The 288,358-nt window shown below is 40.2% G+C and overlaps 2 protein-coding genes across 4 annotated transcripts; both read left to right on the plus strand.

The window, feature by feature from the left end:
- Nucleotides 1-89,443: 89,443 nt before the first annotated feature.
- RRP15 (ribosomal RNA processing 15 homolog) lies at nucleotides 89,444-122,597 on the plus strand. The gene is made up of 5 exons (XM_081039070.1): nucleotides 89,444-90,087; nucleotides 100,511-100,785; nucleotides 103,218-103,312; nucleotides 105,643-105,844; nucleotides 119,139-122,597. The coding sequence occupies exons 1-5, from the start codon at nucleotides 89,682-89,684 to the stop codon at nucleotides 119,256-119,258; spliced, it is 1,098 nt and encodes a 365-aa protein (XP_080895196.1). The 5' UTR covers nucleotides 89,444-89,681; the 3' UTR covers nucleotides 119,259-122,597.
- Nucleotides 122,598-132,397: 9,800 nt separating this feature from the next.
- Nucleotides 132,398-209,433, plus strand: TGFB2 (transforming growth factor beta 2). 3 transcript variants are annotated; one of them, XM_081039264.1, is made up of 8 exons: nucleotides 132,500-133,609; nucleotides 147,638-147,721; nucleotides 181,260-181,423; nucleotides 200,499-200,631; nucleotides 200,755-200,865; nucleotides 202,385-202,562; nucleotides 203,732-203,885; nucleotides 206,621-209,433. In XM_081039264.1, the coding sequence occupies exons 1-8, from the start codon at nucleotides 133,264-133,266 to the stop codon at nucleotides 206,777-206,779; spliced, it is 1,329 nt and encodes a 442-aa protein (XP_080895390.1). In that variant the 5' UTR covers nucleotides 132,500-133,263; the 3' UTR covers nucleotides 206,780-209,433. The 3 variants fall into 3 exon arrangements, with proteins under 3 accessions (XP_080895391.1, XP_080895390.1, XP_080895392.1); XM_081039266.1 differs by having other exon boundaries at nucleotides 133,144-133,609; nucleotides 202,500-202,562; XM_081039265.1 differs by lacking the exon at nucleotides 147,638-147,721 and having other exon boundaries at nucleotides 132,398-133,609.
- Nucleotides 209,434-288,358: the final 78,925 nt, after the last annotated feature.

Raw genomic sequence — 288,358 nt, forward strand, 5'->3', positions numbered from 1 at the left:
ATGCACACCTTCTTCTTAAAAATGCCCTCCCCTTTTAACTGTGGTTCACTTGTCTTCAAGACTTGGCTCAAGTTGCATCGTTAAGGAAATCGCGCATGTACCCCACCTCTGAACTTTCATGACACCTGCAATAATTTCTCTATAAAATTATGATGATGATCTATAATTCCTTAAACTATAAGAAATCCCAAACAATAATATACATCTATTTCTTTATCTCTAATGTATACACCATTACCCTAGCTCGTAGAACATACTCATCAAAACAAAAGAATGAATTCACGAAGAGTATCATAACATTTATGAAAGACAGTGATGATTTCTAGAATGCCAGACATTCACACAGGAAAAATAAAATATAATGAAAATTTGTTTCATGTGCGGATTTGGGGTTATTTACTTTTATCAAGAGAATACATGGGGCACTTCGATTTGAGCAACACGATGACCAGAACTGTTCCCATTTTATTCTTGTGAGAAGAAGGAGACGGACTGACTGCTGGTCCAACCAATGGATCGGTTGGCAGTGGATCCAGTGACATGGATTTGTCACTGTTAAAACAAGTAAACTCAAACAATTTTGATTATTATGCCATTGTTCCTTGGAAAGAGGCTTGTAGTATCCTGTGTGGTGGCATGTGGAGTTTTGTCTTGGTTTGAGTTCTTCATTGTTGAACAATGGTAGCAATAACAGTATTTTAAATATTGAGAGTTTCCTAGAAACTTTTAATGCATTTACTCATTCAATATTCAAAGGAGACTTCAAACTAGGTGTTACTATCCCCATTTTATAGATAAGGAAACTGGGTCACAGTGTGTCTAATGACATGCTGATCCAATCTTGAGATGACAAAGATGAAATAAGGAGTTATCTCTTGGATCATAAAAGCAGGCTTTCAACAGAGCTCAGTAGACTGGAATAAATAATGGATGAAAATTTCAATTACTGTGGTATGGGGCGTCTTTGACAGAAGTTCGTTTGTAAAAAAAAAAAAGAAAAAAGAAAGAAAGAAAAGAAAAGAGAGAGAGAGAGAGAGAGAGAGCTTTTATTAAATACTTAACAAAAGATCCCAAATAATGCTACTGTTCAACATTAGGATAAATTTCCTAAGTTTATTTACTGACTCTTCTTAAGTCATTGCCAATAAGAGCCAAGTCAATTTTCAATATTTCTCCTTCTTGGAGATGGAACTCAGTAATTTGACACCAGATGCATCAGAAATTTCTGCACACAGAATTACTGAAGCCAATCCAAGTGCTATTATAACATTTCATTACCATATTCCAGGATAACCTGCCAATTTCACCTCTTGTCCTTCAACTTTGTCGTTTATCATCCTTAATGATGCAGTTTCCCAGTCTTGGAAAGAGCAGCTGTCAGGTGCCTATAGGATACCCTCCTCAGTTAATTCTTCTCAGGTGGTGTCTCCTCACTCAAAGTGTGTTAGGGAACTGAGGCTGTTTACAGAGATCCAAGTTCAATACCACCTTAGTATCATCATTTAGATCATTTACAGAGGAGTATTTGGAACTTTTAGGCACATTTTGTATGGAAAATTGTAGCAATTCTCTACTGCATTTCTCATGAGTAGAAATAGTCTACGAAATAAGCAACTTAGAATAAACCTCATGCGTGACCAGTCATTTTTTAGACTCTAATCCTTTTCATGTATCCTTTCACACCATCATCTCCAGTGAGGTCTCCAGAAACCTTACCAGAACAAAGAAAGATACACACCTGTGACCCACAACTGATTTTATGGGTTGGGCAGGTCTGAAAGTAGTGGTCTTAAGGTGTTCTCCAGAGTGGTGATGAAACAGCAAAAACATGAAACAGTCTCTTCGAACAACTCTTCGAATCCATTTGAAGAAATATAATAAAATGATAAATTGTTGCTTTTGGTTTTCAAATAGCTTATTATTTTTTAAATGTCTGTTCTTTTTTAAATGCAAATTATTGTTATATTTCTAAATAAAAAGGTTGGCTAAGTCTTTAAATGATTTTAGAAATAATACTCTGTATTTTTAAAAAAATCTTTTCAACTGGATAGCCTATAGCAAAATTGCTCCACTAAGAACTAAATGGAACATCAACTAAATGGATGGTATTGTCTTCTTTCCACTTCCCTCAACTATTTATCAATAGGGATTCCAATAATATCTTTTGTAAGTCATAGCATTTGATACCAACTATAATATCTAAATAATATTTAATTTTCATATTATAATAGCTAAAGAAAATATATCTCTATATATGTATAGGTGTAAATATACCTATAAGGTTATTTTTTTTCTTCTTATAATGGTTTCCATAACTTGTGGTTTTCAAGAAATTCATTCATTTCATCTAAGTTGATCAATTTATTTTCATAAAGTTATTCCTAACATTCCAATTTTAAAATTTTGCAAATACTATCAAATATAGATAGAAGGAGACTGACACTGGGTGGTGAACACAAAATGTGATTTTTAGATGATATAATACAGAATTGTACACCTGAAATCTATGTAACTTTACTAACAATTGTCACCCCAATAAACTTTAACTAAAAAATAAAAATCTTGCAGATTCTTAAGCCCTCTTAGTCATTTCATAGCGATCATTAGAAGAAAAAAAATAATAAACCAAACTTGTATATTGAAAATAAAAACACACACAAAAAGCAGGTGATAAGTACCTGATTCAGTTATTTTAAACTAAGTCCGGTTTTATTCACTCTTAATATCCTTAATACTACTGTCAGATGGGTAACAGTCTTAATATTAGCGTCAGATGGGTAATAATAGACTTATTGGGTGATCACTTTGTGAGGTATCTAAATGAGTAATCACTATGTTGTTTTGTACATCTGAAACTAATACAATATTGTATGTCAATGGTAATTAAAAAATACATTTTTTAACATTAAAAAAATATGGAAGGCAGCACATCTGTCCTGTAATGCATACTTAACACTTTCTTTTTTTTTTTAGTTTTTACTCTCTTCCTCTTCCCAGAAAATGTTAATGCACTTTGAAAAAAGCTCCTTGCACTGTATTTAGTAAGTGTTCAGCATATACCTATTTTCCTGTGCTCCGTTTGGGTCCCTGGACTCACTGACCTTATAGAATAAGATTGCCAGGATATTCTAGTATCTACTGTCATCACATGACTCCTCTTGCCTGCTGTCTCAGTCTCTCATATCTTGTCTCTGGTAAGAACCACTAGCTCAACCAGCACCTAAAATGTTCGAGGACATGTTGTTGACACACAGTGGTGTCCAGAAATCAGACAGACGGCTTAAGGCCAGAGAGCTACTGTGGGAAACTGTCCACATCGACCTAAATTAGAACTGACATCTGGCCCTGGCTGTATAAGGCAAGATGCCTCAGTTTGGGACATCAGAACCTAGCTAGAGAAGGCAATAGCACAAACTGAGTTTTTCTGTTTCTTTGTTTTGCTTTGGGGCACCTCCTTTGCTGTCCTTGGTAAAAATGTCTATTTTAAAGGAAAATATTTTGGATGTTCAGTTGGTTAATCAAAAGTCGTTATTCCATTCTAATGTCCGAAGTGACCTGAACGTAGCCCCTGGTTAGTGTATACGCTGTAGAAATAGGATGGGGCAAGACCGGAAGTATCTGTTACCCTCCCACTGACTGAGTGTCTAGCTTTCGCTAGATAGAATTTATGTTGTGGAAAAAGTTGGCTGTTATGAACACACAGGACACATTTATAAATCATTATGTCTTAGTTTATGCTAATGTTTAGCTGTTTTATCAATGGTACTATGACTATTGACAGATCTATAGATCAGTCTTCAAAGCAGGTTGTCTGCATCCAGAGGGTTTGTGAGAATCTGTTAGGAATAACCAATAATAATAATAATAATAATAATAATAATAATAATAATAATACCAGTTTCGTTTATATTTGTGTATAAATTGTAAAAAGCTTTCTTGGTCTTTAATATAGGGATTGACACTGCCTAAACTTTTGGCCCTGATGGGACCTTTAGAAAACCTGATATAGCTTAAGAGAAGAGTGGGAAAGCTATAAAATGGAAGAGCTGACAGCGTCAACCCTTACTTCTTCACTTCCTAGCTGCAGTACATTGCAGTTTATATGCTATAGGTTGTTATCAGCATGGTTAATTTTATAAAAATGAATCCTTTTCATATCTTCATATTGTGCAAAATTCAAAACATTTCAGAGCATAGAGTATGAAAAGTTGTTCTGCCCTCTTGTTTTCGCCAGTGCTCGTCTTGGAGATGATCAGAGGCACCATTTTATCACGGATTCTTCCAGAGACATACTGCACATATACAACAAGCTGGCATAGCTCCCTATTCCCCTGCCCCCCCCCCCCTTTTATAGAAGAAAAAGCAGCAGCCCGTACACATTTTGCACCTTAATTTTTTTCACTTGCTGTGTCATGGAGGTAGTCCCGTATCGGTACATACAGAGTTTTCATGTTCTTCTTTATGACTGCACAGTCTTCCTTTTTGTAGATATACCATGATCAATTTACCAGTCCCCAAGATGACAAGATGTTTATGTTGTTTCTAGTATTTTGCTATTGCAATCATCACTGCATTGGGTAGATTTCTTTGCGTGCCATTTTAAACACATGCTAATATGACTGTTGGATCAAGTCTTAGAAGGTTGATTATCTGCATCAAAAAGTCTGTGTATTTGCAATTTTGAGAAATACTGCCAAATTAACTTCATAAATGTTGTACCAATTTACACTCCCACCAGCAATGTATGAGAGTGTCTGTTTCCCCGCAGTCTTGCCAACAATAAATACCTTTGCATGATTGGAGTTTGGAATTGAAAAATGAGTATCATAATTTACTAAGATGAGCCAGGAATGAACACCCTCCATTTGGACCCATCTTTCTTTGTAAGGTAACTCTTTCCCAGCAATGACATTCCTTAAAACTCTGTGCTAAAATAAAGACCTTAAAACCAGATTTTCAAATCGCTATATCACAAAGTATTAACCCCAAATTTTCAATAATAATGATGCATATTCAACCGTAGTTCATAGGATATTGTGCTTTTTATACCATCAATAATTAAACTAAAACTATAGTTAAAGATTGTTGATTACATTTTTATCTTATCCCTTTTAAAATTCGATTTTATGTAGGTTTTATGTGCACACTATATGTATGTTTTATAGTAAAACTACTATCAGATATTACAATCTTTGAGTAAAAATTTTTATATATGTGGGCTGCCCATATATATTCTCTCCTCAGAGAGGATTATAATGAAAAGTCTACAGTCTTCACTCTTCCCTAAAATGACAAGTAGTGTAGAAAGAAGAAGGCGACGGACCCTCTTTATTTGAATGACACCATTCCTGAGAGAGAGGATAGAGAGGCTTGGTGGTTTCCCTACATGATAACCTCATGCCTGGCTCCCACAGCAGACATTTCTCTAAAATGATAAAGAAGTCTTCTAGCAGCTGCTCCTGGGGCTGTGGCTCTGGCCAGGACTTCCTTCCTCTCCTCGCAGCAGCTCCTGACCACAGTTCCTACCCAAAACTAGTCTTTCTTCTCCTTGAACTGCTCATGGCTCCCCCAATGCCTGGACCCCTACGTACAACCTTTGAGGAACATCTGCGAGAACTGACTAAAAGGGGCTCTTTGGGGTCAGGGCCATTTCAAAATCTTTTTCTTTATTTTTAAAATTTGGAAAACAGAAAATGATCAAGAAAAAAGTTAAATTAACCATAATGAAAAAAATTGTAATTAGCCATAATATCACAATTCAGAGATAGCTGCTATTAACTTTTTACCATGATACCATCCAGTCTGTTCTCAGTATAAAACATAGTATTTTGTTTAATGGGATTATATAGCATATATCGTTTCACATTCTAATTTTTGCTCTCAGTGGAATGCCGTATTTCCCATGCCACTAGAAGCCCTGTCTAAATACCTTTTTCATGACTACTTAATATATCCTTGTATGGTTGAATCTCCTCTAACTGTCCCACCACAGTTGGATGTTTGGGTTGTTTTCAATGGTATGCTCTAGTTATATCTAATGAACATCTTTGTACAATGATTCTTTGTTAAAAACCCTAAATTAAATTTCAGGTTGAGTCCTTGAGATGAATTCCTGAAAGTAGCCATACTGTATTGATAGTTTGTGAGCCACGGTCACTTTCTCTATTTCCACCAGCAGGTTCTGTCTCACCACGTCACATTCATTCTCTGCATATTCACTGCTTTTATTCGCTGATAATTTAATAAGTTAAAAAAATGTGTAACTCGATGCTGCTCTCACCTGTATTTCTGTATTCACTAGGTATATTGAAATTTTTTTGTACATTTTTCTTTAACAATTTTTGTATATAATAAAAATAGCACACTTACTGTAGAAAATTTGCAAAATAGCACAGTCTAAATAAAAACCATTTGTAATTGCATGACTGAGAGAGACTGTACTTGTTAGTATTTTGGTTTTTAGTATTCACAGCTTATTCCGGTGCGAATTTATACGTGTGTGTGTGTGTGTGTGTGTGTGTGTATACATACATATATATATATATATATATATATATATATATATATATATATATATATATATATTTACATAACTGGACGATATAGTATATATAATCTAGGAGCCCTATTTTTAATTTACAGCATTTTTCTGTTCTTAAAAATAATTTGAAAATATAACTTTAAATAGCTACATAACTTCTCATCCATTGAATGTACAATAATTTCCTAAAGCATTACCATTTTGTTGAGCATGTTATGATTTTTTATTATAAATAATGGTATTTCCTTATTATTTAATTTATTTGATTACAAAATTTCAAAATGCTTATTGGCTGCTATACTTTTCCATCTATGTCTTATCAGTTTATATCCTTTCTCTCATTTTTTTACTAATTTATAACAGCGTTTTATAGATTTAGATTTTAAAGGTATTAACCCCTTCTCAGTTATATTTGTAACAAACAATTTTCCCATTTTAGTTGTTTGACTTTTATTTCCATTTACTTGGTAGGCAAAAGCTTTACATTTTTATTTGGTCAAATTTATTTATGCTTTCCTTTGAAACTTTGTCTATTGCTTTTATACATTAAAAAAAAAAATCTTTTCCAGTCCAAGCTCAGTTAAATATCCAACAGTGTCTTTCTATTTCTTTTTTTAGTATATTTATATTTTACATTGAACGACTTATGCTGAACTTGTTTGGAAATATAGTAACTTTTTTCAAAATAACCGACTTTTAAAGTTTTTCTTTAGTACAGGAAAGTCATACAGAGGTCATTATATTGTGGTGAAACTCATGTATAATCAAAATCATGAAAAAATCTTTTATGTAGCACCCAAAGTATTATATGCAGATATATAGTCTTTATGAGTGTAGTAAAGCCACTATCTTCACCAACGTTGGAACAATTGATATTTTCTAATGTGTAGCACAAGGCAAATAAGCTTGCATTAGTGTTTTTTTAGGCTCTAGAATGTCATGGATATGAGACACTCTCATACAGTGAGAGACTCACAGCAACTGAGGCAGAAGAAACATGAGTTTCCTACGTCTCTTACACCCTAGCTCACTCTGGAGCACATGGTCGAGTGTGAACTAGAAGGCGAGGGGAATCACCTGGTCTAGTTAAATCGTATTCTCTCTTCAGTTCAGTTTATGTCCTCCTCCGCTTCCCTCCTTTAACATAAGATAAAGATAAGGATGATGTGATTCTACTGTATCTTCTCTGAAAGCTGTTCAGACTCCACTAACGGTGACCGAGGCTAACCCTTCACGATACTACACCGCTCTGAGCTGGACCTCACCCTTCCCCTTTCTCAAACGTAAGCCTTGGTGGTCCCTCAAATTATCCTCCTAGCTGTAACGTTCCATCCTAGCGCCCAGCACTTCCCTGTCACTACCAAGTATCTAGGGAAGCCTGGAAATGTGCAAGCCACATATTCAGTTCTAAGGGTCCTACCAGGCACATTTTGAAAGGGAAAAGAAACAGTGAAATCAATTTTAATAATGTATCTTATTTAATCCAATAGATGAATAGGTCACCGTGTAATCAACATAAAAATTATGGAGACATTTTACAACTTTTTCAAAATGTGAAGTCTTCAAAGTCTGGTGTGTATTTGACACACAGCGCATCTCCATTTGGATTAGCAACATTTCAAGTGCCCGAGGGCGACTGGACTAACGGTTACTGTACTGGACAGGGCAGATCTGTAGGCCTTGCTAAGAGCCCTGAACTCATCATAAAACTCATGAGCCCATGTTTCCTGTAAGTGCTCCAGATGTCCTCTATTTTCCAAGCCAGATCAAAAAGCTAACTCCTCAGTGGCCCCATGCGTCACCATTTACAAAAGTAAGTTAAAGAATGAGCGGTTTATTTCGTTTTCTTATCTCCTCTTCTGTATAATCCATTTCTTTTCTCTGTATCCATATCCTCCAAATTCCATCACTTTGTGTTGGTAGCAGGCAGCCCAGGATCAAGGGAAATGAATGAGTCAGAGACTCAAGACAAAACATGGGACAGAAAGAGTAAGACATTTTATTTCCTCCGTGGCTTAAAATCTGTTTCCTACCAATATGTATCCCTTTCTCCAATTCTAGGAGAATGACAGATATAACTTTATTTTAAGTGATATTTGTGGGAAGATTTGCAGTTTTCTGACTGTTACTTAATTTAGAGAGGTAAGCATTAGTAAATACACTTTCTAAGGCCGCTTATTTTTAAAAGGAACATGCAAATTTGGCTTTTGCTGGCATTGTTTTAAAATACATAGAAAGCTCTCAGTAAACTTTTACATTACTCTGCAACATGTCTGTTAGAAAAGCCTGTGGTAGTATCTAAAATTGTGTAAATCATCAGTTTTTAATCTGGCAGGAAGTAGATAGTGGCCCATTAAACTTTCGTAATTAAATTTTCCTGTACTCCCCCGTAGAACCATTATCTGAGTTTTCTAATTAACACAAGAGGAGGGAGTCAATTCAGATTGATGGGATCTAGAGCTATCCCCTTTCATTTTAATGACCTTTAATAAACTTTTATTACTATTGATATTGATAATTATAATCCACCCTTTAATTCTGCAATGTGATTCTAAGGACCTTTTCAAAAATTGCAAAATTCACCTTTAAAGCTAGAGTAGACAGAATATTCCCAGATACTGTGCTTTTAAGGCAGTGATTTTAAGTGAGCTGAAGGGTAGGTAGGCATCATGTCAGTGGCTTTCCTTTCTTCCATCTGCAGTGCAGGACCTCAGTCTTCACGTAGGCTCCTACTTTCAGAGCACAGCTCCCTCCAAGAATGGCGATCAGGCTGAACTGGAAGGAATTTCATGATAAACAATCCCCAGGGAGTAAGGTGGAGTTTACTGCATTTGTTTTATTTCCAACCAGAAAGGCGTTGAGAACAGGAGGCAAGATGCCCAAGAGGATCAGTCGTTAGGCAAGCTAGGCTGGTTTCCCAGAATGTTTTCAGGACATTTTGCCAGAGTTTTACATAATTCTACACCTTCTCAGATTTCTGTCATTGGAACCAATCCTTCCAGGTAAGAAAATGAATTTGCCAACAAGAGCATAAAAGCACTGAGAATACATCCATTAGTACTTATTACTTGCTTTGGAAACTGGGGTCCTGGGAGAGTAAGTAACTGGGGTCATGTGTATAGTCAATGATGGAGCTAGGATTTAGCTTATGCTGTAACTCATCAAATTGTACTGTCTGCAAATTCCCAGTGGGTGACCTATGTTGGACTTCTGGTCCATTGATTAATGAAATTGAAACTTGTGAATTGAGGTCTACCAAGCTCATGGTGTTTAGGGGAGACTGAATGCAATGATTTCATCTTCTCACCTATAAAGTGGAAATTAGAATATTTTGTGCCATAAAAATGTTGTGAGGATGAAATAAGTTATACAACATGCTTTTAGCATAATGACTGGTGCAACAAATGTTACCTCTCATTTTTATTATGAGTAGTGTTTTCATACTCGTACCTCACCGGTTCCTTTTTCTCTCTTTTCTTTCTTTCTTTTTTTTTTTTTTTTTTTTTTTTTTTTGCATCTTGCCTGTTCTTTTCAAAGTTTAGATGTTTGGTATTTTGATATCCCAATATATGTTTTTTAAAAATAGTATATATTAAAAATAAAGCTCTAGACTTACCTGAAAGAAGAGACAGCAAGGACCTGCTCAAGATTAAAAATATATGACATAACCATTGAATTCAAAGATTTTATAATCTAACTGTTGGGATAATTTAAGGATGAGGTTGTACCAGCCTGTTCTTGTATAATAGCAGAAAGAATAGAGAAAAAAGGAAAAAGCTGAAAGACTTTTAAACAGTAATAATCACAATTTATGTTTCTTTCTGAATTTAGTTTTTAAGAAATATAGACATGTTTTAAAATACTTGTGGTGGTGAAGCTCCATTTCATGACACGTTGGACTACCTGGAACCAAACATACCTTTCCACGGGAACATCTAGAAAAGTGTGTGGGGAATAGATAAAGCAACAGTTTTTGGAGAGGGCAGAGCTACAACCCATTAGAGAAGGGAAATAAATGAAGTGAGACATACGACTGCCCTGATTTTTGTCTGGAGTCATTTCCAGGCTGTGCGGCAATGAGGAGATCCCAAAGAGAAGATGGCGGTCTCGCGCAGTGGAGAAGATACAGATGGCGGTGCTACAGAAGGGAGGGCTGTGTGGAAAAAGAGCTCCAGAAATATTCCTAGGAGTTCCGGGAATCTGTCGTTGAATACTAACCTACACATGAGGCCAGACAAACAGCAACTCAAGAGTTGTGTGCTGAGCAGTCCCCAGAGCTCATGCAGGGCTGAGACACCTTCATGGGAGAGCCCATAGAGGTCACACATTAGGAGTGATTCTACACCAGTCCCAGGATAAAGGGTGGTTGACGAAGAATGGTCCAAAGGCCAAATCCAGTCCATGATTTTTTTTTGTATGAGACCCTAGCTAAGAAGGGTTTACATTTGAAAAAAAAAAAATGTAAAAAGAAGAAAAAGAGGGAAGAGGAGGAGGAAAAGGAAACAGAGAAGGAATATATAGAATATACAACAGAGACTGGATGTGACCAGCAAAGCCTAAAATATTTACTACCTAGCTCTTCATAGGAAAAGTTCACCCTGCTCTAGACTTACCTTAAAAATGTCAAAAACTTTATCTTTGAAATAATCAAACTGATCCTCAGTTAATTTAACTTCCAACTAGAACGCAGTCTAACATACTTTAAATAGATACAATAAAACCTAGCACTCAGTAATGTATAATTCACAATACTCCGCATCTACTAAAAGTTATGACATACAAAGAAGCAGGGAAATGGTACCCATAACCAGAAGAAAAAATCTCTCAATAGAAACTGATTCTGAAATGACAGAGCTGATAGAACAAGCAGACAAAGACGTCAAGCTGCTCTTATACAGTATATGCTCAAGGATTTAAAAGAGAACACTGATACACTGAGGAGAGACATACAGCATAGATAAAGGATCCAAATAGAACTTTTAGAGATGAAAAACTCTAGCATCCTAAACAAGAAATGCACTGTGTGGAATGAATAGATTTGATTCCGCAGAACACAAGATGGGTGAATTTGTGTACACATCAATAGACGTTATCCAAACTGAAGTAGAGAAGGAAAGAAAACGTCTGAAGAAAATGAACAGAAGCTTCAGTGATTGTAGAACTGAGTTTCCTAGAATCCTTATCCTTCCATGACTTTAAGTTAGCCTTGGTTTGAAGAGATATGTTGCAGGAGATTTGAAGAGAAGTAGAGCTGCAACCACATGGCTTGGGAGGCTGATGGGGGCACACTGGGTGCTGTGGCCATGCACACACGTTGTCACTGTGTGCGAACGCACCCCATTGGCATGGCAATTGCTGGACTCCTAGTTCTTTTAGCTTCTACTGGATCACTTCTGACTTCATTTCTGAAGCCAGGACCAGAGTGTTCAACTCTGGAAGCAGCAGCTAAATGTGCAGTTTCTCCAGCTCCTTCCCGATTTCTTCCCTAGATTCTTTGAATCCTTGGCCAATGTGTGCCATGCGTGGGTCAGCCGCCAAACCCATGCCCCCTCCAGCTCACACTGAATTTCCTCCTTCAGGTTCTCTAACACTTGGACCAGTCCCAGCGACAAAGATAGAAGTAAGAACTGCATATAAAATATTTATCTGACCCCACAATTACATAAAGTTAAATCCCTATCATAAATGATAAATCCCATATTCTCTGTCATTCACAGTGTTTTTTTCCCCCTCTAATCAAACCCTGGCTGATACAATAATACATCATGATTAAGTGGACTTTATCCCATATATGCAAGATTTAACATTGAAAAATCTATCAATGTAATTCACCACATTAATAGATAAATGTGGAAACTGTATGATTATCTCAATAAATACAGAAAGAGAGTTGATAAAATTTAAAACTTAACATCCTTTTATGATAAAAATTATCAGCACACTGGTTATACACGGAAACTTCTTCAATCTGCTAAAGGGCATCTTCAAAAACTCTATAGCTCACATTGTATTTAATGGTGAAAGACTGAATGCTTTTTTCCTATTAAGAAGAAAGCAAGGAAGTTCAATGGCACTCCTTCTATTTGACATTTCTCTGAAGTCCTAGCCAGTCCAGTAAAGCAAGAGAAAGGTAAAAAAAAATAATAATAAAAAATTTAAAAAAAGGCATGTAATCTAGAAACAGAAGAACATCTATCATGTTTATAGATAACATGATCACGTAAATAGAAAATCATGAGAAATACACAAACCAGATCCTAGCACTAATAAGTGCATTTAACTAGGTTGCAGAATGTATGATCAATAAGTAATAATCAATCGTAGAGTAGCATCAAAACATGAAATATGTAGGGATAAATTTACTAAGTTATGTGCACGAGTGACACACTGATGATTCTCACAAAGTATGGCTCAGATAGGTTAAAAATCTCGTGTTCATTGATTAGAAGATTCAATATTGTCAAGATATTAGTTCTCCCTAAATTAATCTATAGATCTAGAGCAATCACCATCAAAATCTCAGTAGGATTTGTAAAAATTGACAAGCTACTTCTAAAATTTATGATGAAAATGCAGAGGATCTAGAATAGCCATAGCCATTTTGAAAATAAAAGGACAAAGTTGAAGAACTTACATTACCCTGATTTCAAGACTCACTTTAAAGTTGCAACAATTAAAAGAGTGTGGTGTTCATGTAAGGATGAATGAAAGAGACTAGAGCGTCCAGAAATAGATCCACACATACAGGGGCCATCGATGTATGACAAAGGTAGGAAGACAATTCAATGGGAAATGGATGGTCTTTTCAACAAATGGTGCTGTCTATCCATGTGAAACAAATTGACGTTAATCTTTACTTCATACTACACACCGAAGTTAAGTTGAAATGGGTCATATACCTAAACATAAAATGTCTAAAAGAAAATATAGGTGAAAAGTAGATTTAACCTTGAAGTAGGATAAATTCTTAAGTAGGATACAAAAAGCAGAAATCATAAGAGAAAAAAGTTGTAAAACGGATTTCATCAAAATTACAAACTTCTGCTGATCAAATACATCATTAAAAGAATAGAAAACCTCTATTTTTGTCAGAAGAAAATATTCTGACAAAATACTTGAACCCAGATTTTATATTGGACTATATCCGAAATACTGGTATCCAGAATATATAAAGAATTCTTACAACAACTCAGTAATCAGACAAAATCTTAATTTTATAAAATTGACTTGACAATGGGAGAGGTTATGCATGGGGACAGAGGTAAATGGGAACCCTCTATACCCTCCTCTCTATTTTGCTGTTAACCTAAATGCTTTAAAAAATAAAATCTATTAGAAAATAGAGGCAAAACAATAAAGCGCCTAGAATTTAACAACGACAAATGTCTGCAAGACGTGAGGATAGGCAAAGATTTCTTAAACTGAATAGAAAAGCAATAGATATAAAGGATTTTTTTTTTAATTAGGCCTTACTGATTTTAAGGACTTCTATTCATCAAGATACCACTAGGCAAATGAAAAAGCCAAAGAATATAGGAGAAAACATATGTAATACATCTATCTGCAAATTACTCAAATCCAGGATATAAATAAATCCTTACAAATCAACAAGAAAAATGTATGCATCCCAATAACAACAGATTTCAACAAGGCATTTCAGAGTATGTTCAATGGCCAAGAAACCAATCCAAGGGTGTTCAATGTTATTAGTCATCAGGGAAATGCAAATTAAACCCCAATGAGGTACTTCATACACTTAAGAGTGATTAATTTTAAAAATAAACAAACACGCAAAAAACCCCAGTACCAAGTGTCTGCAAGAATGTGCAGCAACAAGCTTTCAGACGTGGCTGGTGAGAATATAAAGAGGTTCAAACACATAGCAAAACATTTGGCAGTATCCTCTAAAGCTGACCACATGTATACCCAATGGTCAATACCATTTTTAGCTACACCTATCAGAAATATGTACATATGTTTGCCAAAAGATATGTCCATTGCAGCACTACTCATAATAGCTCTAAGCAGGAAATTACCCAAATGCCAATCAACAATAGTATAAATAATTAATTATGGTATACACATTCAATGATATTATACAATGAAAATGGAAGGCTGCTACACATGAAACATCGGTGAATCTCAAAAACATAATGTTAATCAAAAGAAACAAGATACAAAAAAAACAATATATTGTGTGATTCCATTTATGTGAAGCTCATAAAAGGCAAAATATAGTGAAAGAAATAAGAATTATGGTTTTCTTTGGGGTGAATAATTGGGAGAGGTCCAAGGAAGGCTTCTCAGGTTCTGCTTATTCTATTTCTTGATTTCTGTGATAGTTGGACTAGTATATTCACTTTCCAAAACATTCATTAAACTGTTGCCTAAGAAGAGTTCACTTTTCTCTACCTATTTTATATTTTAATTATTTTCTTAGCTTTTGTTATAACATGGTTTAAACATTGATCCAAAATTCATTAGAACAAGACAAATGGAACATAACAAAGAGGAAATATCTAAGAGAAAGTTTTAAACTTTTAGCTTTGTGTAATTATCTCATTTTCCGTAAGGAAGGCAAACTCATGGATTTGAAATCCCAAAGCATTGTAGATATTTTTATCTTTTGATTTAAAAAGGAAAAGTGGTAAACCAGATTACAGTGACAGAAGCAGGAATCTAGTTACGATTTTGCCATCTACAAACTTTATGAAGTCATCTGCACCCTGAAATTGGAACAGAATTTTAGTGAGATTATTATTAGTTAGCTATCTTTGGTTTATATAATCTATTAGATTGTGTCTCTGTATCAGTTTCCTATTGCTGCTCCAACAAATTCCCTCAGACTTAATCACCTAAAACCACAAAAATTTGCTATCTTGCAAAGATAGAGCTTAGAGGCCTCATTGGGCTAAAATCAAAGTACTGACAGGTCTGTGTTGGGAGACCCTATTTCCTCACCTTTTCCAGCTTCCAGAGGCACATGCCCTTTGGTTTGTAGCCCTCTTCATGGAGGCCATCTTCCACTAAATGCCTGTCTATCACGCTGACCACCGAGTCCAATACCTGTGGCCAGCCCAGTTCATTCACTGAAGGTTCTTAAGTAAAATTGCTTCTGCCTTCATAGTAAAAGCAACACAATGTGAGCAGTCCCGTCTATCATATGGAGTTATTGGAAGAAAAGCTGACAAACGGACTGAATCCTACCAGTTCTCCATCACAACCAAACCATCTGAAACAGTCCTTGACAATACCCTCTTGACACTTTTAGGGCCTCCTCTCCATTTTTGGTATGTCCTTTCAAATCCTTTTGACAGGCAGGTCTCTCGAAGGAGGAAGAAATCTGTGCAGACTTATTATGCACTTTACCCCCTTAGTACAATTTACTAGGTATGTGGGCCTGTTTCCATTTTGCATGACACTCACGTTCTTGCTTCTTTAGATGATTGCCTGTTTCTATAATGATTTTACTTCTATTTCTGTTGATGACTTTCAGACAGAATGGGTTGATGCCTTCTTTAATGAGCACACTGGTTATAAACCTCAGTAAAGCAGAGATCTGTGTGCCTTATATTGAAAGTGAGAGCTAATTGCTTTTACAATTGTCATATTATGAGAAGTACATGTAAAAAATTGTTTGTTTGTGTCCTGGGTTAGTCTTCTGTAGGAGAGGGGAAATCTTGTTCCAAGGTCACGGATAAGTGACTTTGCTGTCTTTTGGCATTTCTTCTATACCTCTCAGCACACGGCCTCAGGAGGTGGGCCCTGCCCACTGACACACCTTGTCTCTCAGGTGTACTCTACGGGCCATCTGTATCCAAGCATATCAGCATTATCGCACTCCCTTGGGGTTGGGGGCAGGGCAGCTGGCTTTTTCCACACCCATGCCTCTTCATATGCCGTTCCTTTTACCTGCTTCACTGCAAAGCAGTCTCCTACTACTTTAAAAGTATGAACTCCTTCCCAAAACCCATCCTGATATGGTGGTGACGCCCACCCTCAGAACATCCTGTGTGGACACATGTCACTGCATTTGTCATATACATAATCCTGAGATGTTCTTTTTCCTTCTCTGGTGGCTGCTTCAGACTCTGAGCTTCTGGAGTTGAGTTTTTAAATCCCCAGGTATCACAGAGCCTGCAGAAGGCCCCCATTGTGTTTGTTGAATGAAGCAAGCAAGCAAGCAAAACATAAAGAACATGGCAAAATCAAGTGTATTTATTTAGTGTTTCGGTAGATGCGATCCTGCAACTTGTCTACTCTAGTGAGATGAATTACGAGAGCCTGAACTTACAGGTTCCTGCTGTTCATGTTTAGCCTTCTTAATGCATCATGGCTGATTGGACACAAGGAAGCTCTCAATTAGTCTTGTTTTGCCATGGTGCACACAGCTCTATTGAGAAATGATAACAAAAACACCACACAGCTGCCTGATACTGGAGAGGGAGAGGTACCATATATGGCCCTATAATCTCAGCATATGTCATATTGTTACCAGTTGAAGGACTCTAACCCGTGGTATAATATCTATTGGGAATCCTTCAGTGGGTGCTATCGAAGGGGTGTGGGCCGCTGTGTGCTGAGTAACTTGTAATGGTGCTTCATTAGGTGAAACCTAGGAAGGGTTCGCAAGCTATGGTGGCCAGACGTTAAAGGGCCAAAAAAGAAACTTCAGGACAAAGTCCTTCAGAAATAACTAGGTCGACCTGCTTATTAACATCAACCAAAAAACTTAGAAATCGCTGATCCCTAGAGCGCTGAGTTATCCACTTGCCAATGCCTCAGTAAGCTCACCTCTAGCCATGAAGGAAATTTAAAATCGAACTAACAAAAACAAAAATCTTGCCTTCCCCACCACTCCTAGGCTCCACCCTAGCACTTCATTCTTGCCTAGCTGAACCCATTTCTCTTTGTCTCAGAAGGAAGTGACACTGTTTTGTTGTACCTAAGGACATATAAGAAATTTTATTACCAGGAAGAATAAGAACTCAGAACAGCCAGAATAGAATGGCCTGAAATACATAGCAGTAGGCATTGAGTCACATGCTAATTGTATCATGCCACTTGGTAATATCCTCCATATGAGAAAGGGGGTCAATTTGTGTTAAGGGAAAGTTGGTATCTTGAGTTGACCATACAGTGTCTAAAGGGAATGACCCACGGAAAAACAAATGTGGAAGCAGACTAAAATGGTCACTGCCGTGAAGTGATTCTCGCTGACACGTTTGATTTGAATTGAGTGGAATTCCTAGGGAAGATGTGTGAATTAAGAATTAAATGTAGACTGAGTGGTAAATGTCATGATAGAATCTCTAAAGTATTTGATTGTCTCTACAATATTTCCACTGAGAATAAAATTTATGTAAGATGGAGTTGGAGAGCTTTTGAAAATTACCTAATTTGTGAGAGGCATACAACTGGGATTTACAATGGGCACCCAGAGAAAAATAAACACATGCGTGCGTGTGCACACATGCACACACACACACACACACACACACACACACACACACACACGGGGAAGTTTTACAAGATACCTGACGAGGGACAAATATGTCTAGTCCAGGGTGATAAAAGAAAATTTTTATTGAATAACAAATCAAATGCTATTATTTAACAGTATTTGGATATTTACGAATGCCTAAAGATAATTATGAATAATATCAGAAATGCTACAAGAATATTCTTTCAAGCCACCTATAACTGACATATTTTAATTTATATATTTTTTCATGTATGCCCTTCTAAATTTGAGTTAAATCAACAGCAAAAGAAAGATAATGGTTAATAGAAAGAATGCTTTGTTTTTCTATCACCTTCCTTTCAAGAGTCTAAGCGTTTCTATCCTTAGAGCCGATGCTTAGATGTGAAATTGTTTTTACTGAGTTATTGATGAGTGTATCCACACAGAGCCTAAGTCAAATTATAGTGTATTATGGAAGCAATAGCATCCTTCAATTTTTTGCATTATTGTACTATAAGAACTACCTAAGCCCATTACAAACCTGCCATGAATATTGTATCTAGACTATAAGTCATCTGGGTTTTAACCAAATTAAGTCTCTACTACATGACTCAGATTTAGTATCTTCTGAACATAGCAATGTAATCTGTAACCATGGAATTATTACTAAAAAAAAAACAAGACACAGTGCCTTATACACAATGGGCATTCAATAAATGTTTGTTAAACTAAGGATATAACATGAACCTACTAAAAAATCTCTCCGATTTTTCTCTTATGAATGAATTAAGAGCTACCAATCTATAACACTTATTATGTCATCAGCCTTGATATATGAAATGATGTTCCTGAAGAGAATTTGGAACTCACGCTAGACAGAATAGGATAGACTAACACATCTTCTGAAAGAATAATGCATGCTTTTACAATGAGTTTTACTTTCTCTAAATGTCTGCATTTTTGCTTGGCAAGAAGTCTCAGATTTAACAAGCCGTTGGTATGGTTTGTACTGAGTATCTAAGGGAATTAACTTCTATCTATGAATGCTGAACTTAAGATAAACCTAACCATTTCACTTAAAAGGTGTTTTATGCAGAGAAAAATGACTAGCTGTGATTCTTCTCCACTAAGAAGAGAGGGAAGGAAGGAAGGAAGGAAAGAAGGAAGGAAGGAGAAAGGAATGGAGGGAGGAAGGAGTAAGGGAGGGAGGGAGAGAGAAAGGGAAAGGATTTGAATAAAAGAATAAAGAAAAATACGGTAGGCAACTGAGTTTCTGTATGGATTGTTCTATTTAATGCAATTACCTCAAAGGGATGTTAAGAATCCATTTTCTGGGAGGATTTAAACATGAAATCTGTTCTCTCTCTGTGGGACAGTTGTAAGGGAGTCTTGCCTGGAGGTAGGATAAAAACAAACTTTATTTTTGTAGGAATGAAAGTTTTAGAAGTTGGAATGGAGTCTGAGTTCAGATTTGTTATTAATTTTCCCTACAACCAATTAATCAGGTTAAATAAATTCTCATGGTTTTTAAGAAGGTCAAAATCACCAATGTGTCTATTTTTAATCATGTAAACATATATATTTTTAATTCTGTGGATATAAGCTTACAAACATAAGTTTCTGAAATATTCAAGGGGACTCAGTCAGAAAAGATGGATGGATATTTGGAAAGTTTTGCGTTTTGTTTTCTTTTTTTTTCTGGAATAAACACTCATTTGTGGATTGTTTTCATCGGTTGTTTTTTTTTTATTGCCATATATACTAGGATCTTTTATTTCAAACTTGCTGGCTGAGTACTGAAGATGTGTTTTTTGTTTGTTTGTTTGTTTGTTTGTTTGTTTGTTTGTTTTCCTCATGAAATTCCTGTTCAATTTTCCAAATTCTAATGATTATAACATTTATCAGTCTCAATGACACTGTAAAGAAGTCAAGATAGTATCTGTCAGGCGAGTATTCAATACTACTGAGTCATCTGTCTGCCCAGGCGTGTGAAGTGTTAAATGCAAAACACAAGAATTAAAGTTGAGCAGTAAAAGCAGTAAGTGTTTTACTTCTATCTCATTTGGGACCTCCTAAGGGAAGAAACTAGTGAGCTATACAGACTTGAGGGGAAATAAAAAAAGAAATTGTCCCAATGCTATTCCATAATCAATTGGAGGAAGAAAAAAAAATCAGTCAGTATCAGGTAATAAAATATGGAATTAGGGTAGCGCACTTGCCTGAGGATATATCCTGTACTAAAGGTTATTTTTCATGATTTATAAGGGTTTTTAAAGAAGCGTGGGGAATGCCACGGGAGAAATGAAGACTTCAGAAAGCTTTACATTGTTCTGCAAGTGCTTTCGTAATACTTGTTTATGTTTTAAGGGGGGGGGGGTTGGTGGGGGAGCGATTGTACTGTGAGGTGGAACGGTTATTGACCAGATTGATCATGGGAACAAATCTGCCGGTGGTAACCTTGTTTAATGATATGTTGCTGGGCTCAGCACCTTGCTGAGCCTGTGATTCTTCAGCGGCTGGGGCCGCATGATGGATCTCGGCGGGAAGCTGATGGTGCAATCACTCACCGGCCGTCACTGCCACCGCGTCGCCTGACACCCGTCCCCGCAGAACTGGGCGGCCAGGCTGCCCCGCCCACGGGAGACAGGAGGGTCTGCCAGGGAGCCCAGGGAGCCCTCTCTCTCTCTCTCTCTCTCTCTCTCTCTCTCTCTCTCTCTCTCTCTCTCTCTCTCTCTCTCTCTCTCTCTCTCTCTCTCTCTCTCTCTCTCTCGGCCTTGCACCTTTCTTTGGAGGGCATTTCTTTAAGTTCTGGTTGGTGGTTTGTTTTCCACCAAACTAACTTGAGTCCTCTTGTGGTTTAGGTTTCTCAAGTCCCTCCTCTCACCCCACAGCTCTTTAGGATTTATTTCATTCTGGCCAAACAGAAGACCGAACAAGGCCTTTACACCTGTGTGTGTATATATGTATATATATATATATATATATATATATATATATATATATATATATATATATTCCCTAAAGATTCAGGCAGGGAGTTGGATGATTTACAGAAAAACCTAAAATCATATTTTATCATAGTTTTCTGTTTTTTTTAAAAAATAAATACCTTATTAAGGGGTAAAATGATGCTAAGGTCCTTGGGCATAGTGTTACGTGGACCTAGGATATTTAGACTGGCAACTCTCTAAGTGCAGGATCTGTGTCTTTCATTTTTGTATATCCAGCACCTCACACATAATTGTTTGCTCAAAAAAAAAAGGAAAGAAAAAAAAGAATAGAGCATGCAATTGGTTTGATAAAGAACAAAATAGTGTAAGTGAATGCTTCAACTCTGTGGCTCCTTCACTCAACCCATCTTGCTTATCCCATTAAATCTAAGCTGATCTCTCCTGTACAAAGTAACCACTTCACTATTCCCATCATCTAGGCTTATTCCTGACTTTGTGCTTGCTTTTCCTTTTCTCCGACTTGGAGTATTCTCCCCTTTCCCTCCATTTACCAGCTCTTCTAGAGCTAGCCTGGTGCCACCTCTTATAAGAAGTACTCCTTGATTATTCTAAGCTTTATTCACCCCTTATATTAGACGTGTGTTGTCTACCTCCTCACCTTCTGTTCCCTCCTTAAGTTCCACTTAAGTTCCACTTAAGTTCCTCCTTAAGTTCCACTTAAGTTCCTCCTTAAGTTCCCTCCTAAGTTCCTTAGCAAGGCTTGTGGTTCCAAAGATGCTAACTTTATCCTCCCCTCTAAAAGTGGGGTTCAGACCGGTAAGCATATACTATGAAGGTTTTGCTAAAATGCTGGGACAAAGATATTGTTTTCTCCTATGCACAAACAAGCATGTAGGTCTAGGAGCTTCTGGAAAATATTTTGGGACTATAAGCAAGCTAGATTTAGGATGAAGCTGATAAGGCTGAAGGGAAGGTTGAGAGAAGGAAGAAAAAAAAAAAAAACCAAGACATTTGGTGAATCGCTGAGATACTCAGGCCTCTCCGAGGCCAGTGCAAAGACCCCTGTTTTGTGAGCTGAATATACTCTTTGGGTTTTAGCCAGTTTCTCAAGGATTCTGCTACTTGCAACAAAGAACATCACCATCTTCGCTGAACTCACTCTGCATTTATGATAAATAGAGTCTGTTCCTTTTGGCTTTCCAGTGTTTTGACTAAGCAGCTATCTTCTCTTCCATGAAGCTGAAAGCTTCTTGCGGGTACAACAGACTGCTTTGCTTCTCCTGTTTTTCTTGATGACTCCTTGTACTGTGCCGATACAGAGCAAAGGATGGATACACACTCACGGTGCCATTCCTCAACGACAAACTCCTCATGTCTTCAGGCAGTGGTGCCACGCGCTTGCCAGCTTGCTAGGTCCCATGGCAAGAAGTGTTCCATGGGACTGTAGTGGAGAAATCACCGTCATGTCCTGTATCAAGGAGATTTCCAGACGACAGGAGTGATGAAGAGCTCTCTAAGCAGATTTTCACCATTCTCCCATTCAACAAACATCTATAGACCAAATCTACATTAATTACAGTGTCTGTTCTTTTATGGGCATCTCTCAATCTTGATGGATTAGCTGAAATATTTCCCAAAATATCACCTGTGATTTTTCTCAAACAGCCACCACTGCCCAGACGATTGTATTTCTCCACTTTTCACGGTACTCTCCCACCTCTTTTGTGACCCAGGGTGGGAAGTGACAAACACAGGAAAAAAAGGACTGTAACAGACCCCAAAAAACTATGGCTGGTCAATGAGAGCCTTTAGGGGTTCACATACAGTCATTAAAAACAGGACAACCCCAAAACAACTGTATTTAGACATAACTACCAATGCACTTGTACTGTATGCTACTAAAACTAACATAAGAAAGCTTATACATTGTACATGTAGGAAAGTCTGTACATTAGCTCATCTTTAAACACTTCAACTTAAGCAAATTGTATAGCGTCTATAAACTTAATTAAACAAAAGTTCCAAATTCCCCAGGCTTTCTAATCAGTCTCCTTTCTTGTATAAGAAATATCTTCTGACATAATCATATTTAAAGTACAAACTATTTCGGGAAAATATATTTCTGAGAAAGACTAAAACATCTTACTACACTCCAAACTTTCTGATGCATGAGAATTACCTGTGAGATTTGTTGACGTACAGATGCCTAAGGCCTATTGTTTAAGAATCTGATGGGGGTAGGTCTGGAATGGGGCTGCAGGAAATGAGAGATGAGAAGTTGCTAGCACTACTGATCCACCGTCTACACTTTGACTGTGACCGAATGGGACTTTGCCACGATCCCTCAGAATAGTTGCAGGTTTACACATTTTTCAGTTTTTCTCCCAATCTAGACTGTTACTGAGGCCAGGAAGTAGCAATTACACAATTGGCAAATCACATGTCCACCTAAATGCCTTTGATTTTATTCAACTTCTCTACAGAATCTAGAATTGTAGCTCTAGTAATTTTTCTAAATCACTCATTAGCTAAAAGGAAATAAGACTAATATCATGAGGTTATGCATTGCGTTCCATGGATACCTGTATTCTGATTTGGTCACATGTTCTTTGTCTTTTTCTTGGAAGGGCACTTGAGTCCTGTCTTTTTGTACTCTATATTACTAATTATATTGCTTTCACTTGAAAAATATGCCTATCTATATTATTATTATTAATACTATTACTAATAAATCACTATGTCGGTCTTCAAAATTTGCATGAACAAACGATATGCAAAACACCTTACAGGAAAAAAAAGAGAGCTAGCATGTGACATTATTCAAGCTAACCAGAAATATTTTAAGCTCCAGATTTTCCTATTTTTTAAAATATTTTTCCCTCCTTTACTCTCATCAATGTGGCATTACAGTATTCTTCTTTAAAGAATGTGTGTGTGTGTGTTGAGAGAAATCCAGAAATGAACCCATGCTTTTATTCACTGAACACTATCCCCTATCATTTAGAAGTAAACCCTCTCCAGTTCTCTTCCTTCTGAGGTGGTCTCACTGCCAGCAGCTGTACAGACAATGAGAACGTTGCCGCTAAGACAGCTTCTCACTCTCTGATGACACATCTAGTGGCCACGTTGGCAGTGTTGGGTCTGCTTTTAAGTGTATCATATATTTGTAAAGGCAAAAAAGAAATTAACTTGCCCCTGTGTGCTATCTCATTTTTTGGCTTCTCCATCAACTTTTGGGTCTCTGTCTATCCTTAAATAAGACTGTCCAAAACCCAGTGTGAAAAGGACAGACACATGCTCATACCCAACGCCAACCAAAGTGTATTTCACCTTTTCATGTTTCTGTGTCATTTAACCTAGTCATCTTTCAATCTTTGTTCATTCTGTTTGTAAGTGATAAATGTGATTCAAAGCAGAACTGAAACTCACTGGTATTCAGGAAAACAGCTGGTTTCTATGTGTACATAAAAGTTATTTCTTCTTGAATAAGAACGTTACTACAGTGATATTGTAATATAAGAAAGAGGACATTTTTCATCTTATGTTTTTATCTTATAATAATAAATGACATGCTAAAGGAACATTCTGCCTTATGAATACTGTATAACTACTGGTCTTGCATCATGGTTAATATAAAATAAAGCAGGGAGTATTAACTACAAATGTAGTACAGGCTAATGCTAATGATAATAAAGTAGTGTGCATATAAAGTTAGTTCTTTATATTTTAGATCTTAAAATGGACTGTTCTAAGAGCTACAATATTTAAAGGCCGTCCAAATACTACTTAAAGTCCTGGGGGGAGGGGGGTTGTTGTTATTTTTTAACATTACTCCAAATAAACGTAATACACAATTTTTTTTAGTGAGTGGTTGGCAGGGTTTGTATTTATATATGATATGACCACAAACATAGCTATCTACACATTTACTCAGAATTATGATCACTTAAATAATGTCATTAATTTTCTAGTCATTGAAAGCGTACTAGAATACATTTAAGATTTTATGCCTCCTTTCATTCCGATTCTTATAGAAAAGAGATAATGGCAATACAAATCACTCTTTATCAATACATCTTCATAAATGTTCTTATATAAACATTTAACACAAATGATTGATCATTTGGGCCATCAGATCTTTAAACTTGTGTATTATGCCGTATTGTGGCTATAATAGGTGACATATAAAAACAAATGCTTTAGAGGTGCAGGACTATTTTCTAGAAAGGTGTTTATAAGCTAAAATGTTTAATCCATATATATATATATGTGTGTGTATATATATATATATATGTATATATATATATATATTTATATTTATATACAATTTACCAGTGTAATAAAAATACACAGAGCATAAGCTGATGTGTGGGAACATAATTTAGTTGGCAAATTTTTAGAAGAAATTGAACATTGTTTGCTACAATTATAAAATTCAGATGTGTTGCTATAAAAGGATATTCTCGTGTCAAACTAAAAGGGAACATTTTAAAGGCTGTTTTAGTCCCCACTCCTGTTCTGTCATTTTATTCAGCCTATTAGGCTGTACCTAAAAAGCACGAGGAAAAACATTAAAGCTCTACAGTGGGTGCGTGAACATCTGTGGACTTCACTAAAAGCCACTTAATAATCCCAAAGAAAGAACTTTTACATTTTAAAATCTGAGTCCTCCGTATGCAAATCATTCTGCCTTTAGCCATTTCAAAAAGAAATGAAGGATTCTAGAGGATTTTACAGTTTTACACAACACTGGTGAGACGGTTGTCAACTTTGATCTTACATTAATTAGTTAAGATCCTGACTGGTCGTGTAGCAAAAGCAAACTCCAAAATCTGGTCACCAGCTAAAATGAAATACGGCCACAATCTCTGATAAAAATGTCCGCTTTATCTTACACTGTATTTTCTATGTTAGTGTATCATTGAATGGCATATAATAACATAACTCATCGTCTTGCAAAGTGATTCATAAAGATGTAAGTCCATGTTTTAACCGTATTATATAGACATCGAGCTCAATACTACGTTGTTGCATACGTAAGCCAGTGGGGGGTATATATCAAATAGGTATGTGTTTTGTTCTTTTTTTTTCTATTTGAAGACTTACGATTTGAGGAAGATAACTTTTCATACTCGATGCAATTATGGGAAATGAGGTTGTAGCTGTACTTCTATATATAACACGTGGACTTTAAATGAAATGAAGTCTATTGTGTAACAATTAGCTTTTTGGTTTTGTTTTCCCCCAGCACAAAGTGGATGCTGAGATCAAGCTTAGAGCTATATTTAACTTTTAGAAAAGATGACCTTTCTATTATATATGAGGAACGAAAATTTAAAGCTCACGAAACAGCCAATCCCCGCAAAGAATTTCCTTTTCCCTACAGGTAGCATGAAATGGAGCCCAAATGACAGGACCCCATCTGAGCCTCCCCAGCTCCCCCAGTCTGCACAAACCCACTCTATCAATCATGGCAGGATAATGCATAGTGGTTGCACCTGTGACAGGAAATGATTGAGTGCTGAACACAGGGCCTGCTTCGCCTGTCGCTTTGTGCATTTGTATTTCTCCGGGGCTGGTTTGAGAATTTTCAGAACTTGGGGGCGGGGAAGGAAGGATTCCCATTGTATTTTGTAAAAGAAATAATAATGCATTTCGAATATCAAGACATAACACAAAAGAGAAATTAGGCAGCAAAATGCCCCCAGTCCACTCAGGTGTGTGAGAGCTCCAGTGCAGCACAAAATGCAATATTATTAAGCTGTAATTTAGTTTAGATAAGTAGGGAATGCTGACCACGGCCATTCTTTTAGAGATGTCTCATTCACCCAGTCGCAAAACAGACATTTGTTCCTTCATGATCACATAAGAGAAAAAGAACACAAGGTCAGAGCTCACCGATGGTCCAAAAAGACTATAATCTAACTTAGTTTAAGATAGCAGGGGGAAAAAATATTTTTTTTTATCTTTTCAGCCCTTCCTGCAGTTTTTTGTTAATGTCATAATCGAGTTATTTAAATGGTTTTGTGTAAGTGCCATCATCTGTTTTTAAGAAATTGAAATGACAGTAAATACAGTTTAAATTTTCTGCTAATTCAGCCAGTTATTGAAAATATGCATTTGGTAAAAAATGTAATAGATGCTAAAATGCCTCTTTTACAGCATTCAGTATTTTATTCGAGTTGATCCTTCTGAGTAGAACAATATGTTTTTCTCTTATACAAGAGTAAAATATTGATAATATATTTTGTTGTGTTCAGTATTCACATAATTCAACTTTGGAGTTACCAAACGAATGCTTTTGTTAAAATACTGGGATTACCTGTGAAGATTGTTTTACAAAAAGTAAGAAACCCACCACACTTACCGAAAACTCTCTCCCCCAAAGGAGGAGGGAGAACAGTAACCATAAAAAAGCAACACATCTGGATATGTACACTCCGTTTCTCGCGTTAGACTTTGACATTTGGTCTGACCGCTCACTCGCTGTGTTACAAGACCCAGCCACACGCGGAAAGTTCTTTAAAAACTGGGGGAGAGAGTAGATGGTTTGCTGGACGCCTTTTATTTCTCCTATTCCCTGTTATTACCTTCCACCTGCCCTAAGTGTAAGCAAGTCACATTACGGAGAAATCCACGGACTGCAGCCCCGCGGGGGCCGGCTCGCTCTAGGACCATCGGCTTTCCCCGGGTAACGTTTGCACCAACACACCCGTCTCGTTTATTGCATTGTTTCCACTGCGGGGAATCTTTTTCGCCGGCTCTCCCCGCCTTTGTTGACCCGTCGCCAGGAAAGTTGCATGAACGTAAACAGATGGAGGCAGCTGATTAAGAAAGGGGGGCACTGACTTTCCCTGGGCGCCTATAGATCGATCACTGCGAAGGGGGCAGAGGTTGAGGGGGTTGAATAAACAAACTGAGGGCCAGTTTGGCTCAGTGAAACCTACTTCCTTCGACCCAAAGCGATTGTGGCTAGATGGGCGCGACTCTCGAGACCCCAGGCCTTTTTTTTTTTTTTTTTTTTTGGCTGTCAGCCACGGGACCTCAGCTACCCCGAGGGACCGTGGTGGCAGCTCTGGCTGCTCCGAAATGGGGAGAAACGCGGGCTGATGGGCCAGGCGCTGGGGTTCGGCTAAGAGTCCAGAGCCTTGGGGGGCGCTCCCGCTCGAGCCTGCGGGTTCCCGCCCGCCCTCGCCTGGCCGAGCGACAGGTCGCCCCCTCGCTCCGGGTCCTGCCGCACACCTTCCCGGGCAGGCGGGACTGTCCCCGCGCGCCGGGCCCGACCCCTCCCCTGCTGCCCAAAGGGCGGCCGCTTCCACCCGCCCGTCTGGGGGGCGCCTCCTCCATCCCCCCCGCCCCAGCTGAGCAGGACTCGGTCTGCGGAGCGAGGAAGGTCGCTTCCTGCGATGCTGGGGCCTGGAGGTGCCAGCGCGCCCCCGGATTGGGGAACCCGGGGAACGAGGTTGTGGAGCTGCCGCTCGGCTGCGCGCCCTCCCCTCCTTTTCCGGGGGGCTCCGTACCCTCCGCGACGCGGGTACCCCGACCGGCCCCACGGCCCGCGCCCCCGAGGGACACAGAGGGCAAAGGCGTCTTGGGACGACCCCTGGCTCGGGGCCTCCACTGTCCCGCCTCATCGTCCCCCGGCTCAGCCCCCGCCACCTCCGACAGCCTCTCGGGGTCCCCCTCCGCACCCCACGTCGTGTAAACTGACCAGGAGCCTTACTTTAATTGCAGAGTTAAACATAAATCATGAGGTTCAAAGAAACCTCTGTCCTCCCACTAATCAGCTAGAAAGGGAGGCCCGCGAAACAAAAGACGGGGAGGAAATGAAGCTACTTCTCGCTCAGCCTTGAACTTGGAGGTGGGGGAGCGGGGACAGCGCCCCGCGCGCGGAGCCGCCGGCGGCCGCGGGCAGGTTTTGCAAACCCACCCCGAGAAGGAGGAGGTGGGAAGTGGAGGAGGAAGAAAGACAAACATCTGGGGATTGGACCATATGCCGAAGCTTTGTCTTGTCCTTCAAAGTTCGGCTGCCCTTGAAGTGATTTGTCAGGCAGCCCACGGGTGACAGAGAGAATGTTCGGCGGGGAGCTGGGAACCGGAGGCGCCGGGTGGGGGGGGGGGACGGGGGCACCGGCGTGGGCGGGAAGGGAGGGGAGGAGAGGGAGAAGCCTAGGGGGAGAACGGGGTAGGAAGCAAAGTGACACCCCTGCCGAGGAAAAGAAAAAACCGGTATCCGCGGAGGTGCGGAGCCAGAGATGGGTGAAGCGACTGGTTCCAGGGGACACGCCAGGACAGCGGAAAAGATACAGGAGGGAAACAGAGGTTAAGGAAAAGGAAAGCCCAGTAGACTAATAATAATAATAATAATAATAATAATAATAATAATACGGAATCCGGGAAAAGAGGAAATAAATTGAAGATAGTGCCTTAAGAAAGGATGTATGTCCCATTTTAGGAAAAGTGGCTTTGAACTTCCATCCCCCCGCCCCCATCACCACCCCTTTTTTTCTTTCTCTTTTGCCCGCCAACCGCTGAACTGATTAGACTGTAATTAAGGCCGTAAAGCCCTCAGATTATCCACCTGTTTATTCACTAAAGTCGGGGTCTCATCAAGCAAATTAGCTGCTTCCAGGCTACACATTGGGCCTCGAGCTTGCCTGATTAATGAAGTTTATTGGGAGCTGTTAAAAGCATTAACTGGAGAAAATCTCAGCAATTCGTCATATTTAAGGGATGGAAATTAAATCTCGCTATGCAGATGAGAAAAAATGTTAAACCATCTTTTGGGGTTACTATCTGCATATTATTTTTCCTTAAAATTCTGTTCAGGATATAGGCATAAAAATATGAAGCATTATTGGGGCTTAAAGGTATCAAAAATATTCAGCGCCACCACATGTGGCATTATGATGAGGAGTGGAAAAGAAAACCTAAGAATACTCATGTTACCAACGCAAAGAGATTTTTTAGGACACCCAATCACAAAGCCAACTCTCACAAGAAACCCAATTTTTAAATTAAAGTTAACGTATCTATTTACAGAATGAGATTTGGGAGTAGTCCTCCAAGGGGTTCAATGTTTGATTTTGGAGAGAGGGTATGATGAAATCAACAGCTAACAGAGAGAAGAGGGGAGTTATGTAAGCACCCTAAGAAAGGAGCACATGTGAGGAAAACAGTATAGGGACATGGAAAAGCACCCCAATAAGTCAATATTCCTATAAACTGGCTATCGAAAATGTTTCTGTACTCAGTGTTTGTAACCATAACCACTGAGGTTCTTTGCACACAGGTCTGGGAAGATGTGATTAAGAAAATAAACAAGGACATGGGGGAAATATAACCCAGTGGAAAGAGGAAATGTAGTGCAAATTGAGAACATAATCCAGAATTTGTCACATATGTATTTACTTTAGGTACTACTTAGTAATATCATTGGCACACAAATGTATATTAATGGTTGCAATTATAGAAGTGAAGGGAGAGTGATTTCAGGATATTAGTTATTCTTGAAAAGGAAAAATCTTTTCTATAAGTGACAGAAGTCCATGGATGGGTGTATTCTATTTCAACAAACTACTGAAAATAAAAATGTGTAATGAATACACTATTTTAGTCAATGAAAAGTGTATGGTAATACAAATCTTTCAAGATTTATTTTTAAATCTTTTCTATTATTTTGTCTAGAGGCATTTTAAGTACTAGCACAGTTTGAAATATTTGCTTAACTAGTACATTGTATATTTGTTTAAAGACACTTTGTATGTTTCATAATTTCAGTAAAATATATATTAGAGTATATAAAATCTAAATGCTATCTGACACAAAAGGGACAGGCATACAGCAAATAGAATATTAGATCATTTTTAAGACTATTTATCTTACCATAACACTCATCTCTTATGGATTTAGTCCTAAAGTAATGGATAGACTTTTATAGTTTTTCTTACTAATATATGGTCCTTCAAAATTGATGTTTTCGATAATCCTAATTTTTTTATTTTAAAAACTAAAAATATTGAGATTTATTAATTTCTCTCACCTTAATGAAGTCACAGTTGGCTAAAGAAAGTAACAGTAATCATTTATATTAACATTTCTCTTTTAAAGGTGCAAAAAAGTCCAATTCACATCACCCTCCCCTTTGGTAAATATAACATAGCTTTGTGAAACCAAAAAAAAAAAAAAAAGTAAATTTGAAGTCTAGAAAATTCAATAACACCCAAAAGCATAAGTAACCTTGAAATATCATCTTCATTTGTCTTAATATTTAAAAAATCTTTAAATTATTTGTTTACTGTCTCTGCAAAATTCCAATATATTCTATATGTGAGCCACAAGAATCCTTTTCTGTTTCTATCCATACTGTGTATTATATTATTTGGTTTATAACATGATTATTTTGTAACAAATGAGCTGTAAACCTGTTTATTTAATATTGGAAATAAAATAATCATTTAAATAGTTTAGGTTACTGACTAAAACTTCCCGATAAGTGCATCTGATACTGCCCATTGAATTCTTTATAATACCTTTTATCCTTATGTTTTAATTATTAAGGCATTTCTCAGTTAAAAAAATGTGTATATATATAAATTTAATTCATTTTTGTTCACACAAATGCAGGTTTAGTAAGACTTATTTCTCCTATAATTTTGAAGTAACTTGAAGAAAAATATTTTTTGCACTGAAAATTGTTCATTTTTTAGGACAGGTTTGCTTTTCATATTTGACTTAAACTCAGAAATGAGAGAAGAGAGACAAGTAAGTTCTCTAAGGGCACTTAAAAACATATTGTGCTATAAACAAATTTTTAGAAAATACTTTGTCTCACATTTTTAAGATCAAAACATTTGAAAATGCTACTATGCTGGTCTTAAAATACTAGACATCATGGTATCATGTGCTTACCAGTTCATTTAGAATATAGATATTTTTGTACAAAGATAATTTGCCTGTGGAGTGTCCAGTCACACAGAGTTGGCTTCCGAGCTACAAACTAATGGGTATCAATTATTGTCAATTGTATTTCTGATCTCTAGAGTGATATGGATAAAGAAGGTCAAAACGGTCCCTGATGAAAAGAAACTTTTAAAACGTTTGGAAAAGTTAATGAATTAGATTTTCCTGCACTTGAAGATATTAGGATTGGGAGATAAGACTCCCATCAGCCAAATCAAGAATATTCACAGTTGACAGAGAATGCAAAGTTTCTTTTTTCCCACCAAAGAAATGCCCTCCCATAGCTAGAAGTGGTAATTGATAGGAATGATTATGTTAGGTTAGAATACATTTAATAAGCAATAAACTTGAAGTATACTCAACCTAATTTTGTGGTATTTATTTCATGTAGCTCTTCATAAGTGCTTGAGAATGCTTTCTGTATAAATATCCCTTTCACTTTTTAAAACATGTTTTCTGGCTGTGAAGAAAATTATAATGTTAATAAACCCTAATTATTGTTTTTTTTAATCTTTGCAACAATAATGAAAGTTCAATGAAATGAACAAAACTAGATGAGATGTGTAACACTCCCCTTTTTTCTTCAATAGCCTTTAAATGATTTATGAAATAAAAATGCTACGTAAGTTTGCCTTTACAAATCAGTATTTTCTTCACCCATCAGTCTCTATCTCCTTAAATATTCAAAATATTAGGATATAAAAGAGGATCTCTGTCCATTTGTTCTTTAAGACCGACCACATTTTTTATTGAAGACACCAAAAAAATGCAGAGTTCTGATGCATAGTTTATATGACCAATTGGTTTTTTTTTTGTTTTGTTTTTTATTTATTTATTTTTTTGACCAATTGGTTTTTAAAATATTTTTTGTTTTCATAGAATAGTATATGGAATAAAAAAATACGGCATATATTTTCAAAGAGAAGTCAGCTTGTCCATAATACTCAGAAAGTACATTCAAAATGCTACATTTCATATTTTGGGTTCTTGGAACTGATAGTTTCTTTGTCGACACTGACGTAAATGTTAGAATTTCCAGTTCAAACTATGTTTTAGTCACTTTAATACTGTACAATTATTAATGGAAAAATAGGTACAGGAAGATAATAAAGTTCATAATAGTTTCATCCTCAGCTATGCAAATATTGCTCAAATGAAGCACATTTCATTACTATATATTTCCAGGGCAACATTTTGAGTCTAGAAAGGTCAGTACTGGGATTTTATTTTGATACATGATATGACCTCATTCTTTCATGTTTTGCAGAAATCCAAAGGGGGAAGGGGTGCCTCTATCTTTTCTTTTTCTTTGATGTAAGTCTAAATTGCAACAGCTACCCTGCCTTCCCATAATTGTAACGAGATCAGTGGGTTTTAAGTAGGGGATGAATCAATTATTGTAAGCAGAGCCCCTGCTTGTATTACTGAATGCCAAACCAACCTCAGGATTATGAAATGAACCTTTGACAAGTATTCAAGCTTTCAGCATAGTCTCAATAATGAGGATTAAGTACTGACGATGGAGTGAAAGCAAAGTTTTATTCACTTACTAAGGAATATGGACATATTCATTAAAGGAGATCAGATTGAATGAGGCTTTTAAAAAAGGGACATCTAGTAGCAGCATTAAAGGTAAAAATCAATGGTAAATATGTGGCGTTTATGTTAACAAGAAAAAGATTCCAAAAGCACAGATCATGAAACGGCAATATATCTGTGATTAAGAAATAACAGTATTAACAATGAAAAATAGCAAAGTAGTTTCATATATATATGTTAACGCTTTAAAAATAATAATAAAAAAAAATCAATCAAGGGGGTTAGCATGAAAGAAATCAGGAGTACCCATGGTCAGGCTTAGAAATTCTTGGAATTCTAGTATTTTTCAACTCAGAAGAACAACAAAATGCTGAGGTTTCACAGAACTAAAGTCAGAGAAAAATCTTTAACTCCAAGAATCAGAAAGATTCTAACAGGTTAGGGAGACACAGTTTAAATAGGGTAGTATCCTCATGCATATATTCCAACAGTCTCCTCGCCCCTCCCCTCCCCTCCCCCCTCCCCTCTTCTCCCCTCCCCTCCTTTTTCTATAACTCTAACTTGTTGTTTAGTAACTTTACAACTTACTATTGTAAATAGCGAGTCAAAAACATAAACTAGTGGCATATTTATGTGTCCTTACCAATTAACTAACATGTTTTAATGCTTATGATAGGGTTTATATGTGTTTGTTTTTTGTTTGTTTTTTAAAAAAAACCCTTATGAATGATCAAAACAACATCTGCTTTTGCCCGATTTATTCTGTTTCCATTACTTCATGAAATGAACTTCTGCATCATATAGGATCAGATATTAATTAGAACAGTAAATAGTAAACTTAAAATCTCAATACACATAAAAACTAATACCAATCAATTCTTCTATTATTCACAAATATTGTTTCTTATACTGCATTTCTATTTAAGCAGTTCAGGCATTATACACAGAAATAAAAAGCATGATTTAAAAAAACATCAAATAAAGCCTTACCCTAAATTAATTCAATTTAAGCAGTTCAGGCATTATACACAGAAATAAAAAGCATGACTTAAAAAAACATCAAATAAAGCCTTACCCTATATTAATTCAATATTCACAACACTCAGTAAAAGGACAAATTTATATTTTAATAATTTTTATTTATTTGGGCCATAGTATATACAAAAGAAAAAGGAAGTATAGTACTCTGATATTTAATTTTTACCAGTTAAAATTATGTTAAGTTAAATATGCTAAATCAAATTATACTTATTTCTCTAATGAAAAAATTAAGAATTTTGGCATAGCTGGTTTTAGATATTTGTGAGAAAATAACATCTATTTAATAGATTTCATGTAAAAAATACAATACTTAAATACTATTTTCCCACCATATTTCTTTAATCAAAATAAACTATTTTGAGATTGTTAAATTTGAATTTTCCATTTTTCTACATTTTGTTTCAAATATAGCCCGATTGTTCTAACATATTTAACATATTAACAAATCATTGTTATTTTCAAGCTAAGAAATCTATTACTGGTGTGCATGTATGAACATAAATAGATGTCTCAAAATAAATACAAAACTCACAAGGGTGAATTGAAAGAGGACTACTTACATAGAAATTATAAATGTATGCCTGAAACAGGTACAATCAGTGTCTACAAGTGTAGATTGAAGGCAAGTTATTAAGTCGCATGCTAGAGTTGAAAAAGAGACATGATATCGGGGTAGTAACCACTTACAAATAAACAGAGCTGGTGTCTACAGTGCAATGAAGGAATTTAAATTTGTAGTAAAAGTCTGACATCTGGTGGTAAGAATGAGGAGCATCAGAAAAGACAGTACCTCCTGGCTTTTATATAATGAAAACCAAATCAAAAATTATAAGAAATTATTTTTTCTATATTTTAGACATTTTACATGACATTTTTGCTTTCTCCTACTGATTTCACCATGAGTCCTCTTTTATATCTCTAAATAAATTATATCTCTATTTCCTAAATATTTTTTGTATTAAAAATATGTTTCTCAATAGGATAAAAATATTGGTCAGCAGTTAGTTTTAAAAGAATAATGTATATGCACTTAGAAATAGTTCAATATTATCAAATTGATTTATAGAAAGTTAGTTTTACATCGCATCTTTGAAATCAAAATGAATCTTTCCTAAATCTTTCTAATAAACAAATGAAAAAATTAACAAATTTAAAGTCATTTTGAACACAAAACAAGAATAACAACAAAAAGATTTTAACCTTTCAGTTGAAAGGTAATCCTAGTTCCTGATAAACATTAAAAAGACAACTCATAGAACAAAACTCCTGTAACACCCTCTTAGCCCATAGTACTGTTTTTTATTAAAATGGTCCAAAAGAATCAGAAAGTTGCTACAGCATGCTATGTTCTAAGATTAATTGCCCACTATCGTCAAATATGTTTATACTGTGCAAAATTAATCATGGTTAAATGATGCAGGAATTCACAATAACAATTTAAAAAATAAAATTAGTAGTATTAATGTTTCACAAAGTAGGTATTTCTAAGGTATTTCCTCTTTTAGTTTTAACATGGCCCTCAAATAATTTTTTAGAATATTGCTATATCAAAATAAGAGCAACATGAGCGTAAAAGAAAGACGGAAACAAGAAAAAAGAGCCCCACAGAAAGGTCTTTAATAGCTGTAGGAGGCTATATTTTCCAAACACGTCCACCATAGTATCTCTCAACCTATATGCTCTTCCAGAAGCTTGCCACTCCCCCATGAAGAGATGGAGTACAATCCCCTTCCCCTGGATTCTGGGAAGGCTTATGGGCCACTTACAGAAGTAAAATAAAATGAAGCGAAAATGCTGCGGGACATCTGGGCTAGATTACAAGAGGCAATGTAGCTTCACTTGCTTCTCTCCAGAAAACGTCAACTGCCATGTAAACCGTCTGACTACCCTGAGGCCACCGTGCTGTGAGGGAAGTAGCCCATGAGCAGAGGTCACACAGACAGGCCCTGACACCACAGGAAGACAGCGAGATGCCCAACTGGCCCCTAGCTGACCGAGGCTCCAGCCTGTTCCCTGCCATTGCTCCAGGTCTAGCACCCAGCTGACGGCCACCGGAGTCCCTTAGTCAGAACTACCCAGCTCAGCCCTTCCCAAATCGCTGATCCACAGCAATTATGAGGCTTAATAAAGTAAATGCAGTCTTAAGGCAGTAAATGTTGGGGTCATTTGTTATGCAGCAATAGATAACCACACAATGACGTTTGGAAACTTAGTGCTGAAATGAAGGTAATGACAGATAATCTTATTCTATACGCAGCTTTAGAAGCAGTGTAGGCTGAGATTCAGAATTCTCTGCTCCTCCCGAAAGGTCCACTAATAGCAATTGTACTATGGGCTGGATCTATAATTATGCCTTATTAGAATTTATTAAATAGTATGGAATTTTATAAAATATGTATCACATTGTATAATTTCTTAAAAATCCGTATCCATCTTTTTATTAAACCTCGCAAGAAATTTTATTATTATGTCCTGTAATGGTAGGTGGCCTAAATGCAGGCCTTTCAAACTTTCTAAAAATACGTTACCCAAAAAAACATGGTAACTCCTTATATAAAACAGCATGTATCGGTTAAGATTCCATCAGCAGTCAATGATAGAATTAGTCAAAGCTAAGTCACGTTGGCTTAAACAAAAAGGAAATTTATCTCAAGAAATCCAGAAGTCAGGGTTCTACAAAGATGGTTTGGTCTCTGCTTCTTTGAGTCTCTTAGGTTGGTCTCTTCGGTGGGCTGGCTTCATCATTATACCAGTAGCAAGATGGCTGCTGCAATTCCAGATATCGCACCCAGACACAGAAATGATCTTGAAAGAACAGCCTCTCCCAAAGAATTCTTATTTTGAATGAAAAACTCTTTAGCATTTAAAATCCATTCATTCAACAATGCTTTATTCAGCATTCGATAAATGCCAAACATTAGCCTATGTGCTTCTAGTATGAGCAAAAGAGTTGACCTCCCCTAATATCTCATTGGACAGAAACGGGTCACACAGCACCCTGTAGTCAGTCAACGGAGAGAGTTATGAGACTCCCATGATTGACTGAAACCCAATCTAAGATATTTCAGGGAAAAGGATCACTCTCCCCCAAACCAGTAGGAGAGAGAATCTCCTGAACAGTTTGGGACTGTTCCAGCAAGTATTTTAATGGAGAAAAGGATATTCAGCAGGCAGCTAACAGAGTCTGTAAATAAACCTTATCAGAATATATTGTTATTCGATCTGTGAAGACTATGTAATAATGTAGAAGTACCTTGGTATATGATGTGAGTTAAATAACCAGGTTTTTAAAAAGTATATATAAAATGATCACAACTACATTTTTTTTAAATCTTGGCATATTCAAAAAGACCAAAGAGCAATACTAAAATGCCAGTAACATATTGCCTATAATTTGAATGATAGCACTATGTGTATTTCTATGTCCTGCTTCTGTTTCTACTGCCCCCCCCCATTTTCCTTAATGAGCTTGTTCTTCTTTAAATAGTTCTTTAAATAAAAAATAATTTCTTGTCAGCTATGTCCAGCTACATTACCTACTGCCTAATCTAAATCAAATAAAACAAATTTATGGAGCCTGCAGTTACCAAGTCTCAGATCATAGGAATGACACCTTTTTTTTTTCTTTTTTTCAGTACTTCAGCTCAACCAAGAGAGAAGCAATTTTAAATAAAGAGAAAGGACTCCCTTGTCAAAAACCTTTAGGTCAATGATCAGTAATATATGATATTTTATAGTTTAAATATTTATCAAGGATTAAAATGATTATAAATTCACCAAATATATATTCTTCCAACTATACTTCATTTAGGTTAATGTTAACATATCTCATGGTTGAATTAATTAATGATTTACTGGAAATCCGTTTTATAGTATAAAGAGAAAATCCTTTTCTTTAAGCATCTATATATGTTATGCTTGGAGACTTCTAATGTCAGGCCTAAAAGTGTATCAGATATAGTCCATCCATCTCTCCCTACATTATTCTTTGGCTTCAATTTTTGAAGTCCTTCATGTTTGAGGGGCTAATTATGACCACACAGGCTTTTGGGGGACATACATTCTCTTGGGAAGAAAAACTAGGAAGAGAAAAGTCAACAAGCCTGCTCTCTCTCACTGCAATCAGGCTAACCCACAAACGACACTCAGTAAGAAGTGTTTGCAAGCTAAAAAAAAAAAAAAAAAAAGGAGTTCATAGTTTCTGAGTTGCCCCAAAATACCGATACTCATTAGCACAGCTCAATTTAAGAGTTCGAAAAACTAGTTACGGAAGGTGAGCCATTCAGTGCTTTGCTTTCTGAAGGTGACCACCTCTAAAGCAAACGTTCATGACAGATGTAAACTGATAATCCCTTGCATGTGTCTAAAGGATAGAAGCCCGTAACTAGTTGTGGAGATGTTTGTTGACCTCTCAAAACTATTTGCAGGAACACAGTGAGCACCGCTTTCTCCTATCAGTTTGACACCTAAACAGCTCAGAGCTGATAGGATTCTTCATCAATCACCTTGATCACAATGGCTGTATGGACAGGGTATTTATGAGAGCTGATCTGCTCTGTCACTTTGGGCTATGTGAAGAACATTGTTCTTTTTTTCCCCCTTTCTTACTTTTCTGTAGGCCATCTCATCCATCAACCAAACTGCACAACAATTGAGAGCTAACACTGAAAAACACATACAATGACACTTGGTTAAATGATTGGGCACTGCTAAACCCACGAGGAATCAGACTAACAACGCCGTGTGATTTAAAGAACCAGTCTACCAGTTGTTAGATACTCGTGTAAACAACTGAGCACCGTGTAGCTCCAGTCTCTGGTATTGCAAAAACTTTAAATATCCAGTGTAACAGGGGTACACTTTCAAAATGAAATCGAAGACTTGGACACCTTGGAATGAATATCATTCTGAATAAATCAAAATGGTACATTCCTGGGGGGGGGGAAGTACCTGAAGATTATCATAGTTTTGGTAAGTTTCAAAATGTGGACCGGATGCAGGAGTGTGTAGGCTACAAGATCAAGTATAAGCGGTGGTTAGATGTGTCAGCCCAAGAAGACGCAGTGAGGCATCTTTGAGTAGCACACGCAGCAGAGCTCCAGAGGTCCCGTGCACAGCCAGGGACTGTCTGATGCCTTGGAGGTCACATCTCCCTCGGAATTTAAAGGTGCCTTATTTTGTCTTTTACATCAGTGAATATGATTAAACGCCCGCTGTTGTGTTAAATTTCCAAGATTGTAAAAAGTCAGGGGAATTAAAAAGGTCACTGCAGTATTTCATTTCACCTGCAAATCTGTGGAGTGTTAAAGGAGGACATAGGAAATGGCTTGAAAAGAGAAGCGGTGTCCAAATTCTGGGAAACCTGAATGAGAAAACTGCAGTGGGGGGAAAAAAGCTTTTTAGGTGTGTAAATACAAAACAAGACTCTTCACTATGTGGTGTTACACAGTGGAGAAAATTAGGATGCCATTTTAATAGCAAAAAGAGGCCAGATTCTGGTCACTTCATGTGACGATTCGCTAGGAGTTAGTCATAATCACCTTTCTGTGAGCATGTGGTTTACAAATTAGAAATGTTGACGCTAGACCTCAGAGCCATAAACAATATAACCCTTCCTATTTTGGTGTGCTACCAAAAACAGTGGTTTTACACAACTAGATGTAAAATTTTGGAGGTAACTATAAAATTAAGAAACAGTGACGTCAGCTAAGGTGGAACATATACATGAATGACCAAGCCTGCATCCACTCAGGACAAAATATCAAACGTTAGGTGATGTTTTTATACATCACAATTGATGGGAAGATAGATATTCAGGTTAGCCTGTAATAAAAATAAAGATACAAGATCTCTCAATATGATTACTAAATCTTTTGTTTTAAATGTGTTTGTGGACGAAACCGAAAGACGCCTTGTGAGTACTCGTACGGCTGTCTGGGTCTCTTGAAGAGGGATCACTTCTCCACTTATTGTCAGAGACTGAGGATTCGCTAGTATGCTGACTCACTCATTCATGGTCTGGACCTCCCTTACTGTAAGATAGTGATGGCGTTACCATACCATTTACTTCCATACAACAAATGTCTTTAACAACGTCCATGGGGGGCAGAGAGGTGTTCGGTAGAAGGTTCTGAATAAACAAGAAAATATTGTAGCTCACACACTCTTGAGGTAAAGACATACCTAGCTGGAGGAGGTCCTCAGAGCCCTGGTACCTCTCTTAGATTCCGGAAAAGCTGGAGGAAATGAGACACATTCTTATACACTCCCACCCTATATGTCAAATTACTCTAACTTGTGTGGCTCACCCCCACCAAAGTAGAGGCCTGAAAGGCTGGTGAGTATTTTCTTTCCATGATAGGAAAAGGGAAATGAACATTAATATTCAAGCCCCTGAATGTGTTTTCTAAATGCCCACATCCCAGCCTCAGAATAATCAGTGTACAGACTTTGAACTTAAAACTTGGATACTAAGTGATGTCTTGCCTTTCCTTTTCATATTCTGTCCTCGTGGGTTACATGAGCAGCCCTTGGGCAGCAGAAACTGGATCCTCCTGTCCACCTACTCCCTCCTCCCAAATTCCTTCACTGTGTGCCTAGAAGATTCAACATTCATGATTAAAGGGAGTCAAATCAAGTAAAAGAAGAAATCTCCCCAAAGGATGGAGTTATCCTTTCGAATGATCTGTCTACAGATAGAATAACAATGGAAGGGAAAAAAATCCTATATTTTGAAGGCAGTTTGAAGAAAGATTTTACATGCTTCTATTAAACTACAGTGTGTTGCACACAGACATATTCGCTCAAGGTTATCTATTTTATTTTGAGAAAGAAATTTTCATTTTTACACAGAGTGAAACAGTAGATAGAAGAAAGTAGAAACCTAACAGCCATGATTATAAATGTTTATAGACATAACTAAAGGCTTATCTAAAGTTCATCCTGTTTAAGGACGTGTTTTATGTTGTACAATTCCTCTTAGAATATCAATCTAATAAGCACCAAATGAGGCTGCAGACAATGCTGTTATAAAAAATGGAGAAAAATGATTAAAATATGATAATTATACTGACAGCTTATATGCTCAATCTAATCAACCAAGCTTCCAATTTGTCATAATGTACACTCACTCATACATTATTGCTTAATTACAGCAACACTTCTATTTGGAAAGGTTGTCAATCATGTGAACACCCATCATTTTTCTTCTTTTATTTTTTTCCCTAAGAAGGGACATATTTTAAGCAAGGATTTGGGACCACTGTGCTTTTGATTTAACCGTTGGAATACTTTTTTATGCAAAAACTATAGTTTACGTGTAATATTTTTCTTTACACACATATTACTATGTTTATATTATGTAACGTTATTCTTGTAAGTCAGTGTTGATATACCACATTCTAAAGTGAAATTAAATATTGGTAGCATTTTGTGATTTTATGGTTATTAAAATACCTATGTGTTTGCACTATAAAACAATACATATTGTTAAAAAAAAAAAGGCAAAATTTAACCAGTGTCCCACTTTGCCTGCAATCCATATTGATCAAGTTTGAAAAGAAATGGCAGTGAGGGGGAAATGTAGATAGCTCTTTGAAAAAGTACATGACTGTTTGTGGAAGTGGACTTAGCATAGCAAATTGAAAGTAAGTGATTACCTTTTACTTCATAGCTCTGGCTCCATCGTTCTTCTTCCAATGAGTGAAAATGTTTAACATATTGCTAAAATAATTATACAAGTGCATCTGCTAGGATCACTTACTAAGCAAGAGTTTCGTAACTTGACCATATAACCAAATCTGCTAGCAAAATGAAGTGATACATTGAAACCATTATTCACATTATTGAAAAGACTGAAACTTTATCTCAACCAATTACTTTAAACATATTACTGACTTTATAAGATATATACAATATGTACGTGCATATATGTATACGTATCATATATACATATACATACATACACATATATCATCCTATGTGTATATCGTATATGTATATATATTTTAACGTAATCTACATGTATACATATAGCTATATAGGTATACAGTATATTCTCAATTTTTTAATCTAGATTATTTAACAGATCATTTTCAACAGGAAAGTGAGATTATTAGCTAAGAATTAAAAAATACATTCTTACTGAGTATGGACATTTTGGGTCCTTCGGTATGTGGATAGTTGTTTCTATTACCCGTTCAACCACTATGGTAGACAAGTCTATGGAGCCTACTTTTTATAAATAGAGAGAGAGACTTTTTTCTCCTTTATTTCTGTAAATATTCTCTTAGTTAAGTGTAATATAAAGAAGCAGATGTTCCTATTTGCGAGCCTCCATTATTCCTTAAAAGCTAGTTTTGTGATGATGAAATACCCTGATATGTACAATTGCACTTGTGGAATAGGAGCCCATATGTCAGTTGTACCACAGTTCAATCACTTTTCTGAATTACTAACTCTTAAACAATTATGTGAAATGTTTTATTCTTTAAGCCCTTAGATAGAATACAAACTGTATCTAAGAACCTGACACTTGGCACACATCTCACTATTTTCAAAGGATTTATTTAAAAATTCATTACAAGTGTTAAAATATAAAAATCTAAAAGCACAATTAAAAGTGAATAAAAATAGTTTCATGTCACTAGGAACTACTATTATACCATTTGCAATCTTTGACCAAGTTCTCTATACTGAGCTGCAATCGTGCCTTGTACCATAGGTCAGGTTTCACAACCAGGTGGTGTCATTTCTTAATTTTTAATTTTTTAAAAATATTTTCCTTTCTAAACTAGAAATTCCTAATAATTATAGATCGTTAGAAATTGGAACAAGTGACTCTAGCAGATAGATAGGAATATGAATGGTAAATTAAATGGTAAATTCAACTTGAACTAAAAAATAATGGAGTGCATTCTCAATGTCAGTTATTTTCAATGCTCTGTCAGATACTAAGTGAATATGCATATTGTGTTCAAAAACTGGAAGGGTAATGTGTCAACTTGAGAGTTATCAGCCAGTAAAATCCTAAACCTCCTTTTGGTTGCATTCAGTTCTGGAAAAAATGTTTTCATAATTTTTTCCAGCATCGGGATGCCCATCGAAAAGAAGTCCAATATGGCAACATGTATGAACATCTACAATTTACTTTGAAATGTGTCAAAAAAAAAAAAAGGGCAAGAACAGTAAAATGTTACTTGTGGAATCTAGGTGGTGGATGTAGGAGTTTTTCACTCTAAAATTCTTTACACTTATCTGCATGTTTGAGTGCATACAGATTATTTGGTAATAAAATGCTGAAAAAATAAATTCAACAATAATTTCTCTCCAAAGTAACACAAATCAGTAGAAAAGAGCAGCTAAAATGTTGGCAGTTGACCTGTGTTCTCTATAAAATCTGTAATAGTTCAGCCCTAAAGTAATAAGTTCCGGCAATTGAGGATACCAAACCCATCATGGTAGCAGGCCATTTGAAGTCACAGGAATGATCAAGATGATATCCATGGTGTGATGAAGACAATTTATTCCATCACACCATGTTTCAAAACCTCATGTGGGCACCTTCCCCTCCAGAGCCCAGACATGTTTACATGGAAAAGGTGAGGTTTAGTTTTCTTCTACTCGCTTAGTGACTACAACCAGACTACAGTGTCAGTTTTCATTATTTCTTTCATTTGAAGTTGAGGGTATATTGTTTATTTCTATCTGTTCTCTATAAATAATGTAGTATGTGGATTTGGGTGCAGTTATAACCTCTCCTAGATTCTTGGCAGTGCCTTTCCATGCTTACCATAGTTTCTAAAAAATGGCCACAGATTCTTTCCCAACTTTTCCAACCAGAGATAGGGTCTCCTTCCCCTCTCCTGGAATCTGAGCTGAGCTTAGAAACTACTTGTAACCAACACAATGGGTTGATGTGAAACCATTTGACATCTGCGGCTAGATCAGAAAGGCCATGCAGTGTCTCCTGGTTCTCTTGGGACACTTGCTCTGGGAGAATCCAACTGCCTTGTCTAACTACCTCGAGATTGTCATGCCACAGAGGCCGTGTGGGGTGCTGCGATTGACAGTCCCAGCTCTGCCCAAACTTCCATCCACCTTACCAAGACATCAAGCGTGTGAAGGAAGAAGCTGTCATGGACACTCAAAGCAAGCCCGTCTCCCAGCTGAGTTCTCCTAAGTGACTTTCGTCAATGAGATGAGGACCAGAAGAATTGTTCAGCTGAGAACTGCATGAATTCCCAACCTATGTCATCCATGCAGTATAATGAAATGGCTGTTGTTTTAAGCCATTGGGGGACAATTTGTTATACAGCAATAGTAACTGAAACACTACAGAATAGGTGTTATGTCAGTTTTGATGCCAACTCACCTTTTCATATAATATCCAACTTCTTCTGATATTCAAGAAGATTATCATAAAGAATTTAGATTAGGTGTAAGAAAGAACAACCTGACATGGAGACTATTTCAACATGACACTAAACTCCCTAATAAATTTAGATCAAATTTCAGCCAGTTGGATTAAGAGAAAAAAGTTCAATCAGGCCATTTATGTGGTGGTATTAGACCTATAAAGACTATTAGTGATTTACTGAATTCTGTATTAACTTGATTAAATTTATCACGCAGTTTGATATCAACATAGGTGTGTGTCACTAGGTAGTAAAGAGAATCTATAATCTCATTCCATGGAGAAGTTGAAAAATATAACTGCCTTCTTTTCTCAAAGAAAGAGGCTGTCTTTCTAAAGAGAAAAAATAAACAAGTGTATACATTCAATTTTTTTCTAGAGTGGAATATACATATATATACACATATATACATATATGTATATATATGTATATATATACACACACACACACACACACACACACATGCCTATATTGATATCAAACTGTGTGGTAAATTTATAAGGGACATTAGACTTACCAGGGGGATAAGTGATATAAATGTCTAACCACTATACTGTACACTTGAAAACAATATTAATGTCAACTGTAATTGAAAAATTAAAAAATAAAAAATAAAATAATTCCACACACATTTATTGGAAACCTGCTAGGTACCAGGTATTGTAAATAAGGACTTTTACATCCTCAACCTTGTTTAACATGTTATTAAATAGTCATTTTCATTTTCTTTCTAAAAAAATAAAATCTAATCCCTCTGTAGCCTGAGGGAAATCACTTAACCTTTATTCTTCAATTTTATTTAAAATCGAGATGATAATATTTACCTCCCAAGGTACTATGAATACTAATTAATTAATGTTGGCAAAAAAAGATCTTAAAGACCAAAAAGAAAAGAAAGTTCTAAACCTAACATTATTATGTTTTTGTTCTTCACAGTGCTCTCAGTATTAGTTTCCTTCTCCATTCTATTCCCTATCACTAAGGAAGCATTTCATTTCGAATAATTTGACTTGGGCTATACCTACCAGCCATGATCAAGATCAGTTGCCAAGAGATAGTATTTATATTGATGTTTGTATATACATACCAAATATATGTATTTGTTCACTATAGGCAAATTGAACTGAACATAATACAATGAAATTCTTCTAACATGGGCTCCCATGGGCTTTCAAATAGATATAAATATAAAGCATGGATATAATGTTCTGCCTTTTATATTATCGTGATATGAAATGCAGTTAACCCTTGAACAACGTGGGGGGTTGGAGGTGCTGACGCCCCTCACAGTCAAAAATCCATGTATAACTTATGACTCCCCAAAACTGGCATAGTTCATCCCAAGCTCCAAAGCCTTAGATCCTGGATAACGGTGGCTGATGAAACCATTTCTTGTGTTCCCTTGCTTTTCCTGGGCAGCCTTGATATAAACGCCTGTCACAGGAAAAAAATGAAAAACGGTATAGACAGACAAAATCAATTCCATAGAATTAAAGAGTTAACGCTTATAAAAGAAAAAAAAAAGCCAGAAATCAATGTTTTTTTAGTCTCAGTATACCTTAGTAAAAAGTAAAAGAGAGATAAATAATGAAGACTATCAGAACATCTGACTAAATGAAAATTTAAGCCATCTATACCAAAACATATTCATAAAATTAAAAGGTCGAAAGCAATAAAAATTGGCCCAAAAAATGAAGAGTTAAGTCCTTACTTTATAAAAATGACTTTCAAATCAATGAGAAAATCAAGAACACACAAGGGACATGAACAAGAAGTTTGGGAAACTAAAAACTGCCAATAAGCACATGGTGAAAGAAAGCTTCGCCAGTAGTAATAAAATGAATGAAAACTTTTCAAATGAGCCATCATTCTTTACGTCTATAATTTAAAATAGTAAATTCTGATAATATTATTAAATATTATGGAGGGTTCAATCATCGGGTATCTTCAGGCACTTCCAGGGAGAGTGCACTTCTATACGACTTATCTGGAAAGCAAATAGGAAATAAGAATTTGTAAAAGGACACAGCGTTTTTCCCAGTAATGTGACTTCTGGAACCCTATTCAAAAAAGAAAGAAAGAGAAAAAAATTGAACGATACCCATATTTATCGTTCAATATTTATAAACACATATTTATAACAGCCAAAGTTTGGAAATAGCCTAAAAATTCAACAATAATGAATAACGCTATATCCATTGTCTGACACTTAGTTTTATTTCTTTAGATAATAAAATTGTTTCAAATTGTTTGTTCCATTGGCCGGGGAGGAGTGGGAGTGGGAGAGAAAGAAAATAAAAGTAGAGAAAGCAACACATATCCTGGGAATTTTCCTCAATGAGGTGAACAAAGGATCCCTGACTGGTGAGTCTCTCTAGCCACATGTTTGGATTAAGCCTTTTACCAGTATCGATACGCATTCTCCATTTCACTTTACTCATTATCCAAAAAATGGGAGAAGGAAAAGAGAGACCACGAAAAGAATGACAAATTGAAATTCAAGATGAAATATACATACATGTATATATAGAAAATCTCATTGGGTGAAATACATATAAATAGTTGGAAACGTCATTTTAATTACTACCTTGTGAGTACAAAAGTATTTGACTCAACACTAATGATCTTGAAACTGGCACTGAACCATAACTAATGTCAAAAATTTGCAAAATTTCAAAGAACATCACCTATCATATCAATGTGTCCTAACATCAAGGTCATTCTCTAATGATAAGGATTTTATCCACTTATATAATTTATGTGTAAATGAAGAGTATGGATGCTTTATGTTTCTGAAGGAGGAAAAAAAAAAAAAAACTTCTAACCAATTCCACGTTTCTGAAGCCAGGCAAGGCTCTTATTAATATAATTCCAAATGATATCACATTTCCAAAAAACTCTCTTGAGAGTGAGTTGAGAGCTGAACCACTCTCTCTAAGAATTACCAATTACTGTCTTTCGCACTTCCTCCTGAGCTGGATAAAAATTATCTATCTCCAATTTATCAGCAAATACATTATAGTTCTGGGGCCGAGAGTCAAAGAAGAAGCTTTTCCTCAAATTGCCAGCTCTCAGGAGCCTGGCCTATTCTAAGGGTTAGAAGATTGAGCCCCCATTACCTCTGCCTTTATCACTTTGAAGACTTTATCTGAGGAAGCAGCCCAGCCACTGTCCTCTTTACCTTGGGTTCTCCTGTCCGTTTCCTGTTTTCAATCAGGACAAACATGTTGTCACTCAAACCAGTGTCAAGATGCTCAGATGGGATCGTGGGAAAGCGTTTAGTGGGGTCACATAGGCTGCAGTGCGTCACACACCTTTTCAACAAAGATGGCTGCAAACGTTAGACTACACTTGTGCATTGCGTGAGCAAGCCTCCTTAGCTTCTGCTTTCATTCCGTTTGTTTTTATTTAGGATCCACTGCAAAGCTCAAAGCCCTGATAGCTAATTGAGAGGAACAGCAAGTACAAGGGGAAAAGTCCATTTGTTAAGTTACCAGGGCAAAGAAAACCTAGTAAGTTCCCCGTGCTGAGGTGCCTACGCTGTGGTAGGTAGACATGGTCTCACTTGTAAATTCGCACTACAATCCTAGAATGAAATTCTTATCTCTCTTTTCTCTTTTCTTATCTCTAGTATCTCTTTCATTTATCTCTCTTAGGAAGATGAGAACACTGAAGCTCAGAGAGGTTCAGTAACTTACCTCAAGTCACAAAGCTGCTATGTGGCTTTGAGGCAGGATTAAACCCCTGGTTGGTTTGTTACCAGGATCCCTGCATTTTAACCATCTACCTAAGAAGGAGGGATATTCCGGCATGTGGAACGCTGTTCTCACAAAGAGGGTAGAGAATAAAGAAATCATTGAACCCCTGAATTCAAAAGCTTCATTATTGTGAAGAACAGAGGAAGTTCTATCTCGCCATGAATAGGTCTATGCTTTGTGGTTTCTGAATGGGAGGTGCCCAGGTCGAGCAGAGGTGACACAGGGGGGTGGGGTGGGAATGAAGATCAAAGTCCGAAAGGAGCAGAAGATCAGTCATACAGCAATACAGTGGAGGGAGAGCTGCTGAGAATGTATGAGGAGCAGATGAGGGGAGACCAGCTCAGCTCAGAACTGTGTTTTCAGCCCTGGTTTAAAGCAGCTGGTATTAGGCTGCAGGTAGCGATGGTCATGCTTTCACCTTCACATGTAGCTCTTCCCCCAGAAGATCATTCTCTGAGCGGAAAGAAATAGGAGTCAGGAGCTGTGCAGTGGTGCATGCCTGCTCAGCTTATTAAAACATGGGAAGAAGGCAATATTTCACCCCCCAGAAATAAAAAAAAAAAGATAGACAAGTGAGAGCAGCTAATCCATCGGAAGAAATTAGCAGGCAGAGTATGTAGCTGTTTGAAATGATGAACGAGGCTGAAATAGCTACATAGGCCAACATCCAGTGGGATAATTATTCCAAGCTCTCAGGCTAAAATCTGTCTTGGAGGAACTGGGAAGCTTTGATGACTCAATTTCAATGGGCATGCTTATGAAATACATAGTAAAACCCATTAAAATTGAAATTGTTCTTGGTAGGTATTCTGTGACTTGGCTGCTGACCCTGTCAGGCGGCTTTTAATAAGGTACACACTATTTTTATTCTCCAAAGTGGCATGTTCTTTAGCTGCCCACATACTCAGTTTTAACCCTATAGTAACTCGCTGTGTGAATTGTCCATATACGTGCAATGTATGTATCATTTCCTTCTATAAAATCGTGAGTTTCCAAATGAAGGTACACATTGTTGGCTTTGGCTAACCAAAAGCTGCTCCCTTTATTATTCTGCCATCCAGTGTCCCAGCTTCAGAGATAAGCGTTTGTTAAGGTCCATGGACTACATGTTTCCAGAAGACATCATTGCTGACCTAAAACAACTTCGTTTCCCCCTGGTGCTTATTGTGTTATGCCACAAACATCATCAGATGACTCCTGTGAAATATATCCAAGTATAATCCAAATCAACCACCGCCTTCATTCTACTATGAACGGGAATAAAGTAGATTCCACAATCTACATGCCTGGCCATAACCGTTTTAGGAAAATTCTCAAAGTTAAGAAAGAAGCTAGAGGATCGCTCGGGCCGTACTACTCAAAGTGTAGTAGATTCTCACAGCAGCTCTCAAGGCATCTGGGAGCAAGTTAGAAATGCAGACTCCCAGGCCCACCTCAAACGTGCTGAATTAGAGTAATTAGAATTGCATCTTAACAAGTCCCCCTGGTAATATGCATTCATGTTTGAGAAACACTGTTCTCAGGCACACCTGGTTTGAGATTTCTATCATCACTCATCATCTAAGCAACCTTGTACTCAGTCAAACCTTTCTCAACTAACACATCTTTGGAGGGAAACAACTATAAAGAATCGGAAGAAATCCACTCAAACTCTCTATATTTATAAACCATTCTTTCATTCAACTATACTGAGAGTCAAAACCATGATATGATTTGAAGAAATCAAACAGCATAAACAGGTGCTAAAGGAAGCATGTAATTCAGAGAACAGGAGAGAAAGCTTACAAATTTCCAAATAGTATCTTCACAGAGAGCTGAGCCAATTCTGCAATTCGTAAAAGAAGGAGCTTCTTTGAGAAAAGACCAATGGGGGAAAGAAATAAATGAGCTCTAGTGAATTAAAAATACGATGACTGAAATCAAAATACGATAAAAAAAAAAAAAACCACTGGAAGTTAAGGCTAAAAAAATTCCAGAACATAGAGCAGAAAGACAAGGGACAGAAAAATGCATCCATTTACTCCTTTGTTAAACAGGCATTTATCGTGTAACTACTCTGAGTCAAGCAAGGGATGAAGAAATTGCAGTGAATACAACTCAGTATCTGTACTCTTGGAGCTGATGAGGTGAAAATGAGGTGGATAAAAGTTAAGAGCTATGGAAAAGGAATTAAGGAAATTTGATATACATTCAAAAGGAGTTTCAAAAAAAAAAATTTATAAAACCCAGAAACTAAAACAGGAAAAGCTAAATAACAAACAAAGAAGTGAATAAAATTTTCCAGAGCTGAAGAGAAACATGATTTTCATATTGAAAAAGCTCATTAAATTCCTAATTAGGATATATATCTAGATAGGTAGATAGATAGATAGATAGATAGATAGATAGATAGATAGATGATAAAGATAGGTAGATAGATAATAGATAGGTGATACATAGATAATCCATAGATATATAGATAGATTGATTGTATCATACTCATCCCTATAGGAAATGTCATAATACATACCAAAAAAATCTATTATCTACGAAGAAATAAGAATTCAATAAGGAACAGAGTTTTTATTAGTAATGTTGTATTTAGGTAGAAAACACTGAAAAAATATTTCAAATTCTAAAGTAAAATGACTTTGAATCTAGAGTTCCATTTGCAGCCAAAGTTGATCAAGAGTAAGGGCAGCGTGGAACACCTAAAATAGAGCTCGTGGACACACTTCTGTAAAGTAAACTCTGACAGTATCAAGTCAGGGCACAGCTGAGAGAAGTTCAGAGGTGCAGATGGGAAACAAGAATTTCCTCTACCATTAGTAAAATTCCTGATACAAGAAAACAGACGCCCCAGTACAGGTTACAGAGGAGAAGAAAAAAAATCAATAGAAAATACAGAATCAAGGTGATGAGAGAGAGCAAAAAGAAGATCCATGCAAGATGAGCCCAGACATTTTCTCTCGTCCTCTTCTAGTTAGGGTTACACCAATGTGGTAGCATGAAAGCACTAGGAGTGACTTGGGTCTATCATACAGGGTGTTTGTAGATTTAGGGATAGGAAGAAGGGGTATTTTCAATATAGAGCACAGATCTGGTCGTTCTGACTGAATCCGTACTATCGCTTTCAGAAGCCCATAGTAACTGAGCCCTTGAGGTATCCTTACGGGTACAGGTGAGCCCATCTCACTTTGAGTTTTTGTCATCCTGTGCATTCCACACCAACACTAATCAACCTCCCCTCAAAGGACCTTCTTCTCACTCCCCCTCATTCTGCAGGTTGATTCATCAACTGCTACTTCTAAAATGTAGTCACATAGTACCAAAACACTAATGGGGAAAGTGGTTTAAAGGTGTTTCTATTTTATAAGCTCTAAGACGCTTATGGAAATTTATCTATCTTCAAATCATACTTGGTTTCATGGAGATAATATGCAAAAATTACCCCTCGGTTCGTTCAATAAATATTTGCTGAGTATATATGCATCAAGGATTTTTCTAGGCACCGGACATACAAAAATAACAAATACAGGCCGATGAGTTAGAAAAAACAGATAATTTCCATACAATTCATCAGAGCTACAAAAAGGTTTAGAAAAGGTTATAGGTTATGAAAGACAGAGGAGGAGCCATTAGTCAAACAGGAATGTTCAGGAAAATCTTTCTGGCAGAAAGGACTACTCGGCTAGAACTGGAAACAGCATGTTCTTACCGACCCCAGACCCTGTGATAAAAGTAATTCATTTGTTACATTAGTTTACCCTTATATTCTAAGTGATAAAAGTCATTCATGTATTTTTAAGGTGACAAACAATATTTTAAATTCTCCATTACTATGTGGAAACCAGATGAATCTGGAAGTGCTCATTACCACACAAGTGCCTGCATACCAGTATCTTCACCCTTTTAATCGCCGGTGCCATTTGAGCCTACCATTATAATGAGCATAGGAAATAACATGTATCTGATGGCTGGAGCATAATGCAAATATTTTATACTTGTTAGCTGCGTATGTGTGTCAGTACTCTTGGATCTCCATTCAGGATGATTGGCTATTAGTGAGAATTTAAAAAATATATGAAAACACCCTAATAATCTAACCTGAAAGAGTATTTCATTACCTGTAGATTGTAGGAGACATTTCTCTTATTAGTATCATCTACTAAATTAGGGTTTTATGCTATTAGAGTATTTGTGGCTAAGGCAGAGTTCATAAGATAGACAGTAGCCAATAACGGAGAGGAATGATTTATTGGCAAAAATCCAAGTCTCTTAAGTCTTTTTTTAATAGTCACGTAGTCAGAAATCACTGAGACACATCTTTTCATATCTCCTTCAGGAAAAAGGAAAGACTAGACTTTCTTTTAAGTCATGGACTTTTACAAAGAATAGATGTAAATTTAAAGACCTCCAACCTTTTATACTGGACACTAAAATTTCATTTGTACTGATTCAAGTACCAACTAGAGAGACATATGTAACACGACTTTAAAAAATCATTTTTCATTAGTTCCTCTTGTTATGTTTGCTAATTCTACCATCTAGAGAAGGAAATAATTTAAGATGGGCTGAGATATTGAGTCGAGTGTGTATTAGCAACCAGGATCAGCTAGGAGTTAGTTTTAATAAATCATCCAAGATATTGTGCTATTATCCACTCACCACAGTGGATCACAATAGCTACACACACAATAGCTATATCTGAGGATACCGAGTACTTCCACAGGTTTCACTGACTTTTTCCAGCTCCATCAGCTGCAAACACTGAAGCTCTGCCTATGCAATACAGATAAATTGGACAAATGGACAGAGTGACTCACCTAGAAATCAATATACAGTCATGCATCGCCTAAAGACAGGGATATATTCTGAGGAATGCGTTGTTAGATGATTTCCTCGTTGGGGTACATCCGTACAGGCACTTGCACAGACTGAGATGGTCCAGCCGACTACACACCTAGGCTGGATGGTACAGCCTAGGGCCCCTGGGCTGCAAACCTGTACAGCGTGTGACTGTACTGCGTACCGCGGGCAACTGTAACACCATGGTCAGTATTTGTGTATCTAAATATCTCTAAACATAGAAAAGGCACAGCAAGAACATGGCATACAGCACTTTCATATGACTGGCAGCACAGTAGGTTTGTTTACACCACCATCATCAGAAACATGTGAGTCATGTGTTGCATTAGCGTTACGACAGCTATGATGTCATGGGGCAATAGAAATTTTTCAACTCCATTACAATCTTTTAGCACCACCATCACATATGTGGTCCGTCATTGATCAAAATGTCATTATGTGTCACATCACTGTACAATAGAGGTGGTATTTTGAGTCGGTGAGGAGATGACAAACTATTTACCAAACTGTACTGACCCAATCATTATCCTCATTTTACAAATGAGCAAACTGAAGCACAGAGAAGCTAAGTAACTTGCCCATGGTCACACAGCTAGTATGCAATCGACCTACGACTCAAACTCAAGCAGGCTTACTTCAGAGCCCAAGCCTTTACCATTACATTACACTGTCTCTTCCTAATACGTAATTTTTACAAAAAATAAAATATATGTATATATTTTTTTTACAAGTAAAAAAGTCAAACAATAGAAAAGTAACTTCCTGAGATCACATGTCAAACAAGAAGCAGTTCTAGGATTTAAATTCAGGCCATCAGGGTACTTATTTGGTTTTTCAAAATATTTTGTACTCATTAAATCTGAATGTACAATAATCTTGATCTTTTCAAGTCGTTAGATCATTTTTCTAAAATAGTTTCATCAGTTATTATAAGCTACCTAATATACTGCAAATTTTGTGTTTGGATGAGAAACTGAAAAAGAGGAGATATCTAACAACATCTAATATGGCCTTGCCAATTTAATAAAGACACGGATCAAACATATTTTTATATCGCATAAAGTTCTCCACAGAAGGCCTGCTTCCAATTTTACCTCCTTTGAATATTTTTGGGGGGACTTTATTCTATTTTCAACCCCAAACTTATGACAAAATAAATTGTTCCCTCCTCACTGCGCAATGTTCTGTTTTTTCCTACCTCTAGTTGAGTACAAACCCCACCGCTTTATAGCTATCTGTAAAAATGTTTGTTGTGCCAAGATATCAGTGGCAAAGAAAGAATTATTTATATTCTCAGTGTCTATAACATTGCCTGGCATATAGCAGAAAGCCCAAAAAATATTGTCCTGAATCTGTTCATCGGTATTTACATCCTTCTACACAGTACAAAACTGGAGGCTCTTTGGACCTAGAAGAGAACCCTTAATCCATAACATCCAGAAGCCATAAGGGAACAGATAAAACACCAGAAATAAGAATTCAAAAATCTGGCTTCAAATCTTGGTGCTACAATCAGTTTAGCTACTGATCACTGAGCTTCCTTTATCTTCCTCTGAAATGCCAATTATAATATTTACCTCCAGAGTTTTTGTGAGCAATAAATGAAAAAAATTTAGTAGAAAGAGCAATTATAAGGTCTATTGCTATGTACTACTGTTCAACAATACTTATGCCATTCACATTAATTTAGCTATTTTTAAGCTATCTTAACATATCGCCTCTTCTGCCTACCACTTTATGTGTTATATCATCTAATCCTGACTGTGCTTTCATTCAGCAATGAAGTCCTCACTTGACAGGTCAGGAAACTGAGATTACAGCTAGAAAGTAACAAAGCTGGAATTCCAACTCTGAAGTGTCTCATTACAGCCCCTGCTCTTAGCCACTCTAATTTTTTTCTATAAAGCAGTATCTTAGAAAAATTACAAATCACTATACTCCATGTAAAGCTCTACTCTAATACATATTTATATGTATGGAGATATGGAGATTTGGGGGAAACAATAAAAAATAAAGACTTCCTCAATGACTTAAATTTACAGAGTATTTTGGAGCTGAAAAAGCCTGTACTAATAGAGTCAGAATTTAGAGAATGCCAAATGACTTCTAATGGCTGTCGCTAGTCCAAATTGTCTTTCTAATCTACCGGTACAAACTACTGAATATTTCAGTTAGATGTCTCAGAGATTCCTTAAACTCAACAGATCCGATATTAAATTAATCCATCTTTTTCTTTTACTACCACTTTTATAATGCCACTCCTTCCCACCAAAAAATTGCTTTCCTATGTTGCAAATATCAGTGGACTATAATTCCATCTCCTCGTCATGGCCCAACTCAGAAATCTGGAAGTCCTATGGGAACCTTTTCTTTCATAACTTTTTTCTCAAATCCCTCCATTTCTCCCCCTTCCAACTATGACTACCATACAGCAGCCCAAACTGGTGTCCAATGCATTCTGCACACCGCCATCAAAGACTCTTTCCAAAATGCTCTTCAGATCAAGCTGTTCCTTCAGGCAAATGTTTGAAAAGGTCCTCTTGGCCTTGAGGTGGGGGTTGGGGAAGCCAATCTTTTAGCAGGTTTTACAGTCCTCCACAAAGCTTCGTCCGACCCACCCTACCTGAATCTAGCTGACTGCCCCACTGACTTCCAGCCGCACGGAAATACACCAAACTCTCTACCTCACTGCTGGTAAATATTTATACTGAATAACTTTTTAAATACAAATATAATGTTTAGGCAAAATGTATTTCTTGCACTTCAGTCCCTCCCAATTTAAAAGTAGCAGTTACGTCTAAAACACCATAGAATTTTGGTGTGACCACATTGGGGGAAAAATTCTGTAGTTTATCCCTTTGTTTTTGCCTTCTCCAAAGGATTAACTATCTTGAAGTCAAATTCTCAGCCCAGAAGTTAATTTTTATGAAAGCTAACTACATATATTTGTATTTACGTAACAGAAAGATTGTGAGGAGGTATTACATGCCGGACACTTTGACTTTGCTAGATCCTAAGGATAAGCAAAGATTTATGAAACAAGATCTCGACCACTAGAAGCCCACAGCGGATGGAAGCTGATAATATTTACATTCAGTGAGATAACATGTGAGAGTATCTAGTTCCAGGTTTGCTCCATAGAAGACATTCGATTAATGTGTTAGAAGAAATCATAAGAACATGCTATAGTAATCACTACCTTACTGGTTTCTATAGAAACCGCATTCAGCTTCCTCCTGGCAGCTGACATTATTTTACAGAACACAAAGTTCCAACAGATTTACCAAGGATGTTTTGATTTCAAAAAATAATATTTCTATGTCTACACGCATCTGACACATATATCAACTTTAATACACCTTAACCTATTTTGGAGGGATAAGCAATTAATGCCATGTTAAATAAAAAGCAACTGATTGTTCGAAGGACATTCACCAACCCAAGTAACTAATTCTCTGAGCTCCTTGGTTTTATTCTAAAGCTAATATCACTGAATTGTTTTAAATGACTTTAAAGTGGCAAGGTGATTGTTTTGTCATGGATTTGGGGGAGATGATGGTTTACTGGCCAACTCACTGACCTTCCAAGATCTTTAGCTAAAATCCCGTTAGCACAAGTTGCATTCATGTGAACTTGATACAGAAACTCAGAACCTGAGAAAGGAGAACTCAAAGGCACCTTCCTAAAAAACAATTGATTTGCTTCATTTCTTTGAAATGGCTAATGCTTTGATGGTTCATATTTACAATGGCTTGTCCTGCTCTTCAGTGGACTTGATATGTTAGACTCTTTAACACTATAAACTTGATCAGAACTTCCTCAGTAATAAACAGACTGGATTTAAGGGGTGTGCCCCTCCCCACTGGGCCTCTGGAGCCCATTTGCTTACCAATTTGTAGCTAAAGACATAAGAATGGTGTTCTTCATGCTCAACTGCTCCAGGTACTTGAAAATCGTTCTGGGAAGCTCAATATGCAAACTAGTTTGGGAGCCTGAAAGACTTCAAAGAGAAGAAAATTTGACCTTCCTTAGGAAAATGCTGTGGCTCAGTTAAACTCATTTTAAAGGATGGACTTTCCATAGCATTCATAAAACACACGGAGAACGGCCATTTTCCTTGTAAGCCACTTCCTAAACAACTTAGAAAATCAACAAGCTGGTGTTCTAGTTTGTAATTTTTTTTTTTTCTAAATGTCAGTGATGTGTCAAATTTCACCGTGTCTAAAGTTGAATCTCATCGTTGAAACATGTGCCCCTTAGAGAGCAAGGGACACTCACCTCTCATCCATGTAAGGAGCTACTGAAGGGCCTGGAGTTGGTTGACTTTTCCTTTTAAAATGCTGATCGACTCTGCCCCTCCACCCCCACCTTTTTCTTTCTCCAATATCGGGAAGTTTCATTGAACACGTATGTCCCAAGGTACAGCGTCTCAGCCAGCTTGCTTTCTTATCAGTTTGCAAAGCGATTTTGCCATAGCAGCAATTGGGTGGTTTGGTGAGTTCAGGGTTAACCTAACTATCATCAACAAAAATTCCTACCCAAACCCTCCATGGCAAGAGAAGTCCATTGGGGTCATTATGCAGTACCCCCAGATGGAAAAGTTATCCTGAGCAGGTCTGCAGATAATCTGACAATTAATACCATCCCAACCTCTCCACACTCCTGCCTGCAAAAAGTATCACGTGCATTTCTTAGGGAAAATCTGAGGCCAAAAATTAAAGGCTCTTTTTCTATCTTATAGTGGATTCCTCCTCAACTTTTCACCTAGATTTCAACAAAGTCCTTCCATGATCCTCAGCCCTACTTTTAGTGCATTTCTTTTCAATTTATCCTATTTCTTTTCATGATGAAAAATAACTGACTCACGGGTACTTCATAAAATGATGGCGATCACAGTAATAGCATGATTAATAACAGTAAAAGTCATTTGTGCAGCAGACAAAAGACAAGATGAAGTAATTTTATGTCAGGATTTCTACACTCTTTTTAATTTGAATAAAAATAAGCAGCTTTTCATCATATTTGAAAACAAGTCCCAAACTGAAAGATGGATCAAAAAACTTTCGTATGAAGCTGTTGATTAGCAAGAGAATATTACCAAAGAAGAGTTGTACCTATTAAAAAGCAAAATCATATTTTAAACCAAATTAAACCATAAAATTATAAATTTGTTTTATTATTTTAATGTATATTATGTCTGTATACCTGTGTACGTATATATGAGAATAGGATATGCTGTTTTTCCATGTTTCAATGATCTAAATTGTCCAGTAAGGAATAAAAATGAAAAATTTAAGATGTTCTTATTTCTAAATATTTCAATATTTTTGTCATAAAATAAAACATACAAATAACTTTTCCTCTATTTTTTTTCTTTAGGAGCTTACATGCCAGTTTAATGAGAGAATTTCTACACAAACCAAAAATTAGAGGATAATTAATTAAAGCTAAGGTCTCCATCCTGGTTTAGTAATCTGAGTATTTAAGGTTATGTAGCTACAAATAATATCATTAAAAATGAAAAATTAATCTGATAACTCCAAATGTTTATATATACGTGTGTGTGTGCGTATTTGTCTAACTTATATGTATAATCTCTCAACTCAATCAATTAATAATGGCTTGGCAGAAAAATCATGGAAGCCCTTTTGCACTTCAACAATGGTTCCTAATCACCACAAAAATACTCAAGAAAATTTCAGATCCATTCCTGACTATCTCACTGGATTGCTAAATTATACTTCAGGCGTCACTTATCTTTCCTAGACCTGTCTCAACTAGAAAATGGGGCGAAAATCCTTCCTTCTCCATAGATAACTTATATAAAATGCTCAAATTAAAAGTTATATATCAAGTATAAAACCAAGGCAATTGTCATAGTCCTCTGCAGAAGAATTAATGTGAAACACAATGGGAAAGGTGAAAATTTAAAGAGTCATCATTGATTGCTGTGAAATCCCCAAAGCTATGCAATCCGATCAGACCAGGGAAGAGTTAAAATCTGAGAACTCCCCAAAGCGTAGATGACTTTGGAAACACAGATCAAAAACAAAGAGACGGAAAGTATAATTAACTCCATTACTGTTCAGTCAAATGAAAACAGCCATGACATCCTTTCTTATTTATGACACCAGCAAATAGCTCAATTCCACCCTGGATATTGCTCAGGACAGCACTGGTTCCACAGCAGGTGATACAGAAACAAGCTGCTGAAATTTATGTCACTAGATCATGGTATAGATAGAAGATTTATGCAGAAGTCCCATAAAAACTAAGTAGCTTTTATATCTTCTTATAACACTTCTTTTCCTCTAGCAAAAAAAAGTCTATACACAGAATGCTGGAATCTTCCTACGAGCATTTAGAATAACGATAAAGCCTATTTATTTAAATATATATTTTTGTCTCAGATATGGGAATATACCAATAGCAATTTTTTAAAAAAGTTTTTGAATAATCGAGCCACCTACTGACACATGTGAAATATTTTCATTTCTGAGTTGCCCTTCTTGGTACCTGGAACATTCATCCATGTGGTGTATTTTCACCATTGTGCAGAAGGGAATGTGCAGGTCACTCACAACCTTTCTCCCTGGGATGTCCTCCAATTACTCTCCATCTCAAATCTTGTCTTCTAAATCACTTTGGCATTCCCACTGCCTGGGACAGTACCCACCATGTAGTATTTACTCAATAAATGTATACATCCACAAAGAATTTGACTGTACTATCCTAATACTCCAGTTCAGATGGTAGGGACGCCCTTATATTTCTTGTATCTATCACCAATGCCTAGGACATGTACCTTAGTCTCACAATAGATGTCCAATAAATAGTAGTTAGTTGACCAATTTCCCGGTTAAATAGTTTTACAATGATATAACATTTTTTCTTCACTGCTGGTGGGAGTAGAAATTGGCACAACCATTTGAATGGTAATATATTTTTTACACCTTTGGTCAACAATGTTCTTAGTGGCATCGTTAATAAGAACAAAAAAGAGTAGGGTGAATAAATAGTGGTATATTCATCTAGGGCAAAGTTATAGAATAGTGAAAAAGTTTCAACCATCATTACACGGGTCATCATGATTGACTCTCCCAAATAAAATGTTGAGAAAACATAACCAAATTGCACATCATTTATATAAAGTATTAAAGCACGAAAGCAATACTATCTATTGTATTATACACTACACATTGTATTTATTTTAAATGCATGGAAATGAAGAGCACACATTCAGGACAGTGGTTGCCTTGGGATAAGGAAAGGATATTGCAGAACACATCATAATATCCAGTCGTGACAAGGGTGTAGGGTATAAAATAGTAATACCTAATATTTATTGAGCATTTAACATATACAACATACTGTGTTAAATGCTTAATATCGGCTGTCTCATTGAATTTTCCCAACAGTCTCATAAGTCATTATGCCTCCTCATTCTAGATGAGGAAACTGAGATTTTGGGAGATAATATAACCTGACCAAAGTCACATAGCTCGGGAGTGCTGGACCTGAGATTTGCACCTGCCCAATGTAACTCTGAAACCTACCCTCTGAAATCATTCTCCCATTCTGCCTCCCGTGAACATACTTTGCAGGGAGTAGAAACTGGTCCGAGTTTTCATATGGCATCTTGACAATGTGTATCTAAACTTTTAGTGTGTATACTCTTTGACTCTGAAATACCATTTTAGTTATTTATGCTGAGAAACAATGGTAAATATACCCCAAGCAATATGTCAAAGGACGTTCCTCTCAGCAATGCATATAGAAGCCAAAAAAAAAAAATCAATATCCATCAATAGAGAATTGATTTTTTAAATTATGATATACTCTTGCAATATAATCCTCTCAATCTATTTTTATTTCCATGGAAGATTTACATTAACACAGTTAAATTGAAAGGGCAAGTGGCAAAAAATATGCATTTATGATCTTGTTTCAGTAAAAAATAAAAATGTCTAAACATATACATAGAAAGCAGCTTGGAAGGCTCTCCATTACAGTGCCTCTTCCTGGAGAGATCAAGCCTAACAGCTTGACCTAAGTAGTGTTTCCGCTGTTGATTTGCCATCATGAGTCTCTGTTCTTGCCTTCCATAAAAGTGTAATACATTGTCCTTTGTTTGCATTCTTGTTTATTATGTGTTTTTCACCAATGTTATGCTGAGTAAGGGCAGGGCCAAAATCTGTATTATTTACCACTCTTGACCCAGGCCCAAGGGGTACAGAGTATGTGCTTCAGAAACTCTTGTTGAACCAAAAAATTCATTGCTAGGTGATTTTCACTTTCTACTTTATGCCTTCGTCCATTGTTTCAGCTTTTGCAAGGAGAATGATGGGCATTGTTTTGTATAATTGGGGGGAAAATAGGAAAGCTATTTGTGTTGTGGTAAAATCAATCAATGAATCAGTCAACCTAGCAATGCAGAAGCAGTATGGATGAAGTTAAAAACCCTCCTAGATTTGCATCTGCAAGACTGGGCCTGTAGGATGCCTTCCGGTTCAGGCATCAGTCCATGAAACCTACCCCACAAGTTCTTTTCTTTACCTCTCTCTCTCTCTCTCTCTCTCTCTCTCTCTCTCTCTCTCTCTCCCTCCTCTCTCTCTCTCTCTCTCTCTCTCTCTCTCTCTCTCTCTCTCTCTCTCTCTCTCTCTCAAGTTTTAAAGCATAGCTCTGTTACTTTCATTGAGAAATTTATTCCAATATTCATTTGCAGAGCAAAGTACTGAGTTGCCTGCCCTTAGGAAGCTAGAGAACCTTCCAGTTCCTGGCCCCAGGTAGACCAGGTAGAACAAGGAGCACAGGCTACAAAGGCAGGGCTGCTGATCATTTGGTTTTGGGATTTTTTGTGTTTTGGGTTTTTGGTTTTAGGATTCTTTGTTTGTTTTGGTTTTGGAATGCCAGGGAGTGGAAGCCATAACTTGAAGGGCTGCAAAGCTGGCTTTCCTTATTATTCTTCACCAAGAGAATGGGCTGACCTAGCCCCTGCCTTCCACTGTCAAAAGAATAGTCATTCCATAAATATTGGTTGCAAAAAAGAATGAAGAAGTGAACATGTAAAACAATTTTTTTCCATTGGTCTTGCTGTAGCAGTAAAAGCCATAAAAATCATAACTGAAAAATGTTAGGATTTGATAAATATTGCATTTAGAGAAGAAAAAAATGTATTTATAAATTAACTTGTTTTCAATAGAAAGACCTTGTAGGTAAGGTTCCAACACAGTGAATTTTTACAGTGAAGCTATAAACTCTAAAATGGGGATTATGAACATGGACAATATAATTTATAATACTTGCACAGCTTTCAATTATTCAGGTGCTCAAAGCCCAACAAACTGAATAATGAACAGGGTAATGAATTGAACCCTGAGAAGACGATTACAGAAAACACTGGGTAGTCACCACCGAGGAATTCACATACAGAAGCAGCCTGAAAGAAACAAACTTGTTTGAAGGGCACACTTTCTCTTTCAAGCCAAAACACTTATGGAACAGTCATGCAAATAGGAATTGCTTTTAAGAAATACCCACTAAAGGTATAAAGCTGCTAAAATAGTGTATTTCAGATGACCAAACAGAGAATTAGAATCATAAATTGGCCTGTTACGTTCTCTGAGAGTGCAGGTTGTCTATTTCATTATTTTTAGCAACAACTGAGAGGGGGGAAATGCAGTCATATAAATTATTAAAGAACCATCCCTTCAGATTTAGGCTTGGAAGTGTGTTGATATTCCACAGATCTTATAGCACAGAGTTCTTAACAGTATTTCATACAACACTACAGATCAGAAATTTAAATGATGAGTGGCTTCTGAACCCGCTGTTCAGACCCCGGTTGGCTGGTGCATGCTTTTGGGTCTGTAAGTGAAGGGCCTGAAGGAAGGGTGCCCATTGAGCCTTGCCCCCACATCCCTGCTTCGGGGGGGATACTGCAGATCAGCAGCCTATGAAGTTAGCAAGCATCATGGAAAGATTTGAATTAAATACAATTAGCTCAAGTCTACAGAAATGAACGGCTCCCCTCACCTTTGGCCCCATCAACCATCACAGGGATGACTCAGTCTGCACCCCCATTATCCTACGCTGCTTCGATACATTTCAGATTATTGGGAGCATTCAAGGAGATAAAATATGCAAAACATTTAATACAGTAAATTATAAGATATGTAAGTGCAGGAACCTCTTCTACTTTTTTCAATCACCTATATAACGTGGGGAATGCATTCACTGTAGGTTCCCACTAAATACTGCTGAATGAATGAGTTCTAAAGGGAAGCCTTTCTAACTATTGTAGCCGATGAACTCTGAACTGGTAGAAAGCTTGAATTTTGTTGTTGTTTAAGGATGACCTGGAACAACAGAAGGAAAATAATTCACAATATGACCTTGGATAAGTCAATTAACCTCTTTGGGCCTGGGTTTCTTCACCTGTACCAGGAAGGGTTAGCCAGGATGGCATCGACAGAGCTTTCCGGGTCCACCATTCTCTGATTCTGTGTTGCTTCATTACCATGGTTTCCCTGTACAGCCTTAGGTTATAGCCATCGCCCCTTCTAATAGCCCTTCAATCTTACTTCTAAAAGCCAGGTCCCCCGGTGTCGGAGGGTGCGCTGCTTGTTTGCAGCTTGCAGAGGAGAATTCAGTGGTGGGGAACAGATGAGAATCGATACCCACAGCTGGGACGCAATTTCAACCTTCGTGAGGGGGTGGGGAGGACATGCTTTGCTTTGGGGCCGGCAGCCTTAAGGACCACTGGTAATACAAGCTTTGTGTTTGGTGTATCTTTTGCCAGGATGTTACTCTCCTCTAGTGAGTATTTGGTCTTGTTGGGGGGTGGGGTAAGGAGCGGGGAAACGAGTATCTATTGATCAGCTGGCATCTGGAGGCTTCCTTCCTGATAGGCAAAATACAGAAATCACAAATATACACAGAAATACAGAAATCCGTGAAATCACGGAGAAACAGAAAATCTCCCCTTCCCCCCCCCCCATCCCTAGCTCTTCACTCAAACTGAGATTTATGACGAGCATCAGGAGTCTTTGTTCTACCCTCTGGAAACCCTCAAAGTGCACAGAGATTGAAAAAGAACTAAAACTCCTCCCCCAAATCATAAAACTGGGTTAACAGGCCTGCCTGTACAGCAGGGACGCAAAACAAGAAGGAAAGAAATTTGGTTAGGTAAGAGCAGTGTGAATATTCTCCCCAAATAAATCTTATGAGGTAAGGATATAGCAAAAGAAACAGCCAGGAATAAGAGAAATACGGTGACCCAACAGCAATTCTAAAGAAGAAAAATGTTGCACACTTTTGCAGTTGAAGATAAGTTTGAAGGTTTTATTTAGCACACATGTTTCATTGACACAGTAGGGTTGTACAAAGACAATTGTCTCCTTGGACAAAGCTATGACTCGTCCAAAAATCTAGAGAAAGAAGAGTCCCGTAGCACCTGCAATGACAATCTTCTCCTCACCCCCATAAACCCCTTTGCTATGTCTTTTTCCTAAATTGCCTGAAGGTTCCCCATGAACACATTAGTAACGTTAAGAAATGGGTTGCAAGAATAAACAAGCCCTTAGAAAGGCATGTCTATTTGAGAGAGAAGGGTCAAATAAAATCGATTTCAAAAATTGAGCAATGTCAAATGATCCCTTTTGCTCTTTTTAAAGATCAACAACTTCACTTGGAAAGTGTGTGTGTGTGTGCGCGTGTTTAATTTAACAACAGGTTAGAAATCTCATTGCTAACACCCTAATTCATTCATTTACTCTCTCATTCTCTCAATAAAACACTTTAGGAGACAATAATGATAATTCATGTAGACTGTCTATTCTTAAGTTGTCAAGTCTATACCTAACTCATCAGAAGGCTGGAATATTGGCTCTTCTTATAAACCAACTGTGGGCAAATAACTTCAACTCTTTCAGTCTCAGTATCTTCATCTATAAAATAAAAATAATAGCATATTTCTAAGATTGTTGTGGGACTGAAGTATTTTATATATGTTTGTATATTGTATACAGAGATATGTACTGTGTTAGCTGAGACAGTGGAGAAATGATTTGATTTCTGTGGTCCTCATTTTGAAAGACAGGTTGCAGTGGTAACATGAGACCCAGGTTTAAATCTTTGCTCTGTTACTAACTAGCTGTGTAGATTTGTACACGTTATTTAATTTCTCTGAGTTCAGGTCCCTCATCAATAAAGTGGGTATAATAATGTTTACCCTAAAATTTTTAATATAATGCAATTAACACCTCACATGTAATAGGTGCTCAAGAAATTGCAATATTTGTTGAATGATTAATTCATACTATATTTTGTTCTATTTCTTAAGTAGAACAAAATGCTCACAAATAAATGTATCAACTAAGGGTTGATAAACATATCAACTAAAATTGTCAATGGATAACTGCAGTATTCATTGTATTTGTGTATTACAGCTTGATTCAACATGTCTTTTATAAATGACATGTTTTCATTGCATTAAAATGAGAACATGTAAAAAAAACACAAAAAATAAACATTTTCCATTTCCTACCAACATAAATTAATAATGATTAATACTTTGCTGTCTAGATACTCAGATATTTTTCTGAAACTCTGGGACTATACTGTAAGTAAATATTGTTTTGTAATTTGCCTTTTTTCCCCACTAAACAACATACTGCAAACATCTTTATATGTCTATAAATATATTCCCAAGGCTGCTTTATTAATGGCTGTAGCATATCCCATTGTATGGATGTCCTGTAATTCATTTAACCAATCCCAACGTTCACATTAAAAAGTAGCTGCAATTTTGTTTCTTTGGAACTCTAAGCTGTACATACAAATCCAATCAGTCACCAGACTTCAATAGAAAACAATTTTATATTCAATTTAATAAACATCTCCAATTTATAGATGTCACACTGAAAACAAAAAATAGGGACCCAGTCATTAAATAAACATTTGGCTTGTATCTTACCAATACCCAAGCTCCTGCTGGGAACGTTTGTTGATTAGAGAAGTATATTAATACCAGTGAGCTAATGGTACTCTCATTGCTCTGGAAAACAAATCAGTTTGCAGGCAAGTAGAGTTAGACATCTTGAGCGGAAAGTGAGAGGTATCAGTAGAGAGGAGCAACTTAATCCAAGACAAGAGAAGGTTGGGGAAAGTGCCGCTGGGGCGTCTGGACAGCCCCTGGCCTGAAAACGAAGCACGTGACCTACAGAGCCAGCCTGAGCAACAGCAACTGTTTGTATAACCAACTTCTTCTTCATGAGGACTCCCTAACAATTGTCCAGAGAGAAAAGCAGAAATCAGAGGCCAATACAACTCAACCCAAAGCTGTGAGGTGTTTAGAGAGATGAGACCCAGAGCTTTGGCAGTAACAACACACCAGACACTTACTGAGGCCTCACTGTGGGTCAGGTGCTATACCCACTGCTTTAAACGCATCTAATTCATTTAGTTCTGACAGCAACCCCAGGAGAAAGGGACTAATATTAGCCCCATTTTCAGAGGAAGAAATGAAAGTTCAGAAAGGTTACGAGAATTGCTTTACATCTCATAGGGGTAGGAAGCACGTGGCAGTCTGGTGTCTAAATTGGTGCATGTAAACCTCTCCTGTCCAGACTCTCCAACATGAGATATTGTTCTCCAAAATAAAGCTTCCCTTTCACTGCCCCTTGGTCCCCGAATTGGACTGCTGGGTATTTTAGCCTCACCTTTTCCTGGAAACATGGTGACTGTTGTTCAACACATTAACTGCCTATATGTGTTGGACCAATACTTGATGCGTATTTGCTCTAGCATGTGCTAGTATTGGTTCAACTTGTTCCAGGGGAATCTGTGCTCCTGAAGAGTAATATTTTTATTTGAAGGAAATATTAACAATAATAATATGATGGCAAATCCTGTCATGAGCGTGCATCCATTCATTCAGAAGATACTTATTGCAGTATAATTTAGTGATCTAGGGCACAGGCTCCAAACCACACTGCTAGTATTCAAATATTAACATTACCCTTCTCTAAGTGGCTGGTCTTAGGCATATAACCTTTTTGTGCCTCAGTAGCCATCTTCAACATAGGTGTAATAAGATAATAATAGTATATAAATCATGGAATTGTGAGGATTAGTTAATATTTGTAGACTGTTTAGTGTCTGGGACCTAGTAAATGCTCAACATATGTTAGCTGTTGTCTTAGTCATTTAGGGCTGCTATAACAAAACATCATAGGCTGGGTGGCTTAAACCGACATTTATTTCTTATAGTTCTGGAGGCTGGAAGTCCAAGGTCAAGGTGCTGGCAGATCCAGTATGTGTTGAGTGCTCTCTTCCTGATTTACAGATGACTCTTACAGATGTTCTTTTCCTTTATTATTTTGAGAACACTAATGCCATCATGAGGTTCCCACCCTCATGACCTCACTTAAACCTAATTACCTCCCAAGTGTCCCATCTCCAAATACCATCACATTGGAGATTAGGGCCTCAAGATATGAATATGGGGGGGACACAAACATTCAGTCCATTGCATCTGTGAATATGGTTATTGATTCTGTGACTTAACTCTGTGCCCCAGTTTGTACTCTAAACTTAGGCTACAGAAATGGCACAAGGGAATGGCTAACTTGCACAATTCTTTTTAAAAAATTATCCCATGTAAAAGAAAAATGTGTCTTTGTGAGACAGAACAACGTCCCTGTGGCAAAATCCGTTCTCACGAAGAAGAGCTAGAACTCATCTTTGGAAGTTTGTGGGGAGGTTGTAGGAAATTACCTACGTTGGTAAACGAGCAGATTCTGGCTAAATCTGTCCAAGGCTATGGAAACCTGGATGACATCTTCCTAAACTGAAGCAGCTGTGACTTCCATGGAATGGGTGAGACTTTCTGAACTGAAATATAAAAGATGTAACCAACAAGTAACACTGTTCAAGGCATTTTGTTTTCATTTATTTATTTCCCTATTATAGAATTACTTGATATTTGAACCGACTCGGCAAATTCAGACCCACATAATGGATTGCTTCAATGGTTGTCCGAGTCAAGGCATTTTAAAATCATGAATTAATTCTCACAACAGCTCCATGAGTTAAGTACTGCTATGATCCCTTTTATAAAGACGAGGAAACGGGTATGAAATGGTGAGGACTTAGGGTCATACAGCTGGTAGCAGACCCCAGTTTGGGTCTTTGTTCTTAAATGTATACCTTAGTGCCTCTTTATGATTGAAGAGACTGCTTAAGTCTCTGACAATTAAGCGATTGTGCATATAGACTACGATGGAGGAGGCTTTACAAAAACTATGGAGGGCAGAAATTCCATGGTCAGATTCATGAGCATTCTTCAGGAAGGGTTTTGTTTTTGTTTGACTTGGGTAGAAGTAGCAAAGTTACACGCAGACTGATTCTGTCTTTGCCAGCAATTCATTTAGTACAGGTTCGCTGTGGGAATTACAATAACTTCATAAGCCAATGGCATACAGGACAATATCTCTTAGTAAGCTAAATAAAGAAATAGCATACTCCAAATATCGGATAGATTAATCACACTATAGTTCCAGGCAAGGCGAGATGAGAGGAATAAAGTCCAGATTTTAACAGAGGTGTACCTTTTTATACCAGGGAGCACTCAGGAGAAAAGGGGACCAACTGAGATCTGATTTCCACTCAGCCAGAGCAAAATAAAAGTCTTCTGTTGCTAGGGAATGAGGACGCTGGTGTTGGCAGACAGGCTCAATTCCTTCATGTGGTCACTGTTAAGCTTTTAGCCACTGCCTATAAGAGAGCAGCCCTTACCACGGCAGCAGTTAATGCCCCAAGCATCTTTGGAGAATGTTTAAGCTAGTGAAGAGTCACTTCACTCAAACCAAAACTCTCAAATAGCTCTCACAGACTCTCAGTATTTATCTAAATGTCTCCCAGCCATATTGCTTCTCCGCATGTTCTTATCCATAAGCCCCCAGTGAGGCCCCCTCAGCAGCTGGGCTGCTGATTAACAACATTTTCTTTTGTTACTTAGTAACTTGGTGCTGACTGCATATCCTAATGACCAAATAAATTATTGTCACCTACAAAGGATGATGACACTTAAGTTTTGTTAATGTCCATTTGATATAGTAACAGTTGGCCTCTTCTATATTACTCATGTTAATTTTATCAGCAATTTGTATGTTTATAGGTTTTTCCTTTATTTTTTTCTAATAAGTAACATCCCCAAGAACAATATCCTCATTTACCTAAACCGAAAATCTGTTGATATGGAATGAGGAGGGGCTCTCTTAGTCAAATCACCAAAGAGAAAATGTCGACATCTATAGACAAAAAATTTTTTAAATAATAAATGAAATTCTAGACATGCCTGCATGATTCATGGCATTGAATAATATTCACTGAGTCCTTTTATCTTTCCAAGCTAAAAGGGGTACAAGTAGATATTGTGAAGGTAAGAGCAGTTTCTCCTCAAGTGAAACATACAAGTATTATAATGACTCAATGAGGCTTTCTACTCAATAATAAGGAAAACATATGTTCAAAAAATTATAAAACAATGTTCAAAGCTTTATGGATAATAGTAAACAACCTAAATCTCCATCAACATGTGAATGGATGAACAATTGTGTTGTACGCACACAAGAAATATTGCATGCCAGTAAAAAGGAACAAACTGCTGATACGCACAAAAATTTGAGTACATCTCAAAAATAATGTGATAAGCAAAAGTACGCCCACTGTATGATTGCATCTACATAGTGTTCTAAAATAAGCAAAACTAAGTTTTGGTGAGAGAATTTGAAACAGTTGGGCAGTGGTGGGAAACTGGCCGAAAAAAGTATAAAGAAGGTTTAGGGATGAATGAATCGTTTCATAGCTTGTTTGAGGTGGTGGCTATATGGGCAACATATATATATATATATATATATATATATATATATATATATATATATATATATATATACATACATATATATATATATATATGGGCTGGCTATATATACTGTTGTCCAATCTCATTAAACTGAGCACTTAAAACCTGTGCATATATAAAGAGTAAAATAAATTCACAATTAAATATTTTTAAAAGAGTAAAAAGAAAATGGTCACCTTTATTCAAACTAAAGTTACTCCGTGTTCTTGTGTGATAGCTTTGTCTCTTCAATCTATTGTACAGATATTTTAACTCCCCCCTCTCCTTCCTAATTCATGCGAAAGATGAGCAGTGAATGGCCTCTTGATGACCATTTTCACTGAACAGCTGTTATTAACTGAAAATATAGATGGGGATTTGCAATCCACTCACACTTTTCCATCATTTCTACAATATTTTTATCATTTTTTTGCAGGTATTCAGTGGTGATGAATGATTTTTCAAAGGGTAAACAATTAGTATATAAGATTCAGCACATTAAGCAGACTTCATCGTCTCTCTATTAGTCTTGAACTTGGTAATTTCTGAAAATTTTGAATCAGTGGGTTGCTGGTTCCTTTCCAATGACATTTAACAGTTAGACTTAAAAATACAGAAGAAAGCATTGTAAGTTTTATCCAAAATGATTATGGCCGTCATTTGAATAAAATACAGATTTTGCAAGCTGTAATGCATATCATTACTATACACTGGCCTAAGTGAGGTTTGGTTCACAAACTACACAGCTCTAACCAAGTCATTAAATCTGTCTAAAAGGGCCTCATTTGAGAAGCAATAAAATTTTTAATCATTTTATTATTAAAAGAGTGTTTAATATGTAGCTAATTAAATGCCAAAGGCAGGTTATCTGAGTTTAACCTTCAAAAAGAAAATGATGTATCAAAGTCTGCCTCTAGCATCATGGGATAGAAATGTCATCCTCATAATCATTGCGTGACAACTAGCTGGTGGCCTTTTCTAGAGCTATAGTTAAATTACCTGATTAAATTAATAGCCATTTAGATGTTTTAGGAACTGCACAGACCTATACTAAATGAAAATTAGGTCCATTACATTTTCTGAGTGGGCTACATAGACCCTAAAATAAAACGCGTATGCCATTGCCCACATTACTTAGATTAAGCAATTAAAAGCTCTTTCTAAAAAGCGACTAATTCCTTATAATGTACGGACAACTGGATTTACACTAATGACCAGAGGTAGATTTTTTGTCTGCTTGTTTTTCCCTATCCTAGGACAAATTGTGTGTGTGTGTGTTTGTTTTAAAAAAAAAAAAGAGTAAAACTTGAATATCTCACCTAGATATGTAGCCAGATAACACTGCTGTGATTATATTTCTCTAAGGCAATGAACAGTGATTGTATGTAAGACACTTGATTAGAATGATTAGAAAGAGAACAAAATCATCGTCATTGGGAATTCAGCAAAACACCACTGAAGCATTCTAGGAAAGAGCTTTCAAACTATTCGGTATCAACTATTTGGAAAAAACACAAAAAGAACTCATGCATTCTTTCGAAATCCAGATTATCAAGTAATTAAATATGTCAGAAAAATACAAACAGTATATTTATTACTATTCTTCCATCGTCCTCCAGTTGCAAATGAATACATTGAACATAATTTTTAAGATCAGAAAGTTTGATCACTGCTATGTCCCCAGGACCTAGAATAGTGTCTAACACACAGTAGGTATTCAATACTTTTGGATTTAAGGCAAGCCTGACATTTTTTCAGTTTTCACTGTCATCTATTTAAAAGTCATACTGAATTATCAAAATCCTTCACTTTGACAACTTCATAAAATTAAGTATTTGGCAAGGAATTTTTAGGCCAGTGCCATCTCAGATGCAGCCACATAATAAATGAACTACATAAATGAACTTAAAAAAAAGTGTGAAGACTTTTTTTATTGATAATTAAACTTTTGCTTCATTTCATTTCATACGTTTCAAAGATACCATGTTGTATCCTGTTCATGGACATTGGTTTCAAATAGACACAAATTCTTAATACATATTTCATTTCAGCATCCCTCCTGTGGCTACAAAACTTAGATCTACTGTAAGAACTGGTGATATTTACAGAGAAATTCCACCTGTGACATGTTAGTGATATTTCTAACATTACACAGGAAGAACGAAGGCACTGAGCATTGATAAGAACCTATGAACAAATCACTCTTTGGGAATCAACAATGCTTATGTCATAACTTGGTTGAATGTGTGTCAGTCTTGATTCATTGAATCAATATTTAATGGGGGCCCACAGGGTGTCAATAGACTCTAGACTCTGTAGAAATACAATGATTAATCAAACAGCCTACCTCTAGTGTAAATAAGTAAGCAACACTGGGTATGAAAGAGTAATAGTGAAAGACTGTACTTACGCAATATTAGAAATGTGTACAAAGTACGATAGCTATAGTGAGAAAGAAAAGATGAACTGTCTCATGAATGATTGAGGCAAGCTGGAAAAGGAGTTGTAAAAGAGATGTTGAAAACTGACATATGAGGAAATGAAGAAGGAAACTGGTATGTGAGAATGTCAAAAGGATATAAAAAAAAAATACCATAAAAGATTTGTGAGAAATTAGATTTAACTTAATACAGATCCTTCTTAGAAAATGTCAGAATCTGATTTAATGGATTGAGATTTTTAAAAGTTGCTTTATTGGTGTGTCAAAAAATATTCCAATTGTAATGCATTTCACATATTATGTGATTTTCCAACATTTTCATGGAAAAGAAACTCCTATAGAGGGACAGCATGGGAGAATTTCCTAAGAGAAGGTAGAGGAATGTTGTTATGTTTATAAGGAAGTCCAGAAATAAAAATTTAAGACTTTTTTGAGTTCATGATTTATAATTTTAGACCTGAAAGGGAATTCTGAGATATTCTAATCTAATCTTCCCAATATTATGTTACACATCAAGTCAATAATAGTTGGACTGGAGCTCAGTACTCCTAACCCTACTTTTCTCCACCATCTTTTCTGTTTCCCAAATGAATTTTCCCAGAGCTACTATGTATCCCCGAACATAAGACCGGGTCTTATGTTAATTTTTTCTCCGAAAGACGCATTAGGGCTTCTGAAGTTCAGGGGATGTCATCCTGAAAAATCATGCTAGGGCTTATTTTCCGGTTAGGTCTTATTTTCGGGGAAACACGGTAGTAAAATCGCCAAAATGTGTCCTGCCTTTGTGTCTCCCATATGAAATAGATGTGAAGATCAGTAAGACTTCTGTGTCTATAGCGATCTCAGAGGTTGCTTATGGGTTTCAGTCCATCAGTGGAAACAACAACAGAAGAAATACATGTACATTTTGGTTCCTTTGCTCTACTTTTAGAGAGAAAAAAATGAGTATGAAAATGTGTTCTTTCTGAGATGTTCCCCGAGGTATTTCTTTTTTTATTTCTCAGGCAATGTTATTTGCTGTCTGAATGGGGATATAGGATTCCATGGTCTTTTTCACTCACATGCTATGCAGTCAGTCAATTCCACCATTTAGAATTTAGTGCATCTCTGGTGAAGCCTGACAGGTACATCGACAGTTGAGGGAGGTGGGTTGGAAGAAGGGAAAGGGGCTCAGAAAGCAGCCATATAATTTACAATCCTCGTGTCCATAAAAGCACAACAAGCAGGTAGGGTCGAGTGCACAGTCACAGGGGCACTAGCCAGGCCTCCAAAAGCTACTGCATCTTATTTCATTATCCCATAACCTGCATCGCCGTGCACAAGCGTCCCACTCCAGGACCGTAGCTAATGTACTGTGACAGATAGGAAAACAACCAGAGAACTCCGCAGCTTCGCGTCCCAATCTCTGGGAGGCCAAGTGCAAACGGAAGAACTAGCATGCCCTGGTGTCCAACCTTCTTTTGGAGAACGGCAATGACACGGTAGAATATCCAGAACCTGTGATCAGGCTCTGGTTCTGTGACTTTGTAGCTTTACACAATGCTGCAGAGCTATTAAGTGTGTGGGGCTCTGGGTTCAAATTCTGATTCTGCCATTTGTGGGCTGGATAACCTGAACTTCTACATCTGAGTTGTAGCTTCCTTAACAATAAAAATGGTCATCAGAACAGAGTCAAATGCTTAGGGTTGTTAAGAGAAATGAAACAAAACTAATCCATGTAAAAATGCACAGTACAGGGCATGGCCCATAGTAAGCATACACTAAATACTAGCTTTTATAATTGTGATAGATACCTGACCAGCATATCGTTGATATACCAGGCTAATTTCTTCAGGTCAGCATATGTATATATCACCATTTGTCTTTAGCTACTGAAGAGACTGTCCCCAATTTCTACAGGTTAAGCTGATGAATTTGGCAAGTCACAACAAATAAAAACTCATGCCTTGGCCATATCATCATAATTATCTGAATAACTAAGGACATAGTTACAAATGTGTCCTGAAAAGGAGAGCTTAACAAAATGTCCCTGCCGTGTACCACACAGTCTGCATTCTTTTCTGATAATCAGTTCTTACCTTCCCCTTGACACGGCTCACCTCTGAATAGAGTAAAAAAATCACAAGGAAGATACAACTAAAGAAAAATAATCTCACGTGCTGTCTTGCTATTTGTGAAACACGATGACGCTTACAGCCTTTCACAAATAGCATCCCACAGTAAGGTGTTCCACTCACATTAGAGAAATGCTGCACATAGATTCTGAAAACTGAACTCCTGGTTCAAATTGGCCTTTGTATCAATGAGTTCTTTTGTTAGTGGACAGGCAAATAAAGGAGGTAGCAGTCAGCATTCATCCTTTACTTCTTAGATTTCAAAGGAAAATGATCCATGGGGTTGGTTTTGATCTACAGTGAAATGTAATATTCTGTTCAGGAGTTGACATAAGTATCACTACATTGAGGGGGTCAGGTGGGGACAGAGGAGACCCTGCATATTTTTTGCTTGTTTCCTCGCTCATCAACTGGAAATGTGACAGTGTTAGTAGCGAACCTTCTATCCAGTGTATAAAAACCAAGCACTTAGGCATTTTTGAGTGATAATTCAATAGGATTAAATTACACTCATGTGTCAGCTCAACCCCACTAATGAGGTACATTTCAGTAAACTGTTGACAGAACTGTCTGGAAGGTTTCTTTAATTTACCAACATGTAACAACATGGGAAAAGCATTAGTCAACTAGATGAAGATGAATAAACAGTGAGGTCTAGGGATATTTTACATTAATACCTGACAAACTGAAAGGGTTTTTGTCACCTGCTCTATTTAGCCCAAGGCAGGCACAGAATAACTGGTATGTGTTAGTGTGATTGACTTACCAAAGCAATGAAAGAAATTATCTTGAAGAGGGCTGAGTAGAAAATATGTCACAGAAATTTCTTTTCCTTCCAGTTAACAGGAAGCGTGTTCCTTGCAAAGTGGTTGATGGTCGCAGTAAAGTTGAAAGAATGTTTCAGATCTTTGCAGATGGCTACACCAACACTGTCATTTTTCAAATTCTTTGAGTTCGACCTTTCGGATGAAAAAAAAAAATCTGTCCGTATATTTTTCTAGTCAGGTGTTGATTGGGAATAAAGTAAGATTATCCTTGCCCAACTGAATAATTTATTCCACGCCAAGAAAAGAAAGAAAATCTAGGGAACATGGAAGAGCGGTAAAAGGAAGACAAGGGAATATGCTTATTAAGACATCAAATACTTATTCAGAATCATTTCTAGCTAAGATTGTGCTGCCCAATAAGAAGAGGGCCATGCAATCATTTGCATCCTTTGAAAAATATGTTCAACTAACAATGTTCCTCCAGTGTCTGGCAGGCAATATGGCTGAGGAGAGAAAGCAGATTAACTCTACCTAAATGAATGAACATGATAACCATTAGGGGGCGCTACAGATTCCAAAATAGATACCATTGGGATTCCAAGATCTACTTGTTTCAATAGTTATTCTCTGTACCTAATCATTCTAAAAAATTTAATTTATAGATGTATCCTCAAGAGAAGGCGTTCCACAAAAGGAAGGTGGGAACAAGGATGGAAATACCATCTTACCGCATCTATTGGCCAGAAATTCCCCTAAACAACTGAACATTTCAGAAGAATTAGGAGAAAAAAAGAATTAACACAGTACAGTAGTGACAACTTTAACTCTTGAGTATCAAACGTATTAGAGGGGATTGTTGAGTTAGTTAATCCAAATTATCAGCTAATCCATAAACCATACCTATTTAGCTTTAAAAGCAGAGTAAGCTTTACAGGGTTTCTTTGTAGCAAGTTACCTTTGTCATTTCATCTTGATATCGCTGTCATTCTAGTGATTTTGCATTTCCAGAATACACAGTGATTTGGTGGAGGCCCCTGGGAGACAGGCTAGGAGGGAGATGGCAGGAAAACTTAGAAAGAAACTGAACTTTAACAGCTCAAGGTAGGTTACCTGAGTGGTAGGTAACAAAGGAGAGAAAACCACTCTGTGATATTGTCAACACATACATATATAAAGTTTGAAGCTCAACCCTGGAGAAAGAGAGAGGTTTTTCCAATAGAAAAGCTCTGGGAGGTCTGACAACAGTGACAAGGTGTTTCCCTAACAAAATCAGAATTAATAGTGAAGTTTTTGGGGAGAGTCGAAAGTTATATGTGGATTTTCGACTGCGTGGGAAGTTGGCAACCCCCCCCCAAGTTGTTCAAGGGTCACTTATATTACAGAAAGTCCAACTGATTCCAGAGCTGAGAGGTGTGGCCTCGATGCCAACAAGACTTCTTTTACTGGCCTCAGATTCTATCTCTGACTCTTAATCTGACTTCCAGTCGCAATAACGATCATAAGACAATAATTACTAAAATTTGCCCATGCTCTTTTATTCACACACAAAAAAATCTTTCATCACCTCTTTGCTCCTGTGAGGTAAGGACGGTCAGTATTTTTATAACACTTGATATACAAAGAAGCTGACTTCAGCAACTGCCCACTCAGGGCACAAAAGCGGCCAACGAAGACACAAGCTCAGGTCCCCTAAGTACTTTATTCACTGTGCTCAACTATCCCCAAATGTCAATTACTGGAACATCTGGTGGAAAAGTTGCAGACTCTGAGGAGCGCTGGTACTATAGCAGTGGGAATCAAATATCCCAGGGGACATTTGATCTGAGTAGTCCTCGTAGAGAATCCTAGAGGAAGGATTCCGACTTTCCACAGTCAGATGGGGTCTCAGGGAGACAAGTAGCTTTAGTCTATCTTTCCTTTACTTTTTCCCAACCGTGTAAAAAATGGTGGCAGAGGGGGTTTGCAAAGTAGTGGAGGCCAACCTTTCTTTTTGAGTTTTTTCACATTACAAAACAATACACAAATAACAATAAAAGCAAACTAGCTTTAAGAATTAAAGAATTCACACCTATAATATATCTTACTAGAAGGTCTCACCTGAAAATACTCACCTGAACAGTAGTATTTTTCTCACCCAACAATGTGTGTAAGAGTCGCTGCTAAATCTTGGGTATTACCTACTTAGAAAGTAGTTCTAAACAGTGTGAGATCGAAAGGGTTGTCTGTCTATTACTCTGACCAACTCAACTGGCAAGTAATAATTTGATGTACATAGTTTGAAAATTAAAACTAAACCACTGAATTTTGTCCTAGGATTGACTCAACGATCCAATCAATTATTTTGGAAAGTTTCAATATTAATAGTTGATAATAGCTCAGACTTTGTGGCTGCTTACTCTGAAATTTCCAAGCATTATGTAATGTTATACCCTCATGATTCTACAGATGTCAGTGCTGTTATTAGTCACAAAGAGAAGATGAAAAAAGCAGACTGAGAGCCTAGGTAATTTGCCCACATTGCACAGCTAGTAATCAGTAGAGCCGCTATCTGAATGCAGGTCTGTAATATTCCAGACTCTTCTCTATACTGGCTTAACTATATCTTAGTTTCATCCTGTTTCTCAATTGACTTCCTAATGCTCTGTTATATTAATAATTCTGGTTATCTAACCCAAGGATAGCTGGATTTGGACAGATGGAATGAAGTTGAGCCAACTGGGAGCAAAATAGAATCCATATTAATAGGAAAGCCCACTTTCTTATCAATGAGAAAAGTTGGTGCCAAGTTGAGTAACCTGTACCCGGCCAGGAATAGAACCAAAGTGGTTCTTTTCAAATAAGAAATTCGTCTTCCACATAAACTTGAATTTGGATACAAAGATGTATTATAAAGATTTTAATATTGTGTGTGACAGGAAAACAAAGAAATTTAGATGGAACCAAAGGAATAAATAAATTATAGCAAATACATGCAATAAAGTACTGTGTGACCATTAAAAATTAAATACATTAATGCATGCTAATATAGTTCAATGGCCAAGACATGGTAAGTGAAAAATCAAGGTGCTGACTAGCATATCTATCACATTACCAACTGTATCTTAAAAGATAGACATACAAATTTATACAAAATAGAATATCATTAGAAAGATCTATAAAATACTGGTGTCAATTGTCTCTGGAGAAGATAACTGAATCAGAGAAAAGAGAAAGACCACTTTAATTGTGTAATTTTCTATTGATCTAATTATTTTTATCATGTGCATGCATTACTTAAAACATTTTAACATTGATAAAACATAATAGGTGCTCAGTTAATGTTTGTTGATTTGAACAATAGAACACATGGGTCATTCTAATCCAGAAGCACTGGACTTGGGAACAAATATAAATTTTAAATTTGGCTCTGTCATAGACTAGCAGAACAGGGTTTCTTTATGTAAATACTTAATCTTTCAGTCACAATTTCATTTATGGGAAATTGGTATAACAGTATCTTGCCTACCTCTCACAGGTTCATGAGGATTAGATTAGATTATCTACAGCAAAGCATCCTCTAAAGTGTAAAATTGCAAGGAATTGTCATTGCCATTGTTTATTGATGAGGCAGGCTCTGGTTCAGGCTTATCATGCAGAGTTTGACTTGCTACATTAAGCAGATGAACTAAATATTTTCCAAATATCCACTTCACTTAGTATCATAGTCCTATTGTTTTGCAACTAGATGTGAAAATGCCATTTTCCTCTAAGAAAGGGGACAATGTTTGTTTGTTTGGAGAAACACTTGGGTGATTCTTTGGAGCAGAAGGTAAACCTGAGAGTGGCCTTGGTGAGATAGAGAGACATGATCTCGTCCCTTTGAAAATGGAGGTGAAGAGGAGAGACGAAAGGAAGAAGACTGAGATCGGCAAAAGATCAGGGGCTCAGCCATGGGCACCCACCACACCACCCGCCATTAAAACCACAAAATGGCGGAGGTGAGTCAAGGTAAAAAGGCTGAGAACAGCACTGTTAGGGTCTCTTGTGACAAAAGGAGAATAAAAGTGAGCCTGCGAGAGAGATGCACAAGAACATAAAAACTCAGGTCTTCTCAGGAATAAAAGGAAGAGTCTTGGACCATCACGTACCTGGGTTGAGATCTGGGCCAGGTTTTCCTTAGAAGTCTAAGGGGCAGGGGCCTCAGCTGACTTCAGGGCGACATACTATTCCCCCAAATAGGTAGTTAGCCATTGCAGTTCAATATGCGTCTCCAAGACAAGCAGCCCAGTGAACCGATTATCCACAATCAGTAGGAGCATTTTTAGGTGAACTGCAAATTGCTTTCCTTGGTACTTGACCCTTCCAAACCATAATAATAATTGCTACTGCATGGCAAGCTGGGCTTATCAACAACTCAGGGGTTCGTGCCCTCAGGAAGGCTCCCAAGTCTTAGGGACTGCATACTTCTGATCGTGACACATGACTAGTTTACCTCGTAATCAGTGCACAGTAGTAGGGTTTTTTTTTTTATATCCCCAAAGCAGAAAATGTCATGCCTCTCACCTCAAAAAAATAAAATAAAATAAAATTCTCAGTTTCTATATATTACTGGTAAGAAATGAGATCAGTGCAATTTTCATCACATGAGCAGTAAATCAAATATCAAATCTAAAACAATGAACTACAAAGAGCCTCCTCAAAGCCACTTATATTGATAAATTCGTAATGTATTATTAAATTATTCGCATCGTTTTTTTCCTTCAGACTATAATGATATACCGTACACAGCTCCGATAATTTACTTAGGCTGAGTCCATTCATTTAATTATGCTGCTAAACTTGGTAGGCCAATTGGTCATCATGAGAGTTTCCAGGCAAGCTAATCACAAATATATAGAATATGTCCCTTATTGTCCCCAGCGGCTAAGTGCTAAAATGCTATTTAGTGCTCGGAAGGTTAATGTCCTGCTTATGTAAATTGTCCAATTTAACATTCAGCAGCAGTGTCATAAATTCTAGCTCCAGGATTTCATTAAACGTATGTTCAAACTAGTTGACCTTAAAGGTTAACAAGCACAAGTTAAGCAGGACAATTATTTAACTCACTTCTTATCAAGAGACGGGAGCGGACTTGCCATTTAATAGCTCTGCACACTTCACAATTAGAATTCTTATAAGGTCTCTGATAAAACTGCAGGTCATGAATTTTCATAAGGATGTCAGATAATAACTATTTATCTGAACTTGTTTTTCTTTCTTATAAACTTAAACTTTGATCTTAACATTCAATTAGAGATGACTCCACAGAGAAGGGCTAGGTGACTCCAGGAGCTCCAGTTCTCTTTCCTTTGGGTCTGCATGAGGATTTAAAACATTGCAGCTGCATTGTCACTGATGGAAATTAATGTAAATAAGTCACTGTTAAGTGGCCAGAGCTCAAATGAGTCATTTGGCCCAACACTGAGCTACAATATTGCTTGTTGTTTTGGGACGTTAGACCAAACATTTGATTCTTTTCTTAAAAGACCCCAAATGCCCATTAACCTACTGGAGTAAATGCGTTCTCCTTTGCATTTATATTATTATGGGTTTTAATATGCTATAAAAGAAAGGTAGATTATTCAAAGCATCCTTTTTCTAGCCAGCCTGTTCTCCCTCCTGGCTCTCCTTAGGCTCTGGGGGTGACTGCCACAGCCCCGCTACCTAACGCTGGGGTGATATATGGAGAGAAGTCCATGGGTGACATTTCCACGCATTTCTCACTGGCAGGAGCAGGCAGTGGCTTTGGGGATACATGAAATCAGTACCCACACACCAGCAGTCTCAACAGTTGACAGCCACTGTACACCAGGAAAAGCGCGGGAAACATTCTCTCCCTGCAGGTTCAGACTGCATGCAATTTGGAAGAAAAATCAGCAAATAAGAGCAAACAGGTTTTTATTAATAAATCATGAGCTGGACTTCTGTTAGGAGCTGAAATGGAGCAAAATATGGCAAAATTATCCATAGGTACATTTATTGAGTGTATAATAAGTCACTTTTAAAATTTGGTAATGTTCATTAAAAGTAATTAAATGTAATGATAGAAAAGAGATAGCTAGATAGCTAGATAGATAGATGATATAGATGATAGATGGATAGAAGATGATAGATAGACAGATAGACAGACAGACAGACAGACAGACAGACAGACAGACAGATAGATAGATAGAAATACCTATCCTTGATCCAGTCCCTCATTCTGCACTCCTTATTTCCCTAGAGGTTACTGGATTGTCAGGAATTGTTTAAAGAAATAACATAAGACATATTTTCCAGCCTGAAAAGAACGTGACAGTGTTTTATACCCTCCTGTGTTGCTCTTCATCCAAACTTCATCTTTCAAATATTGGCTTCAAATCCTCCCTGAAAGGGGACATAAATAAAGCAAAATGGCTAATGGACTAAAAACACTTATGATCAGGTTTTCATAACTAACATTATTGATAGCTTCTCTCGCACATGCACTCACACAGTGCAATATCCATTTGTAAAGTAAGATTTAGAGCCCTATTTGCAATAAAAAGGCTAGCACATGCAAATAAAGAATGCAAAAGTGAGGCCAAGGATGGCATTCCCCTAGAGAGGGAGAAACAAGCTCCTCGGGAAGGCTGACCAAAGCACAGGGGGACACAGAACACTTTCAGATTTCAGATGTGGCTTTGCTTTTCAGCATGTCCCGGAATGGCTTTAAGGGACAGAGTTGTTAAGTCCTTACCTTAGAAAGGACCACTCCTTTCTACTGAATGGCACTAGTATTTGAGCTTGTTCATGCAGATAGGTTTGTATGTCTGTCCATTGAAACACTCAGGAGACTGTCATGCAGAAAATGTGACATGAGACCAGGAGGCTGGCAAGATGGGAATATTTTCATGGGATCTGGTGTTTCCCATGTCAATTGTAATGTGGTTTTCCTGGTTTCCTTTTTCCTCCTTAAGATCTCTATTTTAGCAAAGACGGCTGAAGGAAAGCGTTTTCAATGCCTAGAAATGTATTTTGTGCTTAAGAAAAGTTCTTATAAATGACTCTCTTTAACAATATTTTAGCTGCAATAACAAGGAAAAGATGCTAACAATGCTGGAAGTATTGTATCTGCTTCTTGCTATTTTGATTGAGTTTTCGGAGCATAATTTTCTTAAATTTTTGTTCCTATTATTCCCATGTCAGCAGAGAAAAACATTTTCTTCAAAATGTGAACTTTATTATTCCATAAAAATAAAGTTCACATCACGCTGTAAACTATAAATTATGGCTTTATTACATTAAATCACTTAGAAAAAGCATATGATTTGTGGGATTGGTATAGTTACTCATGTTTACAGCTTCTATTACCATAGGATCCCTCCTTGAATTGTATCAAAAATATGAAAACACTGGAATCACAGTAACTGTCCCATTGGGACTATATTAATTGTAGAGATTGTTACCTCTACACTGCCCAAAGGCTCCTTGGGGAACAAATTCACTGGGATGGAGAACCACTGGGCCATTATATCATGCAGGGCCTGGCAAACCACGTACAGGAAGGAAGTATAGGAGATCCTAATTGCATTGTGAAAAAGTCTCCCTATCTGCTGAGTAGATAGAGACCCATGGGGACTAAGGGGAGGCCTCTGCAAAAAGTCCACTGGAAGAATATGGAGGTTTGGACCAACATGGTGGCAATAGGATGGAAAGAAGCTGATACATTCAAGAGTGAAATGAAATATAAGTAGTATCAGTATCTTGCCATGTGTCTTTTTTATGACCATTTTCACTGTTCTACCACCCCTCTCCCCTCCAAGGCCTGGGGCAGAACCAGCAGAGCAGGGCTTCCTGTTATTACTTATCTGATTTCAATTGGTCACATTCTTTCTCAGATTCAGGTGCTTTCTTTTCTTGTTACTCTGAGTTTATCATTGTAATTTCTAACTGAGCACTTTGTATTATTAAGGTTGACCTTGGAACTGTCTGAGATATGAAGGACAATTGTTTTCATTTCCTCTGGCAGTGACACTCGGGCCACACATGCCCCCTTTGATGACCTACCTGTTTTTCCTGGAGGCAGGATTACTAGAAGCCTGTCAAAGCGGCTCCCATCCTTCCATCCTTCCACTGATTTCCATTTTACAAGGAAAACTCGGGGAGAAATCCCAAATTTAAAGGGAAAATGTCATGGATGAGTCTGATCATCTGCTGACGTTAACGGAATGGTCTTCAGGTTATTTCACAGAAAAATCAACAGTAGTTAGAATGTATTTATTACCATATTTGGTGGATTTCAGTAATGATCTCATTATGACCACCCTCACACTATATATGCCCTTCCTTTTCCATTAGTAAAAGAAGGAGTAAATGGTCAGAGTTTCCCTGAAGCCTCTATTCACTAATTAAGGAGACCCTCTATTTGGTGAGGCTGAGCATATTTGGGCCATTACCAAATCCTACTACAAAATAAAAAATACAGTTGCATTCTCGTTGGCTTTCCTGGAAGTGAGACACAGATCATCAATGGCTGTTCAAAATGGATATCACTGGTGGGTTGTGTAAGTGTGAAATCCCAACGCCAGGGACTTTACTAATATCCCTCATATTAAAGAACCAAAATGGACGGGCAGCCATTTGGGACCTGCTTCTTGTCCAAAGCCATTCTAAATATCTATTCTCACAGTTATGAACATTTAATGGCAAGCTCAGGAATATTGACATTGAAAACTAATTTCTTCAGTAAAGACACCAAGGTTTTCTTAAAGGCAACAATGTTCCAGGAACAATTTAATATGAACCCTTCAAAAAACATCTGTGGGTATATACTCGTATGCATGGAAACAAAGTCAGTGGTACCCATTTCCACCCAGGGCTATATGTACTTACCTGGTTTAGTGCCTCCAAATCTGGCCTCAAGTTCCTGAGAGAATCAGATGTTTCATGGAGACATCTTTTTGGAGGTAAAGCTAGCTACCAAATTCTACTGCAAATCCTAACATTTTTTCATCCCTTGCTCTTTTCTCCTGGACAATGGTAAGGCCCTAATGCAATGTATTTGATGATGTCAAAGCCAAATGTTGTCCAGTTTCTGTCTTAAGGAAATTAAATTTCATGCTTACGACTTTCACATGAACGCGTTCATTTGAAATGATAAAACAAACAAAGCTTGAAAGGAAATTAGAAAAGCAATGTGCTGTAGTTTATTTTGAAAGTATTTGCTGTCGTAATGGCCATATTTTCATTTGCTGTGATGATGGCTATCATTAGGCTTGATCGAAAGTTCTCTCTATCCATACTACAGCCACTCCCCAAGGTAGTGGAGTCCAAGAAACTGGAAAGTCAGTATTTCAATAGATTGGGTTCTCACTGTCACAATGAGAAGGAAGTGACAGTTCCTTGTATCCAACTGGGGATGCACTTTCTACTAACAGAAACAAGAATCTGAAACTCTGGAAGGATCAACATAGCCCACTTTGCTCTTCTGTTTTCCTGATCATTCAGAAATCCTGGGCAAATCTTGTCATTGCTGATTAATACTGCCTAAGAGACAATTAACTCCCATCGTGAGGTGAGTTTTTAATGGGAAGGTTTTATGCAAGGCGGAATATGTCTCCTTGATGCATGATACTTCCCGTCTCACTAATGCAGGCTCTGAGACCAGGAGTCCATGAGTCATTTGTTCAAATGAAATAAAGCCTATTAGTCTTGCCAGTATTCACCTGCTCCGTTGTTTAACACCAACCAGATGATGTAATCTGTCCCTTTCTTGTTTACAGCCATGTTTCTAAAGAGGCAATCAAACATTGCCTCAGTCTGGGTAGGAATAATGAGGCCACTGCCTGCGTCTTAATTACACCCCAAGCAGGAGTTCAGTGTTAGAGGAAAGGAAAGAGAAAGAGGGAAACTATCCTTTTTTAAAAAGACGTTTCAAAGGATTCAGAAACACGGGTCTTTAAAAATAAAGATTATAAGACTCAGAAACAACCATAGGAACACACAGAGTCTGGAATGTTTCTTTAAGAGAGCAAAATTACCTGGTCTGGGAGAAAACGGAGTTCTAGCTACTTGCTCCTTAATGAATTTCAAAAGGTGACACACATGAAAGATTATTACTAGTAATTTCTTGTCCTAGAGGTCAATATCCAGAGAAGACACAGAAGCCATACACTCACAGTTCTGTGAGTCCTCTTTTCCAGGAAGGAAGGTTTTCAACTTTGCTGTGTTCAGAGAGCCTTTCTACACAGAATTTATGTTCATCTTTATATTCTCTCCACCCTGATACTACCTAAAAAAAATTAAAAATCGCAGCGCTCAGAACAAACCAAACACATGATGAATTTTAGATTACTGCTATTGAATATCTTTGCGGAGGCCTGCATTTTAGTCCTGGATAATGGATTTCAGAGGAAGGGTTTGGGGAAACAAAGTGCATGTGGAAATGTATTCCATAAAACCGTAGAAATGTACGCTGAAAAGATTGTTCAAGTGTTTTTAGGCCAGCCCCCTCATTTTTAAACATGAGGAAATTAAACACCTTTACTTTCTTCAAGGGAAAGCCACTTGACCACGGTCTCCTCGTGTATCCAGAGCAATGATTTGGGGATGCAAGGAACAGAAAGTTTGACTTATTACAAACTGACCTCAACAATGACTCAATTTATCTTATTAAGAGGAAGGACAGATATAAGGTGGGAGTATTCGTTTTCTAGGTCTGCCTTCACAACACACCACAGACTGGGCTGCTGAGACAATGGCTGCAAGTCATCAACGAGCTTGGTTTCTCCTGAGGCCTCTCTCTTTGGCTTACAGATGGTCAACTTCTCCTGTGTCCTCACATAGCCTTTTCTCTGTGTGCTTCCCCTTTGTTCCTGTCCTCTTAAGGACACCAGTCCTATTGGATGGAGGCCCACCCCTCTGCCCTCCGTTAACTTTAGTTATTTCTTTAAAGGCCCCATCTGCAAATAGAATCATGTTGGCGGTTAGGGCTTTCATATGTGAACTTTGGGGAACAATTTCGGTCTGTGACAGTGGGTTTTCGCCTCAGCTGATGTAGCCGCTCAATGATATCGTTAAAGGTCCAGGTTCTTTCCACTGTGCAGTGTACTCTCTGTGTTGGTTTTGACCTCAGGTGACAAGAAGGTAACTGCAGCAGTTTCAGATTTCACCTTCAGACACCGATGTCGTCCAGGGGAAAAGGAGAGATCATCCTTACCCGTGGTTCTACCCTTGGAGTCAGGAAACTGTCCGTTTGGCTTCCTGTCATGTCCTATTGGGTCCCATTTCTCTTCCTGAGCCAGTCAGTAGCAAAGATCATGGGCTAACCCTTAAACCAATCGGGCTCAGCCCTGGAAATTGGCTAGCGGGGTGGGATCCACTTCTTGTGAGGCACACAGCTGTGAAGGGGAGGAGTTAACCAGAGAAAACTAAAGGAATGAAAGGAGGAATGGATGTTGGGTAGACATCCTACTTTTCGTATCTTGTAAGAATGCAAATAGGGCTAGAAAGCAGCTTTCTTCATATTCATCTCAATATTCTTTTCCTATCAAACTACGTACCTTTCTTTATCATGTGAGAATGGTGTCTGTTTCTTCTGGGAACTACCTCATTTTCACCAGATAAAAGAATATTGTGTTATGTTTTGCTGATTAGGCATTTAAGATATGCTAATGCTCTGAGGCTTTCTGGTCTTGGAGAGTGTCTCACAAGCACACTCTGATCAGCACTCCCTTAAATTCTTGAGGGACCTTCTTTGCAGATCTCCTGAGTTTTCCCTCCTCGCTGGTACTCGGCCCTGCTGTCTCCTGTTGGTCTCCCCTGACTCTCAGCTACATCTTTTCAACTCGGAAAGTGTTTCAGGAATAGCTTACATTATTCCCTCCCTGTGCCTTAGTCTGGAAACTTTCTCAAAGCAGTATCTGGGGTAAGTGTGGGGGTCACCTAGTTTCTTTCCCATCTCTTAATGGTCATGAGACATCATTATCTAATGTCCAGTTCTTGAAAACTGTTGCTCTTTTTATTTTGTCTATTTTTTTTTTTGGTTGTTTCTGATGTAAGGATAAATGGCAGTCATATGAAATCTTTATGTAATCATCTTAAACCCAATTTTCCACATTCTATTTGCATTTAAATTTTGGTCATCTTAGATATATAGTTTTTATATGATTAGATGTATTGTTTCTTTTTTTAGAAATTACCTCCATTGATTTTAAATTTGGAAAGTTGTTCCTACAATCCCAATAAATTAGATATTCACTTATTTTTCTGTTATGTTTTGTTTTATTTCCCTTACATTTTGTTTCATAATTTAGTTCTGGAATTGATGTTAGGATAAGATGTGAGCCTCCCATTTCTTTTTCTCCCTAAGTTGTTAATTTTACTAAAATAAGTTTTGCATAATATACCCCTTCTCTCTTTTACTCATGAAATTTCCTACATAATATTTTAGATTTTTACATATTCTAAAATTTGTTTCACCTCCACTTATTTTTTGTTTTGAGCTGTACATTTTAATTATTGCAGCTTTAGAGCATATTCTAGTATCTGAACAGGTAAGCTTTGCCTCAAGTCTCCTCTGTTAAAAAAAATATTATTCTCATTTACTTATTTTGAACTTTAGAATTATTTTATTAGACTTCGCTCTTTGCTACCCTCCTCCCGAGATTAATTCCAATAGGATTTTGGTTGGAATAAATAAATATCTCTAGAATATTTGATCTCAGAAATATGGTACATCATTTCATTTTCAAAAAGTTTTTCTTTACGTCTCTCATGAAAGTGACAAATCAATTAAACGTTTGTTATTTCTTTTCCTTTGAGACCATAGTAGAATTTGACATCGATGACAGTCTTTTCTTTTGGAGAATTTATTCCACTAGTGTTTAGGGATTTAGCTCTGCTCTTCTTTTAACTCTCTGTCCTGGTCCCTCATTCTGGTTCCTTTCCACACAATTTTACTTTAAAACGTATTGAGTTTGGGGAGGTAATTTTTTTTTTCTTTATATGAACAACTGGAATGTGTCAAACTGAGAGGTTCATACTCCTTTAGAAAGTTTGGGTATTAAAGACCAAGAAACCTTCTCTATCGGGAAAACTCTTAAGCTTAGGGAAAACCTTTAGAATACGCCTGGTTTATAGCACACGATGTCAGATTATCTTATCCGTCTGATTCATTAACCTTGTCGATAGTTGCATTCATTCATTCATTCATTCATTCATTCATTCATTCATTCATTCATTCATTCATTCATTCATTCATTCATTCATTCATTCATTCATTCATTCATTCATTCATTCATTCATTCATTCATTCATTCATTCATCCATCCCTTCCCCCAAAAATTTTTGGGCTCCTAATGCAGGCCAGGCCCTATTGCGAGCCCTAGTGGTGGCGGGGGTGGGGAGCAGGTAAAACGGTGAATGGGATAGGGGCCCTAAGTACTTTCAAAGTGCCAACAATTTGGGGGGCGGGGTGCGAATTGGGGGAGGGAATGGGGACAGATTGCGGCTGCTGCTTTAGGGAGCGCAGGCCCGCGGAAGCACGTGGCAGGCTGACTTTGGGAGACGCTGGCCCAGGAGGGAGGCAGGGGCGTCCGGTGGAGACGGGAGCTGCAGAGATCCCTCAAACGCCGCTGGGTCCCCTGACACCTGGGTCCCGCGGGAAGACAGCGACAGTCTGTGCGACTTGCCGTCGGGAGCCACTGACGGGCTTACTCAGAGGGAGGGGGTCTGAGGACGTTTTAAGAAAGGTCTCGCGCGTGGCGTTGTGAATCGTTGGCGGTGGTGCTCGGGGGAGACGGCATGGTATTCTCCCATTGTGAATTGCCGCCCCGAACGCTTTTTCCTCGCTTCCTGGCTCCCAGCGCCATTGCGAGGTACTGAAGGGTCATTTGTGGGCCACCTGGAGCCCATACGAAATAAGGCAGCGGTTCAGGAAGCGGCCGTGGCTTGGAAATGAAAATGGACCGGGACGGAGTGGGGCGGCGGATCAGGACAAAGGCGCCCTGGCTGAGGGGTCGGCTGAGAACGTCCATTTTCACTGATTTTTTTATTAACTGGAGCTGGCTTGTCCGCGAGTCCCAGTCTGAGGCTCCAGGCCGGAACTCAGGGCCACATGGCCCCGCCCCGGAACCTTGTGTTGCCGGAACTAATAATCCCGACCTTCCTCTCATCCCCACCGGACGCAACTGTCGGGGACGCTTCCGGCGAGGAAACATGGCCGCGACTGTGTACGACCCACGTGTGAGTGCGGGGAAAAAGCTGAAAAAGTCACTCAAGAAGAAACAGAAGATGAAAATGGCAGCCAGGTCCGTAGCATCGGAGCTGGAGGAGGAGGACAAAGACGCTGCTGACGTTGGAGGTAACGGACTAAGGCTGAACTGTGGCTGCTTCGAGGAACGCCCCCCCCCCTGAGTTCGCGGGAAGCAGGGGATGCGAGTGCGTTTGCTGCTTGCCGCCCGAGTTTTATCTCGGCGTGGCATCGTGGGGGCGGCTTTGGCTCGGGGAGGAGGCTTGGGGAGACGGTGTTCGAGGAAGGGACGCTGTCGGCTGACACATTCGCGCTGACACGTCCTTTCACTAGACCTTGTCGGGGTCCCTGTGATTCACTAACTTGCTGCCGTCTACGCAGCAAAAAAACACACACAAAAAAGAAGCTCAAGGTAGCACAACGCGGAAGGGGGCATTTCTGACATTGCAGGACTGGGATAGGTCTCACAGGGAGTGTGAGGAGCCAAAGACCAAAAGAGGTAAGTGGGACACAGATGACAGGCACCCTTTTCTTGTGTGACCGGCGCGGGCTGGTTTCGGGGTTAGAGACCAGACAGCAGCGAATGGAAGAAGAGGAGGTGGCTAAAGTAGAATCCGTAAAGAAAAGCAGCAGTTGATAACTGTCTTTCAGAGACGCTTGATGGGGCAAGGACGATGTTGCGCGGCCGGCCTCCTCTTTCCCGCCTTTCTCGCTCCCCTGGCCTCTCAGCTTATAAGGAGGTGCGGACGCTCCTTGACTTGCTCCTGCCCAGACACTGCTCCTTGGTCCCAGCGAGAGCTTTGCAACAGCCAGAGCTGTTCTTTCCCAAGGTGCCTCAGCTCGTGTCAGTTACCTGCTCAAGGTGACCCAGGGGCTCCCGGTCGCAGAAGGACATCCCACAGCCGTGGCCTGTGTGGTCCAGCATTGTCGTCTGCCGCTCCGCCCCTTACTGACCAGCACTGTCATCTAGCCGTGTTGATGTCCTGTGATTTGTTTACCACATCAAACGTGCTCCCACCCCAGGGTTTCTGCACTTAGTGGCTTCAGTGCCCAGAATACTTTTCAGATGCTTGTATGGCTCTTTCTCCCTCGGTTCCTTTCATCTCTGATCCATTCCCTTATCAGCAAGACTTGTCCCTGATAACCCTAATGTACTAGCACTACTCTTCTCTTTGCCTCCCTGCCTTCACTTTTTGACTTAGTACCCTGCTCTGTTTTGCTCAGGATTTCCCAATCTGCCTGCCGTATATTTGCTCTGTCTCTCTTCCAGCTGGAATGTAAGTTCCATAAGGGTAGAGATTGCTGTATGTCCGTTGCTTGTTGAATAGTGGACAGTTCACAGGTGTTTAAGTCAGTGAGTGGATAAACTTGGGACTTCCAGGACCAAGAAGAAGAAACTGTCATATGCTACTGCTGTCCCTAGGTACTCATTACCTCATTACCTGTTAAAGGACTTAAGGAAAACAAGCCTATTTGTTTAACAAGAATTAGAACTTATGTTTCTGATATATATGTATTTTTAACTCAATAGACTCGTCAGAGAAAGAATCACTACTACATTTGGATACATTTATCAATACTGTTTACAAATTTAGGTGGAAATTAGATTTCCCTTTTCAAGGTCTAGACAATTCCAAGTTAGAACTGTTCTGACTTCTCACTGCATTATTGTAAATACTGATTAGGTAATTAGATTCTAAGGTTCTCTTGCTAATATAATACAGATCAATGACAGTGTGGGTTAAGGCTGTTTGCTAACATGGAAAGCTAATTATCCAGTTCAGTTCAGTGAATACTTACTTGTGCTCTCTTATATTCTGGTCATCCTATAGGTGTTGAGGATACAAAGGGTAAATAAATTCCTATCCTAGAATTAGTCTGAAGAAGACTAATTACACAGGACTTGTATTACACAGGACTGGAATACAATGTACTAAGTATTAGTAAGAGGTTAGTTATATGGTTATAAAGGTAGCTATCATGATCCAATTAGAAATGGTAAGGATGGAGAAGGAGAAATCCATATCCGATAGAACCCAGCCTAGGCATTGTTTCCTTCTAGTTTACACATGTTACTCATAGTGTACTATATAGTATTTTACTTGAACATGTCTCTCTCCTTATAAAGTTCTCTAGCTTACTGGTGTCAGAGTATTCTGAGCTCCGTTTCTGAAACACAGTATGCTCTGTCTCCTTCTAGCAGTGCTGTTGCTGTTCTAGCATACTCTTTTTTTTTTTCCACTTTCTCTTAACCAGCTTCCTTGTATCCCTTAGGTTTCAACTTAGTTGTCTCCATCCACTTTTTCTTTCAAGATTAGACTGTAGCTCTGCAGTAGACATCAATAATAAAGGGCCTTTTAAATAAATTCAGTATTGTAGATCCGTTGGTTATAAAACGGAACATTCTCCTTTGTTTAACTCAGGATTTGCTGTTTAAGAAATGTAAGAAATTGCTCTTTTCCTCTCATAAAATCAGATATTTCTGGAAAGGTGACCCATGGAAACAGCTTTCCTCGTTCAGATATTGGTGTACATGTGGACTTGGCAGAACTGTTTAAAGTTACCAAAGATTTTCAGCTACAATACTAAGAAACTATAAAAGCAGACAATTGAATTTGGCTTCAGACACAAGAGGACTCAGTATGCAAATTATAAGCTTATTGTGTACCTGCTCATTTTATCAGGAAAATGAATCAGAGACTTATCTTTGAATATTAATTGGATCCTAAAAATTGACATGACCTTATATCAATATTTGAAAGCAACTTCCTTTAGCAAGATGCTACTTGAATTTCATAGAAAACACACAGGTATAACCCATGTGTGGTTTGTTTTTTATCGTTAGGCTTTAATTTCTTTTGACAATTGTATAAGAAAGGTAGAAATTGTGCTTTTATGGGTATGAAACTCTTAAGTATTGTTTGTCAGACTTTGCAGAAGTTTCCTAGTTCTGTGAGGAGAGGCCTTACCAGCTTTGGTAATGGCTATTTCTCAGAACTTGGCATTGAGACTGATACATATTACTCAATATTCATTTATCCATTGAATGAGTTGGAAACTTCTCACAATGTGGTTTTTACACGGTTTTCTCATGTACCAGATATCATTGAGGGTAAAATTAACAGAACTTGTATATAATATAAAGTTGAATGATAGCAAAACAATTCAGACTGAATTTTTGGTAAGTTGTAATACTCTTCCAGAGAGTTTGAAATTTGGTCATAGTGAAATCGTAGGTGATCATGGATCAGAGGTATACCGAAGGTAAAATACCAGTCAGCATCTTAAGTAATAGATAGATATCAAGTGTTGTAAAGGGGAGAAGGACACCCCCACATAGTTAACCTTGAACTGCTCAGATTTACTGAGCTGATACCTTGTTCCAGGTTGAGGTGCAATGTGTATGCACTTGGCTGTTATGGTTGTAGCCTGAAGAACAAAACAGGTGCACACAGCCTCCCTCGTCAGTAAATTAACTCTGGTGAAGAAATATAAACAGTAACTGGTGAAACCCAGTACCACAAGGGGAGGCTGATGCCCTCTATCGCTGAGTTAGCCTGAGCTACTCAGGTTTATTGATCTGATGCATTGTCAGAGGTTTAGACAGATACTAACTTGATTCGTAAGCTTGTAGTCTTAAAGCTTTTGTAGTCAGTGTATCTATCAACCCAGGTGAACGAATCTATCAACCCAGCTGAACAACCGAGGTAATCATCATCCTGTGCCATGATGAGATGACCCCTCCCGCATAGAATGTGTCCATAGGACTGTAAGCTAGTAGGGAGGAACGGTATGTTCATGTTTTCAGAATTGTTCTGGTCACATATATGAAAAATGGCCATATACTTCTTACACACGACTTGATAACAATCTAGTTTACAAGGTCCTAGGAGCTCTCCCTTCATTTTTGATAAGCTACAAAGCTGTATTTAAGATATAATAACCTAGCAGATAAATGTGCTTTTCATCAAACTGTAGCTTATAGCCTCCTTAATCATTTAAGTTACTTAAAATAGCAAAGGAACATGCCTAAGAAATGAAGTATATCATAGTCCTACTTGAGTGGTTTAGCAATTTATAGGACGGGCTCAGGAAGCAGGCTGCTTCCAGCCTCTGTCTGCTTTGGCTTGCCCAGAGAGCACATGTAATCACATCTGACAGTTGGTCCCATGGGAGCAATTTATTTTATTTTTGGTTATTTTCATGGAAACCTGGGATTGCTAATTTTTTTTTTTCAGAGGTAAGTGCTTCTTAAGTTTTAAAGCATCAATTTTGAATATTCTAAATTTAGTAACAATTGGTAGGAAAGTTCATGTGACATGAGCAGACAGATGATTTACAACTGGCGTGGGGAGCAGTAGTTTCAGAGAGCTCCCCCCCTTCCCCCTTAGCCCTCTTAATAACTAGGGAAGTGTGCATTTGAGGCAAAATCAGAATGGGGATGAGAAACGGGCTGTGGCCGTGAACTGAGGTTGAGATAGCAATTCCTTTTTCATTCACGTTTTGTCAAACCTGTTAATGAATATTTTCTGTAGTTCAGTGTCCATTAGTCTGAGTTGAATCTTTGATTCAAAGCTTCTAGTGCCTCAGTTGTCCAACAGCCCTATTACTCTGCTCCGTTAACTCCACGACTTCTGCTATGTTTTTAACTTTCCTAAGTTTCAGAATCATCCCCTTTGTACATAGAAGAATAACAGCAACTCATAGAGTGTCGTGAGATCAAATGATAACGCATAAAAAGTGTTCTAAGTGGTAGCTAGCTCTAAATAACATGTTAGCTCGTTAGTATCAGCCTGATTTTAACCAAGATCGTAGGTGGAATGACAGTGGATGTACAATTCATTTTACTCCGCTGTTCTTTGACATTCTTTTTTAAGCGTTTCGGGTCCTCTCCTGTCTCCAGGTTCCGAGGCTCCTGGTCTGTCCTCTGGTTACTTACTGTCATTTATTTCCTGCCTACTCTGTACTGGGTCTGACTAAGTGCTTTCCATGTGTCATCTCACTTAATCATCATGACACCTCAGTGAGGTAGGTACTATTTTAATCCCCATTTACCAAAGAAACAGACATAGAGAAATTAAGTAGCTTGCCCAAAGTTATGGTGTTGGAAAGTAATGCAGTCAGCATACAATGGCAGGTCTGTCTGCTTGTATAATTGGACCTCTTAACCCTTCTGGTCATCTAAAGGGTCCTATTCAGCTTCTCACGTTGTGCAGATTCTAGCTACCAGAGGTATTCCTTCCGTGTTCCTTTCTCCTGTTCCATAACCATATTAAAATTCTCGTCACGTGTGTCCTTATCCTCGGTTTTGCTTTCTGTTGTTTCAGTTACTCACAGTGAACTGTGGTCCAAAAATATTTTGAGAGAGAGAGAGAGAGACCACGTTTACATAACTTGCGTTAAAGTGTATTGTTATAATTGTTCTATTTTATTTGTAGTTCTTGTTAATTTCTCACTGTGCCCAGTTTATAAATTAGACTTGATCATAGGTATGTATGTGTGTATAGGAAAACGTGGTATATATGTGTGTGTGTGTATATATATATACATATATATATATATATATAGGGTTCGGTACTATCCATGGTTTCAGGCATCCAGTTGGGGTCTTGGAACGTATCCCTCAAGAATAATGGGGGGGACTACTGTATATGTATGTAATCGACACAAATGTTTACTATGGGCTGGACACTATTTTAAGAACTTTATATATATTAATTCATTTAATTGTTACAAAACCCCAGTGAAGTAAACACTCTTTTATGGCCATTTTTACAGATGAGGAAATTAAGGCACAGAAGTTGGAAACCTTTAGAAAACTCATAGATTTGTGTCTGGAGTTGAGATTGAATTCAGGCAGCCTGACTTCCACTTCCTTTTAACCCGGTATTAGCTGATCTCAGTCAGATTTTTATAAAATATTCTATTTGACTTAGAGTAAATTCTCAAGGTGTGAAGTAAGTTAAAAGTTAACCAATAGCCTTCCCAGATGGTATCTGTATTTTGAAAGGACAACCTTCTTAACTCAGTAGAGAAACTTTTGAAAAGTACAGACATTAGGTAAGGACCATGAGAAAAACGTACGAGCAGTTTGGCCTCCTACTAGAAGCACACAACTGTAGTGCACAAGTTTTAAATTATTTGGTTTTAAGTTGGCGGTTAATATATATTTTATATCTTGGTTCATAAATCAGACCAGCTTTTTTAAAAAACCAGCCAGTTTTTTTATACTTAATTCTTACCATCCAATCCCCAAATTTCTGTTTTTAGCCCCTGTGAACTAATTGTCATTATAAATCTGACCTTCTTTAACATTCCCATGGTGTCTTCTGCCTGGAATGCCAATGGTGATGATGACAGGAATCATTTTAAATTTCATGCAAAGCATTGACTCAAATCCAGGCTGTTTGGGTTCTAGATTCAGTGATCTTGCCTGCTACCTTTTTCAATGGGCTTGGGTCGTGGAATCTTACTTCTTTGGCCTCCCTTCTTTCATTCAAACCTTTGTTTTACCCTTTAAGAAACAACTGGAGTATCATCTTTGTAAAAGATATCCCCAAACAATCACTCTTTTTTTAAAAATTGCTTTTCTGTGAGAAGAGCACTTACAAATTTTACAAATCGCAAAACCCAACTTTTCAGTGGGTTAACTGATGGGTCTATCCTACTAAACATCTGATTTCTGTAGACAGAGAAGCCTAGACTGAGAGTTTTCATTTTCCCCTTCTTTCCTCATCACTCACGAGTAGTCAGTAAATACTGAGGGATTGTGAGTCTTCTTGAAACTTTATCCCAGTTCCAAAGGCTCAAGAAAGTGTCGTCCTTTCTTGCTAGCAGATAACCATATGTGGGGTCAGGGGCAGGTGGCAAGTTTGAAAGGAAGCTGAACTTGGGGGAAAAGGCAACAGGAGATGAGAAATGCCTGGGTCTACCTCAGTGCCTCAGAGGTCTAACCCTGACCTATCCAGTATGGGACCCACTAGCCACATATGGCTTTTTATAGTAATTAAAATTCGTTTTAAAAGTCAGTGGTTCAGTTCTAGCCATCTTTGAAGCCCTCGATTGGACAACAGCTCTGCTAATAGAACCTTTCGATAATGCAGAAAGCTCTATTGGAACCTGTAGTCATTACTTCCAGTAAGCATTCTTTGTGTTAAAATAACACACAGGACTGCAAAGGAGTTTTTCAGTTATCTGGTGCCCTTAGACCTCTGGATGTATTCACTTCTGTTAAAGATCCGTCAGTGGAAAATGCAGACAAAACCCTCGTCTTTATAGGACACAGTACATTTGTAAGAACCAGTTCGTCTTTCTGCTGTGCACCGTGATTATCTTTGGTATCTTAGAAGAAAATCCTGTGTTTCAGTATGCTGGAAGACCTCATTACATTGCCATTTTTAATTTGTTTACGTAAAACATCATCATTTCCATTTGCAGTGAGTGTCTGAAAACTTCTGGGCTAGAACGTCTTAAAAAAATAAAATAAAAACTATGATTTTAAAGAATTCTTCTGGGGGTTTTTTTAATTGGAGGGGTGAGTGCTGGTTGTGTAAAATGGTGTTAGAGAACTTCTCACGGGTTTGGTGTGTTCCCGTCGTAGGCATGTTGTGGTCAGGCTGGGTGCGAAACCCCCCAAAGGAACATCGCCAAGGATTATCTGAGTGGCTTTTACAGCTGTACAGCCTTGTGGCTGCCTTCACAGTGCAGCTGAAAAACGCGGAATGTGCTGCAGTTGGGAGTGAATTCATCAGGACAACACACGGCTTGTCAGTGTTGTCATTTTGACATTTTACCAGGAGCTGGGGAAGAGAGTTCACTGCCAGACTCCTAAGCCACCGTGCCTCTTGACATTTCCATAAATGCTTGCTTACTAGGAGAAGCACCTTTCAAATAACTGTTTATTTTGTTACTATTGCCTGTGCAGTGCTACTGACCCTGTGGGATAAAGTGTATGGGCTATTAATATACTTATTTTTCAGCTAACTACATTCTCCAAATTTTGTTTCTCAACATACTTTACAGGGAACACTCATGCTAGGACTAGACAGATACTTCTGGGGTGAAATTGTGTGGCTCTGGAATCTGGTATATGGTAGATACTCCAACTCATTGAATTGAATGGTGGTGCTGTCAGCTTTTGTTTGGCAAAATTTGGGTACTTTTTTTTATATTGTGGGCAATAATATAGTTCTTATATCACCTATATTTGCAGATCAAAGCCTAAAGTCATATGTCCTCAGGTTTGTTAAATTTACCCAGCTTACAGGATGCAGAGAAGGCTTCAAATTAAACATGTGGCTAATGAATTTAAAAAGAAAATCTATCTTTACTAAGAAATATGCAGTGCACTAGGGCAGTAGAATTATTAGTGATGTCTGCTTTTATCATACTTTTTTAAATCATCGACATACTGTTTTAAGATTGTGCTTTTTAAAAATATAAAGTATTTTGCTTTCTGTGTTTAGCTCAAGTTTGTGTCATGTTCTGTGTCCTTTTTGAAGCTACTTTATTTTTACTCAAGCTTGAGCTTTATTTTTATGTATATGTATAAAATGTTTTACATGTTTTTATTGGTTATTTTCACACATTTTTTGAAATATATTACGTAGTTTTATTCTTCTCATTTCATGAATTCTCAGCACATAAAAATCAAGGGTTTATGCAAAAGTAATACCAAAATTGCATGTATTGTGATGACTCGCTAAGAGTTAGCCTCTTTCCAGCAGTTCTCTCTTAATTCTTGGTTTAAAGTCAAGAGATTAGAGAGGGTCACTCAGAAGTTAACAGCTGACCATACATTCACTCCTTTCACTTTGATCCTGGCAATAAGCTCTGTTTGTTTGTTTTTTTTTTAGAAGAAAAGCTGAATGGATATTTAGAAGTAAAATATGCACATTAGTAGAAATAATTTGAAAGACATGGGGGGATTGGAGGTGAAGAACAGATAAAAAATTTTGAAGTAGCATCAAGAAGCAATGGGTGGGCTCAGGTAGCAGCAGAGGTTTGGTTGGGATACAAAGCTCTGGGAAGGCTGCGTGGATCTGGAGTAGAATCCTGGAAGTGAGGTGCTCTGGGCTGTGGATTCCTTTTCAGTCCCATAGGTTTAGGTGACATTTCTGACCTGGATGGGGAGATGTCAGAATTCAGTGAAGCAGGGGGCAGCAGGAACCCTGTTTGTGCCCTAGGTCTTTTTTCTTCGTCACCTAAGTCAGTATTTACAATTTTTCCTAAATTACTAATATTGATTTTTAGTAGAGCTATTTTGATAGAAAACGGCGAATTTAATGGCATGGTCAGTATTAATCTGTGAGACTCAGCTAGTTCTGGAGCCGACCGAAGAAAGCACGTTTGTTCCCCAAGGACGCTACTGCTGAGTGACAGTTGTAGGCACATCGCCAAGGCTTTCTTCCTCTTTGGTAATTCCTCAGCCTTCTTTGCTAGCTCTTCTCCTGCTTATTAAGAAGCGTTCCCAGTTACTCAGCTGTTGGATGCCTTGCTCCTTTGAAGTATTTCCTAATAAGCCCCATAGGTTTCTGAAGAACAGAAAACAAGCTGTCCGAAGGCTCTGGGCCATTCAGATGCATGCAGACTACGCCGGCTGCTCGAGTCTTGTTGATAAAGCACAGTTAACTTCAGGGTTGAGAAAAGCTTCACAACTTCCGAGTACCCAGAGCTTCTCAACAAGCTGGTTTTCAAGGAGAGCCACCAACTGGCCTCTGTTCTGCCATTCCTCTGAGCCCTGCCATTTGAGTCTTACGTGATGAACTACTTTGCTGGTAACCTGTATGTGCTTTTTTGAGGTGGTTTTGTGGGATAAAATTCACACCATATACTTCTGTGTCTTCAACTCCAAACTTGGAATTCTCATCCAGGAGTACAACTGAGTCTTCTGTAACTTGGGAACGTGTTGCTTCATTAGATTATTTTTCAAAGATGTTAAAACACCCATTTTATCAATTTATATGCAGATTTTATAAAAGGAGCCTGGGTTGTTGTTTTTTGGGGTTTTTTTTAGGTTTTTCTGCACACAGATTCAGAATTTTGAAATATCTGGGCCAAATCCCTCAGAGAAGTTATTCTGACTTCTCTTTACTATGGAAATACTGTACCACTTTCTTGATAGATTAAGATAGTTTTTTTGTTGTTATTTGTTTTTAAAATAATTCACTATTATTTCTAAGTTATTCTCTTCTGATAGTTGACTTACACAGGTACGGCCCGTGGACTTGAATGCACCCTGCATTGGCCCTGTGCCAGCATCTGTAACCACCTTGACAACAGGGCATGGTGCGGGCTGTTGGGTTTCTGCCACTGCAGCCTCCCGTCAACATGGCTGGGCCCGGTCTTTAGAGGCAGTGGGATGGAGAGTCCCACCATTGCTGCTCTGCTGTTACTGCAGCCATGAGACTTGGAAAAGTCCCCTCTTGCAAGGATGGAGACAGATTGAGAACAGATTAGCTTCATGAAGACTTCCGGCAATGGCCTTGGCCTCCTCTGCCTCTGCTGTTAAAGTTTATTTTGTTTCCTCTCATAGGTCCTGTAGGAATCTGTAGATCAGAAAAGGATCACTTTTCTTCTGATGATGAAGCCATAGAAGCTGATAATGAAGATGAACTTGAACCCCACGACAATCACAGGGAAAATGCCACAGAAGCTGGTGTTGGAACCAGTGCGGGCTGGGCAGATGCCATGGCTAAAATCCTTAACAAAAAAACCCCTAAAAGTAAACCTACCATTTTGGTCAAAAACAAAGAGCTGGATAAGGAAAAAGAAAAGTTAAAGCAAGAAAGACTAGAGAAAAGAAAACAGGTATGTCCCCAGTGGTTTTGTAGATTAGACTGTGTGTCTAATCTGGTTCTTGTCTGTACCACATTGTACCTTGCAGTGTTTGTTCAATTAACATTTCAGTGTTTTAACTTGCTTTGTATGGGCTCTGTTCAGGGACCTAATCAAAATTACTCCGTTAAACCTGTTCATGTTTTAGTCTCCTAAGCAAAGCAATCGAAAAAGGAACTCCAAGGAAGTTTATCCTTTTCAGATCAAATAATTACACATGTAGTAACGACACCTGTCATTTTATTCATTTCAGCTGTTTATACGTTAACTTTATAAGGTACTTAACTAACAGTCACAGTAGTTGCTTTTTCCTAAAACCTATTTTATAATATAAAGCTGTGAAGACACCATCAGAAATTGGTTGTCGTTCTGAAAACCAACTATTTCACTGTGAGATAACCCTGAATCCATTATACCTGTTGTTAAACCTCTGGTGGTAGAAGTTAAGACTAGTACAGTCTGCTCATTAAAGGCCAGAAGCTAGACTTAAGTTTGCTGTTGCATATTTATAAAGATTAAGGAACAGTAAGGATTTTTGCATCCTTTGTCCTTGATGAAATATTTCTATGTCTAAAATATTTGGTTATTAAATAAGTATTATTTTTTAATGAAAGAAAAATAACTTTCTACAGTTGTACTGCCAACATAAAGGTACTAATTTCCAAGAGGTACTTTATAGGTGGAAGTGAAAAGGACAAACAAAACAGGTTTGAATTGGCTTGTATTTCCTTTTAAGTTCCTCATCCCTTTATCTTGTTTTCCTTGTGCCTGATGGTGGTTGCTCTGTGTGAAAGGCTATGTAAAGATGGAACTTTTCCAGCGTTGCTCTTAGAAGCAGAATGTACTCTGTTATTAACTTAATATTCTCATTGCTTTTTAAGATAAATCTTGTCTCTAAATCGTACTGATAACTTTTCAGTTGAAAAATTGAATGTTTATTATATGGCAAAAGCTAGAAGAATCCCTAAGGACCTCATCCCAGTGTGGCAGTGAGAGTAAGAACCATGTTTGAAGCCAAGAGAAACGGGTCTCGAACTCCACTCTGGGCCAGAGCTTTGCTGAACTGATACTGCCCACGTAATGCGTGAAAGCATGCGTGTTGCCCCCAGAAACACAACACAACAGCTGCAGATGCTTTCAATATACATTTCTGATTAGAGTCGATGCAAATTATCATAGTTCCTTAATGTTAATAATTATTGGTTTCCAGGATATTGAGTACTTATCTCTAATCATAATTATGGAAATATATTTCAAAGTTAAAAAATATTTGGGGATAATGCGTGCCTATTAATCCCTTGGGTTCTGTAGATAATTCAGAATTGATGGCTTTAAACTTAATGATTTTTTTTTATTTTGGGCATACTCTGGTAGTGAATTTTATAACAGTTAAATGATCTGATTTGGAGAAGAATCTGTTCCTTTAGAAAGTGCGTAGGCTAATCTATAAAGATTAGCTTAGGAAGAGTAGGAATTTGGTTTTACTGTGATTAGACCTTTTTATTAATACAAAATGAGAGATCAGGTGAATGGAGAAAAGGAACAGAGAAAGGAGAGACTTTTCACTGGCTCTTGTCACTGGTTTTGATGCTCTGCAGCTTCTTGGTGGTTAGTTCACCATAATCAGTCTATTTGATACTTGGTGATGTGCTGACCTGAGAAGGGAGCCTGGAGAAGCCGGGTATCTAATCACGTATCTGAGAGCACGATGCTTGCTCCTCGAAGACAGTTTGGCGTTAGATTATGTTGTTTGTGGGATTTCCTCTTTCCGGCTCCCCTGACGCCTCTGCATGCTAGCAAAGAATCAGTTGGCTGTACTTTGTAACTGAAGTGCCATTTGTGACCAGGACCGTGGTCAGATGTGCAGTAAGGGGAAGTAGATTTAAATGATTGTGGGAAAAGAAAAATAGTCACTGTATAAACAGAACACATCTAGATGTGAAGCTCCTCGTTTTAAAGCTGATACAAAAGCAGTAATTCTGACTGCTGAGGAAATCAGTTTCTAAAAACAAAGAGAAACCGTGCGTAACGTTGTGGTTACCAAGGAGGGTGGTTGGGGTCTTCCTGACGCCCACCCCTGGCGGCCTGGTGATGGCAGGTCGGGAATGTGGCTGGCCCACACCCCACCTTGTCCTGCCTGGCTCCGCATGCTGGCCGCGCTCCAGCTCCCTGCTGTCAGACAGCCTGACAGAAACTCACTTGGTGCCTCTCACATGACACGCTGAGTGCTAACCGCAGGCTCCCCGAGCTGAACCCCTAAAAGCAGGGCTGTTTTTTAAAGACCTCATGACAAACTGAGCCAGAATGATTTATTACCTTTGTCCTTTCACAGAGTATCATATCAAAGTGTGCTGCACTTTCAAAAATGCCTAATGTTCTCTCACATAACAATATTTGTAACACAGCTTGATAAGAAGCGGGAGTGGGAAATGATGTGCAGAGTAAAGCCAGATGTCAAAGACAAAGAAGCAGAGCGAAATCTTCAGAGAATTGCAACGAGGTAAGACAGCGTGTTTGCCCTTTAAAAACCACGTATACTGCAGCTTTGGTAGTGATACACTTCTGACGAGATTTCATTTGTAAGCTCTGCCTTCTCGGAGCCAAGTGATTTTTATCTAAGCCTATTTAATACCGACTTCAACGTAAGATTTTGCAGGTCTTGTGACGCAAGACTGTACTGTGCTAAGTGTGTGTTTGCTATGAACCTATTTCAGGTAATCTTGTTTTTATAGTCACAAGAGCAGTATAATCAGAGCGTGCGCTGCATTTCTCTCGTGAAGGTTGCCTGAATGTATGGCCTTAGATGATTATTTTTGTTATCTTGCATTGTATTTATGGCATAACATTGCACGAGAGCAGCTTCATGCTGTCCTTTCACACTGCATTTTTTATTAGTGGCACCAAACATTTATCCGGTGCCCTCTCTGTCCAGATAAGTAGACTCTGGTGGCTGCTGGGTGGTCCTAGCCCACTCATCCGGAGGAACTAGAACCTCCCTGAGAATAGAGGTACGTGTTATGTGTTGGGGAAGTTGGGGAAGGTTCACAGAGGAGATAGCATTGGGGTTCCTACCTTAAGGATACAGCAGTTATATTCAGTGGAGTTACTTTTCACGTCCTGGTTACCTGGATGACTTTGGTCATTTTTGAATTCACCTGGGTGTTGTCCAGTGAGATAGTGAGGGGTGATGGTTACGAGGAAGCAGCAGAGCCTGATTGCCAGGTTCAGATTCCAGCACTGACGTATTAACTGTGTCCTTGGGCATGCTCCTGCATTTCTCTCTGTCTCAGTTTATCTGTAAAACCAGGAGAACATTATCCCTGCCCATAGGCTTTCTCGGAAAATTAACTGAATTAATACATATAAAGAGTTCAGCAAAGTGCAGGGTTGGTGCATGAGAGGAAGTGCCTCTTAAGTTGTATCCCTGAGGCTCCTCACTTTTCCTCCCCTTGGTGCCAGCCCTGCTATGAAAGGGATGGAGTCTTACCTTATTTAGAGCCTAGTAAGAGAGCCTGTTAAGATGTCTTGGGTGGCGGCAGAAGACAAGAGACTCCTGGATCAGAGACAAAGGACTCCATTGCTCGTGGCAACAGCAGCGGCCAGAGCTGGCTCCCTTTGTCCCTAGACATACGCCTGCTCGTGCAGTGGGTCATGTTACAGGAGGGGAACACTGACCTTGGGACTCTGCTGCTTTCACGGTGAATGGTAACAAGCCTGCTCTTTGTCTGGGGGGAGATGTTACCTCATTCCTCCAGGTTGCATACTACGAACACAGCCCTGAGGAATGCCCCGGGTCAGAGCGGTCAGGGCCTGGAATTCTTGAGAAACCTGCAAGAATAGGGAGGATGGTCAGGGCCCACGGCGATTGCCTCTCCGTTATTCTTAGCAGGACAGTTAATAGGTTATAGAATTTTAGAACTGGACGGGAGAGTAATGGTCTAAATCAGTGCTGTCCAGTAGAAATATGTGAGCCACATATATAATTCAAATTTTTCTTGTAGCCACACTGTAGACAGTGACAAGAAAGAGGTGAAATTAATTTCAATAATAATAATATAATCAAATGATTATTTCGACATGTTATCAATATAAACAATTATTAATGAGATTCTAAAATTCTCTGTTTTATACTACGTCTAACAAGTCCAGTGTGTCTGTTAACTTGGCGCGCGGTGCTGGTTGGACGGGCCATGTTTCCTGTGCTCATGAGCCGCGTGGCTGTGGCTATTGTATGGATACCACAAGTCTTCTGCTTCAGGGTTTGTCTGCATGAACTTAGCTGCAGAACGAAGGATTTTAAGTAAATGGTTTTGAAAACAGGATTTTAAAATTAGTTTTATATCATAAGTGTTACAGATAATATACCTGAAGCCTTTTTAAGATCCTTGGGTATTATTGTTCCCATTTACAGATGCAATTAAGATCCTGAAAGTCTTTCCTAGAGTGAAATGTTTAGAGAGCTGTGATGGCTGTGTTCTTTCTATTACACGCTAATGCCTTCAACTGGTACTATAATTACATTTCGAGAAATAGATGTTTGTGTTAAAGGTAATTGTGAGTTCTAATTGCACAGATGTTGATTTAGAAAGACCAAAGCTGAAAAGAAAGTGCATCTCAATCCACATATATTTGTTCTCTATTCAGAAATTGATAATAATTCCTTTTTCAGAAGTATCTCACCATTCATTCAATTCTTTTTCATTTGAGTGCCTGCTGAATGCGTGCCTCTTTCCTAAGCAGTAAAACAAAAGTACATTGTTCCCGTCCTCGGACCTTGTACTCCAGTGTCACGGTTCTTTGACTGCGTTGTTCTGGTTGATTCATCTGTAGGGGTGTGGTGCAGTTATTTAATGCTGTTCAGAAGCATCAGAAGAACGTTGATGAAAAGGTTAAGGAGGCGGGAGGCTCCATTAGAAAGCGTGCTAAGCTGATATCAACGGTTTCCAAGAAAGGTTTCATCAGCGTTCTGAGAGGGATGGATGGGAGCACAAACGCGACAAGTTCCACGGGAAAGAACTCAAAAGCCAGACAGGTAAGACTTTCATACAGGATTCCACGCAGCAGACACTTAGTTCTTACACTGAAGAGTTTTGGGGTGAAAAAGCACACGATAGAGTGACAGTTGTTTTTTCTCTCCCAGATTTTATTAAAAGTTCGACATGCATACTGCCTAATTTAAAAGTTTGGATTCTCAGGTTTCATGACCCTTTGTTCAGTATGGAAGTTGCCAGTTACAGATGTCATACGTCTGCCGTTAGAACCCAGGAACCAGTAGATTCAGGTACATTTCTTAGAGATCCAGCTGTATTTCTCCTCTCCGAAATCCTGCCTTTTGTGTATTTTAGAGACTAGGAACCTAAGGGAGGAGGGCAGCTTCAATGCAGGACTTTTACGCACAGAGGTAATTGTGCTGGTGTGTAACTTCTAAAATATGAAGAACCAGAGCTTTGGGAAGTAAGGTGGAAGGTCATCCTTGTGCTGAGGCAGCTTGGGGATGCTTGGCTGGGAGAGGAAGACCGTAAATACTTTTCCTGATCTGTGACATGAGAACTGTGCTTCTCCAGCAGTTTTGGCCAATGGACCCCAGTAGTTTTCTTTTTGATGTCCCAGGTGAAAGGTTCTGAAATGTGCTTTCATTTCAAAAGAACTGTTTTTTTGTCTTTTTTAGATAATGAAAGCAAAGTACATAGTTGTATTTGATGGCTTGGTTTCTGTTGCCAACAAAAAAAAAAATACTTCAACCAGGAAACGAGTTTCTGTCATAACTTTTTTGTTTGTGTTTTGGGAAACAATTGAAAGCCTGGCAAGAAGAGCATTTACAAATTTCAATCTCGCCTCGGTTTGAAGTGTTTCTCAACTTTCCTGACTCAGTTGCTATTTTACCTGATTTTGACAAACGTTTTCTGAGCTATTTGTCTATCTTGAATATTAAAGGACCCAAATTGTATATTTATATAATAATGGTGCTCACTAGGCCTGCTGTTTCGAAGTGTTTGTCAGAAGTAATTATAAACACATGAATACTGTGTTTGGGTTTATACTTTTTAGTTAGAAAGGCTAACAGGCTGTGTTCTCACTCATGTTATTTTACTGCAAGAATTGGAGAAAGGTCCAGCAGCATTGGATGAGAAGGAGCTAGTGAGAAGTTGGAAAAGGAACAACTTACTTTTTTCTTTTTCCTGTTGGTTTCAAAATAACTTTCAATAGAAACATTTGTTTTTGCCTTGGGGTCATTTTTTTTCATGAGTTATGAAAGTACACGAAGGATTCTTTGCAATAGCATCATTGCATTTTTTTTTTTCCTGTCATTTGCACTTTTATCCTTTCTTTCTACTTCAGTGATCACGGGCATAGGTGAAAAATTGCCTGAGAGTCAAAAAGTGGCTTTGCTCTAAAAGTAATTTGTTTCTAGAATTCCATGCCACACCAACAACACCCTGGCACATTACTTGCTTTTAAAAATGTTTTGTTTCATATTTATGGAAAAACCAGACTCGTTTTATTTTTCCAATTGCGCTGGATTTTACATCTGAATAACTATAACAGTATTATACTATTTGTGATTGGGTCACTTATTAATATTAAAAATATTTAAATACCTATTTGTACCAGGTGCTATCCTTATGTCTTTCACAAGTCTTACGATTCAGATAGGCAAATGACTTCAAGTAAATAAGTAAACAAGATTAATGTGAAAACAGAGAAGTTCTAAATTAGCACGTCTAGACTACATGTTATCATTAGTTCCACTAGGTACAATAAAAAATAAGTGGCTGTTGCTGTTTGTGGGGGAAAGTAGCTGATAATACTTGTGTAGATCAGTAAATCTGTGTAGTTACTTGAAATAGGTGGACTTTTAAGGACATTGAAGAGAAGGAAGGAAGGCAAAGGTGGGACTAGATTCTGGTTGGTGAGCCCAACTACAGAATAATTGCGTGAAGGTGGTTCTTTCCTTGGGGAATGCCCAAGTGTCAGTTTCTATAGTCTTTATTTCTGGAGCCCTGTGTCTTTTCTGGAAAAGAATCCTACAGTCTGCTGCCTGTGTGTGAGGTAGAACACTGCTGCCAGCATTCTTGGGGCAGATGTAGGACCCGTCTGTGGGGACCCCGCCTCAGTGTTAGACTAGTCATTATAAGCTGTTGCCGTGAATCAGTGTCCAGAGCCCAAGGCCTCTCTGCTTAATACCCTCAGGAACTACATGACCTGCCCGTGTTCCCCAGAAGCGGGAGAGGGGACCTGAAGCCGAACTGCTGCTTACACAGACTGTCAGCCAGTTTTCTATTTTTGTCACACACTTCACTCCACCTGCCTCATTGCCTCATTTCTTTATAAGTCACACATCTCTGATTTATAAGTCTGTTTTAAGGGCAATAGGTAACCGTGCACTACACATCTACCTTTCATTTATTTCATGTTATATTTTTATATTTACTGCTTTTGTGACCTGCCACTTCAACTGTTAACTGTGCTTGTTCCTTTTAAAACCAGGATCATCTTCAAGGCGTTCGGTGCTTAGATCGGAGGGTTTTTTTTTTTTTCTATTTTCCCAAGACTACCTTTCATATTATTGGCTATTTTTCAAGATGTTTTTAATCCTCTGATCCTGCTGACCTGAATAATATTGTTGCCCTTACAATTTTTATCTTTTTTTCCCCAATTTTATTGTATACAGTCATTATTTCTGTAATAAAGTGCTTGGGAACTCATGTTAGAAAGCCTTCCTTAGAGGCCAAAGGGTGTATAATTGCTTCTTAAAGATCATTTTTCAGGAAAGAGATTTTGAAAAGACGTACGTATTTTATAAGATGCCAAACTGATATATTCCATTTGAGTCACTAGTTTCATTATGTCACAGTAAATCTTGTTATTAGGGACTTAGTTTATTTTTATTTTTTATTTGATTTGTATTTTTGTGAGATAGAGTCATGAAAAGGAACACTGATAGTGAAAAGCCTAAAAACAGGATGATTCTTAGCCAGAAAACAGAAATTTGCGGTAAAGGATTGAATGTCGAATTCAGTGGAGGTTTGGTTCTTTGGACTACGTCCATCCACCCAATATTTTGTGTGGAAACAAAAAGAGAAAGCATTTGCAAGATTGTTTTAGTAAGTGTTCCAGGTAATACAGATGTTGCCCATGAAATGAGAAAGTCTTACAGTTGGAAAAAAATTTTGCTGTTAAGATGTGACTCTCCGGGCATGTGCTTCAGAAAAATATCCGAAACTTCGCTTTACTTTCCAAATGTTGCTAAGCAGAAGCAGGGGAGGCACTGATTCCTCCACTGGACTCTCCTCGTCTGTGGGTGGGGCTTTGAGTGTCTGAGGAAGCATTGCTCACTGAGTCGCGTGCACTCAGATAGTAACAGGGCAGGAAGCCTCTGTGAGTGGTGCTTCTGGTGAATGTCTACCTTCAAGCTAAAAAATCTCATCAAGGAAGTCATAATTAGAACACGTGTTCAGAGTGTATCAAAGCAAAGTCTTGGAAAACATTGAAAAGAAACGAGCATCAGAGAATGAAGCCATCACGGACAGACATTCCCACTAGTCATAATTGGGAAAGGAGGAGGTGCATCTAATTTTTCATATTCTTTATGATTTTCTTCTTCTGTGGACGTTGGAATATTAGGGTTTTTGCTGATGGGAGGGAGCTGGAAGAGGGATACTGAGGAAGTAGGTTGCGATCAGGTATTTGTCTCATTTGCATCTTCTGTTAAGGAATTTGGATTTTATTCCTCAATCAGGGCCCAGTTGTAATTTTTTGTCAGATAAGTGATCTGATCAATTCGGTTATTTTTAAGGAAAAGAAGGCTGGCTGTAGGGTGGAAGGACTGTGTCAGGAGAGAGGGAAGCGAATGCCATAATCAACACAAGAGGGGAGACCCCAGACTAAGGTTGTGGGAGAGTGGGGGGTGAAGAGAAAAGAGGAACCAGACTTGGGAGGCAGTTTTCAGGTCGAGATGGACTTGATTTGGGAATAACAGGATTCGGAAGGACAAGGGAGAGGGAGGAATTGTGGATGACCGTGAAGTTTACAGCTTGGGAGATTCAGATATGGGGGAAGCTTTCCCAAAGTCAAGACTAAGTGGTGGGACACGTTTGAGAGGCACAGGCTTTCGGAGGTAATGTCTGTGCCAGGTTGGAGTCAGCAGCAAGGAGGATGACGGGAAAATCCCGTGGAAAGCAGTGGCTCGGACAGGCACTTGGTTGTACAGGAAGCAGCCCAGACGAGCCGGCAACCAGAAAGGTTGCTGTTACCCAGCAGGACAGGTGGATAGTGTACTTGAGAGTTTTTCACATGGTTAAATTGACATGTTTCTACGTTTAAAGGGTTAATTACCAGTTATTGGGAGGGAATTCTTTCATCCAGAACCTGTGAATCCCTTCCTTGAACCTGCCCGCGTGCAGCAGTCACGTGGACCGAGGCCTCAGGCACGTTGACCTGAGTGACTTTTCCAAAAGATGAAATTGTATTTAGGACACTCCGTGTAAGGAAGCAGCAAAAACTTTTATTTTGTATAAGAAAGGTTTTCATGAAAAATTGAAGTTTTAGTCCTTAAAGGAATAACAGTATCTTCCTTTCCCATTCAGAACACACACCTATCTGCAGTGATTTATTTTCCGACTACCTTATTGAATAATCGGATTTTAATTTTTTTCCTTATGTTTCTAAGTTGTGATTATTCCTCTGCTCTTTTCTTGGAAAGCTGGCTAAAATCATCAAATTTCTTGGAATGTGAGCATCTCTTTCCTTAAAGGTGGGCCTGAAGCAGTTGTGATGCATTTTAAACCTGTGAGTCCTGGAGGAGAATGTCTGCTGATAGGGAAACACCGAATATGTTACTTACGCTCTTGAATTACAGCTCCCTGCAGGGTTTTCATTTATTTGAAATTGCCACTGTATCAGTTTCAGCTTTTGTTTTCTTATAATAAACCCACAATAATAACTTGGTAGTAAAGGAAGATGATAGCTACTTTGTTAGAAAGTATTTCTTTCTCGACTACAAGGCAACAAATTTCAATAAAAAATCCCCAGGGAGAAAAGTTACTGGGAGAGACGAGGTATTTATTTATTTTCTGATTTTGTGATCTGAGCACTTTATATTAAACGTCAAACAGAAATAAGTTATGGGGCTCCATTCTCATACATGTCTCACCAATGGCAACCATGTACTTTCTGCATCTCTAGGTATTTAGTGGCGGGAATGCTTGTGAAACACCTGGCTTCTTTGGTATCTTAGTAACAGACCTAGACTCCAATTGCTGGAGGCTTTTGAAAGTGTGTATTCCTTCTGGCTCCCAGATGGACTGGATTCCTGCTCCTAAGGCAGAAGCCTGGGAACGGAGGGGCTCCTCACACAGGCCTGAGGTGGTCCCCCAGCAGTTCTCAGGACTTGGCTTTTACATGGAGCTGGGGGTGTGGGAGACGGGCCGGGGGCTGGAGGAAGACGCTGTCCCTGAGTTGCCCCTGCATGATGGGCAGCAGTGTTTTTCCTTTCACATAAAAGCTGCTCTACGAGGAATGTGTGGAATCCTAACTCTGTAAATAATTCAGCCTAGTGTTTGTTTACTGCAAATGCCTAAATAGATTAGTTTAGACAAAAGAGAGACGCCAAGTTTGAAATGAGAACGAGCATGGCTGTATACATGCTGGTGATGGGAACGGTTTAAAGCCCGTTTCTCATTGTAGTCACTTCTTTGGAAATAGACTGTTTAGTTCTTAATGTAGGTGGCTTCTGATCCGAACAGTTCTTGCAATCACAGAACCTGTGTTTGGTACGTGCAGACACGGGGGGGATATGGGTACAATGAAAAATAAGCACTAATTACAGAGCTACTGCAGAAATCCGTGGTTACAATAAAAATTAGTAACGGCGCCACACATCTGGCCTTCTTTGAAGACTTGCTCTCTATTTGAAGTGGCTGCCTGCACAGGTTTTCGTCAGTGAGGTGGGGGCCCTTTTTAAAGATTTAATTGTCTTGCACAAACACTTACACTTACGGTCCATTTTTAAAATTCAAAATAATATTTTGTTTCCTGCTAAAAAAACATTACCTTTGAGTGGTAGGCAGTTGAGAATGTTGATGTGTTAAACAGAGCAGCAGAGACCACAGACTCGGGAACCAGACTGCCTGGGTCCAGAAGCCCCCGGTGCCACTTACTGTGTGTGGGTTCCTTCCCCACATCGCGCCTCAGGTTTCTTCCCTGTTTGCAGGTAATCATTCTAATGGTAACAACCACCTCACACCAACTGGGACAGTCCAGTGAGTTAGTTAATCCACGTAACGTTCTTAGAACAATGACCTAAGAACAATGAGCGGCACGCAAGGAAACACTATATAAATGTTTGCAGTTATTTTTGTTTTGGGTGGCATGTCATTCGAATGAGTTCCTTTTATTTAGCTCTTATTTTTTTTCCAAACAGATAGTAGTCAAAGATGAATCTGTAGTGGGAAACCAGTTTGAAAGGAAACTGTTACTACTGAATTACTGGATAATCCCAAAAATGATCCAGTCATTTAGTACAAGTTGTGTTTAGGTTTAGAAAGTTCCCTCTCAGTGTAGGTGTGTCTGGTCTGGTAATGCATAATTCTTACAAAATAATAAAACTAGGTTTTGAGGGTCTAGAATGTGTCCGTATTCTCTTACTCCCCATTTCAAGCTATGGGTGAACTAACTATATCCTTTACAGGATGTTACTTTCCAAGGAAAGTTTAGTTTTAAATGGATGCTGTTTTTCTGTTTGAATGTTCTCATCTTTGTGAATAATGCACAGAGCATCATTAGAAGATGACAGATGTCCCCCTTTGGGGATTCTGTGGGTACAGACAGCTCAGTAAGTAGGGATAGCTGTAGAGAGGCCGGAAGGGGGCTTATTATTGTTTTCTTCGTGCCAGGTACTATGGAAGGTGTTTTATTACATAATCATCATTTTAAGAAACACCAGAACTCTTATTTTAGACGTAAGAAACCCAAAGTCGGAAAGATGACATGACTTCCCTCTGGCCACACTAATAGTAATTGGTAGCATCTGGACTCAAACCCAGTCTGTGTGGTTCCCAAACTGTTTCAGCCGTTGGCACCTGCTGCTTATAACGTCTGAGGCACTTCATTAGAAGCACAACAGAAAACTACCTCCCTTCCCTCACTTAGATGAACTAGAAGTGGCGCTGGCTAATGAGCCATCGTGTCACCCACCGAGACAAGGAGGAGAATGATGAGCGCCTGAGTTTGCAGTGCGAGTTTTCCTAAGTCTTATGACCCCTTCATGGGAGGCATAGCAGCACATGGAGACTGATCCGTTTTAAAGTCTTATTTCTCAGAACTGTCATAAGGACGTAAAATAAAATCTCACCCTAGTAACACATTTCAGAATTCTGAAACTTGCAAGAAAATTTATTGTTAGAATTGACTTTCTCCTCAGTTATCAAGGAATTAAAATATACTGGATATCAGATGCGTCTTATGTTTGATCATTGTTTGCCTAATAGAAATTTTAGAATCCTTTTTATTTTTCAGTTCCTTTATGAAAGTTTTCAAACAGGAAGTAAGTAAGAAAGGCCAATATTTCTGGTCTTACATGGACCTGTATTTCCCACCTAGATTCTAAAACGAATCTTGTTCAAGTGAGTTTGTTTTATGTAGCTCTGCCTATCTTTGTCTCCATCTAGTTTTTGTTTGTGAGGGGTGATTATTTGAAGGTAATAAGCCACCTTTGTCCCAGAGATTCTTGTTTTTAGAACAGCTTTATTGGGGTATAATTCACATACTCTACAATTCAAAAGATTCTTTTTAACTGTGAGAACCAGAATCTAGTCAGGGTTCATACCTTACATTTGGTTGTATTTTGGTTTCTTTTATTCTAGACTAGTCCCTTGTTCTGAATTTGTCTGATTGTTTCATCCTGATGTCTTTTAATTTGTTCCTTTGTGCCCTTTTCCTGTAAGCTGGAAGTTAGGACTAAAGGTTAGGTTTTAAGTGAAACTTTCTTGGCATAACTGTTTCATAGGGTGTGACCCTTAGACGCTGTGTACTTACTATTACTGCATCGTGTCAGGAGACACATCATCAGAATGTCTCGTTTTAGGGATGGTAGTTTTTCTGTTGTTTAAAGTGATAATAAATGTTTCCTTATTAAAGGTACGTTTCCCCCCTACAGTTAGACAGGAACTTCTGGGAGGAGTATTTGGGAAGGTGCAAATGTCCCTGTCCCCATTTCTCTGTTGTCTTTAGCATCAATTGATGCTCCTTGCCTAGCACAGTTGTGCCAGGAGAGTTTACGGAATGATGATTTTCTCATGTTCCATTTTAAATTCATGGACATAGGAACTTTTATTTGTTCAGTATTTTACAATCATTAGTTTTCGGAATTTGCAAATGTGGCAACGGGAACCAGTGCAGCCTGGCTTTCATGCCCTTTTGACATGACCCCCTTTTTCTTCGAGTACTTGCTTGCTTTTGGGGATAACAAAATGTCCCAGACCAAACCTCGTCCTTGCCGTGTCCCAGACCTGGGGTCACCCATTTCTCACAGGAGCTCTGCTGAGGGCACGCCACTTGTTTTTAAATCTCTTGTTGATGTCAGTAGATTGATAGTACACATATTCTTTACTAGATACAACTTCGTTTTGTTTATATAGGATTTCTTAGTCTGACAAAGAATTCGTACATGTTTTCTCCTTTAAGCTTATTATAAAAAATGTGTTATTAAAACATTGGTGTGTATTTTCTAGATGAATTCACAGCTCTGCTGCTGATTTGTTTATAATTCTGAACACTCATATAAGTGCTGTACTGCTTTGGCAGATAGAAGAACAAGACTGTGCTTTAAGAGACTAACTGGCAGACTGTGTTCTAAGTACCTCAAGCTCCTAATTGAGCACTTGTGTCAAGAAGACTCCGTGAGATGTTACATTTGTCTTTTTAGGCAGGGTAGTCAACTAACTCATTAATAAATAAATCTTAAGAGAATGTAAACAGTGAGGAGAATCAGAGTTGCCTGATGTTTCCTAAAACTTCACTCTGTGGAGTTAGATGTATAGAAGAGCGAATTAGAATAGGAACCTCCAAATAGAGCCGCTTTGAGCAAGGACTTAAGTGTTGAGCGCATAGTAAAATCAAGGGCCCAAATGAAATTATCACAAGAACCAATGCAGTGGATGAAAACATAATGCACCAAAGCAGTGTGTTCCCAGGGATAATGGGCCTGAATCCGGGGGACGCTAGACAGAATTAGGTTTTCTTAGAGAAGTCTGCATTTAACCTGTGCTCAGACTATAATTAAAGGTGACATAATTTCAACGTCTTGGTCTTTTTTCCTAGGAAATCCTACCAAATGCTTTTCTAGTTTGCTTGGATCTTACAAATTACCCATTTGAATTTGGAAACTATATACGAATCTGGAAACCATACACCGAGTGAACAAAACCGAAGCCCAAGTGGGCTTGTTGCCTGGGACACCATCCTAGTAAAACAGTTAAAACGAGCTTTTAATAAAACAAGTTTGTGAAGGAATAGCGAAGGCAAAAAGTGGGCAAAACAATTAGGAATGGCTTATTAAGAATCAGAGAAAAGTTGAGTTTGTATTGATGTGGAATCTTCCACATAATCTTGAATCTGTAGGTTCATTGGAACACTCGTACATTTCACGTTGAAAATTTTTCAATCCTTTATGATTATTGGGAAGTTGTAATGTCTTGCATGGTTAGGAAGCCATTGAGATCTTATTCAGATGCTAAAGATGTGGGGCTGTATTTATGTTGATTTCTACTGGAATACATTTTTTATATAAAGGGATTTCCCATATATTCTTCATTTTATGGACAGGCCTTTGAGATGAGCTTTAATCAGTTGTAGGGGAGATTACTAACTACAATTGCAAACAGCTTACTGAAAATTTGCAAAAAAGGCATTAAGTTGAATGCAGCCAGCGATAAGGAACTTTTTTTTAAATTTAGGTGAAACTTAAAGTAAAAACTGAACAGTCTTCTTGGGGAAAGCAAAGAAACCTGGAATTGCTGATTGCTAAGTATAGATGTGGTTATGGTGTTTATTTTTTTAGGATTTGACTTTAATTTTCCACCTTCAAAATTGAAATGAGGTTAAGCTCTTCATTATCTGGTGTTAGACTAATATTAATAAGTCATTCCAAACCTCTGTTTCCAGTGTTCTTTTCAGTAGCTGCCAAGGTATGTTTGAACGTTGAAATGAAAGCTGATTAACATTTTGAAGGGTTGTCTTCATCTTCAGAATTGACACAGACCGCTTCTGTATGATCTTGATTAAATATTTGTGTAAAACCAGGCCGGCGAGGGTGGGCACTGTCTTGTTTCCTTGCCTCATGTGGTTTGCATTAAGGTTTTGCGTTTAATCGGCCTTCCTTTTCAGTCGGTGTAGACTCGTGGAGTTACCTTGCAGCTTGCTTTAGGTGGTCAGGTCAGTGCAGTGGCCCCCGACAGACCTCATAAGCTGCTCATTTGGGGCCATTCGAGTCTATGCTCAGATGTTAGCACAGCTTCCACTTGATGGTAGGTAGGAAATACCTGTGCCTACCATGTCCAGTGTGGTTAACTGTACCTGACCTTACATTCACACCAGTGGTTCTCAGGCTTTCGCCTGCCTCAGTGTCACTGGACGGCTTATTCACGCAGATCCTGGGCTCCACCTCCAGAGCTTCTGGCTCAGCGGGTCTGGGATGGGTCCCAAGACTTTGAATTTCTAACAGGTGATGCTGGTGCTTAGCCTGACCTGCGGACCACACGTTTAGACAGCGGGACACAGACTGTATTGGGGTGGCTTAATAAACAGAAGCACCCCCACCAAAATCCCACAGTAAAGCTGTACTTCACTGCTAGTCTTCAGATTGGATAGCTAAGAGAAGCTGTGGATTGAGTCTTGCTGCTCTCCGTGCATGTCTGAAGTGCATGTTTACAGGACCGTTTTCAAGACAAGCGTGTGACACAGTTGGTCGCAACATTTTAATGAGTGAATTCTTTCCTCTGGCCCACAGTTGTTCCTTTCTTTCTGAACTACAATAGTTCTCCCCCACCCCCACCCACAGTTTGGCTTTCTGCGGTTTCATTTACCCACGGTAACTGAGGTCTGGAAAGGTTCAATGGAAAATTGCACCTCCCTTCACCTCATCACATAGGCATTGTATCACCTCGCGTCATCACAAGAAGCAAAAGAAGGGTGAGAACAGCGGTTAGTTGTTATTCTCTTACTGTGCCTAATTTATAAATTAAACTTGATTATAGGTGTGTGTATATATAGGAAAAAACATAGTATATACAGGGTTTGGTCTTCTCTTTGGCTTCAGGCCTCCACTGCGGGTCTTGGAACTTGTTCAGGGTTTCGGCCCTGTTCTGCCCTTCCCCCTTTCCTCAGACGCCACCTAGTAGAAGCGTACTTCAGGCCCGTGGAAGTTGGCTGTCTGGTGAGCTCTCGAGGAGACACGCGGCAGGGGGCCAGCAAGTGGGGTCTGCCTGCTCTCGGCAGGTACACGTAGAGCATGCCGGGTGCAGTTACCTAAACGTGGAGGCTGGGGGTTGAGAATGTGCATTGTCACGTGTGAACACACAATGTCAGGACGAGTCTTCACCTGTCGGTAATTTGCATATGGCTCTCCCAGAAAGCATGTGCTTTTTAGGATTTAATTGAAAACTTGGAGTGAATAATTTGGCAGGAGAGCTGTATGTTACAAGTGTAGCTTCCAAGTCGATCTCTGTTCATGGTGAGCAGCTCTTTCTCTTTGAAGGTGAGAAGACTGCCGAAGAAAACTTGGTTCGAGGCAGGGAGAGGGGCATTTTCTCCAGTTAGCTGACTTAATGTGATCCGAGCAGAAGTGGTGTTAGGAAGGTGGGTTTGAAGCTGTAGGCATGAGGGATGGAGCGGTTTGCGCCCCCATGATGGGTCACAAAGCACCTTCCTGCTGTCCGGCTGGCTCCCCCGGGTGACGGGGAGCGCTGGGCCTGTGTCACTGTTGGTTTGTAACTGGCACAGATGTTGTTTATTCCTTTATATCTGTTACATTAGAGTACGAAGTACACTCTGTGACTTGCTGGGTCAGTTCTGAAATCTTCACTCACGTTTATATGCTGCCCGGTTTTCAGATGACATTTAGGCACAAACCCGGCTTCCTTCTTTATCCCAGAAAGACAGGAGTGCACACAGTGGGACACGTGTCCTGTTGGCAGTAGCGTCCTGTTCTTCTAAGTGGAACGACTGTTTCAGGGCTGTATTTGTTTAATTAAAAGGTAGCTTCAGCAGAATTAAATAAATAATCTCTTGTAACCCAGCAAATATCTTTAATATCTTTTCTCTTAAAAATTGCTTTTTTTATATGGTTAACAGCCCCCATAAAAAATAATACTGTTTTCTAACCAAACGTCATGGGTTCTTGCATATTTAGAGATTTTTCTAAGATTGTGTATTTATATGACTGGCATAAATAGAAAAACATTAACTGTTAGCTCCATGAAGATGGGGACTTTGTTTTGTTTATCACTGTATTTCCAACACTCACAATGGTGCTTAACACACAATGCTCAGTAAATATTTGTGCGATGAAATCACCGAGCTGGTAGTTCTATCTATGTTGTATTACCTAGTTACGACCACAAGGTGGTACTGTTGTACCATGAAATGAGGCTGTAATTCTTAGGCTCTCATATAAATTTATAGCTTTACATAAATCCTATGAATAAACAAAATGAATTGTCTACCTATTATGTTTATTGCCTGCTTCAGTTATTTATAATTTTAGCCTGTGATTAGTCTTTTGATTTTGTGATTAAGTCAGGCAGTGAGTCGTAACCTTAAATAGAGAACATTTGGTTCAAATCTTTATCAAATGTTAAATGAGATAGCATTTATAAAACCCTATCACAGTACCCGGTTAGTTTCCTTTTCTCTCTTTTATTTTGGGTTAAAAGCCTTTGTTAAATTTCTGTTTGTCTTTAAATAGTTTGCCAACTTTTCTAATAAATTATCAGTGAACTTAAAATAATAAGACTGTTTTGATTATCAAAAGATTTTAAAAATTGATACCAAACCTAGATTTTACTATATTTTCCCCCACTGCAAAAACAACAACCAAAAATTGCTTTCATGATTCTTTTATGGGGTAAAAATATTTTGTTAACATACAGCTCTTCTACATACGTGTGCGTGTATGATCATAGTGTATAAATAAAGCTAGTCTATATTTTGTCTTGGTTTTACTCCTTTTGTAAAACTACGTGTTGCCAAGTTTGTTATGTCGCTTGGAATTTTAATTTTCCTGTGATTAAATTGACTTTTTAATATTTTGACTGTGTACCTGTCCTCAGGCTGAAGTGAAAGAAGAGGGGCCCGGATGGACGATCCTACGTGATGATTTCATGATGGGAGCCTCCATGAAAGACTGGGACAAAGAGAGTGATGGAGCAGCAAGTGACTCGAACACGTAAAACTACACAGAACACACAGCCTACAGCCATTTTGTTTTTCCTAGCAAAGCCCTTCATGCTCTGAAAGTTGGGGAATTACAAGGATACTGTTTCTAAGAAAACCAAAAGACTTTTTATGATGACGAACTTTGATTTTCTACATAAAACTTTGTTAAAATTGTGTTTTCAGACTTGGTGTAATTTTAAGCATTGTTCCTCAAGATATTTGTAAAAAGAAATATTTCTCCTTGTCCAATGAGAGATGCATTTTGCCAGGATCATTTTAGGTTTACATTATTGGTCGTGGATATTGGTGTTTTGTTTCAGTGTTTCTAGAAACGCAATACTCTGCATAATTAAAAGGAACTCCTTGAAATTAGTATTTTTCAACCTTGCAACTTACAGACCTCTGTGTTTATAGTTTTGGGGGGAAGAGTTGGTGTTTGTTTTGGTGAGCTATTGAGAAAACTTACGTAGAAAAATTTTAATTATAGTATTTCTGATTTGGGGTGATAATCTTAATTTTTAGATATTCTGGCAAATACGATATAAGAAACAGACCACATCTCTACTTTTCTATTGCTTCCTTTTCCATGCTAAGTAATATACATAAATAATGACTTAGCTTTATTTTTAAGTGTTAGGTTATTTTTGTATGAGAAATTTATGGAGGTGGAAATTCCCATGTTTAACTTACGCAGTGAGGTGATTTCTTAGGAAGCATATTTGACAGATTTTGGTAGTAGTTGTTGTTGTTGTTCTTCTTCTTTTTCTTCTTCTTCCTCTTCCTCTTCCCCTTCCCCTTCTTCTAACATTTAAGTTACCTTAAATTCTTTTATGGTCTGACTGACCAGTGAAACAGTAGAATTAGACAACAGGTGGTCTACATGAGAATATTGCATCTGATTTGAGATTTGATTCCTTCTTGTTGCCTTAAAGATTACTAAATTAATGGAGTTTTAGTATCTAGCTGTTAAATAAAAAGAGAAGAGAAAGAAAGACTGTAGAATTATTCCAAAATTTCTGTGAAACTGGGTCTAGGATCTAAAGTTTGTAGGGGAATTATTTAATAAATGTGATCTGGTTTTTTCTAAGGCTCCATCTCCTTCTCCATCTTTCCATAATAAAAATAGTTCCCTCTTACTACCCACGTGTACATATTGCCATCTGTTATATATCGAAAGATGATCCTCGCCCCAAACTAGCTGGAACAGAGATGTTTATCTTCTCAAACCCATTGGAGTGTTGTAAGTATTACGTAGGTAGCTAATCTTAAATTAGTCCGTAGTCTGGTATTTGTTATCATAAAGAAAGGTCTACACCTAAGATATCAAGTGATTAAACCAGCAAAGTTCAAAATGCAGTTTTGTATCTATTCCAGCTTTTGAACTTTAGTGTCTTATTAAATTATAGAACTGCCATTTTGTCAGTATAACATAAATGTGGGCAAATATTTCTCAATAGTAATACAAGAGGGCTAAATATCCCATTATAACTTGACACAGGTAAATATTTCAACATAACCTAACATAGGTAATTTTGAAAAAAAAAATATTTACAGCAGTTAAAAACTTTTTCTCCCCAGAATTAAAGATTAAGCTCTATTTTTTGTTATCAATCTCTTTCTGCACCTTACTAAAGCTTTGAGAAAATTCTTCTGCATAGTATATTTGGGTGATAGAAATGGGTAAATAATTTCTCATTTACTAAAATGTTGTTGAAACATACACTCATCATATAGTCCTTAGGTTAATTTAGAAAAATTGAACAAGATTTTCAAACTGAAAGGAAGAGAATATTTGCAGATTTTCTTCTTTCAGAAATTATTGTAGTCCAAAATAAAGTTGAGTTGCCACTGTAAGAAAAAATATATCGCTTACGTTAGAAGGCATATATATATAGAGGCTTATATAAATTAAATGACATCATTTTTATCATAAAAATGGGATATTTTATATGTACTAATATTTCTACATCTTGTCTGGAGAATATTGAAGCAAAATACTACCTTATATGAATGTGAATCTAAAGATGAGCATGTTATTTTAGAATCTAAGTGTATCTTTAGATGAATAGTTTAAATCAGGGGTGTCCAAACTGAGGCCCGCGGGCCAACTGCGGCCGCAATCCATTGTTAATTGGCCCACTCAGCAAATTCCAAAAATATATTTAGTTTACTTAAATAAACCAGGTGAGGAAATACGTACTTCACCTCGAGTGAGTGGCCCAGCTGTTTGTGTATTTTACCACATATGGCCCTTGGTAAAAAATGTTGAAAAAAGTTTGGACACCCCTGGTTTAAGTAATGTCATTCTGTCACCTCTACCCTAAATATTGTACCCACATTAAATTCTAACATCAATCGGATAAATAATTCTGCATCCATTCCATCTCCCTACATTGTCTTTGAACTTTTTAAAGAGGGAACTAAAAAGAACTGCCTTTCTGTTACTCTCCCCCCCCCGTACCCCCCTCCTCGCACCAATTTATCTATAACAATATCTGGATTTTCTCTCTGTTAACGATTTAGACTAATATAGTAATAAAGAGTTATTTTTATTTGTTTACAAAGTACTATGGAAATTTATTTATTACCTTACTCCTTATCTGGATATTTATGTGGCTGGGTGAACGTTCTCAGTATTTCACATAGTTTAGTATTGGTTATTAATTGTTTTTCAGTTGAAATCTCAAAAGTCAAAGATGATACCTGTGTTAGACGGACAGTAATGTAGATTATCTCAGTAGGTTAGCATTTTAACTTGGAGTTGGAGTACCGAATTTATTTTCAAGTTACCTAGCATTCATTCTGCATATATTTACTGAAAAATACACCATGGAAGCCCTTTGAATGGAATAGTTCAAAGGCTCTCACCTTCAGTACTTAGAACCTGAACTAACTCAGTGGGAGGTTCCAGAAGGTTTACGTGAGGGTAATTCCAAGTTCTTCCAAGTATTTTGTGTCTTTTACAACCAGTGGGTGAAAAGGGAATGTTTAAATTCTGGAAAACCTCGTAGGGCTTTTTAATCACTGTTTTGCACATAGGCATATACTTAATAGTGGCCACCAACTACACTAATCCTGTCACCTATGCTGGACAGGTGAGTCCAGTACTTAATTATAAAGCCATTTGATTACAGTTAAGAGATGTCCTCGTTAAACACACAACAGCAGAGAATTCCTCAAGTCGAAGTGTGAACAGAGCATGGAAGAAACGAAAGACATAAATTGTGTCGCTAAAGAGTTAAAGGTATAATGCCCAAGAAAATGCCTGTAAAGGAATCTTCAAAGAGCATAAATATTTCTGGAGAAGAGATAGGTGATCCAATAAATAAACTGATACTTTTGCATTCTTTGGATACCTTTTTCCTCCCTCTCTGTGTTATTTTTTGTTATTTTTGTTATAGATTTTCATTAGTACATATGTGAATCATAAGTGAAATTGAAGCTGTATTTTCAGCCTTTTTAATGACTCCAGAGTACCGTTATTATACTTCGTGCTTAATATATTGATACATTTGTACCACACAAATTTTACTTTTAAAACAAACATTTGAAAAATCATTACATATATATGTGCGTATACACACACACACGTAATTTTTTTAACATTTGTAGTTTATTGAGGAAGTGTGTGTGTGTGTGTGTGTGTGTGAGTGTGTTCGTCCCGGCTGCTATAACAATACCACAGACAGGGTGGCTAAAACAGCAGATATTCATTTCCTACAGTCTGGAGTCTGGAAGGCTAAAACCAAGGGGCTAGTAGATTTGCTGTCTGGTGAGGACCCTTTTTCCTGGTTTGCAGACAGCTGACTTCTTGCTCTGTCTTCACTTGGGGAAGAGTGATCTCATCTTTCTCTGTGTCTATTTTATGGGCACTAATCCCATTCAGGAGGGCTCCACCCTCATGACCCTGTCAGAGGGCTCCACCTCCAAACACCATCACACTGGGGATTGGGGCTTCAACATACGGATTGTGGGGGACGCAAACATTCAGTCCACAGCAATGGATAACAGCAAATTGTACATTTTTCATTCAGATGTAGAATAACTTCAGCTACAATTGTTTCTTGACTTAAATTTCTTAGAATTACAAAGTAAAGTATTTATATAGCATTAACTGAGCACTCATTCCAGGAACTGTGCTAGAATTATCTGAGTGACACTGCTCCTTATGGCAAAATAAGGCATAATTTTACTCCTATAAAGACCAAAACGTTGAATCTCCTCTGTCTTTTTAAAGTTAAATTACTGCAGTAGGTTCTCACTATGATTTGAATCGTGGGGCCATTTGGATGAAGTGATAACTTGAAATAAATCTGTGAACTACCATGACTTAAAAAATATTTGTTAAAAGATAAACTGTTAAAAAGCTCAGTTGTGCATTCACACGGGACCTAGAATAATGAAGCTTGTCTAGAATTGTGAGGAGGGTACCTGGTCGCTCCTGTATTGATACGTCCACTTCCTTTTCACTGGGAACACTACAGTGGGGGGAATTTGCTCTGTGCTTCCCTTAAATTCATCTGTTAGGATTAGGGTCCATCAGTGTGATGGATAGTTGTCTCCACTCGGCGTGTTAGTGATGGGGAGAGAGTGTTGAGCCCTGCAGATATTCTGAGTCTGAAGACTATTTGAGGTGAACTGGCAGGAACAAATTTTGGAAACAGGAGAGAGAACTACTCCGTGCCTACAAAAAGCTCTCTCATTCCTTCCCCAAGAAAACAGGACTTTGAATTCTGGCCAGCTGGATAGACAACTCTCACTGACTCTTGCAGCAAAGGTAGACCCAGTGAAGTTGCTCACTGGGGGAGCTTTTCTGAAACTTGATTCAACATATTAATCAATAGATTTGGAAGTGGAATGGTGTTTCACATAGGTGCTGAGAGACTTAGAATAGCGACTGACATTAAAGAAAATGCTAAGAGTTGTAATGAATTGTAACGTAACTCCCATGCTTTGGACTTAACACCGGGGAGCCCACTTATTTAAGAGGTTTCCCGAAGAGGTGCTGTCCGTGCAGGCCTCAGAGTTGTCCAGCAGCTCCAGTCTCTATTCCAGCACACACTCGGCATCCTGCCAGACCAAATGTAGGTTGCAGATTTGGGGAAAAACAAAACAAAACAAAAAACACAATGAGCGTTATTAGCACAGCCAGCTTAAAATGATGAGGTGTTAACCACATTTGTATAAATAACAGTTTCTCTAACCCCTGAATCATTATCCTGCATTTTTAATGCAATCGGTTCATAAACATCAAAGCGAGAACACCAAATTTGTGTGGGGTCAGGACCAACTGGGGCTCAAATGTAGAGACAGCTGAGAGCTGTGTCCTCAAGCGTGGGGGGTGTTGCAGCTGTTGATTCACCCTCGGGCTACTAGACAGTTGCCTCTTTGCGCCTGTAGATCCAGACTTCAATCTTAGGTAAAAATGTGTCCCCTCCCACTGAATGGACATAAACAATGGTTTGACATCAGCTCTGCAAACATCAGCGAGGCAGCCAGACACAGCAGTTATCCTAAATACTGAAGAGGACCAAGCATAACATCAGGGCTGTTTCTACATAATATTTGTCTTTGTACAATAACACTGGCCTCTCTTAAGTGTATTATAAATATAAAGGCTCATAGTCCAAAAGGTTCAAGGTGATATAATCCGTCTCTACAGGTGGGAGGAACCTTGGGAATCACTAGATTGCATCATACAAGACTGCCATATTTGGGTCCTTAGGAGGACTCCGTGAAATTATTTTACATCAACCATTTTCGGAAATAGTATTATTGTTAGATGACCGAAGGAATGATTTTGGAATCAGAACTGAGTTCAGAGTTCAGTTTGGACTCTGTGTGAACTGTGTCTTTGCCCAAATTTCTTAAACTTTTTGAAGCTAGCATGGAAATCAGACGGATACATTTGTTCATATTGCAAGGGTTTGAACAGTAGGCACAGTGTCTGAGGATCTCAGGAAATGTTCTCTTTTATGCATGTAGACTATTAGGTGGTTAATAGATTTGTCCTTCGTTTCTGATCCATGTAATTGTAAATGTTCCTTTTCTAGATTGAATCCCCCCGACAAAAGTTTAAAGTCCAGCAGGTCACACCGTGTTTCCCCGAAAATAAGACCTAGCCGGACCATCAGCTCTAATACGTCTTTTGGAGCAAAAATTAATACAAGACCCGGTCTTGTATAAGCAAAATGGCGTTGCATGATTGTTGAATAAGCTGTCGATGAAAACACCCAGAGAAAATTGAGCATGTTGGTTTTCTCCAAATAAGAAGTGGTAAGACATACCACTGCTGTCCTCTAGGTGGCATGATTTAGGCTGTCATTGAATTAACGGATTGATACCATTTTCCCCCCACGTCCAGAGGAGAAGCTAGTTTCTGAACAATTAGTACAACCACAGCATTGATCAGATTTGTTGCAATTGGCCAAAGGAGCAGACTGATCTTATAATAGTCTGTTGTTTAGTGACCTTAATGAACGTCACTGATCTGTTCAACAAAAACCAAAAACATGTCTAATAATCACTCAGCCAAAATAATTTGTGTGTATGGCTGAAGTCTCTGGGTCGTAGCACATACCTATTTGGGGATGTATTTCTTTGGTTTATAGCACATAGCTTGCCACTGGATAGCAACTGTAAAGATAATTGCCTTTGTACTTCAAAGGACACATCGATATAATGAACATAATCTAAAATGAAACCAGAACTTGTCGGGAGGCTGATCACAAAAATTTTCAAGTTAACAGGAAAACACAACCTGTCAGTCAGCTGAAGTTAACTTTCCAGGTGTCCCTGGTTTTGTGCAGCTTTTACTGTATATTAAATAGGAAAGATCGACGTGGAGAAAGTCAATATTGGGTGACCCATAAGCACCAAAACATTCTGTTCTTTTTTTCTGTTCACTGAAATGGGAAGGGGATAGAATTCATTCTTACTTTTTAGATTCTTTATCGATTGTTCATTTTCCAAAATTTAAGAATGAATTTGGCTACATGAAATGCTTCTTAATCCCCAGTCATTATTCTCTTTATCCTTTTTTTCCAGGAGGCAAATTGGCTTTCAGAGAGCTCAAAAGAATCTTGATGGAGTATCTTTTAGGGACTTCTGTTTTGGGGTGGTGTATGTTTATATAAATGCTGGAATTGTACAAGTAAGCATTTTTAAACTAGAGCTCTGATAGTGATTATTAGAATCTGCAGCATAGGCAAAGAAGAGAAAGGCTTGGAAAATATATCACTGTTGTAACCAAGAAAAGGTGAAAATCTGATGTGTTTTACAGATTCCGATTTTAAAGTGGCTTCATTTTACACTGAGTGACTCTGAGGGACAGTTCTTGTTCACCCCTTTTGTCTTGAGGTGTTCATGAATGGTATCCCCTTCACTCTTAAAAGTGCTCAGGTATGCGTGGTAATTATACCATCACCCCAGTTATAAGAACTTTCTTTCCTAAGACTTGAAACAAACATCAAGGAAAGTCTGTAGCCATAAGTCTCCAGGTTTACAAATCAGAACTATTCATGTAGCTTTGCTTTTAAAAATATTTATTAAAGTATACTTCCACTTTGCTTTTTCAAATACTTATTTATTAGTGTTTCTTTCTAACATGAAAAACTACTTCTAGGGTTTCTTTTTATGTGTAGTTACTGTTGCTTGTTAGTTTTTATTTTGTTATCATTTTTTAAAAACCGGAATAATTGAGGCAGCTGAAAGGTAAGGTTGTTTGAAATATAGATTGATAACGTTGCTAGTGGAAATTTACACATTCAGAATTTTACGTACTTTATGAAGCCCACTGAAATGATGACAGACAAATAAATTCATTTAAAGGCTTTGTCTTAAAAATAAAACTTCTGCTTCACGTCCTTCTCAATTATGAGAACATTATCATGTTTTTCTTATCATTTACCCTGTCTTTCCCTCCCTCAATTTTATTTTTATTTTTACTATGTGCACACTTCTTTCTCCCCATCACCTAATTCCGGCTTCTTGCTTTGTTGAAGTGTGTCTGTGGATTCATGGGGTGGCCAGCTAAGTGACATAGGAGTACAGATTCTGTAAGGGTGAGTGTCAAACACAAAACTAAGGAAAATTCTGCTGCTGGCTTCTTCTTATGAACATTAGTGTGTTATAAAGCATGTATCCATATTATATTGTGTGACAGCTGTCCCATAATGTTCATTTATTATCAGTCACTAAATACTGTTTATTTATATCAGTCATTAATGTGATTTGAGTGGATGGGTTTCACCAGGGGCAAGAAACCAGCGGCTGCAGCTGATTTCAGTAGCCCTGGGGCTGACAAAGCCCAGGTCACTGAGAGATTGCCTCCCAGAGAAAGCCTTCCTCCTTTTGGAACTCACAGAGCTGAAGTGTAGAGACCTGTAGAGACATAAAGGCCCAAAAGCCCGAAGCAATAATCCATCAGCTAATCACAAGCCAGAGGAACAGATAAATGTTCCTACTATGTTTCATTAAAGCGTGAGGAGTGTATCTCGAAAACCTCAAAACCTACTGATACCTCTGCTTTTTCTCGTCCCGTCTCTATAGTTGATCCCTTTATCTTTTACCGTCTCTCATCTTCTCCTTAAGCCCCTCTCCCTGCCCATTGTCCCCTGCTTTCTCCTTATCACTTCTTTCTTAGGTTAACAGATAGATACAGAAGGAAAATAACAATTGGATCACTTTTCTTGGAGAAATCACTAACCTTTCTACTTCCGTGTTCTGAGAGCAGAAACTTATTTCTCTAGAGAAATGAACATAGAACATGAGACAAAAATTGGTATAGACTAAATACTGTTTTTGAGTTGTGGTATCAAACATAAAGTTAGAAGTGAGAACCTTAAAGGCTCTTGGGGGTATTTTCACATTAAAGGGTTATGTTGCATTTATCAAGTGTCACTAGGTAGAGTATGATGTAATCCAGTACAGTAGGTTCATATATTTCTTTATCCCCACTTCCTGGTTCTTAATGCTTGAAAGTACTGGGGAATACTTGCAAAATTGTCATAAACAAAGTTATGCTTGCATCAGAATCAGGAAGGACCTGTTAGATCTTAACTCTTGCCTATGATCCATAGAGGTCTAGGACAGGGATGAACAGTTGTTTTGATAGCAAACATTTGTTTAGCCCCTTGCAGGAATTCCCCATCACTTAAATGAATAGATCCATTAAAGAGCAAAGAGGGGCCAGTGGTCGAAACAGCTGCACCCTCTACCTCTCTGATCTGGAAAACAAAGAATTCCATTTTGGGGTGTTACATAATGAGACTTTAATCTGGAATTTGGACATAACTTGACTTTGATAGTCATTTAGAGTTCTAGTCACCAAAACTGTATTTTCTTCTCCTTTCTTCCTACCATGACTGGGGTCAAAATGCCATTTTTTTTTTTTTTCAAAATACCATAAGGGTAAAGGAACTTAATGACCATGTACTTACAGAAACTACTTGGAGGTATAACCATGAAGCAAATTCTTACTGGCATTTTCCCTGGCTTTTCTATTCTATTTATATCTGAAGAAGAGTGGAGGCCACATGTGTTCTATAATATTATACATCCTCCGACAAAAATGAAGAAATGAGAGAATAAGAAAATGGTAGGTAATATGTAACGAGCATATACTCGGTGCCAGGCTGTGTGAGAAGTGCTTTCTGAACCTTGTGTAATTTAATCCTCACCATAATCTTTCATCGTTGGTACTATGTTAACCCCATTTCATAGATGGGGAAACTAGCACAATGTGTCTGAATAACTTGGGCAGGATCACAAAGCCAGAAAGTGACAGAAATTGGAACCAAGAAAACTTGCCTCTGGAGCCTGCCCTTTTAACCAATTTGGTCTCCTGCCTGCTGAAGATGGTCTATATAGATTACCGTGTTTCCCCGAAAATAAGACCTAGCTGGACCATCAGCTCTAATGCAATTTTGAAGCAAAAATTAATATAAGACCTGGTCTTATTTTACTATAATAGAAAATCAGGTCTTTATAATATGTAATATAATATATTATAGTATAATATAATATAATATAATATAATATAATATAATATAAAATACCGGATCTTACATTAATTTTTGCTCCAAAAGACACATTAGAGCTGATGGACCGGCTAGGTCTTATTTTCAGGGAAACACGGTAAAAAGCCTTTTACCATGAAGACTGTATGAAGTCCCTAGCACATGCCAAGATCTCAACAAATGCAGTGAATGTTTACTTCTCAGATACCAAAATGAAAAGACTCCAAAAGAGTTATTTAAGAAAGTATCCTTTTATGGTTGCCAAGGAGACAGCTCTTACAGTTTTACCTGTTATATCCTCAAAGGATTGCTCACCTGAGCTGTAGAAAGGGGCACCCACACACCAGAAGATTTCACTAACCATTCCCCTATCCTGCCTTCCTGGGCTTTGGGAAAATTAAAAAAAGTAGCCTATTATGAATAGGTCTGGGAGTCTAAGGGGTTGTAAAGGAAACACTGAGTGTTCAACAAACTAAGTAGCATGGACAAAAGGGTGTGTGTTTATGTTGGGAGGGGGGGGTTAATTGTCAGAAGAATTTATGGCCTAAGTTGTTTTTCTAGAAGTGACGTAGATGGACTTTGGTGGCTCTGTCCAGTGTATTCTGAATTCACTTAACTTTGGGTGTGTTTGTGTCTGTGCCTCGAAGGTAGGCTCCCTGGTTTTGAGGGGAGGCTGAACCTACGTCCTCAGCAGCCCAGGGTGGCTCAGGTAACCAGCCATACCCCAAAGTGGCATCGTCACTCAGTGGCTCCCATTTGCAGCTCCTACTCTGTTCCGTCATTGCCCCAGCTGTGAGAATATTCACGTTGCCCTTCTGTGTAGACCTGGATTATTGCACTTTTCAAAACCGAACTCAGAAGGGTAAAAACTTCACGAAACTCCTCGCCCCACACTCCCTCCTCCTGAGTTCCACTTTGGCTATTGGAGTGGTAGCCCTGTCGATCGCCTTTCCAGTTGCTTCAATTTGAAACTGGCCTCAAGGAAAGGAACCTGCTGGTGCTGATTTACACACAATTTTCAGAATTATTCAGAAGTAAATTGGAACAGTTCCTTTATTCCAGAGTTTTCTGATGTGTATTAATAGGGGGGGGAAATTCCATGTTCAAGGGAGTTTGGAATATACTGAGTTTTCTGCAAAATGTTCAGAGCGTTTAATGTGATGATGGGGAGTGTGATTCTGTAATGGAGGACCTAATATCTCCCAAACTTACTTCACCACAGAATCCCTCTGTCAGACATATTCTGCTACCAGTGTGCCGTAGTGGGTGGGAACACAGAGAGGGGACCCTGGCTGCTAAATCCAGCTCTACTATAGTCTTGAACAAGGTACTTCATGATGTGTCTCCTCATCTGCAAAATAGACATTGTGATGGCAATACCTCCTTTACAGGTTGTGAAGAGTGAATGACCACGTACACCCATCTCTCTCACTAAGTGTAGTAAGTGTTAGCTGTTGTTATAACTATCCAACCCTCTGTTGACTAATAATATGGGTCCCATATACATGTAAAGTGTAAATTCCAAAAGTTAGAGAGAGTTCCCATGACCTTTCTATAATAAAAGGAATAGTAATATAGAGGCTTTGAATTTGGGGGGAAACTCAGCCGAGTTTCCAGTTTAAATAATCTGTCTACTCTGTATGGCCAGTTACGATCCAGTGAGAATGTTCACTTTGAGTAACTGGAGATAAAATAAAAGAAGGAAAAGTGAACAGTGGCAAGAATTATTCTTCTATTCATCTAATTTGGACTAGGTTGAAAAAGAAAATATCAAGTTATGTGTAATGTATACCAGTAGACATCAAACACTTAAAATTCCAGCTTCCTGGATGTATGCTGTGGAAAGAATGAAATTGGTGGCTAACGTGTGGCTGGGGAAGAGAAGAGAAAACCGTATCAAGAAATGGCTTAGGCAGCAAATGAAGAAGATATCCATTCATTCAAACAGTGAAACAAACAAATAATGCTTCTTTTCTAGGTTAAAAAGATGGAGCTCTGTTTTGAGCAGTTCACATTCAAATAAAGGACTAGAGTGAAAACAACCAACTATAATAAGCTTTGGGAAAGAGGCACTAGCATAGCAGAAAATGAATCCACTAAAAAGATAGGAGGTGAATCTTAGAGGGGAAGGCCTGTTTCGGGGCTGGGCTGGCCCACAGTAAACTGATGCTTGTGTGTGTGTGTGTGTGTGTGTGTGTGTGTGTGTGTGTGTGTGCGTGTGTGTGTGTGTGTGTACACAACACTGGAAAGGAGACTTCTATTCCAGAGCAAGTGATTCAATTTGGGAGGCTGTGAGTGAACCCCACTAAATCCAAACGGGAGGCTTGATAGCTTGTCCTTCAACAGAGGGGTCCAAAATGACTATATAAAGTAAATACCGTAAATCACTGTTGTCAGGGCGCACACTCCACCGCCCCCTCCTTCCCCACAGCCGTTCTCATCTCCACACCCCCTGAACGGTGCAGGGCGAGCTCGTGGTCTAAGTAAACGAGAGGACTTCTGACTCTAATCCCAGCACGTCACTTTGTTGAAGGCAAACACGTGGTTCAGAGGGAACTTATAAATCTCTCCTCCCAGGCAAGATCGTGATGTTATCTGCTGGCAGCAGAAGGTTCGCTCCGAGGGGAGCTCCGGAAGCTCCGAGCGAGCGAGAGAGAGAGAGAGAGAGAGAGAGAGAGAGAGAGAGAGAGAGAGAGAGAGAGAGAGAGAGAGAGGGAGGGAGCGCAGAGCGCCAGTGGAGGGGCTGGGGAAAGGGATGGACACCTAGTATAACGGTCTAGGGAGCCATTCGGATCAAGCCGAGGGGCTGCCTGGCTGCAGAAGGGAGAAAGAAAGAGGGTCTATTTCAGAGTGCCAAGTGCCGACCGACCCCGAGCGAGAGAGTCTAAGCGGGGGAGAGACCAGGAGAGGTGGGAAAAGGGTAGCGGTCCAAGGAAAGCCCTTCGCATCCCCCTTAGGAATAAAGCTCCCCCGCCAGCGGTCCCAGGGGGTGCACGCCACGGCGGCGGCCGCCGGTCGTCTGTCGCCGGGTTGGCGTTTGGAGCGCGAGCAGAAGGCGGCGCAGGAGGAGGAGGGCGCTGGAGGCTGGACGCGTGCGCCAGCGACGGCGGCGGCGGCAGCGACGCGGAGTGACCGGGCGGGTCGGTGCGCTCCGGCCGGGGTGCAGGCCCCCGCGCGCGCCTCGCGGAGCAGGATCCTCGCCGCCGCGGCAGCCGCCGGACCCGAGCGCGTCCCGAGCGCCCAGCGCGGCGCAGCCGCCTCCCCGCGGCGCGGCGGGCTCGCCCCCAGCGCGCGCACACGCGCGCACACACGCACACACTCGCACACGTGGGCGCCGCTCCGCTCCCCGGCGGCCGCCGCTCCTGCTCTCCGCGCCGCCGTGGACGGCCGGGCCCCGCCGCGCCCGCTGTAAGCACATCAGTTACCGCGGCGCGGCCCCGCGCAGCGCCCCCGGCGCCCCTCCCGCCCGCCCGCCCGCGCGCTGCCAGCCCCGGGACCTTTTCATCTCTTCCCTTTTGGCCGGAGGAGCCGAGTTCAGATCCGCCACTCCGCACCCGAAACTGACTCCCTGAACTCAGTTTCCTCCTCTTAAATTTATTTCTGCCTAATAGCCGCTCGTCTCTTTTTCCCCCCTCATCTCGTCGCTCCAAGAAACCTTTTTCTTCCTCCCCCAAGTGAGGGTTCCCCCTGCCCATCGTGTATTCAATATTTCCACTTTGGGAAACTACTGGCCTTTTCTTTTTAAAGGAATTCCAGCAAGATACCTTTTTTTTTGTTTTTTTTTCTATTGGACATTGACTCGATTGTTTGCAAAAGTTTCACATTAAAAACAACAACAACAACAACAACAACCAAAAACAAAAAAAAAAAAACTACCTGATCTGTACTTTGAGAGTGGTTGGTTTCTTTTTTCTTTTTTTCTTTTTTTTTGGTACTGTTTTTCCTTTTTTTTTTTTTTACTATTTTTTTTTTTAACTTTTTCCATCTTAAAAAAAAAAAAATGCACTACTGTGTGCTGAGCGCTTTTCTGCTCCTGCATCTGGTCACCGCCGCGCTCTGCCTGTCTACCTGCAGCACGCTCGATATGGACCAGTTCATGCGCAAGAGGATCGAGGCAATCCGCGGGCAGATCCTGAGCAAGCTGAAGCTCACCAGCCCCCCAGAAGACTTCCCCGAACCCGAGGACGTCCCACCGGAGGTGATTTCCATCTACAACAGCACCAGGGATTTGCTCAAGGAGAAGGCCAGCCGGAGGGCGGCCGCCTGCGAACGCGAGCGGAGCGACGAGGAGTATTACGCCAAGGAGGTTTACAAGATAGACATGCCGCCCTTCTACCCCTCGGAAAGTAAGTACTGTTTTATGCTTCCATTCCCCCAGGCTTAGCGCTGCCCTAGGCTCTCCAAACGGCCACCACTCCAGGGACCGCCCTTCCCTCTCTCCGCGTCCCCGCTCCCTCTTTCCCTTCGCCTGTCCCTCGTCCCACCCACCTCCTTTCCACTTGTGTGCTTCAGAACATTAGGCTTGAAAACGTTGCCTTTCCACTGTATTTTCTCCATTCCTCCCTTCCCCCCCAACGCCTCTGTCCTTCCTAAGGCGTTATTCTCTTTTTTTTCAATCGCCTGAAATTCTTTGATCGGCCACCAGCTAGAAGTCAGCCCTTCTCTGTCACAGGAGAGGCGCTCCCTGGGTCTGAGTTCAACTGGGGAATCTTGGTGGGTTTGTTTTCTTGGCCCGGACTGGCGGGGACCCAGCCCAGCTGGTGCACGAAGGGTTAAAAAAAAGTGGCTCAAGACTAGCCTCTCCGGAAGGCGCCCCTTGCCGTGCCGACCTATCAGCTGGTTCCCCCAGCCTTCTCTATTGTCTTGAACTCCCCGAAAAATGTCAGCATCGCCAAGACAACCCGATTTGGAGAGACCCCTCGAAAAACCTACCTCCAGACCCCCAATTCTTGAATCTGTTACCACAGATGGGTGTTTACATTCCCCAAAGGCCAGCTCTTGTAACCAGGTCCTCTTTTGATTTCGCCTGGACTGGTGGAAAGGACAACGTCGTTTCTGACGATGTGTAAAGGGGTTTGAGTTCACGTTATTTTTCAGAATTCACTCAAACCTGCCTTGTTCAACTGGCCGGTGCAGCAGATCATTTTTCTCCTGCGTTTATCTTTTTCCCCCTTGAGCCCTATGATCCTGCAGTGGCTTTGGTGCATTCCTAAACCACAGAGTAGAAGACAGCCGATTAAAAACAAAACAAACAAAAACAAACAAACAAACAAACACACAAACAAAAAAACAAAAAGCAAACTGGCTTCTCCGAGGGCAGTGTCCTCAAAGCCAGTTGGCATACAGCAGCGAAAGGAGTGAAATGATTTATTGAGGAGCTGGGGAAGGGGGAGGGATGGAAGAGGACAGTTAGCTTAGAATTATTTCCAAGTTCTTAAAAAAAAAAAAAAAGGAAAAAAAAAAAAGGAAAGAAGCATCCAGTGATACCTGAGAGGGTTAAATACCAGGAAGAAGAAGAAAAAAAAAGCTTCAACATTTGTGAGTCCAAACCCCAAGTTGTAAACTTTTCATTGGTCGCCCCTATCTCTCCTCCCCTTTCCATGCCTTGTATACTTGCTCACTGCCTTCACAGAGTCTCTATCTTGCCTAAATAGATAACATGGCCATCTCGATACTTTTATCCTACAGGTTCTAATTGTAGGGGAGAGCTTTTCTTTTTTAATACTTATTTTTAGTTCTGCAAGTTGCAGCTGTGTGGCTTGCCATGTCTCCTACTTCAGGGTCTTAGCATGTCAGCCCAGGTAGTAGCTGACCCCAGTCTTCCTAGCTACCTTTTGCTGCAGCTTCTCCTCTTCAAGTTCAAGAGCAGAGCAGATGCAGGAGATCCTGGCAAGCAGGATGCTTTTATTATTGTAATTATAGCACTGTCTACCACAGTGGTGATAAATACACTCCACCCTGGTTATTCCCCGCGGGAAGTGAAGCTTTTTACCTGGGGTGGAGCCAAGGGTATATTAGGCAAGAAAGTTCATTGTCGTTACAAAACCATTGAGACCAAGTGGGGTTGAGTCAGTTTGCTTTCTCTAGCAAGTGCAAACTATTCTACTGGTATTTGAGTCGACAGGCAAGTGTGTTATGGGGGAACCGAACAAGTCACCCCTTTAGTGTTTACCTGCAAAAGAGGTATGAATGGCCAGAACTTTTGAACAGACAGGAGGTCTGGTTTCATCATTAGGTAGCTAGGGAGAGAGCAAGTTACCGAGGAGGGCATTCATTCTTTGTTCTTTCAGGCATATTTTAGTCTAAAGGGCTGAGATGGTCAAACCCAGGTTCATGGCCATTACCAAGCTGGAAACATGCTCAGCCTGTTAGGATTTCCGAGGACGGCACCTAAGATCAGTGTGTGGATTCTCTTCCCCATCCCACCCCCAAATAAATGAAAACTTCTAATAAGTCCAATATAAAAAATATATACATCGGTGTTCATGCAAAGAATACAGGCTTCTTCAAGACTATTGGGTATGGATATTTAGCAGGAACAGAAAGCCATATCAATAGCAGATTTGGTCCCACTGTGCAAGGACTGTGAATACTTTGATAGAAAGTAGGTGAACTGATTTTCCAGCACTTTCTAGTTACACTGGGATATAGGAAATCCTTCCCCCCAGATACAAATACATAAAAGTAAGAAAAGAGAAAAATCACCGCGCCGTATTTTTAAAGTGTAAATTGAAAGTACAGCATTGGCTTGTACACCCACTTTCCCTCTTGAGGACTTTGCAGTGGCTGTGGGGAGGGAGTATGCCTGTCATTTCTTGTAGTGAATCCGGCTAGGGGCATAAGCCTCAGAAATGAAGGCATGGGAAAGATCACTGGTTCATTTTTTTGACCACTAACTTACTAGCGTTCGGGGAGTGCCTGCAGCTCAAATATTGCAGAAATGCTCTAATTATAGTCAATGAGTTATATATCATTACATATTGCTGATAGGCCTTTATGGGACATTTTCTACAGTTCAGACTAAATACTTTTTAGCACTGTGGAGATTTAAAAGTAAAAATATAAGAGATATTGTATATGCCTTCAGGCATATTTTGTCTTAAATATTATCCTTGGCCCAGCGTACTATATAAATACAGTAAATATGAATAGAATTGGCCCATTGCCAATCTCCTAGGATGAATTTTAGTCAAGAAAGGTATTTATGGGATATAAATAATACTGTGTCAACATTTAAAGAAGAGGTTTGATGAGTTTTGAGTTTATTCATATTGATCTTTTCACATGCTGTTAGTTTAAGGCTCAAAGTGAAGTTATGCTAAGGTTTACGGATAGTTTGCCCAGTGGGAATTGGTGGATTTCTATTCCTTTTGACAATCCATGTGAATTTCAAGGCACATCTATTTAAAAGATACTGCAGAAGGACTTTAGAAATTTAGAAAGAGTAATTCCCTCAACTAGAGTAAGATGCCAAATGATTGACCATTAACATCTGTAGCAGCTTGGAGTATCAAAAAAAGGAAGAGACGAAAAGTTTCATTTTCTCTCTTTCCTCTGCCTTTTTTGTTGCAACAAATTGGGCACTCGTAGTGGTTCTATGTGTGGTGGTTTCACACACACCCTGCCCTCACCCCCAGGGAATGCCCTGAGAGGTTTCTGGTAGTCCTGTCTGCGAGTGGAGGAATGCTACCAGCATTTAGTGAGTGGGGACCAGGGATACTGCTAACCATCCTAGAATGTACAGGGGAGGGCCCCCTCCTCCACTCCCATCAAAGAATTATCCAGCCTAGAATGTCAGTAATACCCATGTTGAGATGCCCTGTTGACCCAGGTATTTATTTGGGGTTACTGAATTCTGTTAGGCATAGCATTTCAAAAGTCATCACCTAACAATAAAATACCTTTGTGATCAAAAGGACATTGAAGTAGCATTGAACAGAAAGATGATCAGAAAGTTATCTTAATTAATTGGGAGTATGAATTGGACCTCTCTATATAGCATGTACTTTATTATGATGATCTGAAAGCATGTCAATTAGAGGCATCCAAATGTCCCATTCATTGAGCCTAAGTAAGGTGGACCCACCCATCAGTAACTTCTGTCAGCTGCAATGGGATGTTAGTCAGAACAAAGAGAATCAGAAGTGAGGAATTATCTTGGGCTTTCTTTGCAAAGAAAATAAGCAATTCATGTTGATGAGGAGTGGACTCTCTAAGCCAGGCAACCGAAGAAAGTAAATAATCGTGTTGGTTTATTCTATCGTATTGAATTAGATAAACGAAAATATACAGCCTGAAACATCACGGTGAGGTTTCCTTCGTCGTTGCTTCACGTGAATGTTAAACGTTTAATACCAAACAAAGTCCTTTTCGATTTCCTCTGTCATTTTCCAAGTGAAATCCTAGAATGTAGAATGAATATCAATAGCACTGTGTTTGGGGGGAATGTGACTTGAGATTCTGTTCATGGGTACGTCTTTCTGCTTACGAATTGCTGGACTATTGGCCAATTGCCCAATGAAAGAAAATATTAGCCGTTGCTGGAACCTAGCAGTTCCAGCAACGGCTAGTATTTTGCTTGATGTTCAAGAATTTGATTTTTTAAGATTCTGTGTGTGGGTGTGTGAGAAAGAGAAACCGAGAGAGAAAGAGAGAGAGAGAGAGAGATCAAAGACAAACGGGGAACCTCTTGACTTCCACAATGATTGAGTTATTAATACGCAACAGACCCAGTTTAATTCCTGCCCTTTTATTGCATCATTGCTGGTACTAACTCTAAGCACCTAATTGTGGTTACGTTTAACCTAGGCCACATTCTCTGTCAGGATTTCCTCTCCTTTCTTTTACTTTTCAAGGACTAGGAAAAACCCTCAAAGAAATATACTGTTTATAACTGAAGCAGTTGGGCAGTCTTTGTTGCCAAGTGAGGTCAGCCCGCCTGGAGCCTGACTTGAGGACGTCCACCCCCATGGAGGCTGGGCTTTCTGAAGCTGGAGAGGCAGATGGGGACCACTTGACCTCCAGAGGGAGCAGGAGCCCTCTGTGCCTCCACAGCGACCCCTAGGGCCGACTCCGGGAGCTGCACTTTTTGAACTGACTTCTCCCTGGGGCAAACACGGTGATGTAACTTAGTCCTGGATTCTTTCATATAAAGATATGAAACAACGACAGATCATTTTTCCTAGAGGAAATGGTGATGTAAAAGAAGGGCTAATGACTCACTGTTGATCCCATGTCAAATCTGGGTGAGAACCCGGGAGGTCACTGACTCCTAGGCCTTCGCCCAGAGATGACAACACACTTCAGGCTGCATTTTTAGAAGATTAGGGAAAATAGAGTGGAGGGACCTGGCCCTGGGAGAGAGAGATGTGCAGGCTGTCCAGCGAGGTGGGACTCTGGTCCCACCACTGCCACCAGCTTTGTAGATTCAGTGGTAAGGTGAGCAAAGAGGCTGAATGGAAGAATCTGGAAAGAGCCCTTCCAGCTGTCTTGATGTAGCATTTCCGTAGCTAAGGGATCCTGGAGAGTGGACGTGGACTTGCCAGATGTGCTTGCTCTCCTTACGCAGCCCTTCTGCTGGGGGGTGGATTCCATTTTTCAGATTCTGAACAGCTTGATGAAATGTGCCTCTGGCCGAGATAAACAAATGTTTCCATTGTCATTTTGAAACCATATGGTGTGTTTTTGTTTTTCAATATTCTTTAAAGAGATTGTGTGTGTTGTTTTTTTTTTAAACCTAGGAATTCAGCGTTCTCCAGGTATTTTAACTTAAATAACATGCCAGGGATTTTTTGATGGGGGGTTATTTAGACTGAAAAGCTTGTTTCTCTCAATTGTTCAGGAGGAATTCCAGAGGACTTCATCAAGCTGCAACCAGAAATGTTTTTTTTTTTTTTTTTTTTTGGTGTTGTCCTTTGTTTTGCTTCTTTTCTAACTTCTGATATCCGGAAGTGGGTGTTGAACAGCACTGTAGGGTGACCACCCCCTTGCTTCCTGGGTTGGCTTGGAGGCCTGGACTCTGCATAAAACACCCCTTTGACCTCTGAATGCCTTCTTGTTCTTCACTATTCTGGAACATCTGCATGGGTGGCAGTTAACTTCACTGAACCAGGCCTCAGTTTCTTTCCTTGTAAAGATGAAGTGGATACCACTTCCTAGGGTTGTGAAAGATGGAGGATGATGGGTCTGCAGAAGCACCTAACTCTGCTTCTGGCACTCAGCAGGCCTGCTTTGCACAGCAGCCATTATTCATTGCATCTCAAACACCATTGATTTTAAGATCTCCCATTATTTTAGATGCCGCTAAGAAAGAAACGTCACTGATAATTAACTGTAGCATGCCATTGACTACAAGTGATGTGAAAAAGAGATATTTTAGAGATATTAAATTATGATTCAAAAACGGGTGCTTCAGAAACCACTCTCGCTAGCCTGGGATGTCTGGGGACCTCTATCTCATTCTTTTCATTGTAGCTTCCACTCAGTGGATCTATTTTCCTTGCACACTGGGATTATTCCTTTGGTGACTTTTGCCACTTGCGGGTCTGGGAACAGACTGGCAGGGCTAGTAATCCACCACGTCTAGCACTGTCTAGTGTTCCTCTAAGAAGGCCTTGAGAATTTAGCCTTCTTAAGTAAGAGTTCAGAATTCTTAGATAACGTCCAGGAATTTTCAGGGTCCGGCCCCGCCTCCTTGCTCAGCCCTCCCTCTCCCAGAATCTTTGCATGATACCTCCACTCTAACCACACAACCTCTCTGCCTTCACCAAATGAGTCATTTATTTTCATGCCTTTGGCCCTCTGGTTATGCTGTTTTTTCCATTTGGAGGTCCATCTTTTAACAATTTTGAACATCCATCCTTCAAGGTTTAATCAGATGCCACCTCCTTCTGAAACTTTCTTTGATTTTCCTACTCATATTGAATTAGATCTTTATCTGCACTCTCACAATACACGTATTCATCTGCATCTCAGCCTCTTTTCTTTTGCTGCTGTAGAATCTAACAGCATTCTGACCTGTCTTCACTGGCTTGTAAACTGCCTGAGAACAGGAATCAGCTCTGCCTTATCCGTGTTCTAACAGAAACTGGCACATCGTATCTGCTTGGTAAATGCTTAATAAATGAATGAGCATTTCCCTTTAGAGAATGAGACTGAGTCACCTGGAGAAGGATCTATGCATTCAAAGCATTAGGACCAGGAGATGTGTAGAAAGGAAATCGACTCACCATCGTTATCAGGGAAAATGTGTCTGATCGATCCTATCATTATGCTGAAGGCAACACGAGGCTTCTCATAACCATACATTTCCTGTTTCCAGCTTTATAGACAATAATGAAAATGGTGGTAATGATGATGATGACAAAAGCCAACCTTCATTGGGTACCTACTATGTGCCAAGCATAGTTTGAAATATTTTACATGTATATACTTATTTAATCCTCACAAGCGACCCCATAAGGTCCATACTAGTATTTTCCCTGTGATATATGAGGACATGGGTATAGCTATTTCGATCAGTGATGTCTCATTGAAAGTAAGGCATTTAGTTACCACAAATAATAGAGGCCCTAAAGAGGAGACCAGGAAATGGAGAGCATGACTTTCTTGCCCTTTTGCAAAGTAATGTAGCATCTTCATGAAAGTCATGACTGTCCTCTCTTCCTAGAAATTACATCCATCAGCTCTAGAGTCTTTCTCTACAACAGGAAATATCTCTGAATCCTTGCATCCAACGCTGGGTCTTTTTTTGTTGCCTCTAACACATTCGTCTTTTATCTCTGCACTTGGTTGGCTCAAAAATTGGGATTCATCCAGTCTATTGGTCTTGGTCTTTAACTGTAACCATTTTCTTCCCAAAAGTTATCATAAATTTGATTGATAGGGGATCCACCTTGTCTCTTTTGGAGAATTCTTTGATTTTTGGAACGCAAGATGGTGTCGTGCAGTGAGACCCAATGAGTAAAAGAAGGAGAATAAAGAAAAAGGAATCTCAGAACCTGAACGGGGAGAGATGGCATCAGAGACAAGAAGTCCAACTCCAGGCCTGTGGCAGTTGTTAAAATGTGGTCTTGTTTTGGTTAGCAACTTGGCTGTCTCAGTGCAAGTTATTAAAATGCCTCGTTGACATTTAAGTTGCTTCCTGCTGAATTCAAATCTTGGCTCTGCCATTAATGGCTTTGTGGCGAGGTTGAAGCCCTTTCACTTAACCCTACCTCAGGTTCTTCACTTGTAAAGATGAAGAAGAGAACACCTTCTCCCTAGGGTTCACTCCTAGGGTTGTGAAGGATTGAGGAGGACATGAGCAAAGCAATACCTGTATCTGAGCTGCTTCTGGCACTTAGTAGGCCTGCTTTGCACAGCAGCTTTATGCATTGAATCTCAAACACCACTGAGGTTAAGATGCACTGTTATTTTATATGCCTCCAAGAAAGAGATATCGCTGCTAGTGAATGATAACATGCCACTGGGGATAAAAGAGACCTGGGATTTTAGAGATATTAAAATATGAAAAATATGGGAAAGCAGTGAAATCACATACATGTTTGTGAAACGAAAGCCCGTGTTCACATAATAGGGTCTGTCCGAGAAGCACATTGAAAATAAAATGAAGTGGAGGCATGAGAGCTGCCCTCAGGAAACTCTTCCATGTAGTCAATGTTAAGAGCTGGCCTCTGATAATCTCCACCTCTGGGATTCAAAGCAGGAAATCCACGTCATGCTTTCCTCCCAGCCAGCGTCTTGCTATGCATTCGTTTCCAGTTTTGCTTTTTTTATGGGGGAGGGGGGGCACCCCAAGAGGTTACCAGTTGTTTCAAAGGTATATACATTTTTAGAGGGAAAAGTGGTAAATTATTTCAGCTGATCTCTCTGACAATGCTTAAGAGCCACATAGCCGTCACCTTTTCGTCCTTCTGGACCATACAATCTGTAATCCAACACAGGGATGAGGGGCTGTTGCTCCAAGAGTCACATGCAGAGTGTGCTTCTGTGTGACGTGCTTCAGAGCCTGGTGCCAACCCTCATCCCCGGCCCTCCCCTCCCCTGGTGATGGTCTCTGTTGAGAAGGAAGCCAGGACATTGGAGACAAGGTGAGGCAGGTCAGGCAGCTGTGGTTAGACTAGGGTAGACCTAATTTCACTTCCACAACCAAGCACCAGTCACAACAGTTTCTGAGCTGTCAGGTCCTTCATATAAAAACAGATTTTAGCAGCGAAATGACATTAAGGAATAGAAGTCTCAAAGAGGAAGATGGATGAGAGGAAGAGGTGAAGACGGTCCACAGTCACCGCAAAGGGTATGAGGAGGCAATGACAACCTTGGCAGGTAATGTCAGGGAGGAGAGGCCACACTAGGCCTTGGGTGAGGTAGCGTCCTGGCTTTCATGGAGCCACCCAGGAAAGCCACTTCACTGCTGTGAAGAAACATTGCTGTCCAGGAGGAGTTTACTGGATTTAGCATCCAGTAAAAAGGAGAGACAGACTCACGGTGCTGAGAAAACTATTCTGTGTGGACCAGGACCCTTCCTTCATTCTCTCAAATGACCACCTCGATTTGCTCCTGCCGGATAAGTCAGAAATGTGGGGCTTCCCTGTCCCTTTAGCCACCATAACTTGAGGAACTTAAGGCAAATGGAAAAAGCTTTTTGGATATTGAGAAGCCCCAACCTTCTGAAAATAGTTCGCATGCATTTCCAGCTGTTGGCTGTCAGGCCAACGTGTCCTACATGTCCCTGTTTACAGGGAGAGTGTCACTCTTCCTGCAGGCCTTCCTTGCTGTCTGCCTGTTGGTCATTATGAAGCAGGCCATTGCTGCAGAAGAGACCCATTTCTGAAGGAAGAGTCATGGAATGGCTGTTGGAGAATAAGACTGCATTATTTTGTTTTAGAAAATACTGTAACCTCGTTCCAGTCTTATGAAAGAAAAAGAAAAACGTTGTGACTTTATCCCACAGCACATTGACAGATACCACATTTGTCTTGACAAGGTCCCGTTATTTGTCGTTCCCAAATAACGACTCATCCGTAACTTCAGCATCTTTATTTGTTACTTCTTCCTGTGAACGAGAAATGCAGCGCTTGTTTTTGAGAAAGACACTGAAAGGACCGCAAGTCCACTGGTCTTTGCAAATCTCTGAGGAAACACCACCCCAAAGAGAAGACAGTGCTTATTCATGCCTTTTAAGAGCACTACACTTTTTTATTGTTGCCAAAACATAAATGGGAATTTTTCTGGGAACTATAACTTAGTTTTTAAGCTTTGGATTCATTTCAGTGTTGTAAAATTCGCCGCCTCTTAGACCAAATGCATTAGGGATCATTCTCCTAGACCATGCGTAGCAGTAACTGTCCTACATTTTGAGTTTTATTCTCATTCCGTCATGTATTTCTCCTATCCATTGCCTTAATCTCATTTTCACTTCTGCTTTCACATCTTAATGACAATACTCACTGAAGTTGTATTTCTTTATCAAAAACTCTTAGAATTAAGTTGTTGGCAGAGAAAAGCCCAAAAAGGTGAATGGCTTATTCTGATTCTACTTTAGAAGGAGAATTATAAATGATCACAGACTGAGGACATTTGTTTGGGGAAGATGGATGACTGGTAAAGGCACTGCCCCGTTGGAGGTCTGTCAGGGCATTCTGTGGGGAAATGTTTTACATGCAAGCTCATAGCTTGGCACTGGGGGCTTTGGAAGTTAAGGGGAGAGCAGAGGTGGGGGTGTGCCAGAGTGACGGCCTTGTACCCCAAAGCAGCCAGGCAGAACCAAAACTGAATGATGGCTGTCACCTCAGATTCTGAAGCAGCGCTGTCACCCTTAGAAGTGTCTGTTGATTTGAATAGCAATTCACCCTTAGAAGTGTCTGTTGATTTGAATAGCAATATCTCCTCATAGGAATAAGCCTTAGGGTAAGTGTGTTAAAGGAAATCACTGGTCACATCTATGAACTAAATCCTGAACAGCCACTGCGTCACCCCCTAATCTCATGCTTTTCCCCTCCACAGAATGAAGCTAACTGGTGCTAGTTTGTCTGAGAGGGAGATAGATTTCAGAAGAATTCCACTGTCAGAACATATCACCATCAATAACAAAACTATGTGTATAGAGTCATGTCTAACTTCATTAATTCTTTGGCACTAGTGCTCAGATTCTAGAAGGAGGGTCTTGAGCCACACTGAACCCGAGTACATTTGGGATCAGAAGTTTGCCCTTTCTCAGTAATATTTGCTGGGAATTCTCTAAGTGGAGTAAAAATTCATTGCAGCTTAGTGTTGAGAAGAAGTGATAGTACCCACTTATGGAATTGCTATAATCACAAGAGAGATGTCTGTGTGGAGAGTTTGGGACGGGGTGGGGCAGGAATTTAATTTGACATGGAGTTTCGTGAGCACTTTTAATGACATTTAATTCTGCTTAAGATATTATTGCAGCAAGAAGGGCTCTATCTCTGTCATGTAGACACTTGCACACAACATAAAACCACTACTTATTCAGCACAAATTACTTACCATCCTTGTGAAGGGATAATTTTTTCTTGATCCACCTAGTTGGACTATTTTGAGGTCAAATGAGAGTTAGTAAGAGGCCTTTCTAACCTAGAAGTCACAAGGGCCTACACCAGTGGTTCTCAATTTTTACCAAGCAGACGAATCACCTGTAGTGCATATTATAAATGCAGATTCCCAAACCTTTGTCCCCTCCCCTCTTTCCAGATTATTCAGTTGTTTTAAGGTGGACTCCAGAGACCTGCATCTTGACAAGATGGCCAGGTGATGCTTAGGTAGGTAGTTCAGAAACACGTTCTGGAAGCACTGTGTATTTTTGTGGCTGTTACTTTATTTCTTAGCGGTGTCATCACAGGCTGACATGAACCCCAACACCTTTGTAGTTAACTTCGTATTTTAGTTATTTTGTAAATTACCCCTGCAACCTTTTAATTCCGGGGCTGTTTCTATCTTATGATTTAGGTGAACCATAGTCCCTCATGATGAATTAGTGAGTGCCCCAGTACTTCTAGAAAATATGATTTCTTTCAAACAATTAATGTCTTACATTTTCCCCCTTAGGTTTTTACATTTTAAAAAGCATTTCACATATACCCCAAGCCCCACTGACCTGAAAAAGTGTATCCATACTGCAACACCACTTCAATCATACAGATTGCAGGATATATACATGTTTTTAAAAAACTAATAATTGCTTTCTTTGACCTAAATAATCACTATAAGCATCAGTTAGATTTCCATCCCATTTATGAATTTAACTTCTGAGGCACTAGATCAGGTCCTTGGCACCCTGTCCTTTGGCCTGGCTTAAAAACAAACAACATGCAAACAAAAAAAGAAAGGAAAGAAAGGATGTTAATACTGCAACTTTATAGCAGAGTGAAAGGAAATCAGAGGTGCATACTTGAAGACCGCTTGTTGGAAATTGCAAATGACAGTAGTTACTTTGCCTTGTTCCTGCACAGACATGCTTTGACCTGGGTGACCTGGGACAATTTCAAGGATCTGGATCCTGTTGATAGAATTGGCCTTGGTTTGCACCACAGCTTCCAGTGGCCTGAAGAAGGTGCTGTTTCCCAGGGAAAGTAGTTAAATCCCCCCCAAGACACGCAGAAGGCCCTATAGAATTAGAGGATGAAGTATTCCTAACCAAGCGACTTACGCTGCCCACCACTCTGCCTTCTCTGGCAATAATCTTGGAGGTTTTTATTGAAGATAGCTTTCAGCATCTCTTTTTAGAGGTCAGATGTGTGTGAGAAGACTTTGTTTGACTTGCTAATCTTGTGACGAACCGTTCATGCCCGGTGTGGCTTCCTGTCTTTGCCGACTGGTTATCTGAGGGAATTTTCTCCCTGTAAGGCTGGGGAGAAGGCTCTCAAAATAAACAACATGGATGCTTATTGGTGAAAACATGTGTGAGAGGATGTCAGTTGGTAACAGCATATGGTGGCAACAAGATAACAGCATGTCCCAGAACCCCCGGGTGTGGGCCCTTCCATACCTGTGGGCCATCCAGAGTCCACATCTGAGTTACAGAGGGCTCCGACTGGGAGGCGTAATCCTCGCACGTGTGAAAAGATGTCGCTGGGATCTTGTTAGTGGGCTGTTTGTTGGCGACAGTCAGTTACAGGGTATGGAAACAGTCTTCCCTATTGATTTTTAAATTGAGAGATAAAAGGCACAAATCTAGGAAAAAATGAGAGAGGACTCCATAAGGCCGCTGTCTTTTGTCAAAAGAAATTTTCGGGTCAGGCCTGAATAGCGACAGAGCTACTTCTAGAAAATATGACCTCCGCAAATGAAAAGTGCCTAGATTTTAAATCTGTGTAAAGTGCAAGGAGAGACGCATATTCATGCGAGGCCTCGAAGGCAGCCAGAGAGTCATCGGTCAAATGGGTAACTCATATTATTGCACCACTTGATTTCCTTTTATTTGTCAGTCTCTTTTACATGTATTCTCTCATTTCAATCTTCTAAGAACTCTCGGGGGTGGTATTATGTCTACTTCATCTTTGTAGAAACAGACCTGGGCAAATGAAGGCACTTGTGCCAAGGTTCCCAAGAAACCACTGACAGACAAGATGTTTCAGTCTGCATCTGCTCGTGCAGAAATCCTATACTTATCATTGACTCTACCACAGATAGGATAGCCTTTGACCACTTAGCAATGTTTCCTCTTCAATTTTTGGTATATTTTTTAATAAGAATATCACGGGCAACGTGTAAGATCTAGTTGCTGTTACTTTAAAGAAAGGGAAGTTCAAAATTTTAGGATGTAATAACTATCATGGAAGATATGTTTAAGCCGTCCCAAGGAGCCCCAGATATCTCAATGTTAGCTAAGCAGCACCAAACCAACATACACTTGTATTTTTGACTCGTTCGAGAAGGAGTTTTCATGTGTGGGTGAGAAATGATGACAGGTGGTTTTAAAAAAAACAACAACTAAAATCTAGGCCAACGTAATGAAAAACAGAGTTTTATTCTTAATAGGTAGGCTGTCTTTTGTCAAAGGAGGTCTAGGCCTTTCCTATTCGTCTTTAATAGAAGTCAAGCTATTTATTTGAACATTTCGGTATATAAATTGTACATTGTTATTTTAACACTTGAGCATGTTCAAGGGAGAACTGAATTCAGGAGGCTGACTGCTGGTGAAGGCATGACAAAAGATCTGGGACCAGAATCCAGAATCTCCCGTAGATGTTTAGGGTCTTATCCCCTGGCCCTGACTAGCAGGAGCCTTATGTTTCTGGGGGAATGAAAAGTGCATTCAGTGGGTCCCTCTTCTGCGATGAATCTTTGTATAGCTCTGTGGAAGGCATCTCGTCAGTCAAATAGCTAATGACTGTGCTTTTTAAAACTCCTAGCTGTCTGCCCAGTTGTTACAACACCCTCTGGCTCAGTGGGCAGCTGGTGCTCCAGACAATCCCAGGTGCTCTGTGGGTACCTTGGTGAGTACATTTGTCTGCTTTATACCTCGTTTGACGTAGTGATGTCAGTTTATCTTTAGTGTTTGTCTCCTGTGGGGAACTCGGCGGCGGCCACATAAAATTCTGAAATGCAGCCTTGTTGCTGACCAGTAGTCACGAAGGTGCCCCCAATGTTTTAGTCAGCATTTCTGTGAGAAACACTCATGACTAGCTTTGAAATCATATGATGACTCGATTGCAGTATCTGAAAGGATGGATTGTGGGGTACCTGAGATGTGTTCCAGGGGTTACAGTATGATTGGACACATTGACCTCCTGACCTCCATGGAGGATACACCCTGGAGGGTTGAACAGTATGGTCAGAATGTCAGGGTCCTTTTTTTTTTCTTAAAGTATCTTATTTATATCCATATTTTTATTTCTGGCACATAGTTGCTCAATTAACAAGGAGATATATGTATATTTTTTTCTCCTTTAAAATTCCAGAGGGAGGTCTGTGGGAGACTTGTGCCGGTGCCCTTATTTGTGACCCTCATGCTATCATTTCTGGGTTGCATTAGAAAAATGCGTTGTCGTGGGTTGAGACTCCAGCTCACTGGACCTGGGAACTTGCTACTTGCTCAAGCCACATAGCCCTGACCCTCAGAGCCAGTGCCATGTGTCAGGCTGGGGGGCACTGAAGCCAGTGGTCTCACTCCTTTCTGATGGATTAATTTGGAATGTTAGTCCATTCAGCTGGCTTTTCTTGAGTGCCTACTGGGTGCTGGGCGATGACACCACAGTGAAGAATAGCATTTCACTGATGTTGACACTCAAGAACTCAGTGGCCCACGTCGCTCCTGGCTCAGGCTCAGGAAGAGAGAGGGGTTGTTGGGCTTGCAGTGATGGCCTTGGTCCGCTTTGCATGTTCAAGGCCCTGAGAAAGTTTGGATGATAATATATTGATTCTAAACGTGGGCAAAGGTCCCAGATAGGGACAAAAGAATGCTTTGCTGACCCTCATAGATGTCTGATTCACTGGCTCTGCGATTTATCATGCCGAATTTTGCTTCTTAGGAATCAAGGCATAAAATTCACAGTGGCCTGAGCGGGGGTTTCCTCAGAAAGAACTGATTTTATTGAGAACATACATATATGTTAGGGTAGAAACCCTCACAGTGGCTAGAAGCTGCCATGTGAATAAAAAGAACGGAAGGTTTCATCCATGCTTTTAAAATTCTCTGTATATGTTGTATTCAATCTCTAAATTGTGTGTTTTATTTCACTGTCTTAATCAAGGAGTTAATTGTCTGATGTTTTTCCCCACTAGCTTTTCGGAAAAGACAAAGGAAGGGACTGAGAGAAGGAAAACATTTGTTGAACAGCCCCTGTGTTCCTGGTACTTAAGACACATCGTCTTACTCCTCTCCATGTTGGTTGGTGGGGAAGGGTCAGGGTGGTGATCCCCATTTTTCAGGAAACTGTGGCTTGGACAGGTAAATACCTTGTCCTCGCTCTTTGAGCTAGCTGGTGGCGGAGCCAAAATCTGAATTCGGGTCTGGCCTTGAAGCTCTCCACCGTACTGCAGAGACCCCAAACTTTGCTTGGCCTTCCTTTTGCTCTCCCTTTGGAATCCTGTCCCCTTAATTTTATAATTTTCTTACCTACTACTTTGAATTCATTTCCTTTTCACCTTTTCCTCCCACAGTAAACTAATGGAAAGACCTACCCTGGGTCTTTGTGTGGTTTTGCTTCTCAGATGCTCCTTCTCAACTCGGGGTTACTTTGGGTCATTTCCTTGCTGCAAACTTCTCTCTTACTTTGGTGAAAAAACCCTGGAAACCCACACTGCTCCCAGCAAGCGAGTCTGGGAAAGTCAGGAGTGTCCCAGAGGGTTTGGAAGGGGACCTAGGTGGAAGGTGCACCTAGATTTCCATAGGGGGTGGGGAGGCTTTTGCACAGGCTTCCAGTCCTGTGGGGAAACCCTGCAGACCCCTCTCAGACCTTCCTTGCAAGACTGCTGAGCAGTGGGGCTCTGCACTGTTGTTTTTTTTTTTTTTTTGTCTCTGTTCTTAGAAATAGTAATTGAGTAAAAATGTAAGTGAGCAGGTGCCAGGCGGCAGGCCTCCAGGGTCAGGGTGAATTTCTCCATGCCGAGTGTGATTCTGAACACTCGTTAAGTGGAGGCTGGCCTGTGCCAAGCAGCTCGAGGGCCATCCCTGTCACCTTGTATGAACCGCTTCTCATTCCAAGGAGATGTTGGGAGTGGTGGGAGGGAGCTCGGGGCCTGAGGCGCCTCTTGCTTTTCTCACTGGCTCTCTCACCTGGGTGTCGTCGATAACTGCGTGTTCTGACCCTGAGGATTGGACTGGCCGCTCTGAGGCTTCATCAGCTTTGCATAAACCCCGCTGGAGGACGCAATAGTTCTTGCTCTTCACAGGCCGTATGGCTGCGAAATCATTTTTCTGTTTTAAAATTCATTATCCCCCACAAATAGTGGTTAGGATGAGCTTAGCCTGACTGAATCCAGCAGATAAACAGCAGCGATGGTCTGTCCATGAACAAATGGAAGGCGAATTCAGGGTGTTTTGTTTTGTTCCCCTGCCACCCCCCCGCCCCCCAGTATCTTGGTTAAGATTTAAAGATGGTGCTTCTTAAAGTGTGGCTTGCATTTGTGTGTCCTGAGGTGTTATCAAAAGCAGATTCCGTGGCCTATCTCAGACCTGCAGAGATGGACCCTCTAGGGAGAGGGGGAGCAAGGACTCTGCACTTTTACGTACGAAGTGGCACTGCAGGTACTTCCTGTGTCACTAGAGTTTGCTGCTGCCCCAGGCCGTGGACACTTTGCTGATGCAGGTCTGTTTCCTCATCATCCTCCAGGGCAGAAGGACTCAGATCCAGTGGGGCCTCTGTTTAATCAGCTGGCCCTGCGAGTGTGGGACCCACAGTGCAGCCAAGTTGTCACCCTGCACTGTGCGTTTCCCCAAATCCAGTAGGCTTGTCAGCCACATCCATCACACATATCCCCTGCTCCCTGTTCACCACACAGGGCACAGTGAGTGTGCAGGAAGTAAATGCCTCATATGGAGCCTGAGTGGGTTTGGGAGTTTATTCCCGGGGCTGAATTCCTCCTCTAAGTGTCTTCAACAGGGCACTGGTGGAGTGAGAAGGGGATTTTCAAACCTGACGTGTCATGTCTAAGTGACATATATTTTATAATGGATAAGTCCATGCAGAAGGTTTCATTCCCTGAGGTCGTGTTTGGTCAAAGCGCTGCAGACCTCTCCATGGCCCGAATCCTGTTCTGGGACATTCCATGGAGTAAGGACCTAGCCAACAATGGAATGTAAACTCTCCTATCTCAGCCAAACTCCGCGTCGAATAACTGCAGCTTTCTCTTTCCAAACAGTATTTTTTTCTCAACCAGAGATTTATAGTAGGTGAAAATCTGACCTAGCTGTTCAAGGGAAAAGTTCATGATAAATTATGTGGTGTTTTCTTTGTGCGACCCTACGTCTCCTGTTATTCTGATGGCATTTTGGAATCATCCACTCTTCTGAACCAACCATATAGGGTGGATAGTCTACAACTGCTGTAGTGTTTGGGGGCATCAAACTGTTGGAGAAATATCCATGCCTCCTACTCTATGACTTAGCGGCCCACGTGGCTATTGAACAATAAAAAGAATGACTGGTGGCATTAAGTCCGCTTCCCAGCAAGCCTTCAATTAAGATATCTCAACATTAACTACAAATACAGATATTTAAGATAGATCTCAAATGCATGCAGAGAGATCATGGGCATACAAAGCTAAAGAGAAGACATTCTTACGACAGATTTGTTCATTCAACAGTATTTATTGAGTATCTGCTGTGTGTCAGGCACCAATCTGGACCTTGGTGATACCATCAGTGACTAAAACAGCAAAAAACTTTGCTCTCGGGGAGCTTCACATTCTGGAGGAAGAAGATAGACAATTAGTTAAAAAGATGAAGGATGGTAGAACTCCATCCATGTGGCAGGGGAGAAAAGTAGAGTGAATTGCAGTTCTAAATAAACTGGCAGGGAAGGGTTCATTAAGAGGGTGGCCTTTAAGCAGAGACTTGAAGGAGGGCAGAGAACAGCCTGGGGCTATCTGGGGGAGAGCATTTCTGGCAGACGGGACAGCTGGTACTGTTCCTGACATGTTCGAGGATTATCAGAAGTGTCCTGGGAGATGAGATTAGAAAGACCATGATAGGCAGGTCACGTAAGGCCTTGTAAGCCATTGTGAATTCTGGGGTTTGCTCCGACAAAAATAGAGAAAAAGGGTAGTTTTAGCCAACGGGTTCCTGTGACTGTTAAGTTGGGAATAATGTACAGGATGACCAAGGCAGGAGCAAAGAGCCTTGTAGGAGGTGTTTGTAGTGCACTTGAGTGGCACTTTGCAGCCTGTTTCTAGGTGAAACTGGACTATACCAAGAATTTCAAACAGACCTCCCTTGTCCTGAGTTTTTGCTTTAGCAAATAATTGGATCGGTAGGTTACAGTGGGTTATGTATATAGACTATGGTGTGTTTTGCTTTGTTTGGTTTTGATGCTCTTTCATTAATACTGCTGAGTGACTGGCAACTCATCCCCGTTCTTTCTGGAAAGAAGCTATCTTTGCACCCTTGTGTGTATGAAAATAACCTCTTGGGTCTTCTGCCTTGTGCTGACAAGTGTGGAATGACAGCTGTTGGAGTTCGTGCCTACACAGCACATGGCATTAAACTCACAGGTGACCACGCATTGGCCTGGGAGAATGACAAACTACCTTTCCCTGTGAGAAGTAGAGAGTCGGGCTTAGGAAGGTCTTTGGATCTGTCCAGCTCTGTCTAGTGCCTTTGCCTACACTTTGAAATGAGGTCGCCAGCCAAGGAATTTGTACAACTATGTCTCTTATCAGTTAGAAAGCATTTCTGTTGGACCAGGGTTTGCTTTCTAATGTTTAAGTTTTAAATATGAAGGCTTTCCACTGGGATGTTGATTGTATTCCTTCCTCCATCTGTACGAGAACTATCTATTGAGTCTACAGTACCGTATGCCAGATGCTATGCTAGGTCTGCCCATAGATGGAGGAATATAGCAGAGACCCTGCCTTCAGGAGCCTGCCATTAGTGAGGAAGCCCGGCAGACCAAACCAACTAAACAAAACCAAGAAGCCAACACTGTGCGGTTGATTGTAAGGAAGGGGTTCAAGAAGTCAGAAGAAGAATTGCTTACCTTAGTCTAGAGAGATCAAGAAAGCCTTCTCAGAGGAGGTGATATTTGCTCTTTGAAAGACAACCTTTAAAATTATAGTTTGGCTGACATCAAGGAGCAATAGGAAACTGCTTATGTTTTCTGGGAGGAGAAATGTTGTTTTCTTCCTCCATGAGCTTGCGTGACTACCATTTTAATGAACCATGCAACAATAGAAGCGCTTAGTGTGGCCTTTGGAAAAATTGATGGGTTCCTGCAGGAGACGCACTTTGAAATACTGAGGCTGGAGAAGAGGGCACAATTGTTATACTGAGTACGAGTTATTCAGAGCGGATACATTCAGAAGGCAGATGTGATCTGTCACGTATAAAACCCATTATAGCATGATGTCCTGAGGTATGATGGGATACTGTAGAATATGGCATTATTGTACAAGTTCAAGGTCATTATTTAGAGCTTTTTCCTTCATCCCAATGGCATTTCACATATGGAATTGGGGGTTGGCTGTGGCCCTGCTCCATGACAGCTTCATTCTGGGACCCAGGCTGAGGGAATAGCCTCTTGCCTCGTGGTCGCACCATGAGATGTGGCAGTTAGCCCATCTGCATTCCAGTGGCCAAGCCTGAAGTCACTAGCACAGGAAGGGGGCACAAGGAAGGGGCCTTGTGTTGCTGGGTCCAGGGAAGAGGGGCAAACAACATTCTGAACAAATATGACAGTCTACCACAGTGTAGGGGGAAGGGTCAGGGAAGAAAGAAAGGGTTCGCCCATGCTCAGAACGTTCTATACAGGAGCCCCCATTAACCATAGTTTCATCTGTTGAGGTTTTAGTTACTCACACTCAACCGTGGTCCAAAAATAGGAAATGGAAAATTCCAGAAATAAACAATGCATAAGTTTTACATTGCGTGCCATTCTGAGTAACATGATGTCTTGATGTCCCACTCTGTTGTGCCCATGATGTGAATTATCCCTTTGTCCAGCATCTCCACTCTGTAGATGGTCCCTACCTGTTTGTCACTCAGTAACCATCTGGGTTATCTGCGCAACTGTCATGGAATTTCAGTGCCTGTGTTCAGCACATCCTTATTTTACTTCAAAATGGCTCCAAAGTGCAAAGGTAGTGATGCTGGCAATTAGGATATGCCAAAGAGAAGCTGTAAAGTGCTTCCTTTATGTGGAACGATGAGTACAGTACAGTAAGATATTTTGAGAGAGAGAGAGAGAGAGAGAGAGAGAGAGAGAGAGAGAAAGAAAAAGAGAGACCGCGTTCACATAACTTTTACAGTCTATTGTTATAATTATTTTATTCGATCACCAGTTATTGTTGTTGATCTTTTACTGTGCCTAATTCATAAAGGTTATCATAGGCATGTATGGATAGGAAAAAACAGTATGTATAGAATTTGATCCTATCCATGGTTTCAGGCATCCACTGTGGGTCTTGGAACATATTTTCCACAGAGAAGGGGGGGCGACTGTATTGTGGATGTGACATGATTGAAGCCACAGTGTTGCTTTATCTATAGAATTATAAGGAGCTTTATAATGCGTATTTACTGAATAATTAGTAGGTTGACTTTATAAGACAGACATAAATGTCATTCTCCTCCATTTCTATACATGACTTGCTCCAACTGAGACAAATGTATCTGGTGTAAAAGGCACACTGGTTAGTGCTAGGTTTCTGAAGCAAGTCCTGATGTGTCATGTAAAATGTATGTATGTCAGGGAAACTCTGGAACACAGACTCACCTCCACAACATGTAGGGACACCCCTTAGCCTTAGGGCCTCAGGTTGCCACCACAGTCCTGGCGTGCACAGCTGGAGCTGGTAGCCGTTTTCCACAGCAAACATCCAGGCTAAGTTGCCATGAGAGTGTCAGTCTGTAGTGCTTCCCTGTTTGCTGGAGGGAGCATGGCTTTCCTATTTCTTATCTCTCTGTGTGAGTTCCATGCCAACGTACCGATTTAAACATCATGCACCATGCATATCCTTCCCTAGAATCCCATCTAACCTGAACCTGGGTCTCCTGACATTGACCTACCAGGAGACTGCTTAGACTCTGCTCCTTCCTGCTACACCGGGTGAGCAAACTGGAGAGTAACGCTGCTTGTCTTGGAGCATCTCCTGCGTAACTCTCCAAACAGTGACAGCCAACCATTTGCCCTGACCGCCCCTGAGCGTAGTTTGGTGCTTACAAGTTCATAATCATGCCCACAGCCTATTCTTCGTAGCAGCAGACACTCAGCTTTCCCATCCTGCTCTTGGGGTCAGTGGTGGGAAAGAGCAGGAAGAAATGAAAGCATTGTCTTGCTCATGGCTGGACATCTGTATTTCTGAATTGCCCTGTTGTGTGTATGATGCAGCTGTTGGAGCTGTTCTGTTGACTGTGAACTTTGTCCACCGGCTGGAGCCTAAATTGGCTTTGGATCCTTCTGAAATCATAGTGGTCAGACTGTAATTTTCTAACATTCAGTTGCATTGTATCTTTGCTCTGATGGAGCAAAGTGGATCTGACTCGTATGTATTCGTATCCACAGCGGGGGTTGCTTCTTTATTTTCCTGGGCTGTGTTGCTTCTTTTCCCAAGGCTGCTACTTACCTCCTCCCTGATCCGTATGGAGGAGAGTAAGAGGACAGCTCCCCCGGGGGAATAGGGCCACTGTGGCTTCAAGGACTGTTTACTGGAATGTAATTGTTAGGGAGAGACTCTTTTTCAGAAACTAAGCAGATGAAGCACCAAGAACAGCCAACCTACTAGGTACATTGGCACCGTGGCAAAGACTTGAATTGGCCATCAGGTATTAAAGCACTTGGGTCTCTTATTAGAAGTGTTCACCATCATGTCTGTGGGCTCTGTGTGGTAGCTCCAACCCAGAGAGTCTCAACCTCACGGTGCATAGAAGCACCGCTGGGGGACATTTAACATGCATTCATGCTGGGGTCCTCCTCCAGAAATGCTGACTCAGCTGGTCTGGGGTAAGAGCTGGCATCTTTAGTTTGAAAAAGCTCCCTGGGTGATTCTAATGTGCAGCCAGAGTTGAGAACTTCTATTTTGGGGGTTTACATAGCTTTTGCTGAAACTGATTTTCTGTCTGACTATCCATGCTAGAATATAAATGAATTTCTACACAAAGATAAGGTCTATGTTTGGGTGGGGGTGTTGATAGATAAGGAGGATGGAATCTGTCTTTAAAAATAATAAGAGGAATAATAATGATAGTGATGGCCATCTGTTATTAACTATTTAGATTAGACGCTGTGCTAATCTCCATATTATCCCTATAAGATAACACTATTATTATTCTCAGTGTTATAGATAAGGAAACTGAGGCTTACAGATATATAATTTTCCCACAGTCACACAACTAATAAGTAACAGAGCCAGAACTTGAACTTGGTCTGTCTGACTCTAAAACTCAGTCTACCTATCACTCCCTTAAGATGATAAACTTCAATATAAATAAGGTTTTGGATGAAAGGATGAGACGTCAGACAAGGAGAATCCACTGAGTGAGAATAACTTGTATCTATATTATTGGAAAATCCTTCTTTTCTGAAAAAGGAAAAACAAAGATATGTTTGGATGTCTTTGTTTTCTTCTTCCAATCCAGTATTTCTCTCCTACAAACCTCTGGAAAGTTAAGGCAGGCAGCAGAACCCAAGGGCCTGGATGCTGGTGTTGGAATTAGGCAGTGGCTTTGTGCCTAGCTCATCAATGTTCTCTGTATTCCCCACCTGAGAGGTGGATATGGTTTCTTCTTATTTGAACTTACATGAAATAGGGTGCACCTTACAGTTATTCTTTTGTCGAGAGTGGATAATCATTGGAGTGTGCAATATAAAATCCTACGGAAACCCTAAGAAATTCCATCTTCAGTTCCTGGCAGTCCTACCTATCCCCATATGCAGAGGGTGCCCAAAAAATGCATACACACTTTAAGAAAGGAAAACTGTTAAAATTGTAATGCTCAATATATACCGATAACAAAAGATGAATACAAGTCATGTGTATACATATTTTTGGCACCCCTAGTATAGAAAGAGTGTGCCAAAAAAATGTACAGCCACTTTAAGAAAGGAAAACTATTAAAATTGTAATATTCAATATATACCAACAACAAAAGATGAACACAAGTCACGTTTGACTTCCGCAATGACAAGAGGTGCTCAAAGTGGTTCCCATCAGCGTCCAGACACTTCTGATGACGGAGAACTACTGCTTGAGCAACACTGACCAACATGTCCATTTGTATCCATTTTTTGGCACACCCGATATGAAGACATGGTACAGATTGAGGCCCCCAATAAATATTTGTGAAATGAGGGAGGGAATGAATTTTGCAAATATGGGCCATCACAGAAATAGTGCTTTGCATATTGCTAAGTACTTTTTGGGAAATGAGAGAGGTCATAGTCCATTGTTATGTTCCCAGTTTCTCCGTGGGGCCACATGGCCTGTTAACCAATCCCCACTGCCTACCTGGGGGAACTTTTTGTACACGAAGCCTAGCAATATTAATGGACTTTAAGAAAAATCCTATCATCACCAGCCTCTGTTTCTTTCTCTCAGCCTTGATGAACGGATACTGACTTTCTCTTCACTCTCAGTAGCATTTTTATAAGATAAGAGAGGAAAACGTTCAGAGCCCCCAGGGCATGTGAGAGGCTGGAGAAAAGCCACTTGCCAGCCCGTGTGAAAGTGGAGACGCCCAACTCTGACCCATTCTTGCCATGGATAGTCCTGCGGGGACACCCGGATTAGACCCTGTTCCCTCTGTGAGTTCAAGCTGCTGTCATTGGAGTTATAAAGGGACAGTTAGGCCTGTGTTCTTGGGTACTTAGCCAGACAACACAAGTATTTTTAGGACTCTCCTTGTTTCAATCCGATTTCTGCTTGAAACTTTTAACACATGCAGGCTGCACCGAAATGACTTTTAAACTACTCTCTGGGTAGTGTAGGAGGAGTTGGATTAGTAGTACAGCCTTTAAGCAATTTCTTTTCTTTTCTTTTTTTCTTTTTTTTTTATTGCTAAATATCCAACAGGCTGAACAGAGGAAATTCAAGTCTAACCCTGGAGGGACCCCTGTTTAGTCATCTGTCTAGACAGACGAGTTCATATAATGGGCCTCTCTGTTTCTTTTGCTTTGTTATAGCAGACGGTGGTCCCTTCCTTTAAACTTTGTGAAGATGTCAACGTTTGGTTTTTTTGATCCCAACCTACTATCCATAAGCCAAGAAAGTGACTCACGCATGAGCCAAAGAAGACTCTGAGTGTGACAATTAGTCTGTGATACAGGAAAAAGAAAATACAGGCGTTGCATAAAGCAGACCTGGGTAAAATCCCTACTGGGTAACATTGGGCAAGTCAGTAACCCTCTCTGAACTACATTTCTCTCTTCTCTAAAAAGAGAATTAATATTTAAAAATCTACATCTTAACGGTACTTAAAAAAAAAAAAAAGATCTAACACATAAGAATGCCTTCCACATGGCAGGGAGTGAGCAAACTGTTGTTCATTCATTCACTGAAAGGTGACCAGAGAGGCGTATACCTTTTTTGCTTTCTTATTGTGAGAAACATAGGAAAGCCAGAAATTCCAACTCACGTTTTTAACATCAAGTTGGCATACCTGGAGAAAAGCAAGGGATCCATTTTCTTTAAAAGTCTAAGGAAAAAAATCGGAAGTGGTACCAATTGCTGTGAGAAGGAAATAATATCAGAGCTAGTGTTTAAAAAGTGGTAGAAGTAAATAAGGCAGAATGACATTCATTGTCTTATCAGGAGGGCTCAAAACTCTCAGAGATTGCCTAAAAAGACTGTGTGTGTTAGTAACTATTGCAATGAAGTGGTACATCTCTTTGCCTTGTGATGTTACTCTAAGCCCTGCTCGGATTGTCCCTAAAACCACTGATGTGGAAAAGTGTGGTTTTATTCTGTTTAATTTAATAAATATGCACCGAGTATACATTGCCTTCGGGGCGTGGTACCTAAATCACACAGGTGGATACAAAATGAGATAAGTAGGGATGGATCCCTCCAAGAAGAGGCAACGGGACAGCCCAGAGGAAGTCCGAGGACCACACACTAGTTCCAGTTGTATAGCATGGAATTGGGCATGTTTCCTTTTTAAACCTCAGTTTCTAATCTTGGGATAATCTTGGTGGATACATGCCCCTCAAAACTAGAACGATAGCTTTTGTTATTCGTATTCTTTTTTATTGTTATTATTATGTGAGCCTTTCCCTCAAGGAGCTGATAGCCTATTTGTGGAGACTGCTTTGTAAGTGAACTACTCCACACAAAGCAGAAAAATAAAAGAAAACACACTGCTGGAGGATATTTACAAGCCAAGGGCAATGGAAACTCAAAGGCTAGGTGGCTGATTAATAAAGTTAAGAGAAGCAGTGCCTTTTGTACCTGGAACGGGGTGTGTACCGGAGCAGTGAATAGCGGCAGCCTTACAGGAGAGAGACACAGAAAAGTCAGTGTCGTCCTCAGCTCTTAAAGGACAGGAGTTAATAGCAAAGCTTTTCACATTTCATGGTGTACAGTTCATGATATTCTCATACATTGAAATCCCATTAAAACCCAGTGCTTTACGTGGCTTCGGATATGGTATGTCTGAGTCATGTCTCTTTCAATACAACTGCAGTCAATAAAAAACCCAATAAAATGCGGTCAACCACAAGGACACCCCTCCCCAACAGCTCCACCCCCTTTTCAGCAGTGTGATTCATTCATTTCAGGGCTCCTTCTCCTCATATACTTTATACTGAGGGAGACTTATGCTTCTTCAAGTACAAAGAGCAGAAGTCCTGCTCTTGGATGGGTTGCCGTCCCCTGTGTCGTTTAGCTCACCCTACTTCTGATCCAGTTCTGTCCGTACCTTGGGTGGCTGTGGGCAGGGGCAAACTCTGCTAATGGGGATGCAGGATAGATACCACCAAAGGATGCAGTCTCAGGTCCCCGAAGGCCTTACTGTGTAAAACATCTTTCTCTCTCCCTACTACGTATAACTCTGGCTTCTTCCTGTAGCGTCTGTGAAGGGATTCCTGAGACAGGCTACTCATTAGCTGTCACAGCCTTAGGGTTCATTCACTGTGTATGTTGTAGTGCTTTTTCCTTCTTTCTCTTACACAGAAAGGACCCGAGGGAAGATCCTGAGCTGTGAATGCAGGAGGTGAAAAGGGGGGAGGAGAGGAAAGGAGGATGTGGGGCAAGTGTGAAAAGGGCACAAAAGTGGCCTTGACCTGCTTGCCCTTTGGGCCTGTGGCCGGAACCCAGTTGAGCAGCATCTTCCCAGGCCAGCGAAGCCAGAAGAGTGCCTGCTGACTCTAGTTGTCATGCAGCGTCCTTGAAACATGACCTTCTGTCACCCACAGGGGAAATCTGGCCTCACTATTACCCTTAATTGTAAAAGCAGACCAAGAGAATGTGCTATATTTTCTTTATTCTTAGGAAAATGTTGAACCTTTCTTTGTTCCTCCCTAATGCTCAAAGTCAGCTTTCATCTTTTTTTCCCTCTCAACGTTGCCCTTGGGAGGAGGTTTTATTTGAAAGTTCGAAGGTTAGGTATCTGGAAGATAAGATGAAGCCAGTTGAAAATGGTATCTTTTTTCTCTTCTTGTGACGGACAGATGTGGGGTCCTGACATCTGGATCAATGAAAACTAACATTTAAGTCCCTGGCTGTGATATAATCTAATTTCATCATTTTTCTCTACTTGCTTCTCATTAATGGAGCAAGATAGGGTCCTAGATCAGTCCCATTGCATTTGACTTCTTTTACTTACTTAAGAAACAAGTCACTGTTTGTTAAGGACCCATATCTAGCTAGCGTCTTTATTCACTCTTGATATTTGCTCAATAATAACAACGACTACAAGAATAATATTAATTGCTTCTATTTCTCTAGTGCTTGTTATACTCCAGTAATTTCAGCATGTTAGAGATTCACTGATCCTGGCAATCGTAGATACGTAGATAATTTCTGTTTTGCGTATGAGGAAACCAAGGCACAGAGTGAGAGATGAAATAACTTGCCCAAGATCAATAGCTATGAAGTGGTATCGCCAGGACAGTCACCCACCATAGCTGCCACTGTCATCGTGACTCACTCCCAAGAACTGGAAGCTCAAGTCCATCCCCAATTACGGGACACAGAAGCAGCAGTATGGTGGGATGGTTAAGGACACACATTCCAGAATAAAATAGCTTAAGTCTCTTGGTCTGGGGGGGAAAGCAGTCTACTCTGGACGTGGAGTCCACCTGGCCTAAAATATAAATCATTTCTATATTGCAAACTGATGTGCGTATATGCGTAGTGCTCTGTAGAGTCTAAACTGAAAAGAGCCACCAGCACGCAAAGTTCTCTTTCGATAGCTTAAAAAAAAAAAAAGCCCCTTTGATTAGCAAACAGTACAAATGTTTATAGAGTTGGAGGATTTTTAATATCTTTATTTGAATTGCACAAAGCAGCCAAATGTAGTTTGGCCCTGGGCTGCAGTGTGTACGTGTCCGGGTGCCAAGCATTCCAGACCTGTTACCTTGTAAGTGTAATATTTACCAGATTTTTGCTTCATCTGGAGATGAAGAGCAGAGCTGAGCAGAGTGGGGGTGGGGCGGGCTGTTGGGAAGGGAGCTCAGTGTTTGGAGAAACCCCTTGAGCGAGTAGGTAGCTGAGAAGGTGAACAGAGATTTGCCAGAAACAGCTCTTTTTGCTGGCAACTGGGAATCTAGGAAAAAATAATAGAGGCTAACATCTTGAGATGCTTACCACGTGCCATTGCTTTCACAGTCCTGTTTCATCCTCACTACTCGAGGTACATGCTACCTCATCCCCATCTTATAGATGAGAAAAGGACAGTTTCGAGAGTTAAGGGGATTGCCCAAGGTCCAGTTCCAAGATCGGTCTTGATTTTCACTTTAGTAAAACTGGTACAGAGAAGGGAGAAGAGGAGCCCGAAGGAGCCAAGACACTTCCCTTCACCCTCCCTATATTCTCACTTCCTCTAATATTCCCAGCAGCCCTGCGAGACAGGTGTCACTCACATTTTACAAAGAAGGAAACTGAGGCCTAAAGCGGTGAAGAGCATTATGCCCAGCTTTTAAGTGGCAAAGTCAGGAGTATAGCATCTGGGTCGGCTGAATCCCAAACCTTAAATCTCTGAGTTACAGCACGGCGTCTTCATTAGGCCCCAGTGCCAAGATTACAAACAAAACCAAACCCTAAACCTCTGGACAAGCACAGCTATCTGTCATGTCCCCGAAAGAGAAGGGGCTTGAGGCAGAGTTCCAGACAGTCTGTACCGAGCTCCGTATGTCAATAAACAGAGCTAGTAAATGAGATAATGTTATTAGGTGTGTGTGTGTGTGTGTGTGTACACACAGTGGAGAAATTATAAGCTAAAGCTGGGGAGAATTATTTTCAACTTGAGATCAGCAGTTGCCAGAGAAGCCCATGTGTCATGTCCCATATTTTATCTGGTGAGCAAATGGTGATAAGACAACCAAAGTCAGCAAAAGGAGATGGTGAAAGCTGGTTCTAGTTCTTTCTGCTCGTTCCAGGTGGGGGCTGCCATTAGGACCCTCAACATAGCTATACTTTTTTGGGGGGTGGGGGGCATTGGAAACAGCCCCTCACTCCCACCCCTGAGCGCTCAGGGCTGCCTTCCAACAAGGCTGAAAATAAAAGCAGAAGAACCTTCTCGCCCGAGGCCCCTTGCCATAAGCCCGCATTCTGCTACTGTTCCCTTTGTTTCAGGGGATGATGCTTTGGTTGAAGATCACCCAAAATTCAGTATTTTTAGCTGAAGGTGGAAAATTATAAAAGCAAAGGTGTGAAATAAAGCTCTCTGGTTAGTGTTGCCAGTGGAAGAATAAAACCCCCCATGTAGGGAGAGTGTACTCCAAGACATACCTTCCTTTCAGACGTGGGAGGGAGGGCACTGATTCATCAACATGCGAAACGGATAAGGTGCCTTCTGGAAGCCCTTGGTTTCACTTCCAAATTAACATAGGTAATCAGGTTATTTCTCTGTGGAAATTCAGATTTTTGTTGTTGTTGTTGTTGCTCTACTGGCTTCGTAGCACCACTGTGTCCTGTTGGACATTTGGACACAGGGATGGAATCCAAAGAATGTTTTCCCATCATTTCAAACCTTAAAGCAGAAGAGAGTGGAGTAACTTTCCTGTAGTGAAACAGCCAGGGTTTAGGGAAAAGAATACGGATTAAGTAAAGGAGAACCAAAGTGGCCAACTCCTGCTCCCAACACGATGCTAAGGCCATCTTCCAATACCACCTCTGGTTTCCGCCGTAGTCTCCCTCTTATCCACCTACCATCCGTCCTGTGTGGAGGTGGGCTGTGCTGTGTCTCTTTTGGTCACTCATCTCAGCTTTTGAAAATAAATGTTCATGGGGTGAGGAGGCCCTTGTTATATGGCACAAGCCGGCTGTAAATTATTTTTAGAGTCTTCTTGGAAATAACTGGGTTTTTGAATTCAACACTAGCTGCTAAGGAGAGGTTTTAAGGAAGACTAGGAAGCAGAAGGAAAGGCAGTTCCCAAGCAGGAGGAAAGAAAACGATGTGAGAGAGCCCGGAACTTTTGGATGCTGCCCAGGGATTATTCCAGGAAAGCTGTAGAATTGGATTTCGGATGTAAATAGAGGTTTGATTGGAAGACTGTGAGCAAAAATGAACCCACGTTTAGACAGGATCTGATACCTCTGTGTTGTCACTGTATGATCTTCCATGGATTTCTAACTGATTTTAGAAGGGACCAAAACGCAGGGGAAAGCAAGTGTCTTTTTTTTTTTTTTTTTTTAATGTATCATCTATTGTAAATGTGAACCTACATGAAGAAAAACACAAGAACATTTTGAGATGCAGCAACAAGACTGGTGATTTGCCCTGTAGTGATTCCTTTTCTTTCTGATGGGAAAGAAGATGACATGGGGGGCGGGTGGCCACAGGCCTTCTGTGTCACACAGGCTGCTCTTAGCTTCACAAACAAATAGAAATTCTTACCCAAGAGTGGCAGTCCTTGCATGAGCCGTTCATCCCATTCACCACGGTATTTGGGAGGTTTTCTTACTGAAGAATTTTAACACAGCTACATGCCAGAGGACGTGTGACATGTGGTCATATGTCCCATGGAGTTAGAGGTTTCAACAAAATGAACCACACGCTTCTGAAGAACTTCCCATGAAAAGCATTTTGGAGTAAAAAAAAAAAAAAGGCTGCCTTTGGACTTTTCTCACCTACAAAGGTAGAAAATAAACATTTCCTAACAACAAAGGACCACATTTTGGAGCCTCTCCCTAATTGTGAAATGACACAAGAATGCCTTCCCTTCACTTTTTCCTTCATTTCGACATCGCAGAGTTTGTCACACATGGTGATTTTGTGGTGGTGTGATTGTTCCATACAGATGAGATGTAGAGAAAGTTTATTTAAATAATATAAAGTCATTTACTGGGTATTTTTCCCCCTTCTCTTCCAGAACATCTTGATTCATTTAATATATATATATATATATATATGTATATATATATATATATATATATATACACACACACACATACATATACATATATACATATATATATACATATGTATATATGTATATAATGTATATACATATATATGGAATTAATTCATTCCATATACATATGGAATTAAGAACTATAAGTGTTTTGAATGCACAGGGTAGGGGTTTTATTTTTAATGACTGTATCCTATCCTTCACTATTTTATAAGACTAGAAGTCACAGTCCTTTTCATGTAGATAATTAAGATAGCTATGTATGTTGGAATGGAATGAAAATAACTTGAGATGGAAAAAGGTATGTGGGATATTTGAAAACTGAGAAAACCAAGTATGCCAAATGTTCTATGGATTATAAATGAGATTGGGTATAACAGGGGTCTCACCTTTTCAAGTGAAGTTCTAAAAATAGTCCATTGGAAGTCACTTCCACTCCGGCTCCATACTTTTTAGTTCTGTGACCGTAGATAAATTATTTAATCCTTCTAAGCCTTAGCCTCCCCATCTGCAAAACGGAAATGCAAACAGTATGCGCCTTGTAGGGTCCTTGTGAGTCTTAATGGAGAGAATCCAGGCATGGCTCATAGTTGCTGTTGGCACCTTATGTATTGGGAGGCTGACTTTCCAGGCTCCAGATTCACCTGGCTCTTGGCTCACCTCATTCTTCCTTCAGCTCAAGGGCCATGTTCAGTCATTCACTTCCCTCAGGTCTGGCCCAAAAGGGACAGAAGGCTAAACTCAAAGCTGTTGGGAATGAATGGTTAAAATGAAACGTGGAGGATGACCTGGGCTTGGGGCAGGTGACGGTGTTTCAGCGAAGCTAGAACAAATGAGGGTTGGCAGCAGGCGCTTCAGAGGCTGACCAGGTGATGGTAATGTAGGCTCTGTGAAGGTGTCATTCAAGAGACTGATGATTTTGTGACCGACATGACTACCCTGCGAGTGGCTCTGGTTCTGGGCATTGAAATCCGAATTTTCCATGTAGATAATTGAGATAGCTATGTACGTTAGAATGAAATGAGAATAACTTGAGATGGAAAAGGCGTTGCAGGTATGTGGGATATTTGAAAACTGATTTTGAGGTGTCGTGGTGAGTGGGAAGAACACCTAAGGGTTAGGACCTGGGTTCGATAATCGCTCACGAGTACTTCCTGGTTACAAGCTCTGAGCCTCAGTTTCCTTCTTTGCAAAGTGGGGGATCTACCTCCAAAGTTACATCTGGATTAGATCACCTCATGTAAGCAAATGCTTGTTCTCTTTGGATGAGCTCTGGGGATTTGTGGATCACGTGTTCTTCAGTGACCTGTTCTTATTCTTGGTTCTTCTTCAACCAAGAATAAGTTCACGTATAGTTATGGGCCTTGTACACGTTTATCATCTCACATTTAACAAAGCATGTTCACGTACATCATCACATTTGAGCCTGACAAGAGCCCTGTGCCCTGGTCACCAGTTCATAAGGCACAGAGAGGTTATGGGGTCTTCCCCAAGGCAGCACAGCTTTAGAGGCAAGTGGGAACTATTACTAAGTGATAGTCCTGGGAATAAACCATTCATCCCTTAAACCAGGAGGTCTGGGAATTTTTTACTGAAGGGTTTTAATACGACCACATGTCAACACTGAGACCAAAGTCTCCTTCCTCAGCTGCAACAGACAGCATTGTGTCAGGAGCTAGAAAATCACATGAAATGTCCTTGCTGGGTGAGAAGGAATAGTAACACCGGCCTCATGTCAGCTCCTTCAAAACCTACATCAGGCTTACCATGAGCTCAGTCTCTGAACTCTCAATGGGAAGAAAATTGAAGAATCAAACTGCCAGAACCAGACTTGTCTAGAAAGCACAGGGTCACAAGTCGTCTGGGGGAAGGGTTCACATTTTAAAGCTCGTCTCCTGGAATCTTTTAGAAGATTCTGACTGCCCCGAGGGAACTTATGAGCTTTTTCTGTGCATAGTTCTGACCCGTAGAAGGCTCTTCATTTACTGAGCTTGGGTTGTTCTTCTGGGACTTTCCACCCCTGGTCCTTGAAATACTACAGAACAAGGGGAGGGGAAGGGACATAGGGCCGTGTAAAGAGTGTGGACATGGGGTAGGATAGACTTGGCTTGCGTTTTCCAGCCACTCTTCTGTTCTATTTCTTGCACAAGTCACTCGCCTGCTCGAAACCTCAGTGTTTTCATTTGCACACTGGGAGTGGTGGCGTGTGTGACTTATCGAACATAAGCACTGTCAATGAGATAACACTTATGTTATAAATGAGATTATGTCCAAGGAAGCGCTTGGTAAATTGTATGTGAATCTGGGTACGTGCAATAGCGAATCACTAGAAGTCTCCTTGGATAGCTTATTTATATGCGAGTCATCTGATGGGTCAACAAATCCAGGGAATGTAAGAGTCATTTTCCAAGACATGTCCTACTGAGTCAGGCTCACATTCCTGCTAGTTATAAACTGAGGAGCAGAGGCAGACCCGGGACAGTACTGGTTTGTTTGAATCTGTGAGACAGAGAAAAGGCTGGTTCCCATCACAGGGATTTTGGACATTGCTGCCATTTTGACATATGTGACCTTTTCTTTGTTCCTGGTTGGGAGGTCGTATTGGCATCAGACTCTGAGAGTAGGTGCAGCCTTTCCTGCTCGGCTGCCAGTGGTCGTTAATAATATAAGCTTACATTTATTGAGCACTCACTGTGTTCAGATCCATTACGTTATTTCCCCCTTCCGAGCAATTCTTAGAGGGAAGAGTTAGTATTATCACATTTGAAAGGTACAGAATTGCTTTCATGCTGCTCACCTCTATCAGGTAAAAATCTAAAGGTTTTTATATAATACACAATATGATTCAGTGTCGGGGCACAAAGAAGGGTGCAATGGATTCTGGAAGAGCTGGAAAGTCTTCTGAAAAGAGGGGATACAACGGCTGGATGAGTAGAGTTTGCCAACATGTATGGGGTTTCTAGGTGAAGGACTAACGTGGCCTAGGCATAGTGGTGTCCGTCCCTGTCGCGTTTGGAGATTGGAAGTAATATGGTGCCTTTAGGGTTTGCGGCAAAGTCCACTGTGATGGGCGGGAAGGAAGACGGCAGCATGCTCATGGAACTGAAAATTAGGTTGGGGTCACAGGGTACAAAGCAAGGCATGTCATGAAGTTGTCTCTGAGGTATTTGAAAGTCGTCATCGAGACTTTCACTGGTGAGAGGCTGAGAGAGAGTTAAGGATGACTAAGAAGGAAATGGGCTTGTTTAGTGCCAGGATGCTTGTGTTGTAGAAAAGGCACGCCAAGCTATAGCAGAGTTGGTGATGTCGCATCTGGAACCCCCACAACCCAAGGGTAGGCATTGACTCTCCAAGCCTTCGATGGAAGAGTCTGGTCCAAGCCCAATATCTTTTTAGATGTGAGGGAACTGAGACCCGGAAAGTTGCTAATGGTCCATAGAGAGATCTACAGGGAAATTATAGCGCCCTGTCCTCTGCATGCTCACGTCTCAAAGGCCCCTCCCGTACGGTGCACTTCAAAGCCCTTCAGAGCCTAAATGGCCACTGTCCAAGACCCGTTCCCTCTTGATCTTCTCACTTCCCTTTCCTCACGCTAGACTTGTGAGCAAAGGTGGTCTGATTGAGGGCTGGGGACATAGGACTGACTCGTGTTGACTGTCTATGTACACAGTAGATGCGTAAAGGGCTTTCAGGATTCTGGGATCCTTTTAAGGTGCTGGACATGCCATGAAGTTCATGCCTCTGTCTGTGTCCCCTTCCCACTAACACTCTCCCCTTCGCTGTTACTCTTCATAGAAATGAGTACAGCTTGCAAGGCCCACTGAGAACCAGACCCTGCCTCCATGTCCTCTGCAAGACCAGAAGCTGGAGTTAGAGGACCCTGTGTACCCACAGAACAATGGAGAGGACAGGGTGTGAGGGCAGACAGTGTATAATTAAGTAGAGCTACGGAGAAGGCATCTCTGACTCTGTGAGGCCATCTTGGGGGAAGAGAGGTCACAGATGGTTCCCCACATCCAAAGGGAAATTTTAAAAGTGCTATAAACTCCTGGGCAATTGTGGAGTCTCTTTGAACACTGAAAACTGATTTTGTCATTGAGGGTGATGGTCAAAAAGCATCTCGGAGTCTTTGCTATGCCGCTTGTGGTCCAGTCACCCCTCATCCACCATGGAAGAAAGAGCAGACTGTTCTAAAGACCTCTTACATCCCCTGCTGAACCGCAGGGAACCTGGCTTCTCCCTGCTTCTCTCATCTCTAAGTCATTCCCAAAGTACCAGTCACAGGGAAGGGTTGTATGTCATCATCCCTGAGGTGGCTGCCTGAACTGAAGTCACTTTCTCCGTCTTGGTCCCTTCTAGGTATGCTCATCCTCAGGCTTCTGTGCATTTAGAGGACGATGCTTCCGCTCTTGGCACTAGGAGGGCTGTTCACAATGAGAAAGAGAAAACTGCTCTCCCCAGAGCGCCAGAGCCCAGTGAAAAGGCAGCACGTTCATTTCAATGGTGTTGTCTCTCTTCAAGGTGCAGCATCACAAAGGTCTCACAATCGGTCTCCCCAGGCTGCTGTGCCTTCACTTTAGAATGCATCCATCCCGTGAGGACCCGGTTGTTCCACCAGCTGCTTTCTATCTTACAGGGAGGCGATTCCTGAACTGGTGTCAGAGGTCGAGCGTTGCATACACACTGAGAAGTCCAGGCAATCAGTTAAATCAAACCATTGGGCCTCTGAGCTGTGGTGTCCTCAACAGTGCGACAGGGATGACACTACCTAGTTGTCGGGGTTATCAGGCTCAGATGAAATGATGTATGTGACAGAGCGCTGTGAAACATAAAAGCCTATGAAGGTGCAAGGGGTTGTGACTTAGCTGTTTGAGAACAGGATTCATTTCCTTTGGTTTTGTGATATTTATTGAGCACCTATTGTGTGCTAGGACGCTCTGTCCTAGGGCTGGAGCTAGGACACAGGACTGGGAAGATGACAGTTGCAGCCCCAGCGCTTGGTGAAATTTACAACGGTCCCTCCTCCCCCAAATAGAGCCGGGGCTTCCAGTACTGGTCCCATGTGCAGGCTTGTCAGGAAGGTCTAAAACCGAGCTCTCCAGGGAGGTGCCAGACGGCTAGATGTGTGCAGACGGCTCCCTTGCCCTCAGATCTCCAACCCTTACCATGGACATAACCCACTCCCTGCTCAAGAGAATTCTCGTGCTGTCTAAGTGCATGTATACAGAATTGAGAGCTGTTACCAAGGTTCCCTGGTCAAAAGTCCTCTGGCGATCAGTGTACCCAGGACAGTGTCACCTGGGTCCAATGTATTTTGCTCTTTATGGTAAACTTTCATTCACTTGCACACACGAAAGCTAAATTAATGTATTCCTATGAGATTATGGACCTGGCTATTTTCTCACTTTCCTGACACAGGAAAATCTTTCAGACATGTTAGCTAGCCTTTAAAAAGAACCTAATGATACACCTGAAACTAATGTAACATGATGCGTCCCTTATATCTCCATAAAGAAATAGTCTGATGAAATCAAGGTACTAGGGTAAGAAATGGGCGTCTTCAATGACGTAACTCACAAACCCTGACATGGTAAATGCTATTCCCGTGACTTCAGGGTATTCTGAGGGTATTACATGTAGGTAAGCCTGCGGGGTATGTGTAAATGGTCCATGTCTGTACCTTCGTTTGCTCCTTATTTGGTTCTGGTTTGGTATGTGTGCATACACCACAGTGGCGCTCGGGGAAGTCCATGCTTTCTCCCTAACACTGTTAAGAAGCACTGGCTTTATTCAAAGAGCTTTTCTTCTTTAAGGACGACTTAGGAAATGCTTTTTAAGAAGTGTAGGAGAGCCGTGGACTTGGAACTTAATACAGGCATTTATCCTGCCCCATCTACACAACCGCCTGGCAGAAGACAGTGCAGAGAGCTCCAGAAACCACCCGAGTTTTGACCCCTGTTGGCAGGAAAGACTTCTGAAGTCTTCTAAGGAAAACAGAGAGCGCTTTAAGACAGAGCTTAAACTTCCCTAAAGAGGAGAAACTCATTTTTTTTTCCTTAAGAATTCTTCTTTCTCCAAATTACAGTGCTTCCATCTTCGCTGGGGTATAAAATAAATTGGAACTGGTTGGAGTAACTCTTTGGACATCCTGGCTGTTATCATTTAATCCGTTTTCTTTCCCAGTGTCCCTAAGGACAGATCAAAATTTGTACGTTGTACATCCTCTCTACACCAAAATCACAAGATTGAAGCTCAACGGCAAGGCTTGCTCTCAGACAATTACATAAAAATCACACATTTTATTTAAACATTTTAAAGTCTGTAAGCCATGGTTTAGTTCTGCAGTGGAGATTCTTAAAGACGCTTCCTCCCCACCCCACCCCCCCCAAACGGTGGCCTGACCTTGAACAGAAAGCTGCTTAGCACCCAAATGAGCACGGTTTCTTAAAACAAGCCTAACTCGCGCAGCTCCGTTCCAGAACTCGTTAATGCCACAGTTCATCTGGATTCCTATAATTCCTGTACGTTCCTATATCTTAATTGCCCATAACCGTGTTGCCAGTACAAACAGGATGGGGGGCGAGTACACGCTCTTAAGGAATACATCGACCAACCCTAAGAAAGCACCATCCTTTGAAACTCTAATTGTGTTTGTCAGGTACTGCATGACCTACTGAAATGCTAATAGAGATCTCTTATTCCCTACCATCTCTCCATTCAAATTTCAAGGCTATCATTCAGCAGAAAGAACAACTCAGACCTTTCATTCAGCTTTTCCAGGCAGTATATTTGGAAACGAACCCTCAGAGTGCTGATTAATAGGGGATTAATGGGCATTCTGGGGTGAGGGGTCTTCTGGATCCTTCCTCAGTCCTGTCCTGTTGACTGTTTTCCTTGGTGATATGCAGTACGACACACCTGGTCTGCTCATTCACCTTGAAGGAAATGTGCCTATGCCTGGGCAAACAGTTTTGTCCTGGTAGTAGTGTGATTTCACAGCCCCAGGGGCTCTTGGCCTAGAGACTTGGCCGTCCCCCTTGGAGATGAGCATAGATAGAGAAAGCACCTCGGAAGGAAGTAGTTCTGTTATGGATTCAGGTCTGTGTTCACCTAACTAATCTTAGAAACTTTGTTCATGATCTGTGAATCTAGAGAATTGAATGAAATTGTTACTAAATATCTTTCTGATTTTAAGACTGTCCTCTGCAAAATCATTTAACAAATGAATGCACAGGTTTACCAAATTGAACTTTAAATCCATCTTAGCATATTTGAAACGAGGACTCAAGTCACATAAGTACACATTGAATACGGGTACGTTGTAACATTTGCACACAAAAAGCCTCAGAGTAGAAAACATAAGATAATGGCATCTGTAAAATAGTTTGTGCGGAATGACCAAAGACTTGTAATTTATTATGTATTCAAAACACATGGAAAATAAGATATAAGTGCAAAGGTTAAAAAACAAGAGAGAGAAAATAATTGTTGGGATGCATGAATGAAAGTTCCACAATAAAGAAGGTAACAGTTCTACTCTCTTCTGCTATGAGACTTATGTTCATATTGAAAGGTTCAGATTTAAGATTGGAGCAGAGAACATCCACAAAAGTAAAAGGTTTTCAGGAAAAGTAAAGAAAGGAAATAGGCATGTTTGCTTAGAAAAGAAAAAAAAGATGGGGCTGGGGGACATGAGAACTGGCTTCAGAATTTCTAAGTAGGGTCAAGTGGAAAGGGAGTAAATCATCTTGCCTGGCAGAACTAGCCCCTCTGGGAAGACTTGTAGGTAAGCAGATTTGAGCCCAAGATAGGGGAGAATTCTTGTACAGTGGGGCGTCAGAGACCATAGGACACCATCTACCTGAGTTCTGAGTTCTCTATCATTGAAGTAGTTCTGGGAGAGGCTGTCTTGTCTTGTCTTGTAAATAAAATTGCAGTAGGAGGAATTAGATACCAAAACACTGAGAGAGCACCAAACAGGTGCCAGGTAGTCCCTTTTTGGGTTCTTATTTCTAAGTGCGATGAAGAGCTTCAGAGAGAATGAATGTTGACCGCATTTGATTTTTTTCTGTCTCAAACTGGTTAATGCAGACCATGTATTTCTCTTCCTAGTTAGTCACTCCCAAGTCATGAATTTAATGCGTTAGGAGTAATAGCCCATGCCACTTGGTTAAATTGGTAAATAGCTTGCAATCCTAGCAGGGTGTGCCTTGCTGCTTATTAGCTTAGCTTTAGGGCATAGTCACAAATCAGCATCGTGCCTCAATGTAATTAGGCGGTTACCTTACAAAGAAGTTAGGCCACAGGCAAGAAGCTCATGGAAAACACAGAGCAAAACTCACAGTGCAAGACAGGCATTGGCCATTATATGCCTCACTGCTATAATTTTGGAAAGATTAGAGAAAGATTTTCGGGCTGGTAAGGAGCCACTACACCCATTAAACACGTCAAGCGTCCACCCCAATCATCTTCTTGCAGTAGAGCTGCAAGGAAAAGGCAGTAGTTTCTGGGAAAGGGAAAGTTGAAGTTTGTTTGGTCTGGGATAAGAGTGCTCTCTTTGCAGCAGTGAGTGAAAATGTCCAAGGTTGGGTATTTTAATCCTTATTTTGCCAACATTTTGCATCGTCCTGAAAAGATTTTACTCCTCAGTTTTCCAGTCTGTAAAAAGAGATTAAAAATTACGTGTGCTTCTCATCCGTTGGAAGATTAAAGATGATTCTAAATTTCCAAGTTTAATTCATTAGTGGAATCAATACGTGTTGCCTTCCTTCTGTTGACCTTGTAGGGAGCCATTGCTAAATTGTGGGCTAGAAGTATGGATAACTATGACGTGGAGCCATTGACCCTTGACATGCCCCTAGTGGACCCAAACCATGACTATTTTGCCCCCTGGATATTGCAGAGAAGGAAAAAAAGAAAGCAAAGTTTGAAGAGAAGTAAGAAAAAGAGGAGAGAAAGAATGTAGAGCAAAAGAAGGGGAGAGGATAAGAGAAAAAAGAATAACCCAAGCACCCCCAAAACCAAGAGAACTTTATGTGCTTTGAGGAATGAAATAGTGGTCTATTTCATTCCTCAATTGTCTGTTCTAACCATGAGAACAGCCTGCCATGGTGAGGCCATTCCGAAGACATAGGTCACATTTGTGGTCCACCTGGCCACTGAGTGGGAAGGAGCCCCGTCCATGTTCATTGTCCCCTGTAAGTGACCCACTGGCCTCCCAGCACAAGAGTTGGCCCGCCCCTTTCCACAACCAAAGATGTCACAGCGAAAGCCCAGCACTCTTGACACAAATTCCCTACGTCCTGAGCATGAGGAGAAATGTAGAGGCATTGGAACCAAGTAGCTGTCTCTTTGTAGGTGGGGTGTTACGAGGCTGATGGACATGTTGCAGTAGAAACTAGAAACCTCGAGTCTGTCACAGTTCAAGGAAACCAAACCACTATTATTTCGCTTCGCTTGCCCTGTGGAGGAAGGGCCCCAAACGCTCATGCCGACAGTCCCCAAGGTCTCAAATAGCAGCTAGATGAAGGCCAAGTCGCATACGCTGATGCTGACACAATCAGACTCCCAGCTGCCAACAGCACATCAAGTCTGACACCGTCCCCCTCGTGGAGACGCCCACTTCTAGTCGCAGATTCTCTGGTGCTGTGTTACATTTAATAGGGAGGATGGCCGGAGAGAACATCAGAAACCACTGCTGATGCCTGTTTATTTCTCAGTCATTTTGTGTGAAATTGCTGTGACTTGAATGTCAGCAGTGTTTGGGCTGTGGTAGTGAAACAGAATCCATCTCCAGTGTGCCAAGACAAATTTCAGGAAACCCCAAAACACAATTGTCTTGGTTTCTTGCTGGCTCTGCGCGCACACAAATAGAAGCTGGTTGGTCGCCCTCCGACCATTGGTGGGTTGCTTGTCTTACCGCCCACTGGGGGATGTCTAATAACCCCAAACTACTCCCCTTAAAGTTGGGGATGTTAGGAACGAGGGGCCACTACACTCATGAAGCATGTCAAAAGTCCACACCAATTACTGTAGAATTACAGGAAAAGTACCGTCATTTCTGGAAAGGGAAATGGGGAGTTTGTTCATTCGAGGAACTTGTGGATAAGAGCCAGTGGGTACCACGGGGCCAGGGGCACTAGACACCTCTGAATGGGGGTCCAAAATATTCTAAGGAATACTGGTATCAGCCAAGTGCCTCTGCTGGGGGAACTTTCACACTGAGTTATCCCCCAGAGGTCGTAACCAGGGCCATTTTTTAAGGAGCATCAGCGAAAATGCCGGGCCTTGCATTCAGGTTTCTTGAGCTTTATTGCAACTTCAAGGTGACCTCTAGTTCAGAAGGAGCCACATTTTGGTGCCTGTTTTTGCAGCAATGTTCCAACGCAGGTGTTAGTACTTCTGCCTGGGGTAGTATTCATGTCCTCTGCTGGGGTGGGGGTGAGGGGACTCCTCTGTGCAGAAGGCAAGGCATTATGGTGAAAAGCCACAGTTTTGATTGAAAGGCCAACCTCACTCTCCTTGCTCTTAATTGTTTTATCTGTGAAATGAGGAGCAAAAACACCTGCTTAGCACAAGTACAGTAGGTGAAGCTGTTATAACAGGGGAGGGAGGCATAGAGTAGAATTCTGAGGCTGCAGGCCACACTTTTTAGGGCGTGGATGGTAGGCTAGAGGTATTTTATTCATCCCTAGCCAGTTGATGACATGGAGTAACACGGGAAGGGAAGCCTGGCCAAGTTCGTTAGACCATAGTCTAGGGCCGTTCATTCCCAAACCTGAGGCTAAAACAGAATCACGTGGGATTCACCCAGTAGGTCTGGGATGGAGCCAGGTAATACGAATGTTAACAAGCTCCCCAGGTGAGCCTGACTGGGTGGTGAGTGGTAATCACATAACAGAGGATGTAGGAGAGAAAACAGTTTTGGGAGGCTTATCCATTGGAAGCGTCAGAAGGAGAATGATGTACTTGACAGAGCCGCGAGTGAGATGGATGGCCAGCTAGCTCAACGTGCCCCCAGATGCAGGACACCCCACTTTCAGGGTGGTGGTGGGGGGCAGGTGTATCTCGACAACACAAGTTCTTCCAGAGAGTTAAGGGTTTCCAATGTTTTTTTTTTTTTTGCCTTCCTTTTTCCCCCTCTTTTTAAAAATTCATAGACAAATTCTTTATATAGTAAGGCAAAATATGACCCTCTGGCTCTAGGGAAAGTAACAACTTCTCTATGAAGTATTTGGAAACTCCGAAGGAATTTGATGGCTCACCTGTGGTTCAAGCTGAATATTATCATTTCCTGCCCATGCATGAGAATCACCCGAGGAACCTAGAAAAATATACCCTGGTCCAGGGAAACAGACTCTCAGGAGCTGGGTCCCAGGCATCAGTATTTTAAAAAGTTCTTCAGTTTGGAAAAGGTGAAAGGGATTAAGAAGTACAAATTGCCTGCCATAAAAATAGTCACAGGAATGCAAAGTACAGCATAGGGAATATGGTCAATAATATTGTAGTAACTGTGTATGGTGCCAGGTGGGTACTAGACTTATGGGGGGAATCACTTCGTAAGGTATGTAAACATCTGTCGGATCACCAGGTTGCACACCTGAAACTAATATAATATTATGTCGACTGTAACTGATTTTATTTTTCTATTATAAGAGCCTTAGCACTCTTGGGCTGCTTCAAATTCTTCTCTGCCTTACTCTTTTTTTCTATGTGGAATATCTGGTCAAAAGTTTAGATGCTTTTTTTTAATCATTCAAAAGTATTTATTGAGCTCCTACTATGCTCGATGGACTTTCCTAAAGACTTTGGCTACTTCATTTACCAAAAGAGACAAAGATCCCTCTATGGAGTTTATATTCTACCATCAGGAGACAGGCAATAATAAATAGAAGACTAATTAGATAAGTCAATTTTATATGTTAGAAGGTGATCAGGGCCTTCAAAAAGTAAAACAGATGTCCCTTCATATTTCTATCTTTGTGGATTTCTTTTGTTCTGTCCTTTATTTCAGGGGTTCTCAAACTTTAGGGTACGTAAGAATCGTCCAAGGAGTTTGATAAAATGCAGACACCCGGGCCCTACCCCACGCCCACGCTTTGAGAACTCCTGTATAGCACCCATCCTGTAATAACAGGAGCCTGGGCTGCGTGGTAAGCCTCTTGCAACTTTTCCCCTAGGAGGGAGACGAGCTTGTATTTAAAGTTTAGGTACATGCTGAGTGTGTGGGCAGGAAGACAAACAAAACCTCCAAGTCTCTAGTGATTCCTTTCATACCCACACCTTCTGCCTTTCACTTTGAACTGCTGACCTTCTGCCTTATCCAGGAAATTCCCCAAGGACACTGAGATCAGTGCCCAGTTTCCCTTGGGGGTTCTGCTCGGTGCTTGCTCCAGGGAAGCTAGTGGTAGATGTTAAATGCTGTTTTCTCTCACTCCCTGGCCTCTACCTATCAGCTTGTTATGTGAACTGGCATTACTCTCACCAGCGAGGAGCCAACCAGTATTTTTTGCACAGTGGTTCTCACACTCTGACGGTATGTCAGACTCCCCTGGATAACCTGTATTTGTCACAGGTTCCCAGGAGAGGCTGATGCATTAGGTCCGGGACCATACTTGGAGAATCACTGCTTTAGCAAAGGCAACAAATACCCAGAGATCCTGGACCCAAGATCCCAACGTCTGTCACCCTTTCTTTCCTGCCATTTTTTTTGGTGTCACCAACCTTGTCGAGAATAAACAACAGTTAGATGGTTGAGGCCTCGCCTCTTTGGGCATCCTGGGGAGATTTCTTTCAGGCCCCATATCTATGGTCTCTGTCAAAGCTCATCACATATTGACGAGGTTGTAAGACCTTTCTTCAGTTTTCGCTCTTAACTTTTTTTTTCTTTTTTTAAGTAATGGTCATACAAGTATTGTAGTGGGAGGTGGAATTGCTTGATGCAGAGACATTTGGGGGACAGTAGGATTCTCTTGTCGTCCTTTGTGATGATCAGGGTTTAATAGAAAGATGGAATATTACAGGATGGTGGTAGAGAGTCAGTGAGACTATGTTGGTGACTGTAATTTCTTTCTGCAGGGGAGAGGAATTAGAGTATATAGAGCCGTTTATAAACTGCACAAGGTGCTTACACTGGGAGAAAATAATATACAATGAGCTAATAAATGATTTGGAACAGATAAGTCAACATATAATGCATATTAAGTAGCTTGTGATGAAGTCTTATAATTAGGCTTTCTGCATACTGTGACTTTGCAAATAAGTCACCAGATAGATTTCCTCATGTTCCCCCCATGTCCATTTCCCCAAAGTTTGATTCAGCAGGGATGTGTGGCCAGTGTTGAGGTGAGGGGATCACCATTCTTTTGATGACGTTCTGGAGTCTCCTCTGTGTAAGATTTTCCCTGAGAGGAAGGCACAGGGGAGCACATGGGAGGAGGAACAGAATCAGCCCTCTGATCTGAATCAGTCCAAAGTGTGGAGGAAGGAAAATCTATTTGATTGAACCAGAAAAAGTGGGTCAGAAATGGAGAGGAAAGAGCCAGCCAGGACGTGAGTGTGGGTAAGCTGGCCAAGGTGAAGTACAAGTACCCGACCACCTGGCGATGGGGTAGGCACCAGGATGGGAATTGCAGAGGACTTGAGAGAGGACTCCCCCTCCCTCTAAATGAGTTCTTGGAGAAGGCAGAGGAAAAAGCTCCATTCTTCCAAGGCTAAGTGGGTGGAACGGGCCTGCACAAGCCATTAAAACCTACCCTGCCGCTCTGGTGCCCTGAGCCGGGAGCGAGCCTGCTGCGTCCCGGCTGGGTGTGCGTGGACTGCTTTCGCTTCTCCCCACACCAGGCATCCAGAAGCTTTTCTGAAGTAAGGGCAGGGTCACAGACCAGGCTGGAGCACTTGCCTTTGATTCCCCTCCCCCTCTCATCCCCAAACACAGACACATTTGGCAAATCATTCAAGTTCCTCAACCAATCAGGGGGCTCGTGACCCATAGCAGATGACAGCAGGGGACAGCCGTGACCCACCTTTGGAAGTGGTGATCAGTTCTTTGGTTGATAGTCTTTATAAAGTGAGCTGGAGCTGAGATGTGTGGATGGCAGCTGTTCTTTCCTGCTGGCCTGGTTGCTTCACTCTGGTGACAAGACCAAAGCAGAGTGGCTGGGGGCGGCGGGGGGCTGCTCAGCCATCATTTCATCTCGTGCAGTCACTGCTTCTACTTATAAAACAAGGACCAAAAACGCGGATTTGTGTTATCAGGCAGTTGAAATAGAAACAGCCGAAATGGTTATGCTAGCCAGAGGGGAGGTGGGCTGTGTGCCAATGTGTAGGGAGCAGAGCAGAATAACCACACTTCACTATCAAGCTACTCCTGTAAATATTTGCAAACGTCCCTTCAAAGCTCGAAAGCCTAGGACAGGATCATTGGACGATTTGCTTAGAAGAAGAAGAAACAAAATTGACCTCATGGTCCGTGACAGCCATAAAAAGAAAGAGTGTGTATGGGCAGAAGACCAGAAGGGGGGGGAAAGTGGCTCAAAGTTTAATAAACACAAAAGAGAATAAAAATAAATCTCAAGAGCACTTATTTACACACTTGATGGAAGGATAAGATTGGGGCTGGTGGGTGTGAAAGTGGGTGTTCGTGGAAAGACCTGTGGGGGTTCCACGGAAAGGGAAAGGGGGCAGGGAACTAGATGTTTACCCTTCCTAATGACAGGAAACACACTGACTGAGCTTTGCTCTTCCAGTAGGTTCTTCCAAAGCATCTTTGCAGCTTCTGCTGTCTAATGGGGAGGCCATGGGGAGAGGAATGCAGCCACTAGGCCGGTGAAAGGTTCTGGCCAACCTAGAGGGTGTGAAAAGCCAGAGAGCATGGCCTGGCCTTTCCCAGGCTTTCCTGCGTGGGTGTCCCGCCTGTTTTCAGCTGAGCTGGTTAGGCTGGTACCAGCCCATCCAATCACTTGGGGGTGTGCATGTACGGAGGAAAGATCGTTTTTTTCCTAGCAGCTACCTTTTCAAATTGCTATGCTAGGGGGCTCCAGAAACCTTCCAGCTTGTATGAATGTTTGCCCGCCTGAAAACATTCCACCAATTATTTCACGGTAGTAATGCTCTGGGCCATTACTGTGTTGGCACAAATACTTTCTTTTCTCCAAAACCTCTATGTTTTAGATTTTGGGGGTTTGTTTGCTTGTTTGTTTGTTTCTGAGCCTTCTGGTTCACGTGCTACAAAGCCTCACTACATACAGTCGTTTGTGAAGCAGTTATGGAGCCGAGCATGGATCAGAATTCACTGCATCCCCATAAGATGCTTTCTGGACCTGGGGAAAGGGATGGGGCCCACCTCTCTAGCTCTGAGGATAAAAAAGTGCAGAACTCTTAAGATGAGGAAATCTTGATATGTTTCTAGCATTTTTTTCCATGTAACCATCAGGGCATGGGTTTCCCAAGAAATCACGAAAGGTATTTATTTCTGTTTAAGATCAGCAAGATGGCTCACTTATCTAATAAGAAGTTAGTCTTGCCAATCAGCAGATGCCTGAGTCTGTCAAGGCTCCGTTGATAACCAGTTGTGCAAACAGTGGGTATGTGGTGAACTCCATGTGTGACAGCCCAGTCGTAGGTATGTGGGGAAAAGAAAAGACTTGGCAAATATAGTCTCTCTCTGCCCTCAAGATTCTTCAGATTTCATGGGGGAAAACAAAATAAACCAACATAATGCAGAAGTAATAAAAACCTTTGTCAAGAGCCATCAACCACTGTGAATGAGTCTGTTATCATGAAGCTATGTCACTGAGGAGGGGGTCGAAGAAAGTAATGGAACCACCTGAGGTGGCTGGTGCGAGGAAAGCGAGTTTTCAGGAGAGTTTGGAAGAGGAGTGTAGACATATCTGTACCAAGTGGCCTGCCCAGCGTAGGTGCTCAATAAATGGGTGTTGTAGAGGAGGCATGGGGACAGACTAGGACCTGCTTTGTTTTTGGTGTCGCCTTAGGGACATCTTCAAAGGCAGTGGCAGATGACTGCAAAGTAACAACAAAACTCTAGCAACCCATGATATTGTTGTGTGCGCTACGTCTATGTATTTTACATGGCTCAGAATTGAAGGAATTGGGGCTGATTCTTTCCCTTCCTTAGGCAAGATTCCCCTCACACCAATGGACATTATTCTGAGTAAAGGATTTTAAGACTGTACTGGGTATAGCCAGTATATGGGTATAGTTTCTTTTTTCTTTTTTTAATTCAAATTTCCTCACCATAACTTCACTAGAGGGTGTATTTGGTCTCATGTCTGTGAAAAACCCAATGATCGAAGCCAAAAAAAAAAAGATGCAATACACGAACCTGGAGAGAATAGGACATTTGGATGCCAACAGTTCAAGGAAAAAAAATATACAGGCAAACTGTTTGCCATTAGAAGCTATTTTCTTGGCACATATGATTAAAGTGTATGCAAGTCCGACAGCTCTCTCCAGGCATCAACTGTCATGAACGTGTTCCAATGCATAACCATCTAGGATTTTCCACTGCTATGTCAGCTTTCAAAGGATAGGGTTAACTGCATGCCCACAAATGGAGTTGGAAGTGGTTTGTTAATCTCTATTAATCTGCTACTCCTGTAACCAAATGCACATGTTTATTTTTTTTTTCTGGTTAAATTGTTAATGGTATTAAATTGGCCATTGAAAATGAAATCATTCTGTAGATATTTTCCTTATGGTTTCTTGAGACTGTCTCATGCTGCCTGGTCTTTTTTGAAGAGAACAATGGATTTTTATCAATTTCAATGATTGCCCTAACTTTTTACAGATGCCATCCCGCCCACTTTCTACAGACCCTACTTCAGAATTGTCCGATTTGACGTCTCTGCTATGGAGAAGAATGCTTCCAATTTGGTGAAAGCGGAGTTCAGAGTCTTTCGTTTACAGAACCCAAAAGCCAGAGTGCCTGAACAACGGATCGAACTGTATCAGGTAAGTTTTGCTTGGGTTGTTTTAATGGACAATCAGCTTGAAGTCTTAGGGTAAAAGTCTTTCTACTGTCTTAGATTTCCTAAGCTGATGATGTAAACCATTCTGTACATTCACAATCATGACATAGGCCCTCATTTGTCATGTCTCTTACAGGGAGAGCTCATTCCTCCATCACTCAGGTAGTTAGAACCGTTAGAATGAAGTGGCAAAGCTCTGAGCACACTTCAGTGGCATGAATGGCTGGAGTACCCAACCTTGGATGGCCTTTAGTCCAGAAGTCCATCCTCTAATCTGGAAAGTCAGATTACGTAGGTCCAATTCCACCCTAAGGAGAGAAGACAGTTGACCTTCCTTTTCTCATCCTATGGCTGTTGTCCCTTTCTCCTCTTCTTCTCTCTTGTTTTCCTTTCTACTGTCGTCTCGTTCCCTCTTTTGTATTCTGTTTTCTTCCTCTTTGCTACCTCCTGTATCTTCATTGACTTTATCCTGTCTCCTTTGGCTCTCTGATTCTATCTTCTCTTTCCAGTGCACTCCACCTCTCCACCTCAGCATATACATTCTTTGTCATCCCTGTCTTCCATTGTTTCAGGCAGCCCAACCATTACTCTCATTTCCCTAGGTCACTGGATAGTTGTGTCAAAAGATGATGATGATGATGATGAGGGTGGTGGTGGTGATGAAGAAGTGCCACGTGATTGAGATTCCAGAGGTGTTCTTATAAGCTTTCTACTGAAGTGGAGTATACAGGTAGTAGCCTCCCCCTCACCTAGAAGCTGTGGGAAAGGCTGACTCTCAGACCCCACCCCAGACTCAGTAAATCACACCTACATTTTTAACAAGATCTCCAGGTGATTCTTAGGCATATGAAAGCACTGCTGTAGGAGCCCTGAGACTGTGAGGGAGTAGACCTATAAGCAGTTCACGTAAATGTGTCATCGTGTCATAGGAGCAATGTGTGTGAGCACAGAGAGAAGAGCTTGGAAGGAGTTCACCAGGGAGTTGGTATCTGGGTGGGGCCTTGAGAAATATCTGTTAAGACAGGATGAGGGACGGTCAAAGATAGGGTCTTGGGCAAAGATAGGGTCTTGAAGGAGTTGGTTGAGGGTACCTGGCAGGTGGTGCCCAGTGACTGGAGGTCAGGAGAGACTGGCGAAAATATCGCCCTCCAAGCAGACTGAAGAGGATCCTTGAGGACCCCGTTTCAAAAGGAGGCACGTATGACAATATGACTAATGAGTGGGCTGACTTAAGAAAATAAAGGAATTGACACTGTAGTTGTCCTGGATTCTAAACATTTGGAAATTTCATCAGGTTGGATAAGAATTGTCTTTGTATTTATTATGAAAATGGGGAATTACCATAGAAATAAACATTGTATATGAGATCTCAGAGAATACATTTAAAGTTGTGTTTTTTTTCCTTTCCAGTCATTACCTTTTTAAGTTTAAAGTTTTAGAAACAGTTTTCAAAGACTGCTTTATATGTGAGTTCATGAAAAATAATTCTCACTTATTAAAATGAGTCCTTGAGGATCTCTCCTTGGAGACCTTCAAATCTTAAAGTGAGCACCGTGAGTGGGAAGGTGACTGGCAAACCCACCACTGCTTCCTGTCACCTAATGGAGTGTCAGATAGAGTTGGCTTCCTGTGTACCAGACTCTCTGCTAAGCACGCCATAGGTATTGTTCCAGGGAATACTCACAGCCACGAGTATACTATGAAGTTTGTATGAAGAGGTCTTCTTATTTTTTTTCCAGAGACATAATTGACACATGACGACGTTGTATTAATTTAAGCTGCAAAACGTTCTCCATTGGGAATCATAGATTTAAGGTGTATCCCAAGCTTTGGCGGCCATTTTGTCCCATAAAATATAAAGGTACTCTTTCTAGAGTCAGAATACTGGTCTGGAAGGACCTAAGACAGCATTTCTGTGAGTGAGTTCAGAGTTTGTCTTGTCTAGAGCTGTGCAACTATCGATCCTTCCTGCTTGGGAGAATTAGGACACCTGACTTCTTCGGAAGTCATGTTTAACTTGGCAATGGAACTCAGGGTTCTCACCACTTTCTCCTCTCTACAGGATAGTCTGTCAGAACTTTGAAGAATGGTAGTAAAATAAAACCTTACTGTCTCCTGCTATCTCTGACTTCTGTTATATTAATACACTCTAAATAGCCTATACTGGTGTGATCATGGCACGACTTCAAATATGTACCCACATTGGATGGAACTGGAGAGGGATAAAGCCCTGTGGTAGATGAAGGGAAAAAGATGAAAAGGAACTTTTTCCAAATAGGAATGACATTTAGGTTTTTAAAGCTTTATGCCAAAGGCAGCCTTTATTGGAAAATACTCAAATAAAACTTCAGTGCTCTGGGGATACCTTTGAACCTACAATATCTAGTATAACTCTCAGCCTATGTGGAAATTTGAATACATCTTTCTTTGATTAAGTTGCTCCTGTATTTATGATTAAAAGCATGCCCAGAGTTTTGAAAGAGAAAAAACAGAGAAGGGAGATCTTCTTCAAATTGAGTATCACCAATATGAGTAAGGGTACCCACCATCTTGGAGTGCGGCAAGTACCCAATTTTACAAGTGAAGAAATGAAGTCCTGAGAAATTAATAACTTATTTAAGGACACCCATAATACCATGGCCCTATGGAAACACCAAAGAATACTTATGTTTATATGTGTCGACGTCAGAGGACCTTGGAGCTCTCATATTTTTAGCTTCCTCTCTCCAACTCATACCCTTTTCACCAGTATTGCTCGTTTCAAACTTTACCACCTCTAGAATAATAAGATTTGTACCTTTGTAATTATTTCAATGATCTGTTTGCTGAATAACAAACTACGCCAAAATTTGGTGGTCTTAAATAAATAACAGTCATTTTATTTTATCTCATGATTTATTCCATCTCATGATATTACATTTCAGAAACTTGGGCAGGGCTTGGCTAGACTTTTTCTACTCCATGTGGCTCTGGGGGGTCAGTTGGTAGTATTCAGGTAACAATTGGTTTGGAAGATTTGTGAAGATTTTGCTCAGATGCTTGGAACTTGGATGGCATGATTGGCAGGCTGGGCTCAGCTGAGCCCCTCCTCCTCTCCAGGTAATCTCAGGTGTCTCCACAGCGTCTTCCCAGAGAGAGTCAGGCTTTTTACGTGAGACTCAAGAGATCAAATGTCCAAGGCAGAAGCTACCATTCCACTTAAAGACTAAATTCAGAACTGGCAGAGCATCACTTCCACCTTATTCTGTTGATCAAATGAGCTATAGGCCAGTGCAGATTCAAAGGGAAAGGAAATAGGCCCCATTTCTTGATGGAAAAACTGTCAAGGTAGTTGCAGCCATGTTTGCTGTACTAACCCACTGTGTGGAGTAGTAGTCAGCACACTGTGAGGGTCTCCTAGTGCCAGCACCATAACTGGTGCCCCATCTAGAGATAAATCAGAGTCAGCCTCCATTTTCCAATTGCTCAATGTCTGGTGGAGGAACAGACTTGGGAATGGTATCTCATCCATATGGTCTTTCTACTAATCAAGATATACCCAGGGCACTCTTAGAGCAAAATCTGGAGGATCTAGAGAAATGACTCAGAACTCATTCTTTCCAGAAAGAGTAGTGAGAATTTGGGGGCAGTTCGCCATCTTGGTTGCACTGCTTGGATGGGCAAGCTCATAATTCCAAGGGGCTGAGCCTTCTACCTAAATCAAGAGATTCCTTTGAGCCCAACAGCGTTTACAGCAGACATACCTGATTAAATCAGATTGAGATAGGAGCAGGCTTAGATAATTAATAGGCATAGTATTTTCTTGAATCTTTGTTTGAACTGTCTTAACCATGTTTCACTGACACCCTGGGAATTCAGAGTTATATCTGTTGTCTGTTCACCCTTTGTGAGGCAGCTTGGTGTAGTGTTTAATCGCACAGGCATTGTGATCTAAACTTTCTTAATAATTCCTGATTCACTTGGTATTTATTGTGGGGGCAAAATAAAACGATGTCTATAGCTGCCCGGTGGAGAGTGGGAACTCAGTGAATGTCAGTTCCCTTCCTTCCATGTCATTTCTTAGATTTTGATTTCTAAGCCTTTGATTACTCCAAGAGGAAGAGCCCTCTATTGAATTACCTACTCAAGTCAGTTGTTAGGTTAAGAGTAACTTATTAGCTTCAGAACATTAATAAAATCATGCAAAGATAGTGCACTGGGAGGCCCTGGGATGTACTGGGTTATGTATCTTATAGCATCAAGGGAAAAAATCCTTACATGGAGCTGATGTAAGGCCGCAAATGTTGGTGTCCCGTAGCTTGGTAGAATACAATCTGCTGATGGGTTCCTGTTAACCAATAGAAGATGAATGTACTGAGATGAAATAAACTCCGTGAATTTGAAAGGAACCTTAGATTTCCTGGCTGTGGCCTTAGGAGGAGCAACAGAGCTGTTCCTTTTTGTAGAGAGATAGGCATCCAGCTTCAGTTGACACTTTTGCCTGACAAGGGAATTCCCCCCTCTATAGGATATAAGAACTTGGACAAAGGAGAGAAAAATAAAATCCTGTCCTCCTGCTTTCTCTGACCTCTTTCTTTAATACTTGCATTTTAAGGCCTATTTGAATTTGCGTGTAGACAGTCACTAGTTTGTCAAGTGTGATGAAATCTCATTTTTAGAGAGCAGTTACAAAGGATCTACAAAACAGTGGCTAAATCCAAAGCCATTTATATCCATTTCAAATTTTTGGCTGCAAAGCTGTATGGTAAATGTTAAATGATTTTTCAGATTAGAGGATGACAGGGTGAATTGATGTTTATGGAGCAAAAGAAGTAAACAAAGATTTTAGTGGGGAAGCGTGAATCACCAGCCACTTTAATGGACATTTTATGTACATATATATCGTCTCTGCGAAAGATTTTAAACTACACATGGCTCTAAGGCTTTACCGTGAAAATGCAATATAGATGATGGAGGCCTGTTTTTAAGGGACTCTCTTGCTGCCAAATGAAGCTTGAAGATCCTCACATTTTGGGAAGCACAGCACTGATGGGGTTAATTAAAGACGCCCCCTCTTTCTAACCCCAAAAGCATGCATGTGTGCATACGCATACACAGACACACACACATACACAGTTCAGCTTTCATTTCTCATATTGCCCAAGGGTGTGTAAAATAAAAGAGGTCAGCCAAAAAAACTGACTGTCTGTTCAATTAGACTTGCTAAAAATGCTACTGAAAAAAAAAAGTTATACTGTGCTCCTGTTGTACAGAATTTTACAGCGTACAATCTCAATACTGACCCTCACTCCGGCGCCACGTTGGAGACACACAGAGTATAGTAACCCACTTAAAAAAAAAAAAGCCTCGAGGTATAATAAACACTTTGTTTGCACAAGGCTATTAATATCTCAGTTTTTTTCAATCTGATCGAATGACATGCTTGCCTCATGAGGAAATCGGATCATTATCATGTGCATGAGGTATGACATCACCCAGGGTCTGGTAACCTTGTGAGCAGACAGAGTCCCGTGAACAGTAGTCCTGCCACGCTGTATTCAAAGAAATGTTAATAATCTTGCAAAACGGATAATTCTATGTTCCTTTGCATCATGTAACTCTAGCAGTGCTGATAATTATTGCTAACACAGCTTATTCTGTGCTAGGCACTATTTTAAGTGCTTTGTGTAGATTGATTTAATCCTTACAACAACCCTATAAAATTTTTTATCGTACCTATAAGGTACTGTTGTTATGTTCATTTTATAAAAGAGGAAACTGAGGCCCAGAGAAGTTCAGGAAATTTCTCCAGGCCTTGCAGCTCAAAAGAGGCAGAACCAGGATTTGAACCCAGGCCATCTGGGCCCAGAGGCTGTGCTCTTGACCACTTTACCAAACTAGTGGAAAGAACACAGGTATTGGAGTTGGGCCTGTGTGGGTTCAAGGTGTGACTTTGCCCCTTTTGTGTGTGTGGGGGCGACGGTCTGAGGAAGTCACATCACTGAGAAGATTTTCACATCGGTGAAATGTGGATTAAAGCACCTACTTGGCAAGGATCCCATGGAATGCATGGAAACTCCCAGGCCAGTATCAGTCAGCTCAGTGGTTACTATTATTATCATTACAGTTTCTAAACCACGGAGTTTGAACTTTTATCAGAAACAGTCTCTTAAATTTACGATCTGCTTAACATTTCTTAATAAAAAGGGAAACTCACCTTGGCCCATAATTCTGCAGGGTCTGGGTTCTGAGAGGCTGTTCCAGGAGTTTGCTTCAGACTTTCCTTCATTCATGTTTTCAACATGAATGCTTGTGGCAGCCTCATTGGTGATGAGCAGCCCAAAACAGGAAAGAGGAGAACTTTGTTGCCAGGCGGCCCTGGAGTCACCTTCCACCTTTTTTAAGGATTAGTTTTCGGGTCTTACAAATCACTCATCTCTCTGAGCTTCAGTTTGGCCTCATAAAATGGTGATAACATTTCTTGTCTACTGGTTCTGTGAAGGAGCACATAGGTAAAGTGTCTGGCACATTGGAGATGTGTAAGGAGTGGATTATTTCCGGGGTTTGGCTTGTCATCTAGGACAGAGTTTGTATTTCCCTGACAGCTGACTTGTGATTATAAAACGACTCCGTGATGATCTCAGGCAGTCTGGTTGGATGAGGTCTCCTGTGACCCATTTCCTATTATCAGTGGAGCATAACAGGGTTATGGTGGAGGAGGTGGGTGGGGGCAGCCATGGTTTCGGTGCTTTGTACATTTCCTTTATTAAAACTCTAAGGGCAGGAGTGGCGGACTGGAGACCGTGATGTGTCTTGCTTTCCTTTTTGAAGCATATAGAGTGACTGACCGCGGTGGGGGTGTCTTTTTCCTCAACCCCTATCCCATTATTACCTTTTCATATTGAACTCTTCTATAACCTCCACCAGGGCAAACATCATTTCGAGGGAGGATATATATGTTTATGTCCTGATACCAACAGTGCTCAGAATATTTTTTGGAACTTCTGTTCTAGAACTGTGTTCAGAGCTTACAAATACCATAGTGGAGAGACAATGCCTCCAGTGGACAACTCTGGATTTTTGAAATGTAGTGCCGATTTTTGAAGGCTGCCAAAGTTCTAGAGAAGAGGAAAACGCAAAATAATTCCGTTGATTTTCCTAGGTGACGGCAGTTTGTAAAAGACAGATCCGAAATCCAACCGCTTCTCACATCTCAGCCTCTACCACCCCTATCCCTTCTCTCTCGTTGGGGCTCTTGCAGTGGCCTCCTAGCTGGTCTCCCTGTTTCTGCCCTGGGCCCCTTTGGGGCTTTTGCATCATAGCAGGTAGCGTGGTTCCCTGCTGAGATGTTGGTCAGATCAAAACCCCCTGTTCAGAGACCTGCAAAGGCATCTTACCTCACTCTGTGTGGGAGCCAAAGCCCTGTACCTGACGAGGCTGTCCCTCACCTATCTCTCACTGGCCCCACAGCCATGACTTCCCTCAATCAGGCAGCTCCCCCATTCTGGCCTCTTTGATTCTCAAACACCCTGTTCTTATCCGCTCGGAGGGCTTGTGGCCGCTGTGCCCTCTGCTTACAGTATTGGTCCCTCTATCTAGAAGACTTCCTCCCTTCATTCCTTCTGGTTTTTCCTCGAATGTCATCTGCTCAAGAGAGACCTTCCAGGCCACCCTGTCCAACAGCTCAGGGTTCCTCTTCCCAGCAAACACTTCCTATCCCCATTCTACCATGGACGTTTCTCCTTCGTAATCACCACTCTTCATCATTTGCTACACTTGACCTTCTCCTCCATCTTTTCCTTGTTGATAATCTTATCTCCAACTCTAGAGATAATTTTCTGGAACAGTGTCTGGTACATTGTGGATGTCCAGTACATGTCTTTGAATAAATTTAAGAAATACTTCAAGATAAGGTTCAAGTGCAAGGAACATTGTTGAAATACGTATGGAATGTGATGGGGCGCCTCTTTTGAGAAACATTATTCATTTATTTGGATTTGGAAATTCTGCAACATTTGTTTTAAAGCCATCCATCTAACTATTTCCTATTATTTAATCAGAGCTAATGCTGCTTAAGTGGGTAATAACTATATAGGTAAAAAAAATAGAAATTACATAATAAGTTAGTGCAACTGCTATTCTTGGGTAACCCAGGAACTCTGTATGTTTGTAGAAAAACCAGGCACATCACTTTATCATTTTTTTTTAGACTCATTACTTTACAGTTACACCCCATAAATTAAAGTGCTCTACTGAATATAAGCATGGACTTAAATTGCAGTAGAGGCCACATGTGTTATTGGTAGCCAGGAAATAGGAAATTGGAAGTATGTTCCCCAAGTAAGAGTGTGTTAGTGTCAAGTTAGAGAGGAATTGGAAAGGAAGATCAAATTAGAAAATCAGAGGATATGACCCCTAAGAGCTTGAAGTCTTGTTGGGGACACTGGTTCCCCTCATGATAAGAAACAACTAGAATTATCAAAACTCATACCAGTCTGCGTAGTTCAGCCCGGGGGACTGACCTGACTCCTGAATCTGACTTAGTTTCCCTTCATCTTCTATCACTGTTGTACCACACCCCTCTCATTCCTTGCCTGGGATGATGTGACTTTTGTCCAGTCGAATCCTTTTCTCTGCTGTGTGATTTATACATGGTGGTATTATACACTGAACTGAACTGTAACATCCAAGAGGCTTCTGTGCACACAAAGAACTCCTTCATCCCTCCACCTGGAGAAATGAATTTACTTGTTTACACATGTGCAGTCAGCACAAAGGCCCATCTGTAGAGAAAGAAAAAAAAGGAAGGAAACAATAGAGGATTATAAGGTGTTTTCATCTCAGAGGAGAGGTTTGCCTCTGTGTGTGTGTGTGTGTGTGTGTGTGTGTGTGTGTGTGTATGTGTCTTGAAGACATATCTGGTGATATTGTCACCAAGCTCTCTATATGCCATACTTTATTGTAATTGCACATAGATAGGTGTCATATAGGAACTGTGTACCATAAAGAGAAAGAGTTAATACAGTAACATAATAATGAAGCTATCCGAGCTCCAGAAAGACGGTATTTTGTGGCTCTTTCTTTTGAAGCTGGTGTGTATTCTGTGGGAGTCTACTCTGCAGGCTCTCGCAAAGCTCTTGTGAAGTATCCATTACTTACAACCTCTCAGAGGGATGCAATTACAAAAGAGCCATGGCAATTACAGGACATGGCGACGGGACAAGCAAGATAAGTCCCAGGTCTGCTCAGCTGCTTCTGAAGGATAATCAGGCAGTGTGTCAGCTTGTTCTGCAGCCCCCAAGGTGACCCTGCATTGTTCAAAGATTTGCCATTAAAGAGGAACACAGGGCTGCATTTATGCCCCAGTGGAAGAAAAGCCATTTCCCCCAGGTTTGATTCCCTGTAAAGCCCCATTTTCTAGTACTTGGAAATTCTCTTTCTTGTTTATTTCTCCCTTACCTTCATTCCGCAATGAAATATAGTAACTATTAGGTTGGTGCAAAAGTAATGGCGGTTTTTGCAATCATTTTTAACCTTTTCAACTGCAGTTACTTCTGCACCAACCTAATAGAAAGGGTAAAATACAGAATACAATTACTTACACTATCTGATGATTCTTTTTGTTCTCCTTGGGGTGTGTGTGTGTGTGTGTGTGTGTGTGTGTGTGTAAAATTCCAAGAAGTAGTTTCTGTCTGTCACTCTAAAAAACTGACTGTTCAGGGGCTTGCACTTGATCATGCTTGTGTTTCTTTCTACTGAAGTCTTTTAGCCAATCAAGATTTACCAAGCAGGGGCTGTGCCAATAGCAGTCGAAAAGTCTCTGGCAGATTAAGGAAGAGTCAGAACGTTCTCTGCTCTGAAGAACTTCACGGTCGGATCAAACATTTAGAACATACTCTCCCCAACATAGTGTGTGAACACCGACTCATATGGGCTGCATTGTGTTTCCTCACAAAGGGCATGTCGAAGGCTCGATCCTCAATACCTCAGAATGTAACCTTTGAACGGAGGGTTGTTGCAGATGTACTTAGTCACGTTAAAAGGAGGCCATACTGAAGTAGGGTAGGCTCCTCAACCGCTATGACCAGTGTCCTTATAAGATGGCCATGTGAAGACAGAGATGCTCAGGGAGGATGCTATGTGAAGACAAAAGAGGCGGAGACTGAAGGTGTGCTGCTGAAGGCTGAGGAATACCCAAGGTTGCCCGCAAATCACCAGGTGCTAGAAGAAGCTGCAGAAGCCTGCTCCCCGGAGGTATCGGAGGGAGCGTGGCCCAGCCAACACCTTCATTTCTGGATTTTGGCCTCCACAACTCCGAGAGAGTGAGTTTCAGTTGTTTTAAGCCACCCAGCATGTGCTGCTTTGTTAAGGCAGCCCTAGGAAGGAGCTAATAAGCCCATCAGGCAAAATCTCCATCAATTCAAGCCTAGAGAACTTAGAAAGGATCAGAGGATCCTGAAGAGAAAAGAGGATGCATTTGTTGGTTCTCTTTCTAATGACCCAGCACCTCTCTATACCTGGACTGCTCTCTTTGTGCCTCACATCCTTGCCAGTTTTGGGTTGTTGATAATTATCTTTTTACCTTCTTCTTGCTCCTGGAAACCTTCCCTGATCTCACAAGGCTAGGCTAGACACCCAGCCTTGGTGAACTCAGTTGTGCCCTGGGAAGACATTGCTTTAAATTTCTGTTGAGATGTCTATACTACTTACTGTTTATATATATTAGGTCTATATTATACCTTTAGTATAGAATGAACTCCTTTAAAAGTCCTTTGCTGTGATGTTCAGCTATCTCTGAATGAATAGTTACGTCCACTGCCTGCGACATTCGAGTTTATCCCATGTGTGCAAAAAACATTTCCCTCTACTGTGGAGTTCAAGTATATATGCATAAACTAGTCAAAATACCAACTTTTGATTTTTTGTGGATTTTTGACACATTTTGAAACCAAAACTTGAAATAAATTAATGCAGCGAAAGGGTTAAGAACAGTGCCCATGCGAGTGTCCTGGGATATATGCGGACACCTTGTTCACCACTGGGGCTTAATATTTGTTGGACTACAATGGAGGCACATGAATAAATGAGGACTCCGGTGCCTATAAGACGCTCAGCGATTCTTCAGTGAATGAATGACAACTAAAGAAATGAACTGATCGTATTAAATATTTTAGTACATGTAGGGTTTTGTTGTTGTTGTTGTTGTTGTTTTGTTTTGTCTTGAGGGCAAAAGCTTCCTTCACAGTCGATAAAAGGGTTTCAGAGTCTGAATGTTGCAGTGGTATGTGGGAGAACCAGTTGTTTCTCCTGTGGATACGCCAAGACGTACCTTCATGAGTGTGCTCTGTTTGTCGGCCTGAGAGCACATGGTAGCATTATCAAGATTTCAACTCAGAGAGTCAGATGCCTCCAAAATGAAATCGATGAATATGTATTCTTGAAGGTGCTAGTGTCAGCTTCAGGGTTTGTGGAGGTTTAAATACGTGTGTTTCCCGCTGTCTTTGAGGAGCTTCCTATCCCGTTGGAAGAAACTGACATTTACATTTGTACACACATACAGGGTTACCCTTGATGCCACTGTGTGCAAAGAGCTAACCGCTGAGCATACCCAGTAATCGCTTGGGGAACCAGGACAGGAAAACTGACGTTAGAGTGAAAGTGACAATTTATTGAAAGGCTGTACTGAAGAAGTAAGAATAGAAAGTCTTGTTTTCGGTGTGTCTTGTTTTGAGGTAAAAATCAGAGGAGTGCGGAAGGCATTCCGATGGGGATCCTAGTCTAAACACACAATTTGAGACCTGTAATATATGTTTTAGGGATAGTATTTAGATTGGGCTTCCAGGAATGAGAGGTGAGTCTAAGATGATAGGTTGGTGGCAAATTGTGTCTTAAATACTAATCTAAGAAATCTAGAGTTTATTCACCAGCCAGTAGAAGCCTCTGGAAGATTTTGACAAGGTAAGGAACATGATTATAATAATAATTCACATTTATTGAATACCAGGTAATGCGATAGGCACGTTGCCTGCTCTGTGTCATTGAATTCTCTCAAAAGCATACAAGGTGGGTTTTATCAACCCTTTCATAAATAAGAAAATCACAGATCCAGGACGTGATAGTTTATGTTTGCCTGACTTCAAAACCTATGCGTCTTTTCACTATACTAATGATTTCAAATGCTCTTGGCAAACTCTATGGGTTCTTCAAAGAAGCCTAAGGGACCACAGAGGAAATGAAATGGATTGTCAGTTGGCAAAGATGGGCAGCCCTCCTCGACTAACCCGGGCCTCACACCTCACTTACACTAGCAAAGTTCTATTTTTTCCCCTCCTACATACAGCATAACACAGAGCGTTGATTAAAGAAACAGGGCCAACCAGGAAAGAAGTACCGAAGGGTTCAACAACAGGTTATGCCTTTGGCCTATGTTCTTTAATCAACTGGATGAAGACGTTGGGTGCACAGTTGCCGGGTACCGTGTAGCTGGGAAGGATAGCTTACATGTCGAATAGCACATTTCAGAGAGATTCCAAAAGGCTAACAGTGAAGGTCAAATTAAGAAGTTCAAAATTCGCAAAGACATATGTGTGCTTTGCACTTAGGTTCAAAACATGAATTGTATAAACACCGACTGGAGCAATGGTTCACAGAGTGGTCCCTGGATCAGCAGCTTGTACGTCACCTCGGGATGCATTAGGATTGCAAAGTCTCGGGCTTCTCCCTCCTTTTCTCCCTCCTTCCCTCCCTCCCTCGCTTCTTCCTTTCTGTTTAGTCCATGTCTTCGTAGAAAAGATTTGGAGTGAAAAATCTGACTTAGCACTTTGTGTAAGCATGAAGTTTTGGTTTCACAGAAAGTTTACTAAGGCACAATGCTATGATATGACTGCTGCTAAAAGTAAATACTTTGCATTAAAAATAGTGATCAGAACAGGAGAAGTAAGATCCACTCTTTTCCACAGGTGGCAGATTCCTTGGATTCTCCATATTCTTCTAGACTGTATCTGGGGTTTGTGGAGGAATTGATTTTAAAAGGGACAGTGAGTCGGGGCTTGACAGGAATGGTAAAGCACCTCTAACTCTGTCCCAAAGGAAGCAGTTATGGAAGCCACTGCTTATGCTTGGGGCTGACCTAGAGAAGAAAGAGAATTTCCCATCTTATTCCTGACAGCAAAGGACAATATTGGAAAGCCCTCTCCACTGATATTAACAGGGCAAAATGTTAAGGCAAGCTTTTCCTGTAGGGCTTTGATCACCCAGGTTAGTAACTCCGGCTTCTTTTCCTTCAGCTGTGGAATGTAGATAATAAACGCCATGATGTCCACCTCCCGGGGTTTTAGTGAAGACGAAAAAATGTGACAGTGTTAAAAGATTCCCAAAACTACAATAAGTGTGTGAATACGAGGCAATGGTACTTTATTAACGAAGACTGGTTGATGGGAATTTTAAGTCCAAGATAAAGAAGAATTCCAACACACACGTTGTCTGTACATGGGATGGCCTTTCTCAGTTAGGGAGTTCCCTGTCATGAGACATCTTCGAAGACAGAGATGTTAGAGAATGAATTGTGGGTTGGAGCAGATGACCCCTAAGCCTAATGCTAGTATTTTATGGTACTGAAGTTAATGATTCAAGGTCAGGCAGATCTGAGAGAATGGTGCTTGTAACAAGCAGAGTGCATGTTTAATTCAGCATTTGCTAATCCCTGCAAGTCACCGCCAACATTTGCATACATTTGAATAGTAAATACATTAAAAATATTAAATGCATTTAAAGACAGCGACAAGATGGACCTACACTAGTTAAGCTGATGTCAGTTTTTGTCTATAGCCCTTTCTCTTTCCATAGAAGTCTGACTGCATTGGCCCCTTGGCTTTGCTGTAGGTCTGTTGAAGTCCGAATATGCAAAGTATGATGGAGTTTTCAAATGCTTTCTTATGACTCTTTGCAGTATCTCCTACTGTTTTCCCGAAAATAAAACCTAGCCGGACCATCAGCTCTAATGTGTATTTTGGAGCAGAAATTAGTTTAAGACCCGGTCTTAATTTACTGTAATACAAGACCAGGTATAATATAACATAACGTAACGTAACGTAACAACATAAATAACATAATATAATACCAGGTCTTTATGGTATAATATAATATAATGCTGGGTCTTATATAATATAAGACTGGGTCTTATATTAATTTTGGTTCCAAAAGATGCATTAGAGCTGATTGTCTGGCTAGGTCTTATTTTCAGGGAAACACGGTAGGAGTGGAAGATGTTGCTCTTCATGTTTACGCCAAATCCTGGGTTGATTTACAGCATTATTCCTTTAAGACTAAGATTTCCTCTGGCTATAATTTTGCATCTAGATTTCTATTTCTATTATTCATTTTTTTTTTTGCCCCCAAACTATTGGGTAACATCAGTGATTTTCACCTTTATCCACTCCCTGATTGGCTGCTTTCCAGTGGCAGAGAAATGAATGGATCCTTTTGTGTAGGGAGTTTTGTAACTCACCAAGAGCTTAGAGACTTGCCAGAGGTAAGATGTGGGTATTTTTCATTATAGATAATGTGTATATATCAGTAATATAACGAAGGTAACATGGAAACATCTTTGTGACTAGTAGCTAAATGAGAGAGAACTAAATCTCATTTTCAAAGTTTTAAAAGCCCTCTTTTCTAATTCAGTTGTAGGAATTGTTGGTCTATTATTTAAAGAAAAAGTTAAGGCAGAAGATTATAGAAATGAGAAAGAGTGAGAGAGAGAGAGAGAGAGAGAGAGAGAGAGAGAGAGAGAGAGAGAGAGAATGCAAACCTTAAATATTTTAACTTAAAAATATGTGTTTACATATGTACACACACACACACACCATTTACTTGCTGAGTTTTTAACAAAAGGCCAAGGATTTGTCTTTGACCATGGCTCTGCCTCCTGCCAAACCCTGTCCGATGTTTTCCAAGAACCACACCATAGTGCATCATCTGCAATTTCTGTTTTTCAGTCTCTGAAGAAGAGGGAAATTTCAGCACAACTGCTGTGCAACCTGAGTGTAGGATCCTTCTAGTTTTTTATCATATTATTCGTATTGTTGTTGTTTTTTATAGCTGTCTATACCACATCTAAAATTAGAAAAACAATATGGTAAAAGACCATAACATATAATTTACTTTTTAACCATTTTTTTTAAGTATACAATTCATTGGCATTAAGTATATGTACTATGTTGTACAACCATCACCACTATCCATTTAGAGAACTTTCAATTATGGCAAACAGAAATTCTGTACCTATTAAATAATTACTCTCCATTTACCCTGCCCCCAGCCCCTGCTAACCTCCTTGTACTTTCTATCTCCATGAATTTATCTATTCTAGGGACCGCAGAACAAATGGACAGCACTGGTTAATCTGGCCAGTTAAATGGAGGCCAGTTAAGAGAGTGTCCACTGTTCAACTAATTTATCTTTGTCATGATAAGATGTATAAAGGAATTTAAAAGCGATTGTGGCTCTAGAAAACACACACACAACAACAACAGCTGCACATTCACGACTGTTAACACTCAATACACTTATTGTGGGGAGATTAGAGGAAGGCAGACAGCAAAGGCTAAAAGAGAATGGGAAATGGACCGATCTGGTCATTTTGTATAAACTCTTGAATTTAAGAATGTACTAATCGGTAATAACAGCAGGTTGATTTTCTTCCCTTACAGTTTAATTTAGCATGAGTGATAAATGGAAGGTAAATAGGACAGAGGAGGTTGTGCTTATTCTTGGAAAGAAGATACCTTTTAAGATTTGAGACTTTAAAATGTGATTACTATTTTTCCCGAAAATAAGACCTAGCCGGACCCTCAGCTCTAATGGGTCTTTTGGAACAAAAATTAATATAAGACCCGGTCTTATTTTACTATAATATAAGACCAGGTCTTATGATGATATGATATAATACTGGGTCTTATATTAATTTTTGCTCTAAAAGATGCATTAGAGCTGATTGTCCGACTAGATCTTATTTTCAGGGAAACAAGGTAGTAGATTTTTTAGGCAGGTCTGAAGCTGTGGGAAGAGTTCTTTTTCTTCTTAGCATCATTTATTCTTGTTAGCGACCCACGTGATTAAAGGTTTGATAAACTGCCCCACTAAATATGGGCTAAAGGAACTGGGTTTATTTAGGTTAGAGAGAGAGAGTGCGAGCATGCTGAGGGGACTTAATAATAGTCTTCAAGAATATGAGGGATATTCTATGAGTGACGGAAAGCAGCTGTTTCCTGTTTCCACTGAAGACTGGATAAGAAAGAATGGAGTTAAATTGCAACAAGTGGGTTTAAGAACTCCTTGGCGAGAACGTTCGAAACAGCAAACCCCTAAGACCAAAGGCACTTCTGTGTCTCAGAATTCTGTAGCTAGTGAGCTAGCTATCTTGGGTGGTTTAATTTGGCCTGCTCTTGAACTAGTAAAAAGATATTGAGGGCCTTTCACCCATGTGACGATATGAAATTGTCCTTTGTCAGAACATACGAGTGTTTGTCCTGTGGCTGAGGAAGCATTAATCTTTGAGATTTAAAAAAGAAAGAAGTTTCAGAATATGTTTGCTCCCCTTTGGTCTGCTTTTAAAGTAAGATCATCAAGATGTACTTATTCTGTGAGGTAAAGAATTTCCGTGGATTTACAAGTGTGTTTTCTGTCCATTTGGTCAAGATAGTCATGATTTTTTTTTTAAATTCTGTGTCTCCACTGAAACTGCAAATATATTTTACATATATATTATATATACACGTATATCTCATAGATAGATATCATAGACTTTTGATATATCATTGTATATATATAGTACAAAAATAGCATATTACTTACGTCAACAAAGAAAGCGATGTGTTGTTCTAGACAGTGTGTCTAAGTGTTAAGGATATAAAGATGAATAAGATTCATCTTCTTACTAATTAGGAATAAAGTGAACATATAAATAATTGTGAAATAATGCATAATTATAGGAGGTCAGCTAGGGGAGGAAATTTCAAGATATGGTAGAAAAATGAGTTCTGGATATATTAGTAGTTTTTAGACCATGAGGCTGATGGAAATGCCTGAATATTTCTTCCCCGTTGTACTATCATTGTTATCCTACATTAGGTTAATTATATCACTTATCCTGAATTGGATAACTGGTGTCTCATTTGCCCACCTGGGAGTGTTTTCCGGGTGAGGTTTGATTTCTAGAGGACTGGCTACTGTTAAGCTCTACCTTTAAAGTTATGAGTTCACGTCAGCATTTACTGTGTATGCATTCCACGTTTTATATTTTCATCATGGACCAACATTCATTATCATCGTATTAACAATCTTCACCTCTATCATTGAATTTTCTCTGTCATCTGGAAGGGGGTAAGGTTTTCAAACCTGAGTCCCCCAACATTATGGCCTTCAAACTCCAGCACTGAAGTGGGAGAAGGAGAGGATTACTTGGAATCCTCTCTACACTTTTCCTGTGAGGCCTTGGGCACATTACTCACCCTCCCTGAGCTTAGGTTTTGTACATCTACCTTACAGGAATATTTTGAGGATTAAATTCAATGAAATAACATGTGCCCAGTCCAGAATCCAGCGTACCAGCCCTCACGTCATGTTTATTCTCTTCCTTTAATTCACAAAGAGCATCACTTGCCTATTGGAAGAACCATGATTAGATGCTCTCCGCTTAGCGGGGTTTGTTGGACCTTAGGGGCAGGTCTGTAGAGTAGGGTTCATCTAAAATTCACAAGGGCACCTCAAAGTCCAGTTGTATGAATTGCTTTCCTTTTCTAAACTTACTTAATCCAGGAAAAAAACAAAGTTCTACTATAATGCTAAATATTCTAGGACACGGTTGTTGCCAAGTGACCTGCAACAAATCATGTACACGTGGGAGAGAAGTTCGTTTTAAAATAAATGGGAAGATTGTGCATTTTTGTTTTGCAAACTTTAAGTGAGAGTAAATAAATCTGGATATTCCAAGAGTCATTCCACAGACATTGATTCAATCAAGCACTGTGCTTCAAAAGGATATCAGATTGAAGACATGATCCCTGGGAAAGCTTATGAACTTGTTGGAGAGACCAAACACATATGTATGAAATGAGCACAGACGTGTGACACTCAGTGTCAGGAAGGGCCGAATAATATGACAGGGCTAGAGCCCCAAAGCCCTGAGGAAAGGCAGGATATGGTTTGGGTAGAGAGTTGATAACGCTCTGGGTAGACTGGGATAAAGCTGGGAGACTGAGAATCTTGGTTTGATTGGTTCAGAAGACACTGCCATTTAAAGACAGACAGAACTTTGAAAAACTACCCCAAATGTTCACTTCCTACAGAAATCCAAGCACGTACTGCCATTCTCTTTATTTATTTGAAATGAATGCATCCTTCTCAATCTCAGCATTCAGAATGATTTGCTTTTAGATTCTCACTACACATTGCATCAGACTTCTCCTGCCCAAATCCATTGTTAGTCTGTGGAGTATGGAATATCTTTATAAATCATAACAAGTCACATCGAGAGTAAAAATCCCAGCTAGAGACTTACCACAAAATCGGAGGCATGCCTCATTTTTTTATGTCAGTGGATGTAGGAACCAGGGTTATGACCCTTCTCTCTTTATTAGAAGGAGATTTATAATTCAGGGTCTACAGAGGTTGACCGCGGGTCCTCAGAATCGGACCCCTCCCCCATCCCAACTCCCCAGATTAAATAAGTGGGGAAGCAGAACAACAAAACCATTAAGTTAATAGCATAGAATTTATGGCTGCAATCTTGCAAAGCTTATGTCAGCAAAGTAAAATAATTACTGTCACTTTCTTTTAGACACTTGGCTTTATGGTTGCTGTCACCTTTATCATAACACACAGCTGATTTAGTAGCTCTATTTTTCATGGCAAATGGCCTGGTGTTATGTTTTTATGCATGTGGCCATGCTATTGAGAGGACAATACATGGATAGACTAGAACGGGGCTAAATTTAGATGAGTCGGAGTATAGTTCATGGTTTTGGTTTAGCTGCACTGTCAGTGTGCCAACTGAGCTCTTCGCGTGCTCTTTCCTTCTTTAGATTCTTAAATCCAAAGATTTAACGTCTCCAACCCAGCGCTACATCGACAGCAAAGTCGTGAAGACAAGAGCGGAAGGGGAATGGCTCTCCTTTGACGTGACCGATGCTGTGCATGAATGGCTCCACCATAAAGGTTACAACCACCCTCTCTTTTCCTCCCTAAATGCTCAGTGACCCTAAGTTATTGCAAGTTGACTGCAGATTTAAGAGCATAGACACACCATACAAATGACCTCCTTGACTTAATGTTTTCCAGACAGGAACCTGGGATTTAAAATAAGCTTACACTGCCCCTGCTGCACCTTTGTACCATCTAATAATTACATCATCCCCAACAAAAGTGAAGAACTAGAAGCAAGATTTGCAGGTAATTGAAACTTGGTCCTGCGAGGTGGGGGAGGGGAGGGCCTGTGTTGATGATTTCGTGGGGGATGAAGTCCGGTTGCATGTGAAAATGGGATCGTTTGGGGAGAACTAGGGAGTTTCATTTATCTGGGCAAAGATAGTGTTGGAGAAAGATATATGAAGGAAGAAAGTATGGAAAGAAAGGGATTGGTTTAAACTGCTCGATGCCCAGTGATGACTTGGCAGTAACTCAACAAGCCTCCAAACTATTAGAGAGTCAAGCCCTTTATAAGAATAAGCAAGCCAGCTTTCCATCCATGCTAATATTACAGAAGAAGAAGATAGCATGCATTCAAGGAAATACATTGATAACCACCCAAACCAACTCCAGGAACCCATAACTTTATTTCACAGTAGAATGGGGCTCCCTTGCTCCACAACACCTTTCACTAAACTTTCATGTGTGGGGACACTTCGCCTTTTATATCCGTTGCCCGATATTTTGAATGTGTTCCTTATCAAACTTTTATGATAGTTCATAAATGCATAGAAAGTTTTTAGTGTCCCCGTGTTCTTGCTCACCTGTTAGTGAATTAGCCAAAAGTCAAGGAGAATGAGGAGACACCCAGGGTTCCAGTCCCTTCACGAGTTAGATAACAAGTCATTGAATGATAGGAGGTCAGAGCAACACTGCCCCATGTGCTGGAGAAGCATTGGCCCCACACCACCAGGTCCGGGAGCTGATTCCCCTGCCCTCACTAACACCGCCTTGGACCTCCATCCACTTGCGGAAGGCTAACAGTGGCCTTTGCTCATGGAAAAATACTCCCAGAGGTCGAGCGATTTATTTCAGTCTCTAACCTCGTCACGATTCTCTAGAGTGTGGAGATTAAATGCTTAAACTGGCAGTCTCTTGAGCGTGCTTTGGGGAGCTCGGGTTTCTGAATCTCAGATGGAATCAGGAAAGTGTTGAGGATGCCATAAAATAAATGAAAAAGCCCTTTCTTCCCAGCTTCCCAAAATAGCATTAGGTAAGGGTGACTTCTGTTTCACTTGAACCTAATTCACTGCAGTTTAGTGTAAGTCTCAGTTTATGTTCATTAGGAAAGTCTTTTGAGTTTAGTAGTCCTAAGAAGAGAGTGAACCAGCGGGTGACAAGGCGAGTTCTATTGCTGTGTGTTCAGTTGTGGAGGGGTTGAATACAGCCTAAACTGAGGGCTGACTAAAATTAACTGCCCGGATTGCCCTTGGACTAGAGGTCAAAGCCTTCTTCTGTAGTGACTTGCATAACCAACAAGCCCTGCCTTGGACCCTGAACTGCCTTCTGACAAGAGCCCCATTTAGAAGTATCCCTCGTCACCTGCAGTAGTCCCATTCGGCATACCTATTTCCCAGGGGGAATGACTATAGTCTGCTGAGACTGCCATTGTGCTCATCACTGCGGTTTGTGAACATAGACAAACGAGAGAGAAAAAAATATGGCTGATTATCTCTGATGAAGGTGAAGCTAAATGTTTATTACCCAAATGCATTTTTTCAAGGTATTGATGGCACCTCTACATATACCAGTGGTGATCAGAAAACTATAAAGTCCACTAGGAAAAAAGCCAGTGGGAAGACCCCACATCTCCTGCTAATGTTGTTGCCCTCCTACAGACTTGAGTTACAGCAGTCCAGCCGGCGGAAGAAGCGTGCTTTGGATGCAGCCTATTGCTTTAGGTAAAGGACTTACACACACAACACAGTCATTGCGTCTGGTAACTTCTCGTACTGCCTTTGCGCTTTTCTTTGACTACAAATTGACTGGAAGTGCACTCAGTGCGTAGGGCCAGGTATAGTACAGAGTAGCTACTGCATCTCATTGCATCTTTTTGCCGTAGCTTAGTATAGTTATTTCTGTTGTGTGTGTCATCTCTTTAGCAATGAATCGAATGTGAAGGGAGAAAACTAGCCCCCTGAAGTTTTCCCCCAATTCCCTCTGAAGCCCTTTGAGGCTGAAGAACAAAATGAGCTTTCTGCTCCCCAGAGCAGATGAGGTTTATCTGAGGGGCCTCCCTAATTAGGGAGACTCACCATCTGTATGAGGCCTTCCTCACGGCAGAGTGCCCATGGCCATAGCTCTTTCACAGTAACACAAGTGAGAGAGATGGAAGAAAGAGGCTCTTTGTCATGTCTTCAGCTATAGAATAGGAGAGAAGTAAGGGTGACAAGAATTTATTTCCCATTGCCATGTGAGTTCATGGAGGGAGAGTGGCACTGCTCTTCCACGGTTTCTCATCAAGCCTGTTAACAGGAAGCCTCTTTCTTTTTTTCGAGAGCTGTGAGGCACTGAGGGGTCCTCACTTATAGAGAGCTGAAAGTGTCAGCGTTCACAGGTACAATGGTGTTTTTTGGTTGCCAGAGCCAGTGGTTACACGAAGCAAGGTTCCGTGATTCTTGATCTCGGTTCCTTCCTAGATCAAGAAACGTGAGATGAAATAAAGGATTTATTTTCAACTCAAAAAGCCTTAGAAGATGCTCTGAAAATAGCTGTTGTGTTTCATCATTTTGTATTTGAAAGGGCTGTAGAGGCTGGAGAGCAACACTGCACAGTGTTGGGGGAAAGAACTTGGCCTCTAGCAGCCACTTCTCTGCTTGTATCTAGTCATTCAAGGGAAAGCCTTGATTTTTTCAGGTCACATACAGGGGCTGAGAAGGGAAAGTAGTCCAGCGAGTCACCATACACCCCCTCATGAAAGTCACTTAGATTGCAGTAAAACCATCAAAACCTGGCCCGTGACATTTGCTTATAGATATTTGTTGAATAAATGAATGAGTCATTTTTCTGGTTTGGGATGAGGGTTGGGGGGAAGTCAGCTTTAAAATCTCCACTGCTCTTCTTTTAACAGAAACGTGCAGGATAATTGCTGCCTACGTCCTCTGTACATTGATTTCAAGAGGGACCTTGGGTGGAAATGGATACATGAACCCAAAGGGTACAATGCTAACTTCTGTGCTGGGGCATGCCCGTACCTGTGGAGTTCGGACACTCAACACAGTAGGGTAAGCGTTTGGCTAACTCGTTTCTTCTCTTCTTGGCTTGTCAATGTGTAATGCTGATAGTACAGCTGACCCTTGAACAATGCAGGGTGTTGGAAGCACTAATCCCCCTCGCCCCGACACTCAATCGAAAATCCACATGTAACTTTTGACTCCCTCAAAACTTAACTACAGTTTTCCCTCCGCATCTGTGGGATAGTGATTCCAAGACCCTCCACAGATACCCAAATCCTCAGGTTCTCAAGCCCCTTCTATGAAATGCCGTAGAACAAAGCCTACAGTCACTGATGGAAAATACTGTGTTTGATCGGTAAGTTGGTTGAATCCAGGGATGGGAAACCTAGGGATACAGAAGGCTGACTGTATATGTACTGAAAAAAAAGTTTGCATATAAGTGGACCCACACAGTTCAAATGCACGTGGTTCAAGGGTCAACTGTATTTCTAAATGAATTCTAATTGGCCTGGTGCCCTTTTTTCATCACACATAACGGGTGCAGGAGAAATCCTTTTGAGCGATGAGGAAGAAGGTAGGTGGTAGGTGAAATCAGAAAGTAACCCTGATCAGTTTGAACAGTAAGTCTTCCCTTCCCAATTAGATTACAAGCACCTTGGGAACCGTTTGGTTTATTTTTTGCTTTGTTCTATAGGCTTAAGAGCTGGAAGCATAAATTGGTAGCTAGGAAAAACTTTTGGAGTCAATGTATCACATAGTGTCATGTACAGTGAAGATGTGCAGGGATCCAGGTCCCCGTCTAGAAAAAAGGACCTGTTATCACCTACATTCAGGGACTATCATATTAGAGAGAACACTGAGGACGTCAGGAGATGCTTTGGCCTAGTGAGTCAGGAGTGTATGACAATTAGAAAATCATTTCACCTCTCTGAACCTCATTTTCTTATCAGTAAAAAGGAACGTCTCTGTTAAAAATTATCTTCACAATAAATAATGCCAAACTTGAGAGTTGATGTGAAGAACAGAGAGATGATGTATGTGAAGATGGTTTGAAAATTCGTATCTCCAAGTCTTTTTGAACAGAATCCAAAGTAAACAAGACTCTGAATATTTTGTCAAGTTACTTCAGTGAGGAGAGAAGGCTAAGTCGGGAGGCAGGTCCTACATGGGTTCCCAGGCAGATTAGCAAAGCCTTTTTCTATGTCATAATGATATTTGTCCAAATGCTTCTTCCCGATGCCTCATGATGGAAAGGACTTCAGACGTTATCTTGTCCAAACCTTTTACTTTTCTAAAGAAATGGGAGTCTAGGTTATGTAGGTGACTTGCCCGAGCTCGAACTGCTTGGTGACAAATGAAAACTTGGAAGGCAGGCCTCTGTGTTTTACAGCTAGGCCTCTGTTTGCTCGTCTTACTGTGTTTCATTCCTGAAATGTAGCTACCCATTGGGGTTACGCCTCTGTAAATCTCCTTATTAAAGAGGCATTAGAAAAATTGCTTTCACTGCGGGGTAGGAAAATGAATCTGCTGCCAACAAGATCACATAATGCCTTCAGCTGAATAAAAGAGTTACGAGGTTATCAATTATTTTAGACAATCCGTATTATCCAATTCCTCTTTAATTCCTATGAAAAATCGTGTGTTAGTGGAACGTGAAGTCTATTTATTTATAAATGCCTACATACGCTAGCCTTTAAATTGACAAATATGGCTCCCCTTCCTTCAGCTGTTTTCCCAACTCCCCTGTAGATTTTGGCACTCGGAGCTGACCACGTGCTTGGCCATGTGAGGGAAGCTTGCTCATGCTTGTCCCTTTGTCGGAGCTCTTTGGCCAGGCGACTTCATCTGGGCTGTGGCAACAGTAGCTGTAATGTGGGCAAGGCCCAGTTGCCAAGTAGAAACATAATTCCCCTCCCTGATACACAGAGGGGGTGTGTGAAGGCTGAGACCATGCTTGTTTTTCAAGGAGAGAGGAAGAATAACTGTCATGGTCACAAATATGTGGTTTGGACAGTTCCCCAAGAAGCCAGAGCCCGCTAATAAAGTACTCAGTGTTGCTGCGCTGAACAGATCTTCTGTCTTAGGCTGAAAAAATCGCAGTGAATCTCGAGGAAAAGGTCACTTACTGCTTGACTAACACATTAATGGCAACCTTGGAAATGTCTCTTTATCATCACTGGGGAACCTACACACTTCAATTGGTAAAAGTCACATTCCCCTTTGACAGAGAATGAATGGGGTTAAAGGTACAGGACTAATTATAGAACTTCCTGCTCATTCGGCTCTGGTACAGTTCCAACTCAGCCATTACCATTTACCACATGGAAAGCTAAATGGAAGGCTGATTATTATTATTATTATTATTATTATTATTACTATTATTATTATTATTATTTCTATTGTTGTTTTAAGCAAAACATAAGGAAGTGAACAGTTAAGAATACAGATTGCTTTTAATGTCATTCCTAGCATGATTGTATTCGTGAAGCAATGATAAAATGAAAAGATTCTTTAATCTGTTTCTCTTTTAAATAAGAATCTAGGTGACATGAATTCGCCCTGAGAAGACCCTTAGCATAGAAAGATTTTACACTGAAGACAGGTGTCTTTCTCTCTTTCTCTGTACCTAAGGGTAGATTCAGGCTCTGATGGGAGTTTTAGTAAAAAAAAAAATATTCTAATAAGACAACAATATGGAATGGTTCTTTAAAAAATAATTGCCTTTTTTTTTTTTTTTTTTTTGTCTTGTCCTATGTTGTCTTTTCTCTCCTGTGTCCTTTCAGGTTCTCAGCTTATATAATACCATAAATCCAGAAGCATCTGCTTCTCCTTGCTGTGTGTCCCAGGATTTAGAACCGCTAACCATTCTTTACTACATCGGCAAAACACCCAAGATTGAACAGCTTTCTAATATGATTGTAAAGTCTTGCAAATGCAGCTAAGATCCTTGGAAAGGTGGCAAGACGATAATCACACGATAATGATGATGATACGACACCAAAAATGACAATGTTTGTAACAAGAAACATAAGAGCCTTGCTTCATCAGTGTTAAAAAAAAAAAAAATTGAAAAAGCGGTACTAGTTCAAACACTTTGGAAGTTTGTGTTCTGTTTGTTAAAACTGGCATCTGAAAAACAAACAAACAAAAAACACGTTGAAGGCTTTATTCTACATTTCGCCTACTCTGTAAGTGAAAGAGACAAGAAGCAAAACCTTTTTATTTTAAGAAAAAAATAAACACTGGAAGAATTTGTTAGTGTTAATTATGTGAAAGAAAAACAAAACAAAACAGGAAAATCCCGTTAAGTGGAGTTGCTGTACATACGTTCCTATGCCTTGCCTCACTTGATTTTTCTGTATTGCTATGCAATAGGCACCCTTCCCATTCTTACTCTTAGAGTTAACCACGAGTTATTTATTGTGTGTTACTATATAATGAACATTTCATTGCCCTTGGAAAATAAAACAGGTGTATAAAGTGGAGACCAAATCCTTTGCCAGAAACTCATGGATGGTTTAAGGAACTTGAATTCAAACGAGCCAGAAAAAAAGAGGTCATATTAATGGGATGAAAACCCAAGTGAGTTATTACATGACCAAACAAGTCTGCGTTAAGATAAAGACCCTGAAAACACATGCTATGTACCAACTGCCTAAGGAAGCTTCTTGTTAAGTTTCAAAACGGAAAAGCCTGTTAATAAAGGAAACTTTCAGTCAGAATAAGTCTGTAAGATTTTTTTTTCCTTTTTAATTGTAAATGGTTCTTTGTCAATGTAGTCAACCAGTGAAATGTGGCAATGTTTTGATATGTACTGGTCAAACTTCAGACCTTAAAATATTGTGGTACAGTTATGCTATAGGTTTTTCCTTAGTTTCGCTCTATGTAACCATGCCTATATTATTACAATACATGGGTATAGAAGCCAGTATAATTGGAAACACATCTGCAGATCTTTTTTTTTTTTTTTTACAAACTATTAAATCAAAACATTAACTACTTTATGTGTAATGTGTAAATTTTTACCATATTTTTAATGTTCTGTAATAATGTCAACTATGATTTAGATTGGACTTAATTTGGGCTCTTTTTAATGATCGCTAGGAATTGTGTGTTTCCTTTCGCTGGCCAGTACTTTTGAGTAAAGCCCCTAGATTTTGACTTGCACTAAAAATACATGTGTTATAGTATTTGTTTCACCTGTGCGTCATGACTTGTCCCTTATTATGACATAAGCTACCTGAGCCCATGTGTCCTTTTTTTCTTTTACTAAAAGGATAGATTTGAGTTCAGTTGTCTTAATCCATCTTCTAAGCATCATTACTAATCAATTCAAACATTAAAACGCTTCTATTTTAGGAAAATTGGGGAATATTATAGACACATAGATAATTGAGGTGAAATATATTAGTTTTAGTAAGGGCTTGAGGATTTGACTGAAACTCAGAATTATTAGTGACTGAGTTAAGAAAGTTTTCTCTAACTTGGTTTAATCAGTATTTTTACAGGATACTATAGTTACTCAAAAGCAGACAGTTCATAGGAACCGTGTTTTTCTTTAATCAGGTTTTTAGTGTTCGGGGGAAAGGAAAGATTTACCTTTTATTTGATTCTTGGAGCGTAAGTCATTTAGTTTATTTCACTGAAGTTAAAGTTTCTATAGATGTTCTTTGAAGGTTGAAAAGGCACAAGCCAAACTCTCCTATGATCAAAAAATTCTTTTTTTTCCTTCTCTGAATGAGAGTTACTTAGATCTGTGGCTAGAAGTTCCATTGCTTCAATAAATGATTTGCCCCATCACTGCAGAGGAGGTGACTGTATGTCAGGGTTTGTAGGCTGTGTCAGTTTGTCAGTTGTCTCTTATTTAGCTTCAGGAAAAAAATTCCTAGGTCAAAGGTCAAACAATGGAATATTTGCAGTTTCCCCTAAAAAGCAGCACCGTGAGGTGTGAACCTCAGATGAAGTTGTTTAATATAATAAACTTATTTTTTTCTGGAATTTCCTGATCATTCATTAAAGTGAGGAATTGGATTTGCAAGTTGGAAAACTGGAAAGGCAAAAGATGGAATGCCACAATAGTAAACAGCCCTTGTATTGGATATAACCCAATCCCAGATTCGAGTGTGTTGACTTTTTTGCTCTCCCACTTTTCTATTCATTCTATTAAGTCTATGTAAATCACTTTATTTCTGCAGGTATGTTCCTCTCAGATAGAAATGACATTTGTTTTGTACTATTTTGTCTTTCCTCATGAATGCACTGATAATATTTTAAATGCTCTATTTTAAGATCTCTTGAATCTTTTTTTTTTTTTTTCAGTTTGGGATTCTATAAGGTCTTTATTTTCCATTAAGTAAATATTGCCATGGGAGGGAGGAAGGGGAGGGAAAGGAGGTTGGGGGAAATGTTAGTATGGGGTTGGGGGGGGCAGCAGCTTTTATGTGTTAAGCAGCAGTACAATTTTATGGTTGGCATGGTTTAAAAGATGGAGTATAAGAATAGCTGTTTTGTATTTTGATGACTGATTACGCTGTATTTTAACACGATGTATGTCTGTCTTGTGGTGCTCTAGTGGTAAATAAATTATTTCAATTCTACGTCGATGTGTTTTTCCTCTCGTGGCATCATCCTTGAGACTAGAGAATGCCTCTGACTCAGTGGCAGTGATCTCAAGCTGGGAAATACGGCCATCTTTATTAAGTTTGTGCTTTTTCTCACAAGGATACTCACTCCAGAAATGTCATGCTTTATAGCTCGAGAGCCGGGGTGTATCTGTCAAAAACGGAGGAAAGTCCTGTGCAGTCTTTTTAGTCTCTTGTTTATTGCTATTTGGTAATTGTTTGAGATTTAGTTTCCATCCAGCTTGACTGTCTACCAGAAAAAAATGCAGTGAGATGTTTGGACCATGCTTTGGCTTTCTGGTTCTATGTTCTGCCAACCCCAGGGCCAAAGAACTGGTCTAGACAGCATCCCCTGTAGCCCCATAACTTGGATAGTTGCTGAGCCAGCCAGATATAACAAGAGCCACGTGCTCTCTGGGGTTGGTCTTTGGGAGCTGCTACTCCTCTCTCTATTTCACCCATACCACTGCACCAAAAAAAATCCTATTTCCACAAATTTCCTTGGCTGTTCCCTGTAAGACTAGATTTCACACATGAGTTGCCAAACTCTTAATAAATGGGACTAATAAAAAAGTAGTTGTGGCTCCATCTGGTTGTCCTGATTTATCTAATGAAAGGAGGAGTTTGTGCCCGTTTTCTAAACATCACAGAGAAACAAACCGTTAACGCAAGTGTTTAGAGAGCATAGAAAATGGTTCCCTTTTCTACCATCTGTGTTTTAGTGTTTATACTCCCGCTCGAAGATAGAGGAAGTGTTACACTTTAAAATGATTAGTTCACGCTTCTCTGCAAAGGACCGGTACCCAACCTGTCACCTCAGTCAGATCACCTTAGTGCTGAGAATAGGAGGCTGACACAGGGTAATGAAAAGAGTTGCCTGACGTCTGCATCAGCTTTGGCAAATTGTCAGCTACTCTCAGCCTCCATTTCTTTACTCTTTAAAATGAGGATCAGAGGACATGCTTTACGGGGTTTTGTGTGTTTGTTTTTGTGCCCTTGCTGTTAAGTGAATGGACATATGAAAAGTACTTTGCTCAGTGTTTGGCCTAGAGTTGATCAGTAAATGACAGTCCTCACATGATTTCCCAGCCTGGTCTGTTTTTGGCTTCTTGGCAATCCTGTTTGTAATGAGCTTTTGATATTCAGCCTGTGACCTGGGCCCACCCTTCTCCATCTTGTTACTGAATGTGTGAATTCTCCAGACCCTAATCTCATCAAACCATCAGTTATCCCCGAGAATATTCTGTAATGTTATTTGTAAACCTTTTGGTTACACGACTGACCAGAAATTGTTTAAAATAGTGGGGAAATGTTCATGTCAAGCTTTGCTTAAGTCTACCAACTGAAATGCAAAGTAAAAGAGACAACGTGGCTAGTTCTCTGTTAACCTCACGTTTCACCCTGTGATGTAGGTTTTTGTTTTTTTTAATGGATATATATATATATATCCATTTTACAAGAAGAGAGCAGACTCAGAATGGTTAGAATGCATGCCCAAGATCATTTCTGTTTGTAAGAGGAACATCTAGAACTTCCTTGTCCAACACACTAGCTGCCAGCCATATGTGGCCTTCAATTGCAATATGGCTGAACTGAGGTATGTCCAGGTATAAAATACAGACCAGGCTTTGAACACTTTCTACCAAAAAATGTAAAATATCTCATGAATTTGTTTATATTGGTTACACATCTAAATAAGACTATTTGGACATATGGGATTAAATAAAGTATACAATTATAATTATTTTCACCTTTGTCTTTTTACTTGTTTGATGCAATTACCAGAAAATTTAAAATTATCTGTGCGGCTCACGTATATAAGGGAGGGTTTGGGCTGTTGTTGTTTTTAAAGAATCAAAATTACAAATACATAATTCGAGTCAGAATCTTAGAAAAGGCCCATAAAAGCGAAAAGCTGAAACGAATGTTAAGTTTCAAGAGCTTCACTACAAACCTGCCTCTGGGCTTTAAGCAAACGTGTGCCTGTGTTTGTAGCAGACTGTTACCTTGTAGTTTTAGCAAAATCTAGTTCCCATCTCTTGGCTGCTAATCTACTAAATTGGTTGTTCCTGGTCTCTGCCCTCCTCTTGTCTCTGAAACCACATCTGAGCCGAACAAAGGAAAATACGGTCCCGGTTTTACTAACATTCCAGGTCAGAAGCAACAGAGCAAGTGTTATTTTTATCCCTCTTTTGAAATAGAACTAGATCCTATGAGATTGGAGAAATCGTTAATATAAATATCAGATATTGTATCCATAGATATGATTACCTGTATATGAAATTGCAAATTAAAAAGGGTAAATGAAAAGCCTTCCCTTTGCAATTTTTCCTGATTATGTCTTTATTTCCCTGAAATACTTTGTAGTTGGTGTGTTCATTTCAGCAAGTAATGGCTGTTTGGAGGAGACTGATTGTGTTCCTGTAACTGGCCAGAGAAGTAGTAAAAGGAACAGAATGTACTGAAGGAGACGGTGCTGTTGCTCAAAACGAGGAAAATCATTCAGCCTAAGAGAACAGACATAATTAAACAGCGAGGCAAAAAAAAAAAAAAAAAAAAAATCGTGGTAAATAAAAAGGCTTAACATAATCTCTTAGGCTTTTCCCCTCAAGTGGGATTCTCTCTCCAGTAGATGCCAACCCAACTAAAGGAACACAGATGAGTTATTCTGGTGATATCATAAAGGTCTGGCCGGTCCTGGTGATCGCCATCTTCTCCTCAGGCCCAAATCTTCATTCGGAATCATATAGAAAGTTCCAAGTCTCAGGATGTTGGGAGCAAAGAGGCTAAGAAATTACATAATCCAACACTGCTTGAAGGGCAAAGTCGTGCCATTTGGCTTGTCCTCCAAGATGGGTGTAACACTAATTTCTTCATTTGAAACAAAATTAAATGAAACAGGACGAAAAACTGAGGAGACCTGGAAATCAAGGGGTGGTTGTTCATTTAGTGAAATATCAAATTTCACATCACCACGCGTGTACATCTTCTCCTTGCTCACACCCTGGTGTTCTAAGAAACAGTCAGTCCTACAAAGGTGAACTAGAGAAGCTGGTGTGGTTGGCTAAAGGACCCCAGGGAGGTCTGGCTACCCCCTGAATGTGCCCTGCTTGTTATAAGCTCTGACAGTCGACAGTGAGGAATTATTCATAGGACTTTCCCTAAGGAGATGGGTACACACATACGCGGGTATACAGCCATGCATTGCTTGATGACAGGGAGATGCTCTGAGAAATGCATTGTGAGGTGATACCATCATAGAGTGCATTTGCACAAACCTGGATCAGTACATGACACAGGGACACGCAATGAGCGAATGCTGTTGGAAAATGGCACCCTTAGATCTGACGCACAGCTGCCACAAACTTTTAATTTGTAAAAAAGAAACATGATATTTGTGAAGTGCAATGAAAGGAGATGTGTGTGTGTGTGTGTGTGTGTGTGTGTGTGCGTAATTTCTTAATTTCAGTATCCTTAGTGGTGCAGCACAGGAAACAACTCAAACTCAAAGGCAGTAAGATTGATTTTGACTGATTTACTCTTGAACAGGGATCTGGAATAGTGAGTGAATGTTTCAGGGCACCATGGAAGTGACAGGGAGGAGAGGTCAGGAAGGGAATGGGGAACACTGAGTGCCTACTTTTTGTGCATGGCACATTTAGTCAAGAGTTTGATGCCTGTATAGAACGCCAAAGCAACTAAACAAATGTAGTGAGAAAGTACAGAACCAATTGGTCAAGGAGGCTTAAATTCAAGGAAAAGATTAAAAGAGGGAATCCCACTGTGCATTGTCTTTCCATAGGAGTCTTTGAAAGCCAAGGGACTGGTTGCATAAATGATGTGACTGGAAGAAATGCCTCTTTGTCCTCCATCTGCCCTGCTGTGCTGGGTTTTGAGAATTGGTCACATCCTATCCCCAGGCGTCTTCCTCAGAACAGTGAGCCCTCCCAATCCTGTTTCCTATTCTGGACCAGTCCTTATGTATCTTGTGTTCCCAGCACCTAGTACATAATTTCGCTCATGGCAACTTAACAAGTATTTGGTAAAGTGAAGAAAGACAAAGCATGGGATTATAGCCCCAACAATGCCACGGACACACTGTCTGGGACCCACAGAAATAAATCCCTTATGTTCTCAGTGTCTCAATAAAACAAAAGTGTTGGGTTAGGGACCTATAATGTCTTTTGTAATTTTTTTTTTCTGATTCGTATGTTGTCCTCACATATTTTTCTATGATTATACCAGGGCCCAGGGAGCAAGAAGCAGCTAATCATCAATTCATTTATTCAACAAATAATTACTGAGCACACCCTATAGACCAGATTTTGTTTTGGGTTTTAGGTTCTAGGTTAACAAAAGTGAACCAAACAGGCCAAATCTCTGCCCTCAGTAGATTATGTTCGAGGGAGGATTTCAGTCCAGTGAAAACCTGAAAGAGGATTCTGTAACAGCTCTCATACACAGAGGCTTCGTTTACTGTCTCTGGGGGAGGCAGAATCGGCAGGTCACACTTTGGGGACGATTGTAGGGAGAGTGGAGAAGGGAGAGCCATTACTTCCCCAAATGCCCTCTCCATCAGAGGCTGTAAATGGGCAAGGGCTTTCACTCACCAATCAGAGATAAGTGAAACTGGCACACAGATCCTTGTGGGGAGAGAACCCAACTCCGCCAGTTCACACAAAAGGACTGGTGGGGGAAAAGGCTGCATAACGCTGTCTCTGTAGACTCAGTACTTGCTAACAGGGCTTCTGATGCTCGTTCTACCACCTACACTCCTCCTTAACACTCAGTAGTCACTATTAGGTTGGTGCAAAAGTAAGTGTGATTTAAGAGGTTAAAAATAATTGCAAAAATTGCAATTACTTTTGCACCAATATAATAGGTCTGCCCCCTCCCCCACCAGGAGCTCATAGCTTACAACAGGGGTGTCCAAACTTTTTTCAACGTTTTTCACCGAGGGCCTTATGCGGTAAAATACACAAACAGCTGGGCCACTCACTTGAGGTGAAGTACGTATTGCCTCACCTGGTTTATTTAAGTAAACTAAATATATTTTTGGGATTTGCTGTGGGCCAAAAAAAATGGATTGTGGGCCGCAGTTGGCCCGCAGGCTGCAGTTTGGACACCCCTGGCTTAGAGTGAAAGAAACAATAACCAAATTACCATCACCATCATCATCGTCATCATCACCTTTGCTGACAGCATTACCACCTTTCTCCAAATCATCACTATAACTTACTCAGTGTGTGTATCTCGATTTGCCTCCCACTGCTCACTTGTTCTGTTTAGACCACTGATTCTGAATTAGGAGCGGTTTTGCCTGCTGTGGGACATGTGACAAGATCTGGAGACATTTCTGGTTGTAACCACCCAGGAAGTGCTACTGCGTCAAGTGGATAGAGGTCAGGGATGTTGTTATCATGCTGATAAAGAATGATCTCTCCTAAAATGTCAATATTGGTGAGACTGAGAAACTCCAATCTAGACCAAAACTTCTACCTTTGGCAGGTACCAAGTATTTCACGAGACAAAAGAGAAGAATTGTGAACACATTTGTGGAAATAAAGTATGACTAACTGACGAGTTTCTGAAATAACCCTCTAGTCACACAGAAGCAGAAGTGAGAATATTTCCACAAGCATTTACCTCAACCTGAGGGTCTCTTAAAGCAAATGCTGCTTTAGTTTGTGTCTGTTCTAAGGCAGAAGTCTTAGGTCTCTGAGGGAAAGTAGGCTTCCATGTTTTACATTCTGGGTTCATCTTTATGTATTTTCCTCACAGTCTTTAAGGTAACTGGTTGTGGGATCTGTGTTTGACAACTAGGGAAAGGGAAGTGTATTGTCATCTTTATGAGTAAAAAAATGTATTGGAGTGCATAAAGCTGTCCTCCTCTCTGACTGGATATTGCTTAAACCCTTAGAAAAGGCTACTTCTGGACTCAATTGATGCTGTTCTGAAAAGATAAACAGATCTGCCAGCCTTTTATCCGGTCCCTCCAGCACATTCTTCACAGATCAACAAGAAGATCTTTCTCAAGCAACGCTCCGTGTCAGCCCCTGCTTAAAACCCACCAATACGTTCCCATTGTATAGACGGTCAGTGTTAATCCTTAGCTTAATTTTAAAGCTGTGCATGCAGATATGAAAAAAGGAATTTTATTTTTCTATAACTGAATCCACTTATGAGCCTCTCATGTCATTTGGGTAGCAGAACAATTAAGCCAATTAAACAATTAAGGTACGTATGTCACCTCCCTTTAAAAGCTGTCTCTTTTGGCTAACTACTCAGCTCAGTCATTTTGCTCTGCCCACGCCTTCTTGTTCCCTGTTCCCTGAGTAGCAGGTGGGTCCCAGGGGGAGGCCTCCTTATCTTCTGGGACCTACAGGAGGCACATATTTGATCTGTGGAGCTGTCCTCTTTTCAATGGTCTCTGGGGTATACCATACCCCCATCAGATCGTAGAGGTGGCCTTTTACATCAGATAGGGTCCAAACAGGAAAGTAAAAACCATTAGCATTTGAAATAGGAATTTGATGTACGAAACTGATTATCCAGGTGATGAGAGAGCGAAGGAACCAAACAGGGGACTTTAAGGCACTCTAAAGATTGGCAACAACGGAAGCTAGCACCACCCTTAAGGCAGAGGGACAGGGGATAGAGCAGTGTTAACGGACTGGTGTTAGAGTGGGCCTGTCTGTGGGGCGCTGCACCTTGAAGCTGTGAAAAAACCCAGGCCACGTGAAGAGACCATGTTTAAGCGTTCCGGCCAACAGCCTCAGCCGAAATCCTAGCTGACTGTCAACATCAACTCTCAGGCACGTGAGTGTAGGAAGCCTTCAGATGGCTCCAGGCCCAGCGTTGACTTTCTGCACAAATAACTTCCAGCAAAAATTGCTTGGCTCAGTTCAATTAATATCCAAAACCACACAAGGTAATAATAAAAATTTTAAAAATAATTATTGCTATTGTAAGCCACCAAATTTGGGCAGATCGGTTACACAACAAAAGCTAGAATAATGACTACTTTTGCCTTTGTCATTAAGAAGTTAGCTGCAGGACGTATAAGTTACTAATGAAACTAAGAGCCCTTGCAAATAAAAAAATTTAATTAGATGATCTGCACGGACCTTTTCACCCAAAAATAACCTTTCTTTTGTGAGTGCAGTCATTCATTAACTTCTTATATTACCAGAAACCACTCAGCTCCGTCAGTTTTCCACTTGCTCCACCGACTATAACTTGCTGGCGATTCAGAGATGAGAAATCCACCATCTCTGGCCACAAGGTTTTCACAGTCTTCTAAGACACACATATAAATATCAGATACAAGCTGAAAGTCGAGAACAAGTAATTCATCAAATATTGACTGAGCATCTACCATGTGACAGGCACTCTACAGGTATTGGGGATACAGTGGTGCTGGGAAGAGGAACACGTGGAAATGACACTAATGGGTCGTACTAATACGTGCATGAGCTGCTCTGGAAGTGTATCAAGGTTCTTAGTAACAACAGAAAATGGTTCTGGCAAAATTATTAGGTTGAACCCTATGAAATTGTTTCTTTTGTAGGTCAAAGTGATTGACTATCAATCATTTTGTATGAGGTTCACAAAGGCAATGGGATCCAGGGTGACAGGCGTGGGGATTAGCATGGATGAAGGAAGCCATGGAGGGCCGTGAGGCAGGAGGGGGCATCCAGCTCCTATTGCAGAAATAGCCAGTAGAGATGCTGCTGAGCCAGCCACCAACCACTGTGGCTGCAGAAGGTAAGAGGATGGCCTCCTAATGTTTCCTCCATCTGTGCCTCCCTCATTCTGGTTGGAAAATTCAGAAGAGAGCATCCAATTGGCTGGGCTTAGGCCATGGGCCAATTCCTTTGCTACAGCAGAATAAGTGATTTTAGAGGAAGAATCCACTTCCCTTGGCTCTGTGGTGGGAGTAGCCGTAGCAAGTACTCCTCCCAGCTAGACTGCTTACACTCGGGAAACATAATTACACTGGAGAAAAGTTAGGTTTCCTACGAAGGTAGGTGGAGGCTGGGCCACCAAATATTGACTAGTTTATGTATTAGTTTACTAGGGTGGCTATAACAAAGCACCACAAACTCGGTGGCTGACAACATAAATTTATGGTCTCATAGTTCTGGAAGCTAGAATTTCAAAATGAAGGTGTGGGCAGGATTGGTTTCTTCGGATGGTTGTGAAGGAAGGATCTATTCTGGGCCTCCCTCCTTGGGTTATAGATGCCATCTTCTCCCTGAGTCTCTCATTAATCTCTGCCCTCTATGCATGTCTACTTTTGAGTCCAAATTTCCCCTTTTAACAGATACAACCATCGTATTGATTAGGGCCCACTTTAATGACCTCATTTGAACTTAATGACTTCTGTAAAGACCCTACATCTGAATAAATTTGTGTTCTGAGGTCCTGGGAGTTAAGACCCCACCTTATTTTTCTGGGGGAACATAGTTCAACCCATAGCAATTTAACTCAGAAATAGAGAGCATAATGACTAATTATTCCTGGGGAAATACAAGGAATGATAAACTATACACAAAATAAAGTTTACCAATCTGCTAATGGTGAGATATTTTGGCCAAAAATAAGAGAAAGATTTGGGCCAGTTAGACCAAACTCTGTTACCCAGTCTCCTTTGTAAGACATTTTGAGAAGTGTGCAGTTGTAGGATGGAGCAGAGCTCTCACACTCCCATGTGGATAGGCCTTCTACCTCTCCTCGGTGGTGCCAAGGCAGGGTACACTACTGAGACACCTCAGGAGAACTTTTTCTAATTAGATTCCTATGTCCACTCCAGGCCTACTAAATACTGTCATTTTTGGAGATGGGAAGGGGATTTTTATAGGCAAAAAAATTCTTCCAGATAAATCTGATGCACTCCAATGCCAGCACTTGTCAATTACTGTCTAAACCAAAGGATATAAATTTATGAGCAAATGTTCACAACACTAAGACCATTCTGATGAGAAATGTGAGACTCACACTCACATCTCCGGGGACCTTGACTGTCTTCCCTCTTCCCTTGTACACAAGCGTACAAGGAGATGCTTGTATTATCTGTTTAGCTCTCCAAAAGCAATGCCATCTGTCTCTGAAAAAAAGAAGCATATTAATCTCTGTTCTATTGCTTGGTAAGGGTAGGGTTGCGTCTCTTGGGAAAACGTCAAAAATCAAACATAAATTGTTTAGAAGACCACAGTTTGTCATTTCCCCAAACAGATCCCAGGACGAAAAGGAGAATTGTTTCTTCACATGACGATGGCTGCAGGAGGTTGAAATGGAAGTTTAGTAAGTGGGGCGGTCTGTGATCCGTCATCCCAACTAGGCATTTCCTGTGGGCCTGACTTTGTCTATGGGAACTTTCTTCATAGTTTCTCTTATAGAGAGTCCTTCCCTGGTGACATGGCTTTCTTGTCTGTCCCTAGCTGATACAGAGTTCTGGCTTTTCTGTTACTCCCCAGGCAGCTCAATCTCTCATGAGAAGAGGAGCAACTCAGTTTTGCTACTTTTTCCCCCCAAAATTAAATCTGCCAACTAGTTGATTAGTCTTAGGTGGCCAAAGTAACTAGTTTTTTTGTTGTTGTTGTTGTTTGTTTTGTTTATTTTTTTCACTTTTCTTTTTTTCTTTTTTTTTTTTTTTCCAGTTACACTTTGGGGGCTGCATAGGCTCCTTTAATGAGGACTGTTTCTGAGGCAAGACGAACATTATCTGACTTCATGGCATATGAAATGAATGTTTTCCCAACAGTGTTCTACTATGTGGTTTAAGCATCTGTTTTCCAACCTTAGCACCTGTCTGTCAGGTGCCGAGGGAAGTGGAACGAATAAGCAAAGAACTGAATTATCTGTGTGGCTCAATATTTACTGCTAATTGGTTCACAGAAACCAGGTTGCCACAATTTATTTCTAAAGAAAACAGACCCTGTGTGAGAATGGGAGTGATTAACCTTTGGCGTCCTGAGAAAAAAATTGGTAAAAATGACGACTCACAGGGCTTGGCATATCATAGATGCTCAATAAATTTCAATGTCCTTTCTTCATCTCCTCAAATGCATTTATATCCTGATTTCATAGCATCGTTCTTAGTGGCAAATTTCTACCCACCCCACCCCCAACCCCCGCCACGACAGCTTCCATGCTTTGTTCAAACCTGTTTCAACATGGCTTGCTTGACAGCTATTACCTGCCCATCAGGCAACACTTGTGTAAGTCGCTCATCAATTAGGAGGCTCACCCCAAAGCAAGCCCAGGTCCACAGATCCCTCGTCTCTTCACAACTCTCCAATTACCCACTTCTTTTGGAAAGCTGCCCTGGCTACAACTGTGCCAGAGTACCCCCAGGGTGCAATTGGCCATTGTCTCATGTCCTTGGAGGGGAGAGGAAATATGCTCTTTTAGGGGCTGGAGGAGGTAGCAGTGTCTTGACACGTGTTGAAACTTCGGCACCCTGGGAATTCACTTAGCTGGTCCTATAAAGGGTGTCTGCCCCTTACCACAGCAGAACACAATTGCTTTTAAGGAATGTTTGGATAGAACATTTTCCAGGCCACATTTACCCCTCTGCAGGACTATGTTATATGTGACAACCTTCCAATTTTGAGGCATGACTTGTGCCAATCCACACAGGCAATTAGAGCTGACACATTCCATGGGCTATTGGTCAAGTCCTCAATGGACCAGAAAGAAAACCCACAAAGGAAAACTTTACCAATAAAGGGAACCGATTGGAGTCATGCATGGAACCATAGAGTCGAAATTTCTTCATCATGTCGTATGCTGGGCTACTTACTATCTTACCATTTCTCCTGCGTAAATCCCCCCCAAGGCTGGGTGTGTTGGGTGCTATGTAATGTGGCTGACAGTGGTGGGCAGTACTTGGACGTGACCCACCTGAAGCTGAATCTGCAAAGCTCATTTGTGATAGTTTCTGAGGAGTAGTTTAAAACTGGAAGCTACCTCCAGGGAGGTCACAGTCACTTGAAAGCAGCTGTCACACCATGGACGTGGTCAGTGGGTGCTGTAAAAAGGATCTCACTGCTCCCTACTGCACGATGGAACCATGGCTGTCATCAGATACACTGCTAAGTGCACAAGTTCTGGAGTAAACTATAATCACTCTTGGAAAGCTTGTGACGTCATTTCCTAATTACAAATCCTGTTAAATCTTACTCGACAAGTCTCACAAAGAAAATGCTACCTTGAGGTTTCTGTGACCTTTTGCACCATAAACTAGCTGTTCAAAAAGGAAGCCTGTTCCATGGTTGGGTTCGGGGTCTGATTCTGATCACCGACCTATTTTTATCCTCTCAGAATCTACGAGTATGCACCTTGAATTATGGGAATTTATTAATGGAGTCATTTGAATTAATAGATAATCTAAATGTGAGATATCATTTAAAATGCACCGTTCATGTATTCAAAGTGCAGTGACTTTAGGATAAATAAAGTGTTATATGATAGAAGCTCTGGGGGACTTAATAGAAGCATAATATAGACAAGACACAGAAGTGCAAATTTTAATTTTTGTCAGTGTTTGGTATGTACATAGCCTGTGAAGTGCATTAAATTATTCTTCAAGTCTGTTTACTAAGCTCAATGCAATCTTGTCTCTCATTTATTTTTTTAAGCTTTGTAAAGAGTTATTGTTTCTGATACTATAATCAACTTATGATGTTGGCATGATTTTTACATTGATGTTCTCTTCTAAAGGGCAATGAATTCATGCATTGCATCTGTTAAAGTAACCAGATTGGGCCCAAGATGGAATCCCTCATGCTCAGTCCCCATGTCAGCAAACCAAAACTTAACTAAGTTTCCATTCTCAGCTCTCCAAGAAAAGGAAGGCCTAGTTCAACCATTATGCTTGTCTGCTCAGCACAAGTTACCTGACTGGGCTCCAAGACTTCCCTTGCTCCCTATAAGGCAGTAACCTCGCAAAAACTAATCTGCTTTTGCCCAACAAAACTTCCTTGTTCCTGTTCACTTGGGTCTACAAAACGTTCTCCAACTGTGTAACTTTCCATCTGCTGCCCCATTCATAAATTACTGAATAAAACTAATAAGATCTTTACAATGTACTCAGTTGGATTTTGTTTTTTAATATCCCTATCAAGAGACAGGGTAACTATGATCAACTATCCGCCAACAAATTAGACAATCTGGAAGAAATGGATAATTTTCTAGGAGGATACAACCCTCCAAGTCTAACTCAAGAAGAAACAGAAACTCTGAATAGACTGATTACTACTAGGGAAATTGAATTGGTAATCAACAAGCTCGAAACAAACAAAAGCCCTGGACCAGATGCTTTAAAGGTGAATTTTACAAAACATTCAAAAAAGAACTATCACCTATTCTCCTCAAGCTATTCCAAAAAATCCAGAAGGAGGGAAGGCTTTTTATGCGGCCACCATCACCCTGATCGCCAAACCAGACAAAGACATTACAAAAAAAGAAAACTACTGACTGATATCCTTAATGAACATAGATGCAAAAATCCTCAACAAAATAATAGCAAACAGAATTCAGCAATACATTAAAAAGATCATACACCACAATCAAGTGGGATTCATTCCTGGTACGCAAGTTTGGTTCAACATCCCCAAATCAATTAATGTGATACACCACATAAAATGAAAAATAGAAATCATATGGTCATATCAATAGATGGAGAAAAAACATTTGATAAAATCCAGCAGCCATTTATGATAAAAGCTCTTAAGAAAGTAGAAATAGAGGGATCATATCTCAACATAATAAAGGCCATATATGATAAACCCACAGCTGACATCATACTCAATGGGGAAAAGCTAAAACCATTCCCCTTAAGATCAGGAACAAGGCAAGATTGCCCACTTTCTCCACTTTTATTCAACATAGTTCTGGAAGTTCTAACCACAACAATCAGACAACAAAAATAAATAAAAGGCATCCAAATTGGTAAGGAGAAAGTAAAATTGTCAATATATGCAGATGATATGATACTATATAGAGAGAACCCTAAAGACTCCACCAAGAAACTATTAGAGCTGATAGATGAATTTAGTAAAGTAGTAGGATACAAAATTAATATTCAGAAATCAGTTGCATTTGTATACACCAATAATAAACTATCAGAAGGAGAAATTAAGAAAACAGTTCCATTTGCAACTGCTTCAAAAACTATAAAATACTTAGGAATAAATTTAACCAAAGAAGTAAAAGACCTGTACTCAGAAAATTATAAGATACTGAAGAGAGAAATTAAAGAGGATACAAATAAATGGAAACACATATCGTGCTCATGGATAGGAATAATTAATATAGTTAAAATGTCCATACTGCCCAAGGCAATATACAGATTCGATGCAATTCTTATCAAACTACCAAGGACATTTTTTCACATAAATAGAATATATAATCCTAAAATTTATATGGAATCATAAAAGACCCCAGATAGCCAAGGCCATCTTGAGAAATAAGAACAAAGCGGGAGGTGTAATGATACCTGACATGAAATCATACTATAAGGCTATAGTAATCAAAACAGCATGGTACTGGCATAAAAACAGACACAGATCAATGGAACAGAATAGAGAGCTCGGAAATAAACCCATGCCTATATGGTCATTTAATCGACGACAATGGAAGCAAGAATTTACTTTAGGGTAAAGACAATCATTCAATAAATGGTGCTGGGAAACCTGGACAGACACATACTAAAAAAAATATGAAGCTGGAGCACCTCCTTACACCATATACAAGAATAAATTCAAATGGATTAAAGTCTTAAATGTAAGATCTGAAACCATAAAACTCCTAGAAGAAAATATAGGAAGAAAATTTGCAGACATTACCCTTAGTAATATTTTTACTGATATATCACCTTGGGCAAGGGAAGTAAGAAAAAAATAAACATATGGGACTACATTAAACTAAAAAGTTTTTTCATAGCAAAGGAAACCATCAACAAAACAAAAAGGCATCCCACTGAATGGGAGAAGATATTTGTCAATAATACATCTGATAAGGGGTTAATATCTAAAATTTATAAAAAAAACTCATTTAACTCAACACCAAAAAAACAAACAACCCAATTAAAAAATGGGCAGAGAACATGAAGAAACATTTTTCTAAAAAGGACATACAGATGACAAACAGACATGAAAAAATGCTCAACCTCCCTAATCATTAGAGAAATGCAAATAAAAACCACAATGAGATACCACCTCACCCCAGTCAAAATGACTATCATTAATAAATCAACAAACAAGTGCTGGCGAGGATGTAGAGAAAAGGGAACCCTTGTGCACTGTTGGTGGGATTGCAGATTGGAGCAGCCCCTATGGAAATCAGTATGGAGGTATCTCAAGGAACTGGACATGGAACTACCTTAAGACCCAGCAATTCCACTCTTAGGTGTCTATCCAGAGAAATCCAAAACACTAATTCAAAAAAATTTATGCACCCCTATGTTTATTGCAGCACTATTCACACTAGCCAAGACATGGAAACAACCAAAATGCCCATTGGTAGATGACTGGATTAACAAACTGTGATACATTTTTACAATGGAGTATTAGCCATAAAGAAGAATGAAATCTTACCATTTTCAACAACATAGACGGACCTAGAGAACATTATGCTAAATGAAATAAGTCAGACGGAGAAATACAAACACCATATGATCTCACTTATATGTGGAATCTAAAGAATAGAATAAATGAACAAACTAATTAGAAAAAAAAGACAGTGTAAGTAGGAATTATCTATAGCAGTCAAATAAAACCACACAGACTTAGGATAAAGCAAGTAGGTGCTACCAAATCAAGGACAATTTGTTGTATGTGGGGTGATTTGAGTTTGTTTTTACAAATCGGATTCAATTTAACAGCCAATGATTAAGTACTTGGGAAGCACCAAGAGAAGATAAGAAACATTTGAGTTTTGGGTCAAAATATAAAATATAACTCTTACTATATTTTTTATGGTTCCATATGTGAAAGACTATTCAGTAATTCCTCTTATAGACAACTGCTAACAGACTATACGTCTTTCTGGATGTAACAGGAAGATTTCTTTAATGAGATTATGAGAGAGAAAATACATTGCATCAATTATCTATTTTTATTCTGGCTGCCAGTGAGCTCAGAGCTAAATTGTAAAATCAATCACAGGAGTTTCCTTAGCTTAGGTTGCCAGGTTGAATTTCCCCCTCCTTCTGCTCTGCTCTTTATTACTGAATCCCTACCAGTTATCTCTCTTTCTGCTGTGACACGTCCTTTCTGGAGATTAGCTTTTCCAACCACCCTATGAGATTGATTCTATTATAGCCCTTCTTTTTCTGATGAGAGGTTAATTAGATTAGCCCCAGGCACAGAGATCTCAAGTGGAGAAGCTGATATAAAAGCAAGCACTGTCTCCCAGTCTGTTCTCTTAATCACTGTGAAATTCAGGGAGCAACATACCCCAATGCTAATATGTCTGAGGAGGAGAGAGTAGTTCTTGTGTGTGTGTGTGTGTGTGTGTGTGTGTGTGTGTGTGTGTGTGTGTTTGCCTTATAATCTTCATATAGTAAGCATATATTGTCACCAATCTCTGGTTTGTGTGTCTGATGCTTTGAAAGTCCCAAACTCAAAATACCAGAGTTTGGAGTAAGAATAGGTTTATTGATGGAGAAGGTGCCAAACGAAAAGATGGGAGACCTAGTGGAGCCTCAAATTCATTTCACTTGCTGGATTAGGTTAAGAGTTTTAAGGGGTTTGGGGAACAGATATGCAGAAATACTGGTGGGGTAAATTTTAAATAGAGAACCTTGGAACTTGGCCATTTATGGGAAAGAGGCATCAACACCGGCCCTTCCTGGACAATGGACCCTTGGCTTCTGAAAGGGTTCTGGCATTCAAGTTTTGGTTATGTCCTGGGCCTTTGATTCTGTGTGTGTGTGTGTGTGTGTGTGTGTGTGTCTGTAGGTGAGATTTTGGTTCCAGGTGCAGCTGGAAGTCAAAATTCTCTCTCCTCTGCTCTTGCTTCTGCTGCATGACTTGTGGTTTTGGTCTGTTGTCTCTGAAAAGCAACTCAGTATTTCATTTAACTGGATAGAACCATTTTGAGCTGGTTCTGTGGTTACAATATTACCATTATACTGAGAAATAATTTTCATTCAAAAGGCAAAATCATCAAACAACATCAACAACCTAAAGCTATTTAAGTAGTACGTATTTCATAGAGTTCGGGAAGAATTAAATACAACCTGAAAGGCTCTCATTTTTTGTAAGGAAATGTAACGATTTTGCTTGAATTGTTGTCAGTGTGGGCCCTTGATTTTTGTTGCTGACTCTCTGAAGAGCCATGAGGCAGAGGGCATGAGATCTGAAAGGAAATTTTGTGGCGCTTACTTAGGCAGGTGGCCAAAATGGCGGCTTGGCCAGTATTGCAGCAATGACACCAGAGGAAAGTGGATCTAGGATATTTGGGGATAAGGTCCAGTCTCTCTGAGTCCCTTCTATTGATCAATGGGTCTATTTCTCATTTGTCTGTGCCTGGAGTCTGGAAAGGGTCTTATTCTGAAAATGTTTTATTCATTAATAGTAGTCCCTGCCTACTCTTCCTAAAAGTGGATCGGTGTCATCCACGTTTCTGACTCTCTCTTTCTCTCTCTCTCTCTGTCTTCTCCTGGAGGTCCCCTGGGCAAGAATGGAGTCACTGAAGCTTATGAGACATGGCAGCAAAGGTGTCCTTGTCTGTACAAGGCACGGGTCCTTCCTTGTCACAGAAATGGGAGTCCAAACCAGACCCAATAAAAGGCAGTTGAGGAGCTTCACAGAATCACAGCAGGGTGTTCAGCTTCATACATACTTTTGAGATGACTCAGTACCAAATGTTTCCTAAAAGAGACTCATTAAACTATGGTCACATTTTAGAATGGTATTTATAGTACTTGGACATGGACTCTTTCTGTGCACCACCACCACCTCAGCTACTTCTCCTTGTTCCATTTTCAAGTCTTCTTTGTCCTCTGCCCAAAGGCAGAGCCTACAAGAGACTGCCCTTTCTGATGCCCTCGGGATTCTGCAACTGCCCCACTAGCAATAAACAGTCTCTGAAATGCTCCCATTTCAGCCCCTCAAACTGGACCCCCTGATCTGCTTTGTTACTTCCAACAGTTCTGTTCTCTGTTTGTTACCAGTTCAGATGGATTGTCCTGACATGAGTGGAAATGCAAAGGTTATTTGTTCTGGTTTCCTTCCACTGTGTATGCTCCGTTTCATGGCTGTCAGTTGGTTACTGAGGATATGGTTGGGAACGCAGTGGATTGTCTGGGAGCTTGGGGATGGAGTCTCTGGGATGCTGTGGAGCAGGACTTATTGGTCAGTAGGATGGTGACCTACAATTTGAGGGCCTGATGAACTGTTCAATGACCCCTTCTGAGCTCACTCCAGAGCACACTGAGTTCTGCACACATACACCTATTTTGGCTTTCCCTCAACTGGTTCTATGAATTTATATATCTGCCTACTACTAGGCTATGGAAATCTCTAAAGCAATGATCACATATTATTCTGTTTGCGCCCAGCAGTTCAAATCATACAAAAAGTGCTGAATATCGGTAGGTCAGATACATCCCGAAATGAACACTTGTTCTGTTTCTTTTGGACTTGAGATAAACTCATCATCTTGCATTCCATCAACGGTTTTGTTAAAAAATAAAACGAACACGTATTAATCACTTATTGTGTCTGGACCTTTTGAGATATAGTAACTTCTTTAACCTTCACAACAACACTGTGATAAAATATTATCTCCAATTTATATGTGAAATTACTGAGTTCAAAGAGATTAAGTAATTTGGCCTAAAATCTCTGTTGGTAAGTAGTGAAGCCATACATTGCGCCCCTGGATGTTTCACTGTTTACACTGCCCTATAATGACCCTCTCACCTTCTGCCCCACACTAGGTTGCAAGCTTTAACTGAGAATTAAACTAGGAAAATACGCTTTTTCAAAAGAGTCACTCAATGAGTTGATATGAAGAGACATGAATGACTACATACAATTTCAAAAAGCTTTGTATTACGGAAAATTTCAAACACACACAAAAGTAGCAAGAATAGTACAATAAACTCTCAGGTACTCTCTATTCAGCCATAACTGTTTGATCTACATTTCTACTCACCTCTCCCACCCACCAGACTAAGATTTTAAAAATCATTAGTATCACGATTACTCCTTTCTTGAAATATAAACAGACTCTGACAATTTGAGTAAAACCGACTAGAGAAACCTATTCTCTCTTGGTTTCAAACCCATCCGGCTGCTTTTCTTTCCTAAAGAATAGGGCAAAGATTTCCCCTTGTCCTTAGATTCCGTTAATCCTTTAGGGGGGTGACATGTGTCCTAGATTAGTGAAAAACAAAAGCTCCATTAAAGTGTACTCCATATTTTAGATCGAGTCACCGTTGGGGAGCAAGCATGTTATTCTACTTGTCCCCTGTGGAGCCTGAAAAGAGTGCCTTAAGTTAGTACACATGAATTAAACTTTCAAGGGTTCCTACTTTCTTTTCCATTGCGAATTTTACATGCCCTATCACGTAAGGGAGCTTTTTCCATTCTTTTCAATGGCCTCTCTGTCCATTTTTCCAAGGTTGGTTGTTGGTAGTAAGAACAGGAAGGATAACATCTATATTTTCCCATTCCACCCTCAAGAGTTCAAGACTGCTCTGGAGAAATGACTAGCTTTTCAATGTTCATAGAACAAACATGCAACCACTCCAGTGTTTGTTAGAAAAGTTTTGGGAGAACACCTTAGCAGGAATGGTCTTTTACCTACAGGAAGCAGTTTGATATTTCTCCTCCTCATCATAGTTGGGTTATGATCAATAAAGAGATGTGAGGCGTGTGTGTGTGTGTGTGTGTGTGTGTGTATGTGTGTGTGCGTGTATGTGTGTGTCCATAAACGCACCAGACCAAGGAGAGAGCGATCTGGGAAGGTGACATGAGGGGCATGTCCACTCAGATGAGACCATTTTGGTATCTGTAGCTTTATATACTTCGGAATCTCAGGTCTAAAAATAACCCCCATTTGGAATCGTTGTTGTTTATCTGTATCCTGGGCTTTCCCATTCTTAAAAATACCCTGACATGCATATAAAGACTGTGTTCCAAAGGTTAATGCTCCTTAATCCTGAAGGGAGTGGTGAGTAAATTCTTTATATATCAATCCAAGAATAGTTCTGAGAGTTATTCTCGTGCACGTCATGATATGAGTGTGGTTTCTTCTTTTTTTTTTTTAAAGGAAGCAAATAGCAATGGATGGGGAAGGGGAAGATTCGAAGGAAGAGATGAATAAAAGGTTTGGAACCAAATAAAAATTACCCTTAACATCTGTCTATAGCTTAAAGGAATCATTGCCCAGAAATAGTTTTGTCTGAGAGTAGAGAGAAAAAAGAAATTGTAGGAGAACCCCCTAACCCCCCTCCACTGTGGCATTTCCATCTGAAGCCTAACCTGGAAACTCTGGAAAAAACTCCAGAGGAAAAGGAGTATTAAAAAAAAAATATATTAAGGCTGCTTTCTACTCTGATTTTTTGGACTCAAGAGATTCTTATTATTTCCTCTGCATACAAGGATAATAGGCCCTCGCCACGTCCAGCTTGCCCTCTCAACACAGAATCCTTTCGTCTTTCTGTTTCCAGCAGAATGTCTGGCAACCAGACTCTCTGAATTAGTGTTGTTTCTGCACGACTGCTCCTGATGTGCTAGGGTCCAGGCAAAGAGCAAAATAAAAAGAAATGAAACTAACTCAACAAGCCCGGTAAAGGTTTCAGATAGATCCCAGTTTCCTCTCTGAATTCCCTGCCCTTCTCCATGCCCCTTTATGCTTCCAGCCACCTCCCCCTGGGCTGACAGATCGCCTCTGACCAACACCCAACCGTATTTCTTCACAGTACCTGTTTTTGTGGTGAATTAAAAACAAGCAAAATTTTAGAACAGTATACATCTGAACAAGTTGGAAAGGTCAACTAGGTTTTGTTTTTGTTATTTTTTTTAAAAGGATATATTTCTGTATGACTCACTGGGCCTTCTCACTTCCTGCCAGAATTATTACAAAATGAATCTGGGAGACAATGAGCCTGTTGAAGAGTTCATGGAATATTGACAGGCCTACTATATTCTTAGGTGCCTCTTTGTCGGTGAGCCTTTCCTTGGTCCCCCTCCAGAGTCACCAGCAAAATCACAAACTGCATAGATCACAATTCTTCCTCCAAGCCAGCTTGCTACATATGGCATTTTGGGATAACTAGTGGCCATTGATCATGATTGAGACTTTGGTTCATATGCAGCCCTAATTGAAAAAAAAAGGATTATATAACGGGTTGTAATGACATTGCTTATGGAGATTGTTATTTTGAAATGTGTTCTGTGACAATAACACATTTTGGCACTCTTGTTTAGATTTCAAGGTCTCAAGCAAAATCGTATATAGTAAGGAGGGAGCTCTCTGCCCCTAGAAACCTCTTGTTCTGGTGTCATGACTATAATCATATTTGTTCCATAGGTTATTTAGATGTCTCCTGAGATAATCTTTGCTTAGATGCCATGATCTTTAAGACATTTTCCACCCATGTGTTTTGGTCTCACGTCAACCAAGTAACATTCATATTAATAACCCAGCTTCCGAAGCTACTCAATACTTGGAAAGTGATGTCTTAGATGGGAGAGCCAAGCATTCAGGACACTGGACATAGAGATCCCCCATAATAAATGAGTAAACTGACCTTTTGGTTCACACATTAATCTCCTGTGATGAATTTAATGTGTGAGTCTCTCCCCAAGATTCTGACTACGTCTGGGATTATTGATAAGGTCCAGTTGAGGGACTGAAAAGGCAGAGGGCCAGACTCTGTCCTGTGGCGTGTTTACCAAAGCAATACCATGTTGGAAAATGCTTGACCAATAGCTAAATGGCTTTTCCCCTGTGACATCCCTATTTTGCCTCAAGCTACTTTTTCCAGTTTCAACATATCTTAACATTGCAAGATTTCAAGTCCCATCCAGATTCTGGAATTGTCTCCCCCTCCTTTTTTTTTGTTTTTATCCCCAAAGTCCCTTGAAAATTCCATCCATACTTTATTTAGAAATATTCTGATTGGAAAAAAAAAAAAACCCACATGCAGCTTCTTTTTAATAAAGGAAACTAAATAGGAAGGTCAAATTGCTCTTAGAACTTTTTATAGGCCTGGCAGCACTGGAAACATTTCATCATTAAAGAACGTGTGACAAGTCACTGGGACCATTTACTGAGGGTTTCTCAGGGACAGACCGAGAATAGAAAAATGGATCTTTTCAAACAGACTCTATGGTTTGATTTGATTTTCCTGAGAACAGCTAGGACTAATTAGAAATAACTTACAGCTTGTATTAGTTACATCTGAGTATTTGTTAACAAGTTCTTGTGTGCACAACAAAGATAGATTTCAGTTGATTCATCACTCCAGTTCTCTTTTCATGTTCGGCTTCCATCTTTTCATTTACATGCAAGAGTTTCTTGTGTAATGTCATTAATTAGCAGAGGAAGTTGGGATGAACATATTTTGAATGCTCCAGCTAATTATAATCACAGTCATGAATGCTGGAGAAAATGTGGCTCCTTAATAAAAAGAAAACAGTCTAGAACAATATTATGCAGTTTATAAATTCCAGTGAACCACGGTACAAATAAACAATGCTACTGAATCACACAACAAATCATCTCACAATTAGGCCACACAAGACCAGCTGCTTTACAAAGGAGCCGTGAGCCAAAGAGAAAAACTTTGAAGATAAATATTGCCATATGTGAAAAGAAAAAAAAAAATTCCCAACAAACCTTAATTGCACAGAGCATCATTTTCAAATGCTATTTGCCGTGGGAATAAAAGACCCATGAATCTTGCATCTTGTGACCCATGAATATTGCAAGCATCTCCTTCAGTATGGGGGATAGAATTACGGATTTGATTGGAGGCAACATGGGCCTAAATACATGGGAGCTGTGCCTCCTTCTTGCTCCGTCTCTTCTTCCTTTTCCTCTCCCCACCGGTATTTCTCATGACTCAACCTATAAAATCAATTCTCTGGTAATTTATGTGGATTGTCCACTTTGCACCTCAAATGAAGAGAAATGTTAAATGAAGGCTGACCTCTCCAAAGTATGAGTTCTTGGAAATCCCCAGGGCATAGACTCATTTTAGTATTTGTTAGAGTTCAGTAAGAAGGCTCCCTAAATTTGATGATCCATTCCAAAACCAAGCATTAATGTTCTTTGGCTTAACTGCAATTCTAAGATTATCCTTACATTTGACAGTAACTGTGGTTCTTGGATTATTCTTGTCACCACTTCTCTCTGTCTTTTTTAAAAGCCTTGACCATGACTGCATTTCCAATTTCATTTCTCAACTATGTTGAATACGAGAGAGGGAGGGACAGTCACCACAGGAAAAACCGGACACATGCCCAGGGTGACAAAAGAAGGTAGTAGTACTAGCATTTGGAGCCTCGGCCCCCATTGTGAAGCTCAGAGAGTAAATGTCAACCAAAGACCAGAAGGAAAATTCTTGCTCAAATCTCTCTGCATTCAACAGTCTAATCTTTGGAAATGCAATGCTTGGAGAGCTCTTTGAAAGAAACTCATTACATCTTGTTATTATTATTTGTGAAATGTTGACATGCCTACATCTCTTTATTCTTAGGTACACCCTTTTTCTGCCTCCATGGAGTCTCCCTTTGGTCCATGATTGGTGAAGTAGTAACAGTAACAGAAAAAACTGTGCTTTTACAATGCCATATTTCTACTCTGTTTTCTAAGATAAGCTCCCCCACAGCCCTGCCCTTCGCTATCATCCTTTACAAAGGAAATGCTTCTCTTTCCTTTTACTTTCTCCTTTTTTGTAGATTCAGGGACCAAATCTGCCTGAATCAAATTAAAATCACCCAAAGGAACAACCAAGTATATCAGATAGTTATAGTTTATACCATTTGTCAAAATTTGATGCAGAATGTTTTAAGGTTCATGGTGGAATAACTTATATTTTTGAGCAATTACCATAGTTTGTATAATGTTTTATTTTAGACAGCCTGAGAAGAAAATTATAGAGTTAAGAAGAGGTTGAATACTTTGTTCTTTAGCAATGCGAATGCATCATTAACAGAAATGGTTGGAGAAGCTATTTACTTAAAAAGATATTTAGAATTTAAATTATATATAATTTGGGAGACCTTGTTCTCCTGTATAGTTACTAGTCACAGGTCATTATCTCCAAGAGTGTAAATCAGGCATCTTTCATTATCATTTTCTCAGGAGTTGCTTGGGTTACAGCTCTTCCATTAAATCTGCTTCCTATTTGAAATCAGCAGTGTTACCACGGTAAATGTCTGCAGTGATGTTGAAAAGAATGATGGTTACCTGCTATTGCCTTCTATACGAAATATAATGTTCCTGTTTGTTGGACACTTTAATAGCAGTACAGCACACTAGTGAAGATGAGGGCTTATGAAGACACACTATTTTTGTGAAAAAGTTGTATGTGCATGGAAGCACTCTATCATTCAATGGAAGTGGTGTAAATGAGATCAGGTTAAAGCAGGTCCTGAAGGCAAAGGTCAGTCGCAAATGTACAGGCACAGATGCTCTTGGGACATCTTCCTGCTTCATTGCTTCTTCCCTCTCAACACAAATGTATGACCTCCTGGGGGCTCCCTATTATCAGTTGACTGAGAAAGGAATCACTTCGGCTTGGTTTATAGATAGTTCTCATGCTGGCAGATAGATGGTATGCTGGCACTACCCAACGTAGGCAGATACAGTCCTCTAGTGCCACTCCAGGGTCGCCCTAAGGATGGGGGTAAGCCTACCAGTATACAGAACTTCAAGCAGTGTCCTTGACTGTTCATTTTGCTTAGAAGGAGAGTGGGTAAGAGATGTGGATATATAATGATTCATGAGCTATAGTTACTGGTTTGCCTTGGGAAATTAGTGACAAAGAGTTCTGGGAAAAAGTATGTGGATAGACCATTAATAAACAGCAAACCAAATAGAGGAGGAGGACCTTAGTGATCAGGTGTCAGGTGACCTGTCTTATGGACGCCAGTCATTTTCTCTCTCCAGCTACCCCTGTTCTTGCCCATAGAGCTCTATGAACAAAGTGGAAGTAGGGGCAGAGGTCAGCTATGGGCTCTGCAGCATGGACTTCTACTCACTAAGGCTGATTCGGCTTCAGGCACTGCTGAAGATGTGTTCTGCCAACAACAGAGGGTGAAACTGAGCCCCTAAGATGGCAGCATTCCACGGTGGGTTAACCAGTCACTTGGTGGAGATTGATTATATTGGGTCAGATGAGGGACAGCACCTGGACTTCATTTTCACAGAATTAGACATTTACATGTGCTCCTGCCAGTACTACCACCTATGATGTACAGGGTGCCACAATCACTATGCAACACTGATTTGGACAAAGGAACTTCATTGTACAGCAAATTAAGGGCAGCAATGGGCTGATACTCATGAAACTCACTGGTCTCACTAGGTTCCTCATCTCTCTGAAGCAGTTGGCCTGATAGATTAGTAGGATGCCTTTGGAAGACTTGTTACAGTGCCCGCTGGATGTAAACAGCTTGGAAGGCTGCAGTAATATGCACCAAGATGCCGTAACTGCTCTAAACAGGTGATCGATATATGGTACTCTTTCTCTGCCAGATAAGATTTACCATTCTAAGAATCAAGAGGTGGAAATATGAATGTTTTTTCTTATTATTAATCCCAGTGAGAAACTAATGAGATTTTTGCTTCTTGTCCTTGGTTTGTTGGTCTAGCAGTCTTAGTTGCCAAGAGAGTAGACATAGTAATGATTTTCTTGACCTGGAGCTTAAGAACCTGGACAGGCGCATGTGCAGTGTTGTGACACAGTGTGCCAGTTCTCCTGCAGGTGACATGCATCATTGCTCTTGGAGAGTTGGAGGCAGTCAGAGACTAACACTGGTTTCAGAAGTTCATCCTCATAGATTCCAGCCTACCCTCATGGATTTAGTTTGTCCTTGCTCTCCCTTACTCAGTGTCCACTTTTCCTTTCCTGAAAGCCTTTCCTTTCAACTTCAGGCCCAGCAGAACATTTAGCCAGTTCTTATAATTGTTTTGGTCAAACATATATCACTCTGGTGATTTTGTTTCTCTGATTGAACCTTAACCAACTGATTCAGTTAGAATCTAATATCTGCCTCGAGCTATACATTTGATCTCAGGCAAACCTCTCTAAACAGGTGTTCTCATCTATAAAATGGGGGGGAATATTAACTATCATAGAGGATTATTGTAAGGATAATATGAGTTAAGAGCTGAGCACTCTGCAAGGCATAGAGGAAGTACTCAATAAATGGTTACGATGACCGACAAAACTTGACTTTGATTCCAGATGATTTTACACAGTATCCTGGAGCTTGTAGGCTGGAAGAGATTTTGAGAAGTCCCCTGAACCAGTAGTTTGCCCTAGAAAGACCAAATTTCCCAATCTTTTAAGGGTAGAGGTCTTGCTAGTTTCGTGTCACCATACTCAGTGTTATTTATAAGGAATATAATGGAGAGGAATTCCTTCAATGTTTATTACTGCTCAGAGAGGGGTTTTAAAATGAAATATTCAATTTTACAATTCAGATGAATGCTATTCTTCAAAGTAATCTTTCTGAGTCTTTTTTTCCTTCTTCTTCTGTGAATGAGGGAAATTTAAAAAATTGATCTGCAAAGTCCCTTCTGATTCTAAAATGTTATAGGGGTTAGTCAACGGGGAGGCTATTCATTTACCCAGTGAAGATTCCTTTGCTTTTGGGGGACAGGGTAGTGTTACTGCTTGGACATTGTCTTCAGAATTGGCGTCTGAGGTCAGTCCCGAGAAACAATCATTACATTATAGTCAAACCTTGTTTGCCACTCAGACTACGCTTGTGGTATGAGCCTCGGCATCAAAGGATTTGGGGCTCTTTCCAAAAGCCAAATCTATTTTCGAAGGAAGGAGATGTCCCACTGTTGAAGATACTCTGATAGCCATTTCAAAATGGGATCACAAAAATCTTTAGGGTAATATTAACATTATCTTGGGATATTAGTTGGATCTAATTTGACAATTTACATTGGCAAATTAGAGGAAGCAGAGACTTAGTATGTGCTCTCAACTGTAATGTGTGAGGAGTTAGGAAGCACAAGTTTAAGTTCTAGTTCCAGCACTCACTAGGTGTCTTCTGTCAGGAAGCCATTTTATTTGAGGATGTTTTAGGAACTTCATCTACAATATGGGAACCATGTACCTATCTAGATGTCTCATAGAATTATTATGAAGCACAAATTAGATAGTCGATGTGAGAATGCTTTTTTCCTTTGAAAGCACCTGAGACTATAAAGCACAGGTTATGACCTATGGATCAGGGTCAGCCTGTTGCCTGTTTTTAGCCAGTGAGCTAAGAATGACGCTAATGAATGTTTGCCCCAGTTTGCTGGTAGGGAAAACTAATTTGAACCCTAACGATGAAAAATGCTACCACCCCACCAAGAATTCCTTTATTCTCATTAGTAGATATATATTACAAAAAAATTGCACTCAATTGATATTATATTTTGAATTTCATCAACAAAGATTTTGTGGAAATTGTCTTCTCTTTTGTTATATAAATACCTACATAATGTCTATTTTGCTTCTTGGCCCATGATTTTCTTGGCCTAAAGAGGTTTACTATCTGATTTTCACAGAAAAATCTTGCTGATCCCTGCTATACAGTATTGAGCAAAGGAATATGAATTATTAAGAATAAGCATAGTCATTGCTTACAAAGTTTGCTGCAAAATATTTTCTTTTCCTCCTGGTTATATTAAATCTGTTTATGTTTTAAAATTGTATAACACAGCACTCTTCCAGATAGGAGAGAGAGAGAGAGAGTGTGCGCAAGAGAGAGATCTGTTGACTAGCTGAATTATAAACTAAATTTTATAATTTGAATTATAAAATATCAAAATACAAAATTTGTGAAAACTTGAAGAAAAATAAAGAAAATTAAACAACAGCAGCAACAACAAAATCGGAAGAACCAAATCCAGAGTAAGGATGTCAGCTTGTCCCATGCCCCAAAAGGTCTCTTGAGGGTTTCTGTGATTGCGGGGTCCTGGGCGACCCTCTGAAAAAGAGATGGATTTTGAGATAATGCACTCAGGTGTGAGAGTAGGAGGTCCCTTACTTGACTCAGATGGGAATTAATGCAGCAATAACATCTTTATGGGTAAAAATAATCTTAAAATTGGTTTTGTATGGGAATGATTTCAGATGCTGATGTCTTTATTGGAACAAAAACTCAAAGTAATCTCAGGGGCCCCAGCTTCCCTTATGTAGTTTCATGACACGTGTTGATATCTTTATTCAAGGCAAAAAAGAAAAAAGAAAACAGGGAGAGAAAGGAAGGGAAGAAAATATTTTAAAATGTATACCATTCTTTTTTAGTGTTGTTTCAAATATTTGTCCCACCGTATGCTTGTAAGTGGCCACATAACACACCTAGAGTGCCTTGGTTAGAGACTAATTAGGCCAATTTGATTTTCTAACCTATGAGCCAGAATTGCAAAGGTGGTATTTCTCATCTCCTGTGAAGGGGAAGTCAGGGAGAGATGAAAGAGAGAATAACCTTTACCTCATCATTTCCCTTCCCCTCCTCTCTGTGCAAGCCACATTAGTCTCTCAGTCAAGGTACTTGGAGAAGCTTGCTAAAATTTTCCCTCATGCTTGAAATTTACTTACCCTGGGTAACAGGAAATGTGAGTCTTGTGATTAGATTGTTATACCAGATGGTAATCTTAGCACATGCTATTTATGTAGATCAGCCGTGTGTGTGAGTCATCCATTTGGAGCTGACCTCAGCCACTGTGAAATTGGGTCCCATACCACTGTTATTAATAAATAATAATAATAATGGTACGGGTTATGCATCATTTTGATGCACACTTAATGAGGCCATTACCTGTACTTGATATTAAATGTGGATTTTTTTTTTTTCCTTTTTCTAAATCGTATTTTCTTACCAACTGGCTATATGTTAGATTTCTGTTTCTTCCTGGCAAGGACAAACACAAAATTTAACTCAGTTAAATTAGATAATTAAGATATCGGCCGGCGGCCAGTTGGCTCAGTTGGTTAGAGCGCAGTGATCTTAACACCCAGGTCGCCGGTTCGATTCCCACATGGGCCAGTGAGCTGCGCCCTCCACAACTAGACTGAAAACAATGACTTGACTTGGAGCTGATGGGTCCTGGAAAAACACACTGTTCCTCAATACTCCCCAATAAAAAATTTAAAAAATAAAATAAATAAATGTCCTAGACTTAAAAAAAAAAAAAAGGTATCTGTCTTTTGCATTGAACTCTTCTTTGACTGCCCCAACTACTGTGTCCTTCCTTTTAAGCAAGTTTCTATCTTTACTCAAATTGTCCTCTTCTTAGCTCCTGCGCTTTTGAGTTGTTATTTTACTGCTGAAGATGAATTTTGTGGAGTGGCCCACACCCTTTCACTTGTCCCCTTTAACCACCGGCTAATTCAGCCATGGATAACAGCGTCATGTCACTATTACAACTTTGATTATCTAGTGGTTGCACGTAAGCCAGGTGGTAAGGGCTACATAAAGATGCAAACATAAACTCTTAAAGTCAGGAATTCTGTTTTCCTTCCTTCCATCTGACTGTCCCTTCAGCCTTTCTGCCTTTAATCCTCCCGGACTTCTCTTCTGCCTCCTTTTCTGGCGCTTTTCCCTTGACAGTGCCTCAAACTGGGCTTTGCACACAATCGGTCCCTATTCTTTTGGCCTTGTAAAGGCCTACACTTGGCTGCTTGCAAGACTTCCCACTGATGTCCTGTCTTCTCGGGGACCTAAGAAGCCACTTTCCTGCATCTCAGACTCCCCCTCACATTTCACAGCACCTGAATAATGTGTCTCTTCTCTCTTTCCTTTCTCTTCCTTCCCAGCTGTTGTTTACTTCTAAATTTGGTCAGCTCTTGGGCCTAAGGAAAGAGCAAAGCTGAGCTTCACTGCTCTTGGACATTTCCTCGGCCCTGCTCTTACTCTCGGCTCCCTTAGTTATGGCACATTCTTTCCCAAACTTCCTTCTGAGAGGAACCCATCTTTGCCCTCTTTTCTTCCTCCTTCCTCCTTTCCCCAGGACTGCTTTCAGAATTTAATTCAGTAAAGGATCTGTCTACACAGGTAATGGCATGGGGTCACCCCACCTTTCTGGAAGATTTCCTGCTTGTGTCTTTGAGAGAAGCACTAGCACCGTTTTTCAATTTTTTTTTTTTTGCTTGGTTTCTCTCACTCCAAGATAAAATTTCTGACCCAACATTATTAGGTAAGGACCCTAAGGGTTCATGGTAATGAGTTTCCACACTCCCCTCTCACCCTTGGCCTCTGACTATGACCAGAGTCTATCATTTGCTGACTGAATTTGGATCAGTAAACAAAGATAGCATGTCCATAAGGAGTGTTAAGCTGTACAAAGGTCCGCGGCACAACGTAATGGTTAAAAGTGCAAAAGATACAAGTTACGATGGGAACTAAGAGGCATTGGTTGGTCTCTTTCTGGGGGGAGTGAGGGAGGGGGCTGTTACTGAAGTTGTGCTGCCAATTAGCTGATTTTTTTGTTTGTTTGTTTTACTTGCCTGACTGAGTGAGGCATAGGGCTATGAGGCCTCTGGGATTCTTCAGAGCAAGGTCCTTTAACATCAAGAACTTTCTAGGCACAGCCTTCTCTAAGGGTCTGAGCTGTTTCTTGGCAGTTCACCTTCCCTTTCTCCTACTTTCTTGGGAGCACCCCTCATATCTCAGAGTAAACAACTCTTTAGTTTACTAAGGTCAAAACAAGGGTTCATCTGAGACAGTCTCAGCTCCCTGCTGGGTGGGGCAGTCTCCCCCAAACCAGCACAGACAGCAGGCTCTGGAATCAGAGGAATGTAGGTTGGAGTTCCAGCTCCAACCATTGTGGCATCTGCCCAGTAGCCAAATCTCCCCTGGTCTTAGATTCCTCATGTATTAAACAACAATAATAGAGCACCCATCCCATCAAGTGGCTGCAAGGACTCAATGAGAGCATCTTGAAAAGTACCTGGCACCAGCTGATGGCAGCTATTTTTAGCTATGATCCAGTAGGTAGAACATTTCTGTGCTTTCCCCAGCCTGAAATGGAGATGCCTTTACATCATCCTTCCTGACTAGTCTTAATTATGCTAGTCATTTGACTTTTAAATGGCCATTATGCTCTTTCTCTCGAGCCCAATGACTATCAAACAATAGGAATAACTATTGCAGGAACAGTCTCTGCAGAGATTTGGGATCCTGAAACTGTCAGGATTTCTAGAGCATCAATTATCAAGGCCACTGATGAGCATTCTGAGTCCAGGATTATCATCAACATGAACCATCATCTCTCCCCTGCCATAAAATGCTAAGCGTTTACAGTCATATGAGACACCGAGATAGTAATGTACATGTAGAGTCAAGAGATGTATGTTTCAGAGTTGGCTCTTCCAGCCCTAGTATGCTATGACCCATAACCATGACCTCCTTAGCTAGATTATAAACTACTGGAAGGGCTTATTGATTTCTGGAGGGAGGAGGTGGGGGTTAGAATTTACTGTGACCTGAACTAGAATCAATTCATATATTGCTTCCTGGGCTTATGGGAAAATTCCACTCCTCTCTGAAAGTGAACTGGTCTCCCCAAATAGTGAGCCTTACTATAATTTCTACATGCGACAAGCGGCTATCTAGTGTCTCACAGAGCCCTCGTGCAAAGCTCACGCTTCATGTAAAGGACTTGCATACTGATTTCAAGGTGATTATAATAAACTAATTAAGGAGATACACAGTTTGATCTTGAAACATGAAGAGCACCCATTAGAAAGCAATTTGTGGTTACCAGAGGGTAAGGGGGGAGGGAAGTGGTAGATGAGGGTAAAGGGATCAAATATATGGTGATGGAAGGAGAACTGACTCTGGGTGGTGAACACACAATGGAATATATAGATGATGTATTACAGAATTGTACACCTGAGACCTACATAACTTTACTAATAATATTCACACCAATAAACATCAATTGAAAAAAAAGAAAGCAATTTATGAACACAGACGGTACTCAGTCCCCTCAATTTTCCTTAACATATGGAGTAATAAATCCAGGCCACTTTTTTTGTTTTGTTTTGTTTTGTTTTGCTCTTTTCTGAAACTTTTTTCTTTATTCATTTATTAAATTCCTAAACATCATAAGATGTTGTAGGAAATAAGGATTAGAAAATTACTGAATACCATTATGATAAGTGCCTATTTTAAAGGATAGTGATTTGGTAGTTTAAGATTCTATGATTACAGATGTCACCATGATGATCCTATTAGAAAATGCCAAGAATGCAAGGACACTTGTGTGATGAGTCACTGTCATTGAGCTTCTTCTACAAATGGTCTTAAATCAGGACTCTTAAATCAGCAAAGGATAGTTGCTAGAAAGACATTTGCAATTTAGCAATGAAGTCTTGATATATATTTTTTCTATAGGCAATTCCTTAGCCTATGGCATGAATTTGGTGTCTGGAGGACTTAGAGATTGGGCTCTGTCCCTATCCAATGCATAAACTCGCTCCATACTGGAGATGATGACCCTTTAATTTGTGAACACACCAGTGCTGTCCACTTGAAATAGAATGTGAGCCAAATAATGAAGCCACCTATATCATTTAAAGTTTTTTAACGGTCACATTAAAAAAGGGAAAAAGTGAAATAAATTTTAATACTATGTTTTATTTAACTCAATATGTCCAAAATATCACCACGTCAGCATGTAATCATTACACAAGTTATTAATGAGATATTTTACGTTCACTTTTTTTTTCATACCACGTCTTCAAAGCTCAGTGTATTTTCCCATTAGAGCACATCTTAATTTGGATCAGCCACACTCGAAGTGCTCACTAGTCTCATGTGGTTTTGTGACGACTGTATAGGGCAGCATAAATCTATCTATATAGTCACAAGGAAAAATTCACTCCAATACCCTCGGACCCTCCCCCAGAAACACATTACATGTGTGAACAGCTCTGGGTGTCAGAAAGCTTTCTTGTGTCGTATTGATACTTTCTGCATACTTTCAGTTTCTACTCTATGTCATTGTTCTCCCTCCTCAATCACTCTTTGAATACGTACTACTGAAATTTCACACTGGCTTTCCGTCGTGGTAATATACACATGTCACGATGTAATCCTGCTTATTTTCAAGTTTGCTCCTCGGAAAGCGCATGTCCCCAGTTTTTACTTTTGAAGTTGGATTGACTTTAAATCCGCTATAGAATTTTCTACTTAGAGTTAGGATATTTCACCTTGCTACTTGGCCCATTGTTGCTGATTGACAGAAAATCTGTTTTGGAACAGAGATGTCTCACCTCACAGCTCTGGCAAATATGCGAACTCAGACAAGGCATCTATGGCTTGCTGGGAGAATCCTTTCAGTTTAAGTGCCCTCCAAAGTCACCCACTCAAGTTACAGTCATTTGAGCAGTTATAAGGTCACCAACCAACTGGTCATTTCAGTTCACATTTCTTCATCTTCCCCAGATGGACACCATGACTCACTTTGCCAAGTGTCCTCTCCAGACAAAGTCCTTAGCTGTCAGTACAGGAAAGACATGAACACTTCTTGCTTCATTCAGGTAACCCACGGGGAGCATGGTCCAGACCCCATTTTTCTCCCTCTAGGCTTCTGTCACCTTTTGTGTTCTGCATAGTTCCTCAAAATAATTGATAATGGTTTATGGTTCTCATCTTTTGGTTTCCTCATTCCAGGGATCTTATATTTAAAAAAAAGTAATTGGTCTTTATTCATTTGCAACATGAATGCTTTCCTATGACTATTTACTCTGTTCTTTAGGTCTAAAAATTATTTTCAAATATTCTGGCATAGGTTATATGACTTAACTTTTAAATCATTTTTATGATTTAAAAATGTTAGCCTACTGAAATAGGCTCATATGCATGTATGACTCTGTGTGTGTGTGTATGTGTGTGTGTGAGAGAGAGAGAGAGAGAGAGAGAGAGAGAGAGAGAGAGAGAGAGAGAGAGACAGAGAGAGAGAGAGACAGAGAGACAGAGAGACAGAGAGACAGAGACAGAGAGACAGAGAGACAGAGAGAGACAGAGAGACAGAGAGACAGACAGAGACAGGGAGAGAGAGAGAGAGAGAGACAGAGAGAGAGAGAGAGACAGAGAGACAGAGAGACAGAGAGACAGAGAGAGAGACAGAATTTTCCTGGTGGTGAAAGTTTCTGAAGTCAGAATGTCTCCTAATTAGGGTGATGAGAAGATATTTACTTTTTCTATGTGAGGAAGAGAGAGAACAAGCTTTTTGCCATAGAAAGCATGATTTTCAAGGGTCCACTGATATTGCTTTCTTTTTTATCTTCCTCCCACCCACCACTGATTCACTTCTTTTTTTTGGCAGTACTGCTTGTTCTACAATTCTCTTCAGTTTTTTTGCTATTCCAACTTGTTGCTTTTCCTTACACTAAAATGGTAAGCATCATTTTCTTTTCCAGTAATATGACCTATGGATCTGAAGGTTTGTTTTTTCAAAAGCACAGAAAAGCAACCAAGCAGAGGCCCAATGGAAGCAGATATATTTCGCCAGCTCCTTCTAAATGCAGGTCGTACATTTGGCCCAAAGCTGGGATAGGTTGTCCACTCATGGACTATATTGTTTTAATTTTGTTTTGTGGGTATGAATCACCTACTGTTCCGTGAATTCCTGGATGTCAAGGACTATATTCTATAAATATTTGCGTTATCAGAACCTTAGGCTTAATAGGTATTCCATAAATACCATGCCAAAAGTGACAAAAATACTGAATGAATCTCTTACATGACACTTATATAGGACTTCTACTGGCGTGCTTCCTGTTATGAAATACTACTTGGCTAGTCAATCTATTACTATGTTGGGTAGCTTTAATGATAAAAAGCTTTTCTTTTGTATTAAACTAAAACCTACCCTCAGAACTTCCATTTTCCCACAGAAAGCATCTTTCCCATGTATTTATTTTAAATATGAAAACGAAGGCTTCGGGCCTGATGAAGATAGCAGTTTTGTTTTCAGCAGGAAGTCCTGTGCTCATTCCTTTGCTTGTTCAACCATCTTCATTCCAGTGGCATTCCAGTGGCAAGCTTCTGGCATGCCAACCACACAGGTCATTTAGGGAGAAATCCAAATTCCATCTAGACAGATTTTGAACTCCTCTAAATATTGTACTTTCTCAGGCTTCCAGGGAGCCAGTGTTTATCACTGGATGAGTACAGTTACAGAAAGATCAAGGACTTCGTTTATTCTGGGTCACGTCCATTAAAACGGCCTGTTTTAAGCCAAGGAGGCTTCTTGTTCCCAACCACTTTCCTGGGTCTCAGAATGAAATTTTCTGCCAGGTTCCCCTTCTGCCTGGGATGAGCCCACGTGCCCAGTTTGGGCCTGCTCTCTCTTTATTCGAGATCAGCAGTGCTGGGTGGCATAGCTCTCTCCTGCCCTCATTGCCAGACAATATAGTATGTGGAACCCAGTATCTCACACTCAAATTTGGCTCAAGGCTGGTTTGTGAATCACATGTCAGAGCAGAACTTTAAATCTCACGTCCAATGCAAAAAGAGATGACGCCAGTGCTTAGAAACGTCTTTTAACATAAAATATGTCAATTTAGTGACCCCTCTTCCTAACCCTGCCCCCCCTTTTTTTTCCCTGTATTTTTTTGGAGATGTTTCGAAGTGGTGTCATCTTTGTGAATTATGATTTTGGGATAAAGTATGTCAATACTGTGAATCTACACTAAGAAAATACTGCAAGGAACATGCGAGCGTGATTACGCCGGCTTTGATCACACTGATTCCACTAATTAAAAATTCCACTGAGGAGAGTTCTGTGGAATCATGTAAACCCTGTGAATTACCTAATAATGATAGAAATATTCAAAGCATTGGTGATTAATGAACAGATGTGAAGAGGCAATGCAAAGTTGTGGGAAACCATTTGTAACGATGATGTCAGCCAGGAACAATTTGCAGACATAATTACCAAAAAATTATCAGAGACTTCCTTGTCAAGTATTTTGTATGTTTATAAAGCTGTTGGTGACTCATTTTAGAAGTCTGGGAGACTTATTTGATTTGGAATCAGGATTTTATTATAGCTTAGCTGTTATGTAATAGTTTACTCAGACTGATGGGGAGATATTCTTTCATGTCAACATTGCTTGTATGTGTGCAGTGAGATTTCCTTGTAGCTATTTCAGCAATTCGTATCTGAATGCTTTCCCGTGTTTTCATGCCTGGTGCAGATTCTCAGTTTGTAAAATGGAGCATAAGAATAGATGCAAGATAAATTATTTCAGAGATTACCACCAACTCTAGTGGATTAGGGTATTGGAACAAAGTGGCTTTAGACTGTGAAGTTGGTAATGTCACGTGGAGTGGCTGCCTCTGGCATGCCATAACTCAGGACAGAAGGTTTTTGGTCATACCTGTCTCGTGCACCTCAGCCCAGTAATTTGAAGTCCTCCCTGGCTTTATTCAGGTCAATACAATAACTAGTCAAGGCTTACCCTCATCCAATTCTAGGGCTTGAGTGCACAGTCATCTGGGTATGTCCAGGGTGGCTGCGAAACTATTGTTTGATCAACACCTCTGGTTGCTAACTAGAAAGAAGCACTTCAGGTGACATTTCCAAAACATTCACAGCAATCAGACAGCCATGATGTCTGCCCTTCCCTCAATTTTAATGATGTTGTTGTCTCTAGAACAATTGCAAAAGAAACATAGCCTAAAAAATGTGGTGCTTTCCAAGAAAGGTTGGGTGTTATCTTTGCTCTGAAGAGGATAGTGTGGAAAAGTAATTAAATGGAATAAGCAGGGAGGGCTCCTGTATTCCGCTTCTGGCTCTTCAACGGTCAAGCTGCTCCTGTACCATGGATAGTTTTTCTGGTTTCTCTGTCTCTGTAAGTTTCTTTTATTTTTAATTAATTAATTAATTTTTTAAAACAGTGTGTTTCTCCAGGTCCCATCAGCTCCAAATCATTGTTCTTCAATCTAGTTGTGGAGGGTGCAGCTCAGCTCCAAGCCCAGTTGCCGTTTTTCAATCTTCGTTGCAGGGGGCACAGCCCACTGTCTTATGCAGGAATTGAACCAGAAACCTTGTTGTTGAGAGTCTGCGCTCTAACCAACTGAGGCATCAGGCCAGCTCTCTATAAGTTTTTTTTTTTATCTATTCACTCAGGAAAGCAGAATTTAACCATGCAGCTTCATAAGTAGTCTAACTATTTGCCTACATGGACTTATATGCAGACATGGGGTCTTATTTAAACACTTGTGAATGGATTTATCACTTGATATCCAATTTAATAGTCCTCCTGTCTCTCCAATCATATGAACATGGAGAGGAGCAAAGGAGGAAGGATAGCAGAATGGAAAAGAAAAATTTGAAACAGCAGATGAAAAGTAATAGACTTGCTCTTTTGGGTAAATGAAGGTCAATAACATATCTTGGAAGATAGCTACATAATTCTTCAACACTAACAACAGAAATACCTCTGTTTGGTAGTTGTGGATCATGAAGAAGATTTTATGACACAGAAAAGTCACAGTCCAAAGACACTACTTCCTCTTGGCCACATTTTCGTTTGCAATAAACAAAGCTTCTATTTTAATTCCTGAAGCACACATGGTCACGCAAGATGGTCCCAAGAGGAAGGAATTATGCTTCCTTTTGGCATCTGTCAGAAGTTCTCTAAGACAGTGATGTGGGCCCACCATTTCATGGTGAACAGCCACCCATGAACTACTTTGTGGATTAAGGCTGAGGAGTCTCTGGTTGGTGCCATGTATGCACAGGCAGAAATCACATTTAGTTCGTAGCGTGGGAGGATGGCTTGGCGAGCTGGGTAGCAGCACAATCCACGTCTCAGGAGATGTTAGAGAGCTGACATGCAGTCACGATCAGTCAAGCACAGAAGAGGATACCTTGTCAGTGCCGGAGACAGGTGAGGAGCTGCAGTTTTCAATGGTGCATTTGAAGGTAGCTCTCTGACCATTAGTGATTCTCACTGTGCCATTTGCAAGGTGCTGCCCTTCTAGCTCCAATAATCCAGAGGCTGAAGAACCTAATTTATCAACAACACCCATTTCCTCTTGATCTTTGCTTAAAGGGTGGGCAAGACAAATAGCAATCATAAAAACAGCAGTCAGCCTTTCCTGGGTCCTTGCTATGTGGAAAGCATTCTACTCAAGGGTTAACTGTATTAATATTATCTCATTGAGTCCTTTCCACCGTCTTATGAACGTGGTATTATGAATCCCATTTTAAAGATGAGAAAACTGAGGTTTAGAGAGAGACTTGCCCAAGGTCACTAAGCTAGGCAGCGGCAGAACAGAATTTCAAACCAGAGCCCTGTGACTCCAGAGCTGATGCTCTTAAACATGACTCTAAACAGCCCCTCACATCCAGAACTTGAAATGTTTTGTGTCAGAGCAGATGGATGTTATTGGTTAAATGGAGAAAGGCATTGAGGGAACTGTAGATTCCAAAAGCAAACCTTGCACATGTCACCAAGTTCCTGCTTTGCATTCCCATTGTTAGTGCTAGAGTTCAAGTAGCCAGCACCTCTTACTTGAACTTCTTTGAAAACTAGTATTTCTTGCTATTATTAAATTATTATAAACTCATTGTAAAAATATGGACAATAAGGAAAAGTAGGTATCAGAAGAAACATCATGTTTCCTGAGGACAGAGTCCATGATATATTTATCTGCATCTCCTACAGAGTGCCTACAAAGTTCCATGCATACACAGGCACTTAATTATCCTCACAGGAGTTGATCTGTGCCTCCTGGATTTCCTTGAGTACAGGAAACTATGTGTGTGCTGTAATTTAGGCTAAAATGAGAATGACAGGGTTTTGGATTACTGAACATCCAGTGTTGCCCAATAGATGCCCTATAGGACTTCTGAAATACGAGGGTATTTTCTGAAGCATATACCATGCTAATGTTGCTGACGTCCTACAACCATGTAATGACAGAACAGTGTCGGATTTTTGCAGCCTCTGGATTTGACTGGTTAATTTTATGGATTAGAAAAAAGGGCCAGGGGTGCCTAGTAACATCAGCCATTACTGTTAGAGCAGGGACCTGCTGGCCTGTCTTCAGGCTGAGTTCAGGGCTCATTTGTTTTAGCTTGCTGCCTCGACTTTTCCAGAACAGGAAGATCAGATTAAAGAACACGAAGTCTCTGACCAGATTTAGGTACTTGTTTGCATCTGGCTTGGGAAAGCAGTCAGCTTTCAGCAAAAGTAGTTTTCTTGTCATTTAGTTGCAACTCTCCAAGAGCTCTTAATTTTCTGTCACTGGTGTTGTGAAGTGGGTATTTGCATGAGAAAGCGTGTCCCTGCTTCTTCAGGGCACTTCAGAGGTCAAATTTCACTACTAAACTACACTTCCTTCAAAATAGACTTTTAGGTGCCAGAGATTCCTTCTAGCTGAGTAATGAACATTTCTTTTGTATTAAATAATCAGTCATTGGAGGTTAGAAAGGATCTTAAGACAATCAGCTCCAATGATCATATTTTATATTCTGGGAAACTGAAGTTTAGAGAGGCCCTGACTTTTTGAAGATCGTCTCCCCTCGCAGTCAGGACCAGGACCAGAAGTCTTTGAAAGACAACATGCAATTATCATTCTCTTTGTGTAAAGGCAGAAGAAACGAAAGCACACCTATGTCTTGCCCTCGTGGGGGTTATATAATGATGTGACAGCTAGTGAACAACTCATTCGCTCATGAGCATAGAAGAGGTATTTCCAAAGTTCAAACAAGTAAGATTCAGACACTGGCTTGAGCTGGATGATTCAAAGATGAGTGTTAGAGACATGAAGGGGGGTGACGCTGGAGAGGGAGCTGTTATGAAAATAACCCCAAGCTTTGTCATGGCCACACCCTCCAGCCAGTGAGCTCACTGATGTCTGGCATCTTCTTTCCCTTTTATCACCAGCATTTAGGACACTTGTCTAATTCAACTTAGTGAATTAGTGTTGGATGAATGAATGGCCTCATGACACCTGGATGGCTAAATGTAGATCTGTTGTTAAAAAAAAGAAAAGAAACCAACCAAACAAAAAAAATAACACAATTCAAAAATACCCCAAATATATCTCTGGTACTGGGTTGTAAACACTTAAGCTATTATTAAAAGTTTTGTTAACTAAATCTTGTTTGAGCAATTGGACTTCAATTTACTTAGGTATGAAAAACAAGGGGAAGATAAATAAATCATACAGTAGAAACCACAGAAACAGTATGTGAAAGATCAGATATGATCTACCCAAAGTTGTCCTGTCAGGTATGTTTGCTCATTCATCCATCCATCCATCCATCCATCCATCCATCCATCCATCCATCCATTCATTACCTTCATAAGTGCCCTTTGGTGGGATACAAAAATGTCAAGCTGACTGCCCGTACGGAGTTCAGAAATCTACTCCAATTTTTTCTCTTCTGACACCAAAATTGTACGTTCTATAATATAAAATAAAGTGGGAACATGCTGAATGAAAAACATCTTTAAAAAAGTTCAGCATGAATTACCATTATGTGTTCTTACTTAGACTTTGAAGAGGCTGTCTACTTAAATTTTGATTTAGTCCCCAGACCTGGGAATTTGAAAATGATTCTGGAATTTTCTCCAAACAAGATACTGTTCCATCAGAGGCATTTGTGCCTCTTAGGAATGCAGCAAGTTGTGTGGTTCGTCTTCCAGCAGGCCTAATGTCGTTTAAATCCAGCAGTAACCCTCGGTGTGGTCGGGCACAATCCTGTCCCTCAGTCAGCCCTTACGTGGGCAGAATTGTGTTTGTTCTGTGCCTGCGTCTCCCACAGATTAGTTAAGGAAACCCACAAACACAATGGTTTGGCTATGAGATATTATTCCATGAGGTTGGTGCAAAAGTAATTGCGGTTCTTGCAATTATTTTTAACCTTTAAGCCGCAATTACTTTTGCACCAACCTAATAGTTGGCATGGCCTACGGTTTTTAAAAATGCCACATCCAGGAACTCTGAATGACTACCCTGCATGGAGACAGAGTGAGAGAGGGATGTGTTTTAGTTAAAATTAATCAATAATCAGAACATCGCTAATCTATGCCTAATGTTCTAAATCTAGTGGCTTTTTATTTCGTTGTTGATGACCTCTATACAAAAGCAAAGATTCTCAGGAAATTTTGGTTCTGTATACGATGACTCTGGGTAAAAATCATGATTATAATGAAGAATTCTGAGCAGGAGTGATCCTTCAACTTTTCACGACTGGAACTGCATTAAACAACCAGGATAGGTAGTGACCAGAAACAGCTGCTATGTTTGCACTGGTGATTATTGGTTATACATCAGCCCTGCTTCTGTGTCGCATGTACTGAGCCGCTCCACGGAAATGACACTTAAATTGAACCTATGTAGCTTGTGCAAGTGGAGATCAACATTATATAGAAACCCAAAGATACTAATGCTCCTTGTTCAGATGGATATACATTTCAAACACAAATGTATTCTGTCTCACTTTGTCAGTTTTTCCTTCTCTAATAGATGATTTCTAATCGGTACAAAAGCATATTGCATTAGATCTTCCTAGTTAAACAAAACAAACACCCGTCCTTTATGCTGTACTATTTTCTATCTACCCCATTCTATTTCTTTTCATTGCAGCAAAATATCCTGGGTTTTCCCACATTCATAGTCTTGTCTTCCTTCATTTGCTCTTCAGTCCCCTTCAGGCACGCTTTCTTCCCTCTTTTCACAGTCACCCAGGATATGGTCATTGCCGAAATGGATGGGCTCCTGTCAGACCTCTTCGGGTGAATGTTGACACTAGTCGGTGCAGGTGGTTTCATTCTTCTTCTCGAAATGCTTCCCTTACTCGGCTTCTTGACATGACTGTCTCATGCTGCTCCAACCCTACTCACCACCCCTTCCCAGTATTTTCTGAATCCTTCAACTTCTTTGCTTTGGAATGTTGGAGAACTTTTGGGCTCACCCCTTGGGCCTCTTCTCGGTTCAAACTGTACATACTCTCTGGGTGATCTCGGCTTCCAGACTCCACGGACTATTTTTACGCAAGTCTCCCCATCAGGAGAATTTCCCTGACCCTGCTCTCTGCAGTAGCAGACACTGTCAGTCTTTAGTCACTTGTCCTGCATTGTTGTTCTTCATTTTACCGATCGGATATCCTATTCGATATCTAGCACATCTCTATTATTCATTTATTGTCTTCTGTGTCTTCCACTAGAATGGAGCTCTAGGAGGATAGGAACTGTTAGTCCAGCTCACTAATGTATCTTAAGTATCTAAAAAAGTGCCCAGCACACAGTATGGAGTCAATACGTATTTGCTGAATAAATAAATGAATAAGTACAAGTGGGGACTGAAAAAGACTACAGTGCAACAATGGAGTAAGAGAGACAGAGGTGATGTAGGGCCTGCAAAGCTGAAAACACGTACTATCCAGGCCTTTCTAGAAATTGTTTATGTACATTAGGGAGGCAACATAATGTAAAGAGTAAGAGTGTAGCTCTGGAGCCAGATGTCCTGGTTTCAAATCCCATTTCCTCCCCTGACCAGCTGTGGCCTTGACTAAGTCACCTGTCCTCTCTGTGCCTCAGTTTTATCATCTGTGAAGTGGAGATAATACCAACACTAGCCCCACAGGGTAGTTGTGAAAAGAAGATGAGTTCATATGTGTGAAGTACTTATCGTCTTCTGGAAACACACTCATGAATGTTACTGTGTGGTGAGAATGTAGTGGAAAGACACACATCTAAGGGGAAAGATGTGTGTTTAATTTATCCCAAAGGACAGTAAAAATGACTAAGCACATTTCCCGTCTTCCCTGGTTCATTGTCTTGAATTTTGGGTTAGTCGGTTATGAGTAGATGCACTTTCCTTCTGTTGCAGATGGAAAAATTTATGTGCAGACTGTGTGTTTTTGCTAAACTCATCTTTGCGGGTTACATACACAAAGCAAATCGATTGATGTGTGCCATCTACTCTATGTTTTGATGGCATTCAGGAGAAGCCTTAGTTGAAATCAGTCTCACAGACATTTCATGTGGGTGTTTCTATGAGGATGTGTCTAATGCTTCTCTTTTTTAGGTGTTTTCCCACTGTCAGGTGGACAATGTCAAAGGCATCTTAGAACGACTCCCCAAGCCTCCTTCCAAATTCCCTCCCCCGGTTTTCATACTTGAAATCTCTATGTAATTTTTCCCTCTCTTGGGTGTCCCGCTCAAGTTCCTCTTCTTTTGGGATGGCTTCCCGACACTCCTAACTTCCCAGGTCCAGTGAGCTCTCCATTCTTTGAATGTCTGTGACCCACTCGGTTCCTAGCAGAAGACAATTGTTAACTTCTTTAAAAAAAAAAAAAGTTTGCATGAAAATGTCCTCTTTTCACAAACTGCAGCTCTGTGTCATTGAGGCGAGGGATTGAGCCTTACCATCTTGGTATATTCAGTGCACCGAATGGTTCCCTACACGGAATAGCTGCTCCGCAGTGGGCTCTGATGGATGGTACTTCTCAATATGGCTTCTGAGGGGCTGCAGGAAAGAACTGCTGCTGACGTCGCCAGTGTCTCATGGATCTGCTGTTTTCTTTCTCTGCTCCTGCCGCCATGATCTTCTTTCTAAATTCCTTCCAGCTGCCATGCTCTTTTCCACCTCATGCTATTCCTTATACGCACATTGCTCTTTCCTTATGTTTGGCTGACTGCTACTCATCTTTCAGATATTACTTCAATAGTCATGATCCAAGGAAGTTTCTGGAACAGGACTTCTCACCCTTGACCAGGCCTCTTTTTTATGGCTCTACTTTTACCTTCTTGGTTGTTTACAATCATGTATGGCATTTTTCTTATATGGTCATCTGGTTAACATCTACCTCTCTACTAGACTGACCTTTCCATATCAAAGAACAATGTCTGCTTAGATCACATTTTATGCCCAGAATCTCGTGGCGTGATTGACTCCTCAATTTTGAATGACTGAGTGGTGAATAACAGACAGAGATGGAAAAGATAAAGGGATGATTACACTCCTGTTTAGCATGCAAATATATTCAATAGATTTTTGCTGAATCTCCTCGATGTGTCATCACTGTGCTAAATATTGGGTATGCAGCAGAGAATAAGGCAGGGGAGGGCAGAGGTGAGGGTCAAATAGATAACTTTGTACCCTGTATCTGTGCATAGTCTAGTGGAGCACAAGGGTGAGCCTAGGCCTGGCTGTCTTAAACGGAGGGAAAGTGACTATTTTTGTCTCTCATCCCCTATCAGGGTATCCCAATATGGTTATTAGTGAGAAGGGATTGAGTTCACAAAGCTGAGGTTTCATATCAGGTACCCCTCAGAGTTACTGCAGCCAATTAATAGCTTTGTATGCAAGATTTTCTGGAATTTTTCTAATTGGTTTATATCTGTCTTCTCTCCACATCGCCAGTCGTCTCACGTCAAATGCCAGCAATCTTGCTGCTCTTTTCTCATTATCCACATTTTACTAATCCGTTGACTCGATACATTATGAATTCTGAGTTTTATTGGTTTGATGATTCCTGTTCAATTTCTGTGCATAGTAAGTAGTCTTAACTTTCCCTCTCAGACTATCATACTGTGAAGACATGAACAATTCAGACTAACAGCTTTTAACGAATGGTAGTTAATTTGATTTCCACTTCTGTTTGTTTTGGTGTGTTGACTGTTATAGATAGAGGAGAGAAACCATCCCATCTGAAACCCCACCACAGCTCCATTGCAGAAGGGTGCCGATATCTGGTAATAAAGTCTCATAAGTCACAGACTCTCACAGTAGCAGGAGACTTGGGGACAATCTAATCCTAATATTTCTTTTCTTTTCTTTTCTTTTTTTTTTTTTTGATTATTGTTAAATCCTAGTATTTCGCAGATGAAAAAACTAAGGCCTGTTGAGGTTAGGTCATGAGTCTTCTGAGGCTGGAAGATCCCAGACCTCCTCATTCCCATTCCATGGGCACTTCCACTTTATTCCATGCCATCATATTACTTTTCATCATCTTTATGAAGGGACAGGTTTCCCCTTTTCTCTCAAGAGTAGACCTTTGACCAAAAAGAAGAAAAGAAAGGGGCTGTGAAAACTCCCCTCTGTGCTTTCCTGCAATGAGGCTCTTTTCACATGATTTAGAGAAAGCGGACGGCATTGCAGATTGCTCCTTTGTGACATTTCTCTGAGAGAACGAAGACCCCATGGAGCTGTTGATTGCCTGGTGTATCATGATTGATGAATATCAATGTCCATTTCCATATCTCTGACATCATCCGTTTGGAGACATGCCTCCACACACATGAAGTTGGCTGAGGGAGGGAAAGACATTTCTCAGCCCAGCTTGCTGACTAAAATAGCCATTCTATTCTACAGACCAAGCTGATTTTGTTTCTCGGAGCTTTTTCTCAAGTTGCTATCTTCGGCCTGGCCTGGAGGCACTGCCAGGTCCTTGACTTTCCTTTCCTACTTGAGCTGAGCTTGCCCCACAGAGAGTTCAGAGCTTCTGGCACAAAGCAAATGAAACCTCCCTGAATGGTGAGCCGGGAAACCACAGCACCTGACCTGCTCTGCCTCCCAATTCTCCTCTCCAGCACCCTGGGGATAAGTGCTCTGCAACACAGGAGCGGGTCTATGCCTGCTGCCAGACGGAGAACCCTGATTAGAATAATGCCCAGCAGGTTTCGCCTTTCTCTCCTCCTTTCCCTAGACTTTCCCACCCTTAAACAAACCAGAGGAGGCTGTTGCTAAGGCCCCAAATAATAAGACCAGAGTGTTTTTAATTGTTATTTCAACGAATGAAGCCATCATCCATGGGAAGCAAAATAGAAGGAGCTGGAAAGGTGACTGTGGCCTACTGAACTCAGTGGGTGAGAACATTTATTTAAAGGATGAACACATTTATATTGGGGATGAAACAGTCTCGATTTTCACCAGTATTGGCCAGATCAGGCAATACGTATGTATGCTCCGTAGTCAACTCAAAGTGGATGTTTTGGGGAGCAGGTGGGGCTGCTTTAGATGGGATTTGAAATTGGAGCTAGGCATGGCTTTGATTCTTTTAGTATTTTACACTTTTGCTTATTAATAGCGACAAGAGAGCTATTTCTCTTCCTATCATTCTCTTATTCTCTTTCCCATCCATTCTTCTTGCATTTTCCTCCTCTCTCTATCCTAAAGGTTAAGTGGATCCTGAATTGGAGGATGGAGAACCACGACTGTAGTTCCCATTTTCCTCCCCATCTCAAGTCCTACATAAAAGCAGTGATGGGAGTTCCAGAACAAAATGCCTGCTCACTGATGATAAGTGATATAGACAGATTTGAATATGTAATATGTATCAACTGGAATGGGTTCTCATCTATGTGTCTGTCTATCTACCTAACATCTATCTATCTATCTATCTATCTATCTATCTATCTATCTAGCTATCTATCTATCATCTATCTATTCATCCTCTTGAACATTTTTTACTGGGGAAACATTTTGACAAGAAAATGGGAACTGAACGGTAAAAATTAGACACAAGTAAGTTCGGGGAATTACAAGGTAGGTAAGAAAGTCAAAGGAGAGGCAAAATGGTATCTATGTTTTCGTAGGTAATAAACGAACAAATAAAAAACTCTAAAAGTATGATAAAATTAAAACAAAACCCAAACCAGACAGCATATTTGTCATCCAGAGTGGTTGAGCTGTTATCCTGGCAAAAGAGGTAAAGGTATTAGATGGATTGTTATGTTGTTTTGTCTACAGTTTCTGTTTCTCTTTTTCCCCCTTTTTTTTTGAAAAGAGAAAATCTCCCCTTTACAACACAGTTTGATAGAATGTCATACAGGGCGTCTGGCGGGGTCTCAGCTCCCGCTCCCCACATAAGAATGCAGGACATGGTGAGGCCAAAAAGGAACACCCACGGAGCCATAAGTAGGGGAGTCATATCACTATATTCTCACCGGCGGCATCCGCCTCTCTGCAATCCACTCTTGCTAGCCCCCGTTTTTCTGCTAGCGTAGCCACAGCAGTTACATTAGTGGCCAATGGCTCACGGGTTACAGCTGACGGCCAACTAGCCACAGCTGATGGCCCTCTGATCACAGTTGATGGCCATGTACCACCTGAGCCAGCATCTTTCTATGTGAGGCCAAGAGCCTGGAAACTGCTTTTTGGGGCTTTGTCCCCACATAGGAGTTGGTTAGAATACAGTGGAATGGACAAATGGAAGTGTTACGATGTTGGAGACATTACAGAAACTGGGAGCTTTAAAAGCACTTTAAGTTTTTCCTGTCCCTATTAGAGAGGGAGAGAGAGAGAGAGAGAGAGAGAGAGAGAGAGAGAGAGAGAGAGAGAGAGAGAGAATCTCATTCAATCCGTCAAAGGACTGCTACTCAGTCAGGAAGAAATCCTGGTCAGTGCCAATCAGTCCAAGTCAGTGTCAGTGATGACTTGTGCTCTAAGCATTTAGAGGAGGTTGGAACCCCACACAGTCCTGGTGGAAACCTTAGAAGGCAGTGTTCCCAGGGACAATACCTGTTAGGGCAGATATCGGCTGAGAATGTAGAGGACTAATGTTGAAGACACAATGAATCACTAAACTCTGTCCTCTGAAATTAGCCTGGAGTGTGACAGTATGGGCAGCTGTTGATTATTAAGTGATTTTTCCCTCTTGGGATCTTTGGAGAAGAAGAAAACACTGGTGTGTGTCTTCAACAGATCCTCCAATTTGTATAGCTCTGATATTTGATTTAAGGGAAAGGAAAAAAATATATATATGTGTATACACACACACACACTTAATGCCCATGTTATATACATGATATATGCACACGTACACACACATACGTATGTATGTGTAAATATCTTTGGTAAAACTTAGTAATGAAATTGATGTAATTATCTTTGGGGCAAAACGAAATCCATATATATACCACAATTCATTAGGACACAATTTTTCACTTTCAAAATAATTTTTCCTTCAAAAAATGATTCCTTCTAAGGTTGTAAATGAATGAACTGGTGAGATCCCATAGGTCCTTAAAATAGGATTTGCTATAGCAGCAGTAATAATAATAACATTATTATTATAAAAGCATCTATAAACCTTTTCTCTTGTGCCAGGTACTGAGATAAGAACTTTATATGAAATAGTTTATGTCGTGCGGGGTGTCAGGCGGGGTCTCTGGTCCCGCTCCCCACATAAGAACGCAGGTTATGGTGAGGCCAAAAAGGAACACCCACGGAGCCATAGACAGGGGAGTCAAACCAATATATTCTCGCTGGCAGCTGGGCTGGAGACACAGGAAGCAGGACCTACATCATCTGCAACCCGCTGTCCTAACAGCAATCCGCGCTTGCCAGCCACCATTTTCTTGCTAGCCCCCCATTTCTTCTGCTAGCGTAGCCACAGCAGTTATATTAGTGGCCAATGGCTCAACGGGTACAGCTGATGGCCATCTGATCACAGTTGATGGCCATTTACTACCTGAGCCAGCACCTTTCCATGTGAGGCCGAGAGCCTGGAAACTGCTTTCTGGGGCTCTGTCCCCACAGTTTATTTAAATGTCCCAATCACCCTAGGAGGCAAAGTACTGTAATGATTATCCTTACTATTCCCTGCTTTTTAGAAATTGAGGTTTAGAAAGTTTAGTAACTTTTCCAAAGTCACACCATTAAGTGGTGTAGCTGGGATTTGATCTGAGACAGTCTAATCCTAGAGCCTGTACTCACCTTTCTCCAAAAGCATTTCTATAGTTTGGCGTATCATGGCTCTTATGTAAAGTGACACACCTGCACAGACCACTTGGGACAAAACAGTGCACACAACTAAAGTGTGACTAGAAATGAAAATATTAATCCTTGGTTTGGATCCAATGGTCATTCATTTTGGCTAATGTTTTCCTTTCCATCATTAAGGATTTGGCTTTTAGGTTTGTTTGTTTGTTTGTTTGTTTGTTTTAAGTTTGGGAAAATCTGATGTCAAACAAATTCATTGAATCCATGCTGTGTAACCAGGTGCCCAGTGCTAGTCCTGGGCATGGAAAGACAGATGCAGTATTAAAAGATAGAATGTGGAGAAACTGCCAATCTAGATTGTTCTCTGTATAAGTACAGTTCCACTGATACGGAATATGCAGGGACCAAAGCTTTTAACTGTTGGGTAAGAAACTTGTTGATTTTGTTGTGGTGAACCAGCCCTCATGCACGGATCCTAGAGAAGGAGGCAAATTCCAGCATTTTGTGACGTTGCCCAAGGATAATTCAGTCCAGCACCCGAGGACTGGGGCAATTCTTTGGATCCTACATACTCTCCAATATACACATACCTCATATGGAAACAGCTATGAAAAATGACAGACTGGGAGACATGACCAATATGCATTCAGTTCATAAAATAGAGAATCATTTTCCTAGAAACACCAGCAGGGCAAAGGAAGACAGAGAGAGGGGTCCTGGCCCTACCAGAGGGAGGAATGGGTGTGAGAAAATGCGAGGGAGACTTCTTGTATAAACATAACTGAGGTCAAAGATCATTGCAGCCCCAGCCAGGCTAAAATATGGAGAAGATGAATGTGCCAGGCTGGGCAGGCAGAGAGCTGTCTATCAGGGGAGGTGAGGGGTGGGTAGGAGAAGGGGTCCACGACCTCTGCTTATCTATCAGCTGAAGTTTTGATGTCAAGGCTGGGAAAGACATGGCCAGAAATAAATGTTCAGGGCATGACATTCTTTCCACGTTAGGACACTGCATTCTTGCTCTTTGGTGACAAATGACTGAACAGCGAGCTTAGTCCCACTTATGATCTAATTCCATAAAAATGAAACTCTGGGCATCGGCTTCAGAGCACCCAGGAAAGAGTTAAAGCTGAATCTTACGCCCCTGCCCCCCCCTTCTTCCTTTTTGGTGAATGATAAGTGAGGGTGCTAAACTGGCTGCCTAGAAGGTGCTCTTTCTCCTTTCTCTGAGGTTTGTTTTCTGCTTTCCGTGGACGAGAAGAGCTCTCTCCCTTTCCTCTTTTCCTTGGCTCGAAACCACTCCTAATGAAGGTGTACCTCCTACCTGAAGACTACACAGAGAGGGTAAAAGAAAAGGACACTCATCCCCACTTTTGAAAAGCGGAGAGTGAGTGAGTGTGTGGGTGTGTCTGGATGTGCGTGTTCCGTGTAGGAAGCGTTTGAGTGGAGTCCAGCCCTCCTTCCTGCAATAATTCTCTAACTGACTGAACAAAGCTTCCAATAATACATAGTGACATTTACACAAATATTTGTGGCTGTGCTTTCCATTTCTTCTTATAGGAAACAAGTGAGATTTTTAAATGCTTTAGGGATGTGATCAGTAGACAGTAGTGGGAAAAAAAAAATTCCCTGAAACTTGACTTGCAATAAAAATAAGGAAGGAAGATCTGAAAGAACGGAGACTGTGGCAGCTAATCAGGATGTGGCACTTTCCGACATCTGGATGTCCAAACAAGTGGTTTTGAATTCGATACTATTAACATGTGTCACTTTAATGAATATTTTCCTTTGGAGCCGATTGGGTGGTTACATTGTTGGCAATAATCTCGCGGTCTGCTGCTTACATTACCTGACACACAGTCCATTTTCCTGGGGTTGGCTGTGGGAAAGAAAAAAAAGTGGAAACTGTCTCAGAACCTGGAGAACAGTATTGAGAGTGCAACTCATATTTGAATTGAACCACTTCAAACAGAAACTCTCTAAGGACCATCTTCTCACTGTTGGTGACATCACGTGTCACGAAAGAAGTAAGTCCTCTTTGTATCAAAAAGAGAGGGGAGAAGAAAAAAAAAAATCCCACCACAGCAGATGGGATTTTTCTGAAGCCTGAAATAGAAGGTCAGGTCTCTGCCTTCATCCTCTAGACTTAACAAAACTAACCAGAGACAGACAAGTTCCTCAGATCCAGAAGTGTTTTTCAAGAGGTCCATACTGAGGTATCCTCGTTGATCATTTCAAAAGCTCCCCCCGGGAGCAACACCTCATACTCTGAAAAGTATTTTTAGGCTTCTTTGCAGAACCTTTAAACCCATTGTGCTTTCGTCCTTGGCTAAGTACGAGAACCTTTATGAGAAGCTGGAGGGCAGGGAAAAGGGCAGCCCTCGGCTGGACACAGTGTGTGTGCACGTGTGAATGTGAGTGTTTCCCCTTAGACACTAGGCTCTGTGAGGTGGTTCATAAGCTTTGGAATCGCAGTCCAAGGGTAAAGTGCAGGTGCCATCGTGTCCCGGCTGTGCAACTTCTCATGGGTTGCTTCATCTTTCTGGGCCTCTGTTTCTATACCTGCGAACGGAGTGAGCAAAAGCGCCCGTCTCCTAAGGTTTCTGTGAGATGGTCCATGAAAGGTGATGTGCCCCATGCCTGCTGTAAAAGCTCTCAGTGGCAACCTTAGATATCATTTGTGGGCTCTTGCCTTCTTTCACAGTTCTTGGAGGAGCGGTGGTTTTGTTTTTCGTTTTTCAATAAAGTGGGAGTTCCATCTGTGTTGTGGATTCTCTGAGTCACAGCAGCATGTGGATTCTTGTCTCCGAGGAGCCGTCCGCTCGCTCTGTTGGGAGAGGCACGGTCCTCCTCCCGGTTCTGTCTGCACCACTTCCCATCGGATGGCCCCAGGTGCACATGGCACACAGCTCGGTCATGCTAACCCTGAACTTGTCTGTGAGGAGAAGGGGATCCCACCTCCCAACACACCATCCGGTCCAAGGCACAGAGAGTCCTCCCCAGATGGGAAGGAAGGAAGCCAAGTCTAAGGAATGCAACGGACTCTGGGTCCAAGGGCTCATTTGGTTTCAAACTGACTTTGAATTGCATTGAGTAGCCTCTTATGTCCCCATGTGTTGCAGACAGCAGTAAGACAGAGACCGAGAAGCTACACTGCTGTCTACCCATAGCTCCCTTCCCATGGTGCTGGGGTGAAGTACGTTCTGGTGGGATATCCCCTCTGGTTGCCCAGGACAGTCACTTTCCAGCTCCCTCTCATATCTTCAAATTCTGTTTTCTAAACTCCCTTTGGAGGGAAATGTCACATTCCGAAAGCTGATTCATCAGTTATGGTTTCAGGATGGTTTACTTAAACCTTCAACAAGTACTCATGTGACACCCCCCAGGTGGTAGGTGCTGTGCTAAATACTGAGAGAAGAGGGTCTTTAAGATGTTCACATTTCAGCAGAGGAGAAAGACCAGTAAATGGGTGATCTCAGTGTGATCTGGGGACTGTCGGAATGGATACTAGCACAAGGTTAGAGGGGTGGCAGGCAGAGAAAGGAGAGGCTAGTGACATACCCGGGGTCATTCCCGAAGCTTGTGAGGGGTGGAAATGGGATTTGAGCCAGTTTCTAGGACTCTGACACCTGACCTTAAGATATATGCCACATCCTCCTGTGGCCCACATCATAGATTTTGAAACATGCCTCATACATGATCGATTCTGAGAGGCAAATAATTCTATAATCATGTTAAGGTGGGTTATGTCAGTGAAAAAATTTTAAATTACACATTATTTTTAAGAAACACAATTTTGCAGTGAATAGTAGTGATTGGAACCAGGCTAATAGAGTGGTGAGGGCTGAAATATACAACCAGATGGAAAAGAAGAATTCTTTATGCGTCCGTAATGTCTGTACCAAATTGCATAGAAAAGGGACCTTCAGAGTTTCTTGTCAGTTAGGATTCCATTAGGCTGCATGTAACAGAAACCAGACTGCAGACGCTTCAAGAAGTGGCCGTTCAGGGCTGGTGGAGCCACTTAAGGAAGCCATCGAAAGCACTGGCTTTTTCTAGCTTCCTAGCCCACCATGTTTACCAGATGCTTTGCATGTTCATGGTGGAAGGTGACTGTTTAACCACGGGTATTGCATCTACCTGCCAGACTGAGGAAAAGGGAGCTGGGATGAGGGCACCCCTGCCAGTGAGCTTCGCCCTTTTCATTAGGAAAACAAGCCCATCACCTTCCACTTTCCTCTCATGGCCCCCTGCTGGGTAACACAACCACCTTGAGCTGTAAAGATTTTGGAAAGGTAAAGGTTTTTTTTTGTTTGTTTGTTTGTTTGTTTGTTTGTTTTTTTTTAACTAAACTGCTGCCCTACACAAAATCTGGGCTGTGGTAGTAATGAAGAAAGAAAGAATGCATGTGAGTAAACAGCCAGCACTGTCTGCCACTTGCCCTCAAGTAGGTTAACTATTTGCTCAAACGCTTGTTGTAAACCATTTGGTCTCTTGCAAAAGTCCTTAAAAATATATGTCGGGTAAGAATACCATTCAATCTAGGCTTGTTTGAATGATCACACAGTCAAAATTAGTTGAGTCTAAATTACAGTTGACTGGATAAAGGGAACAGGTATCTTTTTAGGTTTCTTGTGTTGCCACAGGATCAAGTTTCTTTTTGGTGAAAGCGAACCAGTGTCCTAGTTATTTTATGTTTTCAAGTGAAATATTACTATGATTCTCATATTATCTGGTTCTTCTTTTATTCCAAATTTGTGCCATTAGTTATTTGCATTGGGTTGTAATAAAAGTTTTTATAAAATATGCCTTGGATTTAGAATAAAAATTAACAGAAGAAGAACTGAATACAAGTTGAATACAGAAACCAAAGAGTTCAATAATGAATCACTCAACACATATTTATTGAGTGTTTCCCAAGGCCAAGGTAATTACTTTATAACACAAACCTTTATTATTTCCCTCGGCACCTGGCATACTGTACGATATGTGATGGTCAATAAATGTTGCTGACTGACAAAACTGCGTCTACCAAGGGATTTAAATGGGCAGAAAAATAGTGTAATTTCAGCTATCACCATCATCATCACCACCACCACCACCACCACCACCACCATCATCATCATCATCTTTACAACGGGAAATTGCAGAATGTTATTTTTTAAAATGAAATGACCATGAGCTAGAATTGTACAAGAGGAAGAATGAAAGTTCTGGGCTGGTCAGGAGTCCAGAAACGAGAAGTGGAAACGAGACTATCACCCACGAGGGCCCGGATGAAAATCTTCCAGACATTGGGGTGCTGCCACGTGAATTGCTCCTTACTTTTGATTACATTGGTTATAAAGCTGCTAAGCCTTGCTTCTGACAGAAACATGCACAGCACAATGAATGTTTTGCATTAAGACATGCACAAAAGGTCTCTGTGACAACCCATGTCAAAACCCGCCCATTTGCAATAGATGCGTCTCCCTCTGGAGGGTGTGTGAATCAAGCCCATGTTTAGAGGTGTGCTTGAGGTCAGTCAAGGAGAACTGAAGTGTGAGCACAGTTTGAAAGATGACATTGTAATACAAATGTCAGGTGATCTGTTCATTTCATTTTTTCATGCCACAAATAAGCATCGAGGGCCTGCCACGTGCCTAGTGTTATGTTATATGCCGTGAATACAGCAGTGGACAAAGAGCAAGTCCCTGCTTCCACTCTGGTGAGAAGAACCAGACGATTAGTGACTAAATACACACACACACACACACACACACACACACACACACACACACACACACACACCGATAATGCTAAGTGTTCAGCAGTAAAATAAATCAGGTCAGGGAACTGAGAGCTGGGGGTAGGGTACTATTTAAGGCAGGCACCCAGGCTAATCAGGGATAGTCTCTGATAAGGGGACATTTGAGCAAAGACCTGAAGGAACTTAGGGAGGGAAATGTGTCTCTTTGGGGAAAAACACTTCCATATAGGAAGGCAAGAGAGACAGGAGCTGCATGACTTGTTTGAAAAGCAGTGTGTGGAGAAGATCCAGTAGGAAGACAGGGTGACACTGGGTGGCTCCAAGGGCTGCTGCTGCAGTAATCCAGGCGCAGGATGGTGGCAGCTGGGGCCAGAGCGGCCGCTCAATTAAGACAGTCTGTATTGACGTGGTTCTGCTTTTGCATTTTTTAATTGTTTGGGGCATTTCTATGATGGTTTCTGAACATCTCAAAAGTGGGTACCATTTCACCTCCTATACCCAGTAAGTCTTCCCTATACAGGAAGCATTCAGTGAATTGCTAGTGGCTAATTGAGAAGCAGTTCTCAATCCTTTCTGCCCAGGCCAAGTCCAAATACAACTCTCTCACCTGCTACACTGACTGCTGTGCCTAGCCACCTGTCCAGGCCCTGCCATCAAAATTCTTTCATGCGGACATCACTATGTGCGGGCACAAGTATGGCTAGAGGCATGACCAAAAGCACTTCCCACGCTGAGCACGCACGCCTTTGGTTTGCAGCCAAAGGCAATTATGTGTAGAATCTGGAACTGTTTGTGATTCTAAGTTTCATGTCCTTTATGCTTTTCTCCAAGAGCCACCCTATTTCTAAGGGATTAGCATCAGGTCAGCCGTTGGCCACTATAGATGTTTACCAAACGACAGAGCTTTTGCATTGTTTGAAGTGGTGTTTAAGTATGCATTTTCTCTGCTCACCTGAATTCTAATTGGCTGATCTCTGCTAACCATATGTCACAGCCACATGGTTCTCTCTCTGAGTCTGAGCTGTACAATGCAGCATGGAATTGTGAGCTAACTCAAATTGTTTGGTACTTGCTTCATGTCTGTATGTAACTCCTGGAGGGTGGAAAAGATTCTTTTATAGTCCTACCACGTCTGGTATGGCTGGTGATCACTCAATCTTTATGGCTTCGCTGACGGACTGGACCAACGAGCGATGGAATTATCCAGGTATCGGAGGGAAAGCTCAGTCAGTGGTTCTCATATTTTAATGTGTCTTAGAATCAGCTGGAGGGCTTTTTGTTGAAACGCAGATTGCCAGGCTCCACCCTCAGAGTTTTGGATTCACTAATCCTGTTAGGTTTGGGGTTGGCTGGAGAATTTGCATTTCTAGCAATTTTCCAGGTGCTATTGCTGCTGCTGCCCCCGAGGCCATACTTTAAGAACCAGTGCCCAAGACTATACCAGGAGTCCAGCGTTTCCTTTGGAAAAAGGCAGAGTGGGATCTTGTCTAGCTTCAAGATTCTGGCCATAATTCATGCACAGAGAGTGGTGGTCCAATCTTCCTTCCACATGTTTGTGGGAATGAACAAGTTGTTTGGTCTCCTTCGTGAGCACTTTTATTAGTTCACCTCTGAGTCATGCTTAATATACTTGATTATAACGTTAGCCAGAAACACCCAGCTCTAAGCTCCAAGAATGCTTCCAAATATGTCACCACTGAAAAAGTGCCAACGCAGGCAGTTGGGCTAGGATTGTCCATCTATTCAATGGCTGGAAAATTTACCTGTCGGCTTTAACCATTTTTGCAGAATGTGAAGGAAGAGGAGAGCATGATATTGTAGAAAGGCCGAAGATTTTTGGAGTCAGCAGCCGTGTGATCAAGTGATTTAAACACTCTAAGTTTCTGTTTCCTCTTCTTGAAAACAATATACAATACCTCATGGAGCAAGTGTGAGGAATAATTTTGCATAAACTTCCTCCTTTTGTATGAGACACACAGTATTTCTCCATGACTGGTGAGTTGGTTCCTATCTTTGTAACTTCCTGTCTATCCACTCTATATTCTGCCTGGTGCTTCCGTGGGGACTCTGGCCACTCTGCAGACACAGCGGTACTTGTTATGCATCTGAAAAGGCAGTGGTGGCTGCACATGCTGGCCTTCATCAGACCCTCTCAACAGTAGATCTGGAGGTCAGTGATGTGCAACATTGTATAGAAGTACTACCTGAGAGTCTCCACGGCATAGCAACTGGGCACCAAGGGTGCCCGAGCACTGCCCTGAAGAGGTGCTGCTTGTGGCTAGGACGGGACCAGCCTTGGCAGGATTAAAAAGTCCTCCACATTTATCTGCAGTGCCCTTGACCTCCCCGCTTTATGGCTCCTTTCTCCCAGTGTCTATCTCTCTGTCAAATCTCATTCAGTGAAAAGGAGTTGCTGTTAGGAGATGCTCTGCTCCTCTACCCAACCTCAGCCTGGGAAGAATGACAGTCGCCAAGAGCCCCTGTTGTGCATTGTCACATCCTTCAGGCGCCCTGAGGTGGAAATAGAACAGGTGTCTGCTTCCGGGAGAACCATTGTCTTAATCGGAGGGTCACTATGCTCAGTTCCATTTTCATATTTATCCTGATCCGCAGATGGTAATCAAAAGGCTGTGTCCTCTACATGTAATGTCCAGCATCAACAAGCAGGTAACGAAGAATGAAGCACCACGTTTCCCCCAAAACAAGACCAGGTCTTATATTCATTTTTGCTCCAAAAGATGCATTAGGGTGTATTTTCAGGGGATATCTTATTTTTTCATGTACAACCATCTACATTTATTCAACTACAGTCATGTCATCTTCTTCTGGAACATCGTCATAATGTACTAAACATGTTCATCTGGCTGATGATCTTAACTGGGGCTTATTTTCGGGGAAACAAGTACCTTGGGCAGCTACCCCATCCACATGTGGATAATATTGGCTCTGGGTTTAAATTAATACTGAACATGTTGCTACTTTCTGTTGACATGTGGCATCAGAAAACACACACACACGCGCACACACACACACACACAACACACACACACACACACACACACACACACACAGCTTCCATTTGAAACCCATTTTTCTCATTAGAGAAACCTCCAGGCCAAGCCTCCTTTACGTGGACATAACATTTTGTCAGGAGAAAAAGGCTCTTCAACTTAGAGGAAACGACGTCTTTGTTTTTACTACGTGAACCTCAGAGAAGAAACTGCAGACCTCTCAGGAAAGAGAAGGGACCCCTTCAGCTCTACTGGGATTCCCCAGCGTGGGCTCCAGAATGTCTGGGGATTTCAAACCTGATGGAAAGACCACTGCGCAAGGAAGGAACCAGTATCAGTCCCATGATAAGGGGGAAGCTTAAAACAGGAGGAACAAAGGCGAGCTTAAACAGTTCATAGAATACGAAGTGATGACAAACAGGGCAAAATGTAGTTGAGAGTGAAAAGGAAATCGCACAAGAGGGCAGGAGAAAGAAATCCTGAATACCCCTAGCTTCAGTTTCCAAGAGAGAAAAAAATTCAAAGACTACCCCTACCTTTCAAAGGTGTTTGTTCAAACACAATGACCCCACTTAGCCAACGTGAGCCCTTTATCTCAGCTATCTAACCCACTCAGATTTGCTCCTGAGAGCTGAAAGTCTCAGAGGCATTCCTGGGGAGGTTTTCAAAGACTCTGCTGCAGGCTTGAGGGGGAACGTCATACTTCGTTGTTTGGTGACTGCTGGAATGGGTGACCAGTTACTATTTCCTCTAGCTTTACAGTCAAAAGGTTTCTTATACACACTTGTTTTCAGCAGAATTATGGGGAGCAATCGGGGGAAGGACAGGGATAGATTCACTCTCTATGGTGAATCTAAACCATCTGGGTATCTATTTGAGAAAATGCACTTTCTCCTCAGAAACATCCTCTACTTGCTGGTTAGCTTTATCTTCGTGGGTACTTTGGGGAAACCTCTTAATGTTTGTAAACGACAGAGCTAGGATTCAAACAAAGACCTACTTACTCCAGACACTGTGCTGGAAGCTGTATACAATTAACTCATTACCTTCTCCTTAAAACAGAAGGAGGTAGCTATATATGTTTGGTCCTGTTTTGAAGTGAGAGAACTGAAGCAAAAAGAAATTAATTTGTTTAGCCCAAGGTCACACATCTTCTCAGCAGCAGGACTCGTACTGTGGTATCTGAGATTACAGATGCCTGCGTTTCTCCTGGTGGCACTGAGATGTAAGCAGCGTAATCAGCCAAAGTCTCCGAGAGGAAACAGAAAATTAGACACTTGTTGAGATTTGGTAATTAATCAGTTCCTTGTCTTCCTCTATGTTCTAAACCAGATAGACAGTGGGATAAAATAAATGAATATCAGCTTTTGGATTAAAAATGGATGGGAAACATGGCTTAAAGGAGAAGCAATAATCAGGGGTCCTAACTGCTTCCCCTGCAAATTGAAATGATTTACCAAGCTGCAGGCCTGTGCCTGGCAGAGCAAATTCTGCCCACATGTGCTTGCCACATGGAGGATGAGAGATGGAGAGCGTGTTTGAATCTGTGGGAAAGGGCTGGGTAACGTGTGTTCGGTTCCTTCTTTCCTTATTGCCAATCTGATAATTCATTCTTTCGCTCTTAGGGAGTGAATGAAAGAAAGAACAAAAACATTTTCCTCATTTTTCTCTACTTGGGCGTGAAATGGTATTTTCCTCCCTTCCAAGGAAGAGTTAGGGCTTTAAATGTCCCCCTACAATTAATGAGACTATATTTTTAGAAGTGTCCGATTTGAATTTGAAGGAAAGATTCAAGACGGTTTCTGGTTGAGCTGAGTTGATTTTCAAGATGATACACACCGTGGTCATTAGCCACGCTCTAGCTTCTGACTTGGAAAAATTAATGTTAGTGCATCTGCTCAAAGTGAGATAACTGCACACTTTGGGCATCAAGTGAAATGGCCAGTCATCTCAGTGGAGGAAAGCAGTGAAGCCAATTATTTAACTGGATTGACTTAAAAAGACATGAGAGGAATAGATTTCATATGTAAGTCATTTGCTTCTGTTCCTAGGTGGAAAAAAGTCATCAGTCAAGACCATTTGGTGGAGAATGAGAGTCTGAATGCTCATGTAGGTGAACACAAAGGGAAAGCAAAGGAGAAAGACATACATATTTTAAAAGATGGTGTAATAGCTGAAGACGGAGACCACATTAAAGATGACTGATACAGGTGAAGGATGTTGACTAATTGGGTTGAGTCCTTGATGAGGAGACCACATTAGAAACACTTTTTACCTTGCTCAGGGATGAGCTTCTATGTTCAGATTGCATAGCACACTGGGAGTGAGCCAGCCGTATTACCTTTATATTTATCACACAACATTTGCTTTACTCAAAGAAGAGGTAGATAATGGTAGAGTCCTAGCTAGACACTTTCTAAAGAACATTAAGGCTCATATTTAAATTACATGGTATGTTTTTCATGTTGGAGCTGCGGTTTTTACTGGGATAAGGTCAAGAGTGTGATTTTAATATATTGTGAACAGTCTGGTGATCTATCCAAGATTTGTCTAGTGAATTTTGACATTTTGTTGATTAATATTTACTGAGAGTTCTTCTCGTACTCGTAGTTCTTCCGAACATCCTCTGACCTGGTTACTATTCTGTTTCATCCTGAAAACACATAAATCAGCCCAACCACATGAACCACTGGCCCCTGACTGGAATCAGAGACTGGATTCTAGTTTCAGGTCTGACATTCACCTCTGTGAATCGAGAGGAGTCACTTCATTGGTTCTTTCAACAACTATTTTTTGGCACCTACATCAGGCACTGTTTTCGGCACTGGGCGTGATTTCTGCCTTCATGGAATTTAAATCTGAGTGGAGAAGACAGACCGTTAAACAAATCATTCCAATCACATGCAATAAGTGCTATTTTTGGGGGGCAGGCAGGAGCCTGTGGCAGCACAGGGAAGAAGATACATCTGCCCTAAAGGGTCAAAGAAAGCTTTCTCATGCTTTAAGCGGAGACTTCAAAGGTTCAATGAATATTTGAGGAAAGCATGTTTTGCAAAGGAACTGCATCTTATTAGTCAGAGAGATGAGACAGCTGCTAGCATGGCACGCTAATTCAGAGAATTTCAGTTTGTGGGGACCCTGGAGTGTGAGAAGGCAGGTGGGAGCCTGGGGGCAGTGAATGTGGTGAGCAATGAGTCTGGAGATGGAGGTAAAATCCTTGGTTTCTTTAAACACAAAATCCCAACAGTAGTGTCTACCTCACACACGAACTCTGAGAATCAGAGAACAGGTACACAAAACAGTTTTGTACAGACACAAGATCCTCGTGACTAGTGTGTTGGCTATAGATTTTGGTCTACTTTTCCAGGAGCTGAATACTTTTGCCCAGCTCTGTGCACCAATGGCCTTTTTGACCAACGTTGCAAATTGCCAGTAATATAGTATATTTGTGAATTTGTTTTCAACCTCCTTCTACAGTTTCATAGATGTCTTTGCTAATTAATATCGGCAACAGTGGGTCCCCCAGACCAACCTAAGAGGCATTTCCCAGAATCCTCAAATCACAGCAAAGAGACAATCATCTCACATAGAGGTGCAATGGCTCTCTGCTGTCACGGGAAATCCTAAGCCCTCTCCATGGAGAAGTGGATCAGGCTTAAATGTTTTTTAAAGACCTAATTCCATTAGCTCTTTCTGGTCTTGTTCCCAAGAAGAATACAATTCAGTAACGTGTTGTGAGCAATTTTCTTCAGAACAGCCAGCTAGTATTTCTCCTCTGTTGGATAAACCCAAAGACTAGGATTTTGCACTCAGCACGTGCCTCATGTCACTGGGTAAGCCTACGGTTCTTTATTTTCATGTTTTCTTCCTTTGATAAGAGAGACCCAGGACAGGTAAGTGTTCAGAGCCTATATAAATGCTTCTCTCTAACTTCAGGTGGATTTTGTGTTTTCTAAAGAAAGGTATGTGTTGTGTGCATGACATCTTTCACTAGTTGGATTCCAAGCTGTCAATCTTCTTGAATAGAGAATGTGAGCAAAGTCCAATGTCAGAGGGCTGTTGAGAAGAGATTATTGGCTTTTCAACTCTATTGCTGACAATTCCCATTTTTCTCTTAAGGACACAGAAAGGGAAGTGCCTGAAAAACAAAACATTATGCTCATGACTGATACTCTGGTATTTGGTAAGGCTTATCTGTACTGTATTTTGGGGCACCAACTGGCTTTATTATTTTGGGATCACTAAGGTCTCTTTAACGCTGACGTGTTTCCCTTTATGCCTGAAAGACTGGGGAGCTCAGTGAGGTGTTTGAGTGTGTGGCGGTATCTGCATTGGAAGGCAAGTTGGGAAGAGAAATGCAGTATTGATGGCAGCTACTCAGGGAAGTTGGGAGAGGATGCAAATGATACATTTTCTTCTCTTATGGCGGCTGGTTAGCTTTGGCTTTTGAGAATGTCACTCTGGGAATGTGTACGTGTGTACGAGTATGTGTATGGCGGGGAAAGGTGACAACAAAGGGGCCACGGCAATGGGATTCAAAAGAGGTTTTGAATTGAGCCCCTATCACCAAAATCATTAGAACTTCAGTTCCCAAATATCTACTGCCCCCTCTTTGTCAGGATACCTGGGAGGCTCAGATGTCCTTCTTGGAAGCTAGTGAAATCCTTTCCTTGTGGTTGCTGAGGCTGCTTGGTCACCATATTGCATGGAACATACTGTTGCTTCTGAAGCTCTGGCTGGTAGCATTGGGGCCTCTTTAGTCACCAGTGATCTGGCCTGCTTGAGTGTGCCCTGTCCCTGATGGCGTTGGCTTGTGAGGCTCTGATGGTTGTGCCACCCCTGTCATGCCCGTCCTTACGTGGTCCTCACTGGATTCCCAGACATTGATCTGCCTCCCTCCCGGAAGGACCTCGCTCTCAGTTTCTTACAGCGCCCCCTCGTGTTACCACGCTTTCACTTGATTGTCTCCCATCTGCCTCTTGACGGTCAAGCTCTTACAAATGAGGATTGGGAATCGCCTCCCACTGTCAGATTTAGCAAAATCATGATGGGAAAAAAAAAAAAAAACAACTGTATGATTCCACTTGTATGAGGTATCTAGAGTGGTCAAATTCAGAGAGACAGAAAGTAGAATGGTGGGTGCTGGGGGCTAAGAGGAGAGGAGTTGTTTGATGGGTAGGAAAACGTTTTGGAGATCTATTATACAACAATGTAAATATGCCATACACCATTAAACTGTACACTTAAAATGGTTAAGATGGTAAATTTTATGTTATGTGTATTTTACCACAATTTGAAACAAACAAACGAAAAACTCCAGCTTCTTGATTTTTTTTCTCCCTAACACTATCTAAAAGCATTATTAACTCTCCGCTTAAAATTTATTTGGCCAAGTAAGTCCCTCAGATTACTCAATTACATTAGAAAATCAGTCGAATGGGGACCTTTCTATTCCTTCCTACTGCACTTTTACCCCCCTTTCTTTGGTGGTTGGATTTAATCTCATCTCAGTGTCAGTAACTGCAAACATGCTACTTCGACAGTTTGGATGCAGAGAGAGGAAAAAGGTTTTTCCCTTATTTACACATCATTTTGAAGTGAAAGGTTGACAAATTAGAGTAATAAGGGAGATGTGTGGCTAAGAATTCCTGAAAGCATTAGGGAACATGAATGAGACCATGCGTCTTAGAAGGAGCTGCATGGAATGAAACCAGCCCCCGTTCCTTTCACCTTTACAGATTTTGCTGACATATATCATTCCTGTAACCCGCAGCCAGGCAGCAGATAACTTCTAGATGAAGGGAAAGAAGAGATGGGAAGAATCGGATTCCAACTATAACCCCCTTCAGAGCAATGATAAAATGTAAATTTAAATTTTGTTGGAATAAATCATGATTGGAATTTTAAGAAGTTAATCTGCAGCTCCCTAAGTGTTGTCTTTAACATGTAGTTAACCATCCCCTTTCAGTAAACTGTTCTCCAGATAATTCCCATCTGATATTTTTCTCTAAGAGATCATTTTAGTGCCCAGAAAAAGATCACTTTTGATAGTTTTTGCTACCAAAGATGGGGTGACTCCTTGGCTAGCCTCACAATTTAAAGAAGCGGTTTTGCATTCGCAAGAATTCAATGTCATACAAGCAGGTCATGTGTCTCCAAATGGCTGAGAACATTTGGGCTTCCGTGTAAAATATTTGGGGAAGATATGTAAATTGTTCAATATAAAAGGTTTCAACTTGGGTGCTGAATTGGTTTAGGCAGAGTGGAGATTAAAGTAGAAGCCTGCAATTTGCCCTGTTTACTCATTCACACGTTCATTCATTCACTGCATACATATAAACTAAGTCTTTAATATGTCAGGAAGTATTCCAGATGATTTAGGTAGATGAGTAATCAAGGCATCCTTTGAATGGAAACACAGTGAAGCTTTTTGTTTCTCCAGTAGTTTTTCTTCAGTATAAATGATCTAGATAGTTGTTGAAAGTTTTGCATTAACTTTGCCTGTGGCATGAAGCAGACAGCCTGAGCCGTGGCACTGGGATTTGACTCCAGAACACTGAGAAGGAAGAGGGCACTGCTTCTGGTTCTTAATGCCGTAGCTTCCTGCCCACAAGAGGTTTTTGGGCGCTGCTTCCATTTCCTATCCCACTGTCTATCCAAGCCCTTTCCAGGGTCTCTGCTATGCACAGAGCTTGCTGTAAATCCCAGATATGGTCACAATCTGAAATCTGTCCATTCTTTTTTTTTTTTTTTTTGTCTGGACAGAGGAAACACTTCCCCTTTTAGAATTCAAAATTCATTCCCAGCTTCCCTACTTGACAATTCTGGTAAACATGTTTATTATCATTCCCATATTTTTCTCTAAACAAACTTTCCTGGGATGCTATTAAGATTCTGGAAGTCATGGCAAAACTACTGGAATAGGGCCTCCAGGAATGGGAGGGAAACAAGGATAGGTCCAGTGTGGGAAAAGTCAAATCACTCTTGGCCAATAAACAAAGACGAACAAGGGGAAGCCAACTGACCTTCCATGTTTTACAAATGAAAGAAATAACCCACTGTATTCCAGAAATAGGAAGTAATGTCCATAAAGAAAGAAATGCTTCCCGTTTTGTTCCATCAGTAATAAAATCTCATCACATGAGTGGTAATCAGCCTGTAACTTTAGCCACACGATGCTTCAGCCTTTGTTCTGTCTCTTTCTTTTCCTCTGCATGGTCTCTGCCTGGGAAAACTTTACAGTTCCACTGGGAAAGAGGGGGAGAAAAAGATCCGCTTGGTCCTCTTTAAGCTTTTAAAGAACATTTACTTTATTTTTCTTTTCCTACAGACCACAGCCAATTGCTAGTTCTTCCCTTTGAAAGAAACCTCAGCTCTTTCATCTCCTATGTGGAAAAATGTCTATCGGCTGGAAGCCCTGTGAGTCTTAATTTTCAAGGATTTTAGTTGTAAGCCGTTCAAGGCATGAGCTAAGGTTTCAGGTGAAGGTAACTTCAGTCGTTAAGCCTGATTTTTACCCCCACCCTGTGCCCTCCAGGGCTATACGGGTAGTTTTCTGTGAGTGGATAAGCTCCTTAGCTAAGATGTAAACTTATGTTTTCTCATATCTGATAAAGGTTGCTGGAAACCAACACAAAAAAAAAAAAAGAAAGAAGAAGAAAAGAAAGGAAAGGAAAGGAAAGGAAAGAAAGAAAGAAAGAAAGAAAGAAAGAAAGAAAGAAAGAAAGAAAGAAAGAAAGAAAGAAAGAAAGAAAGAAAGAAAGAAAAGAGAGAGAGAGAGAAACTGAATCCAAAGGCTTACAAGGGGATTAGAAAAGTACACTCCAGATGGAAAATTTTATGGGAGCTGGAGAAAATGTATAAGTGAAATATCAGTATCATAAAATAACAGGAAATAGTGTAATCTACCTGATGGAGAAAATTGTCACTTTAAAAAAACTATCCTAATTTCCTTCAAAATTGTTCTTGTTTTTGAGCCAATAAACTACAGCTAAGCTGACCACAGGCCTTTCTTTTGCCAAACTCATATTTGCCAATAGAACTTCGGTGTGTTTACAATTGAAACTTTTCCATTCTATTTTTTTCCTTCTAATTAAAATAGAGCCACCCAGGGGCAGACAGAAATCATGCAATAAGGAAAGAAAATTGCTAATGATCTAGGTGAATTAAAGTCCAGAAGTTTAGAGGAAAATCAGAGTGAGTGGTAGAGCAATGGCCTCAAAGCAAAGTTGGGGTCAACCAGAAGAAATGTGGGAGAGGGAAATCCTGTGTTTTCCTTTAATAAGTAATAATAATAATACAATTTGTCTTAAGTATGTGCATGGTAGAAGATAAATCAGAAGATGAATGCCTAAGGCACTTACCCTGGGGAAATATGATATTGATGTTATTTTTGCCTTGTTCCCCCTCCCCCCTGTCTCAAACCTAGAGGATGGATTACATGACTTTAGTAAAGCTATTGCTGAACCTACAAGAAAAAAAAAATGTTCTCTTGCTTAGACAGGGTATTATCAGGATTAATTTCCTATCTATGCATATTATTTTGATTGAGATAATTAGGGCATTTCCAAAGGTAATGGTTTAAATTGATTTCATAAGCCATCATCTACACACACACATTACCTATTCAACAGCATGAAGGCTGGCCAGGCACTGGCTAAGTACAGTGGAGAAAAGGAAAATGAACTAGAACTCAAAGAAGTAAGTCCGAATGTGAGTGTGCTTCTGGGTAGAAAGTGATAAATGTCATAAGGGATGGGCAGATAAAACTTTATAGAAGTTCAAAGGGTGAAGGGTGACTTAGGGGTGGAATGACGTCCAAGAAAGTCTTCTTAGAGGGGCAGCGTTTACAGTGTCCTTTTAAGGCGGGATAGAATTGAGACATGATCCTGAATAGGTTTACGTGAATTTTAAACAGAGCTCTGCACATTTATTGACTCATTCATTCATTCGACAAGTGTGTGTTGTGCTGTAGGTGCTCTAGTTTCTGGGGAGAGAGCAGGGAACCACTCAAGGTCCCCCTGGAACTGGTAATCTGGCAGGATTGGAGGGGTGGCGGTGGTTGTGTTGGGACATGTTATTTTCTTGAACATTTGTTGTCGTTGCACTACTGGTATTTGATGCAAGTTGAGAAAATTTGTCTCTCCAGCAAATCAGTTGGTGGGTATTGGGAGACTTTAGACAGGAGTCAGGAAAGATACTGAGATAAGGTTCACGTACGCATACACAAAACTTCAAACAAAAACTAGAGAAGTATTGTGCATTTCCCCCGAAAGCATAATTTGAAAAGTGATATAGATTGGGCACAAATTGGAAAGAAGTTGAGGAGAAAGGTAAATGACAGAGACTAAGAGAACTTTGCTTCTACCAGAGATAAAGAACAAGAATGACAGCAACAGAAAAGAAGTGATCCGCATCATTTGGAAGGTAGGATATAGAGCAAAAGGGGTATGAAATGTATTGGAATAGTTCACAACTGTATGGGATTAGTTCAAAAAGTAGAAGGTTAGATTTGGGAGAAAAATGCTCCTAATGGCCAATTTACTATGAACTAGTCTCTCGATACTTTGAATTGTCTCTTGATACTTTGCAAATAACTTTCAAGTTGTTTTTCTTACACCCAGGAAGGAGAGCAATTGTGGCAAAACAGATAGCTAGTAACAGTTTCTATATAACCTGCAGAAGTAGGACTCGTCTGTGAAGACACACGTCATGAATAGACTAACATGGATACATGTTTGCTCATCGGGCGTTGTATAATCACGAGGCAATGGTTTGTCAGTATTCAAATAAGTTTGGTTTTAATATATAGAATAATCAAAGAAGATTTCAAAGAGCAATTAATCCAGTTTCTTCTCTTAATTTTTTTTAAAAATCATAGTGGAAGAAGAATCATTGAATATTCACAAATCTAGCTGTTATATTCTGGACCTTTAGAAAACAGAGACTGAGGCAAGGATTACAATGCTAAAAACTGATTTGGAAGGTACACGTTAAGGACAGCAGGTTGAGGAGAAAGGTGCCCTGAGCCGAGGGAAGATGGGCAGCAATGTGATGTGATGGCCATCGCTTTCCAATAAGTTGCAAAAATACATAGTAGGTTAGGCAGGAAATGTGTTCACTTGGGTCATGGGGAAGACATTTCTGATGGGTTTGCAAGGAGGATCACATCTCAGAGCCGTCTACGGAGGGGATCACGGAGAGAGAAATTATGTATTGAGATCCCTCTGGTCTCTTGTTTCCTATTGGTCAAGGTTCAACCTCTGGGGAGTTAATTTTTCTGACATTTCAGATTGCGACATCTGCCTCTCTGCAACCTCTCGGGATGTCAGATTCCATGCTCCAGAACCAAGTTAGGAAGGGGAGTGGCAACTTGGCGCGTGTGACTAAGAAAGGATGAAGGAGGCAGAGGAGGCACTCTGAGAAGATATATGAGGTCCGTGTTTAATATACCAATCAACCAATAAAGGGATATTAACAAAAGACTACCACCAGGTATCTGTCCTTTCTCTTTGGGTCCTCTGACTCATACAGTACATGTTACTCTAGCCTACCAAGGCCATTCCAGTGAAGCACTCTATTTTTTCCCACTAAATGAATTATTTATATATGTTTTTGTTTCTCTAACTAGACCTCCACAAACTCCACAGGAATGAAGGTTGATTTATTTCTCCATCTCTAGCACCCAGCAGAGGTCCTGACATATAGCATTCCTTCAAAAATACCAGCACGAAGAGGGTACATGGTAAAAAAGAAGCTAGGAGTTAGCTGGTGGCTGCAAATATTTATTATTTCACTTATCTTCCTTTCCATCGAAGGTGTGAAACCATCAACCCTGTCAGGAGTTACTTGGTACTTTATAAACCAGGGTCCCCAATAGGGGTGGGCAGGAAGTAGAGGAGAGAGGCATATGTATATGGAAAACTCTCCAGGTGATTATGGTATGACTTTTCTCTCCACAGATGAGAACCAGTATCACACCCCAACCCACTCCCAAAAGATATTGACGGATGTTTCTGGCAAAGAGAATAGCACATCCAAAGGCACGGGTAGGGGGAAATATAACATTCTGGGAAAACTTCAAGTAGCCTGGTTTGCCTGTCTGTCAGTTTTTACTCCTGACCTCTTAATTATGTTCATTAGATTGATTCCACCAGAACAAGGTAGAAAAGGTCTTCTGGGTGACATCTAGTTTTTTCTATCACCTGGAATTTCTTGATTGTGGTTAGGTATACTTCCATTCTAAGCCAAATGAAGAAGGCCAGATACAGTCTCCTTCCCCCACATAACTTTAGAAAGAAAGCATTCCTAAGAGAAGCTATTAGTTCCCTAAATTGGAAATGGGAGTAGGAAAACCATAAATGACTTGCCAAAAATATGGGCTGTACAAATACAGGACGCTGGAAGTGAGACTTACTCTTACATTACAGCCAAGCTATGGGTTTTTCTCCCTGACCAGGTCACTGTTGTCAGCTTTCTTGGGGTTAAACATAGCCCAGAAACACGTTGCTACCAAACAGAATGGAAAACACCAAGCCCAGTTTAACTCAATTTCTCTGGATCACGGTGGATGAGTGTTACCCTGAAATAGCATACGGACAGCAGAATTTTCTCAAAGTCCTTCTACCATATTAAATTACCAAAATAAATAGCAGCTATATTTTATGTGCAGTATCAGCAAGATTGTATAACACAACGTAGGCTGGTATCACTTAACAAGCTGGGCTTAAAACACACACACACACACACACACACACACACACACAAACCCCATAGTGGAATATTGGAAAGCACTGGGCGCTAACGCATAGCACAGCATGTCTAACTCATTACCGTATTATGATGAATTAAAGCTTTAGATCTGACTAATTGATTCAGAATCCCCATGCTCTGCAATGTGATGCCCTCTCTTATAAACCAAATTTTGAGGCTGGTTTCTACAGCTTAATGCAGCAAAAAGGGCTGCCTTTGTGGAATGATTAGACTCCTCTGGGTTGGCGTAAGATGTGTTCAACAGTCCTCTTTCTTTAGCACTTGAGAAAGAGTGAAATACAGGTAAAGTTACTTCACCAGGTGAACCAAGAGAAGAAAGGAGAAGAAACATACTAAATAAAAGGTGAAAATGTTTCATGATTTTGATGTATTGTCAATTTTTAAATACAGCCAAACCTCCGTAGCTAGAAATTTTAAACTCACTGTTAATATTGTGAGTCAGTTTTCTGGCACCTACTCTATGAGCTCCTCCCACAATGGGGGGGGCACATGACATTTCATGAAAATCTATAGGTTAAATGCAAAATAATTTTATGACTTTTCCGTTTTTTATTAGGTATAATTGACATATAATACTATATTAGTTTCAGGTGTAAAATGTAATGATTTGATATGTGTGTACATTGCAAAATGACCACCACAATAAGTCTAGTCACCATACACAGTGATAATTTTTTTTTCTTTTGATGAGAACTTTAAAAATCTACTCTCAACTTAAAATCTATCAACTTTCAAATATTCAACAAAGTACTATTAAGTATAGCCATCATGGCATATATTATATCCCTAGGACGTATTTATTTTAAAACTGGAAGTTTTACCTTTTACCACCTTTATCTATTTCCCCCACCCCACCTCCCTACTTTTATTACTTATAAGGACATATATCACTTAAATAAATGCCAGTGAAGTGCTCCCAAATTCCAGCATACCTGCTAACTAGCCAATTCTTTCAATTTCTGTCAGTCTATTATTAAAATGTTCATGTTTTTAAAAATGATTTACTTTCATTTTTAATAACCCCAGTAATCTTATTGATAACATAAGATAAACATAGTTCTAAGCTGAGTAGATGCAAAAAAAAGAAATCCTCAAAGCGTCACAATCTCTGATTAAATGATACAAAAATGTTACTTTTAAAGATACTTCCATTCTCCTTTATGTGGTAGTTGATCGTAAGTAGATAGTAGTAATACACTCATTAAAGAAACTAGGGTAAGCCTATGATCACAGAAGCAAAGAATTAGAGTTCGAAGAGACATTCAAAGGCATCCCTTTAGATAGCTGAGACCATTAAAAAGTTCTTTCTTAAGATGAGCTAAAGCCTGCAAACCTGTAACTTCCCACCTGCTTGCCCTACTTTTTCCTCTTGGAAAAACACAAAGTAAACATGAGTCGTTTTCTATATGCTAACTGTCCAAATATTTGAAGACCTCGACACATTCCCCTTTATATTTTCCTTTTCCTTTTCATGCAAACCAAGATCTCTCCATTTTACAATTCTATTATTGAATTTAGGGGAAGCAAATGTGGTAGAACTTATATTTTTAAAATTTCAGTTTGTCAGAGGAAATACAGATAGCAGACAAACTGTAAGAAATAATTCAATCTCATAAGTCACAAAAAAGTAAAACGATTGAGATGCCACTTGTATCCTATACAGGGACAAAGATTTACACAAGATGAAACCAAGAACTTGGCAAAGGAGAAAAACAGGGATCTTCTCACACCACTAGGAAACTAAATCGATACAGCTTTTTTGGAAGGCAAATCAGCAATATCGAGGCCAACAATCATACTTTAGGCATTATCTTAAAGAATTATTCGTTTGGGGCAAATATTTACTTGTTCATGGTAACAAGTCCAAAATAACAAAATTGAAAACAATCGAATAGTAGGTAAGTAAATTCCAGAATGCCTACTGTGGCATTGGAAAATGATATTTCAGAAGAATATTTAATGATTTGGTGTTACATGGACAAAAGTAGGTTATCCAACAATATGTGTTGAGTGAGCCCTATTCTCTAAAAAAATAAAAGGGTATACCTGCGTGTCTCTCTCTATACACATATATATTTACATAAAAATAGAGAGAGAGGGGGGTAGGAATAACAGTGATAAAAACTGGAAGGATTTACACCAAAGCGAAGCCAGTGGTCATTTAAATCAAGCCCTGTTTTTGTTCTCAGGTAATTGTTTTATGTTGTCATTGCTGATATTGTGAGTCAGTTTTCTGGCACCTACTCTATGAGCTCCTCCCACACCCATCAGCTTTGTCCCCTGTAAAAGTGACAGACGTTTTGCCTTTGCTTCTATCCATATCATTTTATAAAATATACAACAAGACAGGGCCCAGGACTGAGCATGTTTCTTTTTTTGCCACCAGGATTGCATGGTCGAGGCAATGGGTCAAGACCTGCCAGTTTCACTGTATTGATGTCCGAGATGAAAGTCTATTAATTCAATCACATATCGTTTTATCAGATACTTTTGAAAACCCATCAGGCCTGTGCTAGATATTGGGCCACATGTATGGCTCTGGCCCTTGAATGAGGGTGCAAAAGATTGGATAACCTTGGTTGTCACTGGAATTAAAGAGCATGAGACCAGGAGGCTGAACTCCTTAGCTTGTGGTTCAGCTACACTCAGCAGGAGTTGCTATGACTTAAGTTCAATGGGAGGACACCTTCCCCATGCCTGATATTACATATGGATGTGCGGCCAAACCAGGGGGAGAACCCACAGCTTCTTTTTCCCTTCTCAGAGAGCAAAATGAGAATTGCTCAGTTTAAAGATAAAAGTAGTCTCTTCCACATCTAAAAACTTTTATACATATGTATATATAATATTTATTTATGTCTCCCATGTGGTGATTTAGGTACAAATGATTCTGGAACATATGGAGTACATTTTCTTTTAATGTAAACAGAGATTGTTAATATTCAGGAAAAACCAATGGCAACATGAGTGTTGGCTCCTCTAAATCCCTAAGAGTTTGAGGAAGTTACTAACTTCAGGTTACAAAAAAGGACTCTGTCTTTCCTGAGCTAACATAAATTTGGCCTGCGTGTAGGAGAAATGGAGGTTTGTTTTCAACCTACTCAAGTGTTATAGCCAGCTATGTGGTGATGTAATCTGTGGTAAAGATAGTGTAGTAGTGAATTTTAGATCACAAGCCAATCATATTAACATACGTAATTAGTGATCCTTGCTTGGTCCAGTGAAATGAGTTAGCTCTGAGGTTAATGGGATTACAGACTACAATCACACTCAGGTCTGAGCCCATTAGATTTGTTCTAATCCACGAACATACACCCTGTGCTTAACCTTACTTTGCACATCACAAACTATGTACTAAACCACATTTACACAATTCACTACAGTTAGATTAATGTTGTAGGGGAGGAAAATACTTTTCTCTACCCTCTTAAGTGCGGTAACTGGAGTTTGTGAATTAAACTGACTGACAGATTAACAAGAGAAAAGGCATGCACATTTTACTTGATACTAATATTTTAATATGTTTATGTGCATGGTGACCTTCACAAAAATGGAAATTAATACCCAAAGAAGGAGTCAGACCTTGGGACTTATATACCATTTTAACAAAAGGGTTTGAGCCTCTAGGGGTGGTATATTGTGGCAAGGTAAACATATGGGGGGAACTAATGGAAGATAGGGTTGTTTTTAGTAAGGTTCATTTGTGCAGACCTATCTCAGTGCTGACTTTCTGTCTCCAGTGAGAAGGGTTTTTCTCTTCCTGGTCCCAGAGAGGGGAGGGACAACACCGTCACAAAGGGAAATTTATGTCCTGCTTTTAGGCAGACAGAGGGAGAGCACAGAGCTCTTTGTACACTTGTTGCTTCTTAACTGCCTTCAGCTCAAAGTGCTCTTTTTGTCAAAGTGTCATATTTTGGGGTGGCATACACTGATTCTTATCAATATCAACTGAGATTTGGATACATAACGATGAATAAACCACATGTTGTAGCTCTGAAGATCCCACAGTCTACTGAGAGAGAAAGGCATGCACCCAAATGATCACAATAATGTAAGCGATACTAAAACTGTTGGACTGAAAGTCCAGAGTGAGTGTAGAAGCAGCATCGATCACTTACTTTTCTCTGGAGTAGTCGGGGAGGAGCCAGACGCCTGATGCCTGAGCTGAATTTGGATGACTGGAGGGATGCCATGACCTAGGGTAAGCGTAGAAGAACTTTTAGGCCAAAAGGAAAGCATGCTCAAGGTATGGAGACATGAAACAAAACAGTGTGCTGGGGGTCTTTTAACATTGCCACTGCCTATCGTGCAACTGGCAGGGGTGCCCGTGTGGGAACGGGGGAGTGGTTGAAGACGAGGCTGGTGGTTAGATAAGTTCATAACATGGGAGACTTTATATTCCATCTTGAGGAGTTTGGCATTTATTTTGAATTCAAAAGGGCATGATTAAAGAGTAAGCACTCATGCATTTCAGTTCATAACATGGAAGACCTTATATTCTGCAGGCAACTTCAATGACTGTTATTGAAATAATTGGAAGCTAATGTGAAGGAAGGGCTACAGTTGACCAGGTGAAAACATGTATTCTTTCAATAACAGTCATTGAAGCTGCCTGCAGAAGCAATGGCTGGAAAGGACATAGTTCCACGTACAAATTAACAGGGCTCGGTCATTGATGAGACATCGGTGACAAAGAGACAGCGAACTGACAATATCTCTCCTATTTATGATATAAGGACACTCAGAGGAGTGTGGTGTCATCACCTAAAACAAAACACGGAAGAGCAGACTTGGGAAGAAAGATGATGAGTTCAGGTTGGGATGTGTTTGATGCGAATGTGGTTGGAGATATGACGGGGGTGAGAAGGAAAGTTGAGTAGATGATTGACCATAAAGTGTAGTTGAAGGGAAACAGGACAGTTGGCTTCAGAAATCAGACATGAATGCAGGTCTTGTGGGGCCTGAAGGTTTTTAAAATATTAGGGATTCTCAAATACAAATAATACAAAATTACAAACACAAAATTTGGTGTGAATGTGAATGTTTAAATGAGAAAAGAAATGAACACAAATTAAATTTTGAAAAATAATCACAATAAAAAAATTAATAAAGAACATGATTTAAAAAGTTAACTGATATTCATTTAAATTAATTTTTGGCTACATAATCATTGATTATCTCATCACATAATGATTTTGCAATATATATATTTTTTCTATGCCAGACGTGGAAAGATAATTCAGTCTTTCCTCTTTCAGGGTTGATCCAAAATTATTTGTGGTATTGTCCATTTAACGTTGTTCCTTTCAGATTCAGAACTCATTCATGATGTTGTAAGTTTTTAGAATTGTTGCCAAATTGGGGAAAACATTTATCAAGTTTCTTGTCTATTTGAGCTGTAAGATTCAGAAGAATTTTCCAGAGATGAATTTTGCATTCCATCCATTTTAAACCTGACTTCTCCTGTGCTACCCACACTTCTTGTTTGCAACTGGGTGCTATAGAATGTATTTATATTGTGGTCCTGCCTCTTTTTTTTTGTCACAACTTGGGGGAAGTCATTAATGTGGCCTACAGAAATAGTCTTGGAAGCCATTCCTACTCCAGCATGCCGAGCAATCATTTCACTGTGTATGCGAGTGTCTGTGATCCACACCAATATATTCTACTAACAGCAAACTAAATTGATCTCAAATTCAACTTCTGATCAGGATCTCAAAAGTGCCTAGAGCCATCTCATAGTCACCTGACACACGGGGAAGACAGAGTAGATGAAATACCTTAGTTTCGTACATTTTATAAAAATATTTGACCACAGCAAACACTGTTAGAGACCGTCACAAGCTTTGAAAGAGCCTCGGGCAAGTGAGAGGTCTTGAAGTTTAAGTTTCACACACTGCTTCATGGAAAAATCATCTCTGTAGTAAAACTTAGGGGCCAATGAGAAGGATGGAACTCTCTCTCCTTCTATGGGAACAGACACTCCTTTCATGGGTCCTCCTCTTCTCCCTGCTTCTCTACTTACTCCTGGGATTCTAGGTAGGTCTGTTAAATAGATTCTATTTGTACTGATTGTAAGATAAGAATGGAGACCTCTGTCCTGCTGAAAGAATTTGCATTTGTTTAGAACCCATTGGACAAGTGACTCTCCTATCATAGATTATTGGGAGGAAATGGCTATTATCTAGGCATCAGTGAGGATAATTCCTTTAAACTTACTATTTCTAATACCAGCCATGGCTGTCTTTCTGTGTATGAGAAGGATCTTAAACATGGGTTATAAACCAGTATTTCAGAGCGTGTTTATTACATACTCAAGAATGAGGAAACTTAAAAATAAATATGAGCACTTGAAAATCTTTTGCAGCATGAGAAAAGAACAAAGCATTAGTTACTGAGAGAAAATGAAAAGTTTTATTTCATGAAGTATAAGAAATATTTAGAGAACATCTCGTTCTCAATGGGGACATTATGTCTCTTTTAAAGCAGGCAGAAATAAGAATTTTTCAAAACAAGTAGAATGATCAAAGTAAATTGTATTTTAGAATACTGAAGAGCAGGCTCGGGACTACAAATAAATATTAAATAATGAAATAGACAATAAACTGACAAGCAATCATAGAATTCAGGAGAAATTAGTATAAAGATAAAAAATATTATAGAATTGTTAGCAAAGATGAAGGCCAATTTCATGGCACCCAAGCCCTGAATAATAAGTATTCTCATTTAGACAAAAAGAAAACTCCAGATTTAAAAAATTATCTGACATTAATAGATTTGCCCTTTTCCAGCTTGTATTAGTAAATAGAGATTCACATGATGAAATGTGTTGATAAATATTCAAAACCTTCAAGTATAAAGGGAAACTAACTTCCGTAAGGAGGACTCAGTATTTATCATAAAACAAAACAAAACACAGTGGATCCTAAGTAACTTCAGCCATCTTTTTTTGAAACAACCAAATATGGGACAATAGCTACAGTGCTCTTTCCCAAAGGAAGCTGATCTTCAATTTTTCAAATAGCTAAATGGACACTCTCCTATCTGCAAAGTTTTATGAAATTTATCTGCTGACTACCACAAATACTGCTCAAAAATATAGCCCAAATAATGAAAGGATGAGTTAAAATGGGAACTAAACTAAAGAAATATGTGGTAAATTAGCTCTTCCATATTTCATACCACAAAATGCTGAAGTTCCAATATTTGAGCAGATTTATAATTTTTGTTTATTCTTATATTTTTTCTTTATGTATTTTAGAATAATATCCTGAGAATACTGCTTTCTATCATGCCTTTCTAGATTATGGGATATTGAATATAAGCCAGTTAAAAAGGCAGTGTTTTCTTGTTTGAGGTTTATTGATTGATGTGTGTGTGTGTATGTGTGTGTGTGTGTGTGTGTGTGTGTGTGCTCACTTGTGAATGAATATGTGTGTGTGTTAAAGGTATAAGTACAAACTTGTTGATAGAACTAGATTTTGTATGGACTAGACAAAAGCATAGTTTTATTTATTCCACTAAAGGAAATAACATATTTAATCTAGATAATAATTAAGATGTAATTAAAATGTAGGTAGTTCTAGGTAAATCAGAATGATTATTTTAAGATTAATTTAAATATTCATAATTTAAATACTGTTTATATGTGATAAAAATAAACTAGATACTATGTATGTCAACCAAAATAATTACATTTTCCCTGTATTTTTTGCTAATATAAATCAAACTATTTCACATGTAAGCTTTTAAAAATAAGAAACCACAATGTTACCAAATTTGTATGCCCTAATTTGTTATTAGAGCTGAAATATTTTGTAAGAAATGAAATTGGAAATTAACATAATTTTTGGCTTTAAACTGTTGTTACTTCAAAACACAAAAATAAACCCATGCCTCTCTTTAGTCATTTACAAACATTAACAATAGAATTAATAAATGATGGTTATAATGTAATTTAAAAGTTAAGAATTTCACTGTTATGTAAATCATAGTAAATAAAATGTACTGCATTGTAGGTCAGTTGAATATGAATTTCAAATTGTACGTGAATTTCAACCATCTAAGTTTCATCTTAGATGAATAATAAGTATTCAAAACAAATGTGCATCGATTGGTTTCTGTTAGATTGCCTCTTGTGTGACTATAAGGAAACATAAAGAGTTATACTACCAATTTTAAAAGTAAAATTTCTGGCAAATATAATTTAGAGAAGGAAAAGAAGAGAGTGGATTGATGTCAGGAAAGGCTCCAAGGTAGAAATTGAGCCTTTTATAGATAAAAACTAAATACTACTTTTTAAAAATAGCCTTTTCTTCTCAGTATTTCCTTCCTATCTCCCCCAGAGAAAGTGTAATTAAGGAGGAAGCTATCCACTTTGAGACTGAAACCTGTGTGATCCTTGGGGGGCATTCATTGGACCCTAGCTCTCAGCCAGCTTTTTATGGTACCCATCAGTCAGGTGACATCTTTGGGCCTCCAAAACTGTCCTCATTAAAATTAAACCTGATGATGGATATCTGAATTCATTTGATTGTGGTAATCATTTCACAATGTATACATATATCAAAACATGTTGATGTTACACTCCTTAAATATATACAATTTTTCTTGTCCCCCCTCAAAAAAAAATTAGACCTGAGCAAATCTACAAACATTGAAGCAAGACTGACATGAACCTTTACCGAAAATGCAAATCCAATCTAAATTGCCACCCTGTTTTTTAGGTTAAAAAATTCTGGCTGGTTATTTTTTTTTCCAAATTAATTTTGGATCATGAGATTCTATTAGCTGGTTTTTGCTGGCACCACACTGCTGAAAGGATGACAAGAAATAGGGAGCCTTGGAAATGTTACATGTCTGCCCTAAGAATTCCAGTCCCATTTTATAACCCCAAAAGTCTTAGATCATTTGGATCTGGCTTAGATAAGCCGACTAGAATGAAACCAAATCAGTGAATCTTCTAAGCTTCCCCCAGCCATCCTTCATTAAGGGAAGAGTCATTTTTGCCTTTTATGAAAAGGCAGAGCCAAAAGACCAATCTTCACTAACTTGCCTTTCGTCTGAAACTTTTCCCACAATTCGGCTGCCAACTCAAGAGCAGAAGTTTCAATTTTTGCATCACTGTTTTTCAAATACAGGAAAGTTATATGGGGACATTCCCTATAGCCTTGTTGGGCCATGTGGTTCCCTTCGGTTCAATGAGCTCCCAGAGGGCTGGACATCTGCGAGAGCTCAGGCACCAGCATGTCTACCACCAGAGATGTGCCAAGCAATGTATGTCTTTGCTGCTGAGGACTCAAAGAAGTCACCTTAAAGGAATGCTGCAAGTGTTATAAGCTCTTTTTGGTCTTTGTCAAATTCTAGCCAGAGGGGTACCTTGGGACTATCACAAGAGGTTGTAGAAAGATGTGTGCTTATTCTTACCTCTGCTTATTCAAGCTCTTTCTGCAAACTCGATAGAGCGGAGCATATTACAGAGGAGACAAAACAGTCTTGGGCCCTGACTTCCGGGAAATCTCATCTTAAAGGAAAACCTTTGGGCTCCCCATTCACTTCCAATAGGAAGGGTCCAAGACAAAGCAGCCTTGGATTAAATTCCAGCTTGCAGCAAACTAGAGAATCACAGACTATGCGAAGTAGAAGTTGTCTTTGGATTTTCTAGTCCAGTATCTGCATTTTATATAGAAAAAAATAAATGTGGTTCAGAGAAATTGGGTGCCTTGCTTTTGGTCTCACAGCCAGTGTGGGTCTGAACTAGGATTAGAGCCGAGGTTTTTCCATGCTTGGCAGCTTCGAATCTGTCCTTGGAGACTGATGGTTTCTTTTGGTCCTCATAAATTAGAAAAGTTCTGAATTGCAATCAAGTTGTTACTTTTGGTTCTTTATGTTGTTATATTACAAGTCTCAACCCTTATGAAGTTTATAAAACTGGCTTAAAATCTCTCTAACTTTCTCAGTGATGACTGTGAATATCTGACTACCTCGTTTGGCTAAACTCAGAAAGGGTCATTGATTGAGAGCCCATCAAATTCTAGGACGGGCATTGTCAAAGGCCCCCATTAGATTGTGATTTCCATGAGGACAATTAACTATGGCTGCTGTCCTGTTTAGGGCATAGCAGAGTATCTGGACATAGTAGGTACTTGACAAATTTTTTTTCCCACCAATTCTGCCCTCTATCTAACTTGTCCAATTTATCAGCTCAAGTGATATTGTCCTCCTACCAGCAACTCGTATTCAAAATGTTTCTGTGGTCAGTTCGCCCCCTTCAGCTGGTTCTTCCCCACTGTGGCCTATGACTTCATATTTCTTCTCATGACTGGGCCAGTGTATCAGTTGTACGCATTGCTCTGTTTTGTCAAATCATTTATTGAAATATATACACAGAAAGATGTTCCTATAAGCTTCCCACGTTTTCTCAAAATGAATATTATTTGGTTTTTAATAAAAAAAAGTACAAAAA

Source organism: Rhinolophus hipposideros (assembly GCF_964194185.1).
Source record: "Rhinolophus hipposideros genome assembly, chromosome: 26".
Lineage (NCBI taxonomy): Eukaryota > Metazoa > Chordata > Mammalia > Chiroptera > Rhinolophidae > Rhinolophus > Rhinolophus hipposideros.

What these genes read in the sequence shown, in the direction of transcription:
- RRP15 (XM_081039070.1), top strand. Translation starts at nt 89,682, where the DNA reads ATGAAAATGGACCGGGACGGAGTGGGGCGGCGGATCAGGACAAAGGCG. An exon ending in AGACGCTGCTGACGTTGGAG is followed by an intron (nt 90,088 to 100,510) that starts GTAACGGACTAA and finishes TTCCTCTCATAG; the next exon opens with GTCCTGTAGGAATCTGTAGA. An exon ending in AGAACTCAAAAGCCAGACAG is followed by an intron (nt 105,845 to 119,138) that starts GTAAGACTTTCA and finishes ACCTGTCCTCAG; the next exon opens with GCTGAAGTGAAAGAAGAGGG.
- TGFB2 (XM_081039264.1), top strand. Translation starts at nt 133,264, where the DNA reads ATGCACTACTGTGTGCTGAGCGCTTTTCTGCTCCTGCATCTGGTCACC. An exon ending in GGTGCTCTGTGGGTACCTTG is followed by an intron (nt 147,722 to 181,259) that starts GTGAGTACATTT and finishes AACTTTTTACAG; the next exon opens with ATGCCATCCCGCCCACTTTC. An exon ending in GATGCAGCCTATTGCTTTAG is followed by an intron (nt 202,563 to 203,731) that starts GTAAAGGACTTA and finishes TTCTTTTAACAG; the next exon opens with AAACGTGCAGGATAATTGCT.